The 285,835-nt window shown below is 49.9% G+C and overlaps 5 protein-coding genes across 17 annotated transcripts in view; 4 read left to right on the top strand and 1 right to left on the bottom strand.

Moving 5' to 3' along the window:
* CDH13 (cadherin 13) overlaps positions 1-90,505 on the top strand; it is a 1,028,720-nt gene extending 938,215 nt beyond the window's left edge. The window contains exons 11-14 of the mRNA XM_036346357.1: positions 60,640-60,782; positions 79,046-79,279; positions 82,575-82,793; positions 88,883-90,505. Coding sequence (XP_036202250.1) covers positions 60,640-60,782; positions 79,046-79,279; positions 82,575-82,793; positions 88,883-88,890 — 604 coding nt within the window. The 3' untranslated portion in view covers positions 88,891-90,505. The remainder of the gene's footprint in view (positions 1-60,639; positions 60,783-79,045; positions 79,280-82,574; positions 82,794-88,882) is intronic.
* Positions 90,506-98,914: 8,409 nt separating this feature from the next.
* HSBP1 (heat shock factor binding protein 1) lies at positions 98,915-103,156 on the top strand. The gene is made up of 4 exons (XM_036345847.1): positions 98,915-99,072; positions 99,614-99,680; positions 100,337-100,457; positions 101,605-103,156. The coding sequence occupies exons 1-3, from the start codon at positions 99,028-99,030 to the stop codon at positions 100,453-100,455; spliced, it is 231 nt and encodes a 76-aa protein (XP_036201740.1). The 5' UTR covers positions 98,915-99,027; the 3' UTR covers positions 100,456-100,457; positions 101,605-103,156.
* A 62,535-nt stretch (positions 103,157-165,691) lies between these two features.
* LOC118674016 (malonyl-CoA decarboxylase, mitochondrial) lies at positions 165,692-220,906 on the top strand. 9 transcript variants are annotated; one of them, XM_036345147.1, is made up of 12 exons: positions 165,700-166,291; positions 173,306-173,418; positions 174,318-174,474; positions 177,698-177,847; positions 180,532-180,580; positions 207,440-207,541; positions 213,856-213,960; positions 214,325-214,414; positions 215,438-215,574; positions 216,441-216,632; positions 217,076-217,167; positions 219,639-220,906. In XM_036345147.1, the coding sequence occupies exons 1-12, from the start codon at positions 165,752-165,754 to the stop codon at positions 220,585-220,587; spliced, it is 2,676 nt and encodes an 891-aa protein (XP_036201040.1). In that variant the 5' UTR covers positions 165,700-165,751; the 3' UTR covers positions 220,588-220,906. The 9 variants fall into 9 exon arrangements, with proteins under 9 accessions (XP_036201047.1, XP_036201040.1, XP_036201044.1 ...); XM_036345151.1 differs by lacking the exon at positions 177,698-177,847; XM_036345149.1 differs by lacking the exon at positions 207,440-207,541 and having other exon boundaries at positions 165,701-166,291.
* A 1,157-nt stretch (positions 220,907-222,063) lies between these two features.
* On the top strand, positions 222,064-253,510 carry NECAB2 (N-terminal EF-hand calcium binding protein 2). 5 transcript variants are annotated; one of them, XM_036345491.1, is made up of 14 exons: positions 222,064-222,355; positions 224,728-224,752; positions 229,866-229,974; positions 232,473-232,498; positions 232,640-232,737; positions 242,954-243,090; positions 245,583-245,701; positions 245,804-245,883; positions 248,928-248,981; positions 249,554-249,666; positions 251,133-251,269; positions 252,113-252,190; positions 252,669-252,760; positions 252,901-253,325. In XM_036345491.1, the coding sequence occupies exons 1-13, from the start codon at positions 222,110-222,112 to the stop codon at positions 252,722-252,724; spliced, it is 1,278 nt and encodes a 425-aa protein (XP_036201384.1). In that variant the 5' UTR covers positions 222,064-222,109; the 3' UTR covers positions 252,725-252,760; positions 252,901-253,325. The 5 variants fall into 5 exon arrangements, 4 of the variants coding, with proteins under 4 accessions (XP_036201384.1, XP_036201383.1, XP_036201385.1 ...); XM_036345490.1 differs by lacking the exon at positions 252,901-253,325 and adding an exon at positions 253,337-253,473 and having other exon boundaries at positions 222,065-222,355; XM_036345492.1 differs by lacking the exon at positions 251,133-251,269 and having other exon boundaries at positions 222,066-222,355; positions 252,901-253,323.
* Positions 251,810-281,376, bottom strand: SLC38A8 (solute carrier family 38 member 8). Its single transcript, XM_036345494.1, has 14 exons — positions 280,859-281,376; positions 280,353-280,537; positions 276,030-276,228; positions 273,192-273,321; positions 272,266-272,367; positions 268,969-269,026; positions 264,384-264,498; positions 262,882-263,029; positions 262,300-262,493; positions 260,985-261,036; positions 258,422-259,633; positions 257,975-258,020; positions 256,829-257,328; positions 251,810-253,007 (listed from the first exon to the last, which is right to left on the bottom strand). The coding sequence occupies exons 2-11, from the start codon at positions 280,533-280,535 to the stop codon at positions 259,540-259,542; spliced, it is 1,275 nt and encodes a 424-aa protein (XP_036201387.1). The 5' UTR covers positions 280,536-280,537; positions 280,859-281,376; the 3' UTR covers positions 251,810-253,007; positions 256,829-257,328; positions 257,975-258,020; positions 258,422-259,539.
* Between the last annotated feature and the right edge of the window lie 4,459 nt (positions 281,377-285,835).

Below are 285,835 nucleotides of genomic sequence, written 5' to 3'. Positions count from 1 at the left end.
GCAGGTGTGAGGTGACATCTCACGTGGGTTTTATTTTGCATTTCTCTGATGATTAGTGATGATGAGCATCTTTTCATATGTCTCTTGGCCATTTGTATGTCTTCTTTGGAGAAGTACCTATTCAGATAGATCCTTTGCCCATTTTTTAATTGGATTGTTTGGGGTTTTATGGTGTTGAGTTGTATAAGTTCTTTATAAATTTTGGATAATTTGGACTTCAACAATAAGAGGTGGAAAAGAGAGAAGATGATTTTAAATGGGGTTGATATTGCTAAACCTTGGGCTCTGCCATTGCTGCATAATTGGGATGAAAGTGTTAATGTGATGGGAAAGGACAGATGCCTGTGTCTGGGAGAGGAGGTCCCACTAAGGTGGGACAGACAGTGGGACAGGTGGGTCTGCTGGGGCTGTTTAAGACCAGCTTTGGCTGACTTAGGCAAAGGGAGAACTTGGAAGCTTCCATAGGTAGTTTATAGAACTGAAGAATACGTTTAGAACCAGGCCCTCCATTGCCTGGGGCATTGTTGGGTCTCCAAGCAATGGGAAGTACGGGCTGACTGTCAGGATCTCACAGGAGAATGAACCACCTCCAACCAGTCTTCAGGGTCACTTGACCCCTGGTTCACATACCCAGGGCAAGCCTGCTTTGCCTGACCTGTAGTCAAGAGCCTCCTGACTCAGGGCACCTTGTCAGTGAGTAGAGATGATGTTCCCAGCAAGGGCAGCTGGTTGGGAACGGGGAGGAAACCCTGTGTGGCAATGAAGTATGGTGCTTGGAGTTCAGCAACAGGGCATGGAGAGTAGTCCCAGCAAGCTGAGTCAGGGACCAGCTTCCAGCCTGGAGAGGGTGGGGTGATTGGCGGGAGCCAAGACATTGATGGACATCAAGGGCAAGATTTGAGACGTGGAGAACAATGACTCAGTTACTGGAACTGGGGTACAAGGGTTCCCCATTCTACCCTGGGTAGAATGTCAGTGGCACCCACTGTGTGAGAAAAGGTCAGAGAAACAATTTGTAAATTATTTGAGGTGAGAATTGTGGTAAAAAGCAGGGATGTAGAAAGCTCTGAAGAGCTTCATGTTTTTGCAGTTGGTCATCACAGGTGTGACCCTCAGTCAGGCCCCGAGTTGCCGGGACCCATCTCAGAGTGACTTATGCCTGGAACGCATGTACTGGTCCATGTAATTGAAAAGTCTATGGGGACTACTAGGGTATTAGTGTGAGAATTCAGGTGCTCAGAATATATTCTTTCTCTGCCTCTTGGATCTGCTCTTCCCTGGGCTGGCTTCATCTTCAGGCATATCTGTGTGGCTGTGGAGGGATGAGACTGCCAACAATGCAGTTCCCAGTTCCTTCCAGCAGAAGGAGACCCTTCCCAGTCAGTAGTACCAGCCCAGGGGCCGGGCCTGGATCTCACTGAACCAAACAGAATAGCAGGAGGATGGAATGCCCATGGGCAAGTCCTGTACGTGAGCCCACCACGGACCCCAGCCTCTAACCACGATGGCCTGGAATGGTGGTTCCCAAAGGAATGTGATGGGAATGGATGCTAAGTCACCAGGAACCATGGAGAGGCAGTGTGACCAAGTTCAAGTTTGTGAATCCTCCCAGAATATATAGCTGGGGTGTTTTTCTGCAGCTGGTATGCCTAAGAGTTCTAGCATTTACAAATTGGTCTGGCTGAGCAGCTTCTGGACAAATCCTTTTGCAGCCTTGAAGCAAAGTAAGTGTGTGTGTGTGCACGCGCCTGTGTGTATATGGGTGTGTGTGGCACATTTCTCTCTCTGGCCTGACTCTCCAGACACATTCCCTCCTGCTGGGATCCAGAGTTGCTGGAACTGACACTTTCTCTCTCAGCTTGGCACTGACTAGACCTTCCCCTCCCTTCTCTTTTTCCTCCCCCTTCCCTCTCCGCTCCCCTCCCTGTGCAGGTTCTGAGCTCATCAAAAGCAGGGATAACATCACTGACAGGTTGAGCTATTGTCACAGAACTCTTCTGGGAGAAAAGGCTCATTAATTATTTGCAGTCTTTGATCCTGTGCGCTGAGAAGCAGTGTCCCTGGGGGACCGCATGTGTGGAGGGTGAGCAGGGCTGCAGGGAGGGGCCAGGCTGGGACACAGTTTTCTAATAATCTGCACTGGGCTCCCTGGGATTCTCAGAAAGACAAGATGGCCTTGTGCGTGGTGTTCTTATTGTTGCTTAATTAATGATTCTTCAGGGAGCAGGCATTGAAAGAGGGAAGAAATTTACACTGAGAACTCATTGTTATCTTAAAGAGAGCTCTGAGCTTAGCTGACAAAAACACACACAAAAGATGCTGTCCCGCCATCTGCCCCTAATGGGCTGGACTCTAAGCAGTAGCACGCATGGGGCTCTGCGGTCACGCAGGTCACTGTGGCTGTGGCTGTCTGTTTGTAACTCTATGTCCACACATCCTTCTCAGTGTCTCTCTCCGTTGGTGCCTGTTTCTCTGGGTATATCCTTTGCTCTCTCTCCATTTCTTTTGTCTCCTTCTCTGTATCTCTGTCTCCCTCTGCCCTTTCTTCCTCCCTCCCTCTCTGTCTCTATTTGCATCTTCTCCTCCATGTATGTCCATCTTTCTTTCTGTCTTTTGGCTATCTGTTCTCCTCTGTCTCTGGTTCTCTCTTCCTCTCTCCTTCCCTCCTCCCAGTCCTTTCCTCTTCTTTCTGCTGCTGCCTCCTCTCCTTCTATACGTCTCCTCTCTCCTCTGTCCTCCTTCGTTCTTTCTGTCTCTGTCTTCGCCCCGCTCCCTATCTCTACTTATTTCTCTGTCTCTCTATCTCTATCTCTATCTCATTCCAAGATGTTCTGTGACTCAGCTTCAATAACCCTTTTTATCTCAAATGACTAACCAGACAAGCAGGGCTTTTTAGCACAGTTGGACATTCTCTACCTGCCCAGGCTCCTAACAGCCTGATTCTGGTCTAAAATGAGAAACCTCTTCTCCATCCCCAGCCCCCACAAAACTTAGGAAATTACTTCTAACTAACCCCTGGTCCAGGCCCACGTCCTGTCTTTTGTGATGAAAAGCACATCTCAGGCACAACAATTCCACTGGCTGGCCCTGTTATGCACTCTTTTATCTCACCAGGGAACATGAAAATCAGCAGAAGGCGCCTTGATCTCTAAGAAGCCTGTAACTCCAAAGACAGGAGGCGTCCAGGCATCAGAGTGACTATTCTTCTAAAAAGCCTGAGTTATTAAAACGTGTTACAAAGCCGATCATGCTGTGCTCTTAGTCAAATCAAAACGGACAGCCATGGTCTAGTGACAGATGAAATTCTTTTTTTCATAACTTGTATCTTCTTATCCTTATTATAAAGTTAATATAGTTCATGGAGGAAACTTGTGAAAAGGCAGTTAAGAATAAAAAAGATAATACAAATCTGTAATTATTCCACCCAAGGAAATGCATCCCTCTTTAACAACGTGGGTATATCTCCTTCAGTCATGTCTGAGTGCTTCTCATTTATTACCAAAATTGGCTCCCATCATCCATCCTGTTTTGGAACCTGCTATTTTTACTTCCCATTACATGGTGGACAGCTTTCTATGTCAAGAAATAGTTATTATTTTAATCACTGAATAATATTATTCTATTACATGGATATACTCATTAATTTATTCACTCCCTTACCATTATAGATTTAATTTCAACTGTTGCAGTTATTTAAGAAAAAGGTCAATGGGCATGCTTGTAGCTTAATTGTTTAATGCATCATTAATTTTCTGAAGAATTTTCTGAAAATACTTTACTTGAGCAAAAGTATTAATATTAACACTTTTTGTTGTATAAAGAATTCTTTGTTTTTCTATACCTAGACAATCTATATAATAAAGAGCCAGGGTTGAACGACCAAGGCTCCACCAGACTGGAAGTCAGTGCTGGGTTACCATGGGCCACTGTGCCACCCAGACCCAGCACTGACTGCCTAGGGGGCTGCGGATCAGGCCCAGAGAGAGGCCTGCAGAGAGAGAGGCAGGGTCTGATCCATAGCCTCTGTGGCAGCCATTGGTCAGAACTTGCCTCTCTTTCTCTCCCAGCCTGGCCAACAGCCATGCCTCCATTTCTCTCCAGGCCTCCACCTGGGCTACTGATCAGCCCCACCTTCTGATCAGGCCCCGTTGATAGGCCCAAAGACACTGACTGGCATAGAAACTGACCAATCAGAACCAAATCTGGGTCAACTGTGAGGAGCCAATGGCTGCCCAGGAGACAGAGCTTTTGTTGCTGACTGGCATAGAAACTAACCAATCAGAACCAAATTGGCCAACAGAGGAGGGTAGTTGGGGGTGAGATCAAACCTGCAGGGGAGGACAGTTAGGGGTGATCAGGCAGGCAGAGGCAGTTAGGGGCTATCAGGCCAGCAGGGAAGGGCAGTTGGGGGCGAGATCAGGCCAGCAGGTGAGGGCCGTTGGGAGGGAGATCAGGCTAGCAGGGGAGGGCAGTTGGGGGCAACCAGGCTGGCAGGGGAGGGCAGTTGGGGGAGAGATCAGGATAGCAGGGGAGGGCAGTTGGAGGGCGAGATCAGGCCGGCAAGGGAAGGCAGTTAGGGGTGATCAGGCAGGCAGAGGCAGTTGGGGGTGAGATCAGGCTGGTAGGGGAGAACAGTTAGGGGCTCAATCAGGCTAGCAGGGGAGGGGCAGTTAGGGGCAATCAGGCAGGCAGAGGCAGTTAGGGGTGATCAGGTAGGCAGGCAGAGAGGATGGGGGCAATCAGGCAGGCAGGTGAGTGGTTAGGAGCCAGCAATCCTATATTGTGAGAGGTGTGTCCGACCACCAGTTTAGGCCCAATCCCCAGGCCTAAACCAGCAGTCGGACATCCCCCGAGGGGTCCCCAATTGGAGTGGGTGCAGGCTGGGCTGAGGGACCCCTCCCTTCATGCACAAATTTCGTGCACCGGGCCTCTAGTCAAATTTATATTTTCCTTATGATTTGGATTGATGTCATGGTTACAAAGTCATTCTCTGCTCCAAAGTCATGCAAATATTGACATGTCCTAAAGCAGAGCTGGTTCTCACACCATCCTCTCAACTCAGCAATGAAAAAAAAAACTCGCTCCCACTTTCAGGATAGAGCCTGGCCTCCGCATACACAAGACAGGAACAGGCACTTCTCTGTGGCTCTATAGTCTCTAATGAGGAGCCAAATGGTGCAACTGAACTTGTTGGCTAATTATTATCAGAAAGAGCAGCTCAGTGAGGATTATGGGAAAATGCACCGACTGCCTTTGCCCAGCATTCTCCATGAGTAGCAGGGACTAACCTTTGCATCTTTGATTTGCTTACTTTGTGGATGCACCCGGCAGCTCAACCATTTTGAATGGCCTAAGAGGACTTATCTCATTCTCTTAACAGCCAGGAGGTTTCTGTTGAGGCAGCCAAGTAGCAGTTTCTATCCCAAACATTTTTTCAGACAGGACTCATCTTGTCCAGGGTCTGTAGCAAACGGCTCTGCAGCAGAGACTTCGGCCTCCATACTGAACGTAGAAGATATGTGTTGAGGAAAACATACTGGCCTTACCCATGTAAAATAGCCTGTCACTGCTCCACATTTTTTTGGAAAGGATCATTCATCTAGGGAGCCCGGCAGTGTGTGTTGAGCAGCACTGTATCTGTGAGGATTGAGTTTGGCTAAATATAACAGGAGCATTCAAAATGATGGCGGCTCAGAGAAGTTTATTTTTTTCTCACATAAAGTAAGTCTAGAGCTGGCACCTCAGTCCAGGGCCTGTATAGCTGTTCCACAACCTGTCAGGAGCCCAGGCTCCCTCTTGCTCACAATTCTCCCTTCCAGACTGCAGCCCCCTTCCTTGTGGCTTGTTATGGTGCTAGGGCTCCAACCTATTCCAGCAGCAGGAAGGGGACAGGGGGAGGAAAAGGGTGACTCTGTTTTTAAAGGAGACTTCCTGGAAGTCAGCCACATTTTTAATTTAAATTTCATTAGCCAAAATTAGTCACATGGTCACACTAGCTGCAAGGGATACTGGGAGACATGCTCAGATCTTTATTAAGGAAGAAAGGAAGAGTGGATATTGTGAGGTAACTAGACCTTTCTTGGAGCAAGGAGCTTGAACCTTTCTATGTAATAAAAAAATTATAGGTAAATTTTAAAAGATGAAAACATGCTGTGCCATTAGATTTTTTACACAATCAAAATAATAGATGTTTGTTTTTCTAACAACAACTGCTTGAAAAAATCATGAAGATTATGGCTGTGCATTCATTCATTTACTAGATTCATTTAATGGTATTTATTTAGGGCCCACTGTGGGCTTGACACTGCTGGGTGCTGTGTGTTCACTGGTGAAAGAAATGGTCTCTGCCTACAGTTTCCAGGGAGCTTCTAGTCATTAGAGAAAGAGCATGTGCTGCAAATGTTGAAGCTCCCAGGGAAGAAGGAAGGAGAGAGAATGAGAGGCAGCTGAGGGAGGAAAGGTAATAAATTGTTACTTTGGAAAGTAAGAACCAGGGGTCCTCAGCTGGGGAGAATGAGCCACACAACAGAAACTGCACATTTCCAAGCACCATTATGCTCTCGCTTGCCACCAGACTCCTGAATTCCCCAGAAATCCCCCTGTCCTCACACCGTTGTGCAGAATGCTGCCTCCAGTGTGCCGAGCCAGGTCAGCCAAGGGTTCGCAAGCCTGAGGGAAGGTGGTGAAAGATGAAAAAAAGACAAAGAGAATAAGCTGGGTCTAGGTGGATCTTCCTATGCCTGGCTGAGGCCACAGAGAGAGATCCAGAGGCAAGCTGAGCCTTTATTTTATAGCCAGAGGTAAACAAGGTAGTAGTCACCATAGTTACAATGTTCTTGTGAGTTTCACTTGTTTTGGCAGCACTTGCTACATCTTCCTCAGCCCATTAGCTTCCCGGATAAGATCTAGGGAGCAAGCCTAATTATGCTAAGAGGACTATGCCCTCTAAGCTGGGACTTGTTTATGGCTTTGCCAACAGATCAGTCGGAGGCTTAACCCTATAGCCGCGCCCTACAATCTAGACCAAACTAGACAAAGATGTCCACAACCCCCGGAGACGTACTTTGAGAACGGTGATAATAATGTCGCTACCACTGTGACTAAAATGCCTACCAGTTTTATATACAAGTTGCCAAAGCACTATCTCCAAAGTCATTTAATTTTCACAACATTCTACGAATGAGAAGTTCTCAGTCTCCCTTTTTGCTGATGAGGAAAGAGTAACCTCTATGAGCCTCCGTTTCCAGAAGGAAAACATGCGGGTAAGGTGTGCAGAGGCCGCGAGGAGAATGCCTGGTGCTTCCTCGGCCATCACTAGTCCCACCGCTGCATATCCTCCCAGCGTCAGATTAGGCATAACTTCCACAGGACTAGGCATGACCTCCACAGGTAGGATACCCTGACCTTCAGACTGTGTCCCAGGGCCGTCTGAACCTCTAGTATAACCCTTCATAACACTTTACTGTTATTCCTGACTTAATTGTCCATCTTCCTCATAAATTTCAGGCTCTGTGAGAGTAACAATCATGTTTATCACCTTCCTTGACAAAGCACAGAGCCTTATCAGCACTATTTAATTGAGTAAGCACTTTAGGCCCAGGTCCGAAACCTTCAGACTCTCCAGGGGCCTACCGTACTGTCAGGGACTGGAACCACATAATCTATTGTCTCCAAAATTTGAAAACCGCAAAACTGAAATGAATAAATATCAACTGTCCATAGCACCATGACAACCGTGGCACATTAAATTTAACATTTGTGAAAATGTCTTTACATTTACAAACCATTTGTAGAGCTTGCATTGCAAGAATGTCTGAGTATGTGCTAGAGAAATCATAGGGAATTATTAATGAAATATTCCTCGTAGCCAAATAATTCCAAAAGCAAAATTTTTTAAAAATTTTATAGGAAACAAACGCATTTGCAATGTGGGTATATTTCAGTATGTTTGATATGACTTCGGATGAGACCCCAGAAACCGAGAAAATTCTTAGAGGCTCAAAAGGTCTTCAAAGGGCCCAAGGCCAACACTGGGCCTGGCATATGGAAGCCCAGTAAATAGGTGAGGTGCGGATTAATGGCAGCTGGCCCCTGCATAAATAGACATAGTTTATTGTGATCACTATTATTTTTCATCTTCAAACATTGACTAATGCCTACCATCCATGAAATCACTTGCATATGCCCCTGTTTTAAAGCCAATTCGAGGAGGGAGGCCTGAGCAGGACAGATGGCCTCTCACTGGACTTGACACATTATGAAAGTTACATTAAAGAGCCACATCCATCAGCCACTCTTCCTCCAAAGTCTTGATCCAATTTGAGCCTATTCTTTGAACGCAGACTATCTGAATCAGATCCAAATTAGATCCTCATCTCTGAAAACTACAGCCTCCCTTGTCCTGATTTCGTCCAGGGTTTTAAAGTCATTTCCCATTCCTCCTCCTTGGACATGGAGGCTTTTTGACTCTGGGGTAGAATTTATTCATGGGCTCAAACTGGTACAGATTGCAATGTGTGGTGATGAAAATTCAGTCTCAAAAGATCTGTGAAAATGCCCAACTTCGTTTCTTGCTAGTCTTCCTGTGAGTCATCAAGCCCGTTTCTGTAACACCTTGTGTAATCTAATATTGGGGCCCATTTGAAGGAAATCACAAAAAATGATGGGAAATTGAGCAAAAATCACTGGCCGGCTATGGGGCATTTGATTCTGTCTCTTCTGAGACCTCTGGAAGTCAATGGCAAAAATCAGTTCACTTGAAAATTCAGATTCTGTCATCACTGAAATTCTGAGAAACACAGAGGTATATTAGCTTACCATTTTGGAGGGGAGGTGGGGGAGGAGGATTTCAAAGTATTTTGAAGGAAAAAAAAGATTTTAAAACTAGATTTAAGAGTTTAATTTGGGGTGACTCCCACCTTTTAAATTTTAATCAGAAGTTAAAGGCCAAATAACAACACTTCTACCTTGGGAAATTAAGAGAAGAGCCTCTCTCTACTCAAATATATTATTAACATCTCATCTTAATTAAATGTGGTTACTGACCTCAATAATGGGATTTGGGGTAAGGTCATTTCTGAGTGTGTTGTGGTTTTTTTAAAAGAGCTATTTCTTTCTTGAGTCAACACACACAGAGCTTGAAATATAAATGCATTATTTATTGTTGTGTCTTTGTAATTTTTAATTAAAATGATGTTCTTTCACTGCAAGTTGATGGTGACAATACATTTTATTGCCTGCTCTGCTGTAGTATTTTTAATTATTTATGTAAATATATTAGCACAGCTGGCTCTTCTTGTTAGTGGTCAGATCTTCTGTTATAAAGAAGCCAGTGGGAAACAAGGCCTAATAAATTAAACAACTGAATTATTAAAGATTTAATATCTTCAGTAGCTAAAAAAAGAACTCTGACTTTTATAATGATCCAGAGACAAAAGATTTTCATTATTAACCTCAATTAGAGGTTGGATTTGGTTAATATAAAACCAAATCCATTTGGATAAACCGTTGAAAGATTATTTTACAATCAACCACCGTTTTAACATTCGACTACATATGTTGTTATAACTTTGCCATAGGCCAGACTTTCATTATTGAAAGCATGGTTTCAAATTGGTTACATTTGAATATAATTATGGTGGCCATTCTTGTCTGCTTGAGACAGTAATTCTCAGAACCAGTACAGAAAATAGTGACAAATGTTAATATTTTTTCTTGCCCAATGTTTTCCAAACTGTTAAATCTGCTTAGCTGGTTTTTTAAATTTTAATGAAAGCATTTGAAATAGAGGAAGGTTGCTACAGAAGCAACCAATATAGCATTGATTGAGAAAGCCACACATTTCAGGGTTGTAGTAGAAGTCAGTCGGATGGGGAAAATCACTGATTAGTTTATTATCTCAGTTTATCTGTCAATCACCAACGCCAGGCAGCCAACACACTCACCTCCGGGCTCATGAAGGGCTCATCACGGCTTTAGCGCTAGCACAGGCAATGAAGCTGATGAAACCGTAGTCAGTGAGTCATGTAACTAATTCAAGAACTGCGTTTCATCATCTGCTCCCAGCTTGCTTTTCAAAGGAATCTCAAAGCTTGTGTTTTCAAGTGATGAGACTGTAAACTACTGTTCTCCTACATATGTTTAATTCAGGGGTTTTCTTGTATATTCTAGCCGCATTGGCAGAGCCTCACGTAAGCTCAGACCTTCTATAGCTGTCTTTAAACATCTTGGATCCCTCTGTGAGGGCTGCGCATGTGAAATGGACCACTTCTTCAATCACTGAGTCATTCATTCATTCCACAAATGTTTGATAAACACCTATCACATGCTGGGCCCTGTTGTAGGCATTGGGCATATAGCAGCAGCAAAGACAGTTACAGACATCTGTCGTCGTGGAGGTTATGTTCCAGTGGGGGAGAGAGAAAATAAAGAAAAAAATAAAAATAAAGCAGAGGAAGAAATGAGGGTCTGTAACTGTAGATAGGGGCCAGGGAAGGCCTTGCTGATGACATGACATTTCAGTAAAGAACTGAAGGAAGTAGCGGGTGAGCCATGCAGGCATCTAGGAAGAATCCTCCAATCAGAAGAAATAACAAGTGCAAAGGCCTTGAGGCAGGGCATGCAGGGTGTGAGATCTGGGGGGGGGGGGGGGTGTCTTAGTGCGCCTGGGGCAGAGTGAGTTAGGGGGGAGGGAGGAAGAGGGAGATGAGGTCAGAGGTGCATAGGGGTAAGGCTTTTACTCTGAAGAAGATTGAAATTACATACTCTGGTGGTTTTAGAAGAGAGTAGGCGGGAAGGGTTAAGAGGAAGGGAGACAACAGGCAAAGGTGCTGTGGATTTGGACTTGAGTGGGAGCAGGGCAAGCAGTGAGAAGCAGGCAGATGCTGGGTATGTTTGAAAGTAATGGCAACAGGGATTTCTAACCAACTGTGGGGTGTGTGTGTGTATGTAAGCGGGGGGGGGGGGGGGCGGTGAGGGGGAGGGTAGTAAAGGTTGACTCAAGGCTTTGTTCTCTAACCCCTGGAAGAAGAGGGTGGCCCAGGTATGAGAAAGGCAGGCTCGCTAGCAAAGTGACACAGTGGGAGGGGGAATATCAGGAACGCGGTTTTGATAGTGCACAGTTTGGGACAGAGAGAGGGAGCAGGTGACCTGGACAGCAGGGATCTGAGCTAGAGATAAAAGTCTGGGCGTCACCCACATTCAGATGGAATTTATGTCCCTGAGCCTTTGAGATGGCCAAAGAGGTGAGTGAAGATAGAAGAGAAAGGAGGCTCGTGGTGGAGCCCTGGGACACACTAAGGCTGCCAGGAGGGGCCCTGCCTGGCACGATCTCCACGAGGGCTGAGCCTGAGACACTGGACCAGCACATGCACTGCAACACCTACTCCGAGCTGGGCAGCCAGACCCCACACGGCAGATCCAGCGTCTCCGAGGGGCTGCTTCCTTGGGCCCCAGCGGGGAGAGGACACTCAGCCACGAGCTGATCTGCCCTGGGAGGGCCTGGCTCGTCCACCAACTTGTCTTCTGCATCAGCATGCGCCTCCTCCTCCAGCCCCCTTCCCTGCCATGGCCGGGACGTCAGCCTCTCTGTCTGTGCTCACGGTCACAACAGAGTGGCTGCATTTACTTTGTCCCAGACACCGTTCTTGGTGCTTTACACATAGACTAGTCATCACCTTCAAATTCTCAACAACCCATTTCACAGGTGAGGGCAGTGAGGTTCAGAGAGACTCGGGAACTTGCCCACGGTCACACCAACTAACGTGCAGGAATCTGATCACAAGGCAGACGTTTTGACCTCCCTGCTCTTCTGCCTCCAGAACCAAAGCGGGAGAAGCGTAGCCCTCCATGTACAATGACAAATGAGCCAATAGCTTTACTCGACCATAGTTCGATTTCTCAGAATAAAATTGTTCGTTTAGTTCTGATGTCAGCCGATAGTCCTGAAATCTAGGACAACTTTCCCCACTGAATACCAACGCAAAAATCTCTGCTGCCTGGACACCTGGAAGGGGCGCAGGGAGGGCATTTGGGGAGAGTGACCTGGCCTGGAGGCTGCAGGAAGCACTCGGGGGTGCATGGGCCAGGCATACCCCCCACCCCCCACAACACAGAAGCCCTTCCTGCTGTCATTTGACAGGGACAGCTTTTCCTGCTGGACACCTCCTGCTGCCCATTGGCGGTGCTAAACGTTTTCCCTGGCTGCCTCTGCCACGGGGTGTCCTCCCTCTAATTCTTTCATGCCCCTCCCTGTGCCTCGGCGAGAGCTATGCTCCATGTGCAGTCACTTCCTAGGGTTCCCAACTTACTGTAGGAGATTAGAAAATCTCAAGCTTGAAAGATGTGTTTTCTGGACAGATGCAAAGGAAACAGATCCTGACTTTTCATTCCACCAGAGACCCGGCTTGTCCCCAGGGGCTACACTGGGACGGGAGGGCCCCTGGTCTCAGGTGGCCTGGTAGAGAGAAGTGGTATAACCCAGCGACTCTGGCGGCCAACCTACTGCCAGCTTCCTGAGTGCAAAGCCTGCTCCCTCCTCTTCCACATGTGTAACCTTGGGCAGACATTTCATTTCTCTGTGCCTCAGTTTCCTCACTTGTTAACGGGGCAATAATACTTGGTCTATAGAGTCACTGAAGGATAAACTGGGTAAGTCAGTAAAGTGCTTAGAGTGTCTGGCACATAGTAGGCATTTCATTAACTGATGATCTCTCTTAGCAGAGTGTAGTGTATAGCTATTCTCCAAAGGTGGCTCTTTGAGAATGAGAGGAGTGTTTTCCTATAGTCTGTGGTTGTCGTGCGTTACGGACTTACCATCAAGGAAGTTTCTGGGAGCGCCCATTAGGGATGTTAGTGGAAAGTAGTCACTGCTCTCAAGAATGATGATGGGTTTCCACCTTTGCTCCTGGAGCGCCCTGCTGGTGTCCACAGGCCAGCCCCGGGTATCACACCGCTAAATCCCGCGAGGGCAGTCTCGTCCCCGTTCCTGGGAAAATTGAAGGGAGCAGATAGAAGTTCCTAAATATTGTCGCCTGTTGTTTGCTTGCCTGCAAGCAAGTACTCAGAAATGACAGAGCAAATGGTTACACAGTAAACCATTATTAAAGATAAGATTTAAACAAGTGATTCTTGAAGTTTTGCAGCTTGGGTTTTGGTGGACAGGTATGCTTGATTTTGCAATATTTCTGGAGTGCACATGGAACGTAGTCATATTTTCTGCTAGTAAACCTGTTTCTGGTTTGGGCATCGGGATTAAATTTATCAATATTTTAAGATGCTCTGCAAAGCATATGATGCCGTGCAAATAACACCATGACTTGCAGATTGTCACCCAAACAAGTTTAGGATCTGGTTGAATGTTTGAAGTGAGATGAAAAAATTACCTATGGGCATAAGAGGACTTTACAATTCAGAACCTCTAATTATTTCTAGTACAAAATCTGTCTGGGTCTGTGGCTGCAAGCAACAGAACCCATCATCAGCTAGATAAGTGGACTAAAACAAGAATTTACTAGAGTGATATTGGAGATCAGAGAATGGGCAGAGGGCTGGAGGATAAGCTGAGAAAAAATGAAATAGAATCGAATTCCAGAGGGGAGACAGTAGGAACCACTGCAAAGGGAATAGCCTGGTTCTCAGCCTACGGTTTCCATGCTGTGAGCATTTGCTCCACCTGCCCCCACATCACTCACCGAAAGGGCATCCGCCTTGCTGGAGCTAAGTACCATGTCCCATATCCACTGCTGCTGCATCCGGCAAGAATGGGAGTGGGTTGTTACCTCCCACCAGCAAACAGGGGTTTGTCCAAAAGGGAGATGGGGATGCCCTGAGGAATGGTGAAGGATGGTCAGTAGACAGAAGTGACGAAGCAAACGTCCACTACACACTTTTTTTTAGTTTCCCACAATGCCTGTGACAACTCTGCAGCAGGCTTTCAGGCCACAGCTGTCTTGTGATGTGAGGGACAAGCATTTGCACATACAGTTGCTGCACTGAGAGGGGTCCCATCTCAGAATGAGCACAGGTGGCATGGGACAGGGCCCAGGTCACCCTTCAGGGCACCAAGAGTAGAGAAGGACGCGGAGCAGGGGATATGGCTTGAGGCTGCCTTCTGCACACTCCCTACTGGGTATGTGCCTGCAACCAAGGTACATGCCCTTGACCGGAATCGAACCTGGGACCCTTGAGTCCGCAGGCCGATGCTCTATCCATTGAGCCAAACTGGTTAGGGCAATGCAATATTTTTTAAATAAAATGAACCCAAAAGTTCATGATAAACAAAATATCAAAAAGTTTAAGTAAATCAGGATCAATGTCACTGATTTGTCCTGTGGCATCCACTCCCGAGCTGGCCCAGCACAGCACTGGGAAAGCCACATGCTCCCTTTAGGCCCATTTCTCCTGCAATGTAAAGGGTGGGGTAGAAACACTCTGTGACCGTGTCTCAGGAGCAGGAGTCAAAGCTAAGAAGCTCTGTGCCAGGCAGGAGCCTGTATCCTGGGGTGCTAGGCAAAGGCAGGTGCCTTTTCTGCAAGAGTCAGAAACATGGGTGAACGGTAGCCCCTCACCCATGGAAATCTATGGTGGGGCTCAAAAGAAAAGGAAAAGAAATCTGTGGATTAAAAAAGAAACTATACTATAAAATAAAATGATTAGGGGAAAAGAATAGGAACCATGAATGAAAAATAGAGCATAATGAAACAAAAAAAAGGAAAATGTGAAAAGTAACTAAATATAATATCTAGAAATCTGATTGAGCATTAATTAGTTCATTACTACGCTGGGCTCCCAGAAGAGGGTGTGGTCCCCTCCATCCTATAGCTGAGGATCCCAGGTATCAAAATATGCTGAGGGTTGAATACTTTGTGAATAGAATAGATGGAATTCAAATCCACATATAATTATGCCAAATAATTTTTTAACAAGAAAGCATTTCTTCCTTTTGTTTTATAAGAGGAGAAACAATCATTTTGTTTAAAAATCTGCACCTAGTAGAATGTGCAACTTCTTCATAAGTACCCATAAAATTTCTTTACAATTCTGCTCCACGTGGGACCTTTCTTTCATCAGAGGAGCTGAGAGTCAGTCTCAGAGGGTCAGTTTCGTCTCTGTTCTGCATTCACTGGAATTCTTTGTGTCTGGGGCTGCTTTTGAAATCTGTAAAGATGGGAGGACCAGGGGATGCTGTAGCACAAGAAGAACATGAAAGATGCTTTGGAAGGCCATGCCGACATCCATCTGAGCGCCCTTCATGGAACGCCCACAAGTGAGCTGTTCCCTTAGCAGCTGCCAAAGAGCATCTGTGGGCGAGTGATTACTGCTTGATATTTTACCCTGAGTGTCTAAAAATTAAACATCTCCAGCTCACAAAGTAAATATTTCACAAATACTAAAAACATAAATGTCTAGTTACTGGAGAAACACAATAACTAGTCTTAGCAGGTCCATCCCCAATTACATCTTCAGTCTATGCTTTTTTACAACTCCACTGCACCAACCGAATCAAAGCCCCCTTGTCATTCACCAGGATGACAGTAAATGCCCCCGCTCGTCTCCCTTTGCCCTGCTTGCCTCCTTAGAGTGCACTCTCCACCAAGCAGCATCCTCGTTGGCCTCTCCCTCTGACTCTCTCTCTGCGGGCTGTCTCCGCTCCAACCACAAGGCCCTCCCCAAGTATCTTCCCCACTCAGAACTGTACAGAAATCATTCTCTCTGCATTGAATCACAGTTGAGCCTTGTTATTCACGCATTCTGTACTTGCACATTCACCTACATGCTAAAATTGATTAGTAACCCAAAATGCTTATGGTGCGTTCACGGTCGTTTGCAGACAAGTGCAGAACAGCAAAAAACTCGAGTCGCCTGACATGCACATTTCCAGCTGAGGTCAAAAGAGGCCACGCTGTGCCTCCTTGTCTAAGCTCTGATACTATAAACAAGTGTGCTTTTGTGGTCAATTTGATGCCACATTTTCCATACTTTTGTGCTTTTTGTGGGTGATTTTGCTGTGTAGAGTGGCCCCCAGAAGAGGTGCTGAAGTGCTATCTGGTGTCCTGAGCACAAGAAGGCTGTGATAGGCCTTAGTGGGGGAACTCGTGTATTAAGCTTTGTCCATGCTTGAGTTAGAGTGCTGTTGGACATGAGTTTCGTTAATGAGTCAACAATATATTTTAAACTAGAGGCCTGGTGCACGAAAATTCATGTGCTAGGGTAGGGGGTGGTTCCTCAGCCCAGCCTGCACCCTCTCGCAGTCCGGGAGCCCTCGGGGGATGAAACTGATGGCCTTGGCCCGCTCCCTGTGGGGAGTGGGCCTAAGCCAGCAGTCGGATATCCTTAGCACTGCCGCAGAGGCGGGAGAGGCTTCCGCCACTGCCACTGCATTCACCATCCATGAGCTCAGCTCCTGCGTTGAGCGTCTCCCCCTGGTGGTCAGTGCATGTCATAGCGACTGGTTGTTGCACCGTTCGGTCAATTTGCATATTAGCCTTTTATTATATATAGGATTATATGAGATAAGCTATGTTTAAACAGAAAACAAAACAAGGTTATCTAGTGATTGATGGTTCTATGTTGGTTGGTTGGATGAAAATTGTGACCAGAGGCTCACAGGAACCTAACCCTGTATTCCACTGAGGAGCAGCAGTTCATATTGGCTAATCAGCATTGGGGGTGACTTTGTAACTACATAACAAGGATGGATAGCACTTGCCTGCCCGCATGTCACTACCTAGCTCCCCTCCCTGGCCTAGAAGCCTCTTAAGAGCAGGGACCACATTGAACAGTGCCTAGCACATAGTAGGTACTTGATACATTTTCAATTAATGAATAAATTTCAAATAAGTGATTTTCAAAGCCAATTTTTAATCACACTTTAGCCTATAGTAAATCCACAGAGCTTAATATTTAGTACCACTTTGCAAAATCTAGACAAAGATTTTCATTAGCGTCTGTGAATGAATGCTAACTGAATGTCTTTATTTAATTATCGCTTGATGCCCTTCCTTGGTTTGAGGCTCCCCTTTGGATTCAGAGGATGAAAGAAGACACTTCTCTCCTTCCACTCTCTGCCAGTGTCCTTGGCCAGGCACCTCAGCTCTGCCAGTCTCCCTGAGGCCACCTTGACTGAGATGGTGTCACCCAGGTGCTGCCTCAGAAATCTGAAGAGGGGCCATGAGCATCTATATTTCATTTCCTCCTGGGGAGAGAGAGGCTACGCAGAGGTCCATTCTGCTTCTCACTGAATCACAAAGCCAGTACAAAGAGACTCTTGCTCCTAACTGACCTCCTAGCTTGGAACACTGAGAACTGGATTTCACTGAACTGAGCTTGTTGCTTCCGTCAGAACTAATTGCTCCATGCGATCTTCTATTAGAGCAGAAGTTCGCAGACTTTTCCTTTGAAGGATCAGATGCTAACTTATATAGGTTTTGGAGACCACACAGTCTGTCTTAATGACTAAACTCTGCTGTTGTTGAAAGGCACCACATCAGTGAATAGGTGTGGCTGTGTTCCTCTAAACCAGCGGTTCTCAACCTGTGGGTCGTGACCCTTTGGCGATCGAATGACCCTTTCACAGAGGTCGCCTAAGACCAGCCTGCATATCAGATATTTACATTACAATTCATAACAGTAGCAAAATTACAGTTATGAAGTAGCAACGAAAATTATTTTGTGGTTGGGGTCACAACATGAGGAACTGTATTTAAAGGGCCAGAAGGTTGAGAACCACTGCACTAAACCTTTATTTACACAAGCAGGCAGAGGGCCAGATTTGGCCTGTGGGCCATGGTTTTCCAACCCCTGCAGTACAACCCTTCCCATAGGACAGTGTCCCATTAGTCTTTGTGCTATTCTGCACTGTGAGATCTTTGAGAAAGGCGTGAGTCACATCCACGGTTTTCATCTTGACATCTAGTACAGTGCCTACCCCATAGCAAGCCATCAGCCAACGTTTGCTAAATGCATAACTTGTCAGACATGGCCCCAAAACATAGGTGTTATGAAACATGCCAACCAGACGAAAGGTGAGCTGAGCCCCAGTGACAACCCATCCATCATCATCCCACCTCCTGTTGTCAATACTAAAAAAAGGCAGCAGTTGTTTTTCTGTCAACAAATCAAAATAATGTTCCTGACGCATTCAATAAAAAGTCACTGAGCGTGGTGGCAACATCCAGATGTCAGCTGAGATCTGCCTGCCCTGAGACCTAAATGAACTTGTGATAAGTCCTGATTCCATGCTCTGGAGCAAACCAAAGGTTTCCCCAAGGTTTATGCAAATGCCAGAGGCCCAATAGTTATAGGAGTCACTTCTGGCTCCCAGTGTCCACTTCTGACAAGTTAGCTCCATTTCTTTATTGTCTCACTGTCCTACCTATGCCAGTCTGCTACATTCCACAGTGCCCTTCTCCTCAGTTCTCCCTTGGAACACATGCACGTGCACACACACACACACACACACACACACACACATACACACACATTCACCATCATTATTATAATCTGGTGCACATGGTCCACTTAATTGAGGATGTTGGAGGAATATGCAGTTACTTCATATCGAATTACTCGATCTGAGCCCCAATTGCCCTTAACTGCAAATTCTTCTCACTGCCCCATCCCTCTGTGTTTTCACAGGACACATTATCCACCTCAGCACACATGGTGACTCTTCCTCTCTGTCTAGTTTCCCCTCTTCACCACCACCCCTTCTCTTTTTGTAACAGCTTTATAGAGGTGTGGTTGACATACAGTAAGCTGCACATATTTAAAGTGCGTAATTTGATAAGTTCTGACATAATGTACACACCCATGAAACTATCACCCTGATCAAGGTACTTCACATACCTAGCACCCCTAAGAAGGCCCTTTGTAAACCTCCCTCCTGCCCCTGCCTCCTGCACCCCATCCCCAAGCAACCACTGATCTGCTTTCTGTCCTGTAGATTAGTCTGCATTTTCCAGCGTTTCATATAAATTGGATATCCTAGACTATGTACTCGTTTTTATCTTTTAAAAGCTTTTTTTCACTCAGAAAAATTATTTTGGAGTTCATCCATGTTGTTGCCTATGTCACTATTCTCTCTTGAGAGCAAAAACAAAGAAAAATTTACTTCTCTTTAGTCCCTGCCCTCAGCAAGCTTCAGGCTCACTGTGAACTGATGGAAACATGTCAGAAGGCCAAAAGGGCCCCACTCTTTGTGGAAGACCCTGTGGTTTTAAATAGCACTTTTCCTCCCCATGCATATTCTTTCCTTCTTTCTTTCACTCAACAATTGTTTAATAAGTGCCTACTGTGAGCCAGGCACTGTTATTGGGGACGTGGTGAGAATCAGGCAAATAAGGACTTCCTCTTGGGAATGGTTAGAGAATAAGAAAAGGATGGTTCCAAATATAATAGATGTTATGAAGAAAATGGGAAATTCCTTGGAGGTTGTCTGAAAAGACACACACCCAACCAACTACAGTGGCTATTTCTGGGGCATGGAATGAGAGTTGGGGGTTGGGAAAAATGTTCATCTATATTTTTGTTTTCAAGTTTTGAGAATGTAGTTTCATATTTACTTTTTTAGTTATTTAAGTGCTTCTTAATGAGCAATATTATGCTCATTGTAGAAAAATTAATAAACAGAGCAAGTTAAAAATCACCTTTAATCCCACCACACAGCTATGGCCACTATTATATTTCATTCTGTTAATGCCACAGTTGAGAGGCAGAAGAGCATGTTTTGCTTTGCTTTGTGTAATTAAACAGGCCATGGGAACTGCTATCAGCTTCCTGGCAAGCTGAGTTGTGTTTATTTTTTTTTTAAGAGCTACTAATTTTTGATTAACAAGGATGAATGTAACATTTAAGAGGAATTTAATTATACCCTCTACCCCTTCTCAACAAAACGACATTATTCCCCACGAAGTGTAGAGTCAAGACTCGGAGGATGTATGGCTCTGAGCTGAGGAATTATAGGCGACATTTTTCATGTCACTGCCTAGACAGTCGTGCGAGCAATCCAACAGCGAGGTATCTCAGCTGCAGGTTACATCCCCAGCTGAAGCCAGGCTGGGTAATAACTCACTTTGTCATTACTTAATTCTGTGATGGCTGCAGTTACTGAGCCAGAATAGAAAGCCTCAGTCATTAAAAGCCTCAGTCACTGGGTGTCACGATGTCTGGGAACCGACAGGCAAGGGGGCAACTGAACAGGCTATTGGGTGGCTGCATAAAGAAGTCTGATCAGGGGTGCAGTGCTTCTGATTCATTTATTTTCTAAATGACACCTTTTCATATTTCATTCATCAGCTTGTTCAGTAGACACCTATGCAGGAAGTGTATCTTGTGTGCCAGTCATAGAGCCCACATCCAAGTGCAGGCCAAACCCCGTGAGAAGCTGTGGGGAGCTGTGGGGAGCCACAGAGTTGACCAAAGGCCTTTGAGGGTACATGTATCTAAACCAGTGATGGCGAACCTTTGACACATGTATCAGAGGTGACACGCGAACTCATTTTTTTGGTTGATTTTTTTTTTGTTAAATGGCAGTTAAATATATAAAATAAATATCAAATATATAAGTCTTTGTTTTACTATGGTTGCAAATATGAAAAAATTTCTATATGTGACAGGGCACCAGAGTTAAGTTAGGGTTTTTCAAAATGCTGATACGCCAAGCTCAAAAGTTTCGCCATCCCTGGTCTAAACCTAGAACATCCTAGAACATCCTAGATTTGCCAACATCTGGCGGTTCCCTAAATGTCACATTCCCCGATGCCTGTGTGCTAGGACATCTGCCCTGAGTGCCATTCATTGCCCATCCTGGCCTCCCACCCAGGGCCCTGGACATCTCTCCACAGTGCAGCTCCCACTTCAGCACCATGGTCAGTACCCACCAGCTGCTCATTATCCTTCATGGATGCTAAGTATTTTGCATATCTCCTCTTCTGTGTGCCTTTGCTCCTGGTGTTTCCCCAGGCCTCTCCCTCCAGGTAACCACCACATGACTAAACCCTGCTCATATACTGGCAGCACCTAGTATGGAAGCATGGTGAATATGGCATCCATTTCTCTACTGAGAGTTGTGGGCCTTTGGGAAAGGTACTTAACCTCTCCTGGCCTCATTCTCTTCAGATGTACAAGGAGATAATACCTGGAGTCATTGGGAGGATTAAATAGGCCAATCTGGCAAAGCTCTCAGCATAGCATCTGGAATGTAGTAAGAACCCAATGTGTATTAGCTACTGTTGTAACCCGTCTAGAATCATTCCAAACATAGCCTTATTCTCAAAGCCTTCCTTTATCACCCACCCTAACTCCAGAGGGGGCTTCCCCTCTTTGCATAACTTAGGATAACTTTCATCTCACATACATAAACATACACACACACACACACACACACACAATTAATTTGTAATCATCAATGAGAGTTTTAGCAAGGATAACACTAGCTGCTGTAATAGATAACCCCCCAATCTCAATAGCTTAATACAGAAATGTATTTATCCCTCACTCACAATTCAGTTGCCGATGGTGGGGCAGGGGTGTGGGGAACGGCTCTGCTCCACAATGTTAATTCAAGGACCCAGGCTCCTTGGCTCCTTCCATCTTGTGAGACTGCCTCTTCAGTTGTGACCTCCAGAGTTGCTGTGGAAGGAGAATAGAGAAAGAGAGGAGGTTCCTATAGGGGTTTTGTGGCCAAATCCAGAAGTGACATTATCATGTCCACCCACTTTTCCCAACCTAGCTGCAAGGGAAGCTGAGCAAATGCAGCCTACCTGTATACCCAGTTGGAAAATAAAATTGCCTCCGCTACAGAGTGCTTCTCATCTCCCCACTAGGCTAAGAGACACTTGAGGGTGCAAATCATGTGCCCTGGGTCTCTCATCCACTGATCATTCACTTCTCCCTTCCCTTGAGCTGAGTCTGGAACCTGGACCCCTCAGGGAACTGTAAGTAACAGGAGCACTCACCTGAGCCGCATATATTACTGCATAAAATTAACTCATTACCACACCAGTATAGGATGCAAGTGGAGGTGGGGCAAAGATGAGGCAGCTCATGAAAGAAGAACCCAGGACCTTCTCAATAAAGGGTAAAATATCCCAACCCTCTGCCTAGGCCTTGTAGCCAACATTTTCTGGGTTCAGATGAAAGAGCTGATGAGAACTTTCTTCCTTGGTTCACTCACCTCTTGAAATAGAGCCCTAGCTCAGTGCAAGAAAACACATTGAGTCCAGTAGTTCTTTAAAAAGAGTTAGGCAAGAAATTGGTGCATTACGTACCAATTTTTTTAAGCAGTCATGCTCTTTGACACCAGTAATTCCACTCCTAGGAATTTATCTCAAAGAAATCATCAGAAATGGTGTCAAAGATTTGTGCACTAGGAAGCAGAGATTTATGTGCAGAGTTCTTCACTGGAGCCTTATTTATGATAGGAAAAAATTGGAAAATGGTTTCAATGTCCAACAATAGGAGACTGCATAAATAAACTGTGGGACAGCCATAGTATGGAATAATATACAGTCATTAAAACTGTATTTCAGTCCTGGCTGGCTTGGCTCAGTGGGTAGAGCATCAGCCTGAGGACTGAATGGTCCCCGGTTCAACTCCAGTCAAGGGCACAGGCCTGGGTTGCAGGCTCAATCCCCAGTGTGGGGCGTGCAGGAGGCAGCTGGTCAATGACTCTCTTTCATCACTGATGTATCTATCTCTCCCTTTCCCTTCCTCTCTGAAATCAATACAAATATATATATTTTTAAAAAGAAAAATAAACAAAAAAAACTGTTTCATAAGAATTTTTAAGCCCGGGGAAATTATTCCTGATATAAACTGAAGTAGAAAAGGTAGAATATTAAGTTGGTAAACTGTATAACCCCAAATATATACATCACATGTGGGGAAACCTTGAAAAAATACCCCACAAGGTTAAGAGTGATTCTCTCAGCTTCCTGGAAGTATTGGTGATTTTTAGTTTTTTTCTCCACACTATTTTGTATTGTCAAGTTTTCTATACTGAACACATTACTTTTATCAGCAGAAAAAAATAATTTCTTAAAGAGTCAAAAACAAGGAAATTGCAAGGAAACCACCTTTCTCTCTGCAGATGCACTCAGAGGCACTGTGGTCCTTTTCTATAGTCTCATGAAACTCAAATGCTGGCCTTGACCAATAGGTCCCTGAGACCGTAACAGGCAGAAACTAGCAATTGCCGCCTGGGACACGTCCCTCTTAGCTGTCATAACATCCATCCAGCTGCACAAAATATATCACCTTAAAACCCTTCCAGGTAACCCTACAGACAGCACTGTCTTTGTCAGGAGAAATGAAAAAGGCTTATTCCTTTGTCAGTTCTATAAAGACATTTCTCGGCATCTAAAAAAATGACAAAGGACCCTTCACCTAGATTTCACAGACACCCATCCGTAACCTTGGTTATGGTTCAAAAATGTCCAGGGGATTGGAAAAGAATTTCCCCTTTTCACCACAGCTGTGATTTCCAATTTTGTCTGGAGAAATAAAACTGCCGTGAATAAGTCAAGGGATAGATGTGTTTCACATGTTCTCTCTTCGATGGGTTTTCAGCCTGCCTTCGTTGGAATTTTTAAGACCACAGACATAATGGACAAAAACAACAATAATTACCCTAAAAGGCACAACAAATAGTAGTTCTTGCCTTGATGTCAGAATATGAACACTCAGATAGTTCTTCATATCCCATGGAACAAGCCAAGCTTGTCATTATAAGCCTAGACTCACGTCCTGGGCAGGCAAGTTTAGGATGTTCCGGGTTTGAACAGAATAGGTGCGGCTCTGGTGTGGGCAAAGGGTCACTCCCAGGTCCAGTCCCGCTGTTCCCGCCCCACACATGGAGAGTGGTGTCTCTTCATCACTGCATGTTCAGGAATGGCAACTCCATTGTGACTGTTCTTAGGATTGGATTTAATCTCTGTGAGAAAATTGTTGAAAGCCTTCAGTGCTCATTTTTACCAAATTGAACTCTGTAATGTTACCGTAATAGAAAAAACAATCTTCCAAAGTTCAATTGGAATTTTTTTCTATTAACTTAGTAGTAAGGGTCCAATTTTAGGAAAATAGCTTCAGTGTGTGAGTGAAATTACGCTGTTTGCTATGCAGCATCAGAGCTGTTCCCCAACACAGGGTGCCTGCACTCCCGGATGCGAACTTGCTGGGAGGCAGCACTAATTTGGAAAGTTCCAGATTTCTCTGGCAGCATCTGATGACGTTTCTGTGAAATGGAAGTTCACGCCTTCAAGTATCACAGCATTGTGCATTTGATGAGGTTTCAAAAATGTATGCTTTTCTGATTCTTAAATAGACAAAGAGAATGGAATTTAAGGTTATTTGAGTTAATCCTTCTTATTGGTTACTAAATGAACTGAAGCAATGCTTTACTTGATTTTGAGTTTCCATCTCTTGTGCTTTCAAAATATCATTTTGTGGTCACTGTATCTGCCCCTAGGAATCACCCTGGAAAATAAACTAGAAAACTTGGTTTTTAAAAATGTATAACTAGAAAAAAATAAAATAAAAAGAGGGGAAAAAATGTATGACTAGCCCATCCAGCATGTCTCAGTGGTCGAGTGTTGACCTATGAACCAATCGGTCACGGCTCAATTCCCAGTCAGGGCACATGCCCAGGTTACAGGCTCGATCTCCAGTGTGGGGTGTGCAGGAGGCAGCCAATCAATGATTCTCTCTCATCATTGATGTTTCTATCTCGCCTCCCTTTCTCTCTGAAATCAATAAAAATATATATTTTTAAAAAGGATGTATGACTTGGAAAGGAAAGCAGTGATATCAGCTGGAAAAAAAGGAATTAAGTTTTATTGAGTAACTACTCAGTGCCAAGATTTTCTGTGTGTTTTACTTTTCATCTTCCCCAAACCCTAAAACTGGTCTTATTGTCCCCACTTCACAGAAAATGCAGCTGAGGCCAAGATGTTACATACATTTGTTCAGAATCACACAACTAAGAGGCAGCTAGGTGCTTCTGCTATAGACCTATGAGTGTAAACCTATTCTAAGATCTCAGGAAACATTTTCTATTTCTTCCAAGATGGCTGATTCTCCATAGTGAGGGAATTAAGGCATATTCTGTACCCCGTCTAGGGCAGGGCTGGCCCTGGGTTCCCTCCTGTTGACAGATGCTCTCAGCTAACTCCTGCTGTTTGTCACCAGAGCAGCCAGGAACCAGATTCATCTTCCTGGGAGAGGCCGAGTGACAGACAGAGGGATGGCCCCACCATATTGCCTTTTGGGAATCCTTGGCCCCAAATTGGTGGCACCTCAGCTCTTCTGGGTGAGGCCAAAGGAGAAGAAAATGGGTGGTAACCTAAGTGACCTTCTCCTGTTACTTGAAGAGGGAGAACTTGGCACAGAAATCATTTATGCATCCATTCAGTGGATCAATCAATAAGTATTTATTAAGAACCTGCTGTATGCTAAGCCCAGAGCTTTCTACCTGTGGCAAGGAAATCACTGTATGTGGTTTTTATATTTATGGAGCTATTCATACTTGTGAGAGAGCTACAACCGATGAAGGAAATGTCTTAATCATGCATTAACGTAACTAGCACTTATTAAGCAACTGTTAATTTTCCAGACACTGGGCTGAGTGCTTTCTCATCCCTATCTCTCTTCATCCTCACCTACTGCTATCGGACCAGCATTGCAGTTCATGTTTCCCAGGTGAGAAACAAAGGCTTCGTTTCACTTAGGTAACTTACTGTGCTCCAAGCCACGCAGCTGTTAGTGGACCCGCCTCAGCGTGAACTCATGAACAACTGAACTTGTCCCAGAGGAAGACCAGAGCATCTTCCTCCAGACTTTTGTAGTTGAGAAACATACCTAAAACCTGCTCTGGAGCGGGGACAAAATGCAGTCTTGGACACCGTGTGAATGTACACACGGCAAGGAAAGGATATTTAGATGCAGCAAGATTGGAAAGCCTGGCATTTAATTGGGCAGTCCACCATGCTCGTTCAGCGAGTTGAGCTGTAGACCTTACTATTACCCAAAACTCCACCAACTCCAAGACTCGAACTCTGCAGGGCCTCACCCTAGTGGTCTATTCTTTCATTCTTTCTGGCTGCTCCTCATCCTCTTGTGACCTCCAATCATTTTCCTTCTCAGTCTCATCCCCCAATAAGGTCCACACCTCACCATTCCAATAGAGACTCCAATTCCGTGTGCTTTGGGACCCTAGATGAACATCTCAAGCTCAGTCATCTCTCCTGCTCCCTGTTCTGTATACACAACTTTGCTGGACAGCTCCATTTGGGAATCACAGGTCCCTCAAACTCAATGTCTTCAGAACCAAATTCACCTCCACCCCCAGTGTTCCTTGTGTTGGTGAAGGGCAGGACCAGCCGCTATGCTCTACCTAGAAGCCTGAACTTCATCCTATGTTCTCCCCTGCCCTTGGTTACCCACAGAAACCGCCATCACTAATCCCTGGGAACTCCATTTTCTCAGCATCTCCTGAATTCATCTGCTTGTCTCCAGCCCACTGCTGCCACCTGAGTCCCATCCTCCAGCTTCACCAGCCTGAGGAATACAGCAGCCTCTGGCTAAATTCTCCTCTTCCTGCAGGTCTCAGCTCAAACATCACTCCTTCAGAAACACCTCTCCTTACCCTACCAGTAACATCCCCATGGTCTCCTGCACACACCTTTCATAACCAAATTGGATTTGCAAATCTTTGTTTTATGTCTGTTTTCCCACTGGGGTGTATGCTCAGCAAAGGCAGGAACTGTCTCTGTTTTAAACCACTGCATCTCTTGTGCTTTCCACACACTATGCCTCTATACATATTTCTTCATTAAATAGATTGCAAAGGATTATGAAGGACACAGTGGAGACAACCTATCTCTGCACCACAACCTTGGTCAATTACTATCCTGGGATAGACTCTCACTTGCTCTTTTTTGACACTCTTCACCTTGGCTATGTCTTTGATAACCCCACTTTTTGTGCCATAGGGCATCTGTTCCTGAGTATTCTCACTCCCACCCACCCTTCCTTCCAAGTCCAAAGGCATCTCCTGATTTCAGATCTAATCATCCTTTCTCTAGGCTATGATTACAGCCTCCTAACACATCTCCTTTCCCTCTCCAGTCTATGCCTGGGACCCCTGCCAATGATGGGATCTTGACACCACCTGTTCTGACCATGTCACTTACCTCCTGGAACAACCTCTCAGTGCCCAGTGCAGACTAAACTCAGTGTACACACCTCGGCTGGCCATGGAGGTCAGGCATGGGTGGCACCAAGAGGCAGTTCTGCATCTACACCTTCCACTGTACTCATGACCCTCAGGAAGAAGGAGAGGGAGGTTGAGTCAGGTGATCGCCAGAGTTAAAGTCTCTCATCCCATTTAGATTTTATAAAACTGGGAACATATTTATGAAAAAAAAATTGATACATTTGCCCTTGGGCTGAGTGCCTTTTTCAGCTCCCATTAGGGCATAAACAAATCACCAATAAACTTAGTGGCTTAAAACACCATTTATTATCTCTTGTGTTGAGTTTTGTTGAGTCAGGATTATGAAGAGGACACAGTGGAGACAGACTGCCTGCCTTGCCGGCCTCTGAACTTGCAGTTTGAAATATTGTTACAAATATAGAAGCTAAACAAAACCCCAGAAACCTGCTTTCAGCCCCGGGATCTCAGAGCTGGAGTTGATACAGTGTTTCGATTATAGAACCCAAACAAACCAGATACCTGCTTTCAGCAGCAGAGGCCTCAGAGCTGGAGCCAGAGTTAAAGCTGGCCCAGAATAAAAAGAAAAAAGAAAAAAAGGAGCAGTTGGGAGCTTCAGTCACCCACCAGCCTGAAAACAGCCCTCAGCCCCTCACCCAGGCTGGCCAGGCACCCCAGTGGGGACCCCCACCCTGAAGGGTGTGTGACCAGCTGCAAACAGCCATCATCCCCTCACCCAGGCTGGCCAGGCACCCCAGTGGGGACCCCCACCCTGATCCAGGACACCCTTCAGGGCAAACCAGCCGGCCCCCACCCATGCACCAGGCCTCTATCCTATATAGTAAAAGGGTAATATGCCTCCCAGCACCGGGATCAGAGGAGCTGAGAGGCCTCCCAGCACCGGGATCAGTGTGACAGAGGGCAGCACCCAAACCCCCTGATTGCCCTGCGGCTCTGTGTGTGACAGGGGGTGGGGCCACAACCTCCCTATCTGCCCTGCTCTGTTCGTGACAGGGGAAGGTGCCCCAACCCCCTGATCCGCCCTGCTCTGTGCGTGACAGGGGAGAGCTCTCCAACCCCCTGATGGGTCCTGCTCTGTGTGTGACAGGGGGCAGTGCCCCAACCCCCTGATTGGCCCTGCTCTATGCGTGACAGGGGGCAGCGCCCCAACCCCCTGATTGGCCCTGCTCTGTGCGTGACAGGGTACGGAGCCCCAACCCCCCTGATGGGCCCTGCTCTGTGCGTGACAGGGGGAAGTGCCCCAACCCCCTGATCCGCCCTGCTCTGTGCGTGACAGGGGAGAGCTCCCCAACCCCCTGATTGGCCCTGCTCTATGCGTGACAGGGGGCAGTGCCCCAACCCCCTGATTGGCCCTGCTCTATGCGTGACAGGGGGCAGTGCCCCAACCCCCTGATTGGCCCTGCTCTGTGCATGACACAGGGTGGCGCCGCAACCTCCCCATTGACCCTGCCTTGAGTGTGACAGGGGGAGATGCCCCGACCCCCCAATCAGCCCTACCCTGAGCGTGAGTGAGGGTGGCATCGCAACCTCCCGATCCGCCCTGCTCTGTGCATGACAGGGGGTGGTGCCCCAACTCCCCAATCAGCCCTGCTCTGAGCCTGACCAGGGGCTGCACCTAGGGATTGGGCCTGCCCTCTGCCACCCGGGAGCAGGCCTAAGCCAGCAGGTCGTTATCTCCCAAGGGGTCCCAGACTGCGAGAGGGCACAGGCTGGGCAGAGGGAACCGCCCTCCCCCCCCCCCCCGAGTGCACAAATTTTTGTGCACCGGGCCTCTAGTATATATATAAAACCCTAATATGCAAATAGACCGAATGGCAGAACAACCAGTCCTATGATGTGCGCTGGCCACCAAGAGGTGTGCACAAAACATGGCAGGCATTGGCAGCAGGCGGCAGAGCACAGAACATGGTAGGCATCAGCCGAGGCGGGATGGTGGAGCAGGTGAGCGGGGGTGCCAGACCAAGGCAGGGTGCTAGTCACTGTCATCGGGGCAAGCCTCTGGTGGTTACTGAAAATTCTCCGCTCCTGTGTGCCGCGGTCCCATCAGCACTCACACCTGCTGCCAGCACCAGCCTGCTTGCACCTGCTACCAGCACCCAGTGCTGGCCCCCAATCTCTCGGTGCCATCAGCAGGTGCGAGCAGCAGCTTCCGGCCCTGATCACCCCTCAGGGCTTCTCCACCTCCCCCTGCTCCTGAGGGGTGATCAGGACCTGCAGCTGCCTCTCGTAACCGCTGCCGGCGACAGCCCCACTCACACCCCATGCTGGTGGCAAAGCAGCTGCTCGCACTCACTCCTGGCACTGGCCTCAATCGCTCTGCACCGTCAGCGGGTGTGAGTGGGGCCGGTGCCATCAGCGCATGGGAGTGGTGGCGGGAGCGGGGCTGTCGGCAGAGAGGGGACCAGGGAGCCGCAGTGGGAGGGGCCGGGCGGGGGTGCAGAAGATGAGCCAAGACCCAACCTTGTGCCCACTGCAGCCTCACACCCACAGTTCCTTTCAAGGTGCACAAATTCGTGCACTGGGCACCTAGTACAATCATAATGGTCCTTACGAGAGGGAGGCAGGAGTATCAGAGTGGGAGGAGATGTGATAGCCAAAGAAAGAGGTTGGAGTGATATGAGAAAGAGGATAGGAGACAAGGAATGTCAGTGGCCTCTAGAAGCTGCAAAAGACAAGGAAACCAATTCTCCCCTGAAGCTTCCAGAAAGAACACAGCCCTGCCAACACCTTAATCTTAGACTCTGACCTCCAGAACTGTAAGGTAATAAATTTGGGTTAAGTTATTAGGTTTGGGGTAATTTGTTACAGCAGCCATAGGAACCAAATACACTAATTCTCATCTATTCCTCTCTTCCAGTTCAAGAGAGTTCTCTATAAATTCCCCTTTGATCAATACTGCTCACTCAACATTCATCCATGCACACCTCAAACCTCCCACTCCAAAGGCACTGCAGGTGCTGCATTTTGGAAATACGGCCTCAGCACAGCAATTGTGTCTTAATCATCCTGTGTCCTCCATGGTGCCCACAAGGCCCTTGTACATAACAAACACCCAATAACCATTTATTTAATTCTTTAGGGAGCCAGTGTTCCATTGCCATCCACAGTGAGCCTCTTAAAATACATTCACCACCAGACCTCTTTTTATTTGTACAGAGCTAGTCACGTATGATGGTAGGAGAATGAAATGAATAATTTCATTTTTGCTGCAAGGAAATAACAATTTATTCATGGACTTTATCATCCTATGTAACAGAATCTTGAGTTTTCCCTCTGCCTTTGGTATCTGCTGTCGACGTCAGGCGTATGACACATCTATTTGATGCATACTTCTCAGTTCCTGACCCTGTCTCTTTCTCAGTTCATTATAACCACCTCTTTCTCTAGTCTGGATTCAGAGAGAGAACAGAGATTTTTAAGAAGCATTATTCATTCCTCCAGAATCTTGAATTTCCCCACATACTACAAAGCAAGTGGCCCATCTTTAGATGCTTGAAATACACTCAAACAGTGAATCTTAACCAGGGGTGATTCCTGCCCCCGCCAATGACAGTTGGCAATGTCTAGAACAGTGCAGGGGGTGCTGCTAGCTTCCAGCAGGCAGAAATTAACATGGCTGCTAAACTTCCTACAATGCAAAGGACAGCCTCTCTGCAACAGAGAATTATCCATCCCCAAATGTCAGTAGTGCTGAGGCTGAGGAACCCTGGGCTAGAAAAACAGGCTGTCACTTGGCCAACTGACCTCTTATTCAAAACAAGAGAGCTGGCTTAAAACGAGGTTGTCTTTTTAAGGGCCTGGAGGCTTTCATTACCTTTCATGGCAAGCTCAGTCTTGCACAAAAGCCTCTTATGGCTGGTAGAAAAGCTAAGAGAATCTTGAAGTCCAACAACTGCCATGGCCACCTTACTGCATGTTGGGATTCTTGTTCCTCTGGATGAATCATTTTAAGAGGGATGCTCACAAGCTCAAGTATGTTCAAGGAGGACAACCAGGGAAAAGATTCTGGGAGGGATCTTAAAACGCACTATGTATTTCTACAAAGAAGGTATGCAAATGGCCAATAAGCACATGAAAATATGCTCAGCATCACTAATTAATAAGGAAATGCAAATCAAAACTTGTGAGATACCACCTCACACACATTAGATTGGCCAAATTTTTTAAAAAGAAAACACACACACACACACACACACACACACAAAATAACAAGTGTTGCCAAAGATGTGAAGAAATTGGAACCCTTAGGCACTGTTGTTGAGAAATTAAAATGGTGCAGCTGCCATACTGGCAGTTCCATAAAAAATTAAAAATAGAGTTATCTATGATCTAGCTATTCCACTTTTAGGAACCCAAAATAATTAAAAACAGAGTCTCAAAGAACTATTTGTACACTTATGTTCAGAGCAGTATTATTCACAATGGCTAAAACATGAAAGCAACCCAAGTGTCCATCAGTGGGTGAATGGATAAGCAAAATGTGATATACACAGATGACCGAATGCTAGTTAGTCTTTAAAAAGAAGGAAATTCTGACACATGCTACAACATGGATGAACTTTGATGACATTATGCTGGATGAAATAAGCCAACCACAAAAATACAAACATATGACTCTACTCATATGGGCCATATAGAGTAATCAAATTCATAGAGACAGAAAGTAGAATGGTGATTTCCAGTTCTTAGGGTGTGGGAACAATGGGAAATTATTATTTCACTAGTGGCCCGGTGCACAAATTCATGCACATTGAAAGGAAATTAATTAGAAGAAATATTTTAATATCACTATTCACCCTTTCTCTGTAATAGAAGTGTCAACCAAATTCACAATCAACAATGACAGATTGAAATACACACATGCGATCGGCACCAGCGAGAACTTCATATGTATCAGGCATGCGTGAATCAACTCAGCCTTTTATACACTAGTATATAGAATAAACTTGCTTAATTAGACCTGCTTTCTGATTTAGCTAAACTTTTTCCAGCCCAGAGAAGCACCCCAACTTCTCTTTCAGGTAATTGTCAGCAGTATATATCAACACGAATCAGATTATTATTGTAGACCATGCAGGGAGAATGAAGGGTAAAATATTTAACTGCAGCAGGTTTGACTATATTCTGTGCAGTGAGAAAACCTGAAGTCATTTTCAAGGTCCACCATTTCTTACTTCTTTTCAGTCGGGTCAAGTTTCTAAGCTTTCTAGATCTCTGTTTTCCCCTAATGAAAAGAAGATGGGATTCAACCAAGTCTCCTATCTACCTACTCCAAGACTTCTGTGAGGATCAAATGAGATGAGGCACGGGAAAACACTTCACAGATATTTGGTTAAAGTGTGAAATGTTTGCACCTGGCTATAATACAAGTCATGTTCCAGGGCTGAAGAAACTTCAAGGAGACTAGTTGTAACTAGGGAGAGGAAGCCAGGCATTGCTACATGACATCATTACCCGGAACCCACAGCGACCATTTCTGGCTGGCTGGCTATGGGCTGCATTTTGCACCATGGGGTCTTGGCAGCATTGGCTGCGATTTGGTGGGCTGTCACTCAGGGGTGGTGGTGGGGCCTGTGTCACACTGGGGGAAGCCTAGTGTTGGTTTGTGGATGCCAGGTCCGTAGTGCTGTTTATTGTTAAATGGCCAGTGTGCGTTGCAGCAGCTCCTGCGTTGAACATCTGCCCCCTGGTGGTCAGTGCACATCATAGCTATCGGTCAGATGGTCGGACACTTAGCATATTAGCCTTTTATTTATATAGATGGGTGGAGTTTCAATTTTACAAGAAGGAAAGAACTCTGGAGATCAATGATGGTGATGATTGCACAACATTGTGAATGTACGTAATTTCACTGAATTGTACACATTAATATTAAAATGGTTAAGAAGGTAAATTTTATATTATGTGTATTTTACCACAATTTTTAAAATGTGGAAGAAAAAGAAAGAGGACTTTAGGATCACAGTAAACCAGATTGTCTGGCAACTTAGCAGTTCTGAGACTTAGGGAAACTGACTTGGCCTCCCCAAGCCTGAGTTTTTCAAATTAAATGGGATTAACAAGGGCATTGTAATGCGTTAAAGTTCAACAAGCGTAAAGTGCTTAGCACAGAGACTGCCACCTCATAATCACTCACTATGGCATTATTAAGAAGAAGAGGAGAGGACTCAAAACTTGGTGACATGGGGCACCTGGAAGAAGGTAGAACTGGAAAAAGAACAAGTGAGTGAGGGACAAACACAATTGCCACCAAACACAATTGTCTGGAGGAGGGAGAAGTCACCTCCAGCGAGCAAACTGGGATGAACAGGGCAGAATTCAAGGAGATGCAGTGGGGCTCAAAATGGAGAAGACCTCCCTTCCAGATGCCAGAACACAGACGAGAGACCTGGGCCCTGGGGGCAGCAGAGGGGTCTGGGCACACCCTGCCTTGCCTGGGGCAGGGGCCTCAGCACTGGCCTAGAGTCTGGCTGAGCAACAGCCAAAGCGGCCCTTCCCTGGGGATCTCTAGGTAGAAGTTTCTGTGAATTCGAGATTTTGAGATATCCCATTGGAATATGCCCTGCTCATCAACGGCCGTGTGGCTGGTGATTAATCAGCCCCCTTTGTGCACTGCCTTCTGTGAACAAACAATTCTGGGAGAGCAAATGCAAGATGGGATGTTGTAAGCTTAATAGATGACAGAATAGCAATTGGTTCATTTCAGGGATTTTATCTTAATGTAATCAGCCTGCTTAGCAAACTTTCCTAACGGTGGGGAGACACACTGGCTAGCATGTGTTCAGGTATTTAAAAGACACTGTATTCATTTGCTAGGGCTGCTGTAAAGTACCACAGACTGAGTGGCTTCAGCAAGGAAATGTATTTTCTGAGATCACAGTGTCAGCAGCGTTGGTTTCTCCTGAGGCCTCTCTCCGTGGCTTGCAGCTGGCTGTCTTCTCCCTGTATCTTCACATGGTCTTCTGTCCATGCATGGCTATCTTCTATCCTCTTCTTTCCATGACATCAGTCATATTAGGTCAGGGCCCACCCTAATGACCACATTTTAACCTAATTGCCTCTTTAAAGACCTGATCTCCAAATGCAGTCCCCTTCTGAGGTGCTGGGTTTTAGGACTTCAACATGTGAATTTGGGAGAGACATGGTTCAACTCCTAACAAACACCATTAGAATTCAGCGCTGTGCCTTTTAAAGGGGCCTTGGGTGGATAAGAGAGAATTAGGCATTACAATAGCCATCAAAGCTTGTGCAGCTCTCGCGGTCTTATGAAAACCAGACCCCAGGGCCACGCACACCTGCATTGTACGTGATAGGCCTGATGCAGATTCGGAAATAGTATCTGTTCTATGCACAGCGGATACAACGAAATGAAACGGGTAGCTAAGGAAAAATACGGGCAAAGTAAAAATCCCCATACTTTACCTTAATTAATTGCATATTGTTAGAGAAAGAGGTGTCCTGGGCAAGAATCCTCAGGGAAGCTCTGCATCCTGTTTTATTGTGTGTTGTCAGGGGTACCCTTCGAGGTGCTGGCAAGCCCAGTTGCTGCCACTCTGCAAGCCAACAAGCTGCAGATTTGAGGCAGTGTTTCATATGTTCCTACATTGTTCGATTTGTGTACATTTCCCCTCTTCTGGAAAAACACCATATTGCCACTTGATCTTCAGTGTTAGAGACATTGTTTTGCTCTGTGTGGCTAGGCTGTTCAGGTCACCACACGTCATCTCTGCCATGTATTATGTGAAACACACACGTAATAAAAGTGTGGAGAGGTATGTGAGCCATCATTGCTTCTCGAAAAATTCAACCCTATTACCTTTGTTGGTACATCACTTGGGCTTTATTAAAATAGCAAAAGACATTCTGCAAAGTGAGTGTGAAACGAAAGAATGTTTCTAAGCCGCTAGTAAAGAAATGTTAAGGTGGAGAGATATTTGCTTTCAAGTGCTAGCATGACTCAGGCCAAATCTGCCTTAGTTCAAAAACCCATCCACGCTCTTTAGGCTTTGAACTAATAGACTGATTATGGTTCAAGCCAGTAGTAAGGGGACTGTGTGAGCCTCTGTCTCGATCACCAAACAGCAAACAGATCAGGAGTCCTTCCTGCACCGCAGGCTCATCTCATCCTCTCCGTCCATAGGCTCAGTCCCTCACTGACCCATCCATACATGAGAGTGTGGGAACCTAGCACCACCAGAAACGGTCCCTCCACCAGGGGAAGCTCGCCTAATTGTCGCTCCATCCTCCACCATCTTTCCCACATCACAAGGTGAAATGCCTCACCTGAGTCCAGGTAGGAGGTACCTCATTTTCAGAAGAAATGATATTCCTTTGTCTTAAACATATTCTTGATCAATTCAGGCTGGTTCCTAATGGGCACTACACATTTTTGTGCAGAGTTTGGGAGGAGGGGCATTTTTAAGAAGAGAGACACAAGCCACCTAGATCTTTGCATTTCTCAAATTTCCCTCCCACCCCCACACAAAAAAATATATATAATTTTTAAATCCATAGGCAGAAAGGCTTGTTACTTAAATGTTCACCTTCACAAGTGGTGCATTCATCGATCAGTCAGGACTCTTTTAGTTACAAATGAAATCCAACTCAAACCGGCATGAGAGAAAAAAAAAAGTGAAACAATTAGTTCACAGGGAAATCTATCGGTAGGTATGATTTTAGCAAGAGCTGGTTCTGAGTGTTCATGGGAAATATTCAAATGAGAACTCTTAGCTGTGGCCTTCAGCCAATCACAAGAGTGCTTGCCAGGGACATCAGCCCTGGGGTAGGGTTCTCCCTCTCCTTGCTGTCAGCTTTACTCTCCACTAGATCTTGACCTTCTGTAGCTCACCAGCTCTGCATCCCTGGGGAAATTCTTCCCAGGGTTCCAGCAGCATTCCTGGGCCCTAGTCTACTCCAGCCCCTGGCCACAGGCTCAAGTGCAGCCTGGGGAACTGGTACAGGAGCAGCCCATCCCCCCACCCCACACACAAACCCTGGTGTCAGGGTGGTGGAGGGCCAGCTGCCCAAAGCAGTCAGGTGATCCGACAGAAGAAAGAGAAACAGATGCTACAGAAGCATGACAATCACATCCAGTCTGAGTCCGATGCTAGTAAATGGCGCTTTGGGCCCTTTCTACGGTTTCTGGAAATGTCGAGAGGATCACAGCGCTTTAATGACTTGCCTCACGTACCATTAATATCCCTGTCCTTAAGAGATTGCTTTTATTATTGACAGAAATACTTAATGGTTGTAAAATCTACACTCTCGGTAATATGTAGCTAGAATTTTAAAAAATTTAACATATATACTGTGGAGCGTACTTCCAGTGTGGCCAGTGACCTGAGCAAGCCACCCAGTTATCTCAGCGTGTTCTTGTTCCGGATATTCGATGACTTGGAGGGAGCTATTTCCCAGTTCCCACACTGAGTGCTCTGCAAATATCTGAAAAATTAATCGTGTGATGCTTTCTCTGTAGCTAACGCTAAGAATTTGCACCTATTGATAAAGATTCTCAACTACCAGTAGAAGAGAGAGTTCCAAGACATTTTTATAGCGACTATAACACAAATTAATGTCCCAAAACAGACTCAGGAGCTGCTGAATATTCATGAGTTAAATAGACAGAGTGTTTGACATCCTGGAGCCTGTGGATTTTTTTTAACTTACATTAATTAGCTTTATTATAAGAATACAATGGGGAAATGCTTTCTTAATCTCCTATAAGGGAAGGGTGATAATGATACACATCCATTCTTTATCTTCAATGAGAATGCATCTTTATCTTTAATTCTTAATTAGTTTTTGCCAACTACCTTTTCCCATTACTCTCGTGATTTTAAGAGAAAAACATGAGTGTGTTCCATATGCCCATCTGTTTGTGCACATCATCGGTAATCTCAGGTGACTGTTATTTGCTGAGCCTGAGCTTTCCAGCCAGTACCGGATAAAGCGAAAGCTGGCTTCGAGAGGGAGAGCTTATTGCTGTCATTTAGTGCATCTCTGCATCTATTCATGCGTCCCTTTGCTCATCAATGCCCCCTCCTCATTCCACAAAGGCTATGAAATGGAGTTTTGTGGCTATGAGTTCATGCGGGCACAAATATTAAATTCTGTGTAATAATCGCTTGGGCTATTCCTGTGCTCTGTTGCAGAGTGACTTGTGGAGAACACGGTGTCTGTTTCCTCATCAGAGGTTCCCGTTTGCCTTTCCTTGCTCAGGGCTGGATAGTGCTTCATTCACAGCTGTTCTTTGGTATTTAAGAGCCCATCCACTCTATCCTTGCTGACCTCACCAAGCAACAGGGCCAGGACTTCCTGCAGGCGGTTGTTTGTTTTAGAATTCGCAAGCATTTCTGCAGGCTGTGGTGAGGGAGCAGGACTTTAACACCCAGCCTGGGGCTTGTAGCTCCCGGGCCCTGGCACCTCTTTTTCCACATAGCAGCAGCAGCATTAGTGAAATGCATTTCTAAGTAGTGTCTCATTTCTGAAATGGGCTTTTTATCTGTTGGAGCTGCATGCAAGCAACAGAAATGAGCTTTGGAAAGCATGCAAAAAACGCAAAAGGTGTTAGAAGGCTGTGCTCACAGAAACAAAGGAAATGCTGACAGGCAGGTGCCACAGCAGGGAGAACCCCAGTGGGGAGGGGGGCCGGGGCAGCAGTATGAAAATGCTGGACCCCACTGTCCGTCCAGGCCCAGAGGCAGATTTGAGAGTGATTTTGATGGTCCAGCCTGGTTCAGGGCCTTCCCCTTAGTAATGGGGATGGGGCGTAGCAACCAGGATATTTTACCAAAGTGAAGGGAGAAGAAATGTGATGCTGGGGCTGCGGAGGAAAGATGTCTTTTGCCCTCCCCTTTCCCAGCTGTCACTGTTTTCCCTCCATGTTTGATGAATGTTCTATCAGATGTTATGCAGTCTTTCACCAATATATACAACTTACCTTTAATATCGTCTGCTTGATAAAAACTTCCATTTTGATGAATTTGGTTTGTTTTCCATAGGCTGGGAAAACCTAGACTTGCCCACTTTTTTAATATACTTTATGTTTTTAGAATACTTTTAGATTAATAGCAAAATTGAGGAGGAGGTATAGAGATTTCCCATATACCTCCTGCTCCCACACATGCGTAGCCTCCACCATTACCAATGTCCCCCACCAGAGTGGTGCATTTGTACCACCGATGAACCTATATTGATACTTCATTATCACCCAAAGTCCATAGTTTACATTAGGGTTCACTCTTGGTGCTGTCCATTCTATGAGTTTAGACCAGTGGTTGCCAACCTTTCAGACCTCACGGACCACCAATGGTCCACAGACCACCGGTTGGCGACCGCTGGTTTAGACAAACCTATAAGGACATACATCCACCATATGGAGTATCATACAGAGTAATTTCACTCCCTAAAAATTCTCTCTGCTGATCCTATTCATTCCTCCCCAAACCTCACCCTCATCCCTTGACCACCATTGATTTCCACTTTGCTCCCCTGCTGGCCTCCCTAATGATTCTTTACTTGGGTGGTACAATCTTCCAGTCTTGTTCATTCTTTCCAGAATCAAAAACTCTTTGGAAATTGCTCAATTTTCAGACTGACATCATTGCCTGCAAAACTTTCTAAGACACCCAAAATAAAGACTTACACTGATGTCTTTCCTATAATCTTCTAACCTCTGCTGGCTTCTTTCCCATTTTCTCCTATTATATATACTTTTTCCAACCCCTTACATCATGTTCAGTGGGAGAATTGGTCTGAATTGTCTACCTGACTATTACCAGCTGTGAGAGTCCCAGGTCTTATCTTTCTTTTCGTCACCCAAAGCAGTCTCAAGCCCCTGAGAGAGGGGCCAGCCTATCTTTCTGAAGGACTGTACCAGCCCATGAGAAAGAAACAGGAAATACTGTTAAGTGAACACCTACTTGTAAGCCAAGGGCTAGGTCTTGGCATATATTTTCTCATTTAAATCTCCCTGGGACACTATATGGGTCTTTAACCTCTCAGTGTCTCAGTGCCTTCCTGTCTGTGAGGGTTAATAAAACACCTTCCTTTGCGACTTTGGTGAGGGTTGAGGGAAGTAGTTTAGGAAAACATAGGTCAATTAGCGAGCTCCCCGGCATGCAAAACCTGTCATCTCTCTGTAACTTCATCAAGGCAGCTCTTTAAAACCTCACCCTACAGGTCCACCAGACACCTTTCTATAAATTTTCATTCATAGAAACCCCATTCAATTCCTGCTGTTCTCCACTTCCTCCCATATTGTAGAGACACTCAGGAGAGCCCGTTGGAAGTAACTCACCATTATCCCTGATGAAGTCACTTCATGCTGGTCCAGGCATTGGCTTCCAGAAGAATTAACCACTATCTCATAGGAATTCTGTTGACACAACTGTCTTAGTTTTGGTGGCCCCCCAAAGTAGACACCAAGACAAGGATTTGGGTACAAATGTCTACTTGGGTGGTTCCCAATACCTGCAAGGAAATGGGAAGTGGGTCAGGGAAGAGAATGCAGCCAGTGCACTCTGCATGGTCTAGCCAGCCACCACTGTGGGCAAAGAGCTCAGCCCCACTGGGGGACCCCAGGAGTGCATGGAGGTTTATTCCACGCAGAGCAAGGGAGCTGGAGTACTTGTATGCAACTCCCATCAGTCATTGGTGAGAGTTTCTCCTTGGGGAGCTAATTCCTTGACACATCCAGCCTGCTGCACAGGTGAGCAAAGGGCTCTGGCTGCCAGAACAAGGTCTCAGGCACAGAAAAGGAGGTGCCAGCACATGAAACTACTAGCCTGATATTACTGAAGGGCCAAGGGTGCCAGGGCATTGTCAGCGTCTCCTAAAACTAACTTATCTCCTCTGGTTTCTGCCTCTTTTTAAGACAAAAATAGTAGTAAGAGACAAATGGTCATGAAATTCCACTGAGAAGACCCACTTGACAGTGACATTTTGATTCCCAAATTTGTCAAGCTTTGCTCACACTGACTTCCACGCCCCAGACAAGAGGGAATCTGGCTGATGAGTGCCAGACGTGGACTCCATGCAATCCCAGACCCAGGGCCAGACAGTTCTGCAAGATAAATCCCTCAGGGCCTCACAGCTGCCTCTTCTATCAAGCAAGGTCCTTGCATAATTTTTTCCCTGGCACACCTCCGCGGAGTGGAACATAACTGTGAGATGATTGGGCTCCAAAGGAGCGGTCCAAGGGGGTGGAGGTGCAAGCCTTTCTGATGCTGCCAGGCTTCACGTTTGCACCTGTATCATTGGTAGCACCATGTTTACATAACATCAGGGTTCTGTGCTGTTTATGGCTGCAGTGGTTGTCAAATACAGCCAGAAGTACAGGCTCAGTGGTGCGCAGTGGGCATGCTCAAACATGGCAAAGTGTGGGTGGCCATGCTCTTCTGAGGCTCGGCCAAAGTCACCTGAAGGTCCAGACCAGCTTAATTTGGGATTGGCAGCCCCCTCTGTCCTCCAAAACGCTGTGGATTAGCTATTGGAGTTATGGTGTATCTTGTATCCTGTACCCAGAGCACAGACACATCTGTTACACAACCAGCCACAGGAAAGCTTTCCCTTGCTCTTCGTAGCATTTAAATATAGCTTAGAGGGCAGAGAGAATGAGATGTGCTGCTTGAAAATATTTTTTAAATAGATCGATTTATTCTCCGGAGGCTGCTGTGGGGGCTGAGATCCCAGTGGCAGTGTCCTTCCTTGCAATGTCTCTATGGTGGGCAATTCGGGAACATTCTGTGCTGCACACCGTTCCTGAACACCTGTCCGAGCAAGTGATTCCTGGTGGCTCTTCTATCATTATGTGTACCAGACTGTCTCTACCCTAAAGGAGCTGTGGTCTACTGGGAGCTATAAGAAATACAACCCACAACCATGTTTTTATAAAAATTACTGATACTGAGAGTCAAGCAAGCAATCCAGGCTGTAAATATTGTAAAATGTTGAAGAAATCCAGGGACTACGATGGCCCAGGAGGGCTGGTCTCCAAGGCCAGGATTTGAATGGGACCGTTATGGAGAAGGAAACGCGGATGTGAGAGGCAGGCCATTGTTCAGGAACATCCAGGGACAGGAGGGAAACCCATTTTGCCAGAGAAGAGGGATTGTGTGAGAAAGTGCAGGCTACACTCTGGAGCCAAGTTAGGTAAACTGGCCTCAGGGGATGGTTGCACAGGAAAGAGCACTGAGGTTATGGAGCCTGTGAGAAAGCAAGGTGCTTCCCCAGGGAAGAAAGAGGAGGACGTAGAACAAGTGAGTGTGAGTGTGAGTGTGCCAGTGAGAACTGCACAGAGCATCCAATCCCAGATCCTATCGGCCACTTTCTTAGTGATGCAAACCTGTGCTGGCCGCACCATCTCTCTGCGCGTACTTCCCTCATCCTTGAGCTGAGAATAATAATCCCTGCTCTCAATGACAGTCAAGATGATATGAAACACCATGTATGCCCTGCCCAACCAGCGGGTGGTCATTGTTACTTTGAGGGCGATGGTGTCCTGGAGCCGCTCAGAGCCGCTGGCAAGAGCCCGTGGTTACCCTTGCTTCCCAACTCTGCATTCACTGACGTCGTGACTAACTTGAAACTGGCCACAGTGGTAGCATTTACACCATGGAAATCGGCAAAGGCTATGAATCTGGACTCTTCTTTTTCTTCAGAAATGTGGATGTTGAACCTTTACTCATGCACCTCCGGCGATAAGAAAGGAAAACGAGAGCCAGGTGTGAATGTTGTTGGACGAGGGAAGCCTCAAGCCGCGAGCCTGCGCAGGTTGGCCCCTGTGTCCCAGAGCCCTCCCCTTCGAAGTGTTGTGTTTTTCTCTTCTATTTTCGTTTTTGTCCGGCAGTCACTGCTTCCTGTTGAGCCTCTTGGCTCTCCTTCCAATGCGACCGAGAGAGGAGGGAAGTGGTGGGGAGTGTGTTTCAATGCCATCTTACTAAAAACATTTACTAATAAAAAGTTTATGTTCACAGAGCAGCTTAAGATTTCTCCCAGCTTTTATTCAACAGCAACAGATTGAATCGTTGGCTTGAGTTTACTACTCTGTGGCTCCACTGAGGGAGGCCAGGTTCCTAAATCACGCGCCTGACAGGTGCCATATTTCTGAGCCCAGAGCCAAGTTGTGACCTTCTACTTTCACAGTAACTAGAGCCGAGTGACATGCATAATAAAGGGAATACACAGAGCATTTTAAAAATATAGAACGAACCCGAAATCAGATAGAGGTGTCAGTCTGAAACTAGTTACCAAAACTGAGGTGATCAATCTTTTTGCCTGTCTTGTGGCGCTGATGAGAAAAATACGATGACTTTCACCTGGCAAAAGGATTTTGAAGTATCTGGGCTTGAGAATCTACCCCACACTAAGGACCACGCTCCACATAGGATTTAATCTTCACAACCACCTTATGACTAAGGTTTTAGTGTCTCCATTTTACATAGAGGAAAGCAAAAGCTGAAAAGGTTATCACCTCTCTCAGTGACCCCTAGATTTTAAATGGCTGAGCCAGGATTTGAACTCAGGTCCATCTGACTGGCCTCTGTTCTACCCGCTATCCCCAAGACACTTCCCAGTTGGAGATTCTTCCCTGACTCATCAGCTCACATGGTTTCCTCTGCCTGGAATGTTCTCTCCACCATATCTCCACTTGACTGTCTCCATTTTTTTAAAGATTTTTTTTATTGACTTTAGAGAGAGGAAGGGAGAGGAAAAGAGAGAGACACTGATGAGAGTAGCATCGATCAGATGACTCCTGCATGCCCCATACTGGGGATCGAACCTACAACCCAGCATGTGCCCTGACTGGGAATCCAACCAGCGACCTCTCAGTGCATGGGACAGTGCTCAACCACTGAGCTATACCATCTAGAGCTTGACTGTCTCCTTTTTGTTTAGGCCTCAACTGTCATGCTCTCTGAGACACCTTCCTTGGTCACCTCTCACAAAAGAAGCCCTCCCCCACTCTGCCCACCTGTCACTTGTCACTTCTTATGCCATGGCCCAAAGTGATGGCTCAGAGCAGGTATCACTCTCTGAGGTTATTGTTTTACCTGTTTACATGTTGCTCATGATCTTGCTCCCTCTTCTAGAGCATAAGCTCTGACATATATGCAGTATACACATAATAGCCATGCAATGGAAACTGAACGAATGGATGGACGGGTAGAGCAATGGATGGATGGATGGATGGATGGATGGGTGGGTGGAGAGATGGATATATGGGTGGATACATGGATGGATGAAATTGGACAAGCTCAAATTGGCCATGGTAGTTCCATTCTCCTGTGGCTATGTTGAAGCCCATGTCCTGCAGTTCTCTTGGGAAGCTCTCCAGTGTCCCTTTCTTACCCTCATCTACCAATCTGAGCAGTGCCAGCTGCCCCAAAGGAACCATACTAGTCATGGAGAAAGACCAACAGGGGCACAGGCTGATAGCTGAACAAGGGCTATTTGCAAACAGGGAAATTCCAAGAGGAAACCTGTCTGGGAGCTGCTCCCTTCAGGAACTCTTTGGAGGAACTCTTATGTGGCTTCTCAGCCTTTCTAACAGTTCCAGGCTCATCCTACCCTGGGACTCCCTTCCTGGTGCCTTCATTCACTGAACAAATGTGAATTGGCCCCTAATTCATACGTATTAGAGATATTTAATCATCAAAATGTATATGACCTCTAACATCTAGACCTAGATGAAGAGGTAGCTATATAAACCACACTTGCCAAATAAAAGCTGTGATGAAAGTGACCTTCGAGGTACAAAAAAAGGACAGTATGACAAGGACAGAGAGAGACGCACATCTGTGTCTGCCTGTAAGAGTCAAGGAAGAGATTGCCAAGCTGAGACCAGAAAAAAGATGTTCAGGCCCAGGAGATAAAATAAGCAAAGGCACAGACATAAGATCTATTCACGCAACAGTTGGGTGAACTGTGAAGGGCCTTGTGTAGGCTGCTATGAAACCCGAGCCTTGATCCATAGGCAGTGGGGACACCGGAAGGACTGACTCAGAAGGATGCTATGATCAGATCTGAATTTTAGAAAAAGCTCATTCAGACACAAAACAGAACTTAAGGGAAGCGGGAAGAGGCTGAAAGGCCATGTAAGAGATGATGCTGGCCAGGACTAGAGCAGCAACAAAGAGAATTCAAAAATATGCAAAGAGCTAAGAAACACTGGTAAAGTCTAAATGATTTGGTGATTGATGAACTAGGCATGGAGGGTAAAATGGAAGATTCTTGGCCATTCTTGGCCCTTCTGCCCTTCCTGTTGATCTCCCTTAGATCTAATACACTAGACTCTATCCTTTGCTTGAGTGCCTCAATCTTACAGCTGCTTGGAGGAAATGGCAGAGCCCCAGATTTCAGCAAATCTCCTATACCTGTCCCTGGTCCAGCATCCAAAACCCATGGGAGGGTGTTAAAATCACAGAGATTTAGTCTCTACCTCGGGCCTACCAAATCAAGAATTCCAATGTCAGAGCCTGGAGATCTGTACCTTTAAACTCCACAGGTACCATAGGGCCCACAGTCTGGGAAACACTAAATCAAGTCCCCATAATGTGGGGAGAAGGGTCAAGAGCAGTGATGGTGAACCTATGACACGCATGTCAGAGGTGACACACGAACTCATTTTTTTGGTTGATTTTTCTTTGTTAAATGGCATTTAAATATATAAAATAAATATCAAAAATATACATCTTTGTTTTACTATGGTTGCAAATATCAAAAAATTTCTATATGTGACACGGCACCAGAGTTAAGTTAGGGTTTTTCAAAATGCTGACACGCCGAGCTCAAAAGGTTCGCCATCACTGGTCAAGAGCCAAGTTGTACCTCTGTTTCTACCCACTCCAGGCCAATACAGTGCCTCCCATAAAACTAGGTCCTGGGCCAACTAATTCATCATCCGACTTGCTCCTACCTTTTCATACAGGGACAGCAGTGTAATATGTGCCGAGCACAGGATGCCTCGTGATCTGGTGATACATCTAGACAAAGAAGGTGACCTAGAATGTACTAAAGCAAAGGCAGTAGTTTCCCTGCCCAGCATTGTCAGGAAATTAAATGACTAAAACTATAACAAAGCAATGGGCCAAACAGTCAGGTTTGGGAACAGCTTTAACAACTAATTTCTAATGAGAGTTTCAAAACACTGATTTTTCCTGAGCAGAACATCAAGTTGTGCTCATTTATAACCCGTCATCCACAATGAGTCGGAGGATATTTCTTTCTGTGTTGTCAGTTATCTTTCTGAGACCGTCAGAATACAAAGTAGGACGGTTGGGCCATAAATCAGTTCTTTGGGAGCTGATAAATGGTTATTGTACAAATCCTGCATTTGCATTGGACCTGGGGACATAAATCTAGTTCTCATGATCTTACTTTTTAAAAAATTGTCTCTCTGAAGTCAGAGCAAGCAATTTATAAAGGCATTCTTTCCCGGCTGTTTATTTTTTTTTTTCACCTTTAATGTCTGCCTTTTCACTTTCTGCACTTACATGGTATTGTAAAATGTCACACATCATGTAGAAAAAAACTGCCAGGACTTTGGTTTGAATCTTCCCACCAGGAATAATTTTATAACTTTTTGCTCACCGATGAATAATGATCACTTTGGTGAAGACTGTCATAATTTACTAGACTTAGAAGGAAGCTTAGAGACCATCATTGAACATGCCCTTTGTTTTATAGATAAGGAAACCGAGGCTCAAGATTGGAAGTAATATCACAGGCCAAGTTTGTGACAGAACCAGGTCTTCTGTTTGCGTTTGGGAGAAATAAGGACCCTCAATAGCATGAAGAAACAGCTGTACCCCTCATAGATAAGAATAAGTGAAGCCTTCATTCATACACAAGAGATGTATTGATAGGAAAAGCCAAGCAGAGAGCAAGGTGCTTGTTCACTCATTCATTCATTATTGACCAGACAAGTATTGACCTTGGCCCCTTCTGCTGCAGCCACTACAACTATGAATGAAGACCCTATAGATGAGACCCAGAGAGCCCTTTGTTTGGCTCAGCATATGTCAAGCAAGCAAAAATGAAACAATTTTGTTTCATTTTTGCTTGCTTGACATATGCTGAGCCAAACAAAGGGCTGTCTGGGTCTCATCTATAGGGATACCTCTGTCATTTTGGGGCCTGTGCAGTCAATAGGAGGATATTCTGAAGAGCATTATAGGAAGAGTGTTTGGCTTTTTTTGGTTTGGTTTTGCTTTAATAACTTTGGAAACCATGGCAAACTCACTTCCTTGAAGATATTTTTTCTTATATCTAACAGCTTTATTGAGAAATAATTTACATACCGTACAATCTACTCATTTCAAATACTATAATTCAGTGATCTTTAGTATATTCGCAGAGTTGTGGAACCATCACCACTCTCAATTTTAGGACATTTTTGTCACTCTGAAAAGAAACCCTGTCCCTTAGCCCTCACCTCCATTCAGGAACCGGGAAGAAGGCACCTGTTCTCATCCACTGGTCCCACAAGTGTACGTGAGTGGTGTGACTCAAGAAGGTTGGGTGACACCAGGCTGTGAGTGGGTGTGTGTGGGTGTGTGTGTGTGTGTGTGTTGTGGAAACACATTTAATTTGAGTTCCTATGAAGTGAAAAATTCTTAGTGAACAGTTCAATAGCTCCTGCCAATATGTGCAGGGTAATTATTTTTAATGAGTGAACTAGCCTTGATAGAAACTATTTTAAGGCTTCTGCTGGAACAGGAATTCAAAGAGCTCATCTTAGTAATTTACTCATCAGTCACTGATGTTTACCAAATGCCAGTGGTTTCCTGGGGAGAAGAGAAAGCAGAGATTAATAAGACATGTCTTCCTCAGTGAATACTGTCCAGTAAAGGGAAAACACACAATTATGACATGTCATTTTGATTGCATATACATTTATGTATTAGATTAGGCCATATGAAATTGCTGATATTTGATGGGTTTTAACGAGTAAAATGGCAACTTCCTGATTCAACCTAATATTTAGGTAGTATTGCATTCGTTTGCTAGGGCTGCCATAACAAAATAGCACTGACAGGGAGCTTCAACTACACAAATTTATTTCTCTCAGTTCTGGAAGCTGGACGTGTTCTTCCCAATTTGGTGTCTGGTGAGAGCCCTTTTCCTGGCTTAAGGATGGCCACCTTCTTCCTGTGTCCTCACATGGCCTTTCCACAGTGCATGCACCCGGAGGGGGAGAGAAAAAATAAGAGAGAGGTTGCTCTCTGGTGTCTCTTCTTTTTTCTAATATGTTTTTATTGACTTTTAGAGAGAGAAGAAGGTAGAGGGATAGAGAGATAGAAACATCAATGAGAGAGAAACATCTAGTGGCTGCCTCCTGCAAGACCCCTACTGGGAACCGAGCCCACAACCCAGGCATATGCCCTGACCAGGAATGGAAGAGGTAACCTCTTGGTTCATTGGTTGACACTCAACCACTGAGAAACATCGGCTGAGCTGTGTCTCTTCTTATAAAGACACTAATTCTACCAGAACAGGGCCCCATCCTTATGACCTCATTTAACCTTTATTACTTCCTTGGAGAACTCATTTCCCAACATAGCCACACTGGAAATTGGGGCTTCCACATATGAATTGGGGTGGGGGAACACACAAACATTCAATTTATAATAAGGATGTAATAATTATATTACATTATATATTACATGTAATACAAATATATTTTTTAGTGTACATACACACTTACATGCCCAACATATATCTGGTATTTTATACCATATACCACACACATGCACATTTTAGATATACATATAGATATAGATAGATATGGATATAGATATAGATATAGATATAGATATATAGATAGATATAGATATAGATATATGTGTGTATATATTTTATATACATACTAGAGGCCCGGTGCACAAAAATTTGTGCACTCTGGGGGGAAGGGGGGGTCCCTCAGCCTGTGCCCTCTCACAGCCTGGGACCCCTCGGGAGATAACGCCCTGATGGCTTAGGCCTGCTCCCGGGTGGCAGAGGGCAGGCCCAATCCCTAGGTGCAGCCCCTGGTCGGGCTCAGAGCAGGGCCTATTGGGGAGTTGGGGCGCCGCCCCCTGTCATGCACAGAGCAGGGCCCATCAGGGGGGTTGGGGCTCCTTACCCTGTCATGCACAGAGCAGGGTCGATCAGGGGGTTGGGGAGCTCCCCTCTGTCACGCACACAGCAGGGCCCATCAGGGGGGGTTGGGGAGCTCCCCCCTGTCACGCACAGAGCAGAGCAGGGTCGATCAGGGGGTTGGGGAGCGCCCCCCTGTCACACACAGAGCAGGGCCCATCAGGAGGTTGAGGAGCTCCCCCCTATCACTCACAGAGTAGGGCCGATAGGGGAGTTGGGGCACCGCCCCCTGTCACACACAGAGCAGGGCCGATCAGGGGGTTTGGGCGCTGCCCCCTGTCACGCTGATCCCGGTGCTGGGAGGCCTCGTGGCTCCGCTGATCCCGGTGCTGGGAGGCATATTACCCTTTTACTATATAGGATAGAGGCCTGGTGCATGGGTGGGGCTGGCTGGTTTGCCCTGAAGGGTGTCCTGGATCAGGGTGGGGGTCCCCACTGGGGTGCCTGGCCAGCCTGAATGAGGGGATGATGGCTGTTTGCAGCTGGTCACACACCCTTCAGGGTGGGGGTCCCCACTGGGGTGCCTGGCCAGTCTGGGTGAGGGGCTGAGGGCTGTTTTCAGGCTGGGACTGAAGCTCCCAACTGCTCCTTTTTTTCTTTTTTCTTTTTTTATTCTGGGCCAGCTTTAGCTCTGAGGCTGCTGAAAGCAGGTATCTGGTTTGTTTCAGTTCTATATTCGAAACTCTGTATCAACTCCAGCTCTGAGATCCCAGCTCGCTGAAAGCTGGTTTCTGGGGTTTTGTTTAGCTTCTATATTTGTTACTATGTTTCTTAAACTGCAGACTCATAGGCCGGCAAGGCAGGCGGGGAACGTTGCAGTCCTCCGTCACTGAAGCAAGCAAGCCTCATGTTCAGTTTAAGCTGCCTGGCTGCCAGCCGCCATCTTGGCTGGCAGTTAATTTGCATATCACCCCTGATTAGCCAATGGGAAGGGTAGCGGTTGTACGCCAATTACCATGTTTCTCTTTTATTAGATAGGATGTTTTGGGGGGTTATTTTGCTCATTCATTTTCCTATCTGTTGACCCATCCTTGACTAAGCCTATGATGGATCAGACATGTGACTAGTCACTGCCTATAAGAGCAGAGGAAGACAGTGCCTCCCCTGGGCACTCACCACCTCCTGTGCAAAGTCCAAAATCAGCAGAGAAATGCCCTGGTGAAGGGAAGTCTCAGGAGGGAAGGGAGCTTTCTGCCTTCTTCACTGCAGTCTCCCCAGACCCAGCAGAGCACTGGGCACAGAGCAGGAATTCAAAAACTATGCCTTGAGGGAGTGTCTGAAATCAGCACCCCAGGCTGAGAATGTGTGGTTCTATGTGCTCTGTGGTGGGAAAGAACCTGCCAACTCCTCCCACAGAGTAACCAGGGAGTCACCTGTTTGGGGGATGACTTCTGTAGACTGAGTCTTGTCAAGGACACTGGAAATGTGCTCCCAGGGGCGGCCTCTCCATATGAAGCCTGGACCCTCCTGGCTCCCAAGCACTGGCCTCCGTAAGGAACAGTGTCTGAGAGCGCTCGCTGGTTGGACTCCACCAGAGGGAGAAGGCCCAGCACCAGAGCTGAGCATGGCTGCCTGTAAGACCCTCCCCATGGCAGCTTGCAGGCCGTGATCACTGACCTTCACGGCACAGTGTGAGGCTCAGCCATCCATCTCACTGCAGGCCCTGTGGCAGCCGGCCGCCTTTATCGACTTCTCCAAAGCACCAGCGTGCTTTCCATCTGAGCTGGGCTCACAGACTCAGGTGCTGGAGCAAAGGCCATGGCATGTCAATTAATCACCCAATAAAAATAAACTCAGAACCAATGCGGCGGGATTGATTGACTCTCCCATGCTGGTCTGCAGACATCCCACTCTGCTCTCCCAATGGGCATGTTTCTTCAAGACAACCCACCCTAGGAAACCGCACACCTGGCTCAGACACACCACGCCATTGGCTTAAGTGGACAAAAGCTGAACTTGACCTATGAGCTGTACCACACTGAGACCTGGTCAGAGAGGTCCCTGACCTGGGCCATATGCTGTGGAAGGTCTTGCCCATCCCAAATTCTGAAACACCAGGACAATTTCACTTCATATTAGTTTGCATTTTAGCCTTGTAATAAAGTGTTATTAAAGTTTGCTCATCAACTGACCAAATGGGAGTAATGGGAAGGGGATGACCTCTTGAGCCAGAGGACATTGGGCTAAGATTATGCACATGTGTGCAGGGCAAAGAAGAAATCCAAGCCTCTTCCTGGAATTTAGAGAAAGAGAGGCTGCTTGGGTTTAAAGTTGGTCACCCCAAGTCTCCCAAAGTGGGATCTAGGGAGCCCAGGCCCCTGAACACTGCTGTCTGACCCACTTGTTGCTCATGTGATGACATTCTGGGAGACCCTTGTCCCTGGAACCCTGCCTCAATCACAGCCTCTGCCCTGGCCTGGCCCAGCATACAGGCTGGGAGGAAGAAGGCTGGCCAGGGAGAGAACCCAGTTAGCCTCTGTGGGGATGTGAGGGTGATCCTGGGGAGCAGGCTGCAGGGTCCTGGCTGGCATGGAGCTGGGGAAAATCTTGACTAAAATTCTTCGCTAATTATATCAATGGTATGTGGGCCTTCCGTGCCTGCCCCCGCCATGGGCCTGGGAGTGATAAAGATGAGCAGCCACTGAAAACTCTCCCCATCACCAAAGGGACATTAATGTGAAAATATCCTAAACAAACCTGATTAGAAATGCACAAAAATCAAAGGGGATTGATCAAGAGCAAAGGGAAGGCTGGTGCTTAGATTTGCCTTTAGTTTAAACTATTTACGAACATGTTGAGATTTTCCAGGCAAAAGTGGCAGGTTCTCTAGAGTTGAAATTAACAGGTATTTTTTTTCCTCCTGAGAATGTTTTATGGCCCATGGTGAGTCGAGGTCTTCAGCGTCCTAGGCAGAGGCATATAGGCCTGAAGTGATTTCAGAGGAACCGTCTCAGCATGAGGGCTCAGAACCCCCAAAGTCCTGCCTCCACGCCTTTGGTCCACTCATGAACTCCAAGGGCAGGGACCACAACAGCCCTTCTCTAAAGAAGATAGGGAGAGAAAAGTGGGGACTACAATCTAACTCAAAACCAAGGAAAAGATTTGATTAAGATCTTATTTTGGAAAGAATAAATGATGAAAACAAGTTTGTTTTAACGTAAGTTAATCTTGAGTGAACACAAGATGAGCCACAATTGTTTGCTTTTGACGGAACTTTTCCAGCCACATCCCAGGATGTACTCACTCCACACCCACCTTGGGCAGCACATTCATCAACAGGTGTCCTGCCAAGCCATTCAAGGGCTAAGCTGTCGTCCAAAGGGCCTCTCCTGACCCTTCACTCCTCAAATCGACTCCTTTCTGAAGCTCCTGTAAACACTCTGCTCTCTTTTCTTCCGCCATTGACTGGCTTCTCTGCTGCATCCTCATTGTCCTGGTTGACTTAGGTCCCTGCCCTGGTCCAACATCCTGGCACCGTGCATCTTTGGAGAAATTGGCAGGTGTACTCTCTGCTGCATTTGTATCATATTTGGAGGGTTCTAGTCACTGAGAGCCTGCCTCACTAAGTCTGCCCACCAGGACTGAGCAGGGCGGGATGTTGGAGACAATTATAGATGTGGAATTCACTCATGATGTCGCCAGGGCACTAGTCAGGCCGCCCTTGCAGGTCTTGTTCATATTTGCATTCTCGGACCCAGGAGCACAGTGAACAAATGGGCGAAAAGCCTCACACTAAGGAAAGCTTACATCTTCCAGCTCGTACCAAGTTCCAAGTCATCCTCCTGTTCATTTCTGGGTGCGATTTCTAGTGCTTGGGAAAAACCACCAACATAGACATGCAGATGGGAAACTTAACCCTGACCCTGACAGTGCCCTTAGGAGGAGCCAGGCTTGATCATTCATGATGAAACTAATGATAGCGATCATGAACAATGGCAACCATCTTGTGGTTGCATCTTTAAAGCATCTGTTTAATGCTTCCACCAACACTGGAGTGGTAACATGTTTGCATCTGGAATTGACAAGTGCGCCTTGGGTGTCAGAGAGCGGAGAGTTTCTGAAGTCCCAGGCTGTCATTCAAAGAGCCACATTTTAGTCACTTTATCAAGGTCCCCGTTTCCCGACTTTCCTGACAGTGTTAAATTTGGGCTTTGCACATTGAATCTGTGTCTCAGTTTTCTCTATATTTCTTTGTGATCAATTTTGCCGGAAGCAACAATGAGAGGACCTGTGAAGATAATTTATAAGCAGCCTGAGGACTTGGCTTCCTTCCTTACTAGCCGCTGTGTTTGCACAGGTTTCAAAGGCAGGGTGAACAGCTTCCTGAGTCATCTTGGGAAATGACTTAGCAAAATGGGGATGAGACCCCGACTAGAAAGAACCCGGTCAGGGCCAAGTCCTGCCGCAGGCACACAAAGGTCCTACAGCAGCCGCAGCCGTTGTAAGGAGCCCCGCGGTAAATTTTGGCAAAGGATTAATGGCCTCAAAGAAAAGAGCAGGCATGACCTTTGCTGGGGAAAGCGAGAAGGCGACTTGCCTTGCCTGGAACAGGCTGGGAGCATGTTTAGGGCTGCTGTGTAAGGTTGCCCCGGCAAGTAGCTGGTGCCTTGGGAATGTCAGGTCCCTCTGCTTGCTGGGGAGGGCTCAGTCTGTGCAGGGCTCACAGCTGAGGAGCGGATTGGGCTGGCAGGAAAGGGTTTCTCTGCAGGCACACCCCTGATTCATGATGCTCACCGCAGTCAGCTGCGCCTTCGCTGGGGCCCGCCCCTTCCTCTCCACTAGCAAAAGCAGAAAGTGACTGAGTGACTAATTTTTAGAGTAAATCATTTTCAGACCTCAGTTACTCTTTGTAACTTTATCAAATGGAGTAATTTGTTCCAGGGAAAGTCTCTAAGTTTGACGTAGATGTTGTGAGTATGAGCCTTCCAATAAAAGAACAGCTTACACCAATATTATTTGAGAATTTCTAATGAAGAATTTCTAAATTCATACACACGTGCTATATGATGTTAAACCTTTCTCAGATATGTATGATTTTTTGTAAACAGAAATATTATTTTAAGGAAATGTTAATAGTTTGAGGGGGAGTTAGGAAATGTTACCATTCTGTAGATTCCAAACATTTGTTCCTGAATTATCCCCCTAAGGCAGGGGTGGGGAACCTTTTTTCTGCAAGGGCCATTTGGATATTGAAAACATCATTCACATGACATACAAAATTATCAACTTAAAAATTAGCCTGCAATATTTGCTCAAACATTTCATTAACTCAACCCTACTGCCTTGACGGGGCCAGACCTAATGATTTTTCGGGCCGTAAGGCTATATGACGTGGGTAAGCTACTGGTCCACTCTAAACCTTTGTCTCCTCATCTGTAAAATGGGGGTGATAAGATCTACCTCCCTGGTTGATGGGCTGATGACACCCAATAATATATATACATTGTGTGGCACCTCCTTGGCAATCAATGAATGTGTGCTTCCAGTTCTAGATACATCAACAGAAAGTAAACACTAAACATATTAAAACCTTTCCCTGCAGAAGATGTGTTATGTGAGGGAAACTGCCTTCACAGTTCTAATCACAAGTGTAATTAAATAACCATTTGGGCAGTTACTAATTACTAATCCTCTCTCTCTGCTACAGTGTAAGTTTCAACAAAGCAGGGACTCCGGTGTTGTATACCCAGCACAGCACTCATTGCCTGGCACTGAGACACTCAGTAAACATTTATACAAAACTAGAGGCCCAGTGCACGAAATTCCTGCACTCAGGTGGGGGTGGGGGGTCCCTCAGCCTGGCCTGTGCCCTCTTGCAGTCCGGGAGCCCTCAGGGGATGTCTGACTGCCACTGAGGCAAGAGAGGCTCCCGCCACCACTGCTGCGCTCGCCAGCCATGAGCCCAGCTTCTGGCTGAGCGGTGCTCCCCCTGTGGGAGCTCACTGACCACAAGGGGGCAGCTCCTGCATTGAGCATCTACCCCCTGGTGGTCAGTGTGCATCATAACGACCGGTCATTCCACCGTTTGGTCGATTTGCATATTAGCCTTTTATTATATAGGATGAATGAGTGAACAGTATGCTCACATTAAAAATATGCCTGTGTGCACATATGTATCTATACATAAGCTAGAAGGCTATAGATTAAAACTCTGATAGTGCTTATTTCTCTATTCCCTTAATTTTTTACAGTGAACACAGGAGACCTAATCAGTGTGTCCTTAAGTAAACGTGAGAGGGTTGAAGCCAGCTACCACCTTGCCTTACAGAACATGTTCCTTCATGATGTCCAGCTTCCTCAAGGGTTTTGACATGTGTTCTCTAGAATTAAAACGGTTCTAGGAGAAACAAGAACTGAATGATTCCTAAAAATAAGTCGAATTTCTTTTGACCCACCAGCTTCCTCATTACGACCATGGACCCTGTACTCAGAAAAGAGTTAACACAGCGGGCCAGAGACTGAGGTCCCGGAAAGGCCTGCTTGCAAGGTTGGCCCTTGGCTGACATCTGGGAACTTGGATCTCAGGAGGGTCCCACCACTCTCCCCGATGAGAGTGGCTCCCTGTGCTGAAGGTGTTGCACAAACAAATGTGGTTTATGCTGAGCACCTGCTTTCCTTCCGGAAGTCAGGAGTTTTGCCACATGCCAGGCAGAGGATGCCTACATGGCCAGCCTCCAACAGAAACCCGGGCACTGAGTCTCTAATAAGTTTCACTGGTGGACAGCACTTTGCATGTGTCATCATAACTCATTTCTGGGGAGTTCAGCACTTCCTGGGGGACGCCACTGGGAGGGGTCTCTGGAACCTGGTGCCTGGTTCCTCCAGACTTCACCCAATGCTGTTCCCTGTGCTGATCTTGCTCTGAGTCCTCTATGGTAATAAATCCCAGCCATGAGTATATACATCCTGAATCTTGTAGGTCCTCAAGTCCCTGACCCCAGGGTGGTCTTTGGGACCCCTGACACATGGCTCCCCTAACTAAGCCCTTGTTGACAGTATGTAAGAAGTCTGAGCCATGGAAGGATGTCTGCAGCAGCATTTGGGTGACAGTCTAGCTGTGACAAAAGAGAAAGATGGCGCAGTGGCCCTTTGAGAGAGGGAGCCATCCTTGGGGAAGAGATGGATGGGCACCTCAGGACAAAATTCTTTAGAATTCTGGGTTATTCAAAGCCTCTTGAAGAAGGCTTGTACTTTCAGTCACTCACTCATCTGTTCATTCGACAAGTGAGCCCCTATTCAGTGTGTTCCAGGCCCTGTCCAGGCACCAGCATGGAGGGCTGATGAAGAGATGAGGTCACTCTCCCAGGGAGCTCATGTTCTAAGTCAGAAAGCAGCCAGGGTTGGAGGCAGACTTCAGATAGGCCCGTCCGCCATGTCTCTGCAGGGGACATAGAGCCCGGTGTTGGGGCTGAGATCTCGGTGGCAATAAGGCACATGAGGAAATCTAAGGAGACAAGTGGGAAATCTGTGAGTCAAGTGAGAAAGACTTGAGAATAGAACGAATTTGCTATTTGAAGGAACAAGAGGAAGGCCCATGTGTCTAGTGCTTAGGGAAGGTGAGGAAAGAGGCAGGAAGTGAGGGTGGAGAGTTAGTCAAGGCCTTGGAGACCATGGCCAGGGGCTTGGATTTATTCTCTCCCCAAAGAGGATTCCACGCAGGGACTCACACAATATGACATCAAATTGAAAACGATGAGGCTGGTTGAAAACGATGGGGCTGGTTGAAAACGATGAGGCTGGAGAATGAAATGTGATCAGTAGAACAGAAGCAAAGAGTCAGGTGCAGAGGTCCAAATAAAAGATGATCCCTAGTGGTCTCGCCTCCTACTTCCGACAACAAACCAGAGATAATGGCTTACACCAGCCCTACTTGATCCATTGCAGGGGTGGAAGGTATCTCCTGAGGCATAGAGGGCTTTGCTTATTTTCATGATAGGAGTCGAGTGTCTGGAGGGAACCAATCCTGCCTTGGGTACATGTGCCTTCAGGAGATGGCAGCTGCCATGAGAATGTTGGTCGGAATTGTGATCCAGTAGAGCCCGGTGCAGATGACCACCAGGGGCTCTGAGTTGCTGGAGTGGGGGTGTCCAGGGAAGGGTCTAGAGGTGTCAAGAGCTCCTCCCCGGCCTCCAGCTGTTATTGAGCCACAGAGGGTCATAGCCCCACACTAGGCGAGGCCAGCTCTATCCTCATCTTCCCCACCCTAGGAGGTCCTCCTCGGGCCACTCTCTGGACAGCTCTTCTTGTCCATGTCTGCTGGTTGTGGCATCTCCGCATCCCTGGGAAGTCCTTCCTGTGACTGAGACTGCTTTCTTTCGCACTGGCTCCCCAGGAGAAGGATAGAACGCAGCATCTGGTGTCTCCATGGGCCCTGTGATGGGCTGTGGCTTCTACTGGAACTGAGATTCTGGAGTTCACTGGCCCTTCAGTCTCTGCTGTGTTTCTGTCAGAAGATTTGTCATGTGCCCTTTCCTTTATACTCAGAGCCACCACAGGTAGTATTTGAAACCAGTATATGTCCTTCCACTGAGAACTCCATAACTTCCTAGTTCTGTTTTTAGATAAAGTGGTTGATTGGAGTCACTCGTGCAGGTATTCCATCTAACACAGGGGCTGCTGGGCTGGAACTAATGGGGAGCTGGGAGTGTGCCTGCTGTTTCCTCTCTCCCAGGTTTTACAGGCCGTTTGCTTCCTGCAGCAGGACTAGGAAGTTATAGTCCTAGTTATAGTCCTAGGAAGTCCCTCTGCACTTCCCTTTCCTGCGTTCTAATTGTCCAGGCTCCCGTGGTCTTTACCATCCTCATTGACTCCTCGTTGAGAGTGAGCTGCAGTGAGGCTCCCATGTTGGTCCCAAAAAACCAACCCTCCCTACAATATCAGCCAGGATATTTCTGATGGTCCCCAATTAGTGTTTGCTCTAGACCAGCTTCCATTGCTGTGGCATGTCTGCAAAGCCCTGGGATCCTGGAGGCTTCCTCTGATACCACCCCCAACCCAAACCCACTCCCCAGGTCATCCGTGCTACCAGTTTGTGAACAAACACCAAGACCTCTCTGTGCGTTTACATATATTTTAACATGCCCCAGGGTCAAAAGGCACCACAAAGATACCCAACTGTTGTCCCCCGAAACAGATGAGTCAACACAGTTTATTGGAAGGTCTAGCTTTCCCATGCCACTTACATCCAGCAATAACTTTCCAAACCTTTTATAGCTATCTATAATATCTATCTGGATGGCTAGATAAATAGATTGATAGATCTCTGGCTAATATATATTAGGTATATATTAGATATCTATATCTACATCTATCTGTAACTGGCCCATTTCCAGTGCTCTGTTATATGGCATTGATCCATTTGGCAATTCCTGTACTAATCGCACTGTATTACTCTGTAACATTTTTAATCTAAAATAAAAGGAAGGCTGTACTAACCCATGTGCTTTGTGTGTCAATGCTGAACAAACATGGATCCCCACAGCGCAGAGCGTGAACCCAAGAAGCTTGCAGAAGGGCTGTGTCACACCTTTGAGTCTCCTCCTTCTCCTCCCACCAGGACCAGGGCCCGTGAGGGCTGAGCCGCAGCCGCTGCTGTGCAAGTTCTTCCCAGTCAACACCTGGCCTGGCCTCTCTCCTGGGAGCTCCCTTCCTGCTCTGCTGGGGCCTGCTGACAGTAACCCCGCTTCCAGGAGGGGTGCAGGGCCCGGGCATGCGGTTGGGTGCCCCGTCCCCACACCCCACACTGCCTGATCCCACTAATGAGCCTGCCTGGCATCTCCTGGCTGACACTTGAGAGCGGCTGAGCTTTGGCGAGCACTCAAGCAGCTCCTGTGTAGCTACGTTACAGACTGAAAGGAGTCCTGTTTTAATTTGGCTTTTCTTCCCCTATAACAAGCAAAGCTCACATTACAGATAAATTGCCCGGAAATTCCAATTTAATAAGGCATATGCATTTTTCAAGCCCAGAAGCACAGAAAACAACTCACACGCTGGTATTTTTACACCGAAAGGTTTATTAAAAAGACAGCTTTGAAAATGTCAGAAGTTTACGCAAAGAGCCAGGCCAGCTGGTCAAAAGGGCAGATCTGATGGCAGGGCCCACAGGCCGGGCAGCGGAGGAGCAGGTTGGCTGGAGGCCATGAGCTGTTCTCCCCTTTGGGGAGAAAGCTCTGAGGCTGGGGAGGGTGACCCCCACATTTGGGGTCATCCACCCAGCTCTTCATGGGACTGCGTGGACGCAGCGTCACCAGCACTGGGCACTTGGGAGTGCTCAGCAAACGCAGGGTCCACTGTCCTCTCTCTGTGGCTGGGATTCTGGTAGAAGCAGCAAGCTGGCACCAAGATCCAGGACACAGCCGTGCCTCCCAAGGCCTCCGATGGGAAGAGGCACCAAATAAAATAACAGAGAGAAACAAAATTGAAGGGCCCTGTGGAAACACAGATAGCACAGCAATGGATGCCTGATTGTTTGTTAAGGAAGAAAACAGTTCGATGCTGGCCTGTGAACCACTCCGCCCACCCCACCCCCCGGAATTGCTTTCATGGGGAATGTCACATGCACAGGCCTGACCCACTGTGCACTGCTGCTAGGGGACAGCTTCCAAGGTCACGCCCAGCCTTTAACTGCATATAACAACGTCTTACACAAGAGAAGAAGCAAACATGTTCATTGGGCTGCAAAACCCCAGCATCATAAGACCAAAACATGACAGTGAAACAAAGAGCATTGTTTCACTGCCAACAGGAAAAGCTCTAGTATTCCTGTTTTTATTTATATTCTAAACTCTGAGTTGAGGAATCAGAGAATAAATTGTGGTCTATTTAAATTTTTCATTATTTCAAATATGTTTAACCACCACAAACCACTCCTAGATCAAGGGTGAACTTGCTACCTAATAAGATAGGAAACAAATGTCACCTTTCTTTGCATTTTCTATTTCTGTGATTGTTGCAACTGAAAGAGAAAGGATGCACCGTAGTAACATTTACTAGGCAACCACCGTGTGCCAGGCATTCATCTTGGCCCTGGGGATGCAGAATAGCCAACACCTGGTCCTGGGCATAAGTAACACACTGCATCCTGGTTAAATCCATGCACTCCTGGAATCTGGCACACCTGTCCTGAATTCCAGCTTGGCCACTTCTTAGCTGTGCTGCTTTTGGCAAGTTGCTAAGCCTCTCTGAGTCTTGGTAACAGGAATGATACCAACTTTATTTGGTGGTTGTGAACCACAAAAATAAATGTGATGCTAAATTATTTAGCACAAAACCACAATAGGCAGGCAGGCGTTCATCCAACTCTACCTCTTCCTGACATCAAGCAGCTCAGAGAATGCCCTCGTTGGTTTGGCTCAGTGGATAGAGCATTGGCCTGCAGACCAAAGGGTCCTGGGTTCGATTCCAGTCAAGGGCACGTACTTCAGTTGCAGGCTCCTCCCCAGCCCAGGCCCCGGTCAGGGCACATGCAAGAGGCAACCAAGGAATGTGTTTCTCTCACATCGATGTTTCTCTCTGTCTTTCCCTCTCCCACTTTCTCCAAAAATCAATGGAAAAATATCCTTGGGTGAGGAGTAAAAAAAAATGAGAGGAAGCTCAGAGAAGGCAGCAGACCCACAAGGGCCCCTATTACACTCTAACAGGCATTTTAATCTGTGCACGAACCTAGAAGAGAGAATCGCTAATTCTAACTGGGGATCTCATACACTTGACCAGGAGGAGACGTTTCAGCTGGGTCCTAGAAGGTAGGGGTTTGCAGGTAGACCTATAAAATGGCTGTCAAAATGAAAGACAGGCCCGGCCATGTGGCTCAGTGGTTGAGCATCAACCTATGAACCAGGAGATCACAGTTTGATTCCTTGCCAGGGCACATGCCCAGGTTGTGGGCTCGATCCCCAGTAGGGGGCGTGCAGGAGGCAGCCCATCAATGATTGTCTCATCATTGATGTTTCCATCTCTCTCTCTCCCTCTCCTTTCCTCTCTGAAATCAATAAAAAATGTATATTTATTTTTAAAAACTGGGCTTGGACTCAGGAGAGGGGCTGTGAACTTTGCCTCTCTGGGAGATGGGCAGATAAGGGACCCCTCCTCACAGACTTGTCATGATACTTAGCATGGAGCAGGCCCAAAGCTGAGCCATTACCTTCTGAGTGAACATTGTAACTGTAATGATATTTTGGGGTTTGTGTTAAGATTAGGATTATCTGGCACTCAGCACTCTGAAAACTTCTTGAATCTATCTGGAATGTAATCCAATGCTGTTTGGACTTTTTCAGGTATTCTGTCTACAAGGATCCAGCAGGCTGGCTTAACATTAACTCCATCAACGGGACTGTGGACACCACCGCCGTGCTGGACCGCGAGTCCCCATTCGTCCACAACAGCGTCTACACTGCCCTCTTCCTGGCCATCGACAGTGGTGAGCAAGTTTTTAAATGCCATCAAATCTATACTTTTCAGTTGTAAATATATTTTTAATTTATTCTGATATGCCTGGAGGTATTTTTAGGAAGAATATCAGTATGAGGGCGAGGAAAGCTAATGTTGAAGCACACAGTGAGCCAAGTCCTGGGGTTCTCAGGTCTTTGTCGCATTAGAGGTCGGAGCAGAGAGCTCACTGGGCTCCAACTCAGGCCGGCACCGAGGTGAGGGAGCCACGTTGATGTCTTTTGTCTTGGGACTTTTACTTAATGCAGGTGGAAGTCCCAGATGACACCCAACCCTGGTGACTGCATTGTGCCCGCAGTATACCCTCCGCTAGCTTCATACTCACAAAACAATTGCTGTTCATTCAAAAGCTAGCAGTCGGCATCCATAGGCTAGACCTCACTCTAGAACAGCCGTGGGCAAACTACGGCCCGCTGGCCGGATCCGGCCCGTTTGAAATGAATAAAACTAAAAAAAAAAAGACCGTACCCTTTTATGGAATGATGTTTACTTTGAATTTATATTAGTTCACACAAACACTCCATCCATGCTTTTGTTCCGGCCCTCCGGTCCAGTTTAAGAACCCATTGTGGCCCTCGAGTCAAAAAGTTTGCCCACCCCTGCTCTAGAATGATGCTGGGCGCGTGGCAGTGAACAAACAAAAATGACTCTCCCGATGCAGCTGGCACGATTTTGGAGAAAGGAAGAAAACTGAGTAAAATTCGTAATCCTTTTTTTAAAAAAAAATGGAAAGCATACTACTTATGTATGAAACAGGGAAATCGGGAAATGAGATAACAGATGACGGGTGCTATCTTTTTAACGGGGCAGCCCCAGAGAGCCTTGCTGAATAAGTGACAACATGAATGAAGCAAACACTGGAGCAGAGAGAGTGGGTGATTCATGAAGGGAGGGGGGCAGGTCAGGTAGGTGTGCAGCCCCCATACCTCCTCGGCTTCCACTTGGGTGGAATGGGCCACCACTGCCAAGTTCTGAGTAGCGTTCAAATACCATGACCATTCCATTGCTGTGTTGAGACCAGCTGTGGGGGACACGGGCAGGAGTAGGGAGACCTCATAGGAAACTGATGGTAATTTAGGTAAGATGGTGGGGTGATAGGGGAGGGCATGAAAAAGGATCAGATCATGAGGATGCTCTGTATATTTCAGACACAGAACTAATGGGATTTGTTATTGGCTGAGATGGGGGATCAGAGTTGTTTTGGGGATATGTTAAGCCGAGCTGTCTATTGTGTCAAACACACATGAAAGTCTGCTCTCCCTATTATTCCTAAAAGCCAGGTGTTCGAAGCTGAAAATTCAGTATGAGACCTACATATCAAAGGGATTACTTGTAAGGCTCTCCGTATGTAGCCCTCATTATGCTCAGCAACGGTGAACTGAGAATTCTCAGAGCCCATCCTCCAGGCTGGGTACTCACACACAAACCAAGGCGGGGAGCACGCGTCTAGGAAGCAAGGCGTCGTTGTGACACACAATAGGCAGAGGCGGCTTCAAGATGAAGTCGGCCTTGAGTCTGGGCTTGGGTAAGTGGCAGGTCGGGACGTGGAGCCGCCTGAGCACGCAGAGCAGAGGAGGCAAAACTAGAAGGGAGTCCGGCATGGGAGGCAAGCGGCAGGAAGGGAAGAGTTGTATCCACTGCGAGTGAATATGTAGAAATTTAGTCGTATATATGCGGGTAAGTCATGCCTTCAAAGCATCTCAAACTCCAGCCAAGTCATTAGATGGAGCAAACAGGTCCCACCGGTTCCTGAGGAGGAAACTGCCATGATGAAGCAGCACCTGGACCGGCATCCACGGGGAGCTGGACCTGTGCTTGGTCCTGGAGGCTCAAAGATGAACAACACGTGGTCCTTGTGCTCAGTGAAATCATGAGTTATTTGGGGAATAGTTAACAACAGATGGCGATAGGAGTCAGGCTGTTCTGATGGAACCAAATCCAGAGGAGCCCCTCGCCCAGCCTCGGGGCAGTCGAGGGAGTTTCTTGGAGGGGACCTCTAAGCAGAGTGGTAAAGGGTAAGTGAGATATATTCCTAGAAGTGGGATCACAGGGTCAAGTGGGAGTTCCATTTTCAGTTTTTTGAGGAAACTCCATACTGTCTTCCATAGTGGCTGCACCAGTCTGCATTCCCACCAGCAGTGCACAAATGTTCCTTTTTCTCCACATCCTCTCCAGCACGAACAATAATAGAAACAGAGGCAGAGCTGCCTCAAACAGATTGTCAAACTGCAGCAGGAAAGCCGGGGAGGGTTGCGGGGCAGGAGGTAGGGGGGTAAGAGATCAACTAAAGGACTTGTATGCATGCATATAAGCATAACCAGTGGACATAAGACATTGGGGGATAGGGGAGGCTAGGGGACTGTCTAGGGCGGGGGGATAAAATGGACACATATGTAATACCCTTTGTAATACTTTAAGCAATAAAAAAAAAAAAAAAAAAAAAGAGTAAGTGAGAAAGGATGAGTCATTCTAATAGAAGCCTGAAAGGACATGGGGATGTGGGTCAGCACTGAACCTGGCACAGGTTCCATATGTGCAAACACAAGGGCGGAGGAGCAGGTGGGCCCCTGACTGTTCTAAGGTTGGAACTAGGGCCCGCGTTAAATGCCGAGCTCCTACCACAATGCCTGGCTTAGAGCAGGTGCTCGCATAGCTAACAGGTCATGAAATGGGCCTTGAAATGCCCCGTGTGCTATGCCAAGGAGTTTGGCTTACGTTGCTTACTTGCCATCAGAAGAAACTTTGTGGATGGGATCTTGTAAAAGTGGATTATATGGGTATATTCCGATGTTGAAAATTCTTCAAGCTGTGCATTTATGGAAACATGAACATTTCTATTTCAATAAAAACTTAACGGCCCAGCCAGTGTGGCTCAGTGGTTGAGCGTTGACCTATGAACCAGGATACCCGGTTGATACCCGGTCACTTGATACCTGGTCGGGGCATATGTCCAGGATGTGAGCTTGATCCCCAGTGTGAGGCATACAGGAGGCAGCTGATCAATGGTTCTCTCTCATCATTGATATTTCTCTCTCTCTCTCTCTTTCTCTCTCTCTCTCTCTCTCTCTCTTTTTCTCTCTCTTTCTCTCTCCTCTTCCTTCATCTCTGAAATCAATAAAAATATTTTTTTTAAAAAACTTAACCAAAAAAAATGACTTTACACAGAGCATGTACCTGGTCCACTGTGCCTTCCCCAGGAAGGCTGTAACCATTCACAGATTCCCTAAGTTCCAGTTTACCCTAGAGGTAGACTCTCCGCATCTCATCATTCTCAGGAAGGACAATCCTCAGCTGCTGCTGGGCCAGAGAGGTGCAGAGAGAACAGAGCAAAGCCTACACTCTGCTCTCCCTCAGGGAAGAAGGGCACATCAGAACTTATAAACAGCTCTACTTACTCCGTTCAGAACAACTATAGAGCTTTCTCCCAGGTCCCTCTTAGAGGCTAGAACAGCCGTGGGCAAACTACGGCCGGTTTGAAATGAATAAAACTATTGAAAAAAAGACCGTACCCTTTTATGTAATGATGTTTACTTTGAATTTATATTAGTTCACACAAACACTCCATCCATGCTTTTGTTCCGGCCCTCTGGTCCAGTTTAAGAACCCATTGTGGCCCTCGAGTCAAAAAGTTTGCCCACCCCTGTGCTAGAAACTGTGATCAGGACGGTGAATGCAGAAAGGCAGTTGGAAGCAGGGCTGACAACCTTTCTGAGGTTAAGAGAAATAAAAAGCCCTTTAGACCTTGGGGCCCCAAAGCTAGCCTAGATAGATCTAGAATCACCCTTCATAATAATATTGGTAATGCCCGGGTTCTAGAGGATTTGGGGTGGAAAAGACACTTTAGCCCCTCCCTGCGGGCAGAAGCTAAATTGCAACCCACAGGGTGCTCAAGGATGTACAAGGCATTTTTCGTAAACTGTTATCAGTTTTAATGAGCTGCAAATTGCCTAACAACATTGTTTCATTATAACAGAAATGCTTTTTGTTTTGCTAAAGCAGGACTGGCTATATAGTTAAATGATTGGAAGAGTAAAGCCTTTAATCCTATAGATTAATAAGGTATGACCTTTAATGCTGGCAAGCATTTTATCTTTAGAGATGAATATCATCATTTACCTTCTTGGTCCAGATTTTCTGAAAAGGTTAAGATAGTGCCGCAGAGTACGGGAATGCTTTTATTAAAGGCTTCAGTGGACACAGAACTGCTGGCCTATCTTTAAAGGAAGGGAGGTGGGGGGCAGATAATAACTGTTAAGGAAAATACCGCGATGGAAAGAGAACATTCAGGAATGGAATAAGATGGAATGGCTTTGTGGATGCTGATGAGGACAAAGCAGCAGCAATTAGCACTGGGCAAGTCCCGGTGTGATTACCACCCCGCTCAGGTAATCGCCAGAAAGGTCAAATGTTAGTCTCACTGTCTTGTAGGAGCTGCAAACTGTCGAAAGCAATTTCTCCTAAGATTCTGGAATCCCACTGGGGTGGCGGGGGCAGGACAGGCAGAGCAGGCTGCGACTTCCTGGCTCAGTGCCTTTTGCTCAGGCTTCTATTAGGCTCGTCTTCCTGCCCCTTTTCACCTACAACCTCATCTTTCACTCCTCCTGGTCTGAAACTGCACAGGGTTCAGCGTTCCACGATTACTACGGAACGTCTCGTATGCCCTCAGAGAAGGTCTGAATTGTGACTCCAAACTCCAAAGACAATATTGGGCCTCAGATAAGGCCAAAGGCCCTTTCTCCCGGCACCCGTGCTATCAAAGTTTAAAAGAAAAAGGAAAAATATATATATGTTTTAGTTCTTCCCACGGCTTTAGTTCTTCCCATATAAAATGCTTTAAACTAGAAAGCTCGTTCTCTCTAGAGTCCATATTAAGTCTTTACATCATTCTCAAAAGTGTTGCATTCCTCATCTATTTTCATTTGAAAGAATAAGGGAATGATAGCAACAGAAGCAGCCCAGTTATCGCTATGTTCTGCAGCATGTTTTCATGACTTAGCAACTTGTATCAAGCAGGCTTGAGTCTGTCAGTGAAGAATGCAATGTGGGTTCCCGAGAAGACACAGACAGAGAACGAAGCCTAACAGCTGTGAAACTCAAGTGGAACAGACCCCGATAATGACTTTTCATGGGCTCAGATCTATCATGTCCCCACCTGTCTTCTCCTCAGCCCCTATATGATCGATGTTCCCATCACACCAGCTGAGTCAAAATTGAAATATTGTGCAAAGTACATTTAGATTGATTAAAAGACACGAGTGTTACCCAGTCCCATCTGAAAATGACTACTGAGCTACTGAATAACAATGGCCCCCGAACTGAGGACACCGGGGGATGTGAGCTTTAGAAAGAGGCCTCAATTTATGGTCTTTCTCTTTTCGTAGCTCAACCAAGCTCTAGGCCGCATGGAGGATGTACTGAGATTATTTAAATTAATTCTACTTAAAAGATGCTAGTTTGGATAAAACCAAGCCATCAGTTATGATGGCAACCCAATTAAGCCCATTTAGCACCCCTTATCTCAGCTGTTATAGTAATTGAGGAAGAAAAATAAATTGAAGACTCGGCCATCATTCCTTGTTACTTCAAGTACCAGTAAAATATCAATCACGTTGAAAATACTAGCTACAATTCTGGCACCGACAAAACAGCCCAATTAAAGAACTGGTGGCAGAGATTGGGATCAGAGCTACCTGCAAACTGCACGTGCAGCCATAGAGAGCGGTCCGGTGTGTGACCTGTGCCCTCTCAGCCTCAGTTTCCCCACCTGCCCTGCTGGGTTGTTGTAAGGACTGGAAATGATGAATACAAAATTACTGGTGCCTAGTAAACACCTAATAAATATTTAAATCGGCTGACTTGAACTTATGAACTTTCTAAATACATTAGCACAGGATCATCAGTATGCAAGGCGAACTGTGAAATGCCATCCGATGACCACCCTGTTGGTGGCCTGAGCATTTTTCTAGGGAAGAAATGGGCTGGAGTCCTTCACTCAGAGTCAGGCTCTGTATCAGAGAATTCGCCAGGAAATGCCACCTTGGACACTGGCATCAACTCATGGGACTTGCCTGTCTTTAGGGGGAGATTCATCCAACTTGCATCTGCCTACCAGCAGGACCTTTCCACACTGACCAGCCAAGCCAACCATCTTAAACAGACTGTTCTCAGACCTCCATTGGGAAAGGAAACTGATTTGAGCATTAAAATGCTTTCTGCAGTGCCCATCTATGCCAGCTCAACTCCTGCTGCCAAGGTGTCTCTTAGCTGGCCCTCCTCTGTGTCCCTTATTCCCCAGTTCAGCTAATAGCATCACCAGCTGCACAGTCCCCAAGCTGGGACCCAATCACCTGCCTACCCATCACCCCCAGTCCAATTCTGGCTGTCAGTCCAACCTCCTGAATCCAGCACACACACTCCCTACCCCCCAGCTCCACTCCGACTGCCCTCACCTCAGCCCTCATTGTCAGTTCCCATTACTGCCCTGGCATCCCAGCCTGTCTTCCTGTGTCCTCTCTCCTCACTCAAGTCCACGCCTTTCCGTGCCTCCAGCATCCTCTGCTTTTATCAAAGCCATTCTCCAGCTTAAAAGTCTTTGAACTTCTTCCCACAAAATAGCCACACTGTTTCCTCCTCTTGGAACAGCTCTCTCTCTCTCTCTCCGCAGAGCATTCTCACTTCCAACACACTCAAATGCCATCTTTTCATGGAGCCTCTGATCTGTCCCCAGGCAGTCAATTACTCCATGCCACAAGCCCCCTGACAGTAATCCCCGTGTATCTTCCTGCACTTACAGTGCTGTTCCTCATCTGTTCATGTGTCTGTTCCGGCCATACTGTTAGCGTTTCAGGAGCAGGCACCCTGTGCCATTGATTTTTCTGCACATCCACCCAGCCACAGAATAGAGTCCCAGTGAGTAATTTTTGACTGAATGACTAAAAGGGAACTGCCAGGTTTAACCTGGCCTCCAAACCAGCTCTTCCCCTATTGTTTTCCTTTTCTCTAAAGTTGGCAAAACGGAAACAAGCCAAAACGTTGACTTTTTAAAACAGTGCATTATTTCAGATCATCGTCTCTTCTAAAGAAGTTTTTAACCCAATTATGTGGATAATTGCCTCAGTTCTACATCAAGTATTATAGCTGGAAACCTGGTATTATATTTTGCAAAGCTATTTTCTACCAGGTTTGTTGTTGTTATTGTTGTTGGTTTACAATTAATTTTTTTAACAAATAAAATGGAATTGGCAATATCTCTTTTTTTTAGAAATTTAGATTTCTACTTTTTTATTTTTATTTTTTTAATATTTTCTTTTTATTTCAGAGAGGAAGGGGAGGGAGAGATAGAAACATCAATGATGAGAATCACTGATCCTCTGCCTCCTGCATGCCCCCTACTGGGGATAGAGCCTGCAACCCAGGCATATGCCCTTGACCGGATTCGAACCCAGGACCCTTCAGTCCACAGACTCACATCCGCAGACCAACATTCTATCCACTAAGCCAAACCAGCTAGGGCGGCAATATCTTTATTAACAAAGCAATTCTAAAAAATGCTGTGCTTTTCTATCTGACTTATTTTGCTTAGCATGATACTCTCAAGATCCATCCATGTTGTCACAAATGACAGTATTTCATGTCATTGCTGAGTAGTAGGATAAGAACTATATGATTTCACTCAGATATGGGGTATAAAACAGAGAGCAGCAAACAAATGAAAGAACAAACAAACTCATAGACACAGACAGCAGTATCATGGTTACCAGAGGGGAAGGGGTCGGGGAGGTTGAAGAGGGAAAAGGGGGTCAAATGCATGGTGCTGGGAGGAGACTAGACTTTGGGTGGTGAGCACAGATGATGTAGTCTAGAATTGTACAATTGAAATTTATGTCAATTCGTTAACAAATGTCGCCGCAATAAATTTCATTTTTTAAAATGCTTATGCATTCCAAAGTAATGAGATTCTTGGTTTATGGGGCAAATGCCCAAAAATTTTATAAAATACTGATACTGAAAAGTCATAGTAAACAGAACATAGGGATGAACAAAACAGTACAAAGGACGACCTTACAGAGAAGAAACCTGGTCCAGGCTCCCTTTCAAGCCCAGGTGAAGATACGTTTAGAGCCCTGTTCTTTCGAAGTAAACGCTCCAGCATGATTTGCTCACAGCTGCTTGTGGAAGACCCGTCCAATGTACAGAAACACTGTGGGAACTCGGTGGGGAGGAGGTTGCCCCAGCCATGCTTCTTGGCCTACAAACAGCCTCCGCTCCCGCATTCCGACTGCCCTCGCCTCAGCCCTCATTGTCAGTCCCCATTAAAGTAGCTGCGTGCCCCGCCTTTGCTCAGGCGCCCCCACCTGAACTTTGCCTCCTCTTAATTCATCCCGTCTTCTGATTTTCCGCCCAGAATTTGGGCCTCCGTCTCCCTTGAGACACCAGATGAGGTCTCTGTGCTTGGCCCTGGCATGGACTCCCTGCTCTGAGCCCCAGTTGCACAGACCCCATGGCACACACAGTTCTCTTCTCCCCTAGATGAGACCGGGAGGCCTTGAATGTAGCACAGCCACTACTCTCCGAATAGAAGCACGGTGGAAATGGAAAACTTGGGGAATAGAAACACGGAGAACCGTCCTGATGCTTAGAGCCCGTGGAGCTCAGAAATGAGCTTCCTGTTTCTCTCCCTTCCCCCTCTCCCCTCTTGCATTTTATTTTTCACAGAGGCAGCCTCACTTTGCACACTGCTCCCCACATAACACCACCGATACTCGTGATTCCCAGGGAGAGACGTGCCGCAAGCCTCTAGGCCAGCGGTTCTCAACCTGTGGGTCGCGACCCCTTTGGCGGTCGAACGACCCTTTCACAGGGGTCGCCTAAGACCATCCTGTATATCAGATATTTACATTAAAATTCATAACAGTAGCAACATTACAGTTATGAAGTAGCAACGAAAATAATTTTATGGTTGGGTCACAACATGAGGAACTGTATTTAAAGGGCCAGAAGGTTGAGAACCACTGCTCTAGGCCCAGCTCAGGAAAGACTTGGGACTAGCGATTAGAAAAACCTGCTACCTTCCTGTAGTTCTCAGAGCTGGCTTCTGAAAGTTCTTGTGGAGATCCTGACACTCTCTACATCTGAGGCCAGGCCATCCAAGTGTGCAAGACCAGGGGCCCTGTTCTTCTATGGGGACTCTTGATGACATAGATGGCTTTGGAGTCTTATCTTTCTTGTCTGGGGATTGTAACATGTGAGAAGCTGGTCCCTTGTTTGCAGGTGTTTATAGCAGCATTGTTCATCATAGATAAAAAATAGCAATGACCCAAATGTCTATCACCTAGTGAACTGATAAACAAAGCATCATCTATTCTATTATTCAGCCACAAAAAGGAATCCAGCTATAGCATGGATGAACCTTAGAAATATAATGATAGGTGAAAGAAGCCAGAGACAAAGATCACATTTTATATACTTCCATTTATAGAAATTTCCAGAAAACACAAATCTATAGAGAGAAGAAAAAAAAGCAGATTAGTGATGCCTAGGGCTGGAAGTGGGTAAGGAGAGTGAGTACAAATGTGCCCAAGGTGGTTTTTTCGTGGGGGAAAGGGTGATAGAAATGTTCTAAAATTAGATAGTGGTGATTGTTGCACAGCTCTGTAAATTTACTCAATATGAATTAATTGTAAAAAACAAAAAGAGTAAGAGACAAGGAAGTAAAGTATAATTGGACAAAATATTTCTAAATCCCTGTGTAACTTTTGAGATTATATTTCTGTTTCTAATTAGTATAGTAATCATGGTTATTATAAAGAAAATTAAAAAGAGAGAAGTATTATTTGAATGTTAATTACCTGGAGAGATAAACACTATTTAGGCTTTGCTATATCTCTTTCTCATCTTTTTCTAATCACATATATTGTTTTGATTCGGATCACAGTGTTTTTCATTGTGTCTCTTACAAGATTTTTTTTTTCTTTCTGAGTAATGGAACCTATCAGAGAAATCTCAATGTTTTTTGGCTAAGTAGGAATCCTGTTTGGCCAGAATTCTGAATTAAATAAAATCCCTATATGATTTTTTCTCATCACAACCGCACTCACATCATCAAAGCTGGGAGACCCATGTACACACATGTTCTGTTGTACTGACTTCGGCTCTGTAGGTCTCCCCCAAAGACCAATATACTGCTCGTCATGTAAATAAGGGAAACATGGAAGGCTGCTTTTCACCGTCTCTCCCAATGCTTGACGCCCACCGCACATGCCACTGTAATAAAACGCTGTGCTCAGTAGTCTGGCTCCGATGGAGGGTCGTGTCATGATCCCCAATCATCCCTTTCACTTTCTGGGAAAGAGCACGTGGCGTGGGAAGACCGTGTCTTCAGGCCACAGGTCTCACGCCGGTGATACACCCACCTTCGCCTGGGACAAGTTACTTCATCTATCTGAGCCCCCATTTCCTCTTCCTGGAAATGAGGGGAAACTAGAAAGTAGGACCCCGAATGCTCAAAGCAGCCACTTCTCTGGCCTGCTTGGACTTTTCCTGCTCTGAAGAGTAGCGGGTGTTCAGTTTCTCTACATACATCCCCCCTTTTCGTTCGTTGTATGAGCCTGCTTCTCATAGAAGATGCACAGCTCTGCCCCCAATAAACCTGGAACGCAAAACCCAAGTGTAAAGTAGTGAGCCAACCAGACCAAGGGCATAGCCCGCTGTCAACAGGCCTGGTGCCCAGCTCGAGCTGCCAGCCTGGCCTCTCATGGGCAGTTATGCCAGCTCAGAGTCAAAGGTGCGAGTTAAATTGTCCGAGTTCGCTATCAAGAAGTGGGTCAGTTGGGTCCTGTCTCGGTCGTGCGATGTGCTGAGAGGCACTATAAGCCGTCCATGCTGAGCGGGGGCGACAGAGCCAGCAATGGGAGCATGAGGTGGCCAGTGCCGGGAAGACCCTGGCAGGCTGCCAACTCCATGAAGTCAGTGCCCCTCTTAAAGTCACAGTCCTCTGGATGGAAGGGACTCCATCATCCAGATCCATGGGAAAGCAATGGTGACCATTTCCCCCACGTCGTGCCAGTGTTTGGCAGCCTGAGCACTGGAAGCTCATGAATAATCCACCAACATTTGAAGGCTGGGGGTAGGGAGTTGTTGAATGGGCACAGAGTTCCAGTTGGGGGAGATGAAAAATTCATGAGATTGATGTGGTGATGTGAATGTACTTAATACCGCTGATATTTAAAAACATTTAGGGGGGGCCCTGGCTGGTTTGGCTCAGTGGATAAAGTGTCCGCCTGCGGACTGAAGGGTCCCGGGTTCGATTATGGTCAAGGCCACATGCCTGAGTTGCAGGCTCGGTCCCCGGTGGGAGGCCTGCAGGAGGCAGCCGGTCAATGATTGTCTCTCATCATTGATGTTTCTATCTCTCTCTCTCCTCTCCCTTCCTCTCTGAGGTCAATAAAAATATATATATTTTTAAAAACATTTAGGAAGGTAAATTTTGTTGTGTATATTTTACCAAAATTAAAAGTTCATAGATGCCCGGGCTGGTACGCTTAGTGGTTAGAGCAAGGGTGGGCAAATTTTTTGACTCGAGGGCCACAATGGGTTCTTAAACTGGACCAGAGGGCCGGAACAAAAGCATGGATGGAGTGTTTGTGTGAACTAATATAAATTCAAAGTAAACATCATTACATAAAAGGGTACGGTCTTTTTTTTCAATAGTTTTATTCATTTCAAACGGGCCGCGGCCCGTGGGCCGTAGTTTGCCCACAGCTGGGTTAGAGCATCTGCTGAAAGGGCTCAGGTTCGATTCCCAGTCAAGGGCATGTACCTGGGTTGTGGGTTCGCTCCCTGCCCCCGATCTGTCTCTCGCATATCGAGGTTTCCCTCCTCTGTTTATCTCTCTCTCCCTCTGCCTCCCTCCCTTCCCCTGTCTCTGAAAAGCAATGGAAAAAAATATCCTCAGGTGAGGATTAACCAAAAAATAGTAGCTCATATGGGAAAAAAATTTAAAATAATAATAATTTTAAACCCAAGTCATTGTTTAGGGACTTTAGTTTGCTTTCGTGGTTGAAATAAGAGCCTGAAGAATCTACCTACATCATTCTGACACAGAAAGGAAAGACTGGAGAAGGAGGCCTGAGACTCAACTGGTTAATCTGAGCCCATCCTAAACCTCCTTGGCCTCAGCCTCCGAACACCTAAGACAAAGATGTCGGGATCAGCTGCTCCGAACCAGCGTGGAGCCCACGGCTGCAATTCCGGTGTCGCTGGCCATTCTCCCCTCCCCCCAGCGTTAATGTAGGTGCATTTCTCTGAGGCAGGGCCATGACCGTCATCAGGGCCCCAAAAGGGAACCCAACTGCCGTTCAGTTTAAGAGCCACTGACAGGAAGGGTTCCTGCCTCAGGGCCCCCCCATCTTCTAACTCGGTGCAGCCTGAGCCCCTGCACACGCAGGCAGCCTCTCCGCGTGTTCGGAGGTTGGACGTCCTCTGACCCGTGCAGGAGACAGGGGAGATGAGCTGAAAGGTTCTAGTTCCATATCGCAGGAGTTTTCCTCAAACTGAGGCTTTTTTTCCTATTGAAATAGAAAATTGATGGAGGTGGGCACAATAGTATGCTTGGTTCTGATATTTGATTATGCAGAGAAGTCCCTTGGGGGTTGGGGTTGCTGGTGGAAAGGGGACGAGAAGGGATGGGGGATTTTTGCTGAGTGCAGAGAAATACCTAGAAGCTCCAGTATTGAGTTCCTGGGGCCCCCGAACTATTGGAGCAAAATGGCTTGTGAAGAATCATTATGGGGTTGTTGTTTTTTTTCGTTGTTTTTTTTTAATATATTTTATTGATTTTTTTACAAAGAGGAAGGGAGAGGGATAGAGAATTAGAAACATCGATGAGCTGCCTCCTGCACACTCCCTACTGGGGATGTTCGCACAACCAAGGTATATGCCCTTGACCGGAATCGAACCTGGGACCCTTGAGTCCGCAGGCTGATGCTCTATCCACTGAGCCAAACCGGTTAGGGCTATTTTTTTTTTCTTTATTGATTAAGATATTACATATGTGTCTTTATCCCCCTATTGCTCCCCCCACCCCACACCCCACTCAGGCCCTCACCTCCCTAGTGTCTGTGTCCATTGGTTATGCTTACATACATGCATATAAGTCCTTTGATAGATCTCCCCTTCTTCCCCCCACCCTCCCCTGCCTTCCCTCTGAAGTTTGATGGTCTGATTGATGCTTCTTTGTCTCTGGATCTGTTTTTGTTCATCAGTTTATATTGTTCATTATATTCCACAAATGAGTGAGATCATGTGATGTTTATCTTCTCTGACTGACTTATTTCATTTAGCATAATGCTCTCCAGGTTCATTCATGCTGTTGCAAATGGTAAGAGTTCCTTCCTTTTTACAGCCACATAGTATTCCATTGTGTAGATGTACCACAGTTTTTTAATCCACTCATCTGCTGATGGGCACTTAGGCTGTTTCCAAAACTTAGCTATGCTAAATTGTGCTGCTATGAACATAGGAGTGCATATATCGTCTCTGATTGGTGTTTCTAGTTTCTTGAGATATATTCCTAGAAGTGGGATCAGTGGGTCAAATGGGAGTTCCATTTTTTGAGGAAACTCCATACTGTTCTCCACAGTGACTGCACCAGTCTGCATTCCCACCAGCAATGCACAAGGATTCCTTTTTCTCTGCATCCTGGCAAGCACTTGTCATTTGTTGATTTGTTGATGATAGCTATTCTGACAGGTGTAAGATGGTACCTCATTGTCGTTTTGATTTGCATCTCTCATATGATTAGTGACTTTGAGCATGTTTTCATATGTCTCTTGGCCTTCTTTCGAAAAGTATCTATTTAGGTCTGTTGCCCATTTTTTGATTGGATTCTTTATCTTCTTTTTGTTAAGTTGTATGAATTCCCTGTAAATGTTTGGTACTGGCACAAGAACAGACATATTGACCAATGGAATAGAATAGAGAACCCAGAAATTGACCCAAACAACTATGCTCAATTAATATTTGACAAGGAGGCAAGAGCATACAATGGAGTCAAGACAGTCTCTTCAATAAATGGTGCTGGGAAATTGAAAAAAAAAATCTACATGCAAAAAAATGAAACTAGAACACCAACTTACACCAAACACAAAAATAAACTCAAAATGGATAAAGGACTTAAACGTAAGACGGGAAACCATAAAAATCTTACAGGTATCCACAGGCAGCAAAATCTCAGACATATGCCGAAGCAATATCTTCACTGATACAGCTCCTAGGGCAATGAAAACTAAAGAGGAAATAAACAAATGGGACTACATCAAAATAAAAAGCTTCTGCACAGCAAAAGAAACCATCACCAAAACAACAAGAAAGCCCACTGCATGGGAGAACATATTTGCCAATTTTATCTGATAAGGGTGAAGAATCATTATGTTTTTAATCACATTTGAATTTTGGACGGTGGTTTTCCTCCCTCCTGTGCATATAAGCTGGGAGAGGCTCTTTCCCTGGGGATTTTGGGAACCCTCTTGTTACCTTATCAATGAAAAAAGCAAGTTCATTTTATTTGACTTCAGAAAAAGACATCATCAGGCTGGCCTGGGAATAACGCATGCGGAATTGAAGACGGTAGTATACTAGTAATTAAGTTCACAAAAGGCCCATTCTTATGGCCATATTTCAGATACTCATAATGCCTTCTCATCCATTCTACCAAGTGACTCCATAATATATTCAGAGTGGAGAAAAATACAGTGGATTCCTCTTCAATGAGTTCAGTAAAAAGAAAAAAATAATTTTTCAATAAAGAAATTCAACCAAATGACTAAAGCTGACACTGGGTAACCAAGTTCAAAGTCATGATACATTTCCTTTGAGTTCTTGCTCTAACAAAAGTTGATGATATGCCGCCATTAGAAATAGCCATCCTTCTGATAATTAATTACATTTGTGTTCCTATCTTAGAGACACTTATTTGCATGTTTGCTCTGGAACTGTCTTCGGGTGTTGATATATGTAAGGTTCCACCAGCCCCCCTAAACAGTATCTGTTCTCGCTGCTCCACAGTGAGCTTCCTTCGAGCTGGTTTCTTCCCCACTAATGGAAACCTCTCCCCAAAAGTCACCAGCAACGTGCTCCTTGCAAGATCCCATTGCTTCTCTTTACTCCTTATCCTTTTCGGCATCATAACCCATTGCCTCATCTTCCAGTTCATCTCCCCCGTCTCCTGCAAACTATCATCTGCTCTTTGAACTTGGGGCGTTCCGTCTATACCCCTCCCTCATTCTGCACTTCCACCTAATTTGCTAGAAAGGTTTCAAAAGTATCTGTGTTGACAATGCCCCCGTTGCCAACCCAGCCCTGGCATTTCTCCTAAGCTCTGTGCACCTGTACATGGTTGCACTGAATACAGGGTTTATTCACACCATCAAATCTGAACTGTCTTTCATTCAACCCCCCGCCCCCACTACCTTCCACGCTTCTTCTGGCGCCTCACCTGAGAGCCTGGTCACCAAGAAGAGACATTTCTTTCCTGCTCAAACCACCCACGTCATGACGCAATCCATTGCTGGGCTCCAGTGTCCAACATCTCCTGTCAGTGCCACTGTGCGTTTCTAAAAATAAGTCAGTCAGCTTGTTTCGCTGCCTTTCTGAAGACCCTCCAGTGGAATTGTCATGACAGTCAAGGCCCCCATGTCCTATGGGACATCTCCAGCCTCATCCCCTTGCCATGCTCGCGGACAGCAGGGGACAGCCATGATGTCTGACGACCTTGCCTGTATCCACACAGGCCAGGAGCGAAGGTTGAGCCGCAGCCAATTTGAGTGTCAGCAGAATGCCTCGTGATCGTCCCAGAACTGTGGGCATGGGAGGCCTGTGAGGAGCTGCTCTAGTCCACTTCTCACTTGCCTTCCGAAGTCCCCTGGGAGGCTGTCACAAGACAGTGTCTCATCATCTTCCGGGTTCTGATGAGGGGCGAGGCTTCCTGCCCAACCCTCTTGGAGTGCAGCTGCAGACAGTAAAACCACTGAGAGGCAGCTTGCAATCGGCTCCTCAGCACCAGGGCCTCCCTTCATCTGTGATGCAGCCAGCTGCCCCCTGGGGTTTGGGTGTCACCTGCCCAGGGGCCGTCTTTGCCTACTCACCCTTTGGCTGTCCCTGTAAGTCATAAGCTGCCTGAATCTAAAAAGGACTCATTGTTTCTTTACCAACAGAACCTGTCAGACCCGGCCTGGCCTTGCGCTGGACACTCATGCTCTGAGCTCAGATATTCGCTACCTTCCACCCCATGTGACCCAGAACTTGACTCAAAACCGAATGTGCCCTTCAAGAAAAAAGAAAAACACGGGAGGAGAGAAAATAAAATTAAGCTTGTAGATCTGGTTCAGTGCAAATGAGGATAGGAAAAATAGAATGGGGCCAGACATTAGGTCAGTACTGGTGCATAAAATTAGAGCACAGTCATTTCAGACGCACAGCAAATCCTTCTGGAATAAGGCAAATCCATACACTTACTAACTAAAGTTAGAGCAAATTTGGCTCTAACTTTCCTCACAGAAAATGTGGACTATTAATGGGTGTTTTGTCCCAAGAGCCAGTCTCTAATTCATAGATGATTAAAAATGAATTTAAAGAAAGGTAAATGAAATCATGCTGAGTCATACCAAGATTAAACAGCCTTTTCTTTAGGTGAGTTTATAAGGGCCTTTCCTTTTATTTTTTTTTAATATATTTTTATTGATTTCAGAGAGGAAGTGGGGGAAGAGAGAGAAATCATTGACTGGCTGCCTCCTGCACGCCCCCTACTGGGATTGAGCCCACAATCTGGGCATATGCCCTTGACCAGAATCGAACCCAGGACCCTTCAGTTCACAGGTCAACGTTCTACCCACTGAGCCAAACCGGCTTGGGCTATAAGGGCGTCTTAAAATAATGTTTCCTAAAGTGAAAATCATATAGTAGCTGAAATTTTTAAAAATGAAGTTTTATGTATAAGACCCAAAGATTATGCTATAGCCAGCCTGTGGTTTTGTTTCTCATAACTAACCCACCTTCTCAGACTGTCCTGTCCTGCCCGGCCAGCCCAGCCAGCCCCCATGGCACCATCACCCTGACCAGCCCAGCCAGCCCCATCACCCTGACCAGCCCCCGTGGCACCATCACCCCGGCCAGTCCCTGTGGCACCATCACCCTGACCAGCCCCCATGGCACCATCAGCCAGGCCAGTCCCTGTGGCACCATCACCCTGACCAGCCCAGCCAGCCCCATCACCCTGACCAGCCCCCATGGCACCATCACCCTGACCAGCCCCCATTGCACCATCAACCTGACCGGCCCCCGTGGCACCATCACCCTGACCAGCCCCCATGGCACCATCACCCTGGCCAGGCCCTGTGGCACCATCAGCCAGGCCAGTCCCTGTGGCACCATCACCCCGGCCAGTCCCTGTGGCACCATCACCCTGACCAGCCCCCATGGCACCATCACCCCGGCCAGTCCTGGTAGCACCATCAGCCAGGCCAGCCCCTTTTGTTTTTCTTTCAGACCGTTTTTTACTTACAAAAGAAAATCCTGGAAGGGCTCCCTCTTCAACCAACTACCCACTCAGTGTAGAGCTATTCCCCATAAAACATGGCCTTCTCTCCTGGAATCTCTACCTTCCTGTGCCACCAACATACGGGAACACTTGGGTATTTAGATAAAAGGTTGATTTTTTTTAAAATATATTTTTATTGACTTCAGAGATGAAGGGAGAGGAAGAGAGAGGTAGAAACATCAAGGATGGAGAGAATCATTGATCAGCTGCCTCCTGTACACCCCACAGTGGGGATCGAGCCTGCAACCCAGGCATGTGCCCTGACTAGGAATTGAACTGTGACTGCCTGGTTCATGGGCCGATGTTCAACCATTGAGCCACACCGGCCAGGCAAAAGGTTGAATTTGGAGCAAGGAAAAGTCCCTCTGTTATCTCCATCGTCAGAGTGACTTTCAGTGTGTTAGTATGACTTGTGTGTTAGAAGCTCAGCGCTCTAAAGGTGAAGCCTGAAAAACTTAAACCAAGAGTTGTACATATGATGACAGGCTTGGAAACCACTAAGCTTTATACACATGTGTAAGCTATTACTTTAGTCCTGTGTGAACCCCTTTAATCATCGATGTGTCTGGCGGTGGGGAAGGGCTGGGCAGCGCTCCTCTTCGTGTTAGCAGGTGTGCACTCACATCGCCCCTCTTCCCTAGGCGACCCGCCTGCCACCGGCACTGGGACTTTGCTGATCACCCTGGAGGACGTGAACGACAACGCTCCCTTCATCTACCCCACAGCGGCCGAAGTCTGCGATGATGCCAAAAACCTCAGCGTAGTCATCTTGGGAGCATCAGACAAGGATCTGCACCCAAATACAGATCCTTTCAAATTTGAAATCTATAAGCAAGCTGTTCCTGATAAAGTCTGGAAGGTCTCCAAGATCAACAGTAAGTCAGCCAGACGTCCCACACGTATCCTTGTGGCTTTAGCCTAGTGGCTCTGGCTTGGTTTCCTTCCCCAAACTGTTCCCCCTCTCCTGCTCTCTTGTGTGTTCTCAAATGGTTTATTTCAAGTTATGTATGCACTATAAATATTGACAATTTTCCCACCAGAAAATGAACACAATATGTAAATATATTAAATATCAGTTCCTTATAATGCAGACATGAAAGTCCTCTCCATTGCTTCCTCTCTTATCTTTTCTATACTGGACACAGCATAATCTCTGCCCTGTACAGACTGTACACTCTATGGTGTGTATATATATAGTATATGCTGAGTACTCTACACCCTACACACTCTATACAGCACACCCTGTACTATACACCTTACTGTACACTGTATGCTAGCCACCCTGTATTGTACCCTCTGTACTGTACACTATACTGCACACCCTACACCAGTGGTCAGCAAACTCATTAGTCAACAGAGACAACTATCAACAGTACAACGATTGAAATTTCTTTTGAGAGCCAAATTTTTTAAACTTAAACTATATAGGTAGGTACATTGTTATTAACTTAATTAGGGTACTCCTAAGGCTTAGGAAAAGCCACACTCAAAGGGCCAAAGAGCCACATGTGGCTCGCAAGCCGCAGTTTGCCGACCATGGCTCTACACTGTCCACTCTATACTGTATATCATATACTGTACACCTTGTACTGTACACTCTGTGCTTTACATCCTATACTGCACAGCCCTATACGGTACACACACCCAGTCTCCAGCCTTGCAGAGCCGGGGTCTCTGCTTCTCCCTAAGCATGTCTTGGCTCAGCTGTCTCTCCTCTCTCGAATAACTGTGCTTACGTTAACTTTCGCCAGCACCCTGGAGAGCTGTTTCCTGGTGAACCTGCTTTTATGAAAGACTAAGGAGAAGAGGAGCACCATTTCGGGTCCCTAGCTTCCATTTTAAGCTGCAGGCCTCCTCAAAACTGACTTAGGCTTTATAATGACCTTGGCCTTTACTTTCAACTTTGATATCTTCTTTCATCTGTTCTGTTCCTCTTTTATGAAACACGCAAGCAGTGTCCCTTCCTGCCAATCTTTCCATGTGGGCATGTGGAATTCAAAACTTGGCCCAGCATGTATCACCTGCCTTATTAAGACTGAAACCCCAATGTAGTGAGTGATAAAGTACCCCTCTCTCCACAATACCTCACCCACTTCCCTCCTCGCTAAGTTCACCTTGCCTGGAAATAAAGCCAAAAGCCAGAACTCAAGCCTTAGACCAGCGGTTCTCAACCTGTGGGTCGCGACCCTTTTGGGGGTCGAACACAGGGGTCGCCTAAGACCATCGGAAAACACATGTATAATTACATATTGTTTTTGTGATTAATCACTATGCTTTAATTATGTCCAACTTGTAACAATGAAATTGGGGGTCACCACAACATGAGGAACTGTACTAAAGGGTCACAGCATTAGGAAGGTTGAGAACCACTGCCACAGACATACACTCTGCCATGAGTAATGAACAGCTTCTGCCATTGGCCCAGTCAGGGCTCCCTCTTCTTACATTAGTGGTAGAATTTTTGAGAGAGATGGGGAATTACCATTTCATTAAGTTTTGAACATGTATTGTACACTTGTGCATAAAATTTTCTATTAAAAATCTCATATGTATTGTGATGGCCTTATCTCACATCTCATTTTATTACTGCCTTTCTCCTGTTATTGATTATAGTTGCCTGTTTGTCTACTTTATTGCTTTTTAAAGGATGAATTTTGTTACACTGATTATTTTTAATTAAAACAGTCCTCTTGTTTGAGGGGTTCCTCTTCTGTTTGCTAGTGTTTGCAGCTGCAGCGGATTTGAACAATCATCACCAGATCTTTCCAACTGGAACTTTCTCATTCAAGAGGAGTTTCTCCTCTGCTTGGGGGAAATGGGAGAATGTCCCATGAGTTAATCTGCTATTTCACTGGGGTAATTTTCTACCTTGGTTAATCGGCGCTGCCACCTAACCTTCTGGTTAGGATAATACTTCATCTGCTTTCCCTCCTGGTTTTATGTAATAGATACAATGCCTTCTAAATTCTTTTTCTTGTCCCCAATTCCCCCCGCCCCCAAATACTTAGCATTGTCTATGCCCAGAAAGGGGCAGTTTAAAACAAACAAATAAAAAATCCTTAGTCATCTGAAAGGGAATAGCCTGAGGCTAAAACAGTAGCCAGGTAGGGTGGCCACTCCTGAGGGCTGCCCAGAGGCCTGGATAAGGGCAGATATTCCCACCAACCGTGGGCTTACAGACCCCATCTCCACGTGTGGGCTGTGCTGTGGATCCCCATTCAGATCCAGGGCTGTGGGCTCTGCGCTGAGAGAGACAACAGAATCCATACCCCAGGCAACACACAAGCTCAAGCCCACATAGAGAGTGAGAGGACTTTTTTGGGGGTCCAAGAATTTATTTTGATTATTTGAATTTGGATTCCTATACAAAAATCTCTGAACTGGTAATTTTTTTCCTTTTCTTCCAGATTTTTTAAAGTATAATTGACAAAAAAAAATCTATATATAAAAGCCTAAGGGACCAGCCGACCAGCCAGTAGCTATGTTGCACACTGACCACCAGGGGCAGATGCTCAATGCAGGAGCAGCCAAGCTGTGGTCACTTGGCAGCAGTGGTTCTCAGGTGACACACCCGGAACCAGAGAGGAGCGGGCCCGATTCCAGGGGGCATCACCTGAGAACTGCACAATCTGGGACCCCTCAGAGAATGTCGGAGAGCCGGTTTCTGCCTGATCCCCGCAGGCCAGGCCGAGGGACCCCACCGGTGCACGAATCCATGCACTGGGTCCCTAGTTGTATATATTTAAAATGTACAATATGATCATATGAGAATAGATTTTTACATTATTTTTTCTAGATATTGAATGTGCTCTTTGTAAACATTGCTTTTGGGTATAATAAATTTGCAGAGAGTGGTTCTTGCTACTCAGTCGTTTCACAAAAGTGGATCTCCATAAAATTGATAATAATAACACTGAAACATAGACCTCCTCGATGATGGAAACGTCTGCCTGGGCTGCCAGTGTGGTAGCCACCAGCCACATGTGGTTGCCAGGCACCTGAAATGTGGCTGGTGCAATTGAACTGAATTGATATGTGTATCTGATGTTACTGAATTGAAATGTAAACACCCGCATGGTTATAAACAAAATGCAATGCCTGTTTTGCATGTTCTTACTCTTTTCTTGGAAAGGTCTGACCCTCTCTCATGAAGGCCCCTTGTCTTCACAGACACGCATGCCCTGGTAAGCCTTCTTCAAAACCTGAACAAAGCCAACTACCAGCTGCCCATCATGGTGACAGATTCAGGGAAACCGCCCATGACGAACATCACAGACCTCAGGGTACAAGTGTGTTCCTGCAAGAATTCCAAAGTGGACTGCAACGCCGCGGGGGCCCTGCACTTCAGCCTGACCTCAGTCCTGCTCATCTCCCTCTTCAGTTTAGCTTGTAAGTTGGCCTAACTCCAGTGTGTGTGTAATTATGAAAACGTAATCAAAGCCTTTTTCCCGCGTATCTTCAAAAAAATTTATCCCAGAGGAAACATTTGTTTTAGTTTATGTCTGTATAATAGAGGGTGTTCCATGTAAAAGTGCTCCAAGTAATGTTGAAAGGCATCTTACCATCCCCCTTGCTATGCTCCAGGCCAGGAGGTGATACTGCCTGTAGATGCCCCTGAACTTGAGCTAATGCCAATGTGCCTGGATTAGTTCACTGGTCCGCCACGGCCCTATTTCTCTCTGCATTACGCTGAATAATCTTTCTCAAGGTTGAAGTAGATACTACACCTTTTTAAGAACAAGCATGAGAATTCATGGATGGCAGTGGGGTCGTAGGAAAAGAGATAAATGTATAATTCACACATTGTTTTCACTGCCTGGTAGTAATAGCTATAATGTAATAGAGCATTACTTTAAACAAATAAATTATTATACCTAGTAATATAGATGTGAGCATAAAACCAATAGCTATGTGTATCAGATATGTCCTACTTATGGGCTACTAGTCCACTTTTAATTTTAGCAACTATTTACATATAGCTAATGCCATTCAAAAGCCTTTTGGCCCTCGGTGTTTACATTTTGACAAGGTTATTGATGTAATTGTAAATTTGGAAGTTGAGAAATTGATGATTAGAAAAAAAATAACAGAAGTTACTATATCCTGGTGACCATGGCAAGTAGGGTCAACAGGCAACACACATTCCAACGTCGGAAGTTACTGTGTGTAAAGCTCTGTGCTGGGCCAGCGTCCTATGGGTAGAGCTAAGGCGGGAAAGACTGTATAATGAGAAGTGTCTCATCGGATAGTTGAGACATTTCTTCAAGTAACGAAATGTTGCAGGTAAAGGCCTCTCTCCAGTTTTATTTATTATTCTCTCTCCCAAGAGACAGTAGCTTTTATGAGTTAGAATGTGTCCTGACATGTTTTATACTTTTACTACACACACACACACACACACACACCATGTATAGTTCTACTTTGTGCCATTTGGAAAACTTTATGTAATTTGTATTATATTGAGCATGATGTTCTGCATCTTGCTTTTCTTCCTCTTCCCATTACATTTCCAAGATTCATCTATGTTGTTCTAGTTCAGGGTCAGCAAACATTTTCTATAAAGGCCAGGCAGCAAATATTTTGGGTTCTGTGGGCCGTATCAGGTCTTCATCACATATTCTTTTTTATTGTGGGTATGGGTTCTTTTGGCTTCATTCTTTTGTTCTTTACCACTCTTTAAAAGTGAGAAAAACATTCTTAGCTTGAGAGCCACACAAGCACACCATGGCCCACCAGCCATAGTTCACCCTGCACTAGCTCACTCATTTTAACTGCTAGAGAGTACCCTGTCACATGACTATGGCACAGCCGCATTAGGGTTATTTACAGTGTCCTGCTCTGACCAGCTCTTGCAGTAAACATCCGGAATCTGTTTTCCAGGAGCTTCTGACGTGAGCTCTAGTCAGACTGCAAGCCCAGGCCTGGGTTCCAGGAGACATTGGGATTCACATACAGCAGAGTCTGGATAGAGAAATAAAAATGCTGCGTGCACACGTGTCCAAGTGTCTGTGTGCTTGTGCACATGTGTTGTGTGCACATATGTTTCATGTGTTGTGTGTGCACAATCATGTGTGTACATAGAGAGAAGATCATGAGTGGCCATTCACTCATCACTGTCTGTAACCTAATTATACAACCTAAAGCCTCATTCTTGATGACACCCCTTTGAGGAACCAAGGCTCTGCAGGAACCGCTCATTTATCAGCTACCCCAGCTGCAGTGGGTGTTTTAAATGGAGACTTCCTCCCTCTGTTTGTCGAGATACAGATTCCCAGGCCCGTCCAACCTGTGGAGCCAACATCCCAAATGTACAGTGGCCTCCAAACCACAGACCCAGTGTTAATATATTTTACACATATTTTTATAATACACACATCTGCTACTACCAATTCATGCATTAACTATTAGTAAAACAATCTATTTGTTTAGAGTGAAAGGAATATAAATAGACATGACAGATTTTCTTCTTACCAATAAGGGGTTTCCTTGTGCCCCCTACTTTGGAGACCACTGGCCTGTAGGTATCAGAAATGAATGAGTAGGTCCCCAAAGGTTGCCACTGCTCCTCTATCTGAACTCTTACATCGTAGTTAATCCGAGTTGGAATTGTGCAGTAACTCCCAAAGCCCTCATGTTCATTGTACACTCAAAATAGTATCATTGAGAAAAGACAGGTACGTGTGTGCTGTGTTTGAGAGGTCCAATGTGCTTTCCTGTTCTCATTTAAATGGAGAGCCATCCTACCTGGCAGCACACGGTTATCTCACTGTAGGGAAGGGCACCTGTAGGTAAAGCCAAAATCATCCTCAAAAAGGAGAGCTGGGTCTCCTTGCACAGCTGGAAAGGTACTCAGCTGACCTTCCAATGTTTTGCACCACAAGCAAATATTTTCAGCTTAAAAAAAAAAACCAACAGTTAAGAACAAGTGTTACCACTTACCTATTTGACTTCCAAGAGAACCTCAGTCTGGCTCTGTATAAAAGGCATAAGAATGCTTAATATTGTTCATTTGAACATTAGAGATACCTGCCAAATATGATAATCCTTGTTTTATTGTATACCTGACAAAAAAGAGATGTACAGAATAAGACAAGAGAGACTGGGTTAGAGCCTGCATGAATAAGTAACCATGGGTGTCCTATGGCTCCCACACTCTCTGATAAGAGCAGAAGTTAGTGGTCATCCCACCTGTGCCACTGTTAACATGACATTGACAAGAGGCTACACAGAAATGGGCCTAAACCATTCAACAAAGTGGGCAGGGGGTTCTGAAAGTACTGAAACTAGATTACAAAGTGCAAGGATGAGATGCCTTCCTAACTCAGCCATAGTACTTTTGATCTGGTAGAATCTGTTTGCTGTGTCTTTAAATCAGGAGTTGGCCCACTTCTTGTTTTTGTAAATAAAGTTTTATTGGAACACAGCCATACTCATTCATTTACATATTGTCTGTGGCTGCTTTCTGCTACAATGGCAGAGTTGAATGGTTGCCACAGAGACCATATGACCCACAAAGCTGGAAATATTTGGCCCTTTGCAGAGAAAATGTGCCAACATCTTTTGAGTGTTGCTCATACAATTGCATTGATCACGACATGGGAAGAAAAATGGGTTTTCTCCTCCCCTTAAGTAACATTCAGATCCAAATAAACTAGCATTAACCGAACACCCTGATGTCCTATGGCTTTTCTCTCTATTTACTTCATTGGCTTTGTGAATTTATCGCACTTTATAGATGAGAAAACTCAGAAAGGTCCCAAGGTCCCGTGTGAGTAAGCAGTGAGACTAGCGTTCACCATTAGAATGCCTCCCTCGTGGAAAAAGATAATAAAAACATTTCTGTTTATTATGATACTGTAGATGGCTATATTGCAGCTGAGAATTGAACTGAGAGATCTGCACTTCTCTCTTTGACATCCAAAAATTCAGGAAATAAAACTAATGACATTGAAAGTAATAAAAAATGTAAATGAAATTATTTTTACTGCCAATTTTGTTGTTTAAATTGCGCGTTGATGACAATGAGGGAATGCTTAGTTCTCCCCTAGGACCCTCCCAAGGTCCTCGGCAAGCTGGCGTCTCCGTTAGGCTGTGTCTGTGGGTTATGTAGAGCTCTGTGTGGTGTGCACAGTCGACTTCAAGGAAGAAAATTGTCCTAAAAACCTTTTAAACATTGTCTTAGGCTTAATTAACTAGCAGTAGTGAACATATAAAAGGACAGATGAGATGAACCGTATTAACAAGGGCCAAAATTAAATGTCTGTACTTGGGAAGGAGGAGGCACTGAATTATAACCTTAATCTAAGCCAAAAATAAATAAATATATACTTTTAATTCTAATGCTTTTTATTTTCATTTTTTAAAATATATTTGTATTGATTTCAGAGAGGAAGGGAGAGGGTGAGATAGATACATCAGTGATGAGAGAGAATCATTGATCGGCTGCCTCCTGCATGCCCCCTACTGGGGATTGAGCCCGCAACCCGGGCATGTGCCCTGACTGGGAATTGAACCGAGACCTCCTGGTTCGTGGGTTGATGCTCAACCACTGAACCACACCAGCCGGGCTCTAATTATTCACCCTTTTAAGTGTACAGTTTGATGAATTTTAGTAACTACACAATTGTACACACCACAGTCAAAAGTTTCCTGTATCCCTTTGCTATCAATCCCCTCCCCTAGTCCAGACCCTCATTGATCTGCCTTCTCTAATTATAGTCTCATCTTTTCTATAGTTTTCTATAAATGGAATCACACAATCCATGTTGTTGAGAGTATCACTATTTTGTTCTTCTTTATTGTGAATGTGCCATGAGCAGAAATAGGGTCTGGAGAAGCATCAGGCCTGGCAGAGCAGGCCATCCTGTCCTGGAGAGGCCACTAGTCATGCTTTGTGGAGAAGCTGTGGTCCCTTAAAGTGGTACAACTTCATGGACTTCGTGTGTGCAAAGCTAAGAACTTTACATAAACCATATAGGTGATCTCATCCAATCAACCTAATAGTCTAAATTGACTTAAAATGGATTGGCCACTTTCTAATTCAGTGGGTGTTACTAACCAATTTTTTTTTCTGTTTTTCTCAGTGAATAAAATTATTATTTTAACTTCTTGGAACCACACTGGAAAGTATTTTTAAATAAAATTAGTGATGCCATTTAATATGTTCTTTTCACGTCGTTCAAATGCGGATGAATCTGCAGGGTACAATTTACTGCAGCCAAGTAACCAAAGAGTTTAAGGCAATGAAAACTTTGAGTGAAATAAAGGAACTAAATGAGTTCAGGAGACTCTTAACTGCAAAAAAATTCACTTGTCAAGCAATGTAAAGGTCCCTGGTATAGCACATAACCAAAAATTATACCTGAAATAACTTGTTAATTTCCATGGTCCTTTCTGTTAGAACAGCTTTAACCCATAACTTTCTTAAGTCACCTTGTTTGTACTCGAGTCTCATTACAAAGACTGTTTATCTAGAATTTAGATAGTCCGCTTGAAATTTTCCAAACAGATAAATGACATGTTCAACCTCTAAAACCAAGGGGTTCAGAGTAGATGGGTGAGTTTTGAATGAAAAAGCCCAAGCCCTACAGAGTAACCCATTAGAGTCCTAATGATCAGTTTGTTCCAGAATGAGCTGCACTTACATTACCGCCTAGCTTGACCTTTCCACACTTTTATCTCTTTGATGTTAACAAACGATTTGGTGGTACCAATTCCCTATACAAATCCAAGATACAAGAATAATTAAGCAAAAGTGTCAGAGAACAAGCTATTTCCACTCATACTATTATCAGGCAGAATGGAAGACCCTGGGCTAGTGTGCAACCTCGAGAATAACCACACCTTTGGCAACTTCAGTGAACTTTGATAAGACAGTTCGTTCAGGGATGAAGGTGGCTGAAGTGGCCGTGAGCCAAACGCAGGCAGCCTCTGGAAGCTGGAAAAGCCAAGGGAGTGGTTCTCCCCTGGGCCTCCGGAAGGAACACAGCCCTGCCCACACCTTGATTTTAGCCCCATAAGACCCTTTTCGGACGTCATTTGTTGCAGCAGCCACAGGAAACTCATATACCAATAGGTATCTAGCTCTTGTCCGTGACCAAAAAGAATATCTAGGACTAGGACAATCATCAATCTGTAATCTACCAAGTCACCTTGTTGATAAAATAGCCAAACTCTGAGCTGATTGTAAGAGATAGGGCTCGATGGTAGCAGTGGTTCTAATAGCTGCTGGTGGTCTGAAGGGAGATGTTTGGCATCGAGCACTTTCGGAGAAGTCCGGCTTTTTAAGACATAAACCAGCAGAACTGCTCCTTCTCTCTTCAAATGCTATGCTTAAGAAAAAAATTTTTCCCAAGGTAGTGCAATGTTTATAAATGCGTTTATTACAGCCTGTCAGTCATGTATCTAGCATTCAGCTAACATGTTTTGAACCGAGTTGCAATATTCCTTGACTTAAACTCTGAATCTTTGCCATTCAGGTCTGTGAGAACTCCTGACATCTGACGCTTGACTACCAAGTTTCCATAGCAACAGGAAAAAAAATCCAAATCGGAAGATTGCCGTTTACAGCTTTCGAACTTCACAACTAGGCCTCAATTGCTCCAGATTTTCCTTTTCTTTGCCATTTCACTTAGTCTGTACTTCACCATTTTGACCGCATCTTCCTTTCTCCTTTGATTAATGGGATTCTCTGAATTTCCCCTGAGTGTTTCAAGATCATGGCATTTCACGTGCCCTCCGGGAGCAGGAACAATGACTACTTTTTCTGATGTGTTGCCACATTGCTAGTCAGCAGTCCACACCTCCAGCTGTGTCTGTGGGTTAGTATCTGTATATGTATGAGTATCTGTACGTGTACATATCAGTATTTATAGAGCGAGATGAGATAGGGCAGCCCAGTTTTGGTGTGTCATTCTCCCTTGAGAGGCTAAACAAAAAGGGATGGAGGCTGGCAGCTGACCTCCCCCCCCACCCCACCCCCTACCCCCCACCCCCGGAACCAGGACCTCAGCAGCAAGCTGGGCATTAGCGCAGACCAGAGCTGATGCTTCCCCACTGTCCCATTCGGTCTGGATGCTGCCACGACCAGCAGGCAGGTCTGGAGAGAGAGAGGGGGAGAGAGAGAGAGAGAGAAAGAGAGAGAGAGAGAGAGGCCTTTCTCTTCACCTGAGGGCTACACCCAGTTTTCACTGCCATCATATGCCGCGATTCTGAGCAAAAGTGGTGGGGAGCAGAGCAGGAAATGTTACCATCAAATATTTCAGCAAAGGGCTGAAATATTCGTCCCTGGGCACCTGTCTGCATTTGTATGTGTCCTAAATCCACAGTCCCCCTCTGGACTTAGTTCTTATGGGGACACGGATCATGGCAGAGAACCCCTCCCTCCTTGGTACATTTGCATTTGCAAGTGTCATCCTGGAGGTCACACATGCATATGAAGAGGCTGACAGATACCGCGTGTATACATATACTAGTATATGCCCACATGTATAGACATACACTTACGCGCATACACGCCGTTTGTTTCATATACCTGCATAAAATAGAGTAAATACAGGTAGTTTTAAAAGTACCCTTTTGTGTGAATCGACTACAGTTGTTTGCAAACCTACAAATAAAAGACGTTCGTTATGTTTGAAACGTAATTGATTTTGATTCTGTGAGCATGTCAACGTAAGAGGAAAGTTAGTGCTTGTACTAAGATTATCTTCTTGTCGATAAACTGTAAATGAACCATCCAAGCTCACACCAAATTTTTCTATCAGATAAAACTAGTGACAGCCTGTGGCTTTTTACTAGAGCTCGCCACAAACTAGGGTAAGTGTCTTAGCACATTTTAATGCAGTTGCTCACTAAAGGTTTTAACCACACACGCACACACGCTTTCTTATGCAGTCTCTGTTGGCATCTGTGCTTTTCCGTTCGCCTTCTGTAGGAAGTAGAAGTCATATGTTGTCTTTATTGTAGTAAAATTATACAGATAGAGTTCCATATATTGTATTTGTTTCAACAGTAAATCTTTTGGAGCATATAGAATGCAGAGATTTTTTTTTTCTCCATTGAAATAAATGGGTATTGGTGGTTAAAACTGCTGGACAATAGCTTTTCTCTGGTTTCTATGTTGTGTCTACTTACCGTCACTGATGCTGAGTCTTGTCTTGGTGCAAGTTCCCATTTTTGGCTTTGTGGGCTTCCCGTACATCTCTCATTAGGTGAGTGAGTCCATGAAGCCAAAAGCACCCCCGACAGCTCGAGCCACCCACTCGTCTTACTCACCGTAATGAATGATGTGAGCATTTCACAATCCACTGTGAAGATGATTACATACTTACAGAGGAGCAAGATCACCCTCAGTTTGATGATGCATGACACACAGTCCCAACCATCTGCCTACAGTCCCAGGACATGGGTGTTTTTTCTCTGGAACAATTCCTGTTGCTCAATCAGGAGATGCCACGTGCCCCAAATATGACCTAATAGTTCGCCACGAGTGCACATGCAGGCTCAGGGTGGGGGATGTGCATTCACACTTGACGGGACTTCCTCTTCTGGCTTTAGAGGGCACAGCCTCCTTCTCCCTGTTGGACTCACTCCCCTCTTCCCTGGAGGCAGGGGGAGAATGGTCACCCTGCGAGGACCGTCCTCAGATGGCCAGGTGCTTGGCAGCTTGACCCGGAGGCTAACTGAGAACCCGAAAACTCACCCTCCTGCATGAGCCTGGGCCTGCCCCCGGGAGAAATACCAAGGTCCAGTGACCCGCTCCCTCAAGTGAGCAAGTGAGGCCTCCTCTTCTCTCTCAAGCCAGGAGGCTCTCCTGTGTTTTGCAAATGGCTATTTTTCTCTTGAAAAAAAGAAATCAAGCCAGTGGCTTAACTTAGCCTAGAACACGGAGAAATGGGAGTGAAGTGCATACTTCATTACAAGTTCAATGTGCCCTAATTCGCCTCTATTTAAGTACACTCCCTGTCCCCAGAGTTCTTACCAGGACAGAGATAGTTCTGTTGTTCTTTTTAATCCTTATACACACACAAAAAAAAAAACAAGACCAAGTCTTAGAAGCCAAAGTGTAGCATGTCCTGAATTATAGGATGCTGTTTACTTGCTAGAAAGCATTTACCTTGTTTACTGAAAGTAAAAGTCTATTGCAGACATTATGTCATTATTATCAATGCATTTAATTGTAACCCAAGTTATTGGAAAAAGAAAGTCAAGTAAAAGCCAGAAATTGCTTTTCCCGACGACTGACCACGAGATGAAGGCTTTGTTTCCATTGAGTGAACAGTCACACCTCCTTTGCTTTTTAAACACATCAACCACCTTAATTCATTAAAAATGACATTTCCCGCATTTTACATATGATAAGTTATTTCATGTGTATGTTTTAACAAGAACGTGCAAACGTTTTCTAATTTTCATAAAAGTTACCTCAATACTGCCAGTTCTCTCCATAGAAGATCATTTCAGGAGGACGTGCCTGCATGACTCTCAGCCAACACCAGCAGATTTGAACGTCCTCACAAAATAAATCCAGCTCCATTACATGGTAGGTAGCAAATAGGACTTTGATTCTTAAAGAACATTTTTAAAAATTTTGATAACTTATCCCAGAATTTCAAAATGTCATTTGAAACCTTCTGTTCAATGAAATAACCATCTACTATCAAACTCTTGAAATAGACCAGATTGCATTTCATCCAAAATAAATACATTGGGTCTCGATTTAAAGATGTGGCAACTAGAAAGTACTAACCTGAGTCTGCTGGGTGCTGGGTTTAGAGCAGCTGTGCCAACACACAAACTATCCACGTGATTCTGAAGGAGAGAGTCTACAGTCCTCTTGGCGTGTACAAACAAGGTACAAAAATGCAATTAATGATGATGGTGATGATGATGATGGTGATGATAGTTTACATTTATTAATTAATTGCTTATTACTTTTATTTATTAATTGCTTGGTATGGTGCCCACACTGTACAAAATCCTTTATACCTATTAACTCACTGAATTTTTACAACAGCGTGTGAGGCAAGTGCTATTTTCTTCTCTAACCTACAGATAATGAGAGCCGAGGCTCAGAAAAATCTAATGGGTGGCCCGCGGTGAGTGGCCTTCAGAACCAGAACCCAGGGCTCATGTCGTTCCCCCTCTAGCTCAGGGCCCCTGCCAACTCTGCAGCAAAACCAGAGAAAGTGCCACTTCAGACCAGGAAACCCTCATCTGAGCCCCAATTAGCATGACTGTCTATCCAGACCAACTAACCAGACCTTCTGTGTTTTCTTAATTCTGAGAACTTTCTGCTAAGAACTGTTAACACTATTCTAAATTAATGTTGGAACCTTAGAAACTTTTCCCATACAAGATATTATCATTTTCTAAGTATTTCCTCCCTTCCTTTCCATGACTTACTAGTGTGTACATGAGGGGCTTCTACCAGATTAATGAGATATCTCAGTTCTCCAAAAGAAAAGCAGAAAATGTCCTCCCCAGGACCCAGTCACAGCCAAACCAACTGAGGGAAGGGAAAGTTGGGGGAAGAAGTGATGTGAGAGCTCCAAGAGTGGGTACTGTGCTCAGCTGTAGACAAATTCCAAAAGATCTTTGAGCAGTTTCTGATTTCTTTTTATTGATTTTCTTTTTTGAGAGAGAAAGGGAGAAAGAAACATCTATCTGCTATCTCCAGCATGCCCTCTACTGGGGATCTAGCCCAAAACCCGGGCATGTGCCCTGACCTGGAATCAAACTGGCAACCATTTGATGCACAAGATGCCCAACCAACTGAGCCAAACCACCCAGGGCCAATTTCTGATTCTGTAAATGTAGCACATTAATCCATCTGTGTGTAACTGACTTAAGCTTGAATCAGCAGGTAAATAACATCAACAGAAACATGAACACTGAGAAAGAACACATCCCTTTTGTTTACCTACTACTATTCAGTGGTTCCCAACCTTCCTAATGCCGCGACCCTTTAATACAGTTCCTCATGTTGTGGTGACCCCCCAACCATAAAATTATTTTCGTTGCTACTTCATAACTGTAATTTTGCTACTGTTATGAATTGTAATGTAAATATCTGATATGCAGGATGTATTTTCATTGTTTGTGACCCACAGGTTGAGAACCGCTGTAACAACCATCTAATAATCTGGCTACACCCTTCACAAGGGTGATGCACCCCGTCTTCATTTCTTACCTGGCTGTTAAGATTTGTCTCAAAATCTTATGATACGGTACTTTCACGATTATTCATCTAAAGCAATTAATAATTATTGTGCTGTGTTACTTTTATTATAGTTCCTATTGGTAATAGATTAGCTGACAACTGAAAAAATTCTATAGTTTCTGTGTTTATATAAAAGCATATACAAAATATGTAGAGACAAAAAGAATGGCAGGAATGAATGCATGAACAAGGATTTCCGGTGAGAACTTTAATTCCAAAAATTAAGAATAAGTCTATACTTTAAGCAGAAATAATTTAGATATTCATCACATTCAGTAGGCAGGAGCTTCTCTGCTGGCTGAGAAGCAATGGGTATAGCTAGACCACAGTAATTTTCACTATGAAGCTCTGAACCTTTGAGAAAGTGGCTAGAGAAGCACTATTAGTATATGCTGAAAAATTTCCCATTTTCTGATATTTTTAAAGCTCTTTCTTTAGAAAGTAGCACAGTTATTCTTTATCCAGATTATTAAAGAGTAGGAAGTAAAGGCTATATGAAAAAATTATGTATTGTCATGCACATATCCATACTGTCCTGGTGTTCAATATTAACACTAAAATAAAGATATTATTACCCCAGGATAAAAATATGCACAAATTTTAAATGAGTTTTTTCCAGAAACACACAAAAGGGATAAAAGTTTGTCGTTTAAAAATATTTAATTCTACTGCATATGCAGTTCCTTTGGGCCCTCGTTGCTCAACTGCTTACAGTTTCCCAGCTGTAAATTAACATTTGATTTATTCTGTGGTTGCAAAGAAATTTGTAACTTGTTTGTAAAATATTCAAATGAAGGTTGTCTGGGATTTTAACGTGTGTACTTGGTCTTAGACCATCTGTAGTACAGCTGAAACAGTGACAGAGCAAAGGATTATTTTTTCAAATGGTGCTTGGTTGGACTAGAATGTCTAAACACCAAGACTAAAAGCAAGGGCTGCCTACCTGATAATTAACTCTTTTCCTTTCCTCTTCATAACAGTCAAATCCCTCTAGTTTGGAAAAACAGATAGATGATAGATTAGATTAATGATAAATAGATTGATGATCAACGATAGATTGACGATAGATGATGGTGATGATAGGTGATAGATAGATAGATAGATAGATAGATAGATAGATAATAGGTAGATAAAATAGACAGCAAGATTAGTGAGATCCTTAACAAGAGGAAGGAAAGGGTGCTAATATTTAATAAGTGCCTCCTGTGGGCCAGATGTTTTACATATTTTTATTTATAGGTTTGAAGAGACTGGAAAGATATATGAAATGTCCACTAAGGGCTGAGGGCAAATGCAGCCCAGGCCACTAGGAGAACGAGGCATCATATTCTGAAGCTGCTGTCGTGCCACCCCAGCAACCTGGCAGAAAACCAGGTGAGCCTCAGCTCAGACCAGGACTAGGTCATGGCAGGTGCAACTAGGGAAAGGGCGAATTGAAGTTCTATGAGGCTCGGTGATGATCATTCCTTCTCTGCCCACGCAAGGCAAACACAGAACATCTCATCGCAGTGTAGACACACGTGTACGCTAATACCTCCCTTAGTGCAGGTCTGGGAAGGCAGGAGTGTGGAGAGAATGGCCCAGCTGAACCAAAGAACAATTAGGAAAGTGCCACATTAAGCTCATGTAAAACCAAGCCGTCTTGAAAGGGGAAAAGAGAATTACTTCAGTTACACAATTAGTCTAGACTAGAAAGAGCTATAAAAGAAAATGCTCAGAGAAGATACGACAACTATGACACTTAAAGGTTTAAAACGAGGGTTGTTCAAAACCCAAGTTTTAAAGGTTAATTACTAGTGCCTTACACATAATACAATAGTTTTGTTAATGGAACAATATTCAGTTAGGGCCAGTGTGTCAACCCTACAAAGCAAGTATATCAGCCGTGACTATAAATTAGTGAAGCTTTTGGGTACAGCAGCTGTTTAAACGACCTCGGTCTCCACGCAGAGAGAGTGTGCTGTCTTTCTAAGTGCCAAAAAAAAGTATCCACTAAAAAACGTGTCAAGTTTGCCTGCTGTTTATGTAAAGAAAACTTTATTTGGATAAAAAGCCTTCAAGTCTCCTGCCAGAAACACACACACACACACACACACACACACACACACACACACACACACACCTCCCTCCAGGTCTTATTCGTGTTCTGTGCTGCTCACAGCCATAAGTCAGATGTGGCTAGAAATCTGGGTGTGGGTGTCCAGACTTCTACGCTGGGTATGATAGCCCCAGTGTTTGGGGTCCAAAGTGAAAAGGCCTGAAATCCCACCCGGTATTGACTACTCACTAGCTAAATGACTCGAGCTTCATGTCAACACTTTATAAAATACCAACTATGATACAAATTTAAAGTGGTATGCCTTTACCAACTGCTTGAATTGTGTCCCCCCAAAAAGACATGTTGAAGTCCTAACCCCCAGAACTTCAGAATGTGGCCTTATGTGGAAACAGGATCTTTGCAGATATAATTAGTTTGGATAAGGTCATACTGCAGAGGGTAGGCCCCGACTCCATAAGAAGAAGAGAGAAACACACACAGGCTGAAGGCCATGGGAAGACGGAAGTGAAGATTGGAGTGACGCAAGCTAAGAAATATCTACAAGCTATGGAACATCTACAAAGCTAAGGAGCCTCAAGAATTACCCGCTGTTAACCAGACACTGAGATAGAGGCACAGAACAGATTCTTCTCAGAATCCTCAAAAGGAACTAACCCTGCTGACACGTTGATCTCAGGTTTCTGGCCTCCAAAGCTGTGAGACAATGAATTTCTGCTGTTTTACGCTGCCCAGTTTGTGCTGCCTTGTTACAGCAGCCCTAGGAAACTCATACATCACCCTTCAATCTCAATATGTACAGAGAAAAATTCTCAAGAAATGGCCCAAAGGAAAACAAATTCATCCATGAAGGACAAGTGAGCAGAATCCTCGGCAATGTCTCTGGATCCTCTAAAGCCAGTAGTTCTCCACTGAGAGTGGCCCCCACACCCCCACCACCCCAGGAGATGCTTGGCAGTGTCTGGAGGTATTTTTGGTTGTCAGAGCTGAGTGGGGGATGCTACTGGCATCTACTGGGTGGAAGTCAGAGAAGCTACTCAACATCCTGCAATGTACAGGCACACACCATACCCCCAGAACAACAAAGGATTAAGCTGACCCAAAATGCCAGGGGTGCTGCTCTAAATGCAGACAACTCAGAGAATTCTAGAAGGATAGAAAAATGAGATGGTAGAGTCAGAAAGTCCTGGGCTCAAGTCCTGTCTCTTACTCCCTACTTTTACCGCCTGGTTTAAGAGTTTCAGCCCGCATCAAACAGACTGTCAAACTACAGCGGGAAGGCCGGGAGGGTTCGGGAGGGGGGGCGGGGCGGGTGTGGTAAGAGATCAACCAAAGGACTTGTATGCATGCATATAAGCATAACCAATGGACACAAGACACTGGGGAGTAGGGGAGGCCGGGGGAAGGTCAAGGGGGAAAAAAAAAAGGAGACATATGTACTACTCTTTGTAATACTTTAAGCAATAAAACAAAATTAAAAAAAAAAAAAGAGTTTCAGCCCCACCCTAACCGGTTTGGCTCAGTGGATAGAGCATCAGCCTGCGGACTGAAGGGTCCCAGGTTCGATTCCGGTCAAGGGCATGTACCTTGGTTCGGGCACATCCCCAGTAGCGGGTGTGCAGGAGGCAGCTGATCGATGTTTCTAACTCTCCCTTTCCCTTCCTCTCTGTAAAAAATCAATAAAATATATTTTTTTAAAAAAAGTTTCAGCCCCTTTGTGTCAGTTTTCTCAAAACTGTAAAATATCACAGGGCCCTGAGGATTAAAACATTGAGATGTTTAAGTGATCAGGTAAAGCACTAACCAAATACCAGTTAACAACAACTAATTATAAAGAGTCTCACCCAGGGGTCCTCAAACTTTTTAAACAGGGGGCCAGTTCACTGTCCCTCAGACCGTTGGAGGGCTGGACTATAGTTTAAAAAAACAACAACTATGAACAAATTACTATGCACATTGCACACATCTTATTTTGAAGTAAAAAAACAAAACGGGAACAAATACAATATTTGTATTTGCATGTGGCCCGTGGGCCGTAGTTTGAGGACCCCGGACCCCTTTGGCATGGGAAGGAGGATGGAGTGGGGGTGCAGAGAGGGGATGCAGGGAAGGGGGATTGATGTTGGGGACAGGGTGTGAAATTGGGTGGAAAAAGTTGAATCCTATGCCCTCTATGACCAAACCCCCAGGTTTGTCACAGACACTGGGGGGTTCCCTGGCAGCCTCTCTCAGCTGAAAGCAAGCTGGAACTGGCCCCGATTCCGTCCTTAAATGCGGTAAGGAAGGTGAACGTCAGGTCCCTCGAGGACTCTCCCATCTCTTGCTAATGAGACCAACTCCAAGACCCTTGGGCTGGAACAGCGTCCCAACTCAGCAGCGTTCACTCCTTAAACAAACGAATCCCGCCCTGACCCACAGAAACCCTCCCCACGCAACACCATGGAGCATCATATGAATGAAAGGAGCCAGGCGCTGAGAAGGCCTTGCTGTCTGATTCCATTCAGATGACGTTGAAACAGGCAAAACAATCCACTGTGTGGAGAGTCCGGACGCCCATCGCTCTCAGGGTCGGTGGGTGGGTGAAAGGAACGGCGCTGAGGGGCTCCCGGGAGCTGGTCATGTTTCTTGACCTGGGGCGGTTACAGGAGTGTGGACTTTATGAAAAGTAGTTTAGGATTTCTGCTCCCTCCAGAACGCATTTTATAACTAAGTTAAAAGCTAAAAACAGCTGCCCCACTGCGCCAGCACCTCCACTCAACCCCCACGGGGAGGAGGAAGAACACTGAGGTCGAGGGTGTAACCGGACCCTCCGCTGGGCAGCCGTGCACATGGGGCTCGTGCCCCTCAGGCCGGAGACCTCAGTTTCCCCTCCAGATGTTTGTGGGGTTTTGTTGGCGGGCAGGCAGCGGCACAGGCCTGGGCTGGCACCTCGCAGGCGCCTGGCAAGTGCGTCCCGACGGGGTCCGAGGAAAGCCAGTGCGGGTTTTAACCACAGCCTGGGAAGAGGTCAAGGCCACCCCTTCCACGGTTCGCCCCACTGAGCTGTTTCCCTTGTTTCCACCCGGGGCGTGGCTGTGGGGGCGTGGCTATGGCGGAGCGGTGGGGGCGGGGAAGTGCAGAGTGGGCGTGGTTAGGGCGGAGGGGAGGGGCGGGGCCTCGCTCAGAGCAAGGCTCGAGACCGCAGGCCTTTCCGGCGCGTGACGCCAACTACAATTCCCACAATCCCCCGCGGTCGCGCGAAGGCCTCTGTCGTCGCGAGAAGAAGCCGCTAGGGGCGTCGGCACGGATAAACGGAAGTGTCGGTGACGGTCTGAGATATCACCGCCAAGCTGGGAACCGGGGAGATGGCCGAGACTGACCCGAAGACCGTGCAGGATCTCACCTCGGTGGTAAGGGGCGTCCGTGCGTTCCCGAGGCCGAGGCATCCGTGGCGGCGCCGGCAAGGCCCGCGGACCCAGGCGTCCTCTCTACGGCCGCGCGGGTCCCGGTCTCTGGAGGCCGTGTTTGCAGAGGCTTTGCCCGCGGAGGCCGCTGGCCACCGGGACCCGCCCCGGGCCTCTGGGTGGGGGCCCCTGCGCCTGCTGAGGTCCCCAGGCCCCCCCCCACCACCTGCCCCTGAACCGCACCCTCGCGTCACCCCCTTGTCCCCGCCACCGTCCCCTCACCCCAAAGCCTCCCAGCGGTCAAAACTCCCAACAGATTTTGAATGGCAGCGGGGCCCAAACTGGAGGAGCTTCACAGCCCCGCAGTGTAATCTGATGGGAAGACGGAACCCGGGGAGGGGAGATCCTTGCCGGAGGCCTCGGAGCTGCCAGAGGCCGAACTGGGGCTGGGACCCCGCACCCAGCCTCCCCTGGGACCGGGGTTCCATCCTCTCCCAGGAAGGCGGCTCGGGACCAGCGTGGGGTGTTTGGTTTTGTTGTTTCGCAGGTGCAGACACTCCTGCAACAGATGCAAGATAAATTTCAGACCATGTCCGACCAGATCATTGGGAGAAATATCCTTTCTCTTGGGAGTCGGCCCCCCGTGGGTGTTTGGATCCTGTTTTCTCAGGGTGTAACTGTCGGGCCAGCTTCGGCCAGGCATTGACCACAGTTTGCTGAGCGCGGGTGTATGTGCTCCTCCCGAGAAGCAGGGTGTGGAGCTGGGAGTACAACTGAGCGAGGCCCGGGCCCCGGGGCTGACAGGCCACCTGAGGGTGTCTGATGTGATTGACCCGTGACCGCGCCAGACGGTTTGTGTGTATCTTTCCTCTGATCCTCCCCGTAACCTGGAAAAGTCAAGCACCTTGCCCAGATCCCGTAACTAGGAAAGGGCAGGGCTGGCATTTATTTGTTCCTTCCCGCAGGTCCCTGTACTCTTAACCCCCCCGATGACAGTCTTAACGAAGAAGATAGATTCTGAGAAATGTGTGGTTGGGTGGTTGGCCCTCCTGCAAACGTAGGAGAGTGCGCTTCCAGGGACCCAGGGCACAGCCAGGCCGAATGGCGGGCCGCCCTCGTGGACTTGGCCCGTGGTTGACGCCGATGTTGTTGGGCAATTGGAAGACCCGTTTCCTTGAGACAGTTGTGTTGAAGGCCATCGTCTCGGGGGCCCTGGCGGAAAAGGTTAGAAACGGGAGATGTCGGTGTGCTTTGTCTTTAACGTCACCACTTGATGACATGAGTAGTCGCATTGATGACCTGGAGAAAAACATTGCAGACCTCATGACCCAGGCTGGCGTGGAAGAACTGGAAGGAGAAAACAAGATACCTGCTGCACAGAAGAGTTGAAGGTGAGGGCAGGGGCAGTAAAGGGTGGCGTTTGCCACCATGATGTGGATGTAGTCACTTTCCCAGTTTGTATTGACTAGACCTGTGTCCTCAGTAACTCAGACCTTTGATTAACATTAAATAATCATTACCGTCCAAGACAAAGAAATGTGTTTTGTTGAACATTTGTTACTGGAAGATTTTTAATGTTTTTGCTTTGTTTTGTTTTGTTTTAGTCAAAAAAACGATAACTCAAGTATCCACATCGCCACCTTCATAAATGCCTTAAATTCTAAGGATTCTTTGGGGAATACTTACCTTCTCAATTAGTGCCAGGACAGTACCTGGTTGTGACTTAGATGAACTAGATTACGGTCACATTAAGCCTTCACCCTAGAGTTGATTTAAATTTCTACTTCATGATTTTACATACCAGAGGAAAGGCTAATAATCAAAAATACCCAGAGAGCAAGATAGCCAGCTGGCTGCACAGTTGGCTGCCTTATTCTCAACACAGTGGGTTTCCTCATTACAATCCCTTTCATGAGTGCGGTGGTGACCTCGTTGCAACCCAAAAAGAATTTTAAATCCCCTTTTCTCCCACCCCATTTTTAGCATTTTAATTCCCTATAAAAATAAAGTTCACTGAGAATTTTTAGGTAACTAGAGTACCAAACAGAGTAATACAGTAAATGACACCTTTTTTTTATTTTTATTTTCTTACTTTCTGGGTATGTCCTGACTGGACCAAATTATAAGTTACTGTGAAATACAAGTTGCTTTGAAGTACAAGAAAAATGGATTGGGTTGATTTTGTGTGGGTTGTCATCTTTATTCCTATATAAAGATAATTGGGAAAATTCCTGCCAGTCTTAGAAGCTTCTCATATCTCCAACGTTCATCAAATGAATGAGAACATCCTCTTGAGGATTGAAGACTGAGTTATAGGAATGACACAAAGAAAGGAGTGGGAGGAGACATGGATTCAGAAGTTTCTTTAATAAAGATTTCCAATTAAATGTATTGTATTGCTGTTAGGATATCATGCACAAAAAATAAGTTTAGCTCATTAGAGGGTTCTGGAAGAATTTTTTGTTGATAATTCTAAGTATCATTTTTATTTGTCCTTATTTAATGAATAACATGCTGATGGTTTTCCTTTCTCAATAGGTTGCTAATTTACACTGGAATCTGGAACATTGTTTTTATAAGCCAAGAGAAGACCAGATGGCTTTTTGCAACTAATTACTATGTGTAGACAGGTTTTATGTTGTAAAGCGTGCATTCTTCTTATCACATACTATATAGTTAGTTGATAGAGTGATCCTCCAACCCCCATTTCTTGAACATGATAACTTCACACCTCAGATCTTGGTCAGTTGTCCTATTAAATATTAAACACTAAAACTTTGGCGGTTCTTCCACAAAATTGTCAAATTTTTTAGTGTATTTTTGTGAAGTCATTTTTTTCTATCATTCCTTTTGTAGTAGTTGCTGTTTGATAAAAGTTGCTGTGTAATTTTTTTCTATTAGAGATATAGTAGGTTATTCCTTTATAGTTAGACTTTGTAAAGTAAGACATTTATAGAGTTTAGGGTTCTTTGATTTTCAACAGGATGACTGATGAACTAACACCAAATAATGTGTTGGTAATACTTTTCCAATAGTTGAGAACATTTAAAAATTGTTTATTCAGAAATACCTGGCACTACTCTGTTGCCAAAACTCAGACTTGAACCATGATTTTGTCTAAGTCTTTGAGGTCAGATGCTAAAGTAATGAATACTAACCACTGCCACTTTAGTGTGAGAATTTTTAAGTATGGAAAATGATAGAATTGCCTAATGTAATGAGGCATTCATTAGTTAGAGTTCTGCATGAGATTTGAATACTTCAGTAGGACCCTACATTGTTCATCTACGAGAGTTACCGTACAAAATCTGGCAGGATTTTAAAACTCAGTTACTCCATCTTTTCTTTGAATTACTGATTGGAAAAAAGGAACAGAAAAGGAAAAGAGACCATGCCAGTTGCTTCACTAGAAAATAATAAAAAGACTTGTGGTAGGCTCAAGCTTTTAAAGAAATACTGTTTCTTTAAACTACTTCTTACTGCAAAGAAATGGTTTTATTATTCATGATAGAAGACGGGGATAACTCTTGCCACTCAGAAATGTAGTGTCGGGAATGCTAAGCCGAAAGGCCAGTATTGACTGGGGGAGATCCATGTGATTGTCACAGCAAAGTGATTTTTATAGAAAAAACGTTGACTGTCAGATTTGCGCTTACTGAACCCTATGTTTGTTTTTGTTTCCTATATCACCAGTCTTGATTGTTTGTATTGAAAATATATAATAATATTAAGAAATAATTTTTCCTATTTATAAATTATATGGAAAACATAAAGGAGTAAATTTCTTCTGTGATAAAATGAATTAACCCTGTTAATTGCCCAGAGCAGACACTCCTTTGATGTGCTGCGGGTTTAGCCCAGCAAGCCCCAGAGCCTGCTGCACTCCAGCCAATCAGATGGAACCTGTGTGCGGGGTGTTTTCAAGCCCAGTAAACAGCAACTGGAAATGGTAGGCAGGAAGGATAGTTAGGACTTACTAGTAGGTAGAAGTTGGCTTCCTTAAAGTAATGGGAAGATTCTTGAGGCAAGCTCCACTGACCACAGTATCTGCCCTGAATAAAGGTGCCTGGAATCCTGCTATTAACGCCTCCTTTGTGTGTCAGAGTGATTTGTTTGGTTTTTCACATTTTCAGATCCAAGTGCACGTTCCATTTTAGATTATGAGCTAAAACCTCTAGAAGGATTGAGTACGAATAACCAAAGGCAGAATGGGAAGGTGGTGCGGGTGGGGTTGTGCCATGAGGAGCCTCGGTGACCATGGGTTTGCGCTGACGGGTGTTGAAGGAGAGCTGATGTTTTACATGTTCAGATGGAAACCTTTTCCAGGCATGTTCCCCAGGACACTTGTCCTGGAGAAGTTCCAGACAATAAGGGTTTGTAGTCACTTGAGTTTAGAAAATTTGCCTTGTACTGGATTCGCTTTATGAAAAAGCACAGTGCAAATTAGCATGTTGAAGGCTCTGAGGTCTCAGAGCAGAGAAATGAGATTTCACTTTCTCACCTGCCAGTTTCCAAGTTATTTGACCAACCAAGGATCTTTTTTATGTACTTACCACCTAATTAACATTTCATTGAACTAGTGTGGTGTAAAACACTATACATGGGGGGAGAGCACTGGGTTCCATTTATAAAGGAACGCCTGCACTGCCATGCGCTCCACCCATTCTGTAGGCAGAGCTTTAGCCTCGTGTGAAACAGGCTTTGTGACCTTGGAGAGGCCTTCCCATTTGCCCAAATGGATGGTTTGCCTCCACTCTTTTAAGACAGTACCTGTGTGAAGTGAGAACTGCAGATGCCGGCCACGTTACCATTGCCCTGCCCTGCCACTGCCTCAGCCCCTGGGCCTTTCTGGAGCAACCTGTGTCTGCCAGGGAAACAGCTACTTCCCCCAGGGCCTCGTGCCCCACCGTGTCCCGCAGCACTGCTCCTTTCCAGTCCCAAGCGTGATCCTTTTGTGCAGGAAAATGGCTGCTTCTCGTTCTCCAACTAGTTTTTGTTCAGTTAAAGGCCTTTGAAGATCCTACTTAGGGTTGTTAAATCCACATAGTGTGAAGGTGCTTGCACCAAGGGAAGCAGCCATATGTTTGACAAATGCCCTCATCTCCCAGGCCCAAGGCCCCACCAGCTTCCTCATTTGACTCCTGGTTAATCCTGCTTTCCTTTAAGCCAAAAGATTTTAAATATTTTCAGTTTATTTGCTGATCAATTTTGTTTCTCTACTGTTTCATTTCTAGTAAAGTACTCTCATGGTTGGCCTCAGGACCTTCTCAGGACAAACATACAGTGTTTCAGGTAATTAAAGGTTAATGTGCCTTTGTGAGTCCTTGGAATCCTAAGCGCACTCAGAGCCCTGTTGCTATGGGGACATAGAGTCCTCCAAACAACTCAAATGACCTTCACATCTTGCTTGTAAATTGAAGGTTTCCTGAATGGATAATCATGTTCCTCTTTTTTTATATGCTATAGTTTATATGTTTTAATTGGATTACAGTGGAGTCATTTGCACAATATGTTGTCAAAGCTAACCCTGAGAATTACCTGGCAACAGTTAACGATTAGTCCAGCGCCAGGGAAAGCATGTATTAGAAACGCTGTGCTGTTCAGTTTGTTTATTTGGCCTCATCCTCCCAACAGCCCTGAGTTTGGTTTGGTCTGATCAGTCCCAGTTTAAACAGAAGGAACCCAACGTTGGGCTTCAGTTGACCAGGGTCACAGAGCTGGGGGCAGTGGCCGACTGCAGGGCTGGCCCTTGGCTGTTTGGTCCACCCCTTCGGAGAGCGCAGATTCCCACATACTTGCTTCAGGGCATCCTGGGAACCACCAGCCCACCCCTCAGGACTGAAATCCGGTTTCAAAAGACTGATTTTGCATTTTCAAAGGGGACCCTAAGGTAATCAGCACCTTGATGTGAATTTTTACTCAGAATTGAAACTATTCAAAGTATCGTCTTTTTTTTCCCCCAAATAAGTTATTTGATAGCAACTGTCTAAACAAATCCAGTTCAGTTTCTTGAGTGTTTGCCTCAGCAGAACAACAATGCCTACAGGTTTCACATTCATTTACTACTAACACCCCCATCATTTCTCACAAAAATTATCCCTTGAGACCCCCCTTAGGGGGAAATTGATGCCCCTTTTCCGTGACCTATTTGCTTCCATCTCAGAAGGTCACTTTGTTTTTAAAAAGTCTTAAAACGGTACCCACGTAGCCATCACCTGGAATCTTAGTCTCAGGTTCATGAGGTTAAGCACCTGCTTTTCGCTTCAGCCTCTAAAATTCCTTTTCAGTGAGTGAAAATGGCAGTGGGGGCCATGAGTCGCTGCCCAAAATCGAACACCAGAGGGATTGTGATTTAACATTACACTCATCGACCCCACAAATCACTTTGGAAATAGAAAGGAGTTTGTTTCTACAAGTCAGGTTAATGTTGAAAAAGAATCAATTCCAATCCTTTGCCCTCACATGCTGAGCCTTTCAGCAAGAGACGTGCCTGGAGGTTCCTCAGACATCTGCCTGGGATTAGATTTATATCTAATAGAGAACATCTGCTTCGGTGGGTCCCTGGCCACCACTGGTGCCATGTGAGGTTTTGTTGCTCTCTCCTTGAGCAAGGCCAAAGAATGTTCATACGCCACATCCATAAATTACATGCACTTCACATAGGTGCTTCCCTGCTTCGCGCTCGTAATCTTGGTGTATGTTCATAGTTTTCCACTTTTTGGATACATTTTGACCAATTATTCATGTTGGTCTGTGGCAAAATGTCTGCCTTGCAAAGAGGAACAATTCATTCCCAATAATTAACAGCCTCGATTCAGGGTGAAGCCGTTAGCTGTAAATAACAGAGCACAGCCCCGGGAGTACACGGGCTGTACTGTCTCACGAGGCGGAGCCAGAGGGCCGGCAGCTCCCAGGGCGGTGGATGCCACAGCCCCACAGACGTCAATGCCCAGGTGTGCACCCTCTCAGCATCCCACAGAAAGAGAACCTTTCCCTCCCTTGGTCTCAAATGAAGAAAATGTTGCCTCAGACAATCTTTGACAAGGCACGGCCTCACATGACAGCTGAGCCCCGAGAGTCTCACCTTTCCCTTGTCACCACTTGGGGGTTGGGGGTGCTTCTGGCACCTGGTGGGTGAGGCCAAGGATACTGCTAAACATCCTTCAGTCCACAGACCAGCCTGCACTACAAAGAGTTCTGCTCCCCTGTCAACATTGCCCAGGTGGAGAAACCCCGCGTCACCCACGCAGGATTCCACCTGTGCCTGGGGTGAGGGGAGGCCTCCAGGGGCTCCTGGGCCTCCGAGGAGTGGAAATCAAGAACAAAACCAAGACTCCATCCAAAAGGAAAGGGTGTCCGCCATAGGCCCCCTAGATACAGCTTCTGGTGAGGAACTGTAGCAGTGGAGATGGTTAAATAAGAAGTAGCTGATTCGCACCCCTGGCTGCACGTTAGAGTCGCCTAGGGAGCATTTCAAAACTCAGACCAGGCAGCACCCAGGCCCACTGGTCAGGATCCCGCAGGTGGTCCAAACAGGTGGTTTTAAGCTTGCGTGTGCATCAAATCTGGGGGCTGCCTTCCAGAAGTACTGCCTACAGCTGCTCATCAGTGATGGAATTCTCCAAGCAAATTAGGTGGGGTTTTGCCAACCTTCTGTCAACCCCGCCGACACTCCAGACTCACACAGTCGGAATAGGCACACCTTATCGGACACTCAGTTCAATTCACGTGTCGTTCGCTCTAACGGCGGGATGGTGCCGCCACAGTTCGAATAAAAGGATGTCGGGTTCCCTGACAGGCGATATCTTATTACCCAGATTCAACTGCAGGTTTACCTCACGTGTCACTGCTGCCGGCCACACGCGCGGTGGGAGCTGCCTCCACCTGCACCGTCTCGTTCACTCCCCAGAGCCCGGAAGACTTGCACATCAGAAAGGTTTCCAGCTGGAATTTTCCTCCCTCTACTCAGCCTTCAAATACTCCATTCCTAAACCACGTACCTCTTCCCTTTTATCGGTCTTCAGAAGTTGCCGTCCAAACCCAGAGAGTATTTCCAGAAAGAAACTTTAAATATTAAACATCTTAAAACTCAAGGCCTGTTCGGAAGAAAGCACAGTGAGCTTTGATGGGAGGTGGATAATCATCAGGGAGTCATTTCTGGAAATTTAGATAATACGGTTGTTTCTTTTAATGCCACATTCTCCTGGGAGGATGGGAAGACCATTTGACTGATTCTGCTCCAAAATCCTACTGAAGCAAAGGCTGAGCCCAAGTTATTTGCGGAACAGCAGCCTGGGCCTGGCCTGGCGCACGTATCGCAAAGCTGGAAAGGCAGCAACGCAATGTCCTCAAAAGAAGCCGGTCTCTCCCGTCGATGGGCAGACAGCTCTGATGGGAGCCAAACTCGGATGTTCCTAGGTTAGAACCTGTGTTCATCGGGCCCAGAAGGAATCGGGAAGATTCTGTGGAAACCAGCTGTCAAATGTAAGCTGTCTCGCTAGCAGAATTTAAAAAGGTTGGCCTCGGGGCCTGGGGGCCCTCACCACTGTGGCCAGACCTTCCATCAGAACCCTCAGTCTGAGAGGCTGATTATAAGAAACATACACTGTGTGCCAGCATCTTCCAAAGGAAATACCGTGAGATTCTCTCAGTGGGTCAGTCTCATTTTCTCCAGCGCAGACGAGGCTTAGCAGTGACCTGTGACCCAACTTTGTCTTCCCCATCATGAGAAGCAGGCCCTTTGGACCTGCTGGCACAGCTGAGCCGGTATTTCTGGAACCGCTGACTGAGAACACTCACCCCACCGTGAACTCTGCCAGAAATTCCTCGGGTTTACTCACGTTCATCTGTATTCCAGAACAGTCCTCAGCAAGATTGGCTAGTGCTGCTTTAGCAAGGTACTGTTTGGCAAGTCAAAACTTAAAGAACCTCTTTTTGTACGAAGTCATGTAGCGAAGTGGGGAAGAATTCTTGGGAACTCAGTTGATGTGGTAATTTGTCTGCTTTACGCCATATTTAACACCATTGAGTCGTGAAGCGTTTGCTTCCTTGGGAACTAACTGTTCTCGTGGGGTTGTTATAACTCCCTCTTCACACGACGTGCGCTTGGTGCTGGGAAGCTCTGAAGGGTTTGTGGGGCCGTCTGGCCAGAATCACTAAAGCTCTAACCATATCCCTTCTTCTGTAGTCTACCGTTACCCTTTTTTCCATATTTTGGTCTGAGAACAGGTATGTGTTCTGGATTTAAACACAACATACATCGAGAGAATATTTTTTCCTCAGAGAAGAAGATCTGTATTACAGAACAATCATTTGTTCAACCAAACTACCTTATGGCCGTGGTTCTTAAAATGTGGTCCCCAGGCCAGCAGCAGAAATGCAGACTCCCAGGCCTGCCCACCCCTGCTGAATCAGAGACTTTGGTGGGCCCGGCAGCCGGAGTTTAACACACCGTCCAGGCGTGAGAACCAGGGCCTTCGCTGTCAACCTTGGTTGTCCAGTAGCTTTGGGGAGTCAGACTAAACATAAGAAGCCCCTGGGGCGTCGATTAACACACAAATTCCTGGGTTCTTCCTTTTTATATCCTGACCCAGCATCTGTGGGGAGGGCTGGGGAGCCATGTTTCTGTCAGTGCCACAGCTATGGCTGTTCTATGTTATTTCCTACTCGGGATCCACTGCACAGAGAAGTGGGAGAAGATGTTCTCCTGCCGAGTCACTCGGCCTGGGCCAGTCCTAAGGTGATGTAACAGGAATTGATTCTTCATTTGCCCAGAACATCCGAGCGCCAGGCTGGAGTGGGACCTTTCGGACCCTGTCAGACGAGGCGTTTGCCCTCCAGCCCGAGGAGTCGAGGGCGTGAAGAGCCTCACTCCACAAAGATCTGAATCACTTTAAATCAATTTGCTTCTTATTAAAATGTACTTCAATAAAAAATAATTTCAACTCTTTTTTTACACTTAATTTCGCTTCTTTCCAGAGCAGAGGAAGGATGGGGCTCATTTTGACCCTGATTAATTTCAACTCTTAAGCCACAGAAGGATATCCAATCATTTAAAGCTTCCTGAGTGTTTCAGTTGATTAAAAAGGTTTTAAAGAGCATGGTAAATATTTTACCAGGAAGATAAGTTATTCAGTAAGAATTTATTTATTAAATACTAGTAACTTATTAGTTTGTTTATCTTTATTTTCATGAAAGTGCATTCTTTTCATCTGGGCACTTTTTTTCTATTCCCACAGCAGGTTAACCTATGAGTTGTTAATTCTGTAATAAGTAAATGTATTGAACTATAACTTGTGAAAGTTAACAAGATTTTACTAATGTTACAAGAAAAAAACGCTGTAAAATCACATTTCAAAAGAACATTTGGAGGATTTTAAGCATAGTTTTATGTACTTAAAAAGAAACTATGTTTGCTGTTTTAAAAAAAAGAACAAGTTTCTCATTTATCTTTTGAGTCATCCATTCTAAAAGAAATAACTAAAGCCTGACCTTTCCCCCCTTCTTATTGGTAGAAAAGAAAGCATTTAAAGCTTAAGTCCAAAATGAAGGCACGAGTTCAAGTATTTATGGATAGCCAGATATTTTATTTCGATAAAAAAAAAAATCTGAATACTTTCAGTTGCAAGCAATGACTAAAAATGGCTTAAACGATAAGGAGATTTGATGACCTCATAAAGGCCAAGTCTGGAGGTAGGCCGTCTGGGGATACTTAATTTAGCAGGTCCCCTCCACCCCGACTCCAGTGGCTGCTGTTTCTCTCGCCTTTCCCCTCATCCTGAGACATATCTCCAAGCATCACGTCTGGGGAACAACCCAGCACCACTGCCAAACCCTTCCTCCGTGTCCACCCCGGTTATGGATTGAGTTGTGTCCTCCCAAAAGACATGTTGAACCCTAACCCCAGCACCTGTGAATGTGATCTCTCCCAGAAGCAGAGTCTCTACAGAGGGAACCAAGTTCAAGTGAGGTCATGCTGGGCCCTAATCCAATGACGGGTCCTTTTAGGAAGAGAAGAGACACGAAGACCAACAGACTCCGGGAGAGCAAGCGCCACGTGAAACAGCCTGAGACTGCAGGGACGGGTCCACGAGCCAAGAAACAGCAGGAATTGCAGGCAGCACCAGGAGCCGGGAGAGAGGCGTGGAACAGCTTCTTCCCCACGTCTCTGGAAAGGACACCTTGACTTAGACCTTCGGCCTCCAGAGCTGTGAGAGAACACATTTCTATTGCTTTCAGCCCCCACTTTGTGGCCTCTGGTTATGACAGTCTTAGCAACTAATACATACAGCCCCCAGTACAGAGGCCAGAAAAGCCAATGTGCACTTTTCCAGCTTCTGACTCCTACCCGCTGGTCTCCCTAGAGACGGTCACATTTTGGAAAGTGGTCAGAGTGTCCAGGACCTCGTCTGCGTGTCCTGGCACCACCACCCCATCTCCACCCAGCCACCAGGGGCCAATTTGTCCCTCTGTTTGGGAAGCAGCTCTCGCCTCTTCCCTTTCACTCTGACACACACTCCTGAGCTCACCTGGATCGGTGCCTGGGATCTGTCCTGTGGCCCGGAGGCTCTGAGCGCCCCTTTCTCTTCCCAGTCCGCATTAATTCATTCAGGCCACCTCGGGCCACCGGCTTAGCATTTTACAGCCGACTTTTAAAAAGAAATCATGACTGGTATATCAAGGGTTGATTTGGTTTGGAGAAATTAGGATTTTTTTTCATAAGCAAGTAATTTGGGAATTAAATTAGGTCTAAAATTAATTTGAGGTTTCTGACAACTTGTTTGCAGGAAGTAATTGCTCTGGTGCTGGTGACTTTAATAATCAAAGAGAAGCTTAAGAAAAATTGAGCATTGCAAAAAGGAGAAGGAAATAATACATTTGAATTGAGCTCATTTCCCGAACATTTATTTATGAGGATTTTCCAACATACAGCAAAACTGAAGTAATTTCTCTAGTGAGCACCTATATATGTACCACCTAGATTCTGCCATTAACACCTGGACTGTGTAATAGAATAAAATAATCAGCCCTTCTGACTCCATCTTGCTCAAACCTGCCCAGGCCCCATCGCATGTGGGCAACATCTTCTGCTCATTCCCACACGGACACGCTGATCATTCCAGGGACCTGGCCTTCAGTCTAGGAGGGACTACGCCAACCTCCTCAAAACTGCCTCCCCACGGAGAAAGGGAAGGTACGTACAAAAATAACAATTGTTTATCAAAAGATTCATGGGAACCTCATGACTGGGGCCCTTACTGACACGTAGATGTCACCACCAGTCACCTCCTGCCCTCAAGCACCCCCTCTTTTGCCCCTCCCCTGACATAAAAGAAGCCTGAATTCCGTGGTCTCTCAAGATGTTCTTTAGGACACTAGTCTGCTGTCATCTCAGCTTGCTGGCTTTCAGAATAATGTCACCGTCCTTGCCTCAACTCCTTGTCACTCGACTTACTGGCTGTCCTGGGGCGAGCAATTCACTTGATTACAGTGGTGCTTGCTTGATCATATCTCTACTCTCTTCCCAGCCCTCTCTCCATCGAAGAATCCATTTTTTAATTAGGTGATTAACAAATGGCTCTGGGGACTCTTTGTCAGGAGGGTGCAAAGCAGACTCTGAGCACTCTCTCCCCACGTGCAGCAACCCAGCATAGAAGCCCTGGGATCTTGTGATTTCTAATAAGGAATACATATTGGGTCTGCTTCTGGCGCAGGGCTCCTAAAACCCTTAGAATTTCCTACATGAATACAGCTGTAAAGGCATCTTGATATCCATAACCACCACCTGAGTTTATGTGGATAAGGTGAGTGTGGGGAAGCACCTAAAGGTGGGATTGGTATGCTCACACATCTGAAGTTGATCACCCCCAGGGAGCTCTGCTGCCTCTGTGCTGGCTCTCACCATCATGGTCCATGGCCACCAGCAGTTCCAAATTGCATCCAGCCCTCTCAGATGCCAACCCCCTCAAAAAAGAGTTCCCCTGCCCTGGCCAGTGTGGACCAGTGGTTAGAGTGTTGGCTCGCGCACCAAAAGTCCGAGGGTTCGATATCTGGGTTGTAGGTTTGCTCTCCACCCTCAGTCAGGACACTGAACCACCGCCGTCTGCAGCCCACCCCGGTAACTTTCCCCATTGAACTCCTATTCCGACACAAACATGAAACCCAAAGATAAGTCTCTTGTTCACAACTCAGTTGAACTCTCACCCTGAGCTCTTCAGTGAATTCATGACTCTAAAGCGTTGGAGCACATTTATTAAACACCCACAAAATGCCAGGAACGGCCCTTGCTGGTTTGACTCAGTGAGCGTCAGGCTGTGGACTGAAGGGTCCCAGGTTCGATTCCGGTCAAGGGCATATGCCCGGGTTGTGGGCTCAATCCCTAGTGGGAGGCGTGCAGGAGGCAGCCAAAGATTCTCTCTCATCATTGATGTTTCTATCTCTCCCTCTCCCTTCCTCTCTGAAATCAATAAAAATATTCTAAAAAAAAAAAAATGCCAGGAACAATGCCAAGCCCTCTAACAAAGGCCTCCATACTGGCTACTCATTAGAAACACCTGGAAAACTTTTACTCTCAGTGCTGGGGCCCCACCCACAGGAATTCTGATTTTATTGCTCTGAGCATATTGCCCAAGGTGTCAGTGTTTCCCCCCAATCCTCCCTCCAGGTGTATACAGCCGGGGCTAAGAATCCCTGCACTAGGAAATGGGATGCTTAGTCCTACAGGTAAAGGAGAGCTGCCTAGGGGGCTGAACAGGGAGATGACAGGTGTGCCTTTCAGAAATAGCCCTGGGGGCGGCAAGAGGGCACGGGGTTTGGGGTGAGGAGCTCTGGTTTGAAGCCCCAACTCTAACAGCAGGACTGAGGACACAATTTGCCAGGCCCCACACATAATGAAATGCAAGCCATTTGTTCAGAAACTACGAATTTTGAGATGGTGATAGTAGAGCATTAAACTAAAGCAGGGAGGGGGAGAGGGGGATGAGTGGGCAGCCGGGGAGGTTCTGAGTGCAGAGCCCTGGTCACATGCCCGTGAAGCTGGCCCAGTTTTATTGCTCACAATCCTGGGAAAGTTTTTGATTCCCTAAACTCCTGACTCATTTCTGTGAGGGGATAGCATATTTACCTCTAGGTCATTGTGCAGATCATAGACCATGAATGTGTAATGCTTAGGGCGGAGCTTGCATATCCATTTAGTGGGTGAAGGGAAGGAGGATGGGGAAAAGGAGGTAGATTCGCAACCCAGTGTGAGTGGAGGTCCCATCTCCACCTGCAAACTGAAAGATAAAAACACCCTCCTTGCATGGAGTCCAGTCCCTGCCTAAGAGCTGCCCCCAGACTTCTAGCTGTGGCCAGCAGAGGGCAGCTTTGTGCAACTACAGCCCCAGGAGTCAGGGAAGCCCCCAACTCAAGGGAATCCTGCTGCAGAAGGTATGGCTGGGAGCCTGTAATTTACTCTTCATTCTCAAAACTAAAGCAAACAAAGCCCCAAGAAATAATCCCAACCAGTACCTTTGGCACACGACTAAGATAGTAAACAGATTAAAGTAAAAGGCACATGACCCGCATGCAATAAAGAGGCAGCATGCCTCCCTGGGGCCTATAACCCAATTCCTCGCATGCCCCTATCACCAGGATGAGGAACTTCAGAGCCTGCCTGGCATTCCCAAGAAACAGGAAGCACTTGATGGGCATATCCCCATGCAGTATTTCCTTTCACAATGGCCTGGAGAGCGAAGCATTTTTATATCGCCCTTCATTTCTAAACACACCCAGAGCTGTTCCTAGGATATGCTGGCTCCCTGCCACCTCAGGGCCTTTGCACATGTTGTCTCTGGTGCTGGAAATACTATTCTACTCCACTCCTTACTTGGATGACCTACACATACTTCCATCTCAGGTCAATCATTATCAGGGAGACCTTTTCAAACCTCGCAGGCCTTGCCAGGTAGCCTCGTTAATAGCTTCCATAACAACCTGTCCTTCCCTATCAGGGCTTCTATTGTGGTGTCTACATATCTGTGTGGCTATCTGACTAATGTCTTTCATTTGTTTCTAAGCACCAAGAAGACAGAAAACCACCATTTTATTCATTGCTGACTCTCGAATATCTGGGATATTGCCTGGCACGTGCCCATAAATATGTTTGTTGAATGAATGAATAAATGTGCCCAACATCACACAGCTACTAAGAGGCAGAGCTGGTGTTCAACACAGATCGCCTGACCCCTAAGTCGGTCCATGTACCACTTTATCTTGTTGCCAAATATGAGCAAACACCAGTTACAAAGAGGATAAAGGAAATCATTTTTTTCTCTTTCAATGATAAAACTTTCCTCTGTTACCATGTCATGTTTTCTTGAATCCATACAAAAACCATGAGCCTGCCTCTCAGAGACAAACCAGTTTCCACACCTTCTCTGCCTTGAAAACATTAATAAATAAAAAATGTTTTAATAAATAGATGAACCGGCAAAGATGATGTTGAAAGTCAGGGTTGGGAAGGAGCAGGCTACAGCATTCTAGAGTCCCAGAGGCACAAGGGATTCTACAGGTCCTGGCCCCCATCACCACTCTGAAGCAGGGGAGTGGAGGCACAGAGAGGTTAAGTGTCCTGCCCCAAACCACACAGCTGGTTAGTCCAACATAAACCTCTTATTCCCAGACATATGCTCTTTCCAGCTTCTGTGTTGGAGTCAAAGGCTGCACAGAGGCCTTTGTGGTAGCTGAAGAAGATACTGACTTTGTTAAGCCGTGCACAGCTGTGCCACCTCCTTCCTTCCTGTCCCCAGGACGGACTATGGAGTGTCTATTGTTGTCTCACTTGGGCTTCTCCCAGAAGGGAACTCTGATTAAGGGTCCTGATGCCAGGATGTGAAAGAAACACTTATGGGAATTGCCAAGTGAGGCTACGAAGGGAAAGCAGCTAGTAAAGGCTGGGTGATGGAGCCAACTACACTTTGGGCACCTGGAGCTTGGTGCCACTGGGGCACGCTAGAAGCCAGTCTATGGCAGAGTTATCTCCCAAGGGCAAGGGGCTGAAATATTCATATATCAACTACCGGCAGCCTTTGCTGGAGCACCGCTGGGGGCGGAGGCGGTGGGTATGAAGTGTGTTAATTCACCGACACTGTGGCAACACGGGTTTCAGTGGCGAGAAAGAGCTCTCAGGTGAAGAGACGCAGGTGCTGGCAGTTAATGTCTCGCTTGTGTTTACTGAAATGGCAAAGATGCGGGATATGAGGACACTATCGCGAGTAGAACTGTTCCCCAAAAAGGCATGTGGAGGTCCTAACCCCCTGTGAATGTGGCCTTATTTGAAAATAGGGTCTTTGAATATGTAATTAAGATGAGGTCATGTTGCTTCAGGGTGGCCCTAAATAACAGACTGTGGACCTTATAGGAGGGAAGTTTGGACAGATGCAAAACACCCAGAGGCCATGCAATGGCAGAGGCGGAGATTGGAGTGATGCTGCCACAAACCAAGGATCGCCAGGGGGTGCCTGGAGCCGCCAGAAGCTGGAAGAAACAAGGAAGGACCCTTCCCCACCATCCCCAGCGGACAGAAGTTGGGGACTGCTCTGCCGGTTTGTCCTGGCCACTGTGTTCTGGAGGAACTTGTGCTCAGGGACAGCAAAGAGGCAGAGGCAGGGGGATCACAATGTCTACCTACAGGGGGGTAGGGAAGGGAGCAGGTGAGTTAATATCTTTATTTGTACATTTCTTTATGGTTTGAATGGTAGAACGGGCATATTCACACAGGACCTCTAGAATCAGTTTTTCTTTGTTTTTTCTTCCCCAGCACGCAGGATGGCTCCTGTGCCCAACTTCCCTGCTGCTTCCATTGTAATGGAGCTGGAGATTAGCAGGGAGAGGCATGCTGTCCAGGTATTAGCACCCGTTCCTTGGAAAGGCCGAGAAATCTGTATCTCAAAGGTGCATCTGGTCAGTTCTCTGCTCTGTAGCAGCAGCCTGGCCAGGGGATGGCAGCGCCGCGCCAGAGGATGGGCCAAGTTCACAGACACCACAACCACAGGAAACAGCCGGGCGACTGGCCCAGCGCCCAGCTCTTCATTCCCCAGCGGCGCTCGGGGACCCACCCCCAGCCCGGGCGGGAACTCGCGATCAGAACGGGACTTCCCAGGCACGGACACGTGAACCAAGCTTGCCACGTGCATTGTATGGGCCAATGGGAAGTGGGCGGATGTGACGCACGAACCAGGCCCGCACGTGCTCCGCTTGTGCGGTGAGAGGACGGCCCTGGGCAGCACCAGAGTCCTGGCCCCAGTGCCTCCGGGGCTGAGCATCCCGCTGACCTGCAACCGTGAGAGCGGCGCTCCCTGCTGTGGCCCCGACATCCGCGCGGGTGGGAGCGTCTGTGTCATTGGCGGTGAGTTAGTCGGTTTGACAGCGTTACCTGGCTCTTGCGTTGATGCTAATAAGGTGTCACTTTGGCTGATGAAACAGATATCCTAGGGCTGCCCCTTTCCTCGTAACTCTGGCCAAGCCGCCAGTGACCTGCTCAACACTACCTCCCTCCCCCACTCCCACCCTTGCCCTCCCCCCCCCCCCCCACACACACACACACAGGCCTGGTCCAAAGGTGGTCCTCTGAGCTGCTGCAGGGAGGACGGGGGCTCGGGCGGAGCTCTGCAGCCGCCTCGCCGCGTTGTGGGAAGTCTGCCGACGATGAAGACCGAGCCGTTTAGTCAGTGGCTCAGGGCGTGGGTCTAGGAACTTTTCAGGACATGCAAGCCTCTTGGAGACCTGGAAGAAAATGATAGTGACCAAGATACAAAAGGGAAATTGCAAAGACCAACACATGTTTAAATACATATCTGCAGAGTATCGTTATGCAACTTTCTTCAGGGTTACAGCCAACATTCATAGCATGCCGTTATACTTGAGAGTAAGTTGCAGGTTTTGTTGTCTCACGGCACAAAAATTCCCAGGTATGCGGTGCTGAGAGCTCGGAGCCGACCATTAACTGAGCGGTTTATGGTGCAGTAAGGCGGTTAGGAAGGCTGAGTGTTGAGTATCAGACCCCCTGGGTGCGCAGTCACACAGATGGGGTGTTCCTCTCACATAACAAGAAGCCTGGAGGGGGCAGTTTCCTGTCTATATTTGGCTGGAGACAGTCACGTAGCCATTCCTGCACCAAGTACCAGTACAGAGAGGAAGACTGGCTTTATTTATTGAACAACACACTTTCTCTGTGCCAGGCATCATTCTAAGCCAGGGATGGGCAAACTTTTTGACTCAAGGGCCACAATGGGTTCTTAAACTGGACTGGAGGGCCGGAACAAAAGCATGGATGGAGTGTTTGTGTGAACTAATATAAATTCAAAGTAAACATTACATAAAAGGGTACGGTCTTTTTTTTTTTTTTAGTTTTATTCATTTCAAACGGGCCTAATCCGGCCCGCGGGCCGTAGTTTGCCCACGGCTGTAAGCGCTTCACAATGCTAACTCAGTCCTCTCACGGCCCTGTGAGAGGGGCATAATTATTACCCACACTTTACAGGTGAGGAAACTCTGGCGCCGAGAGGGTAGGTTACTGGGCCCAGGTTGTACCACTTGTAAGTGGGACGGCTGGGATTTTAGTCCGAACCATCTTACTCCAGAATTTACATTCACACTCCACTGCTTCCTGATGCCCTTTTATGTGCAGGTGCATCCTGGGGGCAGGTGACTGCTAGGTGACTGCTTTGAGGACTGGCGATGCTGGAATGAAATCCAAGTGCCCTTAGGAAGGAGAGCAGGGATAGGTCCTGACAGTGGCTCCTCCTCTCTCCCATGCTCCCTTCTCCTCCCCAACATGCTAGCATAAATCGGCCAACTGAAAATCCAATCATTGTTCCTCTCCCACCTCTGTGACTCTCCTCTGCCCTTCTGCCCTTTCCCTCACTCTCCACTTCTCACTCTTTAGTTCGAATTATAAAATGACTTTTGCAATGTCAGGCATAAATAGATTATGAGAAGAAAATCTTTTGTTTAAACAGAAATTTTAATTTTCTGAAAGGTGGTGAATAAACACTCCAGAATGCATTAAAGATCAACAAGTCTTGTTTGCGTAAAATCATGCTTCAATTTCTTTCTATAAGCAGAAAATAGCTCCCGTGTCCTTGCCAGAATCCTCTTTGTGTCAAAGGATTGGTCTCACCATTTCAATGTGTGCTGCTCAGAAGAAGCTGAGTTCCCACCCAGGTAGGAAGACTCGTCACATGGAACCAGCTGGGTGGTGGGCTTCCACTGCAGTCCCTTCCCTTCGAATAGAAGCATTTTCAAGGTTGAGCATAAATTACAAATTGCCTTCACCCAGAGGAGAATGCCCCTGGCATGGCTTCCCGAGGACCACGTCCCAGCTTGGAGGAGCTCTCCGTGGGCATCAGAACGTTCTGTACCTTTCACCAGCGGCTTAAATCGCAGGCCAGAGAAGGTCTTCGGTGAGACGCTGCAGGCTGGACGTCACAGAAGGCACCACAGCCACATAAGCGAGACAGGGGAGGTTGTTATAAGAAAATAGGCCGGTCCAGCGGAAGTGAGGTGGGAGAGCTCCCATTACCTGAGCTGCACAACACATCATCCCGAATCCTGACAGTCTCACAGCCGTTTTTCATGCTCGAAGATTCTGGGGGTCGGGACTTCGGATGGGGAACAACAGGAAGGGTGTGCGTAGCTGCTCCGTGTTATCGGGCCTCTGCCGGGAAGGCGCAGAGGCTCAAGGCAGAATCTGGCGGTGGGCTGGGACTGTCAGAGGAGCACTGTGCATGGCTTCTCCCAGTGGCCTGGGCTTCCATGGAGAGATGCCTCGCCTCTCAGATCTCTGACTGCAGGGAGGCTGGCTGCCCCGCCCCCACCCAGCTGCTGCATCCTGAGACCCATTGCCATTTCTGCACTGAGATCACACTCCCTGGCCATAGGCTGTGCCCAGCCACGGGCGGGGTGTGGCTGGAATGCTTAGCCTGTTGCATTCCCACAGGACGCAGGACTGATGGGTGAGCCTAGCGCATGTACTTCCCACAGTCCTGCCAAGCTCTCCTTAAAACAGGCTCGAGCAAAAGTCCTCATTCCATAGCTGTGGGCTGCATGGAATGACTTCCTCCCAGAGGCTATGGGACGGAAGGGGGAAAGAGTAACCGCTCAGTGGGAAAACCTGGCGGACAAACCTGGTGATCAAGGTCAACATCAACAGTGACAAGTAACGTGACGGCACGCACCCTGGATATGACGGGTGAGAAGGGCCCTGGACCTCTAAGAGTCTTGGTCCCAGAACCTCATAACCGAACTCTTACCATGAGAATACATCAAACAGATGCCAGTACGGGAACATTCTACAGAATACCTGGCCAGCACTTCTAAAAACCCTCAAGGTCATCAAAACATATCTCTAAGGAGCTGAGGGAGGCGTTATTAAAAAGATAGAGGGGTATGAGAGCCTGTAAAAGGGGGCTTCCATGTCTAGGGAGAGGGCACCCAGGAAGATGGTGCAGGAGCTGAAATAGTTGGCTGGGCAAAGGATGGGAGGATGGTTACAGCAGGGGATAGCCCCAGGCACGAGGCAGCGTGGAACTTCTTGTAGCTCAGAGAAGACCTCTGTGTCTGGAGCTGAGACAGAGGGAAGGTGCATTCAGTAGGTGCCAAGTACTTTTCAGGGGATGAAGCACCTTATCAGGACTTTGTTCTAAGAGACACAGGAAGCCATGGAGAGGTGTTAAGCTGAGAGGCGACAAGCTGGCACTTGTGTTTTTTATAACCTGCCCCTGTAATGCCAGGGTGGGGAAACCGTGGCACCACAAGCATTAGGTGCCCGCCTGCAAGAAATAGAAAACCCAGTTGCAGCTGACTTCGCGAAGGAGGAAGATGTGAATCTCCCTTTTTGTGGAGCACGGAAGGAAGTAGAGCTAACTCAGGCTCATACGTCTGGGCTCCGACCAATTTCGTTTTATTCGCTCTGACCCACTTCACCCCAATATGTAGGCCTCATCCTTGGGCTGGTGGCTAGGTGGTGCTCTTCTCCCAGGCATCACATCCAGTTACAACAGCATCCAAAGAAGAATACCAACAGCTTCAGTGACTCTTTTTTAGGAATGAGAAACTGTTCCTGGAAGTTCCTGGCAAAATTCCTTCTCATGGCCCCTTGGCCAGGACGGGAGGATGTACTTACTCCAGACCATTCACTGCAAAGAAAATGAGGCTGCCGAACTGGCTGAGACTAACCAGAACCTACCCCTGGGGGGGAGATGGAGTCACTCTCCCTTGAGTTCTTGGGTGTTCTTAGCGAGGAGCACTGAGCAAGGAGGGAAATGGTCACAGGATTAGCACCAAACCACGTCCACCACCCAGAGCTGCAGTGATGCCGAAAGGCCCTGCGGTGGTCCAGACAAGAGGGGAGGGGCCGGAGACTAGCAGCAGACATTTAGAGAACTGGGTGAATCAGATGTATATTTGAGAGGCAGAAACAATAGGACTTTTGGATGGATTGGATAGCTTGGTACAAGAGATAAATTCTTTATATGGAGTAAATATTACACGGTTGTTTCCCTAAATTCAATTTTCTAGTAATCGCATCCCAAAGCCACCATAGAAAACACTGTTCTATCATAAATATGAGCTTTCAGAGGGGAAGTTCCGTAAGAATAAGAGCCCATTTTACTGGGAATATTTTCTGTCCCCACCAATGACTTCACCAAATGTTCCTGTCCTGAGCACTTAGAATCCATTCAGCCCAATCTAGAGTAATTTTTAAAGAAATAAAACCAACATTGCAGTCAGTCAATTCCATGTTTAATAAGATTATGCCACTTAAGATTTCAACTTGATTAAATTTAAAATATAAATGTCTAGGTATAAAGTAAAACATAATGGCTTTTATTAAACCAGCTCCAGTCCGAAGCTCAGTTCAGATTTCACGTGGTTTTATGTCTGCATTTCCTGCTGAGTCATTCTTTTCATAAACAACTTCTGAAACGATAAAGCTGACATTCATCAGCATGGACATTACCGTCCTGTCTTGAATGCAAGGAGTACAGCATTATCACATCTACTCCGCTCAGAAGGAGAGGTGGCCTGCCAATGTGTATTATTATCCTGCAAGGACTTCTGTAATGAATAAGCCCTAGACATCGCATGGATTGCCTGTTCAGATATGCTCTCATTCTGATAGGGGCCTTGTAAGTACTTGGAAATTGCTCGGAGCCGCTGCTTTGATATCCTTCAGAGCCATACATTTTGTTATAAACCTGAAACTTCATTTGGAGGCAATTTAACCCTCAATTTATCCACAAACTTTTAAAGAAAAATGGGCCATTTCCCAAAGCAAATTACTCCTGAAATGTGAGACCGTGTCTCATAAATATGGCCATTTTCAAATTGGTAAGGACTACACTGGAAATGAGGACAATTCAAATTCAAACCAACTCAACAATGATAGAGCAGGGGCTTATGGGGGGTTTGGGTTGTTTATTTGCCTTTCAGATTGTTAAATATTTTAGTGATAGCTGGTATTTGCAGAGGAGGTTAATAAAATACAAATGACAGGATAATAAGATACAAGTTGGTACAACCTCATTGGAAGGTATTGTGGCGGCAGCTATTACAATGTTTAGAACGCAACAACTTCGTTTCTAAGTGTTATACTAGAGAAAAGCCTACTCACATGTGAAGAGACAAGAACAGAGAGATAACTGATAGCATTGGTTGCCAAAGGAGAATTGTAAACAACTTAAAACCCATCAAGGCTTAAACATTAGTGTACATACATTCAAGAAGAATGCAGGAGACCAACCAGTACTGGTTATGATTATAAATACACTAGAGGCCCGATGCACGAAATTCATACAAGGGGCTCAGCCCTCGCAGCCCCGGCTACCTCTCAGCCTCAAGGCCCCGCCCCCCGCCCACTGGTCGTTCTGGAAAGTTGTTCTGCTGTCTGGTCTAATTAGCATATTAGCTCTGTATTATATAGGATGTGAAGAGAAAAAATGCAGTGAAAAATTAATCAAGTTTGAACTGATGTTAGATAATGCCCCCCCCCAACTAATTTTCTATATGGGTATTTATTTAGACAGATGCTTGGAAAACAGCCTGGAACTGTAGCATCTAGATACCCAATAGATTAACATATGATTGCACTAATACACTTAAATGAATAAATGATTGGACTAATACACATGGCTAATGTCTTTTTCCATTTGGCATCTGCCTTTCAAGTTTTGTTCATGGAGTTTTAACAGCACTGCTTATTTTCTAAAATCTGCACGTGAGCTCCTAAGACAGGTGAGGGCCCCTGTTCCGGACGCGTGGCAGCTTCACCTGGTCAAGGTTTCATTCCACTGTCGACTGGTAGTTCTCAAACAAAATTCTACCTCTTGGTGACTGTGCTCACGGACCTTCCTCTTCCCCCTTCCCCTTCCCCTTTCCCTCTTCCTCTCCGTCTCCCTCACTGCTGCTTGTGTCCTTTAGACGAGAGTTAGAGCATTTCTTCTATGGAGAAGCCCCCGGGATAGGACAAGTCACCCTGTGACACGTGCCGTGATGGCACCAGGAACCATCCTTTTTCATACTCAACATAATTGTGATTATACGGCCATTGTTCAGTTAACCATGTTAAACTGAGAAATATTCCTAACCTGCAGAAAATAGTGTAAGTAGACTTGTAGACAGGGCCACCCCATATTCTCATACACGTTTCCTGTATTCGACCCTGAGAATCATATAGCCTCTTTGTGTTTATTGATGGTAAAATTGGGGCTCAGACTATCATGTCTTAAGTTTGCTGTGAGGATTAAATATCTTAATCCTTGTAGATCACTTAGGACAGTGCCTGACACATTGTATTGTAGGAACTCAAATGTGATCTGTTGTTACTGTTATGACTCGACTATGAGTTATGTGAGGGCAGGAACCCATCCATCGTATTAACTGTGGTGAATTGCACGTGATGGCTCCTGGCTTCCCTTATTCTGATATACATGGTATGCACATCCCTTTGCAATGTGGTTTTGCCACCATCCCATCCAGAGATAGAGCCCTAGTGCCCCTCCCCTTGAATCAGGACTGGCCTCAGACTCTCCGACCAGTAGATGCCACACAAGTGCCATCCTACAGTTTCTGAGGCGAGGCCTTAAGAATTCTTGCAGTTTTCACTCTCATTCTTGCAGAATGCTGCTCTCTAAGGAAGCTAGTTGAACCCAGGTCGTCTAGCCTAACCCCCACCTGGAGGAAACTGAGGCACCCCACCAACACGCAGCACCAACCAGTTTTTGTGTGTGAGGTCATATTAGGATTTGCAGTCCCCTGACCCTCTAGCTGAATGTAGGTACATGAGCAAGTCCAGAATTACCAACCAACCCACAGAATCATGAGAAATAAAATATCACTATTATTTCAAACCACATTTCAATACTAAGTATTGGGGTGAGTTGTTACCTAGCAAATATTAACTGATACATTCACCGTGGTTTCCTTCATGCCCAGCACAGGGCTGGCACTAGTAAATGCTCAGTAAGTATTTGTTGAATGAATGAATGAATGAATGAATGAATGAGTAAAAGAGAAATGTGAGTGATGCAACCCTTTTATTCTGTTGGACAGAATAATTCCAGAGTAGAATCAAATTACAACAACCATGATCTCTTTTTAATTGCTGATTTCATAGACTGTGCTTAGGAAGAAAGATGTGATGGGACATGATCTTCTAATTGCATTAGAACAACATGTCTTGTCTTTTCTATGGATTGTCAAAGAACATCCAAATTTCAGGTCCAAGTCCCCTGACAGCTGTAAAAACTAAACCGCTCATTAATACATTTCAGGAAAGTACACTCAAATTGATTGCTGTAGTTATTAGGAAGGTTGATATTTCTCCTTCCTGCAACCACAGACAAAAAGTCCCATTTGGGACTACTGGCAATAATTTGAACTCGCTGGAATGCTTAGTATATCTTTATCATGTATAACAGAAATCTTAATTTTCCACTTGTATCAAGTTCTTACTCCTGAGGCAAATCCAGAAGGCAAAGAATCTTCAAAGCCATAGAATTGTGTTCATGTCTTCTCAAATTTCAGCTTTAAGACCGAGTTGAGAAGACAAAACAGATTAATTAATTCAAGTGTCACGATTATAATTATCTAAATTGCTTTACTCCCAGATTTTCAATATTTTAAATTCACCCAACAGTTAAGTTTTGAGGATTTATGTAGCATAAACATTTGTTAATCAACTACCATAAAACCGGTTTTTGTGTATTTGGGTTTTTTTTTAATGATTTCTTGGGGCTGTAAGGAGCGAGTAGGAAGAAAAAATAAATGGGCCAGTTTTCTCATTTTTTATGCCAGAGAGTCAATAGCCAATAGAAAAAGTTCAGCTTCTACAATTTTTAAATTCATTTTTCTTCATTCTAGAGAGATAGTAAACTTGTTTCTCCTTGGTTGTGTGTGTGTGTGTGTGTGTGTGTGTGTGTCTGTGTCTTCAGCTGGCAATTTCTCTAGTTCAACTTCAAATTCTTTTATTGTCAATTCCAAGTAAAATTGAATACTTTCTCATTAAAAATAGTATGCATAGCAAAAGTCCCCATTTTCAGCAAAGCCTATTATTTGGTTTTTTACCCCTATAGCAGAGGGATACTAACAAAGATGATTATTTTGGGAGAGTAGGATATTGAGGGTGTTTTCACTTTGGCATTATTCTTTGCACTTTTATACACGCCTAACTTTTTGTTGTTGTTGTTAATCCTCACCTGAGGATATTCTTCTATTGATTTTTAGAGAGAGTGGAAGGGAGAGAGAGACACAAAGAGAGAGAAACATCAATGTGAGAGAGACACATTGACTGGCTGCCTTTGCACAGCCCCAACCAGGGCCGGGGATCGAGCCTGCAACTGAGGCACGTACCCTTGATCAGATTCGAACCTGGGACCCTTCCATCCACAGGCCTATGCTCTTTCCAGGGAGCCAGGCCAGCGAGGGCATTGCTCAACTTCCTTTTTTTCTTTTTTTTTTAATTTAATGATTAAAATTCCTGTTAGGTTTAAAATCGACTATTTATTTAACTGCTCAACTTTTTAAAAGCTTAACCATGTATTGTTTTATGAAAACTATCGTCATTTTTTAAAAAACCAAATAGCTGAAATCTTTTTCCCAGTTTCCTCCAAACGCCTGGCTTGAAAAGCATGCAGCTAAGATAGTGCGCTCGCCAGCGATCCACATGTAGAGGACTCTCGTGTCCATCTGGGAGGAAGTTACCCAGAGGGGGCGGGAGCGGAGATAAGTGTTGTGGGGCATCGCCTTTATCAGACACAAATTGGCACAGAGGACTGAGGGGGTGAGCTGAGCGGCGCCGGCACAGGGCGGACCCCACTGCAGTCCAGGCGCAAAGGTTTCCAAGAAGGGGCCTCTCCCAGCCTGAGGGGTGCTCCCTGGTCAGCTCAGGTTTGGATTTCTTCGCTTCACTGCGTGATGGAAACCCCCAAACACTTCGAGTTAGAGGCCTCTCCCAGGGCTTTGCATTCCCAGGATTCTTCTGTACCAAATGCAGAAGGGCCGCCAGCCCTGTGCCTGAGGGTGGACACTGGAGGTCCGGGTGGGGCCGCCGAGGCAGCCCCCAAGGCCTTCCCACCTCACCTGCAGCCCCGCCCCGCAGCAGCGGCTGGAAACACCCCTCACCACAGGCCTGGCGCTGCGCTTGTCCTTTTAGTGTTTTCCTAAATATAACGCCCTCCCCGGTTGCAGGGAATCCGGAGGGCCAAGCCTGCTCCTGATCTGAATGGGACATTGTCAAAAGCCCGGCAGGCGACAGCGAGACAGTGCAGGTGAATGATGGTGTAATCTTTAAGTCGAGAGAGCTTTTCTAAGTCTGACACGGAGCTTAGGAGCCATAAAGGAGATCAATATTTCTGACAGGAAAATTAAGCTCTTCTGCATGGAAATGTACGTCAAATGACCTGACAAACTGAAAAATGATTTGCATATCCAAAGGCCCGATGTCTTTAATGCGAGAAGAGCGCCTGTGAATCGATAAGAAAAAGACTGACAAACCGAATAGAAAAATGGGGGCGGCTCTCTATCATCGCAGTCCCCAGAACAAACGAACAGCAACTGCTCTGAAGTCGGAGAAGAGGCTCGGTCTCACTTGGGAAAAGAGACGTGCACATCAGAATGACCGGAGCTGCCCCTGCCAGCTGTCAGACTGGCGAGGGGCGGGTCTCCACGGATGGGATGGGGGCTTCGTGCTTACCGTGTACACTTAAGTTATGTCCCTTTTGAGTTTTATACCAGGGACATATTTTGCCTTTTCAAAAACAAATGTTTTACATACAAGCAAGCAGCCTGGCTGGCATGGCTCAGTGGTTGAGCATCGACCCATGAACCAGGCGGTCACGGTTTGATTCTGGTAGGGACCTATGCCCGGGCTCAATCCCCAGTGTGGGGCGTGCAGGAGGCAGCCAATCAATGATTTTCTCTCATCGTTGATGTTTCTCTCTCCCTCTCCCTCTCTCTCTGAAATAAATAAAAAAATATTTTTAAAAAATAAAAAAACACATGCAAGCAAGCAGAATTCCTAAGCAAAAAGATCTGAAATGGAGCGTTTGCAGATGTTTCTGCCTCTGCCCCTGGACAACCTTTGGCCTGCTCATGCATTCATGCAGCAAGTACTCTGAGCTCTGGCTGTGCCTGGCATTGTTTTGGGCCCTGGGCAATGGCTAGCAGAGCCCCTGCCTTCACGGCCTTGGCATCGGGGCGCGGGAGACAGACAACAAATAAGTGAGTCAGCATGTGGTAGTGATGGGGGAGAGGGACAGGCGGGAGGAGAGAGGGACAGTGCTGCTGGGAGCTGGGGTGGACCTTGTTTGTACTTTTACATTTGAGCTGAGACCTCAGTGGATGGGGGAGCCAGCCACAGGCTATGTGGGGCAGGGGAAGTGATCTAGGCAGAGGGAACCCTCAGCGCAGAGACCCTGTGGCAAAAGGGAAGCTGGGATGCGCCAGGCGAGCGGGGAGGGGGTGCAGGGCCAAGCAGAGTAGGCCTCAGAACATCGCTTGAAGGCCACGGAGAGGCCCCGGTGCCCTGGCACAGAGCCACGCACAGAGTGCCTGCCTGCTTTTCCCCGCACGTCTGTTGGATTTGAATTTCAAATGCAAAGCATCACTGTGTTCGTGGAAAACTCCCTCTAACCACTGTTTTCAAGTCTTTATGAAAAAGGGGCATCTATCATGTTTAAAATTTTCTGCTTCAATTTTTAATGCTTTTAAATGTTTTTCTCTTATTTAGTGATAAATTACATTGAGAACAAAGCCAGTTTGGTCTGGGTGACTTTCTCTAATGAGTTGTTTTGTGCTAGTTGGTGAGATTTTATCAAGGACTCACGCATCTGTCACTGCATGTGCTATTGATCTGTAACAGTTTTCAGAAGTGGAATTTTTTCGTGGCTCTGGAACATTCCATTTTAAGAGATTACGATAATCATTTACGTTTTTGGGATTGAATATTAGAGAAGGGTTGGGTTTAATGATCTCCCTTCCTCCCTCCTCCTCCCCCTGCACCCTCCCCCCCGCCCCCCCCCCCCACACACACCTTTACTGTCTCTCACTAACAGAGCTTATCCAGAGGGACTTTTCCCCTGAAAGGGCATTTGGGGGAAGGCGGAGGACACACCTTAGAGTAGTGGTGGGTGTGGTAGGAGTCCCATGGTGCCTGCTCTGGAGCTGGTGTGTCCTCGATGCCGATGCCGTGAAGGAATATGCGAAGCTCAACCCAGCCACCTTCTCTCCTGCTTCCCTCCCAACCAAGTGCCTGCCAGTCCTGACTATGCCCACCCTTTCCCACCCCAGGCCTTTATCAGATGGGCCTTCCATCTGGAACCCCCCCCCCCGCCCCCCATTCCTGGGTCCCCAATTTATAGGACAAACCAGGTCTCTCCCACGCACTTTCCCTGGTAGGCGCAGCTACCCGCCCTCCTTTGCCCCACAGCAGTGGTGCAGGTCCCTCCCAGGTCCTCCTCCGGCCGGGGTCGGCAGTGGTGCCTACGGTCACAGCAGAGGCTCTGGAGACAGGAGTCAGGCTCAGATCCAGCCCTTGTGGTTACACACTTGGTTCACTTTGAGAAAATACACACACCACCCACATAGCACACGTAAACACACCACACGCACACACACACACACACACACACACACACGAAGGACGCTGGTGAAGTTGGGTAGTATTCCATCTCTCCTCCCTCCTGTCCTTACTTGAGATCTAGAATCTGTCAGAAATATGCCACCTGCAGAGTCCCTGCCCCGAATGGCAGGAGCCGGCTCCCTGAGGCCCTCTGTGTGGGTCAGCCTGCACTCCCAGCCCTGCTGCCTGGCTTTTCTCTGTGCATCTTCGACCTGTCCTCTCCAGCGCCTCTCTCATCACTCGGCCTTAGGCGTTTCCACATCTGGGGAGGACCCCTAAGGCCAAGTGGTCAAGACCAGCACCTGGCGAGAAGGCTCGAACACCGCCCACTCCGTCCTGCCCTTTCCTCTCCGGAGGTGGCAAGTCCCTGTTGAGCCCTAGGAGGGAGACCATTTCAGGGAGAACCGTGAAAAGAGAGAAGCTAAAGCCTAAATATTGGCAAATAATTTTCTCTATGTGTGCTGGAGACCGGGCCCGTCTCTGCCAGCCTCACTAGCTGGTGAACTCGTCCTCCCCCCCCCCCCCCCCCCCCGCTTTACACACACACAATTCGAGGCTCCTCCTGGCTAAGTAGCTCCTCCTGGGTCACCTTGGAAATGCTCCCTGTGTGGTCCGGCCCACCTTCCAGTCCCGACAGCTCAGTAAATTGGAAGAAGAGACCAAAGGACGCAGGAGATGTGTCAGCTAGGACGCACTGCTCCCCGCCCGCCTGCGTTTCCTGCGGCCGCTGGGCCTTGGGGCCATCCGAGTCCGGCAGGCTGTGAGCTGCATGTCAGTTTCACTTAGGGGGAATTTTTACCCTGCAGTCAAAAGCCATTTAAGACGCGCCGGGAAGTTGATAATGGGGGTTCCGGTAACCTTTAATGACAGTGGCGCTTGCAAAATGTACAGTCCAGGAAGGCCTGACGCTTGATCCAAAAAGCTCTTGTTAAAATCCAATCATCTTCAGCCGCGAGCATTAGCAGGAAATGCCTGTGAAGAACAAAAACACAGGAAAGGTTAATGGCCTTCTTTGCTAAAACGGTTCGGGGGTTTATCTCACGTTCCGGCTCATCCTCAGAGCGTGCACACGCTGAAGATTTCCTTTTTGGTAATCAGGAGAAAAATTGATTACCAAAATTATAATTAAGAGCTGGGAAAATATGCAACAATTTGGCTGCTTCATTTAGCACATATTTCAGGTTAATTGCATGATTTTACTAATGAAGATATTTGCATGAATATTTTCAGTGTCTACATTCAGCTTATTGTGTAATAAACACTCTGCTAAGCAGATGACTTCCCTTCTTGTGGGATTTAGGACAAAACAAAGGCCGAACCCTTGGACGTGGAGAGAGGCCGACTTGCATCACGTGTCAGGGCCTTAATTAGAAATTTGTTAACCAACCTGGCAGGATTCAGGCTGTCTACTTACACAACTTGGTCCTTTTCTCATTTTGAAAAAGACTAAAAGGTTCCAAAGAAAGTAGGAAAACCGCTTTTTTAAAAGAATCCTCACCCAAGGATATTTTTTCCACTGATCCTTAGAGCATATAAGGGAGGGAGAGGAAAAGGGAGGGAAGGAGGGAGGGAGGGAGGGAAAGAGAGAGAGAGAGAGACATCAACTGGTTGCCTCCTGCACACACCCCAGCTGGGGTCGGGGTTCGAACCTGCAACCCCTTGACCGGGTTGGTGCCCTTGATTGGGAATTCAACCCAAGACCCTTCAGTCCGTTGGCCGATGCTACAACCACTGAGCCAAACCAGCTATAGCTATTACCACTTTTTTAAAATATATATATTTTTAAATATATTTTATTGATTTCAGAGAGGAAGGGAGAGGGAGAGAGAGAAATAGATACATCAATGATGAGAGAGAATCATTGATCGGCTGTCTCCTGCACGCCCCACACGGATCAAGCCCACAACCCGGGCATGTGCCCTGACCAGGAATTGAACCGCAACCTCCTGGTTCATAGGTTGACACTCAACCACTGAGCCAGGCTGGCCAGGCTATTGCTTTTTAAAAAGTATATTAAAAGGAAGTATTTCATCCATACCTTATCAACACTTACTTTCATTTTTAGAAAAGAAATGTGATTCCCATAAAATTATAGAGAAATTAGAAAATATAACAAAGCAAAGGAAAATAAAAATTATCTACACTTCTTCTACTCAAAGATAACCACCGTTAAAGTTTAGGGATGTACTATTCTAACATTTCTCCTTTGCCTAAATGCATTTTGATTTTACCAAAATGGGTTATACTATATGTACAGTTTTGTATTTAAGCTATGTTTTCACCAACCATAAATGGTGAACACTTGTTATATCAGTGAGCATTTTATCAATCACTGTGTCAAGGTGTAAAGTTCGTCATAGTGTGTAAGTGCGTTGACTTATGTAAACGGTCCCCTATGGTTACGCATTAGGTTGGGTCCAGTTGTTCACTATTATAAGCAACAGGCCGTGAACTCAAAACTCTTTCTGGATCTCGATCATTATTTCCTCAAGATAAATTCACAGGTAGTAAGTGATTGAAAATTCTTGCCAGGTGTTGCCAATTTGACCCTCGACCGATGTAAATTTATAATCCCACCAGCAGTGTGGGAAAAGTTTTTAGCTGAAAATGGTAGCTAAAAAATTTCTTTCCTTGATGATTTAAGTTGCATTTCTCTAGTTACTAGTGGAATGTGAGAAGTTGCATTTCTCTAGTTACTAGTGGAATGTGAGATTATCGGCCATTTATGGCTCTTCTTTGTGGGTTGCCAGCATAAGGGTGTTGTCCATTTTTGAAAGCTGGGTTGTTCATTTTTCTTTTTCTGTGCTGTAGGATCTTTCTGTGTTTAAGGATATGACCATTCATCTGTACATACGGTACAAATATGTCTCCATTGACTAATATTTCTTTGTTGGTGCAGGAGCTGGCGTGATTACAGTTGTGTGCCATGTGCATTCTGCGTGAGAGACCCGGGCCCAGACGCAGGAGCGTTCCCGGGAGGACCGGCAGGTCAGTGTGGGGACGCTTGTTGCTAACGTGGTACGCGGTACGCGCTTGCCCGGCCACAGTCACTGTCAAGGTGTTTTATGACATCAGTTCACGTCATTCTCACAGCGTTACTGGCATTTGCACAGATGAGAAGTGGAGGTTCACAGGGCTTCGGTCCTTGTCCCAGGTCCCTCGGGGATGAAGCCGGGATTGGCACCCAAGCAGTGTGTCCCCAGGGCCGGAGCCTGACAGCAGGGTGAGGCGAGTAGCACCAGATGCTAGAACAAGCGTCCATTGCTGGGCAAGTCAGGTTCCGGCCACCGTACCTGGAGGAGTTTGTATCAGTTAGGAGTGCTTGGCACATGGAACAAAATCCAAGGACAGTTGCTTGAACAAATAGGGATTTTCATACGGGATGTTTAATTACTGTTAGCGTGACGTGAACGGTGACTTGTGTGTGAAGCGTCTCTGGTGGTGTCTGTGACTGTTGGTTTTACTCTGCGCGGCCCCTGGTGAAGGCTGCGAGGGAAGGCGGCGGCTGGCGGCAGGCGCTTGGTAGAATGCCGGGGCCTCTATTCTGGTTTCAGTGGGCAGGCCGGGGCTGGGAACAATGGGAGTCGCTGCACAGATTCAGAAGCATCACCATGCAGCTCTGGTCAGCCTCAGGGGCGTTCCTCCAGCCCAGCACCCCCACACTCCCACCAGGTGCAGGGGCCCTCCGAGGCTTCGCTCTCCTGCTTGCTGTGAAGACAGACAGCAAAGCTCTGAGAGCCACAGGCCTCGTGAAACCTTCCCAGTGGTCACCATGAGTGCCCCAGAGGAGGGACAGACAGAGGAGAGGGAGACGGAGAGAGGCGGGGGCTCGTCCCTCCCACACTGGGCAGCTGAGGTTTCTCTTTCCAAGCTAGGCTCCCGTGAGTTGAAGCTGGAAACTGTCAGGAAACTTCAGAAAAGCACACAATTGTGTCCCTTTTAAGAAGCTATTAGCATGACTCTGAAATACGGTGAATGATCCTAGATTGGACCCTGGATGGGGACAATTGCTGGCCGGCATAGTGTGGGATAATGGGCTATCGTTTATTATTTAGATAATAGCATTGGCCGGGTAGCCAGCTTCCCGAGCTGGTCACTGTGCTCTGTGAGTTTCTGGCCGCGTGCTGATGATGGAAGGACAGAGGCAGGATGGCTCCCACTTCTAACTCGGGGGCGGAGCTGACTCCACCTACAATGATGTCTTGGCAAGGACAGGAAGGAAAGAAGAATTGTGTGCAAATAGTGCCGTTTCCACAGGCACGACCACCTTCTACTTCCTGTGCTCCTGACACACACACACGCACAGTTTCAGTCACTGTCTCTTCCTCCCCAGCTACCTCCTGCCCACTTCCCCCCCATCCCTGCTGGTTGTTTCCAGGGCTGAATGGGGTTGGGGAGTGCTGAGCCAGACACATGCCTGGCAGACTGATAAGTAAGAGAACAGAGGCAAGTCAGTCAGGGTTCTCTAGGGAAACGCATCCAGGAGCAGATCCAGATATATATTTATCACGAGGACTTGGCGCAAGCAGTTCTGCAGGCTGAGAAGCCCCATAAGCTGCCATCTACAAGCTGGAGGCTCGAGAGAGCCTGTAGCATAGTTCAGTCCAAGTCCAATAAGAACCAGGAGGGCTGATGCTGTAAAGCCTAGAATGAGGGCAGGAGATGAGATGCGATTCCCAGCTAACCCAGTGAGGGAGGAAAAGGGGTGAATTCTTTCTTCCTCCCTTTGTTCTCTTTAGGACCTCAAGGGATGATGCCCCCCACATTGGAGAGGGACATCCGCTTTACTGAGTCCACTGGTTCAAAGGCTAAGCTCATCTGGAAACCCCAGCACAGACACACCCGGAAGGAATGTTGAACCTGGGCACCTGTGGGCAGTCAGACTGACACAAAATTAGCCATCGCATGTTCCTCTTGATATGGAACCAGGGTTATTTGCCATGGATTGCGTGGAGTCTGTCTTCTTCAGGAAGTAGAACATGAGCTATGAATTGTTAAGGACCCCGGCTCCCACTCCCAGAGCTGTGACAGGTGTGTGATAGCTCATACGCCTTCCCATTTAGCTTGTTGCTGTTTTTTTATGAAGAATTTTTTTAAAAGATTTTTTATTGATTTCAGAGAGGAAAGGAGAGGGAGAGAGAGATAGAAACATCAATGATGAGAGAAAATCATCAATCAGCTGCCTCCTGCACACCCCACACTGAGGATCGAGTTTGCAACCCAGGTATGTGCCCTGAATGGGACTCGAACCCTGTCCTCCTGGGTCATAGGTCGACACTCAACCACAGAGCCACGCCACCCAGTCCCTATTTAGCTTGTTAGTGCGTATACCAGCATGCACTCAGGGACTGTGGTTTATTTAATTAAGCAATAAGAGAGCGGTATAGAGGTCAATAATCAATTCCATTCTCAAAAGTCAGAGACACCCAAATTCTGTATAGGTCACTCGTTTGGATTAACATGCTCCCGAATCCTAAGCCAGTGGCCATCTTTTTCAACACCCTCTCACCTCCTCCTTTCGTCCTGGCTGGAGAAATGGGAGCCATGCGTTGCGTTCAGAGTTAGGAAATCGATGCCGGGCCAGTCATGGATAGACACAGACTGCCCAGCAGACGGGACGAATTACGTGAGGTCTTTAGGAGAACGTGGCTGTGTTCTCTAAAGTCAAGGCCATACAATTTCAGCTTTCAGTTTCCTACAACATGTTCACCGAGATTTATGGGGCTTTTGTAATACCTAATTGGGATTGATAACAAGACCCTCACTTTCACTCTGTGGAACGTTTTAAGCATTCATCAGACGTAGATGAAAAAGCAAGAAGAAATATAATTGCATCCAATCTTAGAAATTATAAGGGAGGGACCTCAGGGTAATTGAAGGCTGGCCGCATGCTCTCTATAAATTGTTTCCTCCAGTCCTCACATGTCGTTATCGCCACCTCACAGGTGATGGAACTGAGGTTCAGAGAGATGAACTAACTTGACCATGTCACTCAGCTAAACAGTGGTGGAGCTGAGACTCAGAAAAACAGCTAGTTAGGAAGGCCACCCCTTCCACTGGGCTTTCTCCGGGTTCTCTCAGAGTCCCAGTACCTTAGTGATCTCAATAGGATGTTCATAGAGTGAGGAGCAACAGTAAATGGGGAAGATCAGGGGCTCAGTAACAGTAATAATATGATTTTCATCAAGAATAACTGCCTCTCTAGTGGGACAATCCCCTCCCTGCATCTGGACCCAATTCCTTTTTTAATATAGCCAATGGGTTGCCTTTACTTTACGTCCCCCACACCCCCTTGCTGGTCTGGAGGTGCCTAAACCTCCCGGGGAGTCTTCGTATGAACTTCTCTTGAGCTGGGTCTCCTTTGTCCTGTATCTGTGGGAATTGGGACAGGGGCTAACAAGACTAATTCTTAGAATTCACCTCATTTGATTTTTTGTAGTTATTCTCCAACCATCTTTCCATCGGCTAAGATTGATCAAACCTTAATCCTGTCATCCACTGTAAGAGCTCTTTCTTTTTGTTCTCATCTTCAACTCTGATAAATATGTCTTCGATTTCATCTGAGATGGCCTGACAGATGAGTGTATACGTGAAAATGAGCTGTCAGCATCATCTCCTGTGCAGTGCACCAAGAGGTCAAAGTCCTGCCAAAGGTCTGTAACTCCTTCCAGCACTTTCTAACCTGTAGTGGTGCAAAGCTCCCATCCATCTACACATCAGAGCCCCTCCCATCGCCTGTGTTATAATCCTGGAGGGAGGCCCAGGAAGGCAGGGACCATGTCAGGTTTTGCTCACCCGTGAGTCCTCAACCCCCAGCCTGTGCGACTGTACCCACAAATAAGCGTTGAATGAAGGGGCAAAGGCGTGCCGCTGCATTGGCACTCTTCAGTCTCCATCAATGCCATACATGCCAACAGGCTAGTCTCATTGGATGTAACCAATTCTGCTGGGTTTCTAGAGGGGTGGCTTTTGAATGTGGGAGTTGCCACCCCCAGGAGGGGGCTCTGGAAGTTTGTGGGGGTTCTCTGGTGGTCACAGTGTCTGGCATGAGCAGTGGCCTTCAAAGAGATGCTAGATATCCTACAATGGGTGGGACAGTCAGTCAAGAAAAGGTTGTCCCTGTCCTTTGAGACCTTCTGTTACCTTGATGGGCACTCACAAAGCATCTTTTTCAGTTTTAATGGGTACAGAATATACGCGTTTCCATTCTGGGGTGCATGCGTACCAAGGTGAGCAGTAAAGATGCAGTGGAGGCCTTCAGGGAACTTTCACTCTGTTAAGGAACTGAGTGTGTAATGAGAGTGCACGAGAGGCGCTCTGCCCCCCCCCCCCCCCCAGTGGAAAGGAAGTGATGATGGGACAAGGAAGGATGGGTGCGCGTTAACCAGGTGAGAGGGGAAAGAGAGTGAATCAGGCAGAAGAAACAGCATGTTCAAGGGCCGGTGGCACGTAGGACAAGGCATTTAAGTAACATTATTTTTTCCCGTTCTCTCTCATATTGTTGCTAATTTCTTTTCCCATGTGACTCTCATGTTGGATTGAAAGTTCCTTGAAGACTAAGACCACGTCTTACCGTCACTCTGTCCTCCGCGCACCCTGTAGAGTAACCCAAGCCCAGGACACACCCTCAAAAATGTTAGTTACATTGATTTGAAGCCAGTCACTACTGTGAAGACCAGTGCATACTTTGGGGGAGGCTCCCAGTCCCCTTCCGTAACCTGTTGCTTCTCTGGTCTGATGAGTCCTTTCTTTGGGCCTCAGTTTCCTCTTCCATCAAATACAAGCATGAGATCAGCTGATAAGGAAGGCCTTTCCTGCAAAGGCAAACAGACCTCATTGCCTAGAGGTACCTGACACATGCAAATCTGTGCCCTGATTAGGAGTAAACAGGACTTTTAACGACAGATTTTAATACAAATTAGAATCCTCAATAGCAGACACAGGCCACTTTGCAGTGGTCCATGCGGGAGCTTCAGAAGAGAAGGAAACAGTCTTCATCCTTTGCTTTGTGTCCCTCTATGGAAACCTGAGAGCTTTCTCAGACTCAGAAAGAACTGGCGGGGGGGGGGGGGGGGGGGGGGGGGGGTCGTTCTTTGTTCCACCCCACAGGCTTTCAAATGCTCGTCACGACTTAATCATAAAGAGAAGGCTTTTCCGGAGATCTCTGCATTAATTATCCTCATTGAAGAGACATTATCTATATTTACATAATGGCTTCCCAGGTTTGGCTGATTCTGAGTCAAGCTAACAAATCTGTAGCTATTCAGGAACGTAAATTGCTCTGGTATGTTTTAAATTCTGCAAATGAAAAACTCAGTCTATTCAGAGAGGTGGCTAGAACCCAGAGCAATTAGTATCTAATAATTTGTTAATGTTGGAGACGCACAGAGATACTGTTTGAAACGTTTACCTTAATGTCTTATGTGAAAAAAGAAAAGCATTTGAAGAAACTATAATCAGGTTAGGCTTATCAACATAATGGCATATTTTTACAAAATGTGAAAGGCTCCCTTTATGTCATTGAGAGGGACAACTAACACTGCATCCTTATTTTTACCACTTACTTGCTGCCTTGGATACTCGTGATCTACTGATTATGGCTTAGTTATGGAGGGACGGGGGGGAAAGGCCTGGATTGGGAGGAGAGGGGTCAAGGGTTGAAAGACACCGGCTTGGGAATGCCCCGGGGAAGGCTGAACCTCAGGCCCCTCCACACCACCCGTGCGCCTGTCATGGTGACGTCTTCAAGCCCCCAACTTTATCAAAACACTGTGAGATGCTGGGCCGGTGTGGCTCTGTGGTTGGGGGTCAACCCATGAACCAGGAGGTCACGGTTCCATTCCCTGTCAGGGCACATGCCCCGGTTTCTGGCTCACTCCCCACTGGGGAGTGGGCAGGAGGCAACCAATCAATGATTCTCATCATTGATGTTTCTCTCTCTCTGCTTCTCCCTTTCTCTCTGAAATCCATAAAAACGTATCTTTAAAAAAATAAAAATAAAACATCATGAGAACTCTGCTAATTGAGTTCAGAGAGGCTTGTGTGGTGATGGGTAATAATTTACAGCGTTCTGCCCAGAACCCTTCTCTTCCTCTAGAACAGTGGTTCTCAACCTGTGGGTCGCGACCCCTTCGGGGGTCAAACAACCCTTTCACAGGGGTCGCCTAAGACCATCGGAAAACATATATATAATTACATATTGTTTTTGTGATTAGTCACTATGCTTTAATTATGTTCCATTTGTAACCATGAAATTGGGGGGCACCACAACATGAGGAACTGTATTAGAGGGTCGCGGCATTAGGAAGGTTGAGAACCACTGCTCTAGAAAGAGAAGCTCCCCTTCAGCCCTTCATCTGGGGCAGCGATTTTCACCGGGTGTGGCCCGAGAATTGTTCAAACATGCAGTACCTGACTATTTAGGCATGGGCACTGACCTCTTTTCCCTTCGATTGTCAAAAACAAAAAAAGGACAGCAGCCAACACAACAATAGCCGTCGGTGTGAATGAGTCAAAAGTATACCTGTATGTTTTGTCAGATCAGCAGAAAATATATTTTTGGTGTGCCTCAGAATTGTAGGAATTAGTTTGCGTGTGCCATGAGATGAAAAAGGCTGAAAATCTCGGGTCTAGCGCAGTGGTTCTCACATCTGAGCGTGTGTCAGAATCACGTGGAGCTGGTTAAACCAGACTCTAACTCAGTGCCCCCGAGGCAGCCCTCCAGTTCCCACGGACGCTCCCGCTGCCTCTCTGCGGACCACACTTTGAGAGGGCCAGCGATGTGGAAGTTGCTTCCCCGTGACCTATAATGGGCTTTCCTGTGACTGCTCTCCAATTTAAATAAATGAAGACGCCCCTCCGTGGCTCGTGGAAAATGTGGCCCCCGGAGCTGGGAGCAATGTGTCTCTTCCTGTACGAGGCGGGGGGGGGGGGGGGGGGGGGGGGAGGCGGGGGACAGTGACGTGGAGAGAGTATGAGCTTAGGATGGGGCTGCCGGGCGGGCCACCTTCAGGATGCACAGCTGAAGTGCCATTTCAGGGCAGCACTGCATGATGTTTCAGGGTAAGTACGCCCCGACATTGCGTGAGACACACTTATCCTAAAAAGCCACTTGCTGCTTATCTGAAATTCAAGTTCAGTCACATGGCCTGTACTTTTATTGGCTAAGTCTGGCAGCCTGAACTTAGGAGCAAAGTAGACTTGGGTTTTCCTCTCTGCTCTGTCACTGACCGTGTAAGTGTGGCAGTGTCCGTATGTGCAAGCTGGTTTGGGCAGTGGAGACCATGGCAATGACTGGAGGGCAGGAGGAGGGGAGAAGTCAGAGTATTTCTGGACCCTTCTCTGGAAGTGGCTGCCTTCCTTCCTGGGTCCCAGCTTTCAATGGACAGTCTACCATGGGTCCACAGCTACCAAAGCAGAATTTTATGCCCTAGATCAGTTTGTCCTGGAATCCCTATAATCAAAATCATGTACTCATGTACTATGCACTTGGTGGGCCTGGCTTCTTTTTTAAAAATTTTTTTTTTATTTTTTATTTTTATTTCAGAGAGGAAGGGAGAGGGAGCTAGAGATAGAAAAACCAATGATGAGAATCATTGATCAGCTGCCTCCTGCATGCCCTCTACTGGGGATCGAGCCTGAAACCCAGACATTTGTCCTGACCAGGACTCTAACCATGATCTTCTGGTTCATAGGTTGATGCTCAACAATTGATCCACACCGGCCCAGCAGGCCTGGCTTCTTTCACTTAGTATAATAGCTTTGAGATTCGTCCGTGTTGTGTTTGTCAGTTCATCGCTCCCTCCCCCCAGCTTTATTGAGCTGTAATTGACATATAACATTGTGTAAGCTTAAGGTGCATGAGGTGATTTGATACATGTATATATTGCAAAATGATTCCCGCCATAGTGTTAGCTAACACTGGCATCACCTCACATAGTTATTATTTCTCTTTTACGGTGGGAACATTTCAGGTTGACTCTCTTAGAAACTTTCAAGTATATAATAGAGTGTTATTAACTACAGTCACCATGCGCACATCAGAGCCCCAGAACTTACTCATCGTACAAATAGGAATGTGTAATCTCTGAACAAATGTCTCCTTCCCCCAGCCCCTGGTAACCACCTTTCTAGTCTCTGTTCTGTGAGTTTGACTTTCTTAAATTCCACCCCTTAGTGAGGTCACACAGTCCTTGTCTTCCTCTGTCTGACATTTCATTTGGCATAATGTCCTCAAGGTCTATCCATGTTGCTGCAAGTGGCAGGGTTTCCTTTCTTGTGGCTGAGGAATATTCCGTTGTATGTAATATGCACCACATTCTTTATCCATCCATTATGCACACTTAGGTTTTTTCCATAACTTGGCTATTGCAGTGAACATGGGAATGAAGGTATCACTTTGAGATCCCGAACTTATTCCTTTGGACATATACCCAGCAATGAGATTGCTGGATTGTGTGGTCATTCTGTTTTTAACTTTTTGAGGAATCTCCATACTGTTTTCCATAGTGGCTGTACCAATTTACATTCTCACCATCAGTGCGCTAAGGTTCCCTTTTCTCCACATCCTTGCTATTGCTTGTTATCTTTTTTTATATATAATAGCCGCTCCAACAGGTGTAAGGTGATATTTCACTGTGGTTTTGATTTACATTTTCCTGATGATTAGTGATGTTGAGCATCTTCTGATGTGCCTCTTAACCATTTGTATGTCTTCTTTGGAAAAACGTCTTTGCAGTTCCCCTGCCTCTTATTTATAACTAGGAGCCCAGTGCATGAATTCGTGCACCTTGAAAGGAACTGTGGGCTGCAAAGCTGTGGTGGGCACAGGGGTGGGTCTCAGCCCATCCTCCACGCCCCTGCCTGGCCCCTCCTGCCGCAATCCCTGGTCCCCTGTCTACCGGCAGCCCCGCTCCCACTGCCGCTGCTCCCACACTGATGGCGCCGGCCCCGCTCGCATCTGCTGACAGCGTGGAGCAGTTGGAGCCAGCACCAGCAGCGGGTGTGAGCGGGGCTGGCACCATCAGTGGGTGCAAGGGGCGGCTGCTGCCCCGATCACCCTCAGGAGCAGGGGGAAGTGGAGAAGCCCTCAGGGGCAATCAGGGCCGACAGCTACTGCTCGCACCTGTTGACAGCACCTAGCGATCAGAACCAGCTCCAGGTGCCGTCAGCAGGTGCAAGCAGCAGCACCGGCTGCAGGTGCAAGCAGAGCCAGCACCAGCAGTGGGTGTGAGATGCAGCTGCCAGCCCCGATCGCCCCTCAGGAGCAGGGGGAGGTGGAGAAGCCCTGAGGGCCGATTGGGCTGGCAGCTGCCGCTCTCACCCACTGACTGTGCCCAGCAATCAGGGCCAGCCCTGGCCCCCAGCAGCGGGTGCGGGCAGTGGCTCCGGCACCAGCAGTGGGTGCGAGTGGGCTGGTGCCGGCAGCAAGTGCGAGCACCAGATGGGACCGCAGCACCTGGAAGCAAAGACTTTTCAGTAACCACCAGAGGCTCACCTGATGACAGTGACCGGCGCCCCACCTTGATCTGGTGCTCCTGCTCACCTGCTCCACTATCCCACCACGGCTGACACCCACCATGTTCCGCCCCCCCCCCCCCCCCCCCCCCGTGGTCAGCACACATCATAGCGACCGGTTCTGTTGTCCCGCTGTCTATTTGCATATTAGGGTTTTATAGAGAGAGACTAGAGGCCCAATGCATGAAAATTTGTGCAAGAGTAGGCCTTCCTTCCCCCCACTGCCAGCACATCCTCCAGCCGCCAGGAGGCACCCGGGACCCGGCTGCTTCCTTCCTCTGGCTGCCAGCAGGCACCCGGGAACCAGGCTGGCTTCCCTCCAGCCTGGCTTCATCAGGAAGGACGTTGGGAAGACCTCTGGTCTAATTAGCATATTACCCTTTTATTATTATAGATGATTTCAGAGAGAAAGGGAAAGGGAGAGAAAGAAACATCAATTGGTGCCTCCTGCAGCCCCTCTAAGCAGGGTTCTAGCCTGCAACTCGGGCATGTGCCCTGACCAGGAATGGAACCGGGAATGGAATCGAGTCCTGCTGGTTAATAGGTTGACGTTCAACCACTGAGCCACACTGGCTGGGCCCCCTGCCCATTTCTTAATTGATTACTTGTTCATAGTTCATTCTTTTTAATTGCTGAGTAGTCTGAATAGATCGCTTTTAAAAAAATGTGTTCTGTTGGTAGACGTTCGGGTTGTTTCAAGCGTGGGACTGTTCTGAATAAAACTAAGGAGGACATTTGTGCACATGTCTTCATGTAAAACACATTTTCATTTCTCTGCAGTAACATTCTAGAAGTGGACTTGTTAGGTTGTAGGGTAGGAGAATGTTTAGTTTAAAAGAAACTTCCAGATCTTTTTCTAAAGAGTTTTGCCATGAAACTGTATTATGAGCATTGGATTTCTGTTAGGATGATGCAAGTCCTCTGATTGTGAGGCTACAAGGCAGAATCTCTGAGACCCTTCCAAGTCTAGGCTCTGCTTCCCTTTCGATGCCTCGTCACTGTCTATTAACAGGGTTCCCCGGGGAGTTCAGTGCCCAGAAGGTTGCTGAGTTGGCAAGTCCTCTCTCCCCAAAACATCTGCAAAGATCAGAAATAAAAGGCAAGAACTCTCACCAGGGTTGCTTCTTTTTAGTTTTACTGAGGAAGCATAACTGACAAGTGGGAATTGTCTTACCTTTACTGAAGTATCTTGACAAATAGAAATTGTATATATTTAAAGTCCATAACCTGATGTTTTGATTTACATATACATTGTGAAATGATCACCATAATCAAGCTAGTTAACATATCCATCACCTCACAGTTGCCATTTTCTTTTCGTGTGTCAAGAACACAAGATCTACCCTCATAGCAAATTTCACGTATACAATACAGTATGTTTTTTGTTACTCCTCATCTGAGGATATTTTTTCCATTGCTTTTCAAAGAGAATGGAAGGAGAGAGGAGAGAGGAGGGGAAGAGAGAGAGAGAAACATCGATGTGGGAGAGACACATTGATTGGTTGCCTCCCACATGCACCCCTACTGGGGTGGGGATCGAACCCAGGTAGGTGCTCTTGAAAGGGAATCGAACCCATGACCCTCCGGTGCTCAGGCTGACGCTCTAACCACTTAGCAACACCACCCAGGGCTACCATACAGTACTTTTAACTCTCAGTACACTTAGTTAACGTAGTTTGGAAGGTGGGCCTGAAGCTGGTGAACTCTGGGTTGATGCCCTCAGCTGGAGCTTAGAGAGAGCAGCTGTGAGAAGGGCTTCCCCGTCATGCCGCCCGGAAGCTGCAGGTAATAACCCACCAGGAAGCCTCCATGGCATAGCCATGGAGACCTTGTAACGGAACCGCCTCGAAGACAACAGCTGAAGTGGTTCCTCAGAGTTTTAGTTCGAAAATGACCATAAACAACCCAGGTAGCCAAAAAACAAAGCAAAACCGGGGAGCATTTTTTGGCTCACATCATGGAGGGTAGGCAGGCCGAAGAAGGAACTCAAAGTAGGGTATCAGGCCGACTGCCTTCCCTGCTGGTCCAGGCTCACATCTTCGAGTTTAGCAGCCCCAGTGGAAAGGGAGCATCTCTATCCCAGTATTCCAATAAAACCCTAGAATTCAATGTCATTGGCCTGGCCTGGGTCATGTGCTCACCCATGAGCCAATGCAGTGGGGGCAGAGAGGGTGGAATAGGTTGATTGGCTGGGCCTGGGTCATGTGCTCACCCATGAGCCAATGGGGTGGGGGGCAGAGAGGGTGGAATAGGTTGATTGGCTGGGCCTGGGTCATGTGCCCATCCATGAGCCAATGGGGTGGGGGGCAGGAGAGGATGGAATAGGTTGATTGGCTGGGCCTAGGTCATGTGCTCACCCATGAGCCAATGGGGTGGGGGGCAGAGAGGGTGGAATAGGTTGATTGGCTGGGCCTGGGTCATGTGCTCACCCATGAGCCAATGGGGTGGGGGGCAGAGAGGGTGGAATAGGTTGATTGGCGGGGCCGAGGTCATGTGCTCACCCATGAGCCAATGGGGTGAGGGGCAGAGAGGGTGGAATAGGTTGATTGGCTGGGCCTAGGTCATGTGCTCACCTCTGGATCACATGGACTGGTGTCAGTTGTACAGAAACTCCGCCTGCTGAGAGTAAAAGGAGGTGGTTACTCCAAATCAAGTCCAGGTGCTGATGGTGAGAAGGAGGAGTGGACACGGTCAGGAAAGCACACCCCTTTCTGAGCCTGCCCTCTCGTACACCAGTAGCTATTCACTAGTGAGAGTCAAAGCCATCATGATGAACAAGATCTAAAAAAAAAAAAAATAATCCAGGACATGAAGGCAAATCTCCACATTTTTTTCCCAGTAATATTTAAAATAAGACACTACAGTGGAACCTTAGTTCTCAAACTTAATTCATTCTGAAAGGCTATTTGAGAAGCGATTTATTTGAAAATCTAATCATTTTTCCCCATTAGAAATAATATAAATTGAAATAATCCATTCCAGACTCCTAAACGATTCCGTTCTAACCTTTCTCAGTTGCCTGTGATGGTTGTTTCCTGAGCACTTTCACACCCTTAGCAACATCAGCACTCTGGATGTCCTCCTTCATAGCTGTGCTAATCACGGATTTCTGCATGCCATATGCCGGAGTGTGAGAAACGGACCCCTGTGATCCATCCCCAGCATGGTCGGCTTCTGATGGAATTTGCTGAATTTTACCAGGTCAAGCAGAATGTGGGGAGGAAGGAAGAGGATGTAGGAAAAAAAGAACTGCACACGTGGGCCAACATGGTAGCAACCCTCAAGGTGTCTGCCTCAGCTAGACAGGGGAGATGGAGACAGCTAGAAAGGTCTCAGCCCAGTATTTTAAATGGCCCAATGGGATATAGCAAGACCTAGGGGACATATTAGGAAACAGGTGACCAAATAGTACTCAACCAATGAGGAACTGGAGGAAGGACTATGTTCCCTGCCCCATGTGTGTGCTGTACAATGGACGCTCACTCTCAAGAGTGTTACTAAAAGTCTCATTTTCGCCATGCTTCTTTTTCCCAATCATTTGAAATTTGGACAGGTGAGCCATTTCTCAAGTAGCCAGATCAGACACACAAACACCTCTATCATACTTTGCAGTTATTTCTTTTTTTAAGCTCTATCATTGTTCTCACAACCTTCCTTTTTACTTTGCTGCTATCACTAACCTTCTTAGGGCCCATGATGACTTATTATAAGCATCCTCTATAATAAAAGGCTAATATGCAAATCAACTGAACAGCGGAACAACCAGTCGCTATGATGCACACTGACCACCAGAGGGCAGATGCTCAACACAGGAGCTGCCCCCTGGTGGTCAGTGCACTCCCACGGGGGCGGGGAGGGGGAGCCTCTCGCACCTCTGCGCAGCACTAAGGATGTCCAACTACAAGAGGGCGCAGGCCGAGCTGAGGGACCCACCCCCCCTCAGTGAACCAATTTTGTGCACCAGGCCTCTAGTTTAATAATAATAAACAGCCACAAAAGCAAAAAAAAACATGGAAATGTCCACAGCACAATTTCCTGATGTGTTCACAATGGAAGGTTTAACGGTAAACTGACTCATATTTCTGAATCCTCTTTGTCGCCTGAGGGACTCCTGACTGATCAAACAGGTATCAGCATGGAAGGGCTGTCAAGTCTAAAACCGAAGTTTTGTTTGACAACTGGAACATTCCCACATTCCCATCCCCCTTCGTGAACAACTTGGTCGAGAACCAAATTGTCCAAGATGGGAGACGTTGGAAAACCGAGACTTGACTGCACTGAGCCTCGTACTTTATATTATTTTACTGAATGTCATTATAAATATCAAAAGTCTCTTTTGAGATTTCTTAATAAAAGGCAAAAGAGACACATGCCATTGGGGAATTGCTTGTTCTCCTGCTGCAGTAGAAATGGGTGAAACAACACAAAGAAAAGTGCAGAAAGTAAAATCCATCCCTTTGTGAGCATCACCAGTGCAAAAGGCATAGAAAACACTGAAGATCTGAACAAACTAGAATTAGAAGTATGTTGTGTGGGAGGCTTTTATACAAGTGGGTGAGAACACGGATTTTTTTTTTAACTTGTAGCTAATGGTATTTGCGAGATTTTGTTTCAATAAAGAAATACACAAAAGGCCACTTACTTTTGTGAGCCATTAAATGAAAAATGTACCAGGGAATATATATTCTCAATAGTAAATGACTTCTTTTAAAAAAGAATGTTTTTACTATACAATAAAGGTAGCACCACAATTAGTAGGGGGAAAAGGTAGATTGCTTAATAGATAACAAGGAAAACCCATTTAGTTTTAACATAAAAGTGGCCTCCAATGAATTAAAGAGTTATAAGTGGAAGATGAAACTACAAAACTAATAGAAGAAATTTAGGAAAATATCTCTTTGTGAGTCAGGACAGAGGAAGAAATTCTCTAAACACATTTCAGAGCGTCAATCATGAGGCAACAAGAGCAGCGACTGAGTCTACATCAAGATCAAGGCTTTGTCAGGAGTGAGGGACACCATGAATAAAGCTGGTGAAAAGGAGGCAGGAAGGGAGGACACACTGGCAATGTCTCAGGTGGACAAAGGCGAGCTATCTGGCCCAGCACTTTTCACTAGAAACACAATGCGAGCCACTTGCAGGACTTTAAATTTTCTAGTCGCCACATTTTAACACTTAAAAATAAACAAATGAAGGTAATTTTGATAATATATTTTATTTAACCTGGTCTGTCTAGAATATTACCATTTCAACATGCGATTAGTAAAAAGAAAATCATTAATGAGAATTTTGCTTCCCTTTTTTCACACCGAGCCTCCTGACCTCCAAGTGTATTTTACACTCTTCACGTCTCAGTTCGGACCGGCCCCTTTCAGCACTCAGCAGCCACATGTGGTTAGAAGCTACCGCATTGGACAGCACAGCCACAGACAATTCACAGAAGTCCTGGGAATCAGTAGGAACAGGGAGTCATCCCAATAGGAAAATGGGCAAAAGACATCAACAGGCAACTTGTGAAAGAGGAAACCCACAAAGCTCACAAGCATCTGTAAAGATGTTCAAATTCATTCATAATCGTGGAAATTAGAACAGTGAGGTAGCACTTTCTATGTATAAGACCGAAGTAGAGCGCTGAGTCACGCCACGAGTGGCTGAGGATGTGGGCCCCTGGGCTCCTCATGTCCCTCGGGCAGGAGAGAGCAGGATAGCTCTCCTGGGAGGAGGAAACCGGCACTTAGAAGCGGAACACACAGCTTTTTAAAGGGCCAGGACACGGGTGTCCAATGCATTATTTTTATGGTGGCAAGGAGTCAGAAGCCAGCTGGATGCCATCCCGGGAGAGAGAGATACAATATAGGTTGCATACTGTGGCCTGGAGTTAGAAGGAACAGTTGAGGTGCACCCACAGCAGTATGAATGAATTTAAAGAGAAATGCTCAGTGAAAAAGTAATGATGGGGTAGAACACCATTTACATACATTAAAAATGTACATCATACAAATCAACATGTATTTTTCCAGGGCACTTACCCTATACCTCACATTAAGTACAGGAGCATAATTTCTTAGTGGACTAGAGAAGTGTGAGTGACCTGTGAGGATACAAGGGAGTAATTTTTTTTTTTATGGGAGATCTTGGGTGGACTAGTGATGATGGAGTGTTATGAACTGAGGGTTGTGTTTAACCCAATCGTCTTTGCCCAAGGTCAAAAAAGGAAACCAGGCGGGGGAAAGGGAAAGAAATTGAAGTCAGTGCACCTCGCATCAGGGCCACTAGATGGCGCTGGTGCAGTTACCCTGAAATCCAGAGCTCACAGTGAGATGGGGAGAAACCTCACCGACATTGAGTACCTCCAGGCAGAGGCCATAGAAGAGTTGTTGAACTTAAAGTGTTACACTGTTTAAAAAACAAAATGACAAATGTCTAAATTTGCTGAGATCTTCTGTCATTGTAGGTAGCTCTGAAGAATATATAATGCAGCAAATAATTTCAAAAAAATAGATGTATCAATCTGGCACCTAAAGACTCCATTCTTTTTTTAAAGTTTTTTTTTTTTTTTTTTAAATTAAACTCATTGCGCGACTCTGGATAATAAAATTCTATAGGTTTCAAGTGTTCAGTTCTGTAATACATCATCTGTATATTGCTCTCTGTGTTTACCACCCAAAGTTAAATCTCCTGTCACCATATATTTGACTCCCTTTACCCTTTACTCCCCCCTTTTCCTGCGGGTAACCACCATACTGTTACGGTGTCTATAAGTTTTCCTTTCTTTGTCTTGTTTGTCCATCCATGTTAAACTTAACAAAGTATTTGAAGGACCTATACACCAACAACGATAAGACATTATTAAAAGAAATTGAAGAAGACACAAATAAATGGAAAGATATTTTGTGTTCATTGATTAGAAGAATCAACATAATTCAAATGACCATATTATCCAAAGCAATGTACAGATTTAATGCATTCCCCATCAAAATCCCAATAGCATTTCTTAAAGAAATAGAACAAAAAATTATCAGAATTGTATGGAACCACAAAAGATCCTGAATAGTCAAAGCAATCCTGAGAAAAAATAACGAAGCTAAAGGTGTCATACTTCCTTACGTCAAATTATACTACAGAGCTACAATAATATAAAAAAATAATATGATATTGGCAGAAAAGCAGACACACAGACCAGAACAATAGAGCAAAATTAAGATTCCAATATTAATACAGATGAGAAAGGGGTTGCTTTTCTAAAGAAACTCCTGCTATGGGGAAGTTTTCATGTTGCTTTTTTTTTTTTTTTTTGCAACAACAAACAAACCACTTAAATATATCATCTATAAATGCTATGTGACAAAAGAGCTTGGAAATAAATCATTCTAACTATTTACAAAATTTCTCAAAAAGTTTTATTGGGTTTTGAATTCACTTATTAAAAATATTGAAACAAGTAAGTACTTTCAATTAGTTTGCAAGAACAACGTCAAGACCATGAATCATGGAAATTTACTAGTCAGATGCCAGCAAAAAATTTTGCATAATTGGCAGTTGGGATTCAAAAATAAACATTATCTTCTTACACATAGATCCATGAATCTTTATGTAGAATATTTTTCAGCTATGATAGTCTTTCAAATTACCTACTAAAATCTACTGAACCTTAGAATCAGGTCCTTAAATTATGATATCAAAAAGTGTTAAAGAGTTTAAAATGTAATGAAGCATATACAATCTTTCACTCTAATATCATAATAGAAATAAGTTTAATAATAACCAAAAGAAATCTGTACTGTTGATGCATTTAAATTTAAAAATGCATTTTGAAATATTTATATTCCTCTTTATTGTATCCCTTTTAACATTTATGTTTTTGTTTGCTTTATAATCTTCTATATATACTAGAGGCTCGGTGCACGAAATTCATGCACTCAGGGTGGAGGTCCCTCAGCCCAGCCTGCGTCCTCTTGCAGTCTGGGAGCCCTCAGGGAGTGGGCCTAAGCTGTCAGCCAGACATCCCTAGTGCTGCTGTGGAGGCGGGAGAGGCTCCCATCACCGCAGCTGCACTTGCCAGCCATGAGCCCGGCTCAGGGCTTCTGGCTGAGTGGCGCTCCCCCTATAGGAGCGCACTGACCACCAGGGGGAGCTCCTGCATTGAGCCTCTGCTCCCTGGTGGTCAGTGCATGTCATAGCGACCAGTTGTTCCACAGTTCAGTCAATTTGCATATTAGCCTTTTATTATATAGGATAAAAGGCTAATATGCTGTCTCCAACCAGTCGCTGTGATGCACACTGACCACCAGAGGGCAGACACTCAATGTAGGAGCTGCCGAGCTGCAGTGACTTGGCAGTGGCAGTTCTCAGGTGAAGCACCCTGAGAGGAGGGAGCCCGATTCCTCGCAGAGTCGCGAGATTCCACCTTTGGCTGTGGGTTATGCTGTTGCTGGGGCACTGTTGGCCCCGAATCTGGTTTACTGCACACTTGCGTTTGCCTTCCACACCCTGTACAACAGCAGCTTTGCAGAGTGCCTTCTCACACTCCAGGACCCTCGGGGGATGTCGGAGAGCCGTTTTCAGCCTGATCCCTGCAGGCTAGGCGGAGGGACGAACCCCACCTGCCGGAGGGACCCCACTCACTCCACAGACGCTGGGGAGGTTGGCTCCAGGCTGTGTCCAGCCTGTCTCACCCAGTCCCACCCCTCCAGCCACCTTCTATTTAATTTCCTTTCAATGTGCACAAATCTGTGCACGGGGTCACTAGTACACATATATGTAAATCTGTGCAGTACAGATTTTTTTCTGATGGGTATGTATGATCAAAAATGTTTAGCTTTTATATTTTTACTGGGTCGGTGTGGCTCAGTGATTGAACATCAGCCCATGAACCAGGAGGTCTCGGTTTGATTCCGGTCAGGGGACAGGCTTGGGTTGCGGGCTTCATCCCCAATTGGGGGTGGAGGGGGCATATAGGACGCAGTGATCAATGATTCTCATCATTGATGCTTCTATCCCCCTCTCTCTCTCTCTCTCTCTCTCCCTCTCTGTGAAATCAATAAAAACATATTTTTAAAAAAATGTTTGGAAACTGTCAGTTTCCTATTGCTGCTGAAACAAATGGCCATAACCTCAGTGGCTTGAAACAACATAGGTATTGTTCTACAGTTCTGGAGGTCAGCTGTCCAAAATGGGTGTCACTGGGCTAAAATCACAGTGTCACAGGGCGGGGTTCCTTCTGGATGCTTTGGGAGAGAATCATGTCCTTCCCTTTTGCAGCTTCTAGAGGTGGCTCCATCCCGGCTCCTGGCTCTGCTTCCATCATCACATCTTCTCTGACTTTGACCCTCTCACCTCCTCCTCACGAGAACCCTGTGATGGCATTGGGTTCACCTGGATAACAGGATCATCTCCCCATCTCCAGGTCCTTCATTCAGCCACATCTGCAAGCCCCCTTTTCCCTGTAAGGAAACACATTCACAGGCGCTGGGAATGAACATGAGGACATCTTTAGAGGCCGTCACACTGCCTGCCACAAAGCTCTGAGGCAGGAGCCATGACTGGCCCAAGGAAGAGAGAAATGGTGACGGGGGCTGATTGGATGTGAAAACTCGCAGCAGGGCGGACCCCACAAGCTTACGTTCTGGGCTACGCTTTGAGGGGCACTGAACCTCATCTTCAGCTAATGGACGTGGTATTTCTTCAGTCACATTTCTGCCCTTTTGCCTGAAAGTAATAAACCTCCTCTTGTGTTTTGTTTTGTTTGTTTTTTCCTTTCTTTTCTTTTTTATAAATCCTCACCCGAGGACATATTTCCACTGATTTTTAAAGAGAGTGGGAGAGAGAGGGAAAGACAGAAATATCAATGTGAGAGAAAAACATCGATTGGTTGCCTCCTGCAAGAGCCCTGACCAGGGCCAGGGCCAGGGCCAGGGAGGAGCCTGCAAGCGAGGTACGGGCCCTTGACCAGAATCTAACCTTCGGTCTGCAGGCCGATGCTCTATCCTCTGAGCCAAACCGGATAGGGCAAACCTCCTCTAGTTTAGGTAATGTCGGCATGATTCTTTTGCTTTCTACTGGTTCAAATCGTGATTTAAGCACTTCCTCGCGCCCTGAATGATCCGGGCAATTTTCTTACCTCTCTGATCCTGGGCTCTCCCCTCTTTAAAACTGAGAAACTAAGCCAGACTTTGCAGAGGGGCCGTGGGGACCAAAAGCTACAGTGTATAAATTGCTTGCACAAGGCTGCTGCTTCTCTCTCTCTCCCAGTCGGAATGTCCGTCCATGCAATTCTTCATGCCGGGAACAAGCCTCCCCCATAAAGATGCAGAAAAGGGAGAGCAAATTGAGTCCAAGAGTGGACGCCACTTTGCTATGATTTCTGGGTTTCCCGGTTCATCTAGGGATTAAGAAGCAGCTTCTTTCACTCACCGCTTCCTCAAAACAGTGCCAAGCATGACAGCGAGAGTCAATCAACTTCCAATGGAACACACTCGACATGGCAATGGGTGTCAAAATAATTTCCTTAAAAACAAAGATCTTCCTAATTTAACAGCATTGTGTTTTGACAATTTCCCAAATTCTCGGAACATGCACAAAATTGGCCAGTGTTTGTCCCCGCTCTCTTCTGAGATCTCCAAATCGGAGGGCGGTGGGGAGGCCCTTTCACAGGTGGACATCCTTTCAAAGGAAACATTTTCATCTTGTTCTGGAAGGCGGGCTTGTCAGATCTCATTTTCCAGCCAAAGACCTCCTCTTCCATGCAGTAACATCCTCCCCTGCTGGAACTTCTAGGTTTTGCCACAATATTAACAAAATGTGAATAGGAGATGCATTTTACATCCAAATGGTGGTCCTTAAGTCTTCACTGTGTGTTAAGAATCTTCTGAAGTGTTGGGGGTGTTTTTTGGTTTTAAATGAATTTATTGGGGCGATATTGGCTGATGAAATGCTATTGGTTTTGGGTGTACACTTCTATAATAGATCCTCTGTATATCTTACTGTGCGTTCACCATCCCAAGTCAGTCTCCTTCCATCTCCGTTTACCCCCCTTTACCCTCTGCTACCTCCCCCGAGTCCCCTTTTGGAGGTGCTGTTTTTTCTTAGTGGAGATTTCTATATCCTCTCCCCATCTCCTAAGATTTAGAATGAGTGAGTCTACAGTAAGGCACACATACATATTCAAAGCCCCCTCAATCCTTACCTCTGACTGTCCCAGTGATCCAGATCCATGTGGACTTCCCAGGAGAATTTCGCTGAATTCTAAAAGGAGGCAGGGTGGGTGGTGGAGAAATGGAGGTACAGGCATCAAAGTTCTCCATCTTAGAAGATTCAGCAGGAAAAGGGGGGAGATTTTCAAGCTCAAGAAATCTGTACTTTCTTTTTTTCAGTTCATTGAAGTATCAACTGTGCATGTTTAAAGCATACAGTTGGATGCGATTGGACAAGTGTGCACCGATGAAACCATCACCACAGTCAAGGTAATAAGCATATTCATCGCCTCAAGCATCTCCTTGTCCCTTTGGTTTCTGATTGTTTGCTTGCTTGTTTTTGTTTTGTTTTCTTTTCACTGTTTGCCTTTTGTGGTAAGAACACTTAACGTGAGATCTACACGCTTAACGAACGCTGAAGCGCACAGTACACTGTTGCTAACCAGGGGCACTGTGCTGTCAGCAAGCAGATCTCTAGAACTTACTCATCTTGCATAATTGAAACTTGACGTCAACTCCCCATTTCCTCCTCTCAGTTCCTGGCAGCCAACAGCCTACTATCTGCTTCTATCAGTCTGATTGCTTTAGGTCAGTGGTTCTCAACCTTCCTAATGCCGCGGCCCTTTAACACAGTTCCTCATGTTGTGGTGACCCCCAATTTCATGGTTACAAATTGAACATAATTAAAGCATAGTGATTAATCACAAAAACAATATGTAATGATATATGTGTTTTCTGATGGTCTTAGGCGACTCCTGTGAAAGAGTCGTTTGACCCCAAAGGGGTCGCGACCCACAGGTTGAGAACTGCTGCTTTAGATGGTCTGAATAACGGAATCCCGAAGTATTTGTCCTTCTATTTAACACAGTGTCCTCCAAGTCCATCCATGCTGGCAGGATACCTTCTCTTTAAGGCGGAACAATATTTAATTGTGTATATATGCCACAACGGGCATTTGGGTTGTTTCCATACCTTGGCCATTGTGAATGACGCTGCAGTGAACATAGGAGTGCAGGTATCTCTTTGAGATCCTAATTTCAGTTTTTGGAAACATACCCAGAGGTGAATTGGTAGATGATATGGTAGTTCTATTTTTAATTTTTTGATGAAGTTTCCTGTTTTCCATAGCAGCTGCATTCCCACCAACAGTGCAAAGGGGTTTCCATTTCTCCACATCCTCGCCAATGCTTGCTATCGCTTGTCATTTTTATAATAGCCATCCTAACTGGGGTGAGGTGGTATCTCATGGTGGTTTTGATTTGTATTTCTCTGATAACTAGTGATGTTCAGCACTTTTTGTATATCTTTTTTGGTCATTCATATGTCTTCTTTGGAGAAATGTCTATTCAAGTACTTGGACTATTTTTTAATCGGGTTATTGGGAGGGGGGGTTGCTATCGAGTTGTAGGAGTTTCTTACGTATTTTGGATATTAATCTCTCATCAGATGCATGGTTTGCAAATATTTTCTCCCGTTCGTAGGTTGACTTTTCACTCCTCACTCTGGATTGCTTCTTTGCTGTGCAGAAGCTTCTTAGTTTGATGTGGTCCCACTTGTTTATTTTTGCTTTTTGGCCTGTGCTTTTGGTATCATATCCATGAGATCGTTGCTAAGACCGTTGTCAAGAAGCTGTTCCCTGTGTTTCCTTCTAGAAGATTACAGTTTCAGGCCTCAGGCTCAAGTCTGTAATCCATTTTCATTTGACTTTTGTGTATGGATACCTTCCTTCTTGAAGGCAGGCAGAAAAAAAGGAAGAGATAGGGAAAATAGTAACAGGAATAATCATAATAATTGTATTTGCTCCCGGTGGCTCCTGTAACAAATTACCACAAACTTAGTGGTTTAAAACAACAGGAATTGATTCTCTTACAGCTCTGGAGGTCAGACAGCACAGGGGGTGTGTAGGGAGCTGAGAGTGATAGAGCTGCGGGGGTAAGAAGGGGCAGTCACACGGGGCTTTGTGAAGAGCCACCGTATTCTCCAGGTCAAGGGTTCCACCTGCTGCACAGAGGGATAGGCAGTCTTCCCACAGTCAGTACAGCCTCGTGGACACTCCACCTTTGTGCAATTCCAATCACTAATTCTAGCTTCACCCCTTCTTAGCCCCTATACATTCATTGTTCAGAATACAAGTGAGCATATTGGGGTGATTACATGTAGATAACTTTAAACCCACCGTTTTTATGAGGCTACAGTGCACAGATCTTAAGGGTACAATCCTATGGTTTTTACATAGATACACGTCTGTGAAAGCCACTCAGATGAAAATACAGAACTTTCCCGGCACCCAGAAGGCTCCCTTCCCAGGGAACACACACGCCCCCATAGAGGTAACCACTGTTCCGTTACTGCCATATTTTATTTTCCTCTCATCTTTCAGTTCGTATAAATGGAACAGACAATGCACAGTCGTTGTGTCTGGTTCCTTCTGCTCATTATGTTTATTTGATTCATCAGTGCTGTTGTGTGTATCAGTTACTCGTTCTGTTTTAGTGCTGAGTAGTACATTCCATTGTATGAATACACCGCCGTTCATTCATCATTCTCCTGTTGGTGCGGATATTTGGGCTGGTTACAGTTTGTGCTAATATAAACATATGTATTTCTAACTTTTAAAATTTTAATTAAAAATCAGAAATTTATAACTTAAAAAGGTTTGCCCTCGCCAGCGTGGCTCAGTTGGCTGGGCATTGTCCCATGCACTGAAGGTTGCCGGTTCCATTCCCAGTCAGGGCACATGCCCTGGTTACGGGCTTGGCCCCTAGCAGGGGGCGTGCAGGAGGCAGCTGATAGATGTTTTGCCCTCATATCAATGTTTCTCTCTCTCTCTCTCTAAAATCAATTTTAAAATCTTTTTAACAAAGTTTTAAGTCATCTGCAAACAGCCATATTTTAGCTCTTAAGAGTAATAAGTTATTTGGAACACAACACTCAAGCACTCCAAACCCAAAATGCTACAGCTTCAAACCACCGCTGAAAAATCTTCTTTTGGGTGGCTGAGGGGATTGACAAGCTTCAAGCAGGAGAGGGATGTCATGGTTCAGAATTTCAGAACGATGCCTTTGGTGGCTGAACACCACCAGTTCCGGGACTGAACTGATGGCCTTGTTTAAGGCAGCCCTGTGTTTGGCAGTTAAAAATGCGGAGGATGTAATCAAGAAAAGAGAATGCCCACTATTGTCTGTTTGCTTGTTTTGCTTGCCATGTCCCATTCCATTTTGGAGAAGCCTACAGCCTTCATCTCAAGGAGCAGATCTGTTTCTCTTTGCCCTTTATCAGTCGGAAATGACATTGACTCAGCTGCCTAACGTCCTGTCCTGTGGTGACAGTACTTTCCCTCCATCTCCACAGCCAGGCTCGGGGGAGAGCATGGAGCAGCCTGTGCGAATGACTTGGAGACCGGCCGCATGTGGCTGCCTCCTGGGAAGAGGATGTAATGAGCAATGTTGGTTTTACCACAGAAACCCACGCTGAAAGGGGAGGCAGTGTGTTGGCTGAGGCTCAGAGGATGAAGAAGTGTGTAATGGGAAGCTCTGGGGATGTCACTGCAGCCACTCTCACTGCTTCAGAAGGATCCCTTTGCCATCGCTGGTTGGACCCGGGCTACACATCTTCAGAATCTGGAAACTGTTTAGAGATGCTTCGTAGCCTCTGCTGGTCCCTCTCTCACAGGACATGGGGACTGGGAGACGTGAGAGGGCCGGGTGTTGCTGTTCAACCCACCAATACCATGCAATGCTGTAGACCCTGGGGGAGAGTCTGGGTAAGGGTTGACCTCTCTGAGAGGCAACAACAGATGTTGCTGGCCACCTGGAGAATGAGGAGGATAAGTGTTCCAGGCAGAGAGAACAGCATGTGCAAATGCCCAGAGGCGAGAAGGAGCCTGGCTGTCTAGAGGGACTGAGAGATGCCAAGTGTGACTGGCACCTCAAAGCAACAGGAGAGTGGCAGGTGATGAGACTGGTGGCAGGTGGAACCAGTGGAGGTCAGAACACAGAGGGTCATGGCTTGGAATGCAAACTTTATTTTGAATGCAGTGAGAAACAGCTAAAATTAAGCTAGAGAAGAATTATGTGTGTCATGAAGATTTGTGCCTTGTTGGGGGAGATTTAGGAAATGGTCAGGCTCTATCACTTTAGTGTCTTATATGGTTATTTAGGTTTTCTACTGCTTCGGTCAATTTTTAAATTTTTTTTAATGTTAAACATATACAGGGAGGTGAACCTATCATGATAAGTTTTCAATAAATGAACACACCTATAATGTGTTCCAGGTCAACAAACACATTACTAACCACCACCCCCCTCCCCCCAAAAAATCTTCATATTTCATCCCCCACCCTTGAGAAACCACCATCCTAACTTCTGAGAGCAGAGAGAGGTTTTGACAGTTCTTGAACTTTACATAATGGAACCACCCAGCATGTACTCTTTTGTGTCTGGCTTTTTTCATTTCAAACTGGAGATTCATCCATATTGTTGCATGAGGCTGGGATTGCTCATTCTCACTGCCGTAGAACAGTCCACGCTGTACTTATCCTTCTCCAGTGCATGGGTGTGGTGGGCAGTCTCTAAGGTGGTCCCCCTCTGGTGCTCATGTCTCTGTGGTCCCACCTGTGAGAGTGGGCAGGGTGTGTGACTTGATTCCAGCCAAGGGAACACTGCAAGGGTGTTGGAATTCATGTCCATGATTACATTAGGTAGGACGGCACCCTCCCTCTTGCAAGGAGACTCCCTCCTTTACTGGCTTTGAAGGGGCCCTTATGGCAAGGATCTGAGGGCAGCCTCAAGCTGCCAGCAAGAAATAGACATCCTGAGTGTAACAGCCACAAGGATTTAAATTCTGCCGACAATCACATGAGCTTGGAAATGGACCCTTCCCCTGGCAAACACCTGTATTGCACCTTTTTGAAAGTCTGTGCCCAAATCCTGATTCAAAGAAACTGTGAGTTAAATAATTTAAGCCCCTAATTTTGTGGCAGTTTGTTATACAGGAATAGAAAACGAATGCAATGGACATTGGTAGTAGCCGAGTCTGGGTTTTCAAAACCCCCGGCTTCTTTGAACATTCTAGTTCATCTCTTTTGGTGAGCACTCCTGTTCGGTGTATTCTTAGAAGGGAACTCTGGGTGATGTGGAATGCATGTGTTCAGCTTTAAGATTCTGCCAACAGTTTTACCAACAAAATTACATGTGCCTTTGGTGAAGGTGGGACTCAAACCCAGGTATTCCCAGCTCAAAAATCTTCATTTTCAATGATCATATTTATTTCCTGGACTATTTAATGTCACCCTTACAACAAGAAAACAGATATGCTGCTTCTTAGTAATTTTAAATGAGCAAAGCTTCCATGTGTACTTAGGTCAATAAAACTCTCTCCTACATATCCCATTGAATTCCTATAGCAATCCATTAAGGAGGGCACTATTATGATTATTCCCCATTTACAGATGAGAAAACTTATCTCAAAAAAAAAAAAGAGTTCCCTGAAACCAGACAACCCACAAGCGTCTGAAGCTGCATATTAGGTCTCCTCATTCCTGGGTTCAGAACTTTCTACTGCACCAGGCATCAGGCCCTTCTCCCCCTTCCCTCCCCCTTCCTGTCTTTTTTCTTTCATTTTGTCTCTTCCTTCTTAAGGATTTCATAGCCTGTATCAGATTTTGAGGTGGGCCAAAGAGATGCAAGAACAACTTTTCTTTCCTTAGTATCAATTGCATACATCTTTATAGCTATGTAGACATTGGTCAAGAGCCAATACCTTGTGATAATCATTTCTTCTTATTTGACATTGGGGATTTCATAAACTTGAGGTTCATAGATTTTAATCCAAGTCTTAGAAGCACCTTCTGTTTCTCTAATCAACAAATATTTGTAGGGTGTCTTAGAATGGATCCTCAACAGAATCTAATTAGAAAGAGTTTCCAATTGTTACACATTTACTTCTAAGCAGGTCGTTCACATTTATAACCTTACAGAGCATACTAAGTAGTAACCAGATGTGTGGTGAACGCCTACTACGCGCCAGGCTCTTAGCAGCACAGAAGCTTTAGTATTGTGAAGAATGGCAGGCCTCCGGCTCACATTCCTCTGTCCACAGGGCAGTTGTACTAGCACCACTTACCTCTTGGCTGAGTAACCAATCAGCCCAGAACGTCGTCACTTAAAACAACCAACAATATTGCATCTCACACTCTCAGCGGATCAGGAATTTGGGCAGCTGCCACTCGGGGTCTCTCATGTGGTTTCAGTCCCGCGATGGCTAGAAGTGAAACAGCAGGGGATTGGAGTAAATGGTGGCTGAGCTGCTGGTTGACCTTATGTATCCCTCTGTGTAGGCCGAGGGCCTCTCCACATGGGCTTCTCACAACATGGTGGCCTCGGGCTTTTTACCTGCTTACGTGGCAGCCGAAGGCTTCAAGAGCATGCACGCTGGTGAAAGATGTGGATCATACAGCAATAGCTGTGTCAGGCGAGTCCCTGGCAAGCAGATGCCGAGATGGAGTTAGGAGTACAAGAGGTTTATCGGGGGTAATGCCTGGGAAAGGAGGGTGGAGGAAGCAGGATGGGGCAGGAAAAGCCTCGAGACCATAGCGTGGATCTGGCCCCTGTGAAGGAAGGGCGGGGCAGGCAGGAGGAGCCTCAGATGGCAAAGCAGATTGGACCCTTGTGGCTCATCCTCATGTTTTGGAGCAAAGATTGTCCATTAAAGGACGCCCATGTTGGACAGAAGTGGCCAAGGCTTAGCCCCTGCCCTGCTGAGTCATTGGCGGGGCTGCCGGGGAAGGGCATGGCCTTGGCGTGAGCGCTGAGGTGCATGCTGAAGGTGCCAACAGCTGCAGACTGCGGCTAACCACATTCCTTGCAGCTGACACTAAGTTCTTTTTTTAAGTTCAGATCGAATTTATTATTTTTAAATTAAATTTATTGGGAGGTGACATTGGCAAAAACATACAGGTTTCAAGTGTACAACTCAATAAACATCATTAAAGGACTGCCTCGTGTGCCCATCACCCACACACAGTCTTTCTTGAAAGGGATCTAAGAAGTGAACGCCTGGCTGCTACATACGCCCACTAAGATTCAAGGGGAGGAGAGTCAGGCCTTACCCCTTGGTGGGGAGTCAGTAAGACGCTAGAAGAACGTGGGGAACAGGAAGTATTATTGCAGTGATGCACATAAGAAAGTGGTTTGGTGTCAGGTTGAGCATCTTATGCCTAGAATGGATTCAAATCTTGGCACTTCATTGACTAGCTGTGTGACCTTGGGCAAATTACATAACCTCTCTGAGCCTCAGTTTTCTCATCTGTGAAGTGGGGAAACAGTAAAGTCCCTCCTTCCTGGGGTTATCTAAGAATTAAATGCGATCAAACACTTTTCCAAACGTGTAATCAGTGTTCAGAAGACGGGGCACCACCATTGTTATTACAGAGCCGCAAGGACATCTTAACAGCCTGAGGCCACTTAGTCTAGGGAGGAAGTGACCCCGTGTGGTGCAGAAGCCCCCGGGAACGTGTTGAAAATGCTATAAAAATTGAATTTATCCTCAACAAAGCGTTTCACAATAACTTGGGTCTTGGTGAGAACACTGAGTTGTCAAGAGATTGAACTGCATTTACTGTAGATATTAGGGCAGAAGACGTGAGACGTTTACCAACCCAGGAGCGATGGCTCGGGCACTGCGCTCTCCCGAGGCAGGAGTCGTGCTTTATTCGTCTTTGTCACAGGAGGGCCCAGAGCCGGCACGGAGTAGGGGCTCTCCAATGCTCCTGGCATCGGATCACATCTAATAACGGAGGAAGCATAGCTTTCTGGAGGAGGCACAGATAACGAAGCTAGATAAAGACAGGTTCTTTTTTTCCACCTAAAACGGAAATGGGGAAAATATGTTTTTTCTTATTATTAAAAGTCACGTGTGCTCATTATAATAAAAAAATTCAGGCAACTCAAAAATATATTTAAAAGGCAGTTTAAAAAAAAAAAAAGAAATACCACCATCCGGAAATAGCCACTGTTAACATGTTGGTGAACTTTTTTCCAGAATTTTTTTTTTTTTTTTTAAATAAAAATAGAATCATGGTATTTTGTATGCAGGTATTTTTCACGTGGCAATATATGAGCGCCAGATGAGCGAGGCTGCCACATGCACCCGCAGGGGATTAAAGCCAGGGGTCAGGAACAGAGAGGGGCTCTGAGTACCACTCTTCTCTCGCCCTTTGCATGACCTCCCTGTGTAAGCAGACAAGGTCCTTGCAGGCTTGGTCGAAGCTCCAGCTGCCTACCCTCTGTCCGAAGAAATGCCTGGCTTTCTGGTCCCAGGCCCACCCCTGTCCTGCTCAGCCCTTCCCTCTGGGTCCCTGTCAGCCATTGCTTCTCACATGGTCTCTTCTTGCCCCTCCAAACCCACCAGCATCACTGGGCTCCTCCCTCCTGTCTGGGACAAGCAGAAGGACTAACACCCCCCCCATGCCCCCCGAGTCCCCTGAGTTCCTTGAGTCCCCAGCACTGTGCCAAGTACTTTGCACACAAGGTCCCAACCAGTTTCCACAACTGCTCTTTGAAGGGGTACTGTCTCCACTGCACCCATTTTACAGATGAGGAAGTTAAGACTAGAGACATTGTAACTTGCCTTACTGTTACAGTAAGCAAGTGGTGGCTCTAGGATTTGAACCCAAGAACTAAGAACTCAGTGTCTCTCTCTAAACCACTTATCTACCATTTTACAGTGTATATTGTAACGGTAAGAAATAAGAAAATATGTTATTGAATGGTTTCTCATATTTTTCCTCATGTCACCAAAATGCCAACCCTTTAAGGTAGTATCATGTTGTTGTTTTGTTGCTGGTAAGGAGACTAAAGCTCAGAGAGATTAAGTAACTTGCCTGGAATCTCACAGAACCATCATCCCAACCCTCATCTGTCCAATACAGAAGTGTGTTTGCTCTACAGTTAACAAAGCTTTCTCCTCTCAAATAAGCGTGGCAGCGTGTGACGTGGACTGTGGACTTAGACTGCTTGGGCAACCTTGGACAGATTACTTAACCTCTCTGTGCCTCAGTTTACCTTAACAGTAAAAAATACAGATAAAAATAGAACCTATCTCTCAGAGTTGCTGTGAGGGTTAAGGGACTGAGTTCATGTGAAGCGCACGGGATAATGTCGGGTACCTAGCACGCCCAATATCAGCCATTTGCTTTTCTTATTCATAAAGACCAGAATTTGATACAAGACATACTTTCCCCATCGCATTTCCTTTTGGAGCAAACAAAGCAGACCTTGGGAGGTATGTAAGTGTCCTATGGCTGCCGGAACAAATGACCACAAACTTAGTGGGACTAAAATCACACGTGGTCAGTTCCTTCGGGAGGCTCCAGAGGAGATGTTGTCTCCCTGCCTTTTTCAGCTTCTAGACGCCACCTGCATTCCTTAGCCCGCGGCTCCTTCCTCCATCTTCAAATCTCTCTCTGATTCTAACTCTTCGGCCTCCCTCTTCCGCTGGTAACATAGGGTGACCTCCCCATCTCAAGGTCAGCAGCAACTGTAATTCCATCTGCAACCTTAACTCCTTTTTGCCATGTGACCCAGAATTCCCAAGTTCTAGGGATTATGACATGGACATGTTGGGAGGACAGCATTCATGGAATGGTACCTAGGAGACCTTCACCCCAGTCTCCATTCAGCTCCCCATCACAGTCCTGAGTCCTTTCTACCGGCACCCAAAGCCCCTCGCTCCTGGCACCCCCTCACTTCTCTGCTTCCAACAGCAGGAAGTCCTCAGAGGCGTCCGAATGAAACATCTACAAGTTCTCACACTTGCTGACACTGACCACCTTTCTTAGCCTGACACTGAGGAATGTGTTAGAGATCCATGGGGTGCTGGCTCCATGTCCAGTCGTCTCAATTCTGCTTCTCTCCCTACTGGCTCCAACAACAAGGTGCTTTAAAATTGCAGCAAAAATATAACCCATTTAACAGCAAATATACATTAAGCAGCTACTCTGTACCAGCTACTGGGTTAGGCAACAGTTATCTAAAGATAAATGAGGCAGACACTGCCTTCATGGAGCTCAGCGCTGAGGGCAGCGATGGGGGAGGAGGGCAGACATAAGTCAAAGACACCATTGGAAACCGTGGTTAGAAACTGTTTTCTGATACTCAGGAAAGTGCAGCCCTGTGGCTCAGCAATCTCATAGGCACTGTGACTGCACATTAGACTCACCTGAGGCTTCACTTTTTATTTATTTATTTTTTTAAATATATTTTATTGATTTTTTACAGAGAGAAAGGGAGAGAGATAGTTAGAAACATCGATGAGAGAGAAACATCGATCAGCTGCCTCCTGCACATCTCCTATTGGGGATGTGCCCGCAACCCAGGTACATGCCCTTGACCGGAATCGAACCTGGGACCTTTCAGTCCGCAGGCCGACGCTCTATCCACTGAGCCAAACCGGTTTCAGCGAGGCTTCACTTTTTAAAACCGTAATGCCTGGGTCCCACTCCAGACCAGTTACATCAGAACCTCTGGGTTGTGGCCCTGGCATCAGTGTGTTTTAAAGCTCCCAGGTGATTTCGGGGTGCAGGCAATGTGAGGATCAGTGCCAGCAGTGTGCCCCAGGGCTTCCGGTTTAATTGGACCGAGTGCAGTCTGGGCATGGAATATTTAAAAGCTCCCCCCTGTGACTCTAAAGTGCAACGAAGTTTGAGAACCACTGGTCTAGTGCAGTGGTTCTTAACAGTGGGAGGCTGCTTTGTCCCCCAGGGGATATTTGACAATGTCTGCAGACATGCTGGGTTGTTGCAAATGGGATATGCTGCTGGCATCTAGGCAGAGGCTAGGGATGCTGCTAAACATCCCACAATGCACAGGACAGCCCCCATCACACGGAATAATCTATCCCTAAATGTCTAGTGTGTCAAGGTTGAGAAACTGGTCTAGAGGGACCCCTGCACGTGTACCCCAGGACTGAAAGACATAACTATGTTCAGAGTAGCACTGTAACAGCAAAAACAACCCAAATGAAGAGATAAATCTGCATTAGTATTGTATATTCATAGCAGAGATGACTTTATTGAATTATTGGTGGGGAGAGAGGCATAAACACACCAGTGAGAACAGAGACTTCCCTGGGCCGGGGGGGGGGGAGTCCCAGGAATTGCAGCTGCATTCCCAGCTAGTTCAGTGAGTTCATGAGTCTCTTTTTGTGCTAGGTTTCTTGTTAGTTTGACATTTCATGGGGAAATTTATCCTAGTTGGTCTTTTTAAGCAATTTGGGCAACTCCAGTAAAGAAAAAGTCAGCATGAGAGTCAGCATGCATGGAAGTATTCCCTACAGAATGACTATTTAAATGCTTTTCCAACCAAAGAAAGTAGAAGCTGTATAAATATCCAGACATGGCAAAGGGATTAAGAGAGAGAGATTATGGTACAGCAACTCAATTGAATGTCAGCCAGCCATTAAAACTGATGATTATGAAGATGATTTGGAAACATGAGAATGATATGTGATAGGATGAGAAGTGAAAACTACAGGAAGTAAACAGCACAGACAGTGATTACAACTAGAAAAAGTATGTTGGCCTGTAAGCAAATACTGGAAGGATTTGCAGAAATAAAAACTGCCATAATTAAGATGCTAGAATTATGGGTGATTTTTTTCCTCCAGGATTTTCTTTAACACTATTTTTTCATAAAGTAGACATTTCTTGCCCTAGCCAGTTTAGCTCAGTGGATGGAGCGTCGGCTTGCAGACTGAGGAGTCCCGGGTTGATTCCAGTCTAAGGCATGTGCCTGTGTTGCAGCTTGGTCCCCAGTAGGGCGTGTGCACGAGGCAGCCAATCAATGGTTCTCTCTCATCACTGATGTTTCTATCTCTCTCTCCCTCTCCCTTCCTCTCTGAAATCAATAAAAAATATATTTAAAAATAATAATAAAGTAGACATTTCTTGGGACAGTGGCCCAGCCCATACCCCTCTCCTCTGAACATTAAGTCCCCACCCAAAAGGATGACTCCCTCCCAGCCTCCTGCTTGGTCCATCTAACCCTGTATCCCAGCCTGGATACCTGATCCACACTGGACTGATCAGATTCTCTCTACAGATTCTCTCTAGATGCTAATCTCCCTGGGGCAGGCTTTTTTTTTTTTTAAAGATAAAATTTACGTAACAAAAATCACAACTTTAGCCATTTAAAAGTGAGTTGAATGGTCTTTAGTACATGCACAATATTCATCTAATTCCAGAATATTTTCATCATTGAAAAGAAACTCCATAGATATTATCAGTCACTCCCTTTTCTCCCCTCCCCAGGTGCTAGGCAACCGTTAATCTATTTTCTGACTCAATAGATTTGCCTATTCTGGATATTTCATATAAATGGAACAATATAATATGTGGTCTTTTGTTACTTGGCTTCTTTTACTTGGCATAATGTTTTCATGGTTCATCCATGTTGTAATGTGTATTAGTACTTCATTCCTTTTTATGGCTGATAATATTCCATTGTCTAGATATGCAGCTTTTGGTTCATCCCATTCATCAGTTCATTGACATTTGGGTTGTTTCTGTTTCTTGGCTATTATCAATAATGTTGCTATGAAAATTCATGAACAGGTTTTCTGTGAATTTATGTTTACAGTTCCTTGCGTATCTGGGAGTGGAATTGCTGGGCCATAAGGTAACTAACTCTGTGTTTAACTTTTTGAGGCCGAAACGATTTCCAGAATGACCACACCACTTTACATTCCCACCAACGGTGCACGAGAATTCCATTTTCTCAACATCCTCACCAACACTTACTCCCCTTTCTAAACACTGTTATTATTATTGCCAGTTCCTACATTTAAATGTCACATGTTCAGAGAGGCCTTCCCGGTGACCCTGTTCACAGTGGGAAGTCCACGCTGGCCCACGCTGCTTCTGACGTTTATTTCCGTTATATAACTTATCACAATGTTTAGTTTTATGTTATCATCTGTCTCCTTCATTAGACTGTAAACTCCATGGGGCATTATCAGGTCTGTCTGGTTCATTATTTTATCACCGTACCTAATGTAGGACCTAGCACATACCAAGTGGGTAATAAACACTCTATGAATGAATGAATGAACGAATGAACGAACGAACGAGCGAACGAACGAATGAACGAACGAGCGAGCGAATACTAAGGAGGGAGGAACAGGTTGGGAACCGGGCGCTCAGGAGAGCCCCATTGGCCGCACCCATGAACAGCTCGCCAGGGGCAGCCAGGGCCTGGGTTCCGAGCTCAGAGAGAAGGGCTGCAGCTCTGGGAGTCACTTGTATAATCAGACCCTGACGGCGAAATGAGGGCGTCCAGGCTACCCTGTCAGAGGACCCCCACCGCGAAACATGGGAGACATGCAGATTCCCCGCTCCTCCCCCGCCACACTGAACCAGCATCCCTGGGACGCGCGAACAGGAATCCGCAGGCTAACACGTTCCGCGGGTGATTCCGATGCACCTGCGGTGGGCGAGTTCGGCTCTAGAGAAAGGAAGGTGCTGGCGCGGACGGGGAAGAGCAGGGAGGGGCGGGGACGGGGACGTCGGGCGACTGGCCGCAGGTCGGGGGAGCAGAGGCCCGAAGCGGCCGCCAGCCCCGCCTCCGGGCCGGGACCTTTCGTCGCACTTGGCCTCGGGCCGCGCCCCGCCCCGCCTCCGCGCCCCGACGCCGCGCCCTCCGATAGGCCGCCGCCCCGCCCGTCCCTGGGCCTCGGCCAATAGGGCCGGCGCGCGCCGGAAGTCGGAAGCCGGAACACGGCATCAGTGGCGGCGGCGTCACCTAGGCAGCTGCCCCCCGGCGCCATGCGAGGCCTCGGGCCAGGTCTGGCGGTGCGGCGACTCCTCCCGCTGCGGTTACCCCCGCGGCCGCAGCGGCCGCCCGGTCCCCGGCTGTCGAGCCGGCCGACGGTGTCGGGCGCCCTGGACCGGGCCATGGACGAGCTGCTGCGCCGCGCCGTGCCCGCGACGCCGGTCTACGAGCTGCGGGAGAAGTCGCCGGCGCCCGCCGAGGGCCAGTGCGCGGACTTCGTGAGCTTCTACGGCGGCCTGACGGAGGTGGCCGAGCGCGCCGAGCTGCTGGGCCGCCTGGCGCAGGGCTTCGGCGTGGACCACGGCCAGGTGGCCGAGCAGAGCGCCGGCGTGCTCCAGCTGCGCGAGCAGCCGCGGGAGGCGGCCGTGCTGCTGCAGGCCGAGGACCGGCTGCGCTACGCCCTGGTGCCGCGCTACCGCGGCCTCTTCCACCACATCAGCAAGCTGGACGGCGGCGTGCGCTTCCTGGTGCAGCTGCGGGCCGACCTGATCGAGGCGCAGGCCCTCAAGCTGGTGGAGGGGCCGCACGTCCGGGTAAGGCCCCCGCCAGGGCCGCCCTGACCCCCTGGCGCCGGGGACAGCCCGGTCGCGCCCTCCATTGCATCCAGGTCCGTGGGCCCATGGCAGCCCCTCTGTAGTCCTCACTGCTCCTCCAGCCCCAGACACTGCGCTTCCCCTGCCTGGAGTCTTGCACATCCCATGATGAGTCTCCAAACCCTGTCCCTTTCCTTCCCAGGCTTTCAGAATCTTAGCTCCCTCTAGTCATGTCTGGCTCCAGTCCTTACTGTGCACAGCTTGTTAGATAAGGCCATCGCCTAGTTTTAAGAGACTGGCATGCCTCCTTCATGATTAGTATGCTTCACAAAGACTTAACTGTTGTAGCTGAGAGGTTTCATCTGTGTGGTATACTTGGAACGGGTACCCAACTGAGCACCAAAAAGCCTTTCTAAAAACCTGGATTGTGTCAGCACAGTTGATTGTGCAACCCATTATGTGTAAGCCGTCGGTCCTAAGAAGTCCTGTGAAATACACAGAGATGACTAGGACCCGAGGTCCCCGCGGTCTAGAGTCCGGGTGCCTACTGGAACTTGGTTCTTACTGCACAGGAGTGTGGAGACTTAGGTAGAATGTCACCTGTCTCAGAATGAAATCGTCCATCCACCCTTGGACATGTGGCTGTCTAGTATTTATCTTGTGTGAGGCTTGCTCCAGACTCCCAGGTCAGCTGGTCCAGGAGTTCCTGTCCTGGAATGGGAAGGGTGCTGTTCACACATTTGCTCATTTCCTCCTCAGCACGCCGTGGGGAACTGTGCCGTAGGGGAGGCCGGGTGCAGTGCCCGGAGAACAGAGCTGGTGAGGGCCAGCCTCAGTGGCTCCGCAGTTGTGTACTTCATCACTACGCAGCGACTCTTGGAGTTGAGCATTTTTAACTGGATCTGAAATGGGTTGTTCTCTCAGAGTTTGCCGTTTCTCTAAAGTGGGGGGCGGGTAAAACAATCAGTTCATTGGTAGGTTTGTTTAATTTCACTGATCAGGGCTTCAGGGTTCTCTAGTTGTGACTAATACTTGGTGCAAGCGTCTGTCTTACCAGCAATCCCAGTGCCCATCTTTCTCTAAAACCAGAGTCAGCCTTTATTCCATTGTTGAAAAGTCATCGAGCTTCACATCCCAGGAGGATCGCATTTAGTGTCTTTCCTTTGGCATTTATGATGCACAACAAACCATCCTGGACAACGTTTCCATCTTGACGCTCCATTCCTCGCTCCTCTCCAGCCATGCTGATTCTTGGATGGAAAGTTCCTGAACCCGCATCCCTGTGTGATGCCGGCTTGGGAGGCCTGGTAGCATATGAACTGCCTCCACCCTTAGCTCATTCACTCAGCTTTTCTAGCCACTCCAGCTCAAAGTGGTCTCACCCAGTTTTAAGCTTCCTGAGATTATTGCACCCCTCACTTGGATGGTATACATCAACCACAGAATTTAGTGTTGGAAATGTGTTACTTCCTCTGCTCCCAACTAGATGATCAGCTCCTTGAAAACTGGAAACCTTGTCTTAAACTTCTTGCATAGCAAAATGATGAATGAAGCATTGAGATAGACTCCTGGGTGCCCCGCCGTAAGACAAAGTCAGCACACTAATCATTGCCATTTGTCTTGATGTCAGATTGCTGCACTCACAGGGTTCTGCTCCTGGAAGGAAGCCCAGAGGGCTTGGGAGGGTTTCTGTACAGCGGAGAGAGACATCAGACATTCAGGCTGCCCTTGGCAGATTTCAGCGTGTGTTGGCCCTGGGAGGTTTCTAATGCTTCATCCCGTTCTAATCCTCTGATTCTCTGACACATTACTCAATGCGTCCCCTTGCTCTTGCCCACATGGGAAAATGCTTAGTTACCCTGCAGTGGAGAAGGAACATAGTGGCAGCTGAAAGCTGTGACGTTGAGACTTGATTTGGAAGAGAGGAGATTGCCCAGGGAAATCCAGGGCTTTGAGCACCAGGTCCTCAGATGTTCAGGCTTTCTTTATTTATTTAACCAAGCTGTCCACGCAGGTGAGGGGGAAATGTGTACCTATAGCAAAAATATATTTTTTGAAAATATATACATATTTCTACTGATTTCAGAGAGGGAGAGAGATAGAAACATCAATGATGAGAGAATCATTGATGGGCTGCCTCCTGCACGCTCCACACGGGATCAAGCCCACAACCCGGGCATGTGCCCTGACCACTGAACCACACCAGCTGGGCACAAAGATATTTCTTGAACAAAGGATAAATAATGATAGCCTGACCTTTGCCTCTGCACCTGGTGGACACATTGGGTGCAGAAACCTTTTCTAGTTTCTATCATGCCTCCGCCATTTCTCTACCTGAATATCCTGTCCTTATATCTAGTATGTCTGTTAGTGGCTAAACCTGGTGATTCCCTTCTTTGCTCTACATAGTTACATAAACATTTTTTTAAATCCCTATCATTGAAATCATTCAGATTTTTTTAATCTATAAAAATTGTCATCTGGGATCTGAAATTGTAATCTATCACCAGAGTCACTTAGTGTCCATCTTGATTCCCTTCGCTCTCGTTCTGGATTTTGCATTCAAGTTAAAGAAGGGATAGAGCTAGACCTTCTTGCTTTTAGGGACTCAGTGTTAGAAACCACCAGATGATTGGCATGTGGTGCGGTAGGGCAGGAGTCCCAGACCCCCAGGAGCCTGTGACACTGGGGAGTGCGGAACTCCTCCACAGTTGCTCCCCATGTCAGCCCCCCTTCCTGTGTGCACACAGCAGACACCCTGTCACACAGGTATGCTACCTGCCTGGCCCCTGCTGACCTTAGGGCTTGCTAGGTAAAGTCAAGTGAACACACGCTGGTTTACGTGTGGGCTTTTACCCTGGAATGGATTTACCCTGAGCATTTGCCCTGGAATGGATTGGTCCACTGTGTGGCTGGCATGGGTCCTCGTTTACTGGAGTCTTTAGAATAACTAGCTATGTGAGGCCAGACAGGGTGCTGATTCTCAGTGTCTTTGGCCAGACAGTATAGTGGAAGAAGCACTGGGTGGGGAGACAAGAGGCAGGTTCCCAATCCTGTCTTTGCCATGCACTGGTTAGAGGCACGATTTTATGTGCCTTTAGCCAAGCCACTTAACTCCCTGGGCCGGCTGGTTCTGCACTGAGGTGAGAAATTCAGCTGGTGGTTGGTATCAGCCTGCTTCTCTCCTAAGCAGTGCCCTGAGGGATATGGTGGGGCTTTGCTAAAAGTACGGTTTACAAATGAGGCTTTGCTAAAAGTACGGTTTACAAATGAGGGCAGGTTTGTTAAGACCTCTGCTCTGTCCAAAGGTTGTGATTATTGGAAATGTGGGAAGAATCCAGAAGACTGACACTTGGATTTCAAGTGTCGCCCAGGATGAAGATTAAAGACATGAGGCCACGTGGGTCTGTCTCTCGGACAGTTTAAGTCAGACAGGTTTCTTTTCTCTCCCACGAGGATCTTAATCCTTTTTGATAAGTTCAGAGTAAGTGTCAAGTCTCTGCTGAGAAGATACAAGTGCTACGTTGAAGAAGGTTTTTACAACCTGGCAAAGTCAAAGATCTCTGTTGTTTTCTGACATAGCAGATCCAATACACGGATGCCTCCTGAACAAAATGCCCTGTGAATTTGTAGTGTGTGCCCAGTCCTGCTTGGAGGGGTGTGTGTGTGTGTGTGTGGAACATGGTGGGGAAGGGTTATGTGGAGGGGAGGGTGCTATGTGGTTTCTGTGTTGGTTTCTAGGCTTTTTGTTTTTCCCCAGGAACGTTCCCAAAGGCCCATTTGGGTTGAAGAGTTAGATTTCTGAGATTAAATCCCCAATGAAACTGAACTGAACCCCATTATAGCAGAAGGTCTGAATGCTGTTCAGCAATCTGTGGGCACTAGAGGGAAGTTGGCATTTAGAAAATGAAAGGGTTTATTGATGGGGATTTAAACATAGAAACTATGGTGAAATGAGAGGTGTGCCTAGGTGGAATATAAGCGTGTGTCAGACACGCTTAGCATCCTCACCATTGCAATGCCCAGCCCTGGTAGGCACTGTCGTACCACATTTTTTGGTGGCTTGTCCTGCTTTAAGTTAGTATAGTGGTCCTTGTTGGTTCTACTAAATTCTGTGCTTAGCTAGGCTTTTAAAAAGCCTTATTTGTAGATAGGGAAGTGGGCCCCAGCCACCTGGAGTGTAGCAGCTGCGTGAGTTGGAATTGTACCTAAAATGTTGTAACTTCAGCACTATGACCCTTCCCCATAGCTTTCAGCTCCCTTCCGTCAGGGCTTCTGAGCAATGAAAAGTAACTCTTCTTCACATCAAAAATGAGGAGACCTTTATAGCCAAAGACTTCAGAGGGCAGTTGGGAGACTGCTTTTTCTCTGCTGAAAGAGTTGGCTGGCCTTCTGAACAGTCACCCGGGATAAGTAGAATTGGCAGTCCAGAAAAGACAGACCTAACGCTGACTGGCATCGCCACAGTGGTCCCGGGAGCTGTATTTCTCAGTCTTGGATTGTGGATACAGGATTGCAGGATAAATGAGCAGATTTCTGCAGCAGTGATTTCTTCCCTCCTGCTTTTTCTGTGATCGCCTTGCTGCAGGGGTGGCTCATCCCAGCCTGAACAGCTTCTTGTACTGTCAGAACTAAGTGGAGACATGTAACCTTTAACCCAGATTCCCAGTTCTTGTGACCAGTGTCACATTTTATAGCTGTCAATAGCCCAAAATAGAATGAAGAGACTTTTAGACGAGGAGCTTTCATCAGCCAAATCATTTCTTTAATAATTATTTCTGAATTAATACTGAAACTAGATCCAGCTTTTTCTCTTATGAACGTAATAGAGATACATGGAACTGGACTAATCCATTTCTAACCATTTAGTGCAGAGTTCCTAACCTGGGGTCCATGAACCCCTGGGGATGATCCATAGTTGCGTTTCAAAAGGTCTATGAACTCCAGGAAATAGTATGCAAAATGTAATTAATGTGTGTGCATTTTTCTGGGGAAGTGGCTCTGGTTTTTATCACATGCGTAAGGGGATGGGAGGACCCCAGGAAGATTAAGAACCATTGAAGCCAAATGCAGTAAATACAGTTTCATAAGGAGCCATTCTGTATTGCCTAGCAAATGACATCTCATATCCTCCCTTCCTTCTACTTCTTAATCCCCAATTCTCAGTTTTTCTTCTCTTTTTCATTTGATATCAATCTGTTAGCCATCTTCCACATGGGCGGCCCCGCTGAATGCTTTGGGAACTAGAGGAATGAATTGGAAATGATCTGTGCCTTTTCAGAGCTTGGAGCCAAGTAATGGAGACTAGATTGTGGAATTAATCAGTAGTTAAAAGGAATTGCAAAGATAATCTGGTCCAACTGCCTATCAGATGCTTAAATCCTTTTTTATTTTTTTAAATATATATATTTTTATTTTCAGAGAGGAAGGGAAAGAGAGAAATAGAAATATCAATGATGAGAGAAAATCATTGATTGGCTGCCTCCTGCACACCCCACACTGGGGATCAAGCCCAAAACCCAGGCATATGCCCCAACCAGGAGTTGAACCATGACCTCCTGGTTCATAGGTCGATGCTCAACCACTGAGCCATGCCGGCTGGGCTAAATGCTTTTTTTTTTTTTTTAATTCTCACCTGAGAATATGTTTCTTGATTTTTTGAGAGAGAGGAAATGAGAGAGAGAGGAGAGAGAGAGAGAGATTTAAACATTAATTGATTGCTTCCTATATGCGCCCTGACCTGGGATTGAACCTGCAACCTTTGGTGTATGGCAGGGGTCCGCAAACTTTTTAAACGGGGGGCCAGTTCACTGTCCCTCAGACCGTTGGAGGGCCAGACTATAGTTTTTAAAAAAACTATGAACAAATTCCTTTGCACACTGCACATATCTTATTTTGAAGTAAAAAAACAAAACGGGAACAAATACAATATTTGTATTTGCATGTGGCCCGTGGGCCGTAGTTTGAGGACCCCTGGTGTATGGGATGACACTCTAACCAATTGAGCCACCCAACCAGGGCGCTTAAATCCTTTTTAAAACAGCTCCATCACATTGTCGACCCTGTGCTTGGTCACTTCCATGGGGAGATTCACACTCCTAGGAGGACATCTGTGGACAGCCCTAGCTATTCAAAAGCTCTTTAAGTTCAGTTTGAGTCTGACTCTGTGTCTCCCCCAGTTCGTCCTAGATTTACCCCCTCCCCCACCACTCTGGCTATAGAAGCCCCCTGCTGTTACAGGTTCAGTGTGGTCACAGCGGCTAATCTGAGACGGGTCTGCGCCTGTCCTTTCCTTACGCACCTCTTGTTCCAATCTTGCTTGGGAGGTTTCAGTGAAAATTATCTTCAGTAGTAAAGTTGACTCAGTTTTCAGAAATAGATTGCATATAAGCAAGTGAAGTAAAATTAGAATAATTTCATCAAATCTGAATGCATTGATTGTCAGATACAATATTATTTTATGTCCCATTAAGGGGGGGAAATGCTGTCAGTTAAATTGTGCCCTGCCCTCTTGAAAGATGCATCCTGACCTGAGAGATGTTAAAGTATGAAAATGCGCATCTTAGAATTGATGAAATACGGTACCTGGACCCAGTGCCTGCTTCTCCTAGGAAATGAGGAATGATGCTTTGGCTTATCAGAAACTTCCTGAGGGCATGGGGCTGGAGCTCAGTGCTGCCTGCGTTAGTGCCTCCCTTACGGCACACCACTCACTGTCCCGCTCACTGGCTGTAGTTGTGCTCACTATGGAACCAATGGGAGCATATTACTTGATTTGGGAAAGTTAATTCAAGTTGACTGCTCCCGTTCAGGTATCTTACAGATTGAAGTGAAGCGCTGCATTCGGTGTGACTTGGTTGAGGTCGGAGGGCAGTAGCGCTGTCTCAGAAAAGGCCGTTTAGAGAAGCATCTTGCAATCTCCTTTGAGCTTGTGTTTCGTGTTTTAGTTCACTGGACTGGTGACAGTGCAGAGATGGGCTTGGGAAAGCTGACACTTTCTCCTCTCCTTTTCAGGAAATGAATGGTGTGCTGAAAGGCATGCTCACGGAGTGGTTTTCTTCGGGATTCCTAAACCTCGAACGGGTGACCTGGCATTCGCCATGTGAAGTGCTTCAGAAAATCAGTGAGTAAGTATTCAGCTTGTCACGTTTCTTATATCTTAGCTGAAAGCCAGTCTCCATTCACATGTATATTTTGTTCCAACCCTATAAAACCCAAACACAAAGGTGGCTGTCCCCGCAGGTGACATGCAGGGTCTCATTTATGCCCTCGTATTTAAAGCACACGGACCCCCTTTTCTCCAGATCCCATTGTCAGAGCTGTATGAATTCACTGCATTAATCTAAACAGCATCTATCTCATCGTTAAAATTTCTCCCTGGGATAAAAACCTCTAAATTAACAATATTGAACATAATTCCAACATGTCAAAGACACAGTAAAATGCAGCCTAATATGTTATGATTATTCTCACAAATGGGCAGCTCTTCCCGCCTCAGGATCTTCACACTTCGTGCTGCCTTACATGATCTAAGGTTTGGAAAATGTTGTACTATTTGAGGTGTAACCGACTCGAGACAGTGTTGCCATTGCACATGTTGAAGACAGAACAGTGGGTGGCTGAGGTTGCTAGTCAAAGGGAACCAAGAGACCTGTGTTTGCAACATTGACTTCAAACTGCAGATTCAGAGGAAATAAAAGACATAGAATGTTCAACGCCTAAGCATCTGGTTAGTTTCTGTGTTACAATCTGCTGCATAACTGCTTCCCAAGAGCCTCGCAAACTAGTCTTCACACCGGGTATTAAAAATTAGAGCACAGTTTTGCGTGTAAAGTAGTCATTAATTGTAGTTCCTTTTAGTCTGCTGTTTCACATTAAAATAATTTTCTTTAAATTTTCCTGAAGAGGTTATTGAAGCTGTATTTAAAGGATTTATTTGACTTTAGTGAGTAATATGAATCAGAATCAGCAATGGTTATTTAACTCGTAATTGAACATTTGTCTTACCTCATTACAATCTTATCAGGTCTGAGGCTGTGCACCCTGTAAAGAATTGGATGGATATAAAACAACGTGTCGGACCATACAGAAGATGTTACTTCTTTTCTCACTGTTCCACCCCCGAGGAGCCCCTGGTGGTCTTGCATGTGGCGCTGACCAGTGACATCTCCAGCAACATTCAGGTACCTGTGGGTGTAAATTCAGGGCAAGGCAGGCATCCTACCGAGCCCTTAAGGTTTTTAAACTTGGTTTTATGCCCTTTTTCAGAAGCTTTAGGCGTTTGTGGACTTTTGAATTGCTGGATAAAACCTCTAATTTAGTAGCTACAGAATGTAGATGGGTAGTATGTAGACAGTTTTGAAATGAGGAGAGCATTCATCTGGGTCTACTGACTTGGAGTTGAGACAGGGTTGAAGCCTATTACAGAACATCTTTGTGGGGCAGAAAAGAGTTGTGAGGGCAAAAGAGAAGGAAGGGGGTATGGTTCATCTTTACAGCATTTGTTAAGTGCCTGTGGGTAGTTTTAAACAACATGTGATTGAAAAAGAGACTCAGTGCTGTGTGCCTGATACAGACCCAGAGCTCTGCCAGGTCTGTTCATCAAATGGAGGTGATGGGGGCCATGTTTGACAGGCCCTGCCTGCGGCAAGCTTGGCTGCTCCTTAAGGAGTGGGCGAGAATGTCTGAGACATTCCTGCAGACGCATGGGGGCAGAACCACCAGTGCGGGGACTGGGAATCGAGCAGATCTCGATGAAGTAAAGACAGGTGAGGGAAGGTAGGGACACCTGGATCACAGCGGGTTTGCTTAGGCCAGGAGCTGTGGTGGGCAAAGGCTTTGGCATGGAAATGGCCTGTTCAGAAGCTGGAGAGATGATACCAGGTCACAGGATGGACCCTCTGGGTGGCATTTCTAGTATCAGAAGGTAGAGAAATTGAGCAGGCAAATGAGCAGGTGTTCTTTATCACCAGGGAGAAGTTCCTTAGGATTTTGTGTTTGAAAGAGTTGGCATACTCTCACACCAGAATTATTACTCGCTCTCTGAGGACAGTTTGGTGATATCCATTAAAATATAAAATGTGCAATGGGGGGATAAGGACACATATGTAATACCTTAATCAATGAAAAAAAATTTTTTTTTAATTTTAAAAACAATAAAACTCCCCAGAAAAAAAAAAAAAGAATAAAACTCTAGTCTTTCCTTGGGTGAGGGGCAGTTGCCTCACATCAGGAAATTGGGGAAGAGATCTGGGGATTCTTTTCAAATAAACTTTCAACCAGTCTTCCTTAAAAAAAAATGTCACTCTCAGGAATTTATCCTGGGGAGATACTTGGATCTAAGAGTGCAGGTGGTTTCGGCATTGTACAGTGTTGAAAGGCTGGAAATGATGACCGGTCCACCTGGAGAGGGTGAGTTAGAGACATGATGGCATATCCATCTGGTACATCCTCATGCATGGGACATTCCTGCAGGCGCATGGGGGCAGAAGAGTGTATTTAGGTACTGATTTCGTTTTCTGTTGTTGACATGGAAAGCCAACATTGACAAACTAGTGCATGGAAAAACCAGGTTACAGAATAGCGTGTGCAGTATGATCTTATTTATAATATTGATTGAGCATTTGCTCAGTGTCTGTCAGCCCTTGAAGCACGTTCCATGCATTACTGCTCACAGCACTCTGTGAGTTCATCTAATATTATCAATGATTGTCCTTATTTTAGACCTAAGAAAACTGAGGCTTAGGAGACGTTAGTCATTTGCCTGTGATGATAGAATAATTAAGGGTGGGATTGGGATTCTAGCCAAAGCCCTTAGAGCAGCCACCGTGTGTGTGTGTAATTGAGCATCTGGGCCTGTGAGAGAATTACGTGAATACACAGTTTTGTGTATACCTACCTATAGCCAAGGAGACAGACCTGGAAAGTTCTGTTCATCAAATGGCTAACAGCAGGACTTGGGGTTAGGTTTTGGAGTAATTTGTGATTCCTTTTTGTGTATTTATTTTTTGCCTCTTGCACATTATGTGTATCTCATTTGTATAACCAAAGAAAGATTCGCTTTTATTTTGAAAACTTTAAAAAAGGAGTTGCTGGAAATTTTTGAATAAGGAACCACAAGGTAACCTACAGAATTCTTGAAAAGCAAAGTAAATAAATCACCAAGATGAAGATTAATAATGATGGAAAGTGAGGTCTGTCCTTTGTAGCACGGGTGTAGGAGAGAGGCCTGGCCTCAGCCCCAGGAGGTGTCACTGCCTATTTCACTGTCTACCCCACTTTCCTACGGCCGCAGTTCTTACCTTTTCAGGAGTCACAGAAAAGACTCTGAGCATCTGAAGGGGATGAAAGCTAAGGACATTTCCCCAGGGACATAGTGCAAAAACCTGCACATTCCATCCACAATTTCAGAAAGTTTGTGGACTCCCAGGCCTCATCATGGGCACTAGGTCAGCCACCCCCAACTTTAGGAATCAAATGTAGCTGACGGAAGTTAGAGTAGTGTAACTGTGCTCAGAAGCAAGCTGGTGCCTTCATCAAAGCAAACTGAAAGGTAACCACCCGCTATTCCACTATTGTCAAGTGACCTGCAGAGTATTAGGGTTCAAAAAACAATGCAGTCAAAACTCAAAGCTAATAAAATCAGACTTGGCAAGTCATATCTCATATTGCTTCAAGGAAAAACAAGAATGTGGCACAAAATAAAAAAGTGCATAGCCCTAGCAGGTTCAGTTCAGTGGGTAGAGCGTCGACCTTTGGACTGAAAGGTCCTGGGTTCTATTTCAGTCAAGGGCACATACCCGGGTTGCTGGCTCGGTCCCTAGTAGGGAGTGTGCAGGAGGCGGCCAGTCAATGATTCTCTCATCATTGATTTTTCTATCTCCTCTCTGAAATCAATAAAATATATATATTTTTAAAAAGGTACATGGAAAAGGTAAATTTCCTGAAAGACAAAGTATATAGGACTCGCTGGTCTCTGGAGAGACGGAAAACACTATAGTTCCGAGAAAGGAGTGCACATAACTAAAGCGAGGAGCAAGCAGGCCGTGCAGAAAGGGGCAGGTGGCCTAGACAGAGGGTCGGTGTTCTCTCTGGGTGTTGAAGGGGAGCAGATTAATCACATTTCAGTTTGCACAGCGGCCTGAAAAGGACAAAAAGGACATAAATTGCTATTCAGCAAGGTTTGCACGAAACTTTCAAAGAGCAAAATGACGTGACATTGAGCACACAACCCAGGGAAGTTGTGCCGTTGCCACCTTCAGGGAGATACCAGACCAGATTTCAGGCAGTGTTTAGTCTTCAGAGGGGGACACCCTGAGAGAATGTCTCATGGCCGGAAGTGAACGGGTGAGGTGCAGGATGTGAGAGCATCCAAGCCCGCTCACCACCATCATTCATGTTTTGCAGTCAATCGTGAAGGAGTGTCCTCCGGCAGAAACAGAGGAGAAGAACAAAATCGCCGCTGCCATATTTTATTCCATCAGTCTGACCCAGCAAGGCCTGCAGGGGGTGGAGCTGGGGACCTTCCTCATAAAGCGCGTGGTGAAGGAGCTGCAGGTGAGTGAGGTGCCCCTGCTGCAGTTCCGTCAGTTACCAGGTCCTAGGATTGGTGATGGGCAAGGGATGCGATATGAGCTGGGGGTAAGGAAGAGGGTTTAGCAGAATGCCAGGGCACTTCCCAGGAGCCCTGAGACCACTCAGGAGGAGAAAATGGTGTCAAGAAACGAGCTTCTCCCTTGGCCACAAATGCAGATCTGTTCTGAGGACATCAGCTTCTCAGGGACTTGGATTCTGATTTGCACGTGTTGTCGCAGCATAATCAATAGGAATGCCGCCTTCCATTCTCAACTGTCCCAGTTTGGATGATACATTGTATGGTCATTCTAGCCACACCTGACTGTACCCACCCGCCCTCACCCACTCTCCAGGCTTCTGACCCCTGAGGTTTCATCAGCTTGGGCTTTCTCATCGTTAGAGGGAGTGTCAAGGTTAGACCAGACAGCTTACAAAAGACTGGCTTTTAAAAATACTTTAACCATCCTACAACAGCACTGTTCAGGTTCACTAGGCTTTTTAAAACTGTCTCATAAGGGGCTAGGGGTAAACTATAATGAGTAGAATCTAATTATTAGGTAAAATAATTGGACTGTTAATAATTGGCTCTGAGAGTGATGTTCTCTGCTTTGGGTAGTTTCAACACAGCTGCAACCCAAGTTCATCCTTAGAGATGGAGTGGAATTAAAATGTGTATGTGCTTCGTATTAAATTCATAATCAATTTTAAATCTGAGGACTCAGATGCATATCAGCTTCATTAGAATCACTCTGTCTTTTCCCCAGAGGTGGTAAGAAGCCACGTCTAATTAATATCAACTTCTTATTTCTTTCTTCTTTGCTGAAGGTGTAAATGAATGGGGCAGGAAGTGTGTGACTTTGTAAGACAGGCGATCAAAGGGGGCAGAATCCGGGGTCCTGGGGACTCACCCATAGGCTCTGTTTCTCAGTCAGAGTTAGCCCCTCAGCCCAGGAGCCATCCTGACGGTTGGCTGCTCAGCCACCACTCGGCTCTGCGCCGGAGAGTCATCAGAGAGGATCTCAAGGAAGCATATCCCCTTCTGCACAGGAGTGCTCGTCAGGGCTATACCAGCAAACACTAAGAGCCACTTAAATGCCCGGTGACAGCGTGGTTAGGAAAGTAATGCGATAGTCTCATCTTTGGATATTCTGTTGTTTAAATTGTTTTTGAGTTGTAATGATAATGAGAAAATGGTCATGATATAGGGTCATAAAGCAGAATATAAAGTAACAGTCTCACCCATATAAAAATTGCCTAGAGAAAGACCAGGAGTTATACTTTATCAAACTATTGAGAGTGGTTATCTCAGAGTAGAGGAGTGTTATGGTTTTCTTTGCTTCTGTCAGAAATCTTTAAAAAAATTTCTGTAGTGAGCATATAACATTTATAAACCAAAAATACTGGATTTTTAAAAATGATCATTGAGATCTCTGTAATTTGAATAATAATGATTGACCTGTATTGGCTGATGTGGAAAAAGACCCATTGCCTCCCCTTCTATCCCATCCTGCATCCACTGTGGTATAGCTGGGAAATCAGTTATTTATTCAACGAACAGTCATTGGGTACTGTGTGCCAAGCACCAAACCAGATTGTGTGGCTGCACAGATGTCTTTGGGTGGAGAATGTATGCCAGAGAGACACACTCTACAGTCAGAAGACTGCACACCAGGTCCCACTTCACAGCATGGCTCTGATTTCCCGCGGTTCCCCGACTTGCCACCCTCTCAATGGTGCAGATGGAGACACCACCTAAAGGCTTGCCTGGGGGCTCAGGATGCCTCCAGGGCCTGGCCCATGTCAGATGCATAATGTTCTTTGAAAGAAGAAAGTCAGTGCATATCAAACGTCACTTTGTAAGCCACACAGCATACCCAGGCTAATGGTACATAAATGATAAATGGACAGGTACTTCTGGGTCAGTGACACCCCTGCTGAATTCTCTTTGTGTGTGTGTTCTCTCCACCACCTTTCCCCACCCTACGTGCCTTACAGAAAGAGTTTCCTCACCTTGGGACATTTTCAAGTCTGTCTCCTATACCTGGCTTCACCAAATGGCTCCTGGGGCTTCTGAACTCACAAGCAAAGGATCATGGGAGGAGTGAGTTATTTACAGATTCTGAGTATAAAGAAATTTCTGCGGTCACAGGGTGTCCCCTTAATGAGACCCTCAAGGCCCTTCTCAGCAGTAACGAGTGGGTGAAGTCCGAGAAGCTGGCCAAGGCGCTCCAGGCCCCCTTGATGAGGCTCTGTGCCTGGTACCTGTATGGAGAGAAACACCGGGGCTATGCCCTGAACCCCGTGGCAAACTTCCACCTGCAGAACGGGGCTGTGATGTGGCGCATCAACTGGATGGCAGACCTCAGCTTCAAGGGCATCACTGGCTCGTGTGGCATGATGGTCAACTACCGGTACTTCCTGGAGGAGACGGCCACCAACAGCACCTCCTACCTCGGCTCAAAGAACATCAAGGCTTCTGAGCAGGTCCTCAACCTGGTGGCCCAGTTCCAGAAGAACAGCAAACTTTAAACCTTGTCTGAAGCAGATGTAACGTCCAGGCTCGGAAAAGGATAATTTTCTGGGGGGGTCGGGTGGTGGTGGTAATGATGTATCAAAAGGGAACTCTTTTAGTAAAGCAAAGTGACACTGTGTTCTCTTGCCCACAGCAGGGTTACACTGGCAGGCCGGGCCCTAACTTCCATGATGCAAGGAAAGGTACGGGCCCTGACTGAGACGGTGGCGGGTACAGGTGGACACAGACTGGGCGGGGATGCAGTGCTTTCTCCAAAAGATTCTCTTGTTGCCTTTGGCCTGGCTCCCTGCCCAGGGCCGGTGCTGTGGCACCTGTGGCTTCAGAAAGCTTTGGAGCCTCTGCCGGCTGTCATCCCAGGTGGATCGGTCAGCCTCCCAAGGATGCAGGCACATGGCCCCGGTGAGAGCAGATTTTTCTTCAAGCTTAGAACATAATTCAGCCATGGTGACTTGAGCCATTGCTCTCCACTCTTTGCAAAGGGATAGAGGGCTATGCTGCAACTTACTAGTTATATTTTGGAGATTGCAAATGTATGGAAAGGTTCATGACTTTGCACAGAGTTTACTAAGTTAAATCACTGAACACCAAAGGTGGTGTTGCTTAGGGCTTAAAATCAGTTATGGACTTTACAATTTTTAGTGATTCAAGTTCATAATGAACTTAATAGTAAAGAACATGTTTGTTCTGCAAAGCATTAAACACATTTAAGATCATGTGGTGGTTGTCTTTGAGATCTGAGACCTTACAAGCTAGAATCAGCTCTGAAATGTCAGCTGCGCCTTTGGTCCCCAGCCAGCCCGTTGGCATGTTTGGGGGCTGCATGAAGAGGCCCTAGTGTGTGGCCTTCATCCGAGATGTAGAGAGAAATGATACCATGATTACAGGATGGAGGGCAGGTGTGTGTCTCTGCATGTCTGTTCGCAGTGTTTGCTGTCCTCCGGCAGAGAGGTCACCTTGCCTTCCTTGCTTTTCATCTTCCACAGCTGTCCCCTGTTTTTCCCTGTCATGTTCTGCATGTGATAGTCAGCATAGCAGTGGTCTCTGCGAGAACTTTTGCTTTTTCTGAATCCTGGTCAAAACTGTCTCATGCTTCTTTGCATTGCTTTGAGCTAATCTTGAAAGCCCTTGGGCTCTAGTGTTACTTGCAGAATCCTGGTCAGCAGTCCTGGCATCCGTTGGGCCCCCTTTTAAAGACGGAATTCCTCCTGGTGGTGATGGGGTCTGCCAGTGCCCCATGCCCTTCGAGTGTCTGTAACCACTACACCAGAGTTTCCACCCCTAGTAGTTACCCCCAGGCTCCAAGATCAACAGCTGCTCTGCAGCAGGCATGCCATAGAGAAGGTGAGTGGATATGGATGGTGCTATTGTCTATATGTTTGTGTCCCCCCCCAAAAAAAAAAAAAATTTACATGTGGAAATTCTGACCCCCGGAGGTGATGGTGTTAATGGGTAGGACCTTTGGGAGGTGATTAGGTCATAAGGATGGACTCCTCATGAATGGGATTAGTGCCCTTATAAAAGAGACCCCAACAGCTCCCTCGCCCGTTCCGCCATCCAGGAGAGGCCCTCACCCGACCATGCTGCAGCCTTCAGAGCTGTAAGCAAGAAATTTCTGCTACTTATAAGCCACGCAGTGGTATTTCATAGCAGCTTGAACGGACTGAGGGGGATGGGTCCTCCTTCCCCGTGCCTCAGTCCAAATCACTGAAGGAAAGAGCTTACGGTGCACTGAGCCAGAATTCCCCACCTCATGAATGTCGCAGGAAACCCCTCATTGCTTGCTTCTCACACTTACCCTGGCTCCCACTTCCTCTGAGGGATGATTAGACTGCCCAGTTGTACATACGTTGTCTTTTGCACAATGATCACAGCAGAGCAGGAGACAGTATCAGTGGCCAGGTTTGGTTACTCAGCTGATATTAGCATTGGAAATTCACATCCTCCAGGAGAGCCCTCCCGCTTGCCCAGGTGACATCATCACAAGGAGACCCAGTAGCTCTGGGTGTAGGCGCTGTCTCCAAGGCCTGGTTTCCATCCCATTGCTCTTAGTGGACCCTAGCAATCCCTCTGACCACAATCCTCTGAAAAATGCCCCACAGTGTGACAGGCTCATAGTAGGTGCTCAATAAATTGTCAGTGTGGTTTCCATAGCTCCCCAGGTTCAAGGCTGAAGCCATATTCCACTACCATCCCATAGAACCTGTTCCTCCTCGATGTCTCCCCCACCACCACTGGGATCCTCATCTCTCACTGCCTTGGTGTCTGTAATTCAGACAGACCCCAGTTGTGGGCTCTGCCAGAATTCGGAATAATTCTGGTTCAAGCGGCGATAATGGACTCGGGGCCAACCTGCTCTGACTTGTTCATGGGTCCCCTTTTGTTCTGGAAGACAATGCATGGCATAATGGTTGAGTCTACCAGCTTTGGCTCCAGCCAGTGCCCAGGTCAAATCCCAGCCCCACCACTCCCCGTCTGGGTAGCCTGGGGCAAGCCACCTGCTCTTGTTTGCCTCAGTTTCCTGTCTATAAATGTGTGTAACCACAGCACCTACCTCAGGGTCTACTGAGAGGGTCAAGGAAAACGACATATATAAAGCATTGTAATAAGGACAGTAACTGTGCACTTGAAAGCTTTATATAAGTGCAGTTACTGTCCTTATTACAAATGTTCAGATATCTGGACTTTTTAAAAAATATATATATTTTATTGATTTTTACAGAGAGGAAGGGAGAGGGATAGAGAGTTAGAAACATCGATGAGAGAGAAACATCGATCAGCTGCCTCCTGCACACTCCCTCCTGGGGATGTGCCCGCAACCAAGGTACATGCCCTTGACCGGAATCGAACCTGGGACCCTTCAGTTCTCAGGCTGACGCTCCATCCACTGAGCCAGACCGGTTAGGGCTGGACTTTTTTTTTAACATATATATATATATTTTAATTGACTTCAGAGAGAGGAAGGGCCAGGGGGGGAGAGAGACATCAATGATGAGAGAGAATCGTTGATTGGCTGCCTCCTGCTCACCGCCTCCTGGGAATCAAGCCTGCAATCTGGGCGTGAGCCCTGACTGGGAATCAAACCCTGACCTTGTTCATAGGTCGACACTCAACCACTGAGCCACACAAGCCAGACCTCTGGACTTTGACTGTTGCACTTGCTTTATGTAGGTTCTGGGATCTGTCATCCCCGTATTTGTCAGTGTTTGGCTGTTTTCTGGCTTCTGTTCACAGTTTCTACAAGGTGACTAAGTGGAGTAATTTGTTCCCAGGAATTTCTACTTTGTTCACTGCATGAGGCATTCTCAGCACCCCTGTAACTAAGCAGCACCCCAATTCCAGTTGGGGACCCAACTAAGCAGCATGGCCCAAGCTCTCCCAGCTGCTACCTTGTCCAGCAGCCCCCAACCAGCTCTGCCTGGTGGGCTGGAGTCACTCTGATCCCTGCCTCCCCCTTTCCTCCATCTCTCCCCTCCTCTCCCAAGAGCTGGATCCAGATGTATAGCAACTAAGGGTGGTGTTGCTCTGCCCTCCCTTGGTCCTCTGAGGACATAACACTCCTGTGAAAAGGGGCCACTTCTTGTTCAGTATGTGGCTTAAAAGGAGTTGGTATCTCTTTAACATTTTGTATCAGCTTATTCTGGGCTTTGTTTGAAATTAGGCATAAGGTGCACTTAAGACTTAAATGGAGCAAACATCTCTTTCTGATTTCTAATTGGATTCTAAGACACTCATTGGAATATCAAATCCATTTTTATCTGTTCTTAGAAACAAAAGCAGCCCAGTGGTTTCTCCTCACTGCAGAAAGTTCTGCATTATTTTCAATTTAGCAAAGTCTGTAGAGGTGAACCCCAGGTCTCTTGCACCTTTGGCTTTTTCTCTTTTTTTCTGAATTACATTTGCATTTACCAAATAGTTAATACTTAGTCATCCAGCAAAGGAGAGCGAAACAGTATCTGCTCTGGGCCAGATATTCTCCACACTGAAGCCTGAGGGAGTGTTTCTCACTGGCAGATGGGGAAACTGAGGCTTAGAGAGGACCGAGCAGCTGGGGAGGGCGGACTAGCGCCAGAGCGTGCGTTTCCACCACACTGACCTGCCTCCCAACCAGGCAGCCCAGGCAAAGCCGCAGGGGAGGAGCCCTGCTCTTACAGAACTGCTGTGTGACCGAGGCCTATCAGGGAAGTTCCCTTCAAACACACACAAAGGGAAATTAGAAAGCCACACTTCTCTGCAGTCCCACTTACACCTCTCAAACTAGACAGTGTCCCCTTCCCCCCAGGTGAAGTGGGCCGCCCGCCTGGCTGTGAACACAGGTCTGCACCCACGTCAGCTCCCTATGCAGAATGCTGATGTCACTGGCTCCCTCCTGAGACTGAGGGGACTTGAGGAGATAGGCAGGTGGAGTGTAGCATGGTGCCTGCACGCGGCAGCTGGCTCCTTGGGTGGTGACGGTGCCCTGGCTGGAGAGGGAGGAGCCTGCAAACCCCCTGCTCCTTGGGTCACTGTGACATGGGGTCAGAGACTCATTCTGATGCTAAAAATGGTTCTGACCTGAACAACTGGATCCAAATCAGCTGTCATTGTGTGCGCTGTCCCCCCCATTTGCCACTAGATGGCAGTGTTGTCTCTTCCTTTCCTGAACTTGGAGCTTAACCTAAGTTAACAGGTATAAACCGACCCTGGTATTAAATCTGTACCCAGATCCTACACATCAGGCTGTTCTCTCACAAGGGCATGGATCTGGGGCTGCCCGCCCGAGCCTGCTGCTCTCCTGCCTCTAGGATAACTTCCCCACAGACACAAAAGGTCCTCGAGAGACTTTTAAAAGAACAAAAATTGGAAAAGGATGAAACGAGATGATCCCTTTGTCCAGGAGCCACCAGAGTAGCACCCATCTCACAAGGGAAGCACTTTGAAGGATCCTGTCTCTGGACACAGAGTGAACTTCTCTCTTGGGCTCGAAGGCTGATGCTACAGCTATGTTCCCAAGAGCCCAGCAACAAGTGCGAGGAGCCGAGGAAAGCCACCTGCAGGCAGAACTCAGAACCCGGCTCCTGGCCAGAGGAACTGCCCTCGGTGGCCGGAGGCGGTGGCTTCCCAGTGGGACCTGGCACCGTGATGGGGGGCGACTGGCCAGGCTCTGTGGGCCTTCCGGAGCTCCACGAGTACTTTATTAAGCTTTCACTTAAAAATCATATTTGTAACTTTTAACTGAAGTGAAAATCTGTTCATCAATGTGATCTATCAAATATTGGTGCCACCAGCCTGCCAGCTTGTGGTACAAGCTAATCTCAACTTCATCAAACCCGCAGAATACCCCGGCCTCTCCCAAAATCTGTTGAATTGAGCACCCTGAGAGAACTCTCTAAACCTATACTAATTTGCAGCTTTTTATCAGCGTGGCTCAGAGCTCTCTGTACTGTGCAGCCACACAGATCAGCTTTTCAGAACAAGCACCAGACGTCCCAGACCCCTCCTTTCCAATGTTTGCTATTTCCAAATAGCCTTGTTGCTAAAAATTAAGATTTCTACCCAAGATCTCAGGATCATGCAGCCACCACCCTCCAGTGAAGCAGCTGAGAGCTGAACTTCTGAAGAGTGTGATGTATTAAAAACAACAGTGACAATAGTCCTGGCCTTAGACCCAGGCAAACACACACACAGGAGAAATTGATTAACAGACACCTGACACCATTGTCCCTCCAAACTAACCTCCACCCATGCACCGACATCGGCCGAGCCCAGAGAAACACGCTTCACATCTCTTGCTTTATGTCCTTGAGTCAAAGGCCAGTGTGCCCAAATGCGGGGGAGGCCGTAGGTGGTGCTATACCCTCCCCACCCCCGCTTCCTGCAGGCAGTGACATTGCTTCAGAGCAGAGGGAGGATTTGAGTGGCAGGAGAGACGAGGTGAGAGGAAGACACATCCATTCAGTTGTCAGGTCCTTTCCCTGAGAGGAAAGCCAACGATTCCTGCAGGACCAAGCCTGGCTTCCCACAAGATGGTGTGAATTATGAATTATGAAAGTTTATGAATTATGTCTTCCTGTGCTTTATTACTCATCCAAACTCACCAGCCCACCTCAGAACCCCAGGCATGACTCTGTTTGGCCACCTTTGTTATATCGATGGCCTTCAGACTTGGCGAAATCATAGCTCCTAAAGTTGTTTTCAATTTTGTGATTACAAAGGACTGTTGGCTATGACACAGGCTTGGGTGCATTTTATTTAAACCCAGATATGGTTGTAATCCTGGCATCATTACTTGTGAGCTGGGTGGCCATTACTGAATTTACAATAAGTAAGTGTATTCATTTTACTTTATAAAACATATAAACAAAAAACAGATATGAACCAGTAAAATAATTTTTTTACTTTAGAATATGTGATACTGGTACTCCAAGTGAAATTTTGTTGATTAAAAGCTTTTGCAGCTGCTGGGGGGAACGTTTGGGGATGCTGAACGAGATAATTTGCAGCCCTGCTGAATGGCAGGGGCCACTCTGGCATCTGGGACCCCTCCTCCCGTCTATTCTCACGGCTGCCATAGGGCAGCTACTGGCTCCGCCTCCTTTGGGAAGGCTCTGTGATCTAGCTTCTCCTTGCGGCTCGGCCCAGAAAGCTCCAGTAAGTAGAGAAAGGCAGCTGCCGGCCGCAGGTGGGGGGGGGGGGCCGCCTGAGATGCCTGGGGCACACGGCCTGGGCCCTGGGTGCAGTCCCACACACACAGCTTGCAGAGGTTCAGACCTGGGCCCCAGCCCAGGCCGCAAGCAGGTGATGGCACTGGCTGGCCCTAGTAACACCTGTCCCCGCCCAGAGTTCTGAAACCTCTTACCTTGGCAAGATGTACCCATTTTCAAGGTGCCCCCACTGAGGCTGAGTGACTGAGTGCACTATGGGAGGGAGCTGGGCCTGGGCAGGCCACTAGCGCCCCTCTGAGCCTTCCCTCTACTAAGCACCCAGCCAGACTAGGCAGGACTTTGTGATGTGACAAACAGGCCAGGCTGGCCCCTTGTCCCCCAACTTTCCTGTTGCCACACGCAGGTGGGGCCCCCGGAGGAGGGCAAGTCCCCCGTGCCTGCACCTCTCCATCTAGTGCCGGTCACCTGTCAGCCCCACAGCACCCCGCCTTTATTGTCAGGTAAGGAGGGGGCCAGAGGCCTAGAGAGGTAGGGCCTTCTTTAGGGGAGCCGTGGGGTCCGGTATAGGGGCCAGAGAGGAGGAGGGTCGCCAGAGGGTGGCTCTGCCCTGGAGTGAGGACGGGTAATCGTGCTGTAGAGTCAGGGAGCCTGGGTGAGAACCCTAGCACCGTGTTTGTCATCTGGCAACCCCTGAGCCTCAGTATCCCCAATAGTAAAGGGGCCAAGTCTGGTTCCTCCCTCGAAGGGCTGCCTGAAGGGTGAAGGGCGCTGCTCCGTGGGACGCCCCAGCACACACCCCATGTGCAGAAGGTGGTTAAAACACGCCACCGGCCATTGTCATCAGGCCACACAGATGGCGCACTCACTCCCATTGCAGCTAGGAGCGGGTGGCTTCCAGAGCACCGGCCCCAGTGCCACCCCTTCTTGAGGAGCAGTCCTCACCAGTGCCCACCCACCGTCACCGGGCCTGGGAGACAGGGCAGTGCTCACCTGGGCTCTGTCAGGCTGACTCCGCTAGGCCTTAGGCTTTCTGACTGGAGTCTAGGCTGGGGCGGAGCCTGACATGTGGTGAATGAGCCCCTTCTCACATACCTCCCCCTCCCCCGCCCCCCGACACACGCACACTGAACCTCTGTGCTTCAGTGGGGCCTCGACTCCTGCAGAACTGCAGACCTGGCAGATGCCCAAGGCCCCCACCCCACCTCCCCCACCCCCGCCGCAGCCTCACACCAGCCTTTGCTCGCACTGTTTCCCAGCCTGGCTTTCTCTGTCCAGCTGACCCCACCAGGGATCTCCCTGCACTCACAGTGCGCTCCCTGCCCTTTGAGCGAAGGCAGAGCGATGGATGGTGTGAGCCCTGGTTTCTCTGCGCCCACACACCAGGGACTGCCCATGGGCAGCACCTGGAACTCAGTCCCACCCCCAGACCCAAATCAGTTCCACCAGCCCCACCCCCAGAACAACTGCTAGCATGGCGGTACCCACATCTGGGTTAGCCTGGCCTTATTGGGTCACTCCAGCCCACTCCTGACCTCCCAACCCTGGCCTCTGCTCCCCCTGAACCCTTGACCTCTGCCACCCCTCCCACACCCCGGGTCCTTGGCTTGGTCAGGAGCCCCTCTTATTCCTTCTCAGCTGCTCTGCCAAGATTGAGCTCGTCGGGTTCTGAGCCCAGCCCTGCCACTGGCTGGGGGGTGACCTCCGGAAGGAAGCTGGCGCCCTGTGAAGTATTGCACGTGACATGCTAAGCTCTGTGGGCGGGGTGAATGCTCTGTATTTAAACGCCCCCCCCCCCATCTCCTTTCTAGGGAGCAGCACACCCCTTGCACACTCAGATTCACCTGGAGCGGGGGGCAGGGGCCCTCGCCATGATTGGTAGAGCGTCACTCCCCTACGCTCTGTTTTCCTGCTTCCAATGGCCTCCAAGGTTGACAGCAAAGCTCCTGGGCTGCCAGGCCGCAGCCACGCAGACAAGGTCAGGCAGGCCCGCTGCGCCACTTGCTGCCCTGCGTCCCTGTCCTTGGGCAACCTCAGAGCTGGGCTCTGGGAGGGGAGAGGCACCAGGGCCTCGCTGCAGGGAACCTCATTCTCTGCCTGTGGAGGCACCACGCCTCCCCAACTCCCAGAAAGGGCAGCGAGGTACGCAGCTGGGCAGGAACCACACTTAAGCCCAAACCTGAAACTTGGAAGGAAAGCTAATCCTAAACAAAATCACCTTTCAGCCAGGTTTTAATCCCCTGCAATCCTTCCTGGAGGAGTGGCCTGGGCTGCCACAACAAATGGCCAGAAACTGGGGACGGAGGGGCTGACACCCAGACATTTATTCTCTCTGTTCCAGAGGTCAGAGTCCTAGACCAAGGCGCGGGCAGGCCTGGATCCCTCCGGAGGCTCTATGGGAGGGTCCTCCCAGCCTCCTCCAGCGCCTGGGGGCTCCAGGCCCTCTTGGCTTGTGACTGCATCACTCCGGGCTCTGCCTCCCTCAAGTAGCCTTCCCTGTGTCTCAGATCTCCCTGCCTCTGATAAGGACCCTTAGCTTGATTATGTCTGCAAAGACCCCTTTTCCCAATAAGGTCACATTCACAGGTTCCTGGGTTAGGACCTCAACATATCTTTTGGGGTCCACCATTTAGCCCACTACTCCCCGTCTCCTCTCTCCAAAATATGATGGTGTCTGAACTCAGAGATGTACAGGGTGTGCATTGTAACAGGTGGCTAAGCTTCCACACTTGACCAATAATCCCTATCACATACTCCCACCACTTCCCCAAGCCATTGATATTAGAAAGGGGGAGAGAGGGGTAGAGCTGACTTCTGGGACAGCTGAGATGGAATGTCCCGTGGAGAGCAGCTGCTGGCTCTGCCAACACTGCCCCTCTCGGAGGCAGTCTCCCTCCCCCCAGCTTCCTCTTCCTTCTGCAGAAAATGGCCCGACTCTGCTAGCTGGGGCCACAGGCTTCTCATCTATTTTTCATTTGCCTTTTGCTCGCCGCAGTCCCCTCCCCTGATCCCTGAGCTCCCCAGGCATAGCACCATGTTCTAGCTCTGAGCTGAGCACTAGCCCTGCTGGCTGGATGAATGAAATGAGACCTGCCCAATCAATGGTCAGAAAGAGGCCCAGCTCCGCCCTCCTGGCTCCTACTCTAGTGTCTGAACCTCTGCTGGAGGGGAAGCCCGGGCTTGAAGGCATCCCCCCACCCCCAACACACACAGTGTCACCAGGGACAGAAAGGGCAGTCCCAGAGGCAGGAGCCCAGGAGGCTGGCCCTCGTGGTGCCTTGCTTAAGGAATGCTCACAGCTCAATTTATGCAGTGGTGTTTGTTAAGCACCTATTATGTGCTAGACCCTATACTAGGCTTGAGTTGGATTAGGGCCGTGGTCAGCAAACTGCGGCTCTCGAGCCACATGCGGCTCTTTGGCCCCTTGAGTGTGGCTTTTCCACAAAATACCACGTGCTGGCGCGCGTACAGTGCGATTGAAACTTCGTGGCCCATGCGCAGAAGTCGGTTTTCAGCCTGGGCGAGTCTATTTTGAAGAAGTACTGTTGATATTTGGCTCTGTTGACTAATGAGTTTGCTGACCACTGGACTAGGGAACAGAACAGAAAACAGCCTGCCCTCTGGGAACTTGCATCCATCCCAGTGTGGGGGGGATTCAGGCAAAATGAACAAGTAAGCATGCAGTATGTAATGTGATGGTATGGGCCATGTCGAAACACAGCTGGCTAAGGAGGGTAGGAATACTGCTTTATATGGGGTACTCTGGCCACAGAATTCACTTGAGCCAAAACCTGAATGAACTGAGGAACGAGTCACGTGGCAGTCAAGGAAGAGCTGTCCAGGCCAGCGGTTCTCAACCTGTGGGTCGCGACCCCTTTGGGGGACAAACGACCCTTTCACAGGGGTCACCTAAGACCATCGGAAAACACATATATAATTACATATTGATTACAGTAGCAAAATTACAGTTATGAAGTAGCAACGAAAAATGTTATGGCTGGGGGTCACCACAACGTGAGGAACTGTATTAAAGGGTCACGGCATTAGGAAGGTTGAGAACCACTGGTCTAGGCCCAGGGAACAGTGTGCACGGCCCTGTAGTGGGAGTGTTTGGGGGCAGCAAGGGGCCCAGGAGGGCCAGGATGGGAGGGGCAGACCAGACTGGTTTATACTCTGGGTGAGAAGTCACTGCAGGAGCAGGGATGCCACCTGGCTTCCTGTGATCGTGCCAGGTGCTGTTGGAGCATGGGCTGTGGTTAGGAGGCTTGGCAGCCGTCTGTGTGTGGTGCAGAGCGGTCACATTCCAAGTGCATCTGCAGGTCGAGTTGGTGGGGCCTGCTGATGGGTTGGGGTGTGAATGAAGAAGAGTCAAGGTTGACACTGAGCAGCTAGAACAGGGGTGGGCAAACTTTTTGACTCGAGGGCCACAATGGGTTCTTAAACTGGACCGGAGGGCCGGAACAAAAGCATGGATGGAGTGTTTGTGTGAACTAATATAAATTCAAAGAAAACATCATTACATAAAAGGGTACGATCTTTTTTTTTTTTAGTTTTATTCATTTCAAACGGGCAGGATCCGGCCTGCGGGCCATAGTTTGCCCACGGCTGAGCTAGAAGGAAGGAAAAGCAATTCTGGGGCCCAGCTTAGGAGGCATCCGCAGGTCCTGCTCCAAGTCTTCCCTCTCCTCCTGGCTGCACTTTCCCTCGCCAGTTGCTGCCTGCCCTGAGCCAGCAGGTCAGGCCAGGGACTCAAGCAGCCACCCAGGGCTCAGCCCAACCCATGCCTGCCAGAGCTTGGAGGATCATGCAGAGGGTCACCGTGTCCCTGAGCACCTGGATGCCTCCCCACTGCCCTCAGAGCCACAGCCAGGCCCCTGAGGCCCCTTAGCCACCACCCCATCAGCACACAGCCTGGGGCCACTCTCCAGCTCCTTCCCCCCCAGAGCAGGAGGCAGCCTCAGGCCTGCCCGGACACCTGCGGGGACACTGGAAGCCTGCAGGGGTGGGCAGGCACGCGGAGCCCTCTTTCCAGAGATGCGGTCATAGTGCTAGAGACACGGAAGCTCCCAGTTAGAGGCCTGGGCAGGATCCAGACCTGGGGCCTCTGCCAGCTGCAGTTTTCCAAATCAGGGTGTGTGCAGGGAGAGGTAGAATGGAAAAGACCCCGAACCCCAAGCCAGTGGACTTGGTTTCCAGGCCTGGCTCTGTCTCCCGGGATCCTCTATGAATAATAATAATAATAATAATAATAATAATAATAATAATGGCAGCTAGCATTTCTGCAGAGCTTACCATGCACCAGGCGTAGTTCTCAATGTGATACATCATTCCCAACCCTGTGTAGTGGTTCCTCCCCATTTTCCCCATGAGCAAATCGAGGCCCAGATCAGTTAAGTCACTTGCCTCAGGTCACACAGCTAGGAAGTGCCTCCAAGGCAAGTTTCTCCACACACTGCCTAGTGAAGCCCTGCATGGCTGGTCCTCTGCCCGCCTTTTCAACGTCCCCCAGTCCTCAACCCCAGAGTTTGGAACCCTTGGCCCTGCTGCCGTTTCACACACACCAGCCCTTCCAGCCCAGGACCTGTGCCCATGCCTCCCTCTCTGTCTGGAGTGCTCTTCCCGTGTGGCTGGCTTCTCACGTTTCTTCCGGTCTCCGTGGAAATGTCACTTCTTCAGGGAGGCCTTCCCTGACCACCCCAGACCCAAGTCCACACCTCTTCCTGCTTCTCCCACACCCCGTGCTTTCAGCAAAGCCCTTGTGGGGCTAGGAATGCAGCAGGGGGTGGGAGAGCAGGCCCCTCCTTATGGCCTGTGGGGAAGCAGACCCCCACCCCCCAGGTCTGCTTTCACGGTGATCAGGGAGCACCTTTCATGTCATTATTGTGAAGAATGGCTGCAACTGTTCCGTTTAAGAATGTGCCCGGACCTATTTAATGAACGTCTTAATGATGACACTTGGGTTGTGTTCGTGTTCAGCTCTTCTAAAGAGTGTTGTAATGAATAACTTCACACAGACATCATTTCACATGGTGCGAGTCTGTCTCTAAGACAAACACCTCACAGGGCATTGCCAGGTCCAAGGCCTTGTGCATTGTTATGACAGGTGAGGCCACGCCTACCTGCCGCGCCCGGTGCAGTCACTCTTTCTCAGGGTCTTTCTGCTCTCGAGAGCCCACCGTGCCCTCTGGGTTTCTGGTTCTGGCCTCAGAATCATTTCTTCCAATGACATCTTATGCAGAAGGTCGATAAGTTAAAAAAAGATGGAGGTGGGCGTCTGCTCTGTTGTCCCCCACCCCCAGGATACCACTATTGGGCTACCCAACAAAGGAACAAGGAGAGTCATTGAGACGTACTGGGGATAGCACTGCAGGAAGCCAGTCCTGCCCAGGCTGAAGGGACAAGGAAAGCTGGGAGAGAGCAGAGCAAGGGGAGGAGTCACAGTGCTGGAGCATGGGGAGGAGTCACAGTGCTGGAGCATGGGGAGGAGTCACAGTGCTGGAGCAGGGGGAGGAGTCACAGTGCTGAGCAGGGGGAGGAGTCACAGTGCTGGAGCAGGGGGAGGAGTCACAGTGCTGAGCAGGGGGAGGAATCACAGTGCTGAGCAGGGGAAGGAGTCACAGCGATAGAGCAGGGGGAGGAGTCACAGCGATAGAGCAGGGGGAGGAGTCACAGTGATAGAGCAGGGGGAGGAGTCACAGTGCTGGAGCAGGGGGAGGAGTCACAGCGATAGAGCAGGGGGAGGAGTCACAGTGCTGGAGCAGGGGGAGGAGTCACAGTGCTGGAGCAGGGGGAGGAGTCACAGCGATAGAGCATGGGGAGGAGTCACAGCGCTGGAGCAGGGGGAGGAGTCACAGTGCTGAGCAGGGGGAGGAGTCACAGCGATAGAGCAGGGGGAGGAGACACAGCGATAGAGCAGGGGGAGGAGTCACAGTGCTGGAGCAGGGGGAGGAGTCACAGCGCTGGAGCAGGGGAAGGAGTCACAGCGATAGAGCAGGGGGAGGAGTCACAGTGTTGGAGCAGGGGGAGGAGTCACAGTGCTGGAGCAGGGGGAGGAGCCACAGTGCTGGAGCAGGGGGAGGAGCCACAGCATTAGGGCAGGCCCTACAGACCCTCCTGACAGGCCTGGCCATGGGGCTGCCCCGCCAGCAGAGTGCCCCAGCAGGCTCGTGCCCACTTGTGAAGGCCAACTGTAAAAGTTTCGGGAATTTGTGAGCCAGTTGTTAAACTCATCAACTTATAACTAATAAGTTATATTCAGAACAAAGATAATGCTCAAAACTCATCACTCCATCGTGATTTTGCTACATTTCACTGCTAACTGTGGTCATGAAGTTACCCACGTCTACGCATCTGTGTGGTGGAAATACTTCCGTATGTGTAGTTACACCACAGAACTGGACAAACACTGCAAATTAGGGCTTCCACAGCACTCCCCTAGCCTGCCTGGCAGATGCTTGCCAGCGACCCCTTCACGGACCACGCTGTCCTCCTGCCCTCTGCCCTCCTGCCACCGTCTCCCATTGATCAAACCCAACCACAGGCCGCTGGCCCGGGCACCAGCCTCCCTGGGCTCAGCGTGGGGCAGAGAAGGTAGGAACGGACCTGGGAGAAGCCAGTGGAAAGTAATCAGTATGCCAGGCCTTGACTCTCAGGGAGGTGAGAGACACCTGTGACCGCCTCTCCCGTGTGTGGGGCTGGCATCTGTGCCGGGTCTGACCCAGGTGGGCAGCCAGGATCTAGCTGGTCCGCCGAGGAGGCTGGGCTGGTGCTCTGATTACATATCAGCCACATCAGCCCTGAGTACCAGAACTCCTTTGTATTTTTAGAACAATGATAACGTACTTCTACTCAAAGAAAGTGATGTTCCATTTTGACTGATTCATCACCATCCTGTTCTCATACTGTGAGTCAGTGGTTCTCACCTTTGAACTGCATCAGAACCCCTGGAGGGTTTGTGGGAACACAGATTGCTGGGCCCCACCCCCTAACTTTCTGATTTAGTGGGTGTGATATTGTCATATAATAAGAAATATAGCCCTAGCCAGTTTGGCTCAGTGGATAGAGCGTCAGTCTGCGGACTGAAGGATCCTGGGTTTGATTCCAGTCAAGGGCACATACCTGGGTTGCAGGCTCCATCCCTGGCCCTGGTCCAAGTGCGTGCGAGAGGCAACCAATCAGTGTGTCTCTCTCTCATCATTTCTCTTTCTGTCTCTCCCCCTCCTTTCCACTCTCTCTAAAAATCAATGGAAAAATATCCTCGGGTGAGGATTAACCAAAAAAATGTTAGAAATATATATTTTGGTCACCATCCCCAGCTCCTGGCCGGAGTTCCTAAAATCGTTGTCATTTCCTAAATGATCAAGGTGCTCAGAACATCGTTTATTCTAACAGTTGATCTCAGACCCCCGTTCCTGACCCAGAGCTCCTAACCCCCTTAGAACAGTGGTTCTCAACCTTCCTAATGCCGCGACCCTTTAATACAGTTCCTCATGTTCTGGTGACCCCAAACCATAAAATTATTTTCGTTGCTACTTCATAACTGTAATGTTGCTACTGTCATGAATCATAGTGTAAATATCTGATATGCAGGATATATTTTCATTGTTACAAATTGAACATAATTAAAGCATAGTGATTCATCACAAAAACAGTATGTAATTGTACATGTGTTTTCCGATGGTCTTAGGCGACCCCTGTGAAAGGGTCGTTCAACCCCCAAAGGGGTCGCGACCCACAGGTTGAGAACCGCTGACCTAGAACTTCCTGGATGATGGTGTCTTTTGTTCTAATGAGGTGACTCTGCGTGGGCTCCTGGCCAGCTTCGGGGTGGGGGCTGGCCACCTGAAAGACCATGTTTAGAAAACTGGAACTTTCAGCCCCGTTCCCCATCCTCCAGGGAGGAGAGAGGCCTGGAGGCTGAGTGGCAATCCTCGTGCCTGCGTGCGTGCGTGGTGAAGCCCCATAAAGCCCCCGAGGCGCGGGGCTCAGAGAGCTCCCAGGCTGGCGAGCACATGGAGGGACGGGTGGGGTGCCACCGGCTCCCTGGGGACAGAGTCCTGTGCGCAGGACACACCTCCGCATGTCTTCACCGGGCTGTCCATTTGTATCCGTGAAGCCTCCCCTGTGATGAATCCACGATAGTGAGCAACTGCTTCCCGGGGCTCTGGGAGCTGCTTAGCAAATTAGTGGCCCTGGGGAAAGGGTCGTGGAACCTTCAATTTGATGCCAAGTTGGACATAAGCGTGGGTAACCCGGGGACCCATTCCTTGCCACTGGCATTTGAAGTGGAGGCAGTCTTATGGGGCTGAGCCCTTAACCTGCGAGGTCTGTGCCAACTCCAGTTAGTGTCAGAATCGAATTGTAGGACACCGGCTAGTGTCTGAGACCTGGTGGGCGTGGGAAAACACCTGCACATCTGGTGGCAAAGTACGGCGAGTGTGGAAGTAAATTGGTATCTGAGACCCGGTGGGCAAAGTACAGCGAGTGTGGAAGTACATTAGTGTCTGAGACCCGGTGGGCAAAGTACAGCGAGTGTGGAAGTACATTAGTGTCTGAGACCTGGTGGGCAAAGTACGGCGAGTGTGGAAGTACATTAGTGTCTGAGACCCTGGGGGCAAAGTACGGCGAGTGTGGAAGTACATTAGTGTCTGAGACCCGGTGGGCAAAGTACGGCGAGTGTGGAAGTACATTAGTGTCTGAGACCCGGTGGGCAAAGTACGGCGAGTGTGGAAGTACATTAGTGTCTGAGACCCGGTGGGCAAAGTACGGCGAGTGTGGAAGTACATTAGTGTCTGAGACCCGGTGGGCAAAGTACGCGAGTGTGGAAGTACATTAGTGTCTGAGACCCTGGGGGCAAAGTACGGCGAGTGTGGAAGTAAATTGGTGTCTGAGACCCTGTGGGCAAAGTACGCGAGTGTGGAAGTACATTAGTGTCTGAGACCCTGGGGGCAAAGTACAGCGAGTGTGGAAGTAAATGACAGAAACGCTGAGTTTTTTCTAGTCATGAGTCGGGTGGGGTTTGAGAACTGGCATTTGTAAGTCGCAGGTGGCGCTGATGCCGCTGGTCTGGAGACCCCACTTTGGGAAGCCACTGGCCCCAACTCGTATAACGTGCCTGTGTGTCCTCACACCCACAAGCCTGGAGGTGGCCAGGTGGCCAGGTGGCTGTGGGCCAGGTGGCTGTGGGCCGGACTTCGCAGGGGTTGAAAGGCCAGGGGTGGCCAAGGAGCAGCGAGACCAGGAAACAGGAGGCCTGGACAAGGGGGAGGCGGATGTCTGTGAGAGGGACCAGGGCAGTGCCCACCTCAGGTCCTCTTCATTTTAAGAATAAGTTGCTGACAGCAGGAAGAGAGGTTAAGGCTGCACCAGCCTGAGGACGGGAACAGGAAGTGGGAAGAGGGAGAGAGAGGGAAACGCTCCCTCAGGGGCAGCGGGGTTCGGGCCCAGGGCCCACCTCTCTGAGCAGGATCTGGAACAGCAGAGCGCATCTGTGTGGGGCCTTTGATAGCAAGTTCAAGAACAGGCGGTACTCATCCGCAGGGACACAGATCAGGCCAAGAGCTGGGCATTTCCATGCCTGGACATGGTCACACAAGCATGCGCATCTGCTAAACTCACCAGGCTGCCCATGTAAGATGCATGTGCTCGACCACACGGGGTCACACCTCACATGTGTCCGGGCTCGGCTTTGCCGATTCATTTACTGCACATCTACCAAGGCCTCCTGTGTGCAGGGCCTCCTGCTCGGCTGCGCGGACACGGCTGGGAGGAGAAGCCCGTGCCTGCCCTGCCTGGGAGGCCTCCACCACAGCGCCGGCCTGCCATGCTCAGAAGAGCCCCAGCGAAGATGGCTCAGAGCAGGCGGGGGAGGTGGGCCCCAGGACACAGGTCAGGGCCTGGGGGACGGCAGCAGGTCGCCAAGCTGCTCCAGCGAGATCTTAGAAACAAGGAGGTTGTCCCGGGAAGGCGATAGAGGGGCACATGCTCCAGCAGAAAGGACAGTTCGTGCAGAAGGACGAAGTGACGTGTTCAGTCGAGGGCCTCCACTGCGGCTGGAGTGTGAGGCTGGGGTGGAAGGGAGCCAGAGATGTGCTGGGAGATAAGCAGGACTGCAGGGCCCCGCGGTGCTACTGGGTCTGAACGTTCCCCTAAAGGCAGGGGCTGCCTGGAGGGCGGCTGCCAGGAGGCGGCTGCAGAAACCCAGCAGAGGGCCCCCCCACCCCCCCACCCCCCCGAAGCTGGGCGCAGTTTCTCATAAACTCACGCCTGCCTTCCCTGCGACCTGGCAGCCCTACTTCTAGGCATTTACTCCACGTAAACGAAAGCAGATGTCCGCACGAAGCACAAGAGGGAGGCAGCCAAACGTCCAGGAAACGGATAAACAAGCTGTGCCGCTGGCAGGCCGGGACTCCGTTCATGAGGAAGGGAGGGAGCACCGACCCCCTCGGCGACGCGGGTGCTCCCACAGGAGAGAGCATTCTGAGTGACTCATTGACGTCACGGCCAAGAGCAGGCAGCACGTGTGGGAGTCAGCAAAGAGGTCTGCTCTCTGCTTTGCGTCAGTTACAAGGGCACCTCGCTTATTAAATGATGATGACGCAGGCGAGAGACAAGGGGCCTCGGGGAGGGGACAGGCAGAGGGATGTGAAGGGTGAGCAATAGGACTTCATGCTCCATTGTGTGGGGGCCCCTCCTGGGGGTCAATGCGTTCAGCCACCGAGTCCCAGGCACCCACCCTGGACCGTGCGAGGGAAGGTGCCCGGCAGAGCGCCCTGGGCTGGGTGGGTGTTGAGAGGCTGGGAGCGGTCATGGAAACTGGGACGTGGGGTGCTCCTCCAAGGCCAGCACAGACTCAGGACCAATGTGTGTCTAATCTTGGGGCCTCAGGGGAACTTGGTGCCCAGCAGGAGCTCAGAGACTGAATGAACGAGTGAATAAGCAGATGAATGAATGAATGAGAGGAGGTCAGGGCCAGACTCCTAGTAAGCTCTTGGGCTGCGAGGCATTTCTTGTCCTAAAAATGACTGGCTGCCAGACCCACCGCTGCGCCTCTGAATGGGTGTGCGTGCAGCTCTCAGAAGGGCCCAGGCTGGGTTTACGCTCTGCTGTTACTATCTTGACGTCCTTGATCATTGTTGGCCAAGGGGCCCCATGTTTTCATTTTGCCCTGGGCCTGCATATTCCGTATCCTGTTCCGGTTCTGGTCCAGGGAGAGGGGCCTCGGGCAGTTTGGGGTAGGGTGAACCAGAACAGGGTGGAGATGGGGATTGGGGGCTCCTAGACACACACGGGCAGTCCCGCCATTGCTGGGGACAGTGGGGAAGTCAGGGTACAGTTATGGTGGATTCAAGGGAGGAGACCCACAAGGACCATTCCTGCCAGGACCCAGGCTCCTCTCCTCCCCGTGAGGTCCCCCAGGAGGTGCCAGCACAGGGGACGAAGGGACAATTGCGGCCACAGCTTCCTGCAGGCTGGTAGGCCTGGGCTGGGCTTCAGGAGCTTGGCCCGTGTCACCCCAGCCGGAGTCTCAGGCCTTTCTGCTCCCAAAGCCACACACACCAGTTCCAGAGGAGGAAGAGGGAGCCGGGGGTGACTGCCCCGCCCAGGATGGGCCACCGGACTCAGGGCGGAGAGCCCTGGGCATCTCTCTTTGGGAAGGAGGAGTGACCACACCCACGCACCCTGTACCTTTATCCCCACAGCAAGCTCCACTCCCTGTCTTCCCCTCGCACACCCCAATGCACACACTCACGCATGCACACACAGTACCCTGGAACCTGGCCTGTCCCAAATGGAGCGTCTTCCTAGGGACAGGAAGTGGCTGTGGCCTTGATACTCTCCTGGGACAGCTGCCATAGCCCCTGACCCACGCTTGCCCTAACCCTTCCCCCATACTTTCAAGATGCAGGTCTCATCTCATCATCCTCCTCTAGAGTCATCCCTTCGCTCTTGGGAGAAAGACCAAACCCCTTCCTCAGCCCCCAAGTCCTCGGTGAATGGCTGTGGTCAGCCTTGCCAGCCTCAGCTGATGCCCGTGCTCAGGCCATTGCCCTTTCCATTTCCAGAGACTCCCACCAATGCCAGGGCCTTGGCCCCTGCTATTGGCCTTGCCTGGAAGGCCTTTTCTAGTGGAGTCAACCCTCTCCCACCTCCATGCCCCGCCCACTGTCTCTCAGGACGGCTTTTCCCAGTGTGCCCAGACTGGTCAGTTAGTGACAGTGCGTCATCCACATGCTTGTTCATCTCCCCGCATCATCCCCTTGAGGGAAAGACCTGTGTCTTTTTCTCCACCGTCGTCTGTCCCCCTACTAGCACAGCACCCGATGCATGAATTCTGCTCAGTGAGACACTGAAGCAGGGACCTTTGAGCCCCTCCCCCAGGACACAGCCATTTGAGGGGCAGCAGCAGGGGCTGAACTCCAAGTCAGGTTCCCATGTGTGACCCTGGAGATGAACCACTTTCCTCGCTGGACCTCAGCTTCTCCACCTGGGAAATGGGGCCTCGGGCTCCCAGCGCAGACGACCTTGTGCCCAGGATTCTGTGCCTGACCATTCTGCAAAAGTGTAGGCTCCAAGCAGGCCACAGAGGTCCCCAGTGAGGAGGGCACAGGAGCAGGGGGAGGTCTGATCCTGCCCGCTGGCTGGGGAGACAGGGACTGCCCACCCTGAGCACATGGAGGGTTGAGGGTGGAGCTGCCGAAGCCAGAAGAGAGCCATGTCGCCTGGAGTAAGGTCTGGAACCCTTGATGGCTAGAGGTGGACAAGCCTATCTTTGCACGGACTTGTGAGGGGGCGGAGCCAGGTCCGGATGGTGAGGCCTCAGATTCCACCATTCAGGCCGGTAGTGCAGGAATTGTCTTGAGATGGGGATGGCTGGGACCCCTGCCCGTGCAGCAGACATGTCTGCAACTCTTCTCTGCACACCCAGACAGCCAGGCTGCTCCTCCACCTCCACCTCCACCCATGCTCCAAACATGCAGAGCCTCCCAGCCCTGCCCAGACCTGACTGTGCCCGCTGGCAGTACCCAGCACTGCAGAGGGCAGGCAGTGGGGGTCAGCTGGCAGGCTGCCCAGCATGTTGGAGAGAAGTCAGCCCAAGGGCCCCAGGGCCTGTCAGGTCCTGCTGGGTGCAGCCCAGTGAGCAAGGCAGGCTCTTGTCTATTCAGCCACCTCCTTGCCCAGCACTCACCACAGCAGCGCAGTGCCGGCACCGGACCGCCCTTCTCTAAAAACCTATGACAGGACACGTGTAAATACAGAAAACGTGTAAATACAGAAAACTTGGAGATCAGGAATAGTCCGTTACCTTCCTATCCAGTGATGCCGCTGATGGACATAATGGTGGTGAAGATGATGATGACGACCAACCAGAATGCATGTTTGTTTGGTCTCAGCTCAGTAGTGTCGAGGAAGACCAACTAGGCCCCCTTTCCTCAGAAACCAAAGCCACTCGCAAAAAGGCTCTGTCTTGCCCTAGCCAGTGTGGCTCAGTGGATAGAGTGCTGGCCCACAGACTGAAGGGTCCCGGGTTCAATTTTGGTCAAGGGCACGTCCCTCGGTTGCAGGCTCCATCCCTGGCTGTGATGGGGGCGCGTGCAGGGATGTTTCTCTTTCTCTCCCGCTTCCTTCCACTCTCTAAAAATCAGTGGAAAATATCCTCAGGTGAGGATAAGGAAAAAAAAAAAAAGCCCTCTCTCCTCCAGGAAGGGAATTGGGCAAAATCGGGAAAATAAGCTGCAGAAGGTGTGGCCAACGCACTGCCTAGCTCGGCCCCTTGCTGTCCCTTCACTTGCTCATCTGTGAACGTGCTAATAACGCCCGGCAGGCGTGGCTCAGTGGTTAAGCATCGACCTATGAACCAGGAGGTCACGGTTCAATTCCAGATCAAGGCACATGCCTGGAATTGATCCCCAGTGTGGGGCGTGCAGGAGGCAGCCCATCAGTGATTCTCTCTCACTGATGTTTCTATCTCCCTCTCCCCCTCTCCCTTCCTCTCTGAAATGAATAAAAAAATATACTCAAAAAAAATACTCCCTGCCTGAGAGTGATGTGAAGATTGATTTACACAAAGCGCTGAGCACAGGCCTGGCATTTGCTTAGGATGCCGTAAGCCATAGCTTTCATGATTCTCCTTTTTATTCCAGACTCTCTTTTCTTCGGCTCGTCGCTCTCTGCTGCCGCCCAGGCGGCCCTCCCTCCCGGGCTGCCCGCCCTGTCCCCTTGGCCCCGAGCCAGTGGGGCCTCTAAGCTGCTTTGCAAGGTCCTCACGGGGTCTGCCTGTAGTCCAGGCGACTCCAGAGTCAAAACCAAAAGGGGGAAGTCACGCCTGTGAAAGCGCAGCCCTTAGCACTGCTGGGCTCCAGGGAGCAGGACGCTTCCTCGAAGGTGGGGTGTGAGCGCTGAACAGGCTGTGGGGAGGGCACCATCCTCTCGGCGTCATCCCGGCCTCTCCTCTCTTCCCTTCCAGCCTGGGCTTCTGCACGTGAGCAACTGCCCTGCCTCCCTCGTCTCCCCACCCCACTCTCCAGGGCCCACACCCGCTTCGCCGAAGTGCCACCCCTCCAGCAGGGCTTCCGTGGCCCCAGCACCCCCACTTCCTCCATGTCTTCACTCTAACTCAGGACACTTGGGTGTCAAGCACTTCTTGGCTTGTCCACAGGGACAGGGGCCCTATTGGTTAACCACAAACATGCTTGTAAAGTGCTTAGTAGGAGCCCAGCACACAGTAGGTCTCAGGAAATGCAAGCTCCAGGTACCCTCACGTTGAACAGCAGAGAATCCAAGATGGACCTAGAAAGGTCTGCCCAGAACCAGAGGGAAGCAAGGCGGGGTGTCCTGGGCAGAGCAGGGGGAGGCTGTGAGGATGGCATCGTGTGCTGGGGGCCTGGAGGAGGCCCAGGAAGGGCTGATGGGAGAGGCCTCCAGGTCAGACTAAGGGCAGCGGGCACCCCAGCAGGTGGCTCAGCAGGGAGTGCAGGGCCTACTTTGCCATTTAGTTGGAAAGAGACTCTGGAGGCAGTAGGGCCTCAGTAGAAAGGGCAGGGCTTGGAACCCTGTGCCCACGTGGACTCCCTGCTGGCACAGCTGCTCTTCCGCACGGGGCTGGTCTGTGCTGTCGCCGGGAAAAGGTCGAATTCACCTGCCACTAAATTAGCTCGCCGGGGCCCTGACCCCACCTGCCCGAAAAGTCAAGGCCTGAAGGTTTGTGAAACTGGATAACAGTGGCAAACAGGGCTTTTTTTTTTTTTTTTTAGCAGAATATATGGCAAATAAAAAAGTGATGCCCGCCTCCCAGGGACAAAGGGCAACAGTCACGATGCCAGAGAGAAACTAGGTCAGCAGTCCCAGGGCTGCTCCTGGCCTCTCTGTTGATGGCAATGAACGTGGAGTAGAATGGACCACATACTCCTTCGAAGGCCTGAGAGCAGGGGCTGCTCAGTCACGCCCTGGCAGTCTGGAGTCTGCAGCCTCCTCATGCTGCCAAGCCCCCTCTCCGAGTGCTGAGGGGCCTGGGCCCGGCCCTTGCAGGACTCCCAGGGCCAGGAAAGGGCTCTGTCTTCAACCTTGACCAATTCAAAATTGTCGTCAAAGATTTAAGTATATGGAAGGCCTGCCAACCCATATGCATACGATATAGAGCCAGGAGGGGCCATTCTGTTAAAAAATGTTCTAAGGGAAGTCTGAAAGCAACAAGAGTGATTCATTCATTCAAATTACTGAGCCACTACTGTGTCCCAGGCACCAAGCTAGGCATTGCGATACATCAGTGAACCAAATAGAACACAGGAAATCCTTGTCCCAAACTGTTCTTACTTATGATCATTATGGTTTATACAAAGATAATGGAAATTAGAATTTTTTAAATCCATGTAAGATTCCTGGGCCCCGGCCATCACTGTAGCTTCCTTTTCTTCTTTCCCTGATTCCTTTCCAGTGCCTGCCCACGGGCCCACACATCAAGCACGGCAGCCCCATAATTTCGTAGCCTGCCGCCCTCGCCTCTGTCATAAAGAGTCGCCACCTTGCCACCCGGCTCTGCAACTGCCGCTTCCAAAGGCCGCAGAACAGTCCTGTCTGAGCCTTCACCACGGTGACTGAACGGTTCTCGGGAGTCGGACACAGGAGTTGCAGAGGTTATCGAGCTGAGTCAGGGAAACCGAGTCGCAGTAAATGAGCAAGATGACGTCGAGGTTCCCCCCGTTGGTGGCGCTGATGGTTCTTTGGGCTTTTCATAAGGCCCCCATCAGGGTCACCAGCTGACCCCTGCCGGCCCCATAGCCTGGCTCTTCCCAAGACAAGACTTCACATGGTTTCCACACTGTATTTTTCAGCTCCTCCTCCAACAGCCACAGGGTCAGAGGCACCGCCCCGCTGCACGTGGGAATCGCCAGTGAAACTCCCCATGTCCACCCGCACCCCAGCCCAGTGATGTCAGAATCCCTGGGATTGGGGCCTGGGCATTAATGTATCTTCAAATTCCCTCAACCCCCCTCCCCGCACCACCACCACCACCAAGTGATTCTGATGTGCAGCCGTATCTCATTATCCATATCTCATATACAAGAAAATGGAAGCTCCGAGAGGTTAAGTCACTTGCCCAGAGTCACACAGCTGAAGGTGATGGAGCCAGAATCCCAGCTTGTCTGACTCCTGGGCTGGACTTCTGTCCACCCTGACTGTGGGACAAGCACATTCACTCTCAGCCAAAGCTTTCCCCCTGGTTTTTAAGGAAAAAATGAGGGAATCCAGAAACAGAATGTGGCTGGAGCGCCACCCCCCCCAAATTCACCCCTGTGCAGATGCTCCTCCCGGGGCCTGCCCCACTCCCTCTCTAGCTCCCACCTCCCTGGTCTCCATGAGGGGTGGAGGCAGGGCACAGCCCTCCCCAGCATTGACACTGTCTCCCAGGGATCTACAGGGACTCCCCGAGTCAAACATCCATGCTGAACCCTGGCAGCTCACACCTGCCCCACTTCATTTATTTATTTATTTTTTTAAATCCTCAACTGAGGATATTTTTCCATTGACTTTTAGAGAGACACAGAGAGATAAACATTGATGTGACAGAGACACATGGATTGGTTGCCTCCTGAATGCACCCTGGCCTGGGCCAGTGATCGAGCCTGCAACTGAGGTCCGTACTCTTGACTGGAATCAAACCGGGGCCTCTTCAGTCTGCGGGCCGACGCTCTATCCACTGAGCCAAACCCACTAGGGCTGCTGCTCCACTTCGTTGCCTAGCCTTGGGCACGCCTCTCTGGTTTCTTCATCTGCAAACTAAAGTTGTTGTTGAAAATATTTGCCCACCTTTCCGGTCGGCGGGAGGATCAATGAGTGAAGGTGAATAACAAGGCTCAGTAAACGGCGAGGCACCGGCAAATATTAGTTCTCCTGGCGCGCTGTGCACAACCTGGAACGTCCCAGGTCAGCGCCGTAACGTGACTGGAGGCCACGTGTTGCACGCTCAGGCCTCCGTTTCCTCGCTCGTAGATGGGAGAATAATAACACCCTGCCTTCCTCCTGGACTGGGGTACAGACCAGGTGTATGGGTCCCTGAAGCGCCTTGGGGTGCGGGCACGTGGTAAAGGGGTGGCCGTGGGGATGGGTGGGCCTTTCAAGAGGGTCCCTGGGCCGTGCCTTTGTCTCTGAGACAGGAAGGAGCTTTGTTCTTGTTAGTTCGTCGCCTGCCTTTCTTCTGGGGGATCCCGGACTCTCAGGAGTGGCCCTGGGTTTGAGCCCCAGCTCTGCTGCCCTTGCTGTGCGGCCTCAGGGTCGAGGTTGGCTGCTGAGCCTCAGCTGTGTGGAAGGAAACGTCTGTCCCCAGGGCCAGCGCCTGGAGGTGCCCAGCAAGCGGCCGCGCTGTGGGAGCCACCACAAGGGAGAAGAGACAAGGAGGACAGGAGGGAGGAGGGGCCTGGAGTGGTTCCTTTGGATGCTTTTGGAAGGTCTGAGGGAGAGAGGAATGGTGGTTTTGATATGGGGCAGAGGACCCCAGAGAAGCACCCTGAGGCTACCCTACCTTCTTCCGCTGGGTCCCCAGCTCCAGAGCACCTGCAGGAGGCCTGGAGGGGGCGCTGCCATACCAGTGGGACAGACTGCTGAGTCTGAGTCCCCCCCACCATGTGCCAGGTCCCTTCCCTCAGCTGCATTGACCAGCTGTCACCACCTTGCAAGCCCCCCACTGGCAATACCAGTGCACAGATGGGGAAACAGGCTCAGAAGGGAAGCATCGCTCCCAAGTCACGCTGCCAGCCCCTTGCAATGCTCCCCTGCGACCAACCGTCCTGGTTGCTCAGGACTGAGGGGGTTCCTGGAACATGGGGGGAGGGGGCGGGGGGATGTCAGTCTAACCCTGGGAATGTCCCAATTTGCATAAGCAGCCAGCATTTTTACCTTCCTCTTTTTTTAAATTGTCCTAACTCTTTGAAATCTAATGTGTGTTTAATGCAGCTAGATTTGCCAAAGAAAATACAGGCTGCACAGGTAACTTGGAATTTCAGATAACTAATGAAAAAAAATTTTAATATGCACATATCCCAAATATTGCATGGGACATATTTATACCAAAAGTTTATTTCTTTTTTAAAAATATATTTGTATTGATTTCAGAGAGGAAGGGAGAGGGAGAGATAGATAGAAGCATCAATAATGAGAGAGAACCGTTGATTGGCTGCCTCCTGAACCAGCAACCCGGGCATGTGCCCTGACCTCGGAATCAAACCGTGGCCTCCTGGTCAGAGGTGGACGCTCAAACACTGAGCCATGCTGGCCGGGCTCCAAAAGTTTATTTCTTGTTTATCTGAAATTCCAAATCACCTGGGCCCCTGTATTTTATTCCGTGCATCTGCTGCCCTACTTTCATCACATCTGAATTCAGAGGCTCACGCGTTAGGTGCTTAATAGCCACTTGAACTCGTGGTGGAGAATGGGGACAAGACTGGTCTAGAGGAACTGGGGTGCCCACTGGAGTCCAAGAGCACAAGTGCCCTGAAAGTCAGCCTGCATCTTGCTCCTTCCCTCTCTGTGCCCCACTCTTTAACCATCACCTCTTTGTCTGCCTGTGACATGATCTGTCTTTGTCTTAGTTGCAATTTCCTGGAAGCAGTTCAACACATTCTATTTCTGATAATCTCCTGGCCAGTGAACCTGTGACAGGGAATAAAGTCCACATTTCGCCTACGATTCTCCATATCAGCAAATTTTCAAAATCCAGAAGATGGGTCAAGGCCGGTGGGGGTAGCGGGCAGGTCAGGGAGGAAATACCCGCCAGACCCAGGATATGAGGGTCCCAGGAGCCCCCTCTTTCCTGGGTTCCCCTCTGGACCTCCATCCCCAGGCTTCCCCAAGCCCAGCCTCGCCCTCTGATGGGAGTCTCTGACTCTGGGATATCTCTCTTTGCCTCAGTTTACACATCCAAAGCACTGGGAAGTTGCAAACCAGAGCCCTGGGATGGGGAAGTGAAGCCAGCGACATGGCTGCTGGGGAAAGATGCAGACTGTGCAAGAGGTAGGTCCCCACACTGCACTCCTGGCCCTCACGGGCTCCCCGTGTGGTCAGACCTGGAACTGCACTCCTGGCCCTCACGGGCTCCACGTGTGGTCAGACCAGGAACTGCACTCCTGGCCCTCACGGGTTCCCCGTGTGGTCAGACCCGGAACTGCACTCCTGGCCCTCACGGGCTCCCCGTGTGGTCAGACCAGGAACTGCACTCCTGGCCCTCACGGGCTCCCCGTGTGGTCAGACCAGGAACTGCACTCCTGGCCCTCACGGGCTCCCCATGTGGTCAGACCCAGAACTGCGCTCCTAACTCTCACAGGCTCTCTGTGTGGTCAGACCCCCACTAACCCTGGTCTGTGTGTTGGGTATGGGTTCAGAGTGTCAAAGAGTGTTGGTAACAAGGCCATGGTTGGACCAGAGACCCAGAGAGGTAGACACCAGCCCAAGGTCACACAGCACACCTGCAGCAGTGCTGAGGCCTGGAGCAGTGGCTTCCTCTACCCCACTCTACATGCTACATGACCCCAGGGGTCACTGATTCCCAGCCTGGACCAGTCATGCAATTTGTGGGGCACAGAGCAAAATGAAAATGTGGGATTGCTTGTTCAAAAATTCTTCAGAATTTTAAGGTGATGACAACAGAGCATTAAACCAAGTGCTGGGCCCTTCTAAGGGTGAGTCCTGACACACGGCATATTCCCAGGAGCACCCAGGGGACCGGCAGGCAGAAGAGTGGGGCCTAGGGCAGGGCTGGCCCTGTGCTGCGCACCTCCCTACTCATCTCCCCAGCCCCTGGGGCCCTTGGCCATGAACCCAACTGTGCCTGACCTCCTCCCTAAACCCAGGACCCTCCTCACCCCAGCAGCTCGTGCTGCCCCCAAACCCTCTGGGTGCTCCCCAGCCCCGCCCTGTGCCAGCACTCTGCTTCTCTCTCTCTCTCCCTCACTCCCTCTCTTTTGCAGGTCCCAGCAGGTCTCTCATTCTCTGAGGTGCCCCACCCTCTGTCCCTGAAAGGAGCCCTGCAGTCAGACCTGGTGCCAGGACTGGGAGAGAGATCACCTCTGGCACAAACTGCAAGGGGCGCACAGCACTCCAAAAATCGAGGCACACAGTGCGTTCATGCAATATTTTTAAAAGAAAAAATAATGCCAAATGCAGGGTGAGTAAAATGGCAAAGTTCTAAACCAGCGGCTCTCAACCTTCCTGATGCCGCGGCCCTTTAATACAGCTCTTCATGTTGTGGTGACCCCCAACCATAAAATTATTTTCGTTGCTACTTCATAACTGTAATGTTGCTACTGTTATGAATCGTAATGTAAATATCTGATATGCAGGATGTATTTGGGCGACCCCTGTGAAAGGGTCGTTCGACCCCCAGAGGGGTCGCGACCCCCAGGTTGAGAACCGCTCGGAATCTAAACAAAGACAGCAGCAGTGTTCTGATTCTTTGCATCGGGCCTCCCTGTGGCTCAGCACAGCCCTGGCACAGCCCGTCTTCATTCGAAATTTTAGTATTTTGTTTACCCTAGATTTTTTGCATTAATTTTGATTTTTTTAAAAAAATTGCATTAAGACATTTTCTTGATCTCTCAGTGCTTTGGGCACCCCTTAAGTTTCACATGCAAGTTGGTGCCCCACTTGTCACCACGCCCATCCCTGGCAGGGCTGGCAGGGAAGTCCCCCGATGAGAGAGAGTCACATGGGGGACAATCACAAGGACAAGAAAATAACAGGTAATCCGCACACTGAGGTCCATGGGCCAAATCTCGTCCCAACTCCATCCCTTCCTTCTTCTGGAGCACCGACTGTGTGCTGAGCACTATTGGAGACATGGGATAAAACAGACAGTTACGCTTCCCTCCCCACACAGAACCACATCCTGGTTTGGGGAGCGAGACAAGAAAATAAGTAAGAATCAGCAAAATGGGAGGTGTGCACTGCTACGCGCTCAGGAAAAAAAATAAGAACCAGGGAGCAGGCTTCATGTTTTAGGCGGGGTAACCCAGGATGAGGTCATTTAAATGCCACCCCCACCCCAAGTGGAACACTCTGTTACTTGACCCCATTTTTCAGATGAGGAAACTGAGGCAGCTTGACCAGGAAGTGGCAGAGCCGGGTTCTCAGCTGGGCAGCTTGGTGCCAGAGGGTGTTTTGGGGGGGTGGGGGGCAGAGTGGAGACACCACGGAGCCAGGGGGAGTGAAGGAAGGGAAGTCTTTCTCCACTTAAAGGTGCAGATCCTCTCCTGCTCCCTAAGGGAACTGCCGGTTGGCTCATTCAGCGTCCTGGTTCCTCCATTCACTCACTGAGCCCCCAGGGTGGAGTGGGGTAGGGGGCAGCCTGGTCACCCCAAGTCCCTCTGCCACACAGACAGCCCTGTGGGGGGACCCCTTTAAGGCTGGCCCTGGGGCAGGCAGGATGACTGCCAAGTTCATTCATCCAGGGGCCCCTGCTGACTCACGCTTATGAAAGTGATTTTCCTGGCCCCGCCCACCACCCGCCTCTTGAAATACCCTGGCTTGCCCTGGCCTTTCACAGCCTCTCGGATCCCTAAAGGGTAATGAGCGTCTTCCCTCGCGGGCTCTCCTAGTGTCCGACCAGACCAGACCAGACCAGGCTCAGCAGTCTCCCTGGTCCCCCGTAGGTCAGGTGAGTGGGCTGGGCAAGGCATGGGGGTGGGACATGGTAGTTGTCCTGGGCAGGGGTGGCCAGCAGGGCCCTGGAGCCAGGCAAGGGAGCTCCCAGGTGGTCCTGAGAGGAGACCCACCCTGGCTTCCCAGCCCGCATGCTTCTCCCCCCACCGCCAGTTTCCTCCTCCTGGCCATGCCCACCTCCAGGTGCCTGGCAACCTCAGCAGGACAACTGCCCTGCTGCCCGCAGTCGGAGCTCACCCTGCCCATGTGATGCTGCTCTTGGCAGGAGAGAGAGGGGGGTGTGGCTAACTCCAGGCATGCTGCCCAGTGTCTCGAGGCCACTGGGTCTTGAAGCCAGACTGGGTGCTTCCCCTGGGGTCCCGTCTCTCCTGTTCAAGTGGGGCAGCACCCCCCCTCCCCACTTCACCCCTGGTGCCCAAGCACGGCCCGGGCCCCAGGGTCTTGGCTTCTAAGGGAGGAGGAGGGAGGGGCTGAGATCAGGAAGCCTGGGGACCTCGGAGCTCTCGGGCCTCCAGGTGGGAGAGGCTCGGCCACAGAGGGCCTCTTCATCCTCCCCGCCCACAGCTCATGTCACCTGCTTGGTGGCACTGACAGGTATCCAGGGGCTGGATTTGTGCGCGTGGGCCTGTCTCAGACACCCCTGGGCGGCCTAGGCAAGCCACCTCCTTCCTCCTGACCTCCGGCCTCCCTCTGGTTAAAAAACCCACCCGGAGAGGCTGCTGTGGGTCCAGGTGTCCGGGCTCCAGGCCACCAGAGGCGCCCAATCCACGCAGCCACGCAGGCGTCCCAGGGCCTCGGAGCCGCTTGAAGTCAGTGACTGGGAAGGATGGTGCTGCAAGCCTACGGGAAACACTCTCTGAAAGGGCATTGATTTCCACTTTGTTTATGCTTCTCTGCTTTGGTGATTTTGAATTCGTTTTTAATGTTAACTTTTTACATGTCCATTTATTTAGGTTTTTTTTTGTTACTCCTCACCCGAGGATATTTTCCCATTGATTTTAAGGGAGAGTGGAAGAGAGAGAGGGAAAGACAGGGAGAAACATCGATGTGAGAGAAACACATCCATTGGTTGCCTCCTGCATGAGCCCCAACCAGGGCCCAGGCCGGGGAGGAGCCTGCAGCCTGGGCACGTGCCCTTTGGTCCGCAGGCCGACACTCTCTCCACTGAGCAAACCGGCCAGGGCAATGTGAACTTTGTTTAGATGACACCTGCCCTCTTCAGCCAGAGGGGCTGAAACAAAAGTTAACATTAAACGCTGCCTGCCTGGCTCCACACGCTAAGAAGCGTGAAAAGAATGGAAACAGGAAAACTGGCAGCTGTGCTGCTGTGCGTTGGCGGTGTGCCTTCCTCCGAGGTTATGGGAACTGGACGCTGCTCAGGTCTCCGGGACGGCCGTGTCGCTGCACAGGAAATGACCCTTCCGGTCGGCCCTGGGCGGTGACCTCAAGTGCACGACATCCAGAAGCTTCTGGGAGTGAGCACTGGGGTTGGAGTCCAAAGCCCTGGGGGTAACGGGGCCCCTGCGCCTCCCGGGCGGGTGATAGGGGTCGTCAGCTCCTCACTGGTGCTGGGAGGGTTCAGAGACAGAGGTGGTGAGCGGTGGCCTGCGTGGGCGTGCCAGGGGGCTCGGAGCAGGTTCGCATACTCATTTGGGAGGACATGGGGGGACTAGGTGGTCTCAGCCCTCTGGGATCAAACTCGAGCTCCGTCACCCACAGCTCCATCACCCACAGGCTCTGGGACCTCAGGGGCATAGCCTCGCCTCCCCAAGCCTCAGTTTTCTCATCTGCAAAGCAGTGTCTGTGAGGCTTGAAGGAGCTCAAGCACAGGGCGCATTTAGCAAGGACACAGGTGTCCACTTTGCTGTTACTCCCGGGGACAGTGACGACCAGGGGCGGTGCCAGGGCTGTTTGGAGGCACCAGGAGAGTGAGAGGAGAGCTCTGGGAGCTACCGCCCTGTTCTCCAGGGCCGCGGTGGTTACTGAGAAACCTGCCCACCCAGCTGGGAACGCGGCCCCCTGGCTCCCTCCCCAGCACCAGCCCAGGGACAGAGCAGTAGGGCGAGCAGGGACGGGCGCGTGTGCTACACTTTCAGGCGGGGAAGGGCCTCTGGCAGGAGCTGCCACACCCTGTCACACTGCACTCTGCAAAGAGGTGGCCTGGGCTCCAGCCAGCTGGGCCCGTGCAAGCCAGGGCAGAACTCCTGGCACACCGTACAGGCTGTAAGAAGCTTGCTGGGCCTCAGTTTCCCCATCTGTAATATGGGAGTGATTGTAAGAGTACTTATAACAGCCCAGTTAAATAAGGATTCAATTAGTTAATGGACACAGTGTTTACAACATACTTGGCACCAAGCCACTCCATAGACATACAGGAATGGTAGCCTGTTGTTGTTATGAGTGGCAGTGATGCGCCTCAAATCCTCTCCTCGGGCACACAGGGAACCAGGCATGGAGACCGTGCACCCCAGTGTCAGCTGGGTGCTACCTTTTGTCTCCCCAGGAAGATGCTGGGGGACAGGAGGCTCACCCCGACAGGAGAGGGTGGTTGTCCCCGGCCCAAGGCCCAAGATGAGGCGAGGAGCCCTGGGTCATACCTGGGGACAGACATGGTCACAGGCAAAGCCTGGGCACAGTTAGCCCTGGTTGAAAACGCTGCTGCAAGACACTGAGAAACTTGTGCGACCTCTCTACGCCCTTGTTTACACACCTGTTACACGGGATGGTAGCCTTGACAGTACTTTCTGCATCTGGTTAGTGTGAGGAGGACTTGAGAAAATTCTGCTAAATACCCAGTAGATAGCAAGTGCCAAACGCCCACCCATTCCTCACACACTCACCTGGATGTTGCCTGTGGCCCTCAGGACGGCAGGGCTGCTGGACAGTGGGTAAGGCGGGGCCCTGTTAGAGGGGTTGGGGATGTGAAGTGGATCTGGACTCTCCAGCACCTACAACCCTAAGAACTGGGTTTGGGTCCTGTTGAGTGATTTTAGTCTGTGGCCTGCAGGGGGCGCTGATGCTCCAGAAATGTTCAGGTTTATAGGCATTTTTCCCAAACCAAGTTACTCTAGGCTTCCAAAGTTCCCCCTCTCCAGGCCCAGCCCCTAGGGTAGGCAATGAGCTCAGGTCTTTCCCTAGCGGCAGATTTTTTCACATACATGACCTCACTATGTCCCCAACAGCCCATTTTATTGATGAGGAAACAGACCCAGGGAAGTCCAGAAATGGGTCGTGGTCACCAGCTAGGAAGTGCCTTGCTAGGGCCAGGTGATGGGTCCAAAGTCCACCAGCCTACACCAAGACCTGTAGCTGGAGTGCAGGCTGGCGCTATGGCCGGCACGGAAGTGCTGTTCTCGGCTGGCCCTCAGGCTGGGCAGAGGGGGCCTCATGGAAGGTGAATAATAGGCTTCGGGTATTGTTACGGCCCCATTGGTGAGATGGGGAGAGTGGACTGAGGCTCAGAGAGGCAGAGGTGACCCTGAAGAATTGGGGGAGGGGAAAGGGCCTGGCTGGAATGGAGCAGGTGTGAGGGAGAGAGACTGGCAATTTTATATCCTCTGGGAGGACTTGGACCTGACCCTGAGGGCCACAGGACACCTATACTACAGGTGGGAAGGGACCACATGACACCCAACGCTCACCCAGTGGCCCCTCCTTCCCTGTGCCTCCAGGTCAGCTGCCAGCGCCAAGCCCCCCATCAGCTGCAGCCATGAGCAACTGGAGGAAGGACCACCTGGGTGCTAGCAGCTCAGAGCCCCTCAAGGTCATCATTATCGGTGAGTATTGCCCAGGACAGGGGAGGGGCTGCCCTGAGCTTTCCAGGGCCTCCAGTATCAGTGGTCAGGAGGCAGGCAGGGCCAGCCCAGGCCTTTATTTATTTATTTATTCATTCATTTTTTGTTGTCTTTAAAATTCACCACTCAACATTCACTCTGTGCCCAGTGCTATGCTTACAATTTAAATATATATCTATCTTTATTGATTTCAGAGAGAAAGGGAAAGGGAAAGGGAGAGATATATATCAACAATGAGAGAGAATCATTGATAAGCTGCCTCCTGCATGCCCCACACTGGGGACTGAGCCCACAACCTAAGCATATGCCCTGACGGGGAATTGAACTATGATCTCCTGGTTCACAGGTCGACGCTCAACCACTGAGCCACACCGGCTGGGCTATGCTTACAACTTATGCGGTATCATTCCATGTAATCCTTCAAAGACCCTGCAAGGCAAGGGCAGCGAGGGGTGGGGGCTTGGTCCTCAGTCTGTGTTGTCCTGTGCTCTCCCATATCTGGCACCAGGCTGGGTGCTGAGTGAGGGGGGGCACAGCCGAAGCGTGTAGTCCTGTCCTCAGGTCTGCAAACACGGAGGACAGGTGGCCCCTCTGCCATGCAAACGTTAGGTTGAACTCCATGAAATGTGTTCCTTTTTGTAAGTCAAAGCAGTTGAGCATCAGCAATTCCATGCGGTTTGTCCTTTCATAGTGTTCTACATCTGGGCACTATTCTGCATAGTGCAAGATAAAGAAAGAGGGGAAGATAAGAATAGAAGCAATGTCTTGAGGTAATTGCCCAAGAAATTCCACAGATAAGCTGTGAGGTTCATTCAGACTTGGGGGCAGGAGGCCCACGGTGGCTTAGCTCCCCTCCTGAGCATCCAAGGCCCCTGAGGCCCACCCCCCAAGCCCTGAGCATGCAGCAGTCAGCACTACAATGACTCACTTGTCTTCTGACCAACCAGACAGAACTAGTTCTTAGTTATCTCAGACTCTGGGTGGTGTTGCTGTGTGGCCACAGGCAAGTTAATTAACATCTCTGGGCCCCAGCTTCCTTCCGTATAAAAGGAGGAAAAGAGTAGCGTGTACCTCGCTGAAGTCATTGGGAGAGCTCAGTGGAAGAATGCAGGCACTTCAGGGACTTGGTACAGCAGCAGCAGCATCTGTCAGTATATCGTTATTTTATTATTAAAATCCCTAACACAAAGCTTGGCACACAGTAAGCACTGAATGAATGTCAGCGGCTATTACCACTTTATTGTTACTTAGGTAGCACTGCCCCTAACAGCACTACTATCGGCACCTAGCAGGCTCTCAGCAATGGCTATTACTTGTTACTGTCAGTGTGCACGGTGCCTGGCACATGACAAGGGCTTAGTAAATGTGTCATTTTTATGAATGAAGAGTGATTCAGTGAACAAGGCAGATCGAGACGAAAGCCCGAGGCAGCAGTGACCTTCCATCCCTCTCTCCCCAGGCAATGGTCCCTCCGGCATCTGCTTGTCCTACCTGCTCTCCGGCTACACCCCCTACGTGAAGCCCGATGCCGTCCACCCACACCCCCTGCTGCAGAGGAAGCTCTCCGAGGCCCCGGGGGTCTCCATCCTGGACCAGGTGGGCCAGAGCGGGGTGGGGGTTGGGGGGTGACACACCCCTCTGGGGAAACTCTCCCAGCTTTCCCAGGGCAAACACCCAAGTAAGCATTTGTTAGACACAAGCCCAAACCCTGAACGTGAGAGGCCACAAAATCAGCCGTGGAAACTGAAAGAGGAACCAGGGCTATCCTTCGAGACCCACAAATGCCACATCAGCTGTCTCCACCCCTAGGCCACTGGGCCTAAACTGGGGGCGATTTTGCGCCCCAGCGGACGCTGGGCAATACCTGTAGACAATGCCAGTTGTCACAGCTGGAGGGATGCTACCGCTGGCTTAGAGGCTGGAGGCCAGGGATGCTGTTAAACATCCCACAACGCACAGGGCAGCGCCCACTCTAACATGTGATCCAGCTCCAATGCCAGGAGTGCAGGCTGAGAAACCTGCCCCAGGCTTCCCACTTCTCCTGCCTCCTGCCCAGCGGGGCTTACAGAGCCCCCTCCTGGCTCCTTGCCTTTCCTGGAGGCCACACATTACCACCCCCGCCCTCCCCCTCGCCCCCCTTCAGGCAGCATCCATCCTCCAGGTCACCTGCCACTGGAGCTGGTGGATGAGGAAGTAAGCTGATGGTTGATGTAGATCAGCATTTTTCAAAGCTCTTTCTCACAACAGGACGCTAGCTCCTCAGTATGATATGCAGAGAAAGTGTTCCTACTCATGCACATCTGAGAGACACAGGCAAAGGGCAGCTGCAGGACTCGTCAGACCCCTTAACGTGCCCTCGAGAGGCAGCATTCCCCAGCTTCCCCGGCCACCCTGATGCGGGGGTGGGAATGCAGAGCCGGCCCTTCCCCTGGTGGCCCCTGACCCGTGCCGCTCCCTTCCAGGACCTGGATTACCTGTCTGAGGGCCTCGAAGGCCGGTGCCAGAGCCCTGTGGCCCTGCTCTTTGACGCCCTCCTGCGCCCAGACACAGACTTTGGGGGGAACACGGAGTCTGTCCTCACCTGGAAGCTCCAGAAGGAGCGAGCCATCCCCCACGTGGTCCTGGGCCGGAACCTGCCTGGGGGAGCCTGGCATGTAAGTGGGACCAGAAGGGTGCGAGGCGATTTGGGGCGAATCTACCAAAGTCTTGGGGAGACTCCCTCCCTAAGACAGGGTTAGGACTCTTCCATTTCCCAGCTTTCCTATTAGCTTCCCCCTCCCCCTCCTCCCCCTCCTCCCCCTCCTCCTCCCCGTCCTCCCCCTCCTCCCCCTCCTTCCCCTCCTCTCCCTCCGCCCCTCCCCCTCCTCCCCCTCCTTCCCCTCCTCTCCCTCCGCCCCTCCCCCTCCTCTCCCTCCGCCCCTCCCCCTCCTCCCCCTCCTTCCCCTCCTCTCCCTCCGCCCCTCCCCCTCCTCCCCCTCCTCCTCCCCCTCCTCCTCTCCCACTTCCCTTTCCCAGTGAGCTCAGGCCCCATGTCCTCCAGCCCAAGTGGGTTGGGGGCTAGCAGAGGTCTGGACCAAAGGACCCTTTTCCCACACAGTCCATTGAAGGCTCCATGGTGACCCTGAGCCAAGGCCAGTGGATGGGGCTCCCGGACCTGGAAGTCAAGGACTGGATGCGCCGGAAGCGCAGGTGAGGCATCCTTGGAAGCCCATGTGGGCAGGGAGACCCAGGCCTGCCCCCCACACCAGCCCAGGAGCCTGAGCTAAAGGGGCTCCAAGGATCCTCTCGTCTGCCCTCCTCTTCCTCTAGGCGCTTGGGGGGGAGACCGAGGCACTGATGGGAAGGGACTTGTGTAGGATCCACAGGCCGCGGTCTGCAGCACCGGGTTCACCCCGGGCCTCCTTGTCTAGTGCTCCCTCCCCCTCTCCCATGACCCCCTGACTTGGCCTTCCTATAGCATCCCAGTCTCCAAGGAGACAGCCTCCCTTGCTCCCACGCCCTGCCCCCACCCTCCCCAATCCTCAGGCCTCCCTGCTGCCCCTCCCACAATTCTGAGCCTGGCCTGGAACAACCTCCTTGCTTCTAGGTCAGCTAAAAGGCTGCACTCCTTTGTTTATTACTAGAGGCCCGGTGCATGTATTCATGCACTGGTGGGGTCCCTCGGCCTGGCCAGCAATCGAGGCTGTTTGGGGTGGGCCAACGAGGGGTTGGGGGTGGGGGTGGGGCCACGGGAGGTTGGCTGTGGGAGCACACTGACCATGAGGGGGGCAGCTCCTGCATTGAGTGTCTGCCCCCTGGTGGTCAGTGCACATGAGAGCAGCCAGTCTGCCAGTTGTTTGGTCATTTGGTCATTCTGTCCCTTAGGCTTTTATATATATAGATTATTATTATTTTTTTTAATGCTCTTGTATTAGAAGCACAGCCACCCTACAGAAAACTGAAAACAGAAAGCAACAACAAGTCACCCAACCCCATACTTCTGTCCATTGCTGCCACATCTCGGCGTATTTTCCTCCCATCTTGTTTCCTCTCCTAAAGCCCAGACTGCACACCTCTGACCGCCCTGGAGAAAGTTAAATCACTGAGTAAATGCATTCCTAGGGCGGGAGGCATAGGGCTGCCCAGCGGTCCAGGCAGAGGATCCCCGCTGTGAGGTGTCTGCCTGCTTTCCTCCACCCTCAGGGCTGTGACAGGGCACACGTCACTCCCACCCAGCAGGCACCCAGCCTTCCAGGATTCATCTGCTAGGAAAACATCTAGCACACGGTGATGTTTTAACAGACAGGAACTTAAATTTCACTTGTAGGCATTGCCTTTCATAACCCACTTTCAAAATTTAACACTGTGTGAGCATCTCACGTGGCGATCACAGCCCTTGCAGCCATCCTTTTACATGGCCACGTAATGTTCCCCAGGGAGTGGAAGCATCTACGTGCAGGGCCTTGTGCTTAGATGGCTGAGCCAAAAAAAGCAGGCAGATGCCCTCCCTGCCCTCAGGGCTGCCCCATTCCTAAGCCACTGACCAGTCATGGAGCTTTCATTCCTTCGAATGTGCCATTTCTATAAGGAACACCGAAGTAACATCATCTTAGGACAGTGCTTTCAACCGGAGAAAGGGAGTAAATCCCAGAGTTCCAGTTTTAGGAGCAGACTGGGAGGTGGGTGGCCGGAGTCACCTTGGGGGATGTGCTGGCTGACACTCGGGACCCCTGCTGAGTGAGTTCATCTCTCACAGTGAGTCCACAGGTGGGGAAGGTGACCCCCTGAGGGCTCGCAGGTAGAAACAGGGAGGCGCTGAGAGGAGCCACAGCTCCACACCAGCCACACTGGCCTGCGGCCCTTGCCCCCGAGGAGGTGGTGACAGTGATGATGGTGGCGATAATAATCCTAGTCCCTGCTGGGGACTAGGCCAAGTGCTTCACATGGTTATTTTTTAAGTCAACTTGTTTACTGAAATATATATGCGTATAGAAACGTGCACAACCCACATGTGTACACACGTGTACAGGCGGACGGAATTTCCCAGTGGACACACCTGCGTCCAGCCACCCATACTCAGGAAATAGATCCCTTCTCCCCAGAACCCCCTCAGACCCCTCCCAGTACCCCCTAGCTCCCCGCCCCGAGGCAACCACTGTGTTGACCTGTAACTCCACAGATTAGTTGTGGCTGTTTCTCCTACCACACGTGTGTATGGTATTACTTAGTCCTTAGCGGTAATAACAGCGGCCGACCCTCATGTGGCCCTTACTGCCTGTCAGGTTCTCTTCTAAGCTCTTCGTTTGTATCATCATGTAATCCTCTCAACAATGGCACAAAATAGGTGCTGTCGCCATGGTCACCCTCATTTTGCAATGAGGAAACTGAGGCAGAGGGTTTCAGGAAGTAGCTCACCAGTGGCAGGTCAGGGTACGGACCCAGGCCATCTGCCTTGAGAGGCCACACCCAGCCCCACCCTAATAAGATGCTCTATCGGCTCCATTTTACAGAAGAGGCGACTGAGGCTCCAGAGAGACTAAGCCCCTTGGCCAAGCCTTAAGGCTGGAGGGTGGCACAGCCGTTGTCGGCTGCAGGGCCTGATGCCCAGCCCTGTCCCACCTGATTGAGCCCCGACCCCAGTGCCCTCTCTGTCACTCACCCTTCCGTGTCCTTCCCCCCAGAGGTCTCCGTAACAGCCGCGCCACAGCCGGGGACATCGCTCACTACTACAGGGACTACGTGAACAAGAAGGGTCTGGGCCAAAGCTTTGTGTCCGGCGCTGTGGTCACGGCTGTGGAGTGGGGGATCCCCGAGCCCAGTGGTTCTGGGGCCCAAGACCCCAGCCCCCTCTTCCAGGTGAGCGGCTTCCTGACCGCCGAGGACCAGAGCCAGCAGCCCTTCTCCCTGTGCGCCCACAACGTGGTCCTGGCCACAGGCACGTCGGACAGTCCGGCCCGGCTGGGCATCCCCGGGGAGACCCTGCCCTTCGTCCACCATGAGCTGTCGGCCCTGGAGGTGGCCATCAGGGCGGGCACAGTGACCCCAGATTCGGACCCGGTCCTCATCATCGGCGCTGGGCTGTCGGCGGCCGACGCAGTGCTCTACGCGCGCCATTACAACATCCTCGTGATCCACGCCTTCCGCCGGCCCGTGGACGACCCGGGCCTGGTCTTCAACCAGCTGCCCAAGATGCTGTACCCGGAGTACCACAAGGTGCACCAGATGATGCGCGAGCAGTCCATCCTGTCGCCCAGCCCCTACGAGGGCTACCGCAGCCTCCCCGAGCACCAGCTGCTGCTCTTCAAGGAGGACCGCCAGGCGCTGTTCCAGGACCCCCAGGGCCTCCACAAGGTCTTCGGCCTCTCCCTGGTGCTGGTCCTCATCGGCTCCCACCCCGACCTCTCCTTCCTCCCGGGGGCAGGCGCCCACCTCGCCGTGGACCCTGACCAGCCTCTGAGCGCCAAGAGGAACCCCATCGACGTGGAGCCCTTCACCTACCAGAGCACACAGCAGGAGGGCCTGTACGCTGTGGGGCCGCTGGCCGGGGACAACTTCGTGCGGTTTGTGCAGGGCGGGGCCCTGGCCGTGGCCAGCTCCCTGCTGAGAAAGGAGGCCAGGAAACCGCCTTAGCCCTCGGCCGGGCATCCTCACACCCAGGCCCTAAAGAGGAGGGGAGATCACCACAGCCCTGCTGGACACAGACGCTCCGTGAGGGAAGGGGCCTCTCCTGGCAGGAGACAGGAGTAGCCATGAGCTCATGCAACAGGCTCTTCAGATGAAGAGTGGGGAACCCAGGCTACAGACTCAGACCAGAGCTCAGGGCCGGAACTACGGCCCAGACCTGCAACTTGGGGTGAAAGGTGCCAGTGTGAGCGGGGACCATCGGGGTCTGACTCCAGGCTCGCTCCTTCCAAAATCAGGTCCCAAATAAAACCAGCACCTGCCTCCACTCATGGGTCTGAGACGTCTGTGCTTGGGGAAGAGCGTGGTGCCCAGGAGCCTGCTCTAAGCTGGGGCAAGCACAGGGCCCTATGGGAGGAGGCCCTTGTGCTGGGGGTTGGGGGACAAGGGACGGTGCCCCGAGTGTGGCAGATGTGACGGCAGTGTGTTAGAGAGGGGAGGGGAGGTGTGTGTGAGGAATGGGGCGCAGCACATGGTTGCCCTTCAGTCAGTCCCTCGTGCTCACCGTGCCTCCTTCACCTGCCACAGGGCCTTTGCACAGGCAGGCCTCCAGCCCACTTTCTCCTCCTTTCTTGAACCCTCCCTCTTCTTTCCACTCCCTCAGCATGAGAATCACCTCCTCTTGGAAGCACTTTCTGACACAAACCCCTCCATGGGCACCAGGGAAATTACCAGCTCACGGTCCAAGGTCCCACCACTCCCTAGCAGTTCCGTTTTAATGGTTCATTGATTGGTGGAATCTGTCCCGCTTCTGTCTGCCCAGTCCGCTGTAAGCTCCAGGAGGCCAAGACTCCCATCCCTTTTGCCCATTGTTGGGACCCAGGGCCTAGCACGTAGCTTTGGAATGAGGGGAAGAGGGTGTTCTGGGAAAAGACTGGTTCTGGGAGGAGAGGTCTGCGGGAGCCTCATGCCCCCAGGAGGGAAGGGGGTGCCCCTGAAGTGGCAGTGGCGGTGGAAGCCCAGGGAGTGGGCGCCGAGTCCGGCAGCCGGAGCCAGCAGAGGGCGCTCGGGTCTCGTCGGACACCACGCTCGGGCCCCTGCGGCGGCGCCCAGAGGAGCGAGTAGGGGGACATGGGGGGGGGGGCGGGGTGCAGCGGAGACTTTGGGGGGAGAAACCCCCGCACCCAGACCCCCACCAAACCCGCAACTGCTGGGCAGCCCCCTCCCTGGCCAGGCCGGGGTTCAGCACCCCCGCGGGCAGCCCTCTGCCGCCGCGCCCGGCCGCTGGGAGTGGGGGGTGGACACAGGGCACGTGGCTCGGGGTCCGGGCGGAGCGCACGCCCGTCCCCGCCCGGTCCCCCGGCGCCGGCCCGTCCCCGCGCTGGCCGCGGCCGCGGGGGCAGAGGGAGGGAGGGCGGGCGGGCGGTGCGGGCGGCGGCGGAGCCGGGGAGGGGGTCGCGCGGGGGCGGGCCGCGGCGGGAAGGCGGGGGTCGGCGGGCTTCCGGGCGGCGGCGGCGGCGGGCGCGGCGCGATGTGCGAGCGGGCGGCGCGCCTGTGCAGGGCCGGCGCGCACAGGCTGCTCCGGGAGCCGCCGCCGCAGGGCCGGGCGCTGGGCGGGCTGCTGCGCTGGGTGGGCGCCAGGATGGGGGAACCCCGGGTGCCGCTGGTCCCCGACGCCCCCGACGCCCCTGACGCCCTTGCCGTGGACCCTGCCGTGGACCCCGGCCCCTGCCCGGGCCCCGCCTCGCCGCGCGGGGGCACCGCTGTCATCCTGGACGTGAGTACGCGCGGGCCGGGACCCCGAGCCCCATCCTTCCACGGGGAGACCCCCAACGTCGCCCTCCTTCGTCGCCGCCGGGACCCGCGGGCCCCCCTCTTCCTTAAACAGGGAACCCCCTGCCCATCCCCCTCGGCAGCGCAGAGCAGGTACCGGCCCTTCTGCGTCCCAGAGCGCGCGCCCCCAGCCCCTCCACATTCCCATCGTCTCCATCCAGGTCCAGGCTCATCCCTCCACCTGGACGCACCCCCTCCCTCAGCTTCTCGGAGCCGGATCCTGGAGCCCCCTCGACCTGACCACCATCCCCCTACTTTGTCTTGGCCCAATCCCCATCTTTTCCCAGCCCGAACATCATCCTTCACCCCCCTTCCTTCCCAGGACGGGAGCCCCTGACCGCCCCAACCCCCTCCTGCTCTCCAGCCTGGTCCCTGCGTGGGTGGCTACTTTCCTGAGACCACCGGTCTCTTCCTCGCTAGACCCTGAGCCCCTATCAGCCTGCCACCCGCTCTTTGCAAGCAAAGCCCACTCCCCACCGCTGTCTTCGCTTCTCCTTTCCAGAGAGTTGGAACCACCCCCAGGAGCCCTGTCCGGATCTTTCTGAGCTCCATCACCACCCCCATGCCGCCCTGAGTCCCCTCTGTCCATTCCTCCCCCTCCCCCGATACCCCGCCCCCATCCTCTCTGGAACCCAAACTGCCTTCCTAGGGGAAGCCTGCTCCCGCCCCCCACTCCCCAAATGGGAGGGAGATTCTGTAGGGTGGGTGGCAGGGGATGGGGAGGTGGGGTGCCAAACGGAGGTGGAGGGGCTTCCTCCCCACCCCGTACCCCAGAGATAGACAGCACCGCAATGGGGAGTGCATGTCCCAGCCAGGGCCCCTAGCAGTGCGGGCGGGTGTTCTGGGAGGGGTGTGTGTGTGTGTGTGTGTGTGTGTGTGTGTGTTCTTGTGCACGTGAGCACGAGTGGATTTTCTCTCTCCTTTCCTGGAACCCACAGCTGGCTCTGGGCAGAGAAGGCTGGGCAGGGCAGGGCGGGGAGGGTGGAGCTTTGCTGGGAGTGCTTGGGGTCCTGGTGCTGGTGCCCCCAAACACACTCACACATGCACAGCCCAACACACCCAGACCCTCTCTCAAGACCCCAGCAGAGTTGGCAGCTGAATGCCCTGGGCCCGCCCTGCAGGGAAGGGGGGGGCGCAGACCCTGGGTGCAGACCCCTCCCATTCTCTCCTCTAACAGTCCAGGGGGTGGGCTCCAGGGTCCTGGAGTACTGCCTGCGGGCTCTGAGCCTCCGTGTCCTCATCTGTGAAATGGGGTGATGAGCAGATGGGGGGGCTCCGTGCTCGTGCAGACTCTGGAGCCACAGCAGGTGGTCATGTGGTTCAGTAACACCCAGGCCCTCGGCTGGCACCTGAGGGTGGAACCCAGCCTTGGAGCAGGAGTGTGGGCCCTGGGCTGAGGCTTTGAGGGGCGCCAGAGAGTGCTCCCCTTCCTGCCCAGGACCCTGGCATCGGGGTTCAGCTAAGGAAGGGGCTGATCTCCTGAGCTGCTGTGTCAGTGTGTCACAGCCTTGGGTGGATAATGGGTGCCGCCCCATTGCTTGCAGGGGCCTCTGTCCTTTATCTCAGGGACGCACCAGGTGGGTGGTTGAGGTGCTGATCTACCTCTCCCTCCTTCCATCAGCAGGGCTACTGCCCCGAAATGCCAGGAGGAGGAGTTATCTGGTCTCCAAGCTCAGGCTGGGGGTGGGGGTGGGGGCGTGGGCTGGCCCCTCCTTTTTCCTACCTGAGGTGGCAGCTGGTTTCCTGAGCTCCTGTCAACCTGCTTCTACTCGCTCCCCTGTCCAAAAGGCCCCTCCTGCCTGTGGCTGGTCCAGTGGCCAAGCCTGGAGGTTCCTTTAGCAGAGGCCTCTGTTCAGAATTAACCCAACCTCCCTGGAGCGCCCTGAGGCTGCAAGGCCTGTGGCTGTGTCCTCGGGACACAAATTCGGGGTGTGCAACTCAGGGTGCGACAGTGGGTGAAGCCCCATGGACCGGTGGCGCTGGGAGTGCACCCCCAAGCATGTGGACAGTGTGAGCCAGAGTGTCCACACGCGTGTGCATGTGTCTGTCAGCGTGGCTGTGGGCAGGCTGGCGGCACAGAGGGAGCGTGGGCGGCTGCTTCCGCTAGGGTGGCTGGGAGGGCCTCTGCCTGTAACATCCCTTCCTCTCCCACCCTGGATCCCAGCCGGCGGGTCTCCTCCCCGGGGAGGGAGAAAGTGGGGGCTCAGTTTCCCAGGGCACCTGCGGGGGGAGGGGACATCTGTTCCAGCTCAGGAGCCGCTGGAGGGCACCTGCTCTCTGCCCAGGGCTGACTCAACCCATCTCTCTTCCCTGCAGATTTTCCGCCGCGCGGACAAAAATGGTGAGTTTCCCTCCCGTGCTGCCCCTGAGTGAGGACCTGGTTCTCTCCGTCCTGACGCCTCAAGGGAAAGGACCAGGGGTGGGGAGTGGGCCACCTTGAACCTAAAGGTTAAGGGTACAGGTCTCTGAAATCTGAAGGCCAAATCCTGGTCCTGCTCTGTGCCTCAGTTTCCCTTCTGTACAACGGGACGCCCTAGTTCCTACACAGCGGGGATGCCATGAGGATTCTGTGAAGGGATGTCTGATGCCAGGGTGTCCTGCCCGTGGTAAATGCTTGGTGTGCTTTAACCCTTACACAGCTGGGCTGGGCCACGCTGTAAGGAAGCCCCCAGCCTCACGCTAGGCCAGCGGTTCTCAACCTGTGGGTCGCGACCCCTTTGGCGGTCGAACGACCCTTTCACAGGGGTTGCCTAAGACCATCCTGCATATCAGATATTTACATTACAATTCATAACAGTAGCAACGTTACAGTTATGGAGTAGCAACGAAAATAATTTTATGGTTGGGTCACAACATGAGGAACTGTATTTAAAGGGCCAGAAGGTTGAGAACCACTGCTCTAGGCCCTTCACAGGCCGGGGCACACTTCCTCCCCGCGGCTGCCTGGTGCGGTGGGTGCTGCATCCCGTGTTCTATCAGCGCTGTCGTGGCTCAGAGAGGTTAAGTGACTTGCCCAGGGTAGCCCAGCCTCTCCGACAGTGTGAGCAGCACATTGCTTTGCCATTGAACGCCTGACGCTCCCCTCTTGATTGCTTGGTAGGCTCCCACCTGTGTGAGGATAACCACGTTCCCCAAGGCCCGAACCTCGCAGGTGTGGCAAAGAGCGGTACCACTTCCTATAAATACTGCAGTCATTGTTCTCCGGCCCACAGCGACGCTACATGGCTTTACCAAGGCACAGTCCCTCTCCAGGCCTCAGCTTTCCCTTCTGTAATGTGGGGTGATAACACTTACCTGTCTACTTGCCTAGGCTATTGGGAAAATGCAGGGCGGTGTGGGGATAGGTGTTTTAGGGAAAATTAAGCAGTGCTCAGTGTTTGCTCATTTATTGAAACAAGCTGATTGAGGGCCGAGGTCTCTGCTGGGGGAAGTGGGAACAGATGTGCCTGCCCCTCAGGGCCCCGAGCATCAGTCCCAGCCCCTCTCCGTTGTAGGCTGGAGTTCAAGGCCGCAGCTCTAGCCTGGGTCCCAGCACCCCCTTTCTCCCTGCCCCTGTGAGTTGACCTGTCCCCCCCCCCCCCCGTGGTGTTGGGGATGGAACCTGAGGCCTTGGGGAGGGGGTGGGAGGAGGTGGTGCGCAGGCCTGGCTGGAAGTCAGTGCCTGGGGTCTCCACCCCTTGACCCCATCCCTGGGCGTGATGGCCCCTCCCAGGCCTCTTGGACCAAAGGACCATCAGAGCAATTGCATCTGGAGCAAGGAGAAAGGAAACAGATGGGGGGCTTCGGTGGGGCTCAGGAAATGACGGTGGCATCGTGGCCTGAACAGTGTTAGAGATTAGAGGAGGGGGTTAGAGGCTTGTCCCTGTCGTGGGCCTGGCGCCCAGCACATAGTAGGTGCTTGGTAAGTGCCTGTGGATTTAGGTGATGGGCCTATTCATGGATGCGAGTGTGGCTGTGCGGCCCTGGGGCGTAGCAGTGTGTCTGGCTGTGGTCTCCCAGTGGATGTGGGACTGTCCGTGCGTCCGTGCGTGGTGGGTGGCACCCTGGTCTCCAGGCACAGTTGGGCTTTCCTCGCCATTACTTGTTCCCAGTCAGAGGCCGTGGTTCCGCCCCTGAGCACAGCTGTGGGCTCTCAACTTCTCTCCTGCGGGCCCCGTACAGGCCCAGCCTGCTGCTCCCCTTGGGGCCTTGCGTCTTCCCAGCCACCGCGGAGTGGCCGTGGGGGTGTCACCAGGGTTAGGGTGTGTGGGATGCGGAGCCTGTGGGAGGGGGCGGGGCCCCTCCTCTGTCACAGAGACTGCCTGGGTGCAAGCCCTGGCTCAGCCACTTCCCAGCTTTGTAACTTCAGGCCAGCCCCCAAACTCTCTGGCCTCAGGTTCCCCATCTGTAGTGGGGGTGATGAAACTAGCCCGCAGCGCAGAGGGCTGCCCCTGAGGAAGCAGCGAGCCCTGAACAGCTGGGGAGCGTCGCGCGCCGTGGAAACGGCCTTGGTTTGTCCACAGGTGTTGGGCTCCCTCCTGTGCTGCACAGGTGCCCGCTGCGGGGCCGGCTGCCGACGCCATTGAGCCTCCGGGCACCGAGCTTTCATGGACCTCCTCCTTTGGTCTTCACTCTGCTCCTAGTGGCACAGGAAGCACCGTACCCCTTGCCGCAGCTGACAGTAGCAAGGCTTGGCGAGGGCAAGCGACAGACTGCAGGTCCTCACTTGAGGCAGGCGGGGGGCGGCAGATGGGTTCGGACTCAGTTTGAAAACGTGTGGGCAGGGGATGGGCGCGGTGTGCACGTAGGGTGAGTGTGGGTGTAGACCAGAGACACACAAAGGCTCGTGCGCACACTTGTTGATCACAGGCGCACGCGGCCCTCCCCTGGCACCCAGCGGAATAAGATGCCGGGGGCGGGGGCGGAAGATGGAGTGTGGGCTCAGGCTGAGGCTGGGAGGGATGGGCCCTCGGATCACAGGAGCACGGGCCAGCCGTCCTGGCTCTGAGAACAGAGATCTTCACAGAGATGGAGACGGCAGGGCTCCGAGGGGCGGCCTGGGGGTGGAGCCCGGAGGGCAGGCGCAGGTGACTGTGTCTCTGCAGGGATGCAGACTCCTGGCATTTGAAAGGTCACTGACTAGAGGCTGAGCTCCTGCTAATTGGGAGAGACACCTGCCAATGCCCGCTGGGCGGGGGTGCCAGGCCGCTGGTCTAATGGGCGGGGGCCTGGTGGGAGGGTGCTTCCCTCATTGGCTGATCTGGTTCCTTAGGGCGGTGGTGGGGCCTTCGAGATAAATGTCAGCTGGGAGCCTTTGTGCTCAGGAGGCCTGGGCCCCCCTGCCGCTCTCCCAAGTGCAGACAACGGGGCACCTGACAGGCAGGAGCGGGTGAGGCAGGGAGACCCCCGGCTGTGCCCACGCAGACACCACGAAGCAATCCCAGCTCCCTTCCACTGAGTCCGGACTTGGCCTCGGCCTGTCCAGGTCGCCCTGTGGCTGGAGCTCTTGCCACAAGACCCTGCCCCATGTTGGGTGAGAGCGTGGCCTCAGGAGCCAGATGGCCTGGGTTCGAGCCCCAGCTGTGGGGTCTGGACAAGCCCTTTAACGGCTCTGTGCCTCGGTTTACAGGTCTGTGAAATGGGGGTGACGGTGCTACCGTGCCATGGGGTGTGGGAGGACTGAATGAGTGACTACGCAGTAAGAGCCCCATGTGTCTGCCCTGATTCTGTGCTGTGGTTGCTGGCTTGATCACCAATCTTGCCAAATGGGTCGGGGAACGTCTCCTCTTGCCCAGATGACAAAGACCCGCAGCTTAGAGTTTATTTCACAGCTGGTATCGTGCGTGGCTGGGTTCTGGGCCTTCTGAGCGGGAGTGTTGGGGGGACTCTTAGGTTTTGAAAGTTACAAACTCATCCTCCCTCTTTGACACTGAACCCTGAGCCTGGATGGCGGAGGCATCCGGGACCCCGCCCTCACCCCCAGGCTCCGAGCACTCACAGCTCACAGGTTAGTCCTTACTCTCTCCTGAGCTTGATGACGGGGAGGGAAGTGAGGACAAGTGTGAGGGTCTCCCTCTCCCCAGCTTGTCCTTTAGCCCTTGTTGAGCCCACACAGAGCTGCTGGGAGCAGAGACGGGCACTCCAGCGCCTTTAAGATGTAAGAACAACTTCGCTCTGGGCTCACGTAGGCAAGCTGTGCCCTGCACGAGGGCCACTGCCTAAGGAATCGGGAGCCTCCGACCCAGCCTGCATCCGTCACAGCCCTGTGCCCTGACGCTGGGCAAGGCCCTCACCCCAACCAGGAAAGGGCATCTCTTCCTAGTCCACCCACAGGTGCCAGGTGGGCTCGCTGGGCTTTGAGGCAGCCTGGCTGGACGCCATGGGAGGGGGTCTGCACGGGGGCTGGAGGCTGGCACGTGCCGTGGGCCTGCCGTCCTGCCTGACCTCCACTGCCGCCCACAGGCATGGCTCCTTTAAGAAGAGCAGGCTCATTGAGGGGTTTCGGGCTGCAGGGGGGGGAGAGCAGCTTTCAGTTCTCCCAGCAGGTGTGCGGGGTGGGAGGAGCCGAGGGGGAAACTGAGGGCTGTTTCTCCTGGAGTCACAGGTCTGCTGTGAGCCCCTCCCTCAGCAGCCCCTCTGCCCCCAGCTCAGAGAGCTTCCCTGCCAGATGCTGTGCCAGAGGGCCGTGGGTGAGAGCAGAGGTGAGAGGGAGGGAGGGGGGTGGGCGGCAGGTGGCATGCCTCAGCTGTGGTGCCCCTTACAGAGCCCCACGCCCTCCACATCCCAGAGCCACAGCTCCCGGCCCCAGGGCGGGCGGGCGGGGCAGCGCTGGGCCCAGGCCAGGCACCTCCTTTCCTCGTGGTTTGGCATCTTTAAGGCGGCATCTGTGGCACCGAGAGAACTCTGTGCCAACTGTTGGCAACCGTCACACATCAGCCCTTTAAAAAGTTTGGGCTGAAGCTTGCCGAGTGGATGGGGCACAGGGCGAGGGGTCTTTCCTCTCCCCAATCAGGATGTGGGTGCTGGCGCTGGAGGTAATTTAAATGGGGGGATATCATCTGGGTACCTGGACGGGAGAGAGAGAGAGAGAGAGACCATCAGACTGCCGCCCTCGGCCCCTCTTGCAGGTGTGGTAGGTGTGGAGCGGCTGTGAACAGTGCCGGCCCAGGAGGTCAGGCAGGTCGATGCGAGGCCAGGGCCTGGCGGGGCAGGTGCTGGCTGTTGGTTGAATTCCTGCAGCGTGAGTCCCGCAGACGAGCTGCTGCTCGTGTGTGTTGGTTTGAGGTTTATCTCCAGTAGGTGTGGGTCTCTGGTTCGGGAATTGGCTGCGTGAGTCAGTCAGTCGTTCCCCGAGACCTGGCGTGCGCTGGCCGATTGGGATTCGCCGACGGGACTGCTCTGTTGGTTTGGGAATTGTCTGGATTTGGGGACGTCCTGTCGCCCAGAGGCCAGCTGCTCTCCTTCCCCCTTTGCAGACGATGGGAAGCTGTCCTTGGAGGAGTTCCAGCTCTTCTTTGCAGATGGCGTCCTCAACGAGACGGAGCTGGAGGGTCTCTTCCACACCATCGACTCCGACAACACCAAGTGAGCGGGGCCCGGGGTCCCCGCGCTGGAGCCGGCGCCGTGGGCTGGGAGGCGCCCTTCCTTCTGCCCACCCCTGCAGTCCCCGAACTCCTTCGTCCGAAGTCAGCGGCCCCCTTGGCAGGCTGGTCTTTTCTGGCACATGTGGCTAAGCGGAGAGAGACCCTAGATTTTGCAGAAATCACTCTGGATGGTGAAGGGAAGTTGGCGGCTCTAGCACCTTCTGCTAATTCAGCCCAGTTCTGCCCGGACCTGGTGCTTCTTTCCCGACCCAACACCAACGCTGCCATCTTGTTCTCACCGGCTCCCATCCGAAACCAAACTCTAACCAGATGCTCATCCTAACTCTGTTTCTTTATTTCATTATTAATTTTTAATATATTTTTATTGATTTCAGAGAGGAAGGGAGAGGGAGAGAGAGAGATAGAAACATGATGAGAGAAACATCATTGATCAGCTGCCTCCTGCACAGCCCCTACTGGGGATCAAGCCCACAACCCGGGCATGTGCCCTTGGCCAGAATTGAACCTGGGACCCTTCAGTCTGCAGGCCGATGCTCTATCCACTGAGCCAAACAGGCTGGGGCCTCACTTTATTTCTTTTAGTTATAGTTTACTTTCAGTATTAGTTTGCCTAGGTTTCAGGTGTACAGCGTAGTGGTTAGGAAATCATATACTTTACAAAGTGTTCACCCCAACATTTCCAGTACCCAGCTGGCACCATGCATCGTTATCGCAGTATTATTGATTACATTCCCTGAGCTTCATCGCCCCATAACTCTACTTCTTAACCTGAATCCCACTTCTGACTCATCTAATTAAACCTTTCATCAACTCAGTCATAACCCTAACCCACATCTCAGAATCCATCTGAACCTCCTGGCCCACCCATCCCTGACTCAGGAGCAAATGCTGCTTACCCTGCGCCAGCCGCAGCCTTAATCCCACCTTCTCCTTTTCCTTGGGCTCCCATTCAGCCCACACCTGGTCACCTTCCTCAGGCCTGCTTCCGGGGAGAGGACCAGAGTTCCGGGGGGTGGTGCTTGGGGCAGTTCGATAAGTTGGGGTCCCCTGAGACAGGCCAGAGATGTTGAAACAAGGAGCTGCCCCCAGGCTCATCTGCAGGGGACCCGGCGCCGTGAAGGCCTGGACCAGGGGTTGGGGCTGAGCGTCCTGAAGGCAGAGGCCGGCACCGGGGCAGGTGGAGCCGGTGTCATGTCCAGGGAAGGCGCCTGGAGGAAACGGCTCCTAGCACAGACTCCAGAGAAGGGCGTGTGTCTGGATCAGGCAGGGGTGTCTGAGGGGTCCCTCCCGGCCCGGGAGCTTGGCAGGGCTGAGACCCATTGACGATGCATTCTCATCGGGTGCCTCTGTGTTGGGCCAGCCGGGTGGGGAGGAAGAGGTGCAGGTTTTGTGCATTTAACCATGAGAGCACGTGAGCGGGGAGCCAGCGGGGAGGTCTCACCTTCGGCGTTTTCTCCAGGGCTCCCCAGAGGCAGCGTGGGCATTCCCTCCTGGGGGTGCTGGCTAGGCTTCTGTCCAGAACAGTTCCCCCGGGCCAGAAGCTCGGGGAAATGCTAGTTTAAGCACAAGTAAACTGGCTTCCTTTCTGCGAGACCTGTCAGCACTTTTACTAGGACAGCGAATCAGGGGACCTCCCGGGCAGCGCGCACAGCCTCTGACTCCGGATCTAGTGGTTTGGGCCTGGGCCTTGGCTGAGCCCCATCCCGGTCCCCTCAGCAGGCAGGAGTGCTCAGGCGCCTTTCCCGGAGGCGTGTGGATGAGCCTGGGTTGGGAGGATTCAGGTTCTAGGCCAGCCCCTCCTCTCAGTGAGGAACTGGGGCCCAGAAAGTGAAGGTTTCGAACCTGCACAGACACTCTCGTCCCTGGGGGCCCACCGGGCACACTCCTGCGTTGCATCTGTGTTCCCAGGCTGCTTCGCTGCCCGCACCTGCACCCGTGGGGCTGGCCCTCGTGCTCAGCCTCCTCCAGGAAGGGCAGGACCCTTCCCCATCCAGGCTGTAGGAATGGGGTGCAGACCCTGGGGCTTGGGATTTGGGTGAGGATCGGACGCTCGCCCAGGACCAGGACCAGGCAGACAGGAGTGCCCAGGGCAGCGTGTTGCAGGAGAGCTGGTCTCAGCCTGTAATGTCATCTCCTCCCTTTCGCCTCCCTTTTCCTGAGCTCCATCCTGGTCCCGTCTGCTCATGATGTGATCAGCAGACTTTGGGGGAGGAAGCAGGGTGGGTGGTGTGGTGAGTGGGTCAGATAGACTGAGGTGCTGACGGAGCCCTGCTTGGGCCTTCGGAAGGGTTGGTGCCATTTACCTGCTGCACCCTTACCTGTGAAGTGGGGCTTGCGATGCCAGGGCATGGAATGAAGAGGGAAGGCACCAGGCGTTTTACCAGCTGCATGGGCCGGGCACACTGTGGAGGGAGGGCAGAAGGATGGGACCCAACAGGCCGGCTTCTGAGTCCCTCTTCCCCTGTTCTCTCTCTGCAGCCACGTGGACACCAAGGAGCTGTGTGGTAGGTACCCGGTTAGGCAATGCAGGGACCAAGAGGTGTGGAGGGAGGGGAACTGGGTAGCGGGAGTAGGGGACACGGGGGGATTGGTGAAAGGGGCAGAATCCTCCTGTGACCCCTGACCTTTGCTCTCTCCTACCCCAGATTACTTTGTGGACCACATGGGGGACTATGAGGACGTCTTGGCCTCCCTGGAGACCTTGAACCATTCTGTCCTGAAGGCCATGGGCTACACCAAGAAGGTCAGCAGGTGTGGGTGGCCCTGGGGTTCCAAGCTGTGGTTTCAGATGTTCTCTGGGGCATCTACACCCACGGGTGCCTGGGTTTGTGAGGACAAGTGTTGGGTGGGCCTGGCCCTGGGCGGGCTTTGCTTGGCTCTCCTAGCGGGAGCGGAGGTGAACTGTGAAGTGAGTAGAGCGGCTCCGTGAATGGCCCTGTCCACCCGGTGTCTCGTATGTGGTTTGGAGGGTGAGACCCTTTCCCAGCATTGGCCGCGGCCCTCGGATGGGGTCCTGGGAAGGGAGCAGCAGGCAGCCCAGCCCTCGCCCGTGGACGAGCATCATGGCTGCCGGGCCTGTGCCTTCTGCAGCAGGGTCACGAGAGGGGAAGGGGAAGGGCGGGCTCACGTGTGACCGGGGAATCGGATGGTGTCTGGTGGGAGAACACGTGCCCAGGCCTGAAGCCGTGAGCTGGGCAGAGGGGCCATTAGGAGTGCAGACCCTGCTGTGTCTCCGATTGGCTCCAAAGTCTCTGCCTTTCGTCCTGCCTCCTCGTCTGCGTGTATGACCTGGAGGAGGATGGGGGCAGGGAGATAAGGCCAGGTATGGGCTGGGGCTCACTGCGCCTTCTCCATGTAGCTCAGAACCCCCCCCACCCCCCAACTTCATTTCCTGCCTGAGACTGTACCTCCGCTGGCTGGCGGCTTGCAGAGGGGACGGGTAGGCGTGTTCTTTCTGCCTCCACGGAGAAAAGGCGCAGAAACTTCCTAAGGACCCACGATGCCCAGGATTAAACACTCAGTTTAATCCTCACAGCAACCCCATGGGTGGCTGCTCTCACTTCCCTCATTTTAGAGCTATGGAAACAGAGGCTCAGAGAGGTGAACCCTGCAGAGTGGTAGCCAGACAGCCAGACCTACTGGCTGCAATGAGAGGGGAAACTGAGTCAGGGACCTGTCAGGAGGTATAGAGCACAGCATGGGACTTCAGGCTGCCGGGGGTGACTGGAGTGTTAGTCAGCCAGGAGCAGGGGCGGCCGCTTGGGTACACTGACCAGGGCACGCAGGGAGGGAGCGTGGAGCAGGCCAGGCCCTGAGGGACACCTAGACACCAAGGGCTTGCAGCGACCCATGGGACCTCAGAAAAGGCCAGCCCCATCTGCTGGGTGGGGACAGGGAGCTAGGCTAATAAAGTCAGCCAGGCCTGCCTGAAGGACCCAGAGCCAGTCACTTTCCTTCCTGAGCCTCAGTTTCTCCATCTGTGGAATGGGAGCATTCGCTTTGTAGGATCTTTATGAGGACTGCATGAAGTAAGGTCTCCAATTGCTTAACACAGGGCCTGGCACAGAGCAAAGGTGACTAGTTTTTATTACCAGGCTCCTGTTGTATGGCCCAGGCACAGGTAGCACCATTCTGTACATTTTCCAAATGCTGCTCAGTGACGGCTCCGCAGAGGATAAGAGAATCCCTTTCTTCCCGGAGCCCGAAATAGCCAAGCCTCACCCTGAGCCTCCACCACCCACATCCCAGAGTCATGCTGTTTTGAGTCTTGGTGTTTTAAAGTGTCTTTTAATAACATGTAAAGCCGACTCCTTTTCATTGTTTGTCTTTAGACTGTGTGATATTTGCAAGTATCAAGGCGGGCGGTGGTTTACAGGGAGCATGGAAAGAGGCCAGACCCCAGAATCCGAGTCACCCAGACAAGGGCGTCGGCCCAGCCCCGCTCCCAACAGGCTGTGTGAGGTGCACCTACACCCACACGGGACTCCTGGCTGCAGCCACCTCCTCGAGCCCCGGCTTTCTCACGTGTGAGGGGCCAGTTCTCAGCACCGTTGCCGAGAGCCGTTTATAACATTCACAGCTGCTGCTTGGTCTTCGGTCATAACTTCAGCGCTGTGACCTCGGCCTCCGCCCAGAAGAGGTTTCCGCGTCCAGGGGACCGGTGTGGGGATCGCACTCTCAGACACCACGCACTCGTTCAGTGCAGCCCTGGGACGTCTCGGGTGGCGGTGACAGCGGGTTGTTGCCGTGGTGACTGGCATTGCTTTTTCTTGCGTATTTTCTAACCGATGTGTGCGTAGAAATGCAGCTCATTATTTCAAACGCACCCATGGGTGTTAGCTGCCTCGGTGGCTTTTGTCGCTGTGCAGTGGGAGCACCCGCTGTGAGCCGCGGGCCCCTCGTTTCTGAGGTGTTCCTTGTGTCTCTGTGAGTCCTCTGGCATTTGCCCCAAATCTTAAAACGTCCTAATGGTGCTACATCAGTGATCCTCGTTTTGCTTCTGATTTCCAAGTGCATCTCTCTAGTGTTTTGCCACTAATTATTATATTAATGCCAGCTCTTATTCTAGGATCCCCTCAGCCTGCTCAAAAATTATTTCTGCGTTCCCTTCGTTAAATTCCGTCTTTGGAGGTGGTAGTGAATTTTCTGAAATGCCTTTTTTGTCTTTTAAAAATGATGGTGTGCGTTTTCTCAAGCTATTGATGGGGTGGATTCTATTATTAGCTGCTCTCCTATCGAACAGCCCTCAGCTTCCTCTGGTAAGCCCCCCATGAGGCATTATTCTATCACATGGCTGGATCCTGTCACCAGCTGGACGTTTATTTCTCTCTATTGGGACTTGAGAATCGAGGATAGTTTGGAAATGAACTGTAGGTGGCTTTGAACAGTTTCTCGAACAGAATTACTTTTCTATTCGAAAATAGAATTTATCTATGAGGCTTGGATCCAGGTACTGAACAGGGGAGGGGATTATTTTAATAGTTATGTTAAGGTCAGTTCTAGTTTTAGTTAAATTTTCTTTCCATTGATGTTTTTAGAGAGAGTGGAAGGGAGGGAGGGGGGAAGAGAGAGAAACATGGATGTTAGAAAGACATGTTGATTATTTGCCTCCCACACGCACCCCAACCGGGCTGGGAATCGAGCCTGTGACTGAGGTACACGCCCTTGACTGGAAACCGAACCCGTGACCCTTTGTTGCCTGGGCCAGCACTCTAACCACTGAACCACAGCAGAGTAATTTTTTTTTTTTTTTTTACTTTTTATGTCCATTTTAGTATAGTTTTGAATAAAACTGTCACAGACATGATCCATTTTATGGGAAACTAGAGGCCTGGTGCACGAATTCGTGCATGGGTGGAGTCTAGCTGGCCGGCCCCAATCGAGGCAATCAGGCTGGGCCGGCTGGGGGAAAGGGCCATGGGCAGTTGGCCAGCCGGCCCTGCCTCCTGGTCGAACTCCCGGTTGGGGGGACAATTAGCATGTTAGCCTTTTATTATATAGGATTATGCATTGTATGTTCTTAGGATTTTTTAAAATCTAAAACATTGACACAAACCAGGCACTTAATGCAGATTAAGTTGAATAAAACATCTGATATAGCTCAGTTCTTGTTTCCATTTTTGTCCTATTTTGCTACATTTTAAAAACTTACATTTGACAAGTTTTGCTCATTTTCATTAGTCATTTTAATAACCAGCCCGACACATTTATTTAAATTTCACAATGTTTTCTGCCGTATTTTCCGCTTTTATCATCATTTTTTTCTTTCTCCCCTTTCCTTAGATTTGTTGTTGCTATTCTTTTTACATGTGAACTACAATGCTTAAACTTCTTATACTAAAGTTTGAATTTAAACATTTACCCTTGAATGATATTTTCAGTGCAACCATAGATTTTAATGTTATTCTCTAACAGGCTGCACCCTCACTTATTACTAGGTGCACCGGTTAATAATGGCGGATTTTGTAATCAAAGAAAACACGATAATTTCAAGAGAAATATCAAAAGTGCTTTATTCAAAGTAATGTCCATCGCTGGCTACACATTTCCCCATCTTTCAGGTAGTTTGTGGATATCGTCCCAATAGAACTTTTCTTGTTTTGAGGCAAACCATTCAGAGACCCAGTTTTCCACTTCTTCGTATGTTTTGAAGTGCTGCTCAACATGCATGTGCCATCGATCGGAACAAGTGGTCATCTGAAGGAGCAAGGTCTGGTGAACACGGCGGGTGGGTTAATACTTCCCAGGCAAGATCTTTTAACGAGTCTTGAACTGTTTTAAAGTGTGTGATGGTGCGTTATCATGAAGCAAAATTACTTTGCCGTTTCTTCTGGAACATTCTGGTTGTTTCACAATCAAAGCGTGGTTCAAATTGATTATTTGTTGTCAGTAGTGATCAATATTAACGGTTTCACATGGTTTTAGAAGCTCATAGTACACCACACCTTCCTGATCCCACCAAACGCAGAGCATTGTCTTCTTTCAAAGCGATTTGGCCTTGCAGTCGATGTTGATGGTTGACCTGGATCAACCCATGATTTTGTGCATTTGGGATTCTCAAAATAAATCCACTTTTCATCGCCAGTCACAATTCGATGCAAAAAAGACTTCCTTTCGTGCCGCTGAAGCAACATTTTACTGATGACTTTTCGGTTTTCCGTTTGTCTTTCAGTTGATGTGGCACCCATTTTCCTTCCTTTAAAATCTTTCCCATTGCTTGTAAACGACCGGAAATTGTTTGCTGAGCAATGTTTAATCTTTCTGCAAGTTGTTTTTGAGTTTGACATGCATCTTCATCCTAATGCTTGTAATTGTTGGTCTTCAAACTTTTTCGGTTGACCTGGACGTTCTTTGTCTTTCACAATGAAATCATCATTTTTAAAGCGTTTAAACCAGCGTTCACAAGTATCTTGAGATGGAGCATGTTCACCATATGCTTCCCGAAGTATACGATAATTTTCAGCAGCACTTTTCTTCAAATTAAAGTAATGAATTAAACTTCCCGCAAATGCTCTTTTTTTGGCATGGAATTCTACATTTTTAAGTGTAAAAATATCTATGATGTTAACACTTCAGAAAATCTGACATATGAAGTTTTGAAGCGTGTTGTCAATACAACAAAATAGCATACATATCAAATCGTATATATATCAACATATGTGTAACTCCATCTAGTGAAAAAAAATCCGCATTATTAACCGGTATACCTAGGGCATGGTGTTTAGATGCCCCTACCAGGGGTCGAACCCGCAGCCTCGGTGTGTGTCCTGACTGGGAATGGAACCCTCTGGTGTACGACGACCCTCCAACCTACTGAGCCACCCAGCCAGGTGATGTCTTCATGGCGTATTATTTAATTTATTTTTATAAGTAGCTTATGGATGCTTGAGAAGATGTGGATCATACTTTCAGAATGTGCAGTTTGAAAATAGCTATCCTTGTTATGAAATTTATGCTGTTAAAAGACAACTTTGCAAAAAAAGTGAAATCGTGTTTCTGGGACAAATACAAAATACACACGTGTCCAGGATCGTATTTAACTCATTCACTAATGTGAGAACCGGTGAGATGTCACAGCTCGCCTAAAGGGAAATCCAGACAGCACACACCATGTCTGTGGGCGCCCAGGAGTTCTGCAGGAGTCTGTGAGCGAGTGTAAGAGCGGCCGGTGTCCTCGGGGCGTGGCCAAAATGTTCTGCAGACGAAATGCATTTCTGTGGAGAACTTAGGCATCATCATCATCACTTTTTTTTTTGTCTTCAAGTTTTAAAAGTAGCTCCAACACAAGGGAAGATACCGATAAGCCAGGGGGTGTATAGACAAGGAGCCCAGTAATCTTTTCAGCCCATTTTAAAGACTTGTACACTTTCCCTGACTGTCTTTTGCATCCTATTTATTTTTGTCTAATTTATCTGTCCTATTGGATAAAGATGAGCTAATTTTTCACACTATATTGTGTTTTGTCATTTATCTTTATATGTTTAATATTTTTGCCCATGTTACTTGATACCTATAGAACTTCGGTACAATATTTTAATTATAAAAATGGTACATATTCAGGCACATTTTAGGAAGTAGAGGAAAGTATAAAGAAAAATTTCAAGTCACTTCTAATTCCCATTGTCCCTAATTATTATTAACATTTTAGTTTATTACCTTTGAGCCTTTTTTCCATGTGTATTTCTTCAATATATTTAATATTATTCTGGGTATAAAAATTTATTTTCTGCTTTTTTTTAACCTTTTTTCCTTAAAACTGTTCAGAAGCATCAATTTAAATATTCTTATTTAAATTTAGTTACTATTCCTCTTCTGTTGGGCATCTTAGATTTCCAGGTTTTTGATATTATGAATAACATTGGGACATAAGTATTTGCATTATTTCTTAAGGATAGATGATCAAAAATGGAGAATTACTGGGTCAAAGTGATGAGCAGTGTGAGGCTCCTGATACAAGGCTTTCTGAAGTGATGGTACCGTCTGAATCCCCATGGCCGCGCTTAGCGACATCCTCTCCCACTGCTCAGAGGTTTGGTGCTCTGTCCTTGTTATGCGTCGTGCTTTTGTCATTCTGTCCCTACCCTTCCGTGGAGTACTTCTCACTGACATCCTGCCGGCACAGTGGTGTTGCAACTTCCCCTGCTCCTCTCAAATTTGCTTGCAGAGCCTTAGCGCAGACTTCTCTCCTGGATCCTGTGGCTTGCAGGCGCCCCAGCTGCGTCTCCTTTCATCAGATCTGGGGCTGAGTCCCCACGGGGGGATTTGCTGCTTCTCTGTTACTATGATCTCTCTGGTCTGACTGCTGTCGGCATCCTCTGTGCTCCCGCGTTTTTACGCCTCCTCCTCCGACATTTTACCCTCCGATGGTCCGCTTTGTTTCCAGCATTGATTATGATTTCAAAGGCGGACGTTCTAGTTTTCATTTCACTAGTGACTTCTAAAACACACATTTTTAACATTTGTAATTCTTTTTATTTTTTTTTAATATATTTCATTGATTTTTTACAGAGAAGAAGGGGGAGGGATAGAGAGTTAGAAACATCTATGAGAGAGATCGATCAGCTGCCTCCTGCACGCCCCCCACTGGGGATGTGCCCGCAACCAGGGCACATGCCCCCAACCGGAATCGAACCCGGGTCCCTTGAGTCCGCAGGCCGACGCTCTATCCATTGAGCCAAACCGGTTTGGCACATTTGTAATTCTTTAAAAAAAATTTTAATCCTCACCTGAGGATATGTTTTTATTAACTTTAGAGAGAGAGTGAGAGAGAGAGATGCATGTGAGAGAAACATTGATCAGTAGCCTCCTGTACAGGCCCCGACCGGGAATGGAACCCCCCAGCTAGGTGTGTGCCTCACTGGGAATGGAACCCCCAGCTAGGTGTGTGCCTCACCGGGAATGGAACCCCCCAGCTAGGTGTGTGCCTCACTGGGAATGGAACCCCCCAGCTAGGTGTATGCCTCACTGGGAATGGAACCCCCCGCTAGGTGTGTGCCTCACCGGGAATGGAACCCCCCAGCTAGGTGTGTGCCTCACCGGGAATGGAACCCCCCAGCTAGGTGTGTGCCTCACCGGGAATGGAACCCCCCAGCGAGGTGTGTGCCTCACTGGGAATGGAACCTCCCAGCTAGGTGTGTGCCTCACCGGAATGGAACCCCCAGCTAGGTGTGTGCCTCACCGGGAATGGAACCCCCCAGCTAGGTGTGTGCCTCACCGGAATGGAACCCCCAGCTAGGTGTGTGCCTCACCGGAATGGAACCCCCAGCTAGGTGTGTGCCTCACGGAATGGAACCCGCAGCCTTTTGGCGCACAGGACAGTGCTCCAACCGAGCCACCCAGCCAGGACTCTGCTTCTGTTTTTAAACCTGGCTGACAGCAATACTTCCTGTTCTCTTTTAGGGAATTAGGGAGATCTTTGAGATTTTCCGTTGTTTTTCCAAACGTTCACACTCTTTGTTGACTTAATCAGTGTAGTTAAAATTTAATGAGGAGTGATGACTGTTTTTACCTCCTGACTTCTGTGACTTATTGCTTCACTTGGGTGATCACCATCGCCTCACAACGTTCCTATTGCTGAATTCTCTCTCTGATTCAGCCTGGATGCTTTGGGAGAAACTCCTGGGCGTTCTTTGCAGAAAAGGTGCTCATCCGGCCAGTTCCCTCGGCCTGCAGACTTCTGCGTGATCTCCCTGCTACTGTGCGCATGAGGAATCTGTGTGCGTGTGGTGCAGAGTTCCTGCACCTGATCCTTTTCCTCTGGAACATGGCGCGGCCTCTCAGCTGAGACATCAGTTGTGGAGGCGAAATCTGTAAAAGCTGCATTTCTCCTCCTTTGAAAACAACTTGTCTTTGGAATTGAACTGCCCAGTTACACTTGCTAACCCCTGACCAGACACGCCCTCAGTCCCTGGTCGGGCGCTTCTAACCCACTCGCTTTCACTCATTTCTCTGTTTGATGACGCCCGGCAGCCTTCCTCTGTGTTCACACTTTCTACCACGGATCTTCTTGTTCGCTTGTCCAGAGCCCATTGATCACTGGGTTGTGAGTTCACTTGCCTGCCAGGAAGGATAATCGATCACTGCAATGCATTGGGCTACCAGAAGCTCACCTCCTTTCTGCCACAAATTCATTCTCTGCTGGGGCCTCTCGCCAGCGTGCCGGGTCTGGTGGCGGGTCCAGGATGTCCACCCCCACGCCTCCCCACCTGTGTGCCCCTCCTTTCGGCCTCCCTGCACCCCACTCTCCCCCTGCTCCCTGCCTCCATTTCTCCGTCTGTCTGTAGCCATGTGTCCCGTTGTGCAATTATTGCTAATTAATTCCAAGTCAGAGTGATGGATGGTTTCATTTGCTTCCTGGTCTCCCTTGCCTTGCGGAGGCCAGGCAGAGTTCCAGGGTTCCCCGGGGCAGGTGGCTGTGGAAGGTCAGGCCTGCGGAGGCGGCGGGAGCGAGCACCGGGCTTTGGGGACCAGCGTCTCCCAGCACAGCGCCACTTTGATTGTTATCATCCTTGAGCGACCCGGCTGAACCTTCCACTGTAAAGCCTTTGAGGCAAAAGAAACTCAACTGGTTCCAGAAAGCTTGAGAAAGGTCTTTGCTGCAGCCTCTTAGCAGGAGGGGAAATCCTGTCTCACATTTCAGAGCAAAACTCGTAGAAAACCGTCCTCACCCACCTTTTCCCGATGTCTCTCCTGTGGCCTGTCTCCCTCCCTCAGCTTCTCCCTTCCTCAGACTCCCCGCTCGCCCTCCCTCTGAGACTGGGGCTCGGGCACCCTCTCTGGGGAGCCAGTTTAAGGTCTCTGGGTCCTTTTGATTCTCATCTATCATTTCTCTGCTTAGCAGTGTGCAGGCCCAGGAGCCCGCAGAGTCCTTCTTGGAGAAGGAAGGGGGAGAGGAGGTTGTGAGTTCTTCTCCCCTAATGCTTTGTCTCTGTCAGTGGCAACATCAGGAACAATCCGCTAATCACCATCACCACCACCATCACCCTCACCATCATCATCATCACCATAACCACCACCATCACCACCATTATCATCACAACCATCACCCTCACCACTAATCACCATCACCACCACCACCACCATCACCACAACCACCACTGTCACCATCATCACCACCACCATTATCACCACCATCACCATCACCACTGTCACCATCACCACCACCATCATAGCACCAGTCACCATTGTAACCATCATCCTCACCACTGTCACCATCACCACCACCATCATAGCACCACAACCACCACTGTCACCATTGTCACCACCACCGTTATCACAACCATCACCATCACCACTGTCACCATCACCATTACCATCACCATCACCACCATTATCATCACAACCATCACCACCACCATCATAGCACCACAGCCACCACTGTCACCATTGTCATCACAACCATCACCACCACCATCATAGCACCACAGCCACCCTGTCACCATTGTCATAACAACCATCACCCTCACCACTGTCACCATCACCACCACCATCATATCACACCACTGTCACCACCATTATCACAACCATCACCATCACCACTGTCACTATGGTCACCACCACCATCATATCACCATCTTCTTTAATAGCAGCTGCTGTTTATTGAGTACTTGCTACGTGCTGAGGCACTGTGCTGAGCATCTTAAGTCCATGTTGTCATTTAATCCTCACCATGACCTTGTAAGATAGCTACTACAGTGACTGCTGGTATGGCTCTGGAGGTCACAGAGTGAGTAAGCGGTGAAGCCAGGGCTCAGACCTTGGCCTCCGAGTCCATACCCCCTGCCTTGATCCAGGAGCTCTGTGGCCTCCAAGATACAGAAGGCAGTAGTGGAGTGGGCTTCCCCCTCCCCACTGTAAGGCAAACACACAGACCCCAGGTGCCCCTGCACCTCATGCCAGACCCCACACCCCAGTTCCCTCCCCACCCTTAGCCCTTGCTGTCCCTGCTCTCCCCGCCACAGGTGTACGAGGGAGGAAGCAATGTGGACCAGTTTGTGACCCGCTTCCTCCTGAAGGAGACGGCCAGTCAGATCCAGTCGCTGCTGAGCTCCGTGGAGAGTGCGGTGGAGGCCATTGAAGAACAGACCAGCCAGATCCGGTGCGTCCAGGGCCCTTGCAGGGTCGCACGGGGGTATGCCGTGCGCGTGCCAACCTGTGGCTTGGGGTAGGGCTATTCGTGTACTTGAGAGCTGGGTGACCTTGGGCAAGCTGCTGTACCTCTCTGGGCCTCCATTCCACGACTGTAAAATGGGGACAGTTATATACCCTCCTCCTTAGTGCTGTGAGGGCCGAATGGCGTATATGCTGAAGAACGCCTGGTGTGCGTGCAGTACATACATACAACACATACAGTTACGGCTGTTTCCCAGACTCATCCATTCTACCACGTCCCCACACCACTCACGTTATTCTTTGCCCAAGACTATTCTATTGCTTGACTTACTGTTGAAAAGTGGGGGTAAATTTTGGAAACTGTATGTGGTTCCCATAATTGGAAACAAGCATCACGTGCCATAGACGGAGTCACTGGACAGCGGCACCTGCTGTCAGCTGGGACCCTGAGGCCGGCTCCCGCCTTGTCAGAGGCTGGGACCCGTCCACGCGTGGGGTCAGGGTGGCACCAAGCCCCTTTCTCAGGAGGATCAAAAGGGAAGTGGCGCGATGGTCTCACGTGTTGCTGCAGTGTGATTTAAGGCCTCGATCGCATGTCCTTGAAGCCATGAACAAGCTTCTGGGGTCCCCCTCTTTGCTGGGGACACGAGGTGGTTAGCCTAGAGAAGGGGCAGTGACAGTTCTGGGCCATGAGTCCTTGCATTTACTGTCCCGAGTTGAGACTTCTGTTTGCCTCCTCTTTGCAGAACAGCTGATGTGCCTGGCAGAAAGGGGACATAAAGGCATTCAGATAGACAAGGGCAAGAGCCAGGTGCTGGTCCAAGCATCACTGACCCTTGAGTTTCCGTGCGGCCGCAGGTTTCCCGGTAGAGGCAGGGTGTGGGGTGCTGTGTGGGGTTGGAGTGTGTCTTACAGTTGGTTGGTGGGGGGCTGGTCCCAGTCAGGTGTGCTCGCAAAGCTGCTCAATGATACAGTTCCTGACATGTGTCTGCTCTGAACACCTGCAGCCAGATCCCCTGGGAAATGGGAAATGCAGGGCCCCGGGGGCCCCGGCCGGGCCCACTGGGTGGGGATCCCTGGGCGTGAGCCCAGAGCTCTGCGTTCGTGATCGCTCTTGTGATTCTGAGGGTCCCAAGTTGGCCACACACTGAGGCTTCCTTCGTTTTTTGTCACTTATCCTGGTTAAGAACTTGCCGTTTCTATCCTGCTGTAGAACAGAGAAGATGGCTGCACGATTTTGTAGCCAGTTTCCTGCACTTCGCTAGCTCCATCTCGTCTGCCCCACAGTGGGACCTCACTTTGGAATGTCGGTGGCGGGGGTGACACGTCTCATTGGGAGACACATCTGCTCCACACACACTCCCACCTCCGGCTGCCCCAAATCTCAGCTACTTCAGCTCCCCGGGGCCGCAAGTCCCCTTGAGCCACCCTGTTTCTCTGCCCCGGGGGTGTCATGTTCCCGGCACAAGCTGTTGGTTCAAACCCCGCTACCCCAGGGACTCCCGCTGCTCCGTCAGGGTCCGAGGGCCACATTTAATTGGCTGCTGGTTGTAGAGCCGCCAGGATTGGACCTCAGAGACTGGGCTTCTGGGACTGCAGGGGGCGGGGGAGGGAGGGGGGTGGAGGGAATGGCGGGGGAGGTTGCCCTCTGCAGGGGGCCTGTGAGCTTGCAGGTTCACAAAGACCTGACAACACAAGGCAGCCCAAGGCCAAAGAGCCCGGACGGCGTGTGGAGGCCGTGCACAGGGAGTGTGCGTGTGCTGTGTGTGGACACACGTGCCAGTGTGTATTTGTGTGCCTGTGGCAAGTTTCCCAGCATCTCTTCGCACACGGGTGTTCGACCTTTGCTAAGCATTGGTTGAGTCCCTGCTGTTGTGCCAGGCACAGAGCTTGATGAGCTGAGTGTGCCTGTCAGGGCCTGCGGGGCTGTGCACGTGTGGGCACGTGTGTGCGTGGTGGGGGTGGGGACAGGCGGGCAGGCCCCTCTCTAGGACCTGCCGAGGCCAGGATTGCAGATTTCCCTGTTCTGTCATATGCCTGCTCTCATCCAGGTCGTAAGGCTCCCCTTTTCAGAGAGAGTACAAACCCAGCCCTCCCCCTGCCCGCCAACACACACACACACACACACACACACACACACACACACACACACACACGGCACCACATTGGCTCCTAGTGAAGCAGGCAGGGGGTGGGAGCTGTGAGCCATTGGGTGGGGGCAGGGGCCTGGAACTGAACCTCCTGGGAACAGGGCCTGGGCTGAGGCCTAGAATGGGGCTGAGTTCATATCTCGACTCAGTCCCTTGGGCTGCGTGGTCTTGGCCAACTCATTTCCTCCTACAACAAAGACACGAGGCCCACTTCACGGGGACGGCTCCATGGAGCGAGCTGCACGTTTCAGCCCACGGTGGGTGCTTATGTTAGTGGTCAGGGCCCTTCGGCCTCCCTTACCGTGTGTTTCTCCCACTCGCACTGCAGCCAGAACCACGGCAAGCCCGGCCCCGGCGTGGTGCAGACCTGGTATGGAAGCCCCAGTGCCCCCTGCGGCCCCAGCCACAAGCTCATGGCCACAGAACGAGAGAGGAGCGTGCCTTCTGGTGAGAGCAGGCGGTGGCCCGCCGGGGGCATGGGATGGGGTCCTGGGAGCCCCCTCCCCAGCCTGCCCCTGCCCAACATTGGTGTCTCTTCCTCTTCCCCAGTCACCTCGGACCCCAAGGACGAGGGCCTGGAAGCCCAGATCAGCCGTTTGGCAGAGCTAATAGGACGGCTGGAGAGCAAGGTAAGGTCGCTGGCCCCCACCTCCGTCCCTCCATTCCCCAGACCCCAGGGAGGGTTGGGTTAGGCTGAGAGTGTGGGACAGAAGTCAGGGAGCCTTGGAAAGGCATCACCAGACTGAGATACGGACAGACCCCAGAGCTGTGCCCAGTGCGCAGGCTCAGGGAGAGGGGCCTGGGGGGAGGAGAAGCGGTGAGGGTGGGCGGGCACAGGAGGGCATCGCAGGAGCAGACAGCAGTCAGCAGCACCGTGGGTGGAGGGGACAGAGCTTCGAGGAGCTGTAAGGGCCTGAGGGATGGTGACGGCCCAGGAGAGATGAACGTCTGGCCAGCAGCGTGCGAGCTTTCCAAGACGATATGGCACGTCCACAGATAATAGGAAGTGACTCGGCCCTACAGAGCCGTGTGTCCAGAGACCAGCTCATGACTCAGGAGGTACAACGCGCTGCACCTGTTTCCCGGGCTGCCACCATCGTGTACCGTACACAGGCTGTGCTTAACAGTTATTCTCTCACAGCTCGAGGCTCGAGGCTGAGATCGGGCGTGGGCAGGGCTGCTTTCTGCTGGGGCCGCTCTCCTTGGCGTGCAGACAGCTGTCTTCCCCTCAGAAGACACACGGTGTCCCCTCTGTGTTCCTTGATGTCCTAGTCTCCTCCTCTCATAAGGACACCAGCCATCCTGGGTTAGGGTCCACCCCTGTGACCCCACTTTTACTTAAAGGCCTCTGTGGTGACCCTGCCTCCACATGTAGTCACATTCTGAGGTGCTGGGGATCGGGCCTTCAATCTGGGGAAGGCGCAGTGCAGCCCGTAACACTGACCGTTTCTTGGAAGAAGGAAAACAGGTTGCCTTCAGGTTTCCCTGCGGACTCAGATGTCAGACTGCCCTGTGTGAAGCCCGGCCACACCACTTACCAGCCCTGCGACCTGGGCCCAGTGGCCTACCCTCTCTGAGACTCAGGTTTCTCCTCTAACAATAGAGAAGGACGTGAGACTAGCGCCCCTCACAGGGTTGTCCTGGGGAGTAAAGATCATGATGTCTTTAATGACTTAGCACAGAGCCTGCGTGAAGCTGGCACTTAACATTAGCGATGCTAGCAATTACGATTAGTCGTCCTGGTGCTAAAAACTATACTATAGAGATGTGCACACCACACCCATCTCTCTACTAAACCAATGATCTCAGAGCCCTGGGTTGCAGCAATTTTACATTTCTCTGACTTTTCTGAATTTCTTACATCTTTTGCAAAAGGGCAAAAAAAAAAAAAAAGTACTTTGATGGGTCTGGGGGTTGGTTCTGAAGTATCCGTGGGGGCAGAGGGAGGTCTAGGTGGGAGGCGGGGAGTTGGAGGGAGGTGGCAGCAATCCTTCCTGCTGGGCTGAGGCCTGGGCGGGATCCCCCCTCCTAGAGCAGGGTGCTGGGTGGGAGCCAGCGGTTCGGTGGACCCGGTGGCCCGGTTGTCATAACAACCCCTCAGGCGCCCGAGAGGGAGGCTCTTTGAAGTTTATTTTTAGCGCCCTGGTCGCCTTAACAACAGGCAGGGCCAGGCTGGTAACCGCTGAGCACCTGGGCGTCCTGGAGACGGGGCGGGCCCTGCTCGCCGGCCTCTGATTGGCCCAGGCCCCGAGTAGGGGCCAATCCAGGGCCGCCTCCGGGCCCCGCCCTCTATGGACCAACTGAGCCACCCGGGTTCTGCCTGGGCCTGGAGGGTGGAGCGGGGCGCACAGTCTGGGAGAGGGTGGGGCAGCCGTGGGCGCCACTGAACCCCCCCACCCTCCCCTCCCCTCCTCCTGTGGCTCTGCCGGCCGGGAAAAGCCACAACCCTGCCCTCCAGGAGCCCCTCCCAGGGCTGTAAAGCCTGGAAGCAGATGAGCCCCGGCGGACGCAGCTTGGCTGCCCACTGGGCAGGGTTACCCCGCGGGTCCCGGGAAGTCAGCACCCGCTCCGGGACCAGTGGTGTGATGTGCAGGGTCTTGTGCAAAATGAGCGTGCGGGGCCCCTTGTTCAATGATGAAGGGTTGCAAGGTGGTACCTGCACAGCCACAGGCCAACACTTCGGCCAGTCTGTTCCCTTAAAAACCAGCGAGGGGCGCGCGCGTGCTCTGAGACAGGAAAGACCGGCGTAGGATCGCACCAGAGACACAGGCCGTCCTCCGGGAAGGTGGCTAGGGATAGGCACACAGGTGGGTTTATTGGGGCGCCCACGTTAAAGGGAGGAGAACCCGGATTCTGTGTCAGGAGGAGAGAGGCCCCAAGTTCAAATCCAGGCTCAGCACCTACCCAGCTTGTGTGGCCTCTGGAGCCCAGGCCTGTCTGCTCAGTAGTGACACTGAGCATGTTGAGCGTCCTGGCCCTGCTCGGGGTCCTAGCTTGTGGCCGTAAACAGCAGGCACGGGTTCCTGCTCTCCTGGAGCGTACAGTGGGACAGGGAGTCTGGAGGTTAAATAAGGTGTGTTTGTAAAGCATTTAGCCCAGGGCCTGCGGGAGGCCAGTGAAAACAGACCCCATTTAGACCATTCGATTCATGGGGCATCAGGGGTTGAGATTGGGGGCGATTTGTAAGTTGATGGGGAATCTCAGGGCTGTTGCCAGCAATTATGGCAAAATTCCAGCATCTTGGATTCGGGAATCTTAAGTTCCAATTGCTTTCTCCCCCCACCAAGACCCCCCCAACCCCCCCCCCCCCCGAAAAATGGAGTCTCCATGGCTTCTGCAGTAGATCTGCTTGGTCTCCGTGGCTCCCAGTGCCCCCAGATGCCAGGGCCAGAAGGGATCTCCACCACTTCCTGTGGTTGGCCTCCCAGCCTGGCTTCCTGGATCCCCTCTGAGCCAGCACTGTGCATGGAGGGGCGGGTGAGCCCTGTCTGGTGAGGCCTGGCCCCTGGGAGCTCCCACTAGCCTGGGGACTCGAGCCCCTGGGACCTTGGTGTGGAGGGGCTGGAGCTCTGCGGTGGCCCTGGGTACTCTGGTATGACTGTGGAGGTCCTGGAGGCCTCCCTGATGGAGGTGGCCTTTGTCTCCAGCATCACTCTATGCTTTGTTGTTTCAGACCCTCTGGTTTGACCTGCAGCAGCGCCTCTCAGATGAAGACGGCACTAACATGGTGAGGACCCCCTCCCCTGAGGCCTCCCTCCCCCTCCTGTGGCCCCATCCCTGCCTGAACCCAGGACTCAGGATACAGGTGGCTCAATAGCCCTGCCACCCCATCCTCAGGGAGCACATGTGGGGAGATGTGGCCCCAGCACTTGGTCACCCTCCCCTTCCACGGGTGTTCTTGGAGATACCAGGGCTTTGGTAAAAAAGATTGGCCTGGAACCAAATGATCAACAGGACAATGACACCAAAACACTGATGTGATTGGAAATGAATGTTGCTGGTCACTGATTTGTTGTCTCAGCCCTGGAAGCCTTGCTGGCAGCCCTGCCCCTCCGTAGAGCCTCTTCACACCCTGTTTTTCAGCATTTGTGGGACTGCTACCTGCATTTGGCTCTTTATTATTCTTGTTCTGTTTCAGCCAGTGTTCATGTGTAGGAATGGAAGGCGTGTGTGCATGGGGTTTTGTTTTATTTTGACCCAGTTGTCCTGTCCTCAGGAGGGAGGTGTGGGAGGCTGGGGTCGTGCGGGGAGAGGCCAGTCGGGGAGCCCGAGGAAGCTCACTCACCCTGCACCCCACAGCATCTGCAGCTGGTCCGGCAGGAGATGGCCGTGTGTCCTGAGCAGCTCAGCGAGTTCCTGGACTCGCTGCGACAGTACCTGCGGGGCACCGCTGGGGCCAGGAGCTGCTTCCAGTGAGTAAGCTGAGGGCAGGGTGGAGGGCAGGGCAGGACCTTCCCACACCCCCGGGAAGGCCCCGCAGGGCGGTTAGGAGAGCGGGTCAAGTCCTAGTTGGGGCTCTTCCCCGCTGTGCAAACGTGGCGAGTGACTGCATCTCCCGGCCTCAGCTTCCTCATCTGTAGCGTGGGAGCACGGACTGGACGCACGCCCTTGGTTGTTGGAGGTGTAAATGGAATGAGGAATGGGAAGGGCTTAGGTCAGTGCCTGGTGAGCAGTCGGAGCTGTGCAACGTCAGCTGCTACTCTTACCATGTGGCTGCCCCTCAGGGCCTCACCCTCTGGTCCCTGCTGCCGAGGCCGGCATTGCTTCTCGGCAGAGCTGAACCAGGTGGCCGTGGCCGTGGCCATGTCAGATTGGGCCACAAAAGACGACAGCCCTCTCCCTCACTGGGGATGGTCCCAGAGGGCTGTTGGCACAAGTCGCTGGCCCTTTCCTGTCCCAGGCCCACCCATCTGTGCCCGGGAAGTAGCTGTGGCCTCTGTGCCATTCTCTGCCCGACCCTCCCTGTCCAGTTTGCCTTCTGCCCCCTGAGCACGCGCCTCACCCTCTCGCTGGGGGCAGCTGGGGCGCAGCGTGAATCAGGCGCTGCTTACTGAACATGCAGTCCAGGTGGCGGGAGAGGGCAGAGGACGAGGGACGGTTCTGAAGGGTGATGGTGCCGTGGAGGCCAGGAAGCAGGGTCCCTCGAGAGAAAGAAGGGGCTTTGGGGAGGGGAGAGGCTGCGCGTGCACGGAGGCCTGCGTCCGGAGCATTCGGCCAGCAGAGTCTGAGGAAGGGCAGTGTGGGCCGGAACCACGGGTGCCACTGCCTGGGAGGCAGCGAGGGTGCCGAGTTTGAGAACAAGCAGGTCTGTCTGGACAAGGTGACAGGCGAGGGCCAGGGGTGGCGGGCAGGACCCACTCCCGCGCTGCTCGTCTGGAGTACAGTGGACCGTATTGGAGATGTGCCAGCAGGAGTGAGACACGGGCTGGTCTCTGGTGTGCAGCAGGGGCAGGGAGAGGCCCTGCGGTCACCCAGGGAGGGGCACGGCCTTGGTGCGACATGGTCAGAGTGGGGAGCTGTTGTGGAGAACAGTGGAGAGGAGACAAGGCGGAACCTGAGATTGTCTGGCTTCAGAAACTCGATAGCGGTTGGTGTCGTGTGATGACCTAGAGGAGTCAGGGAGGTCAGGCGTGCTGGTGTGGGGGAGTCACGTTAAATTCGAGATGCCGCATAGGAGTGTGGAGATCCTGGGAGAGGCGGGCTGGGAGCGGTGGGCATGCAGGTGGCACCGAAAGCCACAGTAGCGGTGTGCTCACAGCAGGGGTCAAAGGGCCCAGGGCTGGGTGGGGTGGAGCGGAGAGGTGCCTGGCTGCCCCTCCTCTGTACACAGGCAGCACGCAGTAGGGCTTCACTCTGTCCTTCCTGTACCCCATGCCAGCCTGCTGTGTTTTCCTGCCCATCCAGAGACACCCCACCCCACCCCCAAAACCCAATCAATGCCTCATTCTGCTGCAGCTACAGACTTAGATGCACCAAGCTGCTCTGATGACCTTCATCTGTCGCAAAGGCAGGCCCGTAAGCGGCACTTTCTGGATCTGGCAAAAGGCCATGGCTACATCTGATCAGTGGGCGGCATGCATCCCCGGCCCCCTGTGCTCTCATCAAATTACAAGCCCGCAGGCACCTGTAATTTTAGCTGGAGCCTAATGAACTAATGATACTATTAGCGGCCCTGTTTCCCTCCCTGCGTCTGTCCTGGTGGCGAACCTGGGATTGCCTGTAATTATACAGCAGCCGCCACCGTGGCAGCTCTCCTCCTGGGCTGCGGGGTTCTGTTCTGCTGAGCGTGGGAAAAGAGAAGCAGCTGGGGGCAGGCGGGAGGCCAGAGGGGCGGTGCTAGCGCGGATGTAATCGTGGCGGTCAGCCCTCGGTGCCCCCAGCTCTGCCACATTCTGGGAAGCACCCCCAGTCCTATTTAAATCAAGGTGAGTGGGCTGCTGCCCTCACAGAGGTAATGCGGGAGTGACCTGGGCCTGCAGGACCCCGACCCCAGCCGCAGTTGGCCAGTTCTGACTCACGGGGTTAAGGATTAAATGAAGGAGAGCATGACAGGAGAAAGTGAATATTCAGCCTTTAAAATGATATTTCGTTATAATTCATTCAACAACATGAATTGGCCACTGTCTGGGGCCAGGCCTTCCCCTGGTGGAGGGACGGGCTGGCCCGCAGGCTCTGGGTTGTTCCCGTCAGAAAGGCAGCAGCACTGTGGCTCACAGCCTTGGTGGGTGACAGACTGGGTGCTCAGCTTCTGCCAGGCTCTCAGGGTACCCCGTAGCCTGGCTCTGGGGGTGTCTTGTCCAGGCTCTTTGAGGGCAGCCCAGGCTAATCCTGCCTCCAACCTCGCCCCTCCCCTTGCAGCATCGCCGCTGGGAGGCTGTCGGACGGCTTCACCTTCGTGGTCTATGAGTTCTGGGAGACAGAGGAGGAGTGGAAGAGGTAAGCACGCAGGTCCACTAACGCCAGCCCCAGCCCCTTTCCTTGTCCCAGACAGTGCAGAGGGGAGGGTAAGGTGAGCCCAGTTCCAGCAGCACCCACCACCCAGAACGCTGGCCTCATGGGTTTCGTGCGCCCTGGAGCCAGTGGGAGGCAGCACTTCTCAGTGTGGGGTGTGACCCCCTCAGCTAGGTCCTGAATGCAGGTCCCTGGCCCTGGGATCTGAGGCCAGCCACTCCTGTTTGAAAACTGCTGCCCCAAGGGATAAAAACCCACGAAGGCTACTCATTAACGATGCTCACTGAGGTGAGAAACAGGCTCTTCTGCCCCAAACCTGCCCCTCACTCTCTAGGGCCCCACAGATCTGCCTTCCTGGGGCCTCACCTTCTTATCTTCACATGAGGCTAAACCCCACGGCTAAGCCCACATCAGGTGCTTCAGCCCCAGCCTCAAGGGCTCACCATTGCCCCGTGGGTTACAGGCACCTGCAGAGCTCCGTGTGCAAGGCGTTCCGGCACATCAAGGTGGACACGCTGAGCCAGCCGGAGGCCCTCTCCAGGATCTCGGTGCCAGGTAGAGGGCAGCTGGGGGGAGGCCTGGGATGGCACTGGGGGGGTGCCCACAGGAGCAGCAGCCTCCACCAGGCACCGAGGGCTGAGTTAAGAAAGGGCAAGGCCCAAATCTTCCAATGACCCTTTATTCTGCCCCCTTAGCTGCCAGGAATTGTAGTCCACAAATGGGTGTGCAACATCAGTGCCAGGTGTGCAGAGGGTCCGAGAGGTGAGGAGGGCAGGGCAGAGACACAAGTTGGCCCTACAACCTTGGAACAACGGGAGAGGCCACAGGACAGGGCCTCAGCCAAGACCGGAGGCCGAGGTCACTGGGGAGGTGGGCCCAGAGCCCCGGCATGAGCCCCCCCAGGCCAGGGCAGGCCCCACCCACCTTCACAGCCCCACTGACATCCCCTCCACAGGCCTGTGATTCACAGCCTAGCCCGTCCAGCACCCAGAGTGGGCCCGGGGGAAGGAGGGATATGTTTGCAGGTGCTGCTCTCCTGCCCTTCACTACAGTCCCCATGGGACACGGGGAAGGGGCTACAGGTTCCCAACAACCTTCCCTGCTTAACGTGTCTCTCCTGCCCTTCACTAGCTGCCTGGTGCACGGTGGGCCGAGACTGACCTGCTCCCCAGCGCCCTGCGGACGAGCCTGGCACCTTCCCTCTCTTCTTATAAAGGTCACCCCCTCTTTTCTAGAAACTTTGGTATATGAGCGGTCTTTTCCATATACTTTCAATCAAGAATGTATTTTCCCACTGTTCGAAGTGAAGGCGAACCCCCTCCCCCCGCATTCTCACATCCCCCACTGCACCGGCCTCCTCTGGCCTCATTCCTCGCAGGCCACCCCTCACCCTCCATCTCTTCCACTCCTGGTCTACATTCCTCTACCTGGTAGGAGTCAGCACCCTGTAGTGCCCAACCTAGGCCTGTGCCAAGTCTGCACACGGCAGTAGAGACCACGTAGCCAGTGCCATACGAGGCAAACAGCCGCCGCTGGGATAAGCACAAAATAAACTCCCGTTGGGAACCGTCACATGTTGTGTTTCTACTTCCTATTTTCTAGTTGATAACGGCTGGAGGAGTGAAGCCACTGGGGTGCATGGGGCCCTCATTAGCCATGAAACCTGGACCAAGTCACCCTGAGCCTCCGTTTTCTTATCTGCAAAATAGAGGCACTAACCCTATTTTGACAAATAAGTTTGTGCCCGGCACCAAGTTCAGGGACCTCAGACCATCCCCAGTGTCAGCCGTTCATTAGGACTCATCGAAGCCATGAGACCACGGTCACAGATGTTGGCAGCAAAGGGAAGCGCCAGGGACAGGTCCGGGAGACACCAGGTGCAGAGCCCACACTTAGGTCCTCCCAGTGGCAGGTATAGAAAGCGACTTTCTCCCTCACTAACGGGTGACGTTTTACAGAGTATTGCCAACCAGGGACGCTCATGGAGCCTCGGTGATGGGAGTTCATTGGGTCCAGCCCCCCTGAAGGTCGTGCTGATGGCACAAGGTCCCAGAGGTCACCTCCCAGGAGCTGGGCACAAAGGCCAGACCTCAGGGCACAGTTAATCGGGCACACCTCTCCATCAGCTCTTCCAACAAGACAGGAGACCAAGGCCCTGGACGTGAGATAACAGTTAAGTCCTATTCTGGAACCTTTGTGACATCCCTGCTTCTAGTTCCCTGTCCTGGTTATCAGGAAAGACGTCATACACAATCTCAGGGCGCAGAGGTGGCTGAATGGAGAGCAGGTAGGTGGGGAACAGACACTAAGAGCAGCCGAGGCTGGGGAGGAGGAGGAGGAAGGAGACAGGCCTTAACCTGGTAGCGGAGAGTTGGGCCCAGTGGGAGCCCTGGGGAGGCGGGACCACGGATGTGCATCTTCCCGCCTCCTGCTCCAGCCTGGAGCAGCCAGCCTGTGAAACGTGCTGTGATTAAAGCCATCACACTGGGCGAGGTCCCTGCCCACACTGCCTCCTCTGGCTGCCTGAACCTTGACGCCCCTGCCACCTCCTCATAAGGTTTGATGCCGACGGCTCACTCAATAGCAGTAACACAAAGCACAACACGGGCTTGTGGGAAGAGTGAAACGCAAATTCGGGTCCCAGCGGTGCATCTCTGAGCCCACTTTCCTGGCAACCAGCCCCTCACAGCCTCTCGTCCTCATCTGTGAAGTGGGGAGAAGACCCCAATGACGATAAGGAACTGCCTGGCTCGTGAGAAGGCCACTGCACTGGGCCCTGCTGGCGGCATCGGCAGGCATAACAGCTGCCCCAGCCCGCCTCACCCAGAAGCTGGGACTGTTCCAATCAGCTCAGCTATTTAAAAAGTACTATTCACAGGGGGCTGAGGCTCTTCGGGGTGCAGCTGAGGAACACTGCCAGCTGGGCATGCTCCACTTCCACACATCACACGCCCGCCCGAGCTCTCCCCACATTGTAGCATCTCTGCTGATTGCAGCCCACAAGCAACTTAGAGCCTCCTCGATTCCGAGTGGGTGGAAACGGGCTCTGAAGAGAACAAATTTCAACCCTAAAAGGTATGAGAGCTCCCACTTAATTTACACTACGGAGTGAGGCACTTGGGAGGCAGTGACTCCCTCAGCGCTGCCTACGCCATCCTATGATCCGCAGGTGAGGAAATGGAGACAGAGAGGGCAAGTCACTCACAGAGGTCACACAGCAGGTGGGTCATTTATATCCAAACCCAGAGCTGTCTGTCCCCAACCATATACCCTCACCCTGCACCACACAACACAGATATGTGGGGAGAAGCAGCTCCAGATGAGAACATTAAAATCCCAATCAGCTCCTCAAACGAAGACAATTACCATATGACCCAGCAGGTCCACTCCTGCGTATGTCTGTATGGACGGTACCCAAGGGAATTGAAAAGACGCATTAAAGCAAATGTGCATGAATGTTCCTGGCAGCACTGCTCCCAACAACCAAAAGGTGGAAGCAACCTGCATGCCTACAACTGCAGAAGGAGAAACGGAACGTGCTCGATCCGCACAATGGAATGTTACTCAGCCACGAAGAGGAAGGAAGCTCTGACACGCTGCAACACAGATGAGCCTTGGAAACATTATTCTAAGTGAAAGGAACCGGACACAATGACCACAGATGTATGACCCTGTTCATACAAAATGTCTAGAAGACTTAAACCAATAGAAGCAGACGCTCAGTTGCAGGGGCTGGGGGAAGAGGAAGCAGGCGTGACTGCTAATGGGCACGTGGCTTTGGGATGGTGCAAATGTTTGGAACTGGACACAGGTGGTGGTTACACAACATTGTGAATGTACTAAATGCCACTGCATGGTACACTAAAGTGGTTAATTCTGTGTTACACGAATCTCATCTCAACAGAAAAAATCCCAATCAACTCACCTGCCCAAACAGAGAAGTTTACCACCTGCATCCAGTGGCCGCTCCGCACCCTTCCCCACGTCCAGGTCAAACCCCTGACCTTCCTCGGGGGGCACGGGGCAATCCTGAGTGGGAGGTGGGCAGTCCGGGCGTTCGGGGCCAGCAGGACCCCAGGCTGCATCCCTGCACAGTTACCTGTGGCACCTGGGCCAGGGGGAGGGTGCTTCCCAGGAGCCTCAGAGCCCCTGCAGCCCATGCCGTTCCGAGAGAACTAGTCACCTAGACTACAAAACGCCCCTCGGCCACGTTCACATTCGTTTTGAGACATGGAGGTCTCTCCACTCAAGCACAGCTGTGACCACTGACCAGGAACTTGTGACAGGCCAGACTCTGTGCCATGGGCTTTGCAGGCAAATCCCAGCTCCCCTCATGGCCATCCCAGGCAGGTGTCAGAGGAGAATGAAGAGGACCTCAACCGAGGTTCCGGAAGGAAGAAGGGAAGGGGGGCTGCTCACCGGGGACTGCGGGAGGATGCCCAGCTAAGAAGGGGGACAGGCCTGGAAAGGGGCGGGCAGGCAGGCAGCTCAGCCCCTTAGGCTCAGAGCCCATGCATGAAGCCCAAGGATGCCCCCTTCAGCCCTTCCTTCACCTGGCGGCTGTTGGAAACTTGAGGGCACCACTTCGTATTGGAGCAGGACAGTCCACAGGAGAGCATGTACCTTCCTTTCCTGGGTCCGACATCAGAGGTGACATCCCAGTGTGCGTTTCTTTGCATTATGATGGTTGATTTGAGGCTTAATCCTCTGAGGGTCACATCTGCACCTGTCACAGAAGGAGAAACGATTGTCCCCAGTAGTGATGTTTGTCGCCCCTTAAACAGCATCACCTCATCTCTTTGTAGCATTTAATGTCAGGCCACTTCCTTCCTGATGTGCTTTCCTGCTTCTGGGTGAACTTAGTGTCATGTTTCCCCTTTTCCCTTGGCTGCCAGGAAGCTCAGTGTTTATTTGCCAATATCAACGTAGGTTTTTCTGGAAATAAAACTATTGTTTGGCTTCCCTGTTAGCTGTTGTAGATACAGAATCACCTTTAATCCTTTTCGGTCCAACGTGGAGGCTGATTTGACAGACCAGGCGCTAGGAGCAGGTCCAACGTCAAGGCGGAGTTCGACACCGCAAACCGGTTCAATATTCAATCCCGTCAATTAATTTGGACCAGACTGTTTGAATTCCAAAAATAAAATTGGACCACAAAGGGTTAATCCTCACAGTAAGCCCACAGTGCATCATATACAATAAGCCTGTTCCATTTTGCTGGTGGAGAAACTGATTCTTAGGTTTGTAAACTCCCAAATCTTGAGATAACAAATGTTTAAAACGTAGTAGTCTAACTCCAAAGCCAGTTCATACACTGGCACAGCCCTTACCCCATCCTGCTTTGTTCTCTGTGACTCTGTGAGTGGCCCCAGCACAGCCCCAGCCATGTGGCCAGCAACGAGGCACTTTTAGGAAGCACGCAGGGTACAACCAGTAAGCGACTATCTATTCTCACTGCCAGCACTGGGAGAAGAACTGCTCCTTTAAGCAGTTCTGCCCTGACACATGTCCTTGTCCAGGAGGACACCGTGGCCAATGAACACAGGCTGTGGCGGGGCGAGGGGGGATGGGCACAGGGTCCTGTGTCCCCCTCCCTGCGTCAGAGTCTCCACCAGCAGCCAGAGTGGAGGAGGGCAGAGGGTCCACCCCTGCCGATGGGGTCAGGCACAGCAGTCCCCACCCCTTTGGCCCCTCGAGGAGGAGTGTGAAGTGGAAAGGAAACGGATGAGGGAATTTAACCCCAAACTGGTCCCGACTCTAACTCTGTACCTTCAGGACAGGCAGCCCTGACTGTTCCAAGCCTCAGTTGCCTCACCTGTGAAATGGACAGGTTCAAAAACGTTATGCTAAGTCAAAGAAGCCAAACACAAAGGCCATATAGTGCACAAGTCCATTGCATGAGGCGGCCAGACAGAAATCCGTGGGGACAGAGAGCAGATTTGTGGTTACCGGGGACTTGGGGGGGGGAGGTGGCTGCAGATGGTGCAGGGTTTCTTAGGGGTGATGGGTTGGAATTAGACATCAGTGATGGCTACACGACTCTGCATCAATTAACACCCACTTAATTCTACACTTCAAAAGGGTGAATATTTTGGTATGTGAATTATATCTCAAAAAAATTAATGCAGGTGGACAAGCTGGAAAAACATGAAAAACGGTTCTGTCACCACCACCCTCTCATGGTCACATGCACATTGCACGACACAGAGAACCTACCCTGCGGTGGTGTCCTGGGCCGTCAGCCCCGCACTGCCGGCTTCTGTCGGACGTCCGAGGGCGAGGAGTGGCCTGAGCCCAGCAACATGCTGGGCCTGTGCAGGGTCAGCGCCTGGGGGAGCCACTGGAACCCCCCCCATCTCCTCCCCGTCCCTGGCCCAGGGCAGGCCCTGGGGCCCCATCTTCAGCCCCAGGTGTGACTCCTCCCTGCAGAGCTGGTCTGGGGTCGGAAGGGAACTATGGAGCAAACAGTCCGCTTGGCCTGTAGGCCCTTCAGGTCCAGCCAGTGGAGGAAAGGGGGCTCTCCTCAGGATACCCCACTGGAGCGTGGGCCAGGTGCAAGGTTGTGTGGCCAGTTCTGGGCATTCACCGCCTTGGGCATCTCCCACATTCCCTGTGCCCTGGCCGAGGATCAGCCTGAGTCCACCTCCACGTCCAGTGGATGCCACTGGAAATCCCTTTTGGGGCTCTTTGTGTGCTACCCTCACCCCATGTCTTTGATCCTGGTGCCCCAAAGCAGGGCTGTCTGGGCCTCAGCCACCTGAATTGAATTGTGTACCCCAGAAATATTAAGTCCTATCCCTGGAACCTGTGAATGTGACCTTATTTGGAAACAGAATCTTTGCAGACCATAATTAAGTAACTTCAGATGAATTAGGGTGGCCCTAATCCCATGACAGCATCCTTATAAGAGGAGGGAAATTTAGACACAGACACAGAGGGAAGAAGGCCATGCAGAGAGGAAAGCAGAGAGAGAGATGCGTCTACAAGCCAAGGACTGCCGGCAACCCCCGGAGCTGGAAGAGGCAGGAAGGATGCCCCCCTGGAGCCTTCAGAGGGAGCTTGGCCCTGCCCACACCTTGACCTCTGGACTAGGAGAGAATAAATGCCTGCTGATTCAAGCCACCAGCCTGTGGTCACTTGTTAGGGCAGCCCCTGGAGACAAGCACCCCCCTCACCATCGCACCAGAGACCCTCGGACAAGCAGAAGCCCCAATGAGCACCTGAGAAGGCAGAGGTACCAGTTTCTCCAGCATCTTTATGATGGGGTTACATCGGTCTCATGCGGGGACCAGGGTGGCCCAGGGAAGCCCCCCGCCTGCCAGGGTGGCTGCCCCTCATAGGAGCTCCGAGAGGGCTGCCACCGTGCTCTGCCCAAAGATGAAGGTGCCGATGAGCACAGACACTACTCCCCAGATCTCCAAGCAGCACCTGCCAAGTCAACAAAGCCACGTCAGCATGCACGTCGGGAATTTGGCGCAGACAAGCCACGCACACAGAGAAACATTATTTGAAGCCCAGTAGAGTCATCGATTTGGGGAAACAGTCATCCCTCCCCTACCTGTAGGGATGGGTTTCTGAAACAAGAGGAAAGAAAGAACCCAAGGCAATTAAAAAACCGCCACCTGCCATCTCATAACCTCAATCCTGTTCAACTTGTTATCAAAGCCCAAGAAATGGGAGGAGGGAGGCACTAGTCTCAAACTCCCTGTCCGCCCCTGTTCCTTTTGGGGTGGGAGGGGCGAAGCCCCCCAAAATAAGGGAGACGAAGAAAGCCCTGTCACACAGGATCGGAACAGTGGCGAGGGGATGAGCATGCAGGAGGCAGAGGTGGCTAGAACCGGCTGCCACCAAGGCCACATCTCGAGCTTCATAATGTAACCAAAAGAGACGGCGCAACAGTGAGATGAGAACAGTGATGATAAGATCTCCACACAATGGCAGGGCCGCCAAAGATATTTCTGGCCCCATTAACAAAGGCCATGAGGACCCGTTGTCATGGAAAGACCATCTCTAGTCAAGCAGCATCTCAGAACGGCCATTTGGTGCCATAAACATCCACCCGTCGGAGCGGGAGAGCGAGGTGATGGTGACGGGGGCAGGGGGGGGCAGCGCTCTCAGAGCAGCTCTGATGGGTGGGAAGGCCCTAAAGCAGTTCCAGAATTAAAAACATGGTGAAAGCCCATCACTAAACTATTGTGAGCTGGGACCGAGGCACAAAACAAAAGCAGCAGGACTTCAAAGGGCGCTACAGGGAAGGGCTGTGCAGGGGCCACAGACCATCGGCCAGCCCTAAGCCCAGGCAGGGGTAGGCACATCCAGAAAAACCCTTCTCCACTCAGAAGGAGATAAGCCGAGCCGAGACTTTGGGAGCCAAGCTTGGGGAGGGGGAGACAGAGCCCGGCCTGCAGGTGGGACCCAAGGCCATGGCTGCTCTGACTTGTGAGCGTCTGCACTGGGCTGAATGGTGGTCCCCAAATTCACATCTACCTGGAACCTGTGAATGTGACCTAGGGTCTCTGTCAGGAAGACCCCGAGTCCACATGAAGCTCCAGCCACACACCACAACCCTCAGAGCCGAAGGGAAAGATAACAGGCCACGTGCTGCTGGCCTGGGTTCGAGTCCTGGCTCAGACTCCCTCTGCCTGTGTGCACACGGCCCGCCACCCCCATGGCTAACAGTTTTCTCATCTGCAAGACGATGGGTCTCCCTGCAGCACTCACATGCTCCTCACTCAGGCCCTTCCAATGCCCCCGTTGCACCTCACGGGGAGACACTTACTTGGCTCGTGGTCCTATGGGCTCGGTGCCGATGGCACAGATGAGGCACAGACCTGCAAAGGAGACGGGGTCCCCGGCTCTTCATTATGGAACCTAAAGCAGCCCTGAGCTCTCAGAGCTCAGCCAACACCCAGCAGGGACCTGAGAGGCCAGCTAAACCGTTGCTCGAGGCCCCCGGCTCACTCTGCTTGGGGCGAGGGGCACAGTGCAGTGGCTGAGGCCTGCTGTGCGTCCCAGCTCAACATCTCCCCGAACCCTGGGCCCCTGAGCCTCTGTCTCCCAGATGACACTGCCGCACAGCTGCGTGCCCGGGTCTCTGTGAGATGCTCAGGGCCACACGCGGGTCGACACCTGGGCTGAGTTAGGAACTGGCAGCTTTTCCTTCCTTTCTCTCCTTTTGCTTTTTCTTTCTTTTCTTTTCTTTCTTTTTTATTTTTTTTAATAATTCTGCTGGGATTTGAAGCCAGGCAGCTCTGCCTAAAGCTCCATGGCACGTCCCCATCCCAAACCTGTCCCCGCCAGTCCTTCCCAGCACGAGAGATAGCTGGAGCTAATGGCACCACCAGGTCATGGGCACCGAGGCCAACGCATGTATCTTTCAGACCCCAAATGAGCATGACTGCGGCAGCAGCTGGACCAGGAGGCCAAGGGGGCGCGCTGACCACAGCACTGTCATCTGAAAGCGCTTCCCAGAGCTGGGGCAGCGCGGGCTGGGTTTCCGCCCTGAGGCCGCAGCACCTCCAGGGCTCCTCCTTGTGGGCAGAAGGGCTTTAAGGTGATGCAAGCATGGCCCGGAGGCCTTGGCCTCCACGTTCACCCTCAGGACTTTCACTAACATTGGGAAGGTTTCCTAAGCAATTGTCAGAAATGGTGTCTTCCAGGTCGGGGGATAAGGTGGGACAAAGATTGCAAGGGTGCCTTTGAACCTTATGAATGTCATGTAATTGAAAACATTTTTAAGAAATAAAAGTCCTGCAGCGAGCGGCAGCCGTGGGAGGTGGACTTGGGCCTGCTACACACTCGCCATGCCACCGGGCCCCAGGCCTCGGGCCCCATCTGCAGTGGGAGTACGGAGCCCCGTCAGGAGGTCAGGAGTGTCAAGGGCACAGAGCTATTTAATGAGGGAGGGTCTATAAAGCCGCCAGCCCACACCTGGCCTGGAAACAGGGCTGGGAACCATCGTGTCTGCACAGGGCTCCCGCCTCGACCCTTGATCCCCAACACAGGGACTCCCTGCTGAGAGGAGCAGGGGGTATGGGGCGGGGGGGCGGGGGGAGACAACAAGCAGGCAGGAGGCCCGGGAAGCAGCACCTCACCTGGGAAGATGAAGATGAAGAAGGAACTGATGCCACCGATGATGCCGATGATCTCGCTGAGGTCCGGCAGGAACAGGGCCATGGCGAGCGTCACGGTGACCCACAGGACGGTCAGCAGCCCCGAGGGGTTGGCCAGGGCCCTGGGCCCACACTCCTGGCAACAGCTTCTCCTCCAGAAATCCTGCATCACCGACCTGGAGGCCACGCCAGCACAGGCACACACGGCTCCGGGCTCCAGCCCTCTCACCTGCCTGCCTTCGGGCGCCCTAGAGGCCCCGCCCCCTGCCCTGCACACCTGGCAGGGCTCCGGTTCCACCAGGGGCTGTTATTCCCCAGGCACCGCGCCAGCAGCGAGGGGCCACGCAGTGGGTGGTCAAGGGCCGGCTGGAGACCAGGCTCCAGTGCTGACGCCGCTCCCTGTTGATGCTGGGCCAGTGACCCCATTACCTGACCTGCTTACTCCTCTATGAAGCAGAGATGGCGGCCGCCCCACCATACACGGGCTAGCAGTGCCTGGCACGGCTAAACCATGATCAGTATCAGTGCCCTGCGCTGAGCACACCCCACCCCGAGCCAGCTCACCTCCCCAGGAAGAGCACAATGGGGTAGACGGTCACAATGGAGACGGCGAAGAGGACTCGGGCCACGATGATGACCTCATCGTCACCCGGGTAGGACATCAGGATGTCGGCAGAGACTTCGGTCCCGAAGGTCAGGAAGCCATAAACGCCTGGGAGGGAGGGAGGTGGGGCAGGGAGCTGATGAGAAAATGCTGCGCCCCTCCCAACTCTGTCTGACACACCCACCGGCTTCTACCACCTGTAAGGCTTTTCCTAGGAGCCGACAGAAGGTTCTGGAAGAGTTCTCTATTCTGCCATTTCCCAAGGTGTTCCTGACCTCAGCCTACGGGAGACTCTGTTCCTCTGACTCAAAACTCCCACTGGGCAAAGCTATTGGAACCCTTCTTCCAAATAGCCCACCAGGGCCTGTTCATGGAGTGGGCACTGCAGGGGCACACAGCGCTCTGCAGACGATATCAGTGCCTTTCATGCCCGTCATCCCACTCCGACAGCACCCAAAGAAAGCCATTGGCAGCGCACCCATTTTCCTGATGGGGAAGACCAAGACCCAAGGTGTCAACAATTGCCAGAATCACACAGACAGCACAGAACTGGGTACAGCGCACCAGGCCCCTTGCCTGCAACCCAATGCTGCCTCTCACAGCCTAGTTACCTGCCCTGCCCTGAGACACCCATCTCTGGCCAAGAGCTATGGCTCACTTTAGTCTCATGATCCTACTGGCCCTCGACCTGAGCCACCTGGATGTGACTCTCAGTGACCAGGTCATGGCCCTCCTACGCAGGGGCCACAGCCTGACAGGGACCCCCTTCCCCCCCGCCCTCCACCGCTTAGGGAGAGGTCGCCCAGAAAGTTTTTTGAAACCATGGTGTCCAAAGCACCAGGCACATTCTCTGTAGCCCCAGGGCTTCCCCAGCCAGAGGCCCCCACAGGCAGACGAAAGGGCCAGCCTCGGGGCTGGAGGAAGGCGCCTCAAAGTCAGCCTGAGCCTAGACCTGGGCTGTGCTGTGCGCATGCAGTGACCTGGGCAGATCACAGCCCCTCTCTGAGCCACTGCCATCACCTTTGAAGACCCTCTGCGTACATACAGCACAGGTTTGTGAGCGCCCGCATCCATCGAATCCATGAGAACATTTTGCAAACGGCTACCCAGATGTAATGCGATGATGACCATTGTTATCACTATCCCATCAGGCAGCAGCAAGTGGGAACACAGAGCAGGGAGGGGCTGTGAGACAGCTGGGCCAGGGTTAGGGTCACAGCTTTGCCAGGTGAGTTTGGAGACCTTGGCCAACCCATGACCCTGCAGGCCCTGGACCTTCTGAGCCTCAGTTTGCTCATCTATGAAATGGGGCCTTTCCTAGGGGGTGTTAAGGATTAAATGAGAGAAGGCACCCGAACTGCATAGCGCTGTGCTTTGCACACTGTAAGCTCTCTATACATACTCATCATGATTGCCATTTCTCCTGCCAATCCCTACCCAGGTGCCCCAGGCAGGGCCTTACCTGTCAGTGAGTAGACAAGGCAGCAGGCCAGCAAGGACAGCACGGAGACCAGGGCCCAGTGGTACAGGCTCTGGTTGCGCATGCTGCAGTAGATGGAGACAGCAGCTTCGTGACACTAGAAGACAGGCAGGCGCAGTCAGTGGCTAGGCATTTAGACTCACCCAGAACAATCTCAAAAGTGTCCCAAAATACAGGAAACCACCGAACGTCCACCAGCAGTAAAAGGCTTAAGTAAACCACTAGATAGTCATTTGGTGGAATATTACATGGCAATGAAAAAGGATGTACACACTATGCACCTCAACAAGAAAGAACCTCACAGCTTTAATGTTTCTGCAAAGGAAGCCAGACATGAAAGAACATTTTCCTGTACATGAAGTTCAAAATACAAGCCAAACCAGCCCAAACAGGGGCCATCCAGGGCATCATAGGATATTGAGCAACATCCCTGACCTCGACCCACTAGATGCCAGGAACACCTGCCCCCAGTGTTACAACCAAAAATGTCTCCAGACAATGCCAAACTTCCACTGGGGGCACAGTCACCCCCATTGAGAACCACCACTTATGGTGACACAGGCAGAACAGTGTGTGGGTGGGGTGATGTCACTTGGTGGAAAATGTCAGGAGGGAGCCTTCCATAGGAGCTGACAGTGTTCTCTGTCCTGACTGGGTAGTGGCTGCATGGGAGCACACATACTTATGATTCATATATTTCGTATTATGAAACTCGTGCACGCGGGGGGTGGGGGGGGCCGGGGGGGGCCCTCAGCCTGGCCTGCTCCCTCTCACAGTCCAGGAGCCCTCAGGGGATGTCCAACTGATGTAGGGAGTGGGCCTAAACCATCAGTCGGATATCCTTAGCACTGCCGCGGAGGCAGGAAAGACTCTCACCACCACCGCTGCACTGGCCAGCTGTGAACCTGGCTTCTGGCTGAGCAGTGCTCCCACACTGATTACCAGCGGGCAGCTCCTGCATTGAGTGTCTGCCCCCTGGTGGCCAGTGTGCATCATAGCGACCGGTGGTTCAGCCGTTTGGTCAATTTGCATATTAGCCTTTTATTATATAGGATTGTCATAAATTTAAAGTACATCTAGCCCATGCAAGAGCCCACCTGTGCCGGGGACGCTGTTTCCCTGGGGCAGTCCTGGGCAGTGGTGCCTTACAGGCAGCCAGGAGGCCCTGACGTGCAGGCAGGGCTGAGAGGCACCACTGTATCTGGATGTGCCCTGTGGGTTTGGGACCTTCCCAGGCTCCTGGGTCAGGGTTCCCACTGTCACGTCACATGCTTGCTCACTTCTGGTCAAAACCAAATGTGCTGATCTACTCCTGCCCTCTCTCCAGGCCCGGGCCCACTCCTCTCCCTCACTGAGCAAGGCCCACCTGTCCTTCTGCACAGCCACAGGGCCTTTTCTCAAGCCGTTTCCTCTCCCTGGAATTCTCTCCTGGCCTGGCAGCTCCTTCTCATGCCTTAGGAAAGCCTCCCAGGCAGGCCAAGTTCCTCACTCCTGTGTCCCCCGCCCCCCCCCCCCACCAAGTTCCTCTCTCATGTGTTCCCAAACCCACCCCCCACCCAAGTTCCTCACTCATGTGTTCCCAAACCCACCCCCCACCCAAGTTCCTCACTCATGTGTTCCCAAAATCCCCCCCCCCCAGCCAAGTTCCTCACTCATGTGTTCCCAAACCCACCCCCCAGCCAAGTTCCTCTCTCATGTGTTCCCCAAATCCCCCCCCCCCCAGCCAAGTTCCTCTCTCATGTGTTCCCACATGACCCTCCCCCCCACCCTGGCCAAGTTCCTTTCTCATGTGTTCCCCCCGACCCCCCCACCCCACGCGAGCAAGTTTGGGTTTGCTTGTTCAGCATCTACCATCAGCTCCCTGACATCAAGGACCACGTCTGTCTTGCTCCAGCCAAGCGGGGAGCCTGGCCCACCGCTGGGGAATGCTCCAGGGGTTACTCGTTTACCCATCCCTTTAAGTAACCCACCCGCAACAGGGAGGCTGCCCCTACCCAGCCCGCGCTCTCCGGGACTCAGGTCTTACCAGTCTGACTCAGTGCAGTCTGGGTGCCACGGAAACTAGCCCACCGCGGTCCCCAGGGAGCTCACATGTACCTTCGAGGGCAGACTAGCCGCGGGCACCAGTGCCTCTTTGGCTTTCTTTCCCGGGACTTCTCTGACCTCACAGGCGCCCTCAATCCCTGGGGACCCTCAACCGAGGGGCAGGGACTCCGTGGGTCAGTGCTCCCCCCCCTGTCTCCCAAACTCAGAAATGGGGAATGCTTGGAGGTGTCTGGGGGAGCCCTGCCCTTCTTTCTCTGTTTGTCCTAAGATTCCTGGGTCACGTTTGGTTTCATAGGGAAGGTGCAACAGGTCCCCCGGGATTGGGGGGGGGGGTGGGATGCCCTGCTGGAACAACTGTGGGAGGGGCTGGCTGTGCACAGGCTCGCTACTCGCTGAGCCGGGATGCAGGCAGAGGCGCCCACGCTGGCTAAGGACTGGAAACTGCCTGGTGTGCATGGCTGAGGAATGGATAAGCAAACGGGGGAATATGACTCAGCCATAAAAAGGAACAGAACACTGACACACCCACCAGGTGGATGAGCTCAAGGGCACGATGCTGTGAGCTGTCACAAAGGACCGGCATCGTGGGATTCCATTTATGTGAACCGTCCAGAGCAGGCAGACACAGCAAGGAGACTCCTGGTTGCAGGGGCTGAGGGAGGACTGAGGGGGGTGGGGTGACCGGTAACAGGTTCAGGGTTCTGGGGGAGATGAAATGGTCGAAAATCGACTGTGGTGATGGTCGCACAGCTCTGTGAACATACCACACCCCTGGATCTTACACTTCAGGTGGGTGACATGCATGCTATGTGAGTTCTATCTCAATAAAGCTGTTGTTTAAAAAACAACAACAGAGAAGTCCCAGGTGCGGCCGGGATGGCAACAGCAGAGCCCGCACCCACTCTGCTCCGCAGGCCCCTCCTACCAGCTCCGCGCAGCTGGTGGTGGGGCTGCTGCATGCAGGGGTGGTGTTTGAACCAGGTCAGAGCTCCTGACGACAAGGAGACCTCCCCTCCTCGCACGGCCCTCCAGCCTTGCCCCCTCCCTCCCTGTTTCCTGCCCTCCTCCACACAGACTCTCCCAGACAGACCCCGACAGCCCTGCCTCTGGCCTCCGGCCTCAGCCCCACCCCCACCCGGCAATTCACATCTTTTCCCAAATCTCCATCCTGCATCTGTGTCCCTGGAAACCTCAGCCAGGCCTCGGTTGCTAGGAGAATGGAATGAGGGAGCTGAGGCAAAGGTGAGGGGGCCACCCCGGGAAGCATCTGAAAAGCAGCCCGCAGTGGAGCCCGCCGCGCCATATGGTGCTCAGACACTGGCGAGAGGGGCGCTAAACCACATCCAGACGAACAGCTGACAGCAAAATCGCTGCTCTAGATCTTTCAAAATATTGGGTGTGCAAGGAAAAATGTGAGAATTCTTATAAATGGCTTGCTAAGCCCCAGAAGTGATACCATCAACTCATTTATAAGCAAGAGAAATGGAAATGTTTCAAGATTTTTTTCCAAACTGTTTCTCAAAGAAAATACAAGATGAAGAACAGAAACAGGCGCCAGTTGGCGGCTAAGGGAAGAAAAAACTCAGGGCAGGAAGCTGAGATACTGTCGCTCCTGAACCACACCCCCCCACCCCCACCCCACCAACTCGACTTTGCTCTGGGGTGGTTCTGCTATTGGTGTGCTGGGTAGGTTTTTAGGAGAGAGGCACATCTTTCCTCAAATAAACAATGGAAGAATGGAGTCAGCTGCCACCTGCTAGGAGCCTGGAAAACCCGGAAGGCGGGGAGCAGAGCCCATGCTCTCTGCTATACCCTCTGGCACCCCGGGGACCCCAGCTAGCAGAGCCCTTTACAGCCCTGCAGCCCACCAGGCATGCTCCCTCCCTTTCCTCTACCTCCTCTCCCCTCCTCCCCTCACCTGTGCCGTCCCTTCTAGCTGGACCGCCCTCCCCTTCACCTGGCACCCCCTACACATTCTTCAAGATCCTTTCAGACATCAGTGCCTGAAAAAGGGTGTCTGACTCTGCCCCGCCCAGGGCTGTCAGAAGCCCCTCAGCTGGACTGCACAGAGCCCACCCTCAGTCCATGACTGTCAGACACTCTGCCCCGTACCCCCACCACGCAGCCCCTGCACACCTTCCAGCCCCCGCCTCCAGAGGCAGGATGCTTCCTCTCCGAGGCCCCTGGGACAGAGATCTGCTGAGGACATGGACAACTCTGGGTGTCCTGGCATGGCAACTGTCCAGCGAGGGTTTTACAGACAGAGGGACAGGTGCTGAATTCCCACTCTGCTGCTGCTGCTGCTGGCTGCCAGTGGGGGCCGGGTTCCCCAGTTCAACAGCAAGTCACACCTCACTGAACCCAGATTCTAACACACGCGCCGTCTCCGGAAGACAGCCCATCACATCCTGGAACAGGCCTTCACCCCTCTCTCCTGCCAGGGAGGCCACAGTCTCCCACGGGAGCAGGGAGTCGCCACAGCCCGCCAACGCCACGCTCGCCAACACGGAGCAGAGCTTACCTGAAATCCGAAGCAGATGGTGGGGAAGACACTAAACACAGAGGTCCAGGAGGAAGGGCTGCAAACAGACAAGAACAGGTGTTCATCACAAAAGGCTAACTTCACAGCCACACTCAACTTGAAGATGAGTTTTAAAGACCAGAAAGGTGTCACTGAGCACGGCTGTAAAATGTATTTTTAATTGTTGCGTCCACTCCCGGGTTTGGGAGATGGGAAGGGAGCCATGCTCTGTGTTGCACTCTCTAATTACATTTGAGCTGGCATTTTGGTAACTTGACGTTCTCTGGGCTGGCAGAGCTTGGAAAGGGCACGACGAGCAGGAACTCCCAGCCTCCCTCTGAGGCTGCCTGTTCCTGTGAGGTTAGGGCTGGGGAGCTCAGGCAGCCTCCATGAAACAGACCCCAGCAGTGCAGGGATGGTTTGACCTCCATGAAACAGACCCCAGCAGTGCAGGGATGGTTTGACCTCCATGAAACAGACCCCAGCAGTGCAGGGATGGTTTGACCTCCATTCAAACAGACCCCAGCAGTGCAGGGATGGTTTGACCTCCATCAAACAGACCCCAGCAGTGCAGGGATGGTTTGACCTCCATCAAACAGACCCCAGCAGTGCAGGGATGGTTTGACCTCTGCCCAAGCTCCAAAAAGGACAGAGGTGTGCATGGGCAGAATTTTCAGGACGGTGGCCCTCAAGCTTCCTTTGGCAAGCAGCTCTAGATGCCAGCATCCAGCACCTTTAGGGACATATAGTGAAGTGGGGCGTAAATAACACCTGCTACAGAATCAGGGTTTCCTGGTTATGCCAGAATAATGGCCCCCAAAGAGGCCCATGTCTGAATCCCAGCAACCTGGGAATAAGTGAGCTGACAGGTGTGCATCGGGGTAAGGACTCAGGTGGGAGGTGACCCTGGCTATCTAAGCCCAATGTGTCGCATGAATCCCTGAGATGAGAACCTTTCCTGGGGGTGGGCGGAGGGGGCTGTGACTACGGAGATAGGGTCAGAGAAGGAATGCTGCTGGCTTTACAGATGGAGGCAGGGCCATAAGCCACGGAGAGCAAGTGTCCCCTAGAAGCTGGGAAAGGCCAGGAAACAGATTCTTGCCCAGAGCCTCCAAGAGGAACACAACCCTGCCAACACCTTGACTGTAGCCCCTCGAGGCCCATTTTGGACTTCTGGCCTCCAGAGATGAGAGAGAGTAAATCTGTGCTGTGTAAGCCCCCGGTTGGTGGTAGTTTGTCACAGCAGCCACGGGACACGTGCGCAGTGCTGACTCCTGCTCGTGCTGCACACGGCTGACTTAACTCTAAAAGCCGCTCATGGCGCCGCCCCACCGGGCTGGGCTTCCCACACTTTCCTCAACTGCCCTGTCCCTGGTGCCAGGCTTCCTGTAACCACCAGAGTGCCCATGTAGGCACGGCCCCATCTGCCCGCCTGCATCCCCTGGGTCCACATGTGCAGGCCCCCTAGCCCCGGGAAAGAGACCCCAGAGCACAAGACCTCCCCTCCCCCTGACTCGAGGCTGCAGATTAGCAGTGAGCCTGCCCTCATTGGTTCTTCCTTCTCTAAGAGATGTCCGTCAGCATAAATAGGGCTGGGCATTTCTCTGCTCCCCTCCTCAGAAGAGCTCTTTCCTGCCTCCTCCCTTCTCTCCTGAACCCAATCCACCTGGGCTTTCACTGCCTCTCCTGCCCTGACCAAGTAACACCACCAGCAGCCTCCAAATCCATGCCCAGGGCTCAGCCCATTGTAACCAGGAGCAACATTTGGCAATGATCATGCCAACTTCCTGAAATTTTGTTCACCGACATCTGCGACCCACCTACTATTATCCTCTATCCTGGTTGAATAGTGTCCCCCCAAATTTACATCCACTGGGAACCTCAGAGTGATGCCTCATTTGGAAATAGGTCTCTGTAGATGTAATTAGTTAAATTAAGATGGGGTCACACAGGCGTAGGTTGGGAGCTGGTGCAATGACGGGTGTCCTTATAGGAAGGGAACAGACACCAGGGAGAGGCCGCGTGACGACGGAGGCAGAGACTGGAGCCAGGCATCCACCTTCCAGCCAGGGACCACTGGCAGCCCCGGGAGCTGGACGAGGCGGGCAGGGCTCTCCCCTGGAGCCTCCAGAGGAAGCCTGGCCTGCCCCACCTTGATTCTGGACTCCTGGCTTCCAGAACTGAGAGAGGATAAGCTGTTTTTGTGTGAAGCCACCAGGTTTGTGGTCATTTGTCACAGCATCTCCAGAAAGCTAACACATCCGACACCCACCCCTCCACAGCTCCTCCTCCTCCCCCGACCTCTCAGTACCGGACAGAGCACTGTGGGTTCTGAGTGTACCACCCTGCCCAGTCCAGGGCCTTAAATGCCATCTCTGGGCTGACACCAGCCACATTCCTCCCTCCAGCCCAGCTTCTCTCTCCCTGAATCCAGACGCAGGTCTGACAAGCTACCTGTACCTTCATTTAGGCATTCAAAGCCAACTCCAACCTCACACCCTCTCCCTCTCCCCCAGCCACCTGCTCCTCTCGCCTCCTCCGTCCTAGGAAACAGCACCGCCACCTTCCCGGTGCTCAGGCCAGAGCTCAGAGCCACCCTGGACTCCGCTCTCTCAAGCTCCACTTCCAATCTGTCTGCCAGGAGGGGCCACATAATCTGGGGCCCAGTGCAAAATGAACATGGCGGACCCTCGTTCGACAACGATTAAGAACATTGGGATGGTGGCAGCAGGGCATTAAACCGAGTGCAAGGCCCTTCTGCACGCAGCCCTGGGTAAGTTCATAGGTCACATGCCTACAGAGCTGGCTGTCACCCGAAGATCCGATTTCAAGCCCCTGCTGTGCTCACACCCTGAAGCAGCTGCCCAGCAAAACCCTTCCTCAGTGAGGCTCCCCGTCCCCACAGGACACCGCCCCCTCCTGGCCTTGCTCAGGCCTCAGGCCGGTGGGGTCACACTGGCCTCTGTCACTCCTGCTCCCTCTGCCCAGGCATCGGCATCTCGCCGGCCGGTTCCACTGGCTCCAGGCTGTGGGGACACTGCTGCGAAAGCCCAGGAGCCAGGGTGGAGGGCTTAGAGCTGCGTTCCTTGGCCTGTCCCTGGTTCCTACTGCCCAGCTGTGTCCATTCTGGGGGGGAGGGGGGGACAGGGGCCTTCGCTGGGACCTCAGGCATCAGAGGCACCAGGCGTTTCGCTGAGAGGAGCGGGGCTCTGTGCAAACAGTGGGGAGAAGTGTCCTTCCTGCAGGATCCCCTGCAGCACCCCAGGAAGCCAGGGAAGGCCATCCCCTCAGACTCACCTCAGCGCAGGACGGGGCTCGCGAGCAAGGTCCTGGGGCCTCAGGTAGTACTGCGCCACGATGACCAGGGCCAGGTAGCAGGCGGCCAGGGTGCCTAGGAAGCTAACACGCAGACGATGCATGACCACAAACACAGAGGGGGTCTGAATGCCGGCTCTGCCCACACGGGCAAGGTGCCAGGCAGTTCTCATGGCTCCGTGCCTTGGGTCCCTCATCTGCAAGCGGGGATGTGGGAGATCTTTCAGGTAGGACTGTGCTCAGGCCCAGGGTCAGATTGGGCCAGTTCCTAACTGGCCGCACCTGCGAGGCTGTGGTGACCACCGGCACCGTCTCTCCAACGGCCACTCAGCCTCGGATGTGGCAGCTAAGCCAGGACACCGGCTGTGGGGAGGAGGACCCCTGACTCAGTGGGGCGGGATGAGAGACTGGAGGGCTGGGGGCACCTAGGGGCTCTAGTCCCCTATCCCCTGTTTCTCCATTTCCAAGGTAAGACGTCCATTGCTGCTCTGAACACAACAGGGAAACACAAGTGGCAAATTTGCATGAATACTTTTTCCAGACTTTTTTTTTTTCTTCAAAAATATATGTAAAGCCACAGACCACAGTATGAAAAACAGTACGTGTATGTCTGCCTCTGTGCCTGTGAGTGCGCACGTGTGGGCATATGAAGTCTGTAATAGTTAAAGAAAACAGCAGCAGCAGGTTATGCATTATGGTAGTTTTCTCTTTTGCTTCTATTTCCTATCACACACGTTACTTGTGTGATTTTTAATGTTTTCCCCCTTCTCCAAATGGGAAGGCCAACGCTAACAGCTCCCCTAGCAGAGGCGGACGGAGCCCCCCTCCCACCCACCCCCAATACCAACCCAGGGCAGTGGGGACCTAGTCAAAGCCGCTGCCCTGCCAGGAAGCCTGCAGCCCCGTACCTCGTGACTTTCTGAAACCTGATCTCCCTCGGGGCGGACAGGGGCAGGATGACCAGCATGGAGAGCAGGGTCAAGGTGAAGCGCTGGTCGGCGTACCAGGGCTGCAGGGCGGGCAGGAGGAAGTCGCACACTGGTGGGAAGGCGGAGGAAGGGGGGCCGCAGTGAGACTGTGGCTCTCACCCAGCAGTCAGAGTCCTGCCCCGGGCTCCCGATCTCCTGCCCGGGGTTGCCATGGACACTGTCAGCCCTGTGAGTCTAAAGGGATGGGACAAGCGTGATGGGGACCCCATCATGTGCCACCACGAAGGAAGGATCTGGCTGCAGAAACTCATTCGACAGACGCTCACTGGGCTCCTCCCAGCCAGGCACTGCTCCCCGTGCTGGAATCCAGCCACAAGTGAGACAAAGGACCTACCCTGAGGCACCTGGGCCCTTATGTTCTTGTAACACAGCGTTTCTCAACCTGTGGGTTGCGACCCCTTTGGTGGTCGAACGACCCTTTCACAGGGGTTGCCTAATATCAGATATTTATATTTAGATATTTATATTATGATTCATAACAGTAGCATCATTATAGTTATGAAGTAGCAATGAAAATAATTTTATGGTTGGGTCACAACATGAGGAACTGTATTTAAAGGGCCAGAAGGTTGAGAACCACTGTTGTACCAGATCCTTCTGTTTCTGCTTGGGAGCTCAGGGGGGGTGTGGGTCTAGCAGGGGCCAGGGTGGCTTTTTGGTCCTGGGCAAAGCCATGTTCTCTGTCACCACTGCACAACGAACTACCCCAACATGGCCTGGCGCGTCCACTTGATTATCTGCCATGAGCAGGATGTGAAGAATGAGATAGGGCTGAGCGGGCTACTTCTGCTCATGTGGAACCCACGGGGGTCACTTGAGGGTATTTGGCTGGTGGGAGGGCTGGTCTGGAGGGTTCTCGATGGCTCTCCCCACATCAGGTGCCTGGTGGGGGCACCGTGGCTCAGCTGGGCCTTCCCTGCAGTTTTGGGGCCTCTCCACATGGACCCCCTCGTCCAGTGATGGTGAACCTTTTGAGCTCGGCATGTCAGCATTTTGAAAAACCCTAACTTAACTCTGGTGCCGTGTCACATAGAGAAATTTTTTGATATTTGCAACCATAGTAAAACAAAGACTTATATTTTTGATATTTATTTTATATATTTAAATGCCATTTAACAAAGAAAAATCAACCAAAAAATGAGTTCGTGTGTCACCTCTGACACATGTGTCGCCATCACTGCTTTAGGTAGTCCTCCTGCGGAGAAGCCTGGACTTGCCCCAGAAAGACCCCCCCGACCACCCCCCCCGCAAGTACCTAACCAGAAACACACACACAATGCTCTCTCCTCCCCAGTCAACACCCCCAGAACCAGGTGGCCTGTATCTAATCAACTCTGATCACTCTGGGCTCTACAGCTGAGCCTGCACGCAGCTTCAGGATCCTCCTCACACGGCAGCACACCCGGTGACCCGAGGTGAAGCTGACGTGGCCTCGACTTGCCACTTGCAAGCAGGGCGTTTTGTACTCATTTACCCACCGTAGGCTCAGATCTACCAACCTCAATGCTGCCCCAAACACAGAAGCCTCTAATCGCAGCACCCCAGAGCCAGGGGCCTTTTTATTCACGGTTAAAGTGACGGAGAGAGCAAACCAAAGAAACATCAAAATGTCGGAGCGAAATCTAACCATATCAATAATTACATTCCAATTAGAAGTCTGTCTGTGATCGTCAAGATGATTTTTAAAAAAACCACGACCCGACCATATGCTACCTACGAGAAATGCACTGGGAAGCCCATGTCAGTCTGGTTCACAGAGAATGAACGGGAAGAGAAACACTGCAGAACCACTAATCTGAAGGCAGCTGGAGCGCCCACATTTACAGTAGAGGAGGGTGATTTAGCGACCAAGTATCACCAGAGACAAAAGCAGGTATTTCATGACAATAAAAGGGTAGTTGGTGGGTGGGTGCCTATGACGGAGCTTCCAGGACTGGACAGTTAAAAGTGAGAAACATAAAATCTTCAACTGTGATTGCAGGCTTAACACCCTCACTCAGGCGAATAGAATAACTAGACCCAAAACGTCAGCAAGGGCATGGGGACCTGCTCAAAGCTGTGGAGAACCTTGACCGGATGGAGAGTTCCAGAACACTGCACCCCACGCAAAATGCCCACCAACACAGAACATGTGGGGGCCACAGGGCAGTCTCAAAGACCAAAAAAGCGGAAATCACCAAGTGTGTTGTCTGACCACAATGCAATTAAGATAGAACCCAAAAAAGGGATCTAAAAAAAGTCCCGAATAATTAGAAATCAAACCACACAACGTGAAACACCCTGTGAGTCAAAGAAATCACAGCAAAATTTAACAAATGTTTTGAATGGGACAAAAATCAAAATAGATATCTAAATTGATGGGGATGCTACTAAAGCCGTGCTCAGAGGGAAATCGTTAGTGGGGAACTAGAGGCCCAGGTGCATGGGGTTTAGTCTCCAACGTCCCAAAACTCAAGGTGTGATTGGTTCCCTCCCACAGGGCTTCTCTGCAGTGGACCCCACTAGACAGCCAGCCACAGCCTGTCCCTGACCGCCCCCCCCCCCCCCCCCCGCCACCCCCCAGGACTCTCCCTGTGCTGGTAATTACTAATTCCAAGTCTCCCGTCTCCAGGACGTTAGGAGCTCAGGGGTGGTCTTGGTTTCTGCTGTCCCCCAGGGTCCCGCTCAGTGTCCACGTCCTGTTCCAAACCAGGAGCCCCAGGGGGCATAAGGAGCACCGAACCCTGAGGCCACCCCACCTCCAGTGCAAGTACTTACGCTTCTCCAGCTGGTCCCCGATCACCCTGAGGAAGGCCACGGAGATCATGAGCAGGTTGACGATGAAGCAGGCCTCACACAGCTTCCCGACGGCAGGTCCGCACAGCCCTCGAACCACGCCCTGGTAGGTGGTCTGGCCACTGACGGAGGCGGCATAGCCCAGGATGACCAGCCCACTGATCAGGAAGACCAAGGAGACCTGCAGAGCAGGACTGTGGGCCAGGGTGCTCCCAAAGGCCACCACCCAGCCAGCTGCCCCTGGGGACTTGGATATGGCTCCCTCCACTGGGCCTCTCGCCTGTAGAAGTCACACTGCCTATGGCCTGGGGCCCCTCCCCTGTGCTGAAACTAGAGCTGCAGGGTAGGTGGACTGTTGAGGCCTTGCTGGTGGTCAGTCTGGGATTCATACTACTCTGCCCAGATGGACAGATGAGGTATCAGAAACGCAGATGGTGCTAAAACTGCACGGGCTACATGTATACAAGGGTTATCCCCTGAAGAGGCACAACAAATGCACCTCTGTCAAGACACAGAACATTCTACCACCCTGACGTGCCCTCCTGTCCCATCCCAGTCACTTTATGCCCCAATCCTGTCCCCAGAAACCACTGGTCTAATATTTTTCTACTTTTACATATTTTGGCATCTGGCTTCTTCCTCAGTGTCGTGCTTGTGAGATCCAGCCACACTGGTGATCACGTGTTACTCCTATTTTTGCTGAGTGCCACCCCATGTATGGATGCAGTCACAGTTGCTTCTTCCAGCCTGCTGCTGACAGGCACCTGGTGGTTCTTAGTTTCTGGCTACTGTGAATAAAGCGCTGAGCACCCGGAACAAGTCCTTGTGAGGACCTGTGTTTTGTCTTCCTGGACATGCCCTCAGGAGAATTGCTGGGTCATAGATTAGACCCGTTTTTAACTAAGAAATTGCCAAACTGCTTTCCCAAGTGCCTGTGCCACTGGACACCCCCATCGGTGCATGGGAGCCCCACTTGCTGCATGGAGCTAAATGGTTTTGAGCTTCTGCAAGACCGGTGGCTACCTGCCCCAAACTGAACTTGGTCTCCAGGCCTCCACACCCCTGCCCCGGGTTCTGGGGAAGAATGCTGAGCTGGGACATGCTCAGACAGGGCACGGCCCTGACCAGCAGATTCATTCTGTGACTCCAGACGCCACAACACAGCTGCAGAGGAGGAACATCTAATTGGACTGTGGGAGAGGAACTTGGAACTTCCGAGTTGGGAGGAACACATGGCTCCCTTCGGTCCCTGAACCTTTGCCCATGCCAGTTCCACCACTTCCCCTCACCTGGCGAACGCCTAATCTTCCCCCTCCTCTCCAAGGCCATTTCCTCCAGAAAGCCCTCCTGACACTTCACCCTCAGGTGCACTCAGCCCCTCATCTCAGGCTCTGATAGAACTCTGCCTTCTTGGGTACACTGCCTGCCGTGGGCAGAATGGTGGTCCCCAAAAGACAAGTCCACAGCCTCACCTCCACCACCGGTGCAGGTGACTTACTGGGCAGTCTCTTCAGATGTAATTAAATAAAAAGGGATCTTTGCAGGAGTAATTAAGGACCTTGAGATGGGTCATCCTGGACCATCTGGGTGACCCTGAAATCCAATGACAAGTGCCTTAGACGAGACAGAACAGAAGACATAAAAAGGAGGCTCTGTGATGATGGAACAGAGGCTGGGGTGATGTGCCCACAACCCAAGGGATGCCTGGGGCCACCAGGAGCTGGAAGAGGCAGGAAGGAGGGAGCAGGGCCCTGCTGCCAGACTGCTTTCACTCTTCTGCATCCAGGACTGTGAGAGGATACATTTCTGATGTTTGAAGCCACTCAGTTTTCGGTCCTTGGGCTACTAGACATATGCTTACAACATATACTACAGGGTCTCCAACATCTCTCACCCAGAGCCTCTCAGCTCTGTGAACACTGGGTTGTGGCATTTTCTGCTCACCATTTAGTCCCCAGAGAGGTGCCTGACACATAGTAGGCACTCAGTAGATAGGTACTTGAGGATGAAGGGAAGGGGGTGGGACTAAGGGATCCTCTGCCAGTGAGGCATTCGCGAGAGGGACCCTGACAGACAGCAAAGAGCCCTTATTGCTCATGCCCAGGCTCCGCCTCTGCAACTTCTGACTGAGGGTCAGGTTCATTCAATCTTAGTAATCCTCCAATGCTAACGGGTCATGAGAGACCTACCACCTTGCACCACTGACCTCCTGGTGGTGGGAATATTTAAATGCGCCTGAAGTCCAAGTTGGCCCCTTGCAACGGGGTCAGAGCAGAAGTCTCCCAAGAGGAGGGGAGAGGCGGGGAGGGGCAGTGGGCCCATTACCAGTCTGATTCCTTCGCTTGTCCAGGGTTTCAATTCATTCATGTCTTTAGACCACACTGTACAATGTGCAAGCCACACTAGCAGCCTCCACATCACCAGGAGCTCATCAGGATGCACAGCCTCAGACCTGCCCAGCCCTGCTGAGTCAGCATCTGCATTTCAGCAAGGTGCCCAGGAGTGCTGCAGGGGTGTGAGGAGTGGGGGCCACAGCTCTGCTTCCCAGCCCTGCCTGCCACCCTGAGACTGGACACTTCTGTGCCCAACCACACCCCCTGCATTAACTCCTCATTGTCTGAAAGGGCAGCCTTTTGTTTTGTTTTATTAATCCTCACCCTAGGATATTGTTTTCCATTGTTGTTTTTTAGGGAGAGTGGAAGGGGAGGGAGGGAAGGATAGGGGGTGAGGAGAGTGAGAGTGAGAGTGAGAGTGAGAGTGAGAGAGAGAGAGAGAGAGAGAGAGAGAGAGAGAGAGAGAGAAAGAGAGAGAGAGAAACATTGATTGGTTACTTCATGCACCAGCCCCAACCAGGCTGGGGATAGAACCTGCAATCCAGGTACCTGCCCTTGACCAAGAATCGGTCAAGAGCTGAAAGGGCAGCCTTCCTGTTGCACCCATCCAAACACAGCTATGTTGCACCTCTCATGCACCTGGACAAGTCCTTCCATTTCTACTGGGGCACAGGGCAACGTCACCCCCTCAGAGTCCTCCGACCACCTGTTATGTTGCCCCACCCTCTGTCATGTGACCCTCCTAACACTACCCACCATCTGAAATATCTTATTTGATATTTCAAGTATCTTGTATCCAACCCTGTGGCCTACACACAGAACGGGACTGCCGGAGACCAAGTCCAGCATGTCATAATTTCAAGAGTTTCATCAAAAGGTTGATGAGACTTGGGGACTCAACAGGGTTGAGTCACACATGTAGTCACCTGTTGGGAATGGCTGAAGGCATTTCCCCAAACCTGAATAGGAAACTGATTGTGGCTGCCAGACAATTAAAGGGCATCTTAATCTACATGTTATTGCCTCCTACTGGCCAAACACCTGAACAGCCGATAGGCTAATTCCCTCATTCTGACAATGTTTCTGTATACCCTTTGCAGTGTATATCTCTGCCTCGCCTCAGGACAAGTTGTGTTAATAAAAAGCATGGGGTCCTGGGGACGAGGAGAACCTAAGGCCTTAGACTTAAGATCTTGGAACTTAGCTCCTTTAGCTAAGCTCCTCTGACCCCCAAATGCCTTTCTAAATTATATCTCGTCTCCGGACTCTTTATTAGTCTCTGGATTCCTATTTAACATCTATGCACAGCCTTCTCTAGATTCCTGAACCCTTCTTGATGCTGGGACAAGAACCCCAGCACCAGACCATTAAGAACAGGACCATTATCAGCTGGCTGCCATGGAAAAGCATGTGGGCTGCCTGTCAAAGGGCTTACCACGGAACACGGCTCCTGGCAGCCAGAGAATCACTGCAAACAAAAGAAAGCTGTGCTAATCAGTGCTTCTCTGCTACAGCCGCTCAGCCCTGACCGCCTGGAAAGGGAGCTCAGCTGGAAGGCAGGCCCTGGAAGTGGCTGCCGGCCTCTGACATGGCAGAGGGCCTGGCCCAGCTCGCGTGGGGGTGTCCCAGCCAGTCCTGGTCCTGACCTGATCTGAACATGGACCTGAGACCAGCGGGCAAGTGAGGTCAACTGGCCAGGCGATTGCTCAGAGACTGAGTGTTCTCCGCGCTTTCCCAGCGGAGATGTCAGGTTCATTGGATCCAGGTGTTGTGCCTGGCAGCAGCCTGGGCGGGTAGAGGCTGTTGTGTGCCCAGGTACAGTTATCTTCTCCCCTCATGAGCTCAGCGGGCAGAAAACCAAACCCCACAGATGTACATAGTCTCTAAGACAGGCAGCTCTGCAGACCTGCTACTGAGGATGCCGCCTGGATCCTGCCCGGGAGACCCCCCCAATCACTTCCCAGGGGCTTACCAGCTCTACCAGGAAGGCGGGGGCCACCCCACCGGCCTTGTAGAAGGCCCAGGGGAAGTTGAGCAGGCCGGCCCCCAGCGCAGATTTCAGGAGGATGAAGGCAGCGCTCAGTGAGGACAGACCGGGGCTGGCGGTCCCAGGCTTTTCCAAAAGGCCTCTGCTTCCAGGGGTCTGTCCCTCCATGGCTAGAAGCAGCAGAAGGGTGGAGAGGAGACAGTCTTCGCACTTCCTTCCCCGTTCATAGCCGGTATCACTCTCTGGCTACCAAAGGTCTCTCCCCAGTTGTCCCAGCTACCACATCTCCCTCTTCCTGCACCTCTGCTGCCCCTTTTCCTTGCTCACTCACTGGCCCATCACTTCTCTTCCTCGCTGCTTTCCGCCCCTCCCCCTCTAGCTTTCTACCAGCTTATCCTCACTTCTGCTCTCAAACTAAAACGAAGGACCCCATCACAGCCCTCGGCTCCCTCCCCCATATCCCCACCTCTCCGACAGCCCTTAGTCCTTACCACCAAGTGCAAACTTCAAGGTGAGAGACAGTCTTTGGCCACCTTGGACTCCGACGGACACGGACGGACAGGAACTCAGGCTCACTCCAGGTGGTTCCGCTGCATTTCTTGGGCCCAGACAGGTGGAAGAAGGAAGAGTCCAGCTCTGCAAGGGTGGGTCATGAGTGAGTCGTGAACTAAGGGAGCCCTAAAGAGCATGTGTTTGGGTCATGTCCCAAAACCTAGGGGAGCAGAGACTTGAAGTCAGGGCCATCTGTCCCAAGAACTTGCAGCTTCTGAGACTTCTGGCCTGAGGAAGTCTGAAGACTCCCTCCCCTCCTCCCTGTAGGCGTGGCTTTACCCATTTGCAGAGTGGGAGAGGGAGCTCAGCTGGGAGAGATCAAGGAAGGGGCACACGTGACCTCACGCAGTGATCCGGGTCAGGGGTCAGTTTCTCCAGTGCCTCCTCCCTCCATGCCTGAGACCCCCAGTATGAGGGGGCAGGAAAGAGCTCGGAGCGCAGCATTGTCACCTGTTAGCAATGATCTCCCCACGCCCATCTGCACAGGGGGTCTGTGTGCCTGCCTCACAGGGGGTGCAGGAAGCTGGAGGCAGGCAGAGGCCCAGGTGGGCAGCAGGTACACCGTGGAGAAGATCTCCATTGACCGTGCACAGAATCACCTGGGGTTCCTGTTAAAACGAAGATTCCTATTCATCCCATCTTGAGAGGAGTTGAGAATCACATTTCTCACAAGCTCCGGGAGGCAGGTGCTGCTGGTCCCCGGGCCACCCTTTGAGTAGAGACCACCAATCTGACCCCACACATTGTCAACTAAGCTGGCAGAGTATAAAAAATGGTCCTGTTCCAGAAAATGCAGGCCTAGGAGAGTCAGATCTTGAATTCAGATGTGAGTGTTTATCCCCGGTACCCAAGGCTCAAAACCCTGGGTGAGGGTGTGTTAAACACAGATTGTGGGGTCCCATCCCTAGCGTTTCTGATTCAGTGGGTCTGAGAATTGCCTTTGCTAACCAGCTCCCAGATGGTGTTGATGCTGCTGGGCTGGGGACCCCACTTTGAGAACCGCTGCCTCATGTTAAAAAACATCTTCAATGCCCAGAGCCTCAGCCAATCAGCCCTTATCTGCGGGACACCAGATCCGCCCCACACTTTTTCTCCATGAAGTTTCTAACTGTGTCACTTCCTTGGGGCCCACTCTCTTTATACCTTTACAGGCTCCGCACAACAGGTGGTCAATAAACACTTGACCTGCAGTGCGGCCGGCCTCCCAGCATGCACCAGTGAGAAGGGAGCAGGATTATGGCCGAGGGGCTCAGAGCTGGGCCCTGTCTCCAGCAGTGTTTACACTGCCTCCAGGGGAGCAGTGCTCACTGTGACCCAGCGCTCACCCAATCCCAAGGGGGCGCTGCCATCGCTCACAGAGCAGGAACTGGGCTCAGGCAGGGAAAGCCAGTGGTGGCTTGGTTGGTTGGAGCATTGTCTGTACAACAAAAGATTGTGGGTTCAATCCCTGGTCAGAGTGCATATGGGAGGCAACCGATTGATGTTTCTCTCTCTCTTCCTTCCTCTCTAAAATCAAAGTAAAAAATTAATGAAAGAAAAGGTCTTCACTGGCAAGTGACAGGGCAGGGTTTTAGCCCTGAGTGGGTGTCATCCCAGCCTGCAATGCCATGTTGTCTCCCATACCATGCCCTGACCCTGACAGCGCCCTGCACAGGAAGGGCTGAAAGAGTGAGTGAGTGAGTGAATGAAGAGATGGCGGGATGAGTACACAGCCTCCAGAAAAGACAAAAAGGAACATCACATACTTTCCCAGACATGTTACTCTCCTGAGTCGGCTGTCACACATTATTCTCACTGGTCTGGGGGCGAGAAGTCTGAAGTCCAGGTGTCAGCAGGGACACGCTCCCTCCAAAGGCTCTAGGGGAGGGATCTTCCTGTCTCTGCCAGCTTCTGGGGGCTCCACGGGCTTCTTAGCTCATGGCCACATCACTCAAACCTCTGCTTCTGTCTTCAAGTGGCCTTCTTCCCGTGTCTGTACACTTTCTTTTTCTTATAAGGACTGTGGTGATTGGATTTAGGCTCCCTCAGATAGTCCAGGATGATCTCATCTCCACATCCTTAACTACACCTGCAAAGACCCTTTTTCTAAATAAGATCACATTCAGCCCTAGCAGGTTTGTCTCAGTGGATAGAGCCTTCGGACTGAAGGGTCCTGGGTTAGATTCTGTTTAAGGGCACATGCCTGGGTTGCGGGCTCGATCCCCAGGAGGGGGCGTGCAGGAGGCGTGAGGATTTTCTCTCATCATTGATATTTCCATTTCTCTCTCCCCCCTCTCCCTTCCTCTCTGAAATCAATACAAATATCTTAAAAATAAATAAGATCACATTCACAGGCTCTGGGGCATGAACATGTCTTTTAGGGTCACCATTCAGCACACCATACCCACAGTCCTGGGGTCTGACTGTGCTCTCAACCAGTCAGTCAGACAGTAATGTGACAAACACGGATTGATTAATTGATTGAGCACCTACTGCATGCCCGGCCCCGGGGATTCAGAGGAGCGGAGTGGGGAGTGGACCATGAGACTCCAGGAGGAAGGGAAATTGGGAGGAGCTTCTTAGAGGAGGTGCCAGGAGGGAAGACTCTGAGGGGGGGAGTAGCGAGTGCCTGTTGGAAGGCTCAGCCCCGGGAACGAACCGATGCTCCCAGGAAGGCCGAGGTGTTCTGGGGTCGGGTTCCTTGGGTGGAGACCCAGGTTAAAGCACCTGGGAAAGGGCTTTCTTACTGCACCAGGGCCTGAGGCGGGCGTGGGCATGGTGGGGAGGGAGAGGCTGTGGCAGCAGGTGGAGGTCTGCAGCAGCAAGGCTGGTACAGGCTCTCCCAGGCCTTCCCAGGCAGACCCACCTTCTACCTTCTCTCCCAAAGCTGACCCCAAAGCAGGGAGAGCAGCAGCAGCTGTGGCTTCGTACTCCTTAATCTCAGCTGCCTCCCCTCCCTGTCCCTGCCTGGGTCCCTCATTAGCTGCCCATTAATGTGCATGATTAAGAAATTGGCCACTGGGCTGTGAAATTCCACTCAATGGGAAAACCTCTTAATTCTGAGGGGCTTTGATATGCTCTCTCTGCCAGCATCCCAGGGCTGGGTGACCTTTTCATAGCAGCAGAGAAGCGCCCTGCGGGGCCCATCTGTGTGGGCGGCAGGCGTTCCCGTGCACAGGAAGGCAGTGAGATGGCACACGGGTGCCCTGGAGGATGAGGCAGGTGGTGGCCTAGCCCAGCGCCTGCCCACACTCAGGAGCCATCTTCCTTCTGCTGTGTCACCCCACCAGGGGAGCAACTGTCATCAAGGGTTGTTCCCTCTGTCCCTCCTTTCCTACTCCTCAGAGTACGATGGGTCGGAGACAGGTAGAAAGTTCCAGGAGAAAGTGACCTCAGCTTGTTTCCCAAGCGTGGAGACAGGTCTCAGGAGCCAGAGTGCCTGAGGCTGAAGGGTGACCTCGTCACTCCCTGACTGTGACCGGGGTCTCGCTGGTCACCTGTGAAATGGGGTGATAACACTGCTACCCTGCAAAGCTGTGGGAGGCTTCAGTGAGAACGCTCATGACCCGGAAGTAGGCATGCCTATTAGCTATTGTTGAAGCAAGGACACATCACATTCCATTTCTGACACTTATGTGTTTTCCCTCTGCCTGATTCTGAGCTTCGAGAACAGCGTTCTGACCCCTGGCCACACCAGAATGCCCAAGGAGCTCTTCAACTGCCAATGCCAGACCCACCATCAGGGCTGCAGGTGAAGTTGGTTGGGCAGGTGGGCTTCGAGTTCCTGTGAAGCTCCCGGGACACGCTATTGTGCTGTGGAGCATCGCAGTTCTGAGCAGGCAGGGGCCCTGTCTGACCCGGCCCTGAGCTCGCAGCCCCCCCTTTTCCCTGCAGCTTTCTGTTGGGCCTGGCCCACTGAAGGCAGCTTAATAAAATGCTGTGGGAGTAAGCCAGACGCTGAAGGAGTAAAGCCTCAAGGTTTCCAGATGACAGGAACCGTGGACTTTGAAAAAGGCAGCTCGATCTGTGGCCGTTAACCAGGAGGGACCCAAGTCCTCCTGCGAGAGACATGCGACAGCGAAGGGACAGGGAAACCCAGCGTGGTCAGCTGAACAACGGCCCCTGAAGAAGTCCTCGGCTGAATGGCACGGCAAATGGGACTTGGTAAATGAGAGCAAGTTAAGGGTCCTGAGATGGGGCGAGTTCCTGGATGATCCAAGTGGTCCTTAAAACAGGAATGGAGGAGAGAGGTCAGAGGTCAGAGGGGAGAGGGTGAAGTGAAGACAAAAGCAGAGGTTGGAGTGATAATAAAGAAAGGGCTTACAAGCCAAGGCATTTGGGAAGCCTCCAGAAGCTGGAAAGGGCAGGAGAGCAGATCTCTGTTGGAGCCTGCGGAGGGAGCATCCCGCTGGCACCTGATTTTAGCCCAGGGAGAATTTTTAGACTTCCCACCTCTAGAACTGTAGGGGAGTCCGTGTGTCGTTTTATGCCACGAATCTGTGAAGACCTGTCTCAGGAGCAACTGGAAACTGACACACCAGCACGCTGAGCTCCCCACCCTGGGACTCCATAGCAGGGGTCTCTTCTGCAGAGCCCAGGTGAGACACGGCCCCACGGCCCAGGGCACGGGCCTTGCCAAGTCCTGCTGCCCCCTCCCTGTAAAGAGGGGCTGGTGCCAGAGCTCTGACCTGAGTCCTGCTCTGGGTGAAGGAGGGACTTGCACCTGGAAGGATAAGGCAGTGTCTTCAAGGTTGCGTTGCTGGCCTTCTTCCTGCTCACTGCATCCTGAGTACACTCCACGGAGGTTTCAGCGGCCGGAGAGAGGCGGAGTCACAGGCCTGGAGGAGGGCCAGCTCTGGGCGCAGCGCCCCTGCAGGGGCATCACCTGGGTCCTGACCCCCAGGGAGCCTCTCCAGGTCTCCAAGCCCGGGGCTTCC

The sequence above is a fragment of the Myotis myotis genome, unplaced genomic scaffold, assembly GCF_014108235.1.
Source record: "Myotis myotis isolate mMyoMyo1 unplaced genomic scaffold, mMyoMyo1.p scaffold_m19_p_19, whole genome shotgun sequence".
Taxonomy (NCBI): domain Eukaryota; kingdom Metazoa; phylum Chordata; class Mammalia; order Chiroptera; family Vespertilionidae; genus Myotis; species Myotis myotis.
The sequence above is the reverse complement of the archived record's forward strand: the minus strand, read 5'-3'. Positions and strand labels throughout refer to the sequence as shown.

Excerpts from the sequence above, each read along its gene's own strand:
- HSBP1 (XM_036345847.1), top strand. The coding sequence starts at position 99,028 with ATGGCCGAGACTGACCCGAAGACCGTGCAGGATCTCACCTCGGTG. Across the intron at positions 99,073-99,613 it reads TGCAGGATCTCACCTCGGTG|GTGCAGACACTCCTGCAACA; the intron begins GTAAGGGGCGTC and ends GTTGTTTCGCAG. Across the intron at positions 99,681-100,336 it reads CGACCAGATCATTGGGAGAA|TTGATGACATGAGTAGTCGC; the intron begins ATATCCTTTCTC and ends TAACGTCACCAC.
- LOC118674016 (XM_036345147.1), top strand. The coding sequence starts at position 165,752 with ATGCGAGGCCTCGGGCCAGGTCTGGCGGTGCGGCGACTCCTCCCGCTG. Across the intron at positions 207,542-213,855 it reads AGATGCAGACTGTGCAAGAG|GTCAGCTGCCAGCGCCAAGC; the intron begins GTAGGTCCCCAC and ends CTGTGCCTCCAG. Across the intron at positions 214,415-215,437 it reads TCCTTCAAAGACCCTGCAAG|GCAATGGTCCCTCCGGCATC; the intron begins GCAAGGGCAGCG and ends CTCTCTCCCCAG.
- NECAB2 (XM_036345490.1), top strand. The coding sequence starts at position 222,110 with ATGTGCGAGCGGGCGGCGCGCCTGTGCAGGGCCGGCGCGCACAGGCTG. Across the intron at positions 222,356-224,727 it reads GCACCGCTGTCATCCTGGAC|ATTTTCCGCCGCGCGGACAA; the intron begins GTGAGTACGCGC and ends TCTTCCCTGCAG. Across the intron at positions 243,091-245,582 it reads GAACAGACCAGCCAGATCCG|CCAGAACCACGGCAAGCCCG; the intron begins GTGCGTCCAGGG and ends CTCGCACTGCAG.
- SLC38A8 (XM_036345494.1), bottom strand. The coding sequence starts at position 280,535 with ATGGAGGGACAGACCCCTGGAAGCAGAGGCCTTTTGGAAAAGCCTGGG. Across the intron at positions 272,368-273,191 it reads AGGTTTCAGAAAGTCACGAG|CTTCCTAGGCACCCTGGCCG; the intron begins GTACGGGGCTGC and ends TCTGCGTGTTAG. Across the intron at positions 269,027-272,265 it reads GAGCCCCGTCCTGCGCTGAG|CCCTTCCTCCTGGACCTCTG; the intron begins GTGAGTCTGAGG and ends GTCTGTTTGCAG.